The 288,358-nt window shown below is 41.0% G+C and overlaps 5 protein-coding genes across 8 annotated transcripts; 3 read left to right on the plus strand and 2 right to left on the minus strand.

The window, feature by feature from the left end:
- Window positions 1–8,630: 8,630 nt before the first annotated feature.
- Window positions 8,631–61,352, plus strand: dpysl3 (dihydropyrimidinase like 3). 3 transcript variants are annotated; one of them, XM_030068099.1, is made up of 14 exons: window positions 8,631–9,005; window positions 29,290–29,378; window positions 31,801–31,985; window positions 34,263–34,427; window positions 34,976–35,037; window positions 35,975–36,055; window positions 37,478–37,546; window positions 38,646–38,766; window positions 41,230–41,386; window positions 43,500–43,641; window positions 46,434–46,604; window positions 52,199–52,378; window positions 57,139–57,313; window positions 61,198–61,352. In XM_030068099.1, exons 1-14 carry the CDS (start codon window positions 8,649–8,651, stop codon window positions 61,290–61,292), a joined length of 2,049 nt encoding a protein of 682 aa, XP_029923959.1. In that variant the 5' UTR covers window positions 8,631–8,648; the 3' UTR covers window positions 61,293–61,352. The 3 variants fall into 3 exon arrangements, with proteins under 3 accessions (XP_029923959.1, XP_029923960.1, XP_029923961.1); XM_030068100.1 differs by having other exon boundaries at window positions 57,139–57,295; XM_030068101.1 differs by lacking the exon at window positions 8,631–9,005 and adding an exon at window positions 17,812–18,007.
- A 5,331-nt stretch (window positions 61,353–66,683) lies between these two features.
- Window positions 66,684–160,535, minus strand: stk32a (serine/threonine kinase 32A). Of its 2 annotated transcripts, XM_030068103.1 has the most exons (14): window positions 160,474–160,535; window positions 160,160–160,301; window positions 158,224–158,753; window positions 150,312–150,367; window positions 146,302–146,453; window positions 128,639–128,812; window positions 105,738–105,775; window positions 98,203–98,292; window positions 94,422–94,525; window positions 90,700–90,816; window positions 88,848–88,973; window positions 86,120–86,248; window positions 70,464–70,528; window positions 66,684–69,331 (listed from the first exon to the last, which is right to left on the minus strand). In XM_030068103.1, exons 3-14 carry the CDS (start codon window positions 158,273–158,275, stop codon window positions 69,214–69,216), a joined length of 1,221 nt encoding a protein of 406 aa, XP_029923963.1. In that variant the 5' UTR covers window positions 158,276–158,753; window positions 160,160–160,301; window positions 160,474–160,535; the 3' UTR covers window positions 66,684–69,213. The 2 variants fall into 2 exon arrangements, with proteins under 2 accessions (XP_029923963.1, XP_029923962.1); XM_030068102.1 differs by having other exon boundaries at window positions 160,160–160,513.
- A 4,451-nt stretch (window positions 160,536–164,986) lies between these two features.
- Window positions 164,987–168,412, plus strand: cytl1 (cytokine like 1). Its single transcript, XM_030068342.1, has 4 exons — window positions 164,987–165,150; window positions 165,535–165,579; window positions 166,017–166,163; window positions 168,083–168,412. The coding sequence occupies exons 1-4, from the start codon at window positions 164,998–165,000 to the stop codon at window positions 168,125–168,127; spliced, it is 390 nt and encodes a 129-aa protein (XP_029924202.1). The 5' UTR covers window positions 164,987–164,997; the 3' UTR covers window positions 168,128–168,412.
- A 5,046-nt stretch (window positions 168,413–173,458) lies between these two features.
- Window positions 173,459–226,977, plus strand: stk10 (serine/threonine kinase 10). The gene is made up of 20 exons (XM_030068340.1): window positions 173,459–173,965; window positions 189,467–189,631; window positions 198,565–198,613; window positions 199,813–199,962; window positions 204,720–204,792; window positions 206,567–206,761; window positions 207,440–207,521; window positions 212,477–212,611; window positions 215,472–215,792; window positions 216,091–216,516; window positions 219,738–219,868; window positions 220,726–220,849; window positions 221,892–222,071; window positions 222,350–222,442; window positions 222,881–223,010; window positions 223,651–223,775; window positions 224,204–224,392; window positions 224,788–224,913; window positions 225,089–225,202; window positions 225,674–226,977. Exons 1-20 carry the CDS (start codon window positions 173,807–173,809, stop codon window positions 225,812–225,814), a joined length of 3,108 nt encoding a protein of 1,035 aa, XP_029924200.1. The 5' UTR covers window positions 173,459–173,806; the 3' UTR covers window positions 225,815–226,977.
- Window positions 226,978–231,976: 4,999 nt separating this feature from the next.
- On the minus strand, window positions 231,977–279,347 carry sh3pxd2b (SH3 and PX domains 2B). Its single transcript, XM_030068341.1, is given in 15 exon segments — window positions 231,977–232,229; window positions 232,231–233,583; window positions 233,708–233,833; window positions 234,158–234,204; window positions 234,711–234,925; window positions 235,246–235,363; window positions 237,839–237,940; window positions 238,875–239,006; window positions 241,350–241,385; window positions 242,270–242,295; window positions 247,642–247,733; window positions 253,638–253,714; window positions 261,948–262,023; window positions 275,515–275,595; window positions 279,227–279,347. Coding segments are annotated over 15 exon segments (2,739 nt in total). The 5' UTR covers window positions 279,299–279,347; the 3' UTR covers window positions 231,977–232,043.
- Window positions 279,348–288,358: the final 9,011 nt, after the last annotated feature.

Raw genomic sequence — 288,358 nt, forward strand, 5'->3', positions numbered from 1 at the left:
AAGAGTAGAAACAATATTAAAAGTTTACATTACGGCTAACTTCATTCACTGTTGCTTTTCTGTCAGGAGTATAATGGCTCATTCAACATCCATATATGTTTGTCTATATGAAGTGAAGTGAGAAATTATGTTTTCAAATCTCTATCTTATCATTACACTGAGTATTCTGTCCATTTATAGTAAAAGACAGGAAAGCATGTTTATTGTCAGGTGATGTAAGTAAGGCTAAGTCAGGTTAAGGTTAAGTGAAGTAACATTTTAGTGGATCATAATGCCTAATGTTTTATTTTTAGCTGTTAGTTTGCAAATTTGCAACATTTCTTTTCAGTGGGTGCCTCATTTTCAAACAAAACTCCAAAACTTTAGTCAACTGTTCTCAAACAGCTGTCCTAACATGGCTCAGCTGTATACTATCTATGATTTGTTTGTATTGTACTTTTTTTTTTTTTTTTTTTTTACCCTTTTGATGGTCATGTCAGTGTCTGTTAGCAGTATCCATCAGTTGTGCTGGCTAATGGAGGTCTGCTTCGTCGGGTCAGGAAAAGGGAAATAGGTTTTGAGCCATGTCTGGTATTGGCTGTTATGCAGCTGATGTGCTTTGCACATGTTTGACTTCATAATCAATGGACAGAAATATCCAGAGTAGCTGCACCCTTTGGAATTGGTCAATAGTATTTTCAAACTACACGTAATTTTTGAATGAATATTGTTTATTACATGATATTTTGAAAATTTTCAGGATTTTGCATGTCAAAGATGTAAGATTTGGATGTGATATCCCAGAATGAATTGCTGCATTAAGAGAATCAAAACATTCCTGTCTTCTCACCCAGCCTGTGGTAAACATTTCCGTTTTCTTGTTAACTGAATGAAACAAGGAGGTTTTCCAGGTTTCTGGCAGTGTTGCTTGTGTTCAGTTTTTCAGCCTGCGGGGATAAAGACCACAGTCAATCCAGGATAACAGCCTGTCTTTTCACTTTAACCGTGACTGTCCTTGCCAAGCGAGGGGCCAAGGACATTTTGTGCTGTGGACGATCTCTGCCAAGGGATGTCTTTCATAAAAGCCCTTCTATCTGTCCTCCCTAATTTCAGCACCTTGTGTCATCACCACAGAGGTCATTTTCACAAGTTAATTGAATTTGTACTGAATTTGCCTGGCTGTGCACATTTGGTTTTACCTTTTAGACAAAAAAAAAAAAAAAAAAATGTTTGGTGAGTTGTTTCAAAATGTCATATTAAAGCTCTAAATTGTTTAAAACCAGAATACTTTGTCAGTTTAGAAACTATGTTAGACAAGGCTTAATGTAATATTTTATGACTGTTCAAAGATAAAATTAATTCTGACATTCATTACAAAATTAGCCTTAAATTCTGCATATTTCTGGCTCTGGTGAAGCATAATCCTTGGTGACATATTTGTTGTGCACAAATGGAAAGCGCTTTCTTGGCAGAAAATATACTGCAGATGCTTTCCCAACGCAGACCCTCTGTCGTTACCTATGTGACAGACCTCAGTCAAACATCAGACAGTAATTTGGGTTGCTAAATTGTCATGGTGAGTAATTTTGGATTATATGAAACCCCTTTGTTGACTGTGTTTTAGTGGGTCAGCAGCACTGCCATACTGCAGGGAATACAAGATTCAAGATTCAAAAAATTCTCACAGTACATCATTAGAGGCTCTATAACCTTATTTCAGCACCAGCTGGTCAGCAGGCTAACCATCATATGCGGATGCAGCTGCCCAGTCTGCTCTGCTCAGCAACAATTACCACATGGTTGATTTTCTCTATTAAATATGTGGCAGCTGACACAACTGAACAGCCTCTTCAGAGAGGCCAGAGTACTGATTCCCTTTAAAACTTGTTAAAAACTGATTCATCAAATGGGATATGGACGATGTGAGGTACACTATATTACCAAAAGTATTCGCTCACCTGCCTTTACTCATACTATGAACTGAAGTGCCATCCCATTCCTAACCCATAGAGTTCAATATGATGTCGGTCCACCTTTTGCAGCTATTACAGCTTCAACTCTTCTGGGAAGACTGTCCACAAGGTTGAGGAGAGTGTTTATAGGAATTTTTGACCATTCTTCCAAAAGCGCATTGGTGAGGTCACACACTGATGTTGGTCGAGAAGGCCTGGCTCTATCTAAGGTGTTCTATCGGGTTCAGGTCAGGACTCTGTGCAGGCCAGTCAAGTTCATCCACACCAGACTCTGTCATCCATGTCTTTATGGACCTTGCTTTGTGCACTGGTGCACAGTCATGTTGGAAGAGGAAGGGGCCCGCTCCAAACTGTTCCCACAAGGTTGGGAGCATGGAATTGTCCAAAATGTTTTGGTATCCTGAAGCATTCAAAGTTCCTTTCACTGGAACTAAGGGGCCAAGCCCAGCTCCTGAAAAACAACCCCACACCATAATTCCTCCTCCACCAAATTTCACAGTCGGCACAATGCAGTCTGAAATGTACCGTTCTCCTGGCAACCTCCAAACCCAGACTCGTCCATCAGATTGCCAGATGGAAAAGCGTGATTCATCACTCCAGAGAACGCGTCTCCACTGCTCTAGAGGCCAGTGGCGGCGTGCTTTACACCATTGCATCCGACGCTTTGCATTGCACTTGGTGATGTGTGGCTTGGCTGCAGCTGCTCGGCCATGGAAACCCATTCCATGAAGCTCTCTGCGTACTGTACTTGGGCTAATCTGAAGGTCACATGAAGTTTGTAGCTCTGTAGCAATTGACTGTGCAGAAAGTCGGCGACCTCTTTGCACTATGCGCTTCAGCATCCGCTGACCCCTCTCCGTCACTTTACGTGGCCTACCACTTCGTGGCTGAGTTGCTGTTGTTCCCAAACGCTTCTATTTTGTTATAATAGAGCTGACAGTTGACTGTGGAATATTTAGGAGCGAGGAAATTTCACAACTGGATTTGTTGCACAGGTGGCATCCTATGACAGTTCCACGCTGGAATTCACTGAGCTCCTGAGAGCGGCCCATTCTTTCACAAATGTCTTGTTTCACAGTCTGCATGCCTGAGTGCTTGATTTTATACACCTGTGGCCAGGCCAAGTGATTAGGACACCTGATTCTGATCATTTGAATGGGTGAGCGAATACTTTTGGTAATATAGTGTATCATTAGAGTGTGGTTTCTCAACCGATGTGCTGAGCGCCCTCTAGTGGGCTGTGGAATGCCATGGGACATGGATAGAAGTTCGAGGTCTGAGATGGGGCTGCTGACGAATGCTCAACTTAGTTTCAAAAACAATAAAATATGAATTTAATTAACCCTTTATGCATTGAGGTCTCATGGGCCCATCAGCTCAGCACCTTAAAATATTGCCAAATATATGAACTATGCAGTGTTGTTTGCAGTGTTGTTTGAAGTGTTTTTTTTTGTTTTTTTTTTTACAGGCATTGCTTACAGTTGTCACTTCCATACAGAATCAGTACAGAACTGAATTCTTAAAGGAGCATTAAGTAATCTACTAGCCAACCCATTTTACTGTATAATTACCTCAAATTGTGAATAGGGTTAACTAGATTTTCAGTACCAGATTATAAATCCTGCAGTAGTCCCAGGTAATTCCCAGCTTTAGCTCCAATCAGCAGAGGTGTAAACAGGTGACCCTCTAATTTGCAGCTCATGTTCTGTCAGCTCCAAAGATACAGGACGTGCTCTACATTTTAGGGATAAGCAATTCTAACTTCAGTGTAACGTTAACCTATGTAATATGATAAATAACCAGGAAGTCATCATTTTTTCACTGGACTCAGACTGACGTTTATAGTGTAGTTGTAATGAGAGCACACACCATGGCAGAGTGTCGTAGAAAATGCTGCATATCCAATGATTTGGAAGATTATGACGCTGGTTAACCTGAAAGTGAAATATGTGTACTGGGATGCTACTGTAAACTGTATCACAGGCTTTTTTTAGTGGCTAGTGCTGGATAAAAAACCTGTCTAAAATCTGCTCAATGGTGTAACAATGGCATATGACTTCAGCTGACCTCAAATCCTCAACTAGTAGGAATATGCAGTTGCAACAAAACCTGTCACACAACACTGAAACATGCCTACAGCCTCCATCTTGCTCCTGCCCCCTTGAATAATGGTAGTGTGTCATTTATACAAACGATAATGCCACATTTTTAACAATCAACACAAGTACGTCTGCTCATCTCAGATCTGCTCAGATCCAAACGAAATATCTAGTGTAGAAGTAATATATCTCAATATACATTACTATAATAATACTGCTTTGTCATTTGGCTTTTTGAAGAACAAGCCTTTGTAGATGAAATGTCCAACAGACTGAGTGTCGTTAAATTGCAGTGGGTGGGAAATTCTTGTTCCAAGACAGAGTACATGCCAGAGAGGAGTTTTGAAAGCCAGATAACTCTGCACCTGGCAAAGTAATTGTTGAGTCATTGCACTGATCAGTGTATATTATCTTAATTTTGTCTTATGGGAGTATGACAGTCTTGTTTTCCCCTTTAACTCTTTGTCATACTCACTAATGTGATCTGATTTCCCTTCCCACACGGAAACAGAATAAGTTCATTAAATTAAATAGTTACTTTGTTCTTTCGTTTGTTCCTTTGTTTGTTTGTTCTTTTGTTCGTTTGTTCATTCATTCATTCATTCATTCATTTTTTGTTTGTATGTTTGTTGGTTTTGTTTTTTGATCATCAATTATCCTCCCATCGATCATTTACAGTCGGTGAGCAGCTGGGTAAGACCACAAGGATGATCCTTGCGGTATGATGTGTTTGTTTGTTAATACCAACACTTGTTATTTTTGCACAGAAAATAATGCAGATAGCAATGCAGAGGTCATGGTTCAAGATGTCATTATGAGGAATCATTTAGTTTTCTTTTTTATACCATCTGATGCATCACACATTTTTCGAATAAAGTTGAGCCAACACAAAACCCACTTAGCAGTGTTAGGACCTTATGGAGTTCTCATGTGCCATGTGAGTTAACTCTTAGTGACTTGGCTGCAGAACAGTGGCCCACTTACCCAGTTGTTTAAAGGTCTTACTAGCCTCAAGGCCTTATGTGCCAAATCCATCAGGACTACTCTGTATGAATTTGACAAACTCATCATTCCATCATGCCTGAATGGACGTGCACTTAAGCCAGTGGCAACGTGAGACCTACTGTATTGTCCTATAGGGGGGGACTTCCATTTCTTACATCCATTTTTAATAGTAAGATGGCTGAGAGTCTCTGTCTATGCTCCAGCATGATTGTTGATGTTGTTATAAAAGCCTCATTAAGTAAAAGTGATATCCTGTAAGCTTGTGGCATGTTCTTGACCAAGTGCCAAGCAGAGTGTAACACTTCCATCAGGGTTGTGCGTGAAGTTCAAGTAGTGAAATCTCATATTTTTGGTTTCTATGTCTAGGGTATAATCTTGTAAGATGCCACGTGACCTGTCATCTTTACTGAACAAGGTTACATCTTTATTACCAGACCGATCTGACTTTGCCAGCGTAGCCTCCAAAAGTTCTTTTTTTACCCTAATGGAATAAACAAATAGGAGAATATTTTGTTATTTTGGTTTGCAGCTACTATTACATCACACAGAGACACTGTGTGATCTGACGTCTCTGCTGCCTTCCAGTCTGCCCTGTCGTGTCCACAGTAGAAAAACAGGGTATAGTTTTGGACAGGCACGCTCTGCAATGTCCTACTTTCCTCACATACTTGAATCTTTTCAAGTCATCTGAACTGGTTGGTGTGAGTGAGGAAATGCCTGGCCAGCCAAAACACAAATCCATCACATCGCTTTAACATCCCAAGAATGCTATCACTTTTTTTTCCTCTTGTCCTCCCCCATCATTATTTTCTCTCCGAAAAATCTACTAGGCCTAATATTCTGGAAGGATAGGAGAGACAGAAAATATCACAGACGGCCCCTAAACAGAGTGACTTAGAGTGAAGAAGTAAAGAGGCAGGACATTTTCGTGGGCTAGTGGCATCTCCTGAAACCTTGATGCTTTAATCACATTCATGTGAGGGGAAATTTCTGCTGGCCCGACAAGTTGGTGCACTAAATGCCAGTACAGCCACAGGAGCTGCGACAGTGGTATTCACTGGGGAGTGTCTGGAAACACGCATACTTATCATATTATCGTCAGTCGCCTGCAAAAGCATTTTCCAGTAAGCCAGCTTTGAAGAATATGCTTGGAGCAACTGTCAATTCAACTATCATCCGTGCATTTCAAGTTATGGCTTTTTCCAAATGCCTTTACATTTATATTTATTTACTTATTTATTTATTTTGCAAATGGGAGCCAAAGTCAGCAGTTATACAGAAAAGTAACAGGAAAAATGTATGTCATGCACAGTTACACAGGTTTGCAGGATGCTGAGAAAATCTGCTTTTGATAAACTATGAACTGAAGAGGAAGAAAGTAACCTGACTTTGTGGTATTTTTACTGCATGTGATCCTTGGCTGCCTTTTAGGTCCAGGAGTTGGCCTGAAAACTTTCAAATACAATTTTTAGTTTAAACTTTGCTTATCAGACGCAGTCAGTGCAAATACATTTGGACATTTGTTGTCTGACCTGAGCTGGTTTCCCCTCCACAGCATGGTCTACACAGGAAAACACTGGGTGCTGACTGGAGCACAGGGCCACGTGAGATAGCCCTGCCCCTGAAAAGCAGCCAGGGCTTGTTTCTGTGATGACAACTTGTTAGATGAGACCTGAGCTTGTGAACCAAAGTCTGTTTGAACTCACTGTGTGGCTGACCTTGGGACTCTTTCTCAAGCGCACAGACCCACATGCACACCCAGGACTTGGATGCGATCTGCCAGGCCGCTGGATGTTATTTCTAATCCGGCTGATGAAAATTTCCACCAAGTATTTTACCTCACAGTGAGATCAAAACAGATTTTTTTTTTTATAGCTTTTTTCTGTATACTTTGGTTTTGTTTTATACTCAGATTTGCTTTAGCCTATTTTATACTAACTTCTTTGTTTTGTATATAACTTTTTTTTTTTATTATTATTTTGTCAGTTTCTATAATATTTTTCTATCACATTTGTGAGCCAGATGCAACATAATTTCATTCTGCTGTGCACTTGTCCTGTGTGTAAGCTGAATGACAATAAAGTTAATAATGAATCTTGATCTTGAATTTTGTTTGTCAGTGTCAGCCTACTTTGGTTTTATTTCAAGTTGCTTTCCAATGTTTGAGCATCTGCTTTGTGGAAATATGCTGAAATGGGATTATTGAATATGTCCCCTGAAGGCTAATTGATATAGTATATATAGGCCTATAGTTTAACACAGACAGCATACTGTGAGAGTTGGAGTACTGTCAGTCCTCTGATCGAACATGTGTCATCTTTACCTGTCACTGTCACTAAACGCTTGTCATTGCCAAACACAGAGAAACAGTACAGGAAAATCCTGGGAATGCTGTTCCACTTTCTCTCATCTTACCCCTGTCCTACATCCTCATTTAGACTGACTGAAAATCAAGGAGGGATTTGGAAGGCAATCCCAAACAGAAAGACCAAAACAGAACAAGGCTACAATATGGCCCGTTTTTTTCTTTAAAAGCAACAAAGAAACATGCCAGTATGAGTATACTACATATTCTGCCACAGGAGTACGACATGTTTTGTTTCTGTCATGTTAAGTGAACGAGGCTGTGACTCTTGTTTCCGTTGGTGCCTGCTGGCCCCCCAACTCAGCAGTCTATCACTTTGAGACCTGCCGAAAGCTGTCTCACCCCTGCTGCTGACACAACCCTGTCTCATTTGAGCTAAGTAATCACCCGGGGTGTCACCGCTGCTTACAGGCCCAGACACGCTGTCAACTTAAAGAAACACCAGCTTTAGCCTAGTTTGAGAGTTGTGCTGTCCGCCCACCCCTGCGCTGCTGGAGGGAAAGCGCAGATGTTGATATTGACCGTGAGAAGTGGTGCTGAAAGAACAGCTCCGTCCCCTGCGCTCTGATTGGCTAATTCACCTCAGAACAACCGCGCCAGTTTAGCAGAATACTGAACAGCTTTGGACCAAAAATTATCAGCTATGTGCCACCACATTGCAGCTACACTGCTTGGCAGAAGAGTTGTAATCTGATGCAAAATAAATAAATAAATAAATACATAAAAAATAAAAGTTATGTGTTATAAAAGAGTGTCATAAAATGTAAAATATATCTTATAGCTTATTGTTGTAGCCAACCTGCATGACTTATGACTGTGTATGTGACTTTAACTTAATTTAATGACTTGACATCCATGCTCTGCCTGCATGCGTGTGTGTGTGTGTGTGTGTGTGAGAGAGAGAGAGAGAGAGAGAGAGAGAGGCTAATCCATAATTCGCAAGTTCGTAAACAGCCCCAATCCATACGAAGTGGATGCGAAGTAAATTAAAAAAAAAAAAAAAAAAAAGTGAGAGGAAAGCATATGGTGCTGAAACGCTAGCCTACCTCTGTTGTCAGTCGACCTGCATGGGCTGTAGCAACACTAGTGCCACCTCTGGTTTTAACTCAACTCCTGCCTGTCTGCTGCTGGCTGCCTCACAGCACGGCACACACACTCATACACACACACACACCACTTGGGCACCACTTTCGGCGTCTTTCTTGGCCACTCTAGCGGGGCTCCACCATGGCAGAGCGCAGGGGAAACTGGGACAAGGCAGAGGATGACTTGCCGGTTTATCTTGCTCGACCCGGCACGGCCGACCAGGTGCCCCGGCAGAAACACGGCGGCTTGTTCTGTAGCGTCGAGGGCGCATACGAGAGTAAAACCATAGACTTTGATGCCCTGAGCGTCGGGCAGAGGGGCTCCCGCACCCCGAGGACCACCAAGCGGGACACCGGCCTAGAGGCGAGGAGCCCCGCAAGTGACTGCAAGAGCTCATCCCCGCGTCTGGAACGTCCTGCAGCGAGCAGGGACTCAGCCCGCGTTGAGATCCGAGCTGCCGCTGGTAAGGAAGTCCTGCAGAACCTGCCAGATGAAAAGGTAAGGAGACATTAACTTTTGCATGACTGGCAGCAGCAGCAGCAGGAATCTTAAAACTGCTGCACCACATAATGACATAAGTGCTCTCAGCGTTGTGTCTCTCTGCTGTGCCTCTTATTTTCACTGTTGTATTGTTATCTTTTTCATCTTGTGCTGTATCCTCTTCTTTTAGTTTATTCTATGGGTGTTTGGTTTTGTTTGACTCGAATTTTAGTAACATCTGTGCAAATAAAATTTATCAGCCTAATATTATTTTTTGTTGCTGTTTTTCAGTGCAGTGAAATAAGCTTCATGAGTTCATTAAAATGCAGACTGACCCACTCAAGGCTCACAAGTTGTTTCTAATTATATGGGGACAAGTGGCTCACAAATACCCACAATAACAGGTGTTGCTGCTGTCAAAATGTGGGTTATGTCTAAATAAATTTCCAAGTCTGTCAATTTATCCTCACATAAAGCTTACATCACCAACTTGTTCACTTAAGAGGGGTTGGCTTTGGGCCAACAGCATCCGGATGCACTGAATTATGGAAGAGACTCTACGTCAGTATGTCACTGCCCATGACCAAACAAAAATGCTCTTCAGGGAATATGGAGGCTATAAATTGATTACTTACTGTTGAATATGAGCCTTTTAAAAGATGCCAGTAATCTAGATCGACAAGCTTGGGAGTTTTACCTTTGCTTGCCCATAATATTCTACTGACATGGCCAGCCACACACACACACAGGGCATGGGGTAAAACTTTTCTTTGGTGTCGTTGTAATTTCACCAGCCAGTTAGATCTCTTCGCAACTAAAGTTAGTTGGTAGTTGGTTAGTTGGTAGAGTAGAAAAATGGTGGAACACAAACAGGCTACCACCCAAAATGGCCAGGAATCAAGACAGGCGTCCCAGCCACAGCCAGCATTCAGAGCCACTGGGGTGGTGGCTGGTGTGAATTTCAACTCCATAAGAGTATCACACAAAGATTCAGCTAATGAAAGAAGACATCAAGTCAGAGGGAGGACTAAAGCACACAAGGCAACTTAGCACGACTAGAGAGTTTATGCAGGCTGGACAAATCAGATTGTCCTTGACCAGCAGCAGGTCTGGGTCAGTGCTGCTTTTTTAATGACATGTTGTGAAATGTTTTACTGAGCAAAACTAATACTGTATTAGATACTGGCTCTCTCATCCTTTTGAAACTTTGACAGCAATATTATCAGTGGCCAGTACGTACTAGTATTTACACAATAGTATTCAATTCAGTGTATGGTTTAGAAAATAAGATAAAGATAAAAGATAAAAATAATAATAAGAAGAAGAAACTAACATGCAAAATGTTGACAAACCACTTTTACATAGTTAGAGAAGATAAAGTGAAACTATAATATTATGCCCTCTACATCCAAGCTTATGTTGTAGTTACCTGGATGCTCAGTTAGACCACACAACCTTGCTTTTTTTCAGTTGATTTAATAATTCATTTGAATACATGATGTTAAACATAAAAAATGTACAGAGGGAAATATAAACCATTTCCATTAAGAAAGTTTGGTTTGTAATTGTTACCATCTCTTTCTGTTTTGATGACTCCCTAACTGAGAGAATTGAAAAGCTAACTATATGAATTTATAACAATAGAAGTACATTTTATGCTTCGTAACGCCACCACAGATATATATTTATTATGTGCGGTAGTGTTATCTTGATTGTATTTCTCCAGGTTTGTCCTGTTGAGATCAAACATTTCTTTTACAGTATTTCCAGCTTCAGGAGAGAGTTGCTGATTATCATTTGATTCAGAGCTTGAAGAAAAACTTGGACCTTTAACTTTGGCGTTCTTATAAAACATTTGCATTGCAGTTCCGTCACAGGTTAAGTCTTCAACTACATAACACACACACTGCCCTGTCAGTGAGGACAGCCCAAGCAGCATCAAAATAGACTTATATAAATCATGCACAATGGCTACAGAAGGAATATTGACTCGGCAAATTGGTGCTGGCACATTATAAGACAGGTTGACACACTAATTGCAAGTAAAACGGTAACGGGACCTCAAATATAGATGTAATACACCGCCTGACTGACGTAAAGACAGTAAACTGAACATCAACACACTCGTAGCAGCGGATGATGAAATGCACTGATAGGTTTATGTTGTGGTTTTGAGCAAGACAGATGTGGTGTTCCTTCACAGTCTGCTGCTTCTTTTACTCTCAGACTTGACAAGGGTTTACTGTACGGGCAACAAAAATGATGATTCATCCCCCTCTCACACAGAGGAACCCTGGCTTGGAGAGGAGAAAAGCCATTAGACAAAGTGAGGATGATTACTAGTTAGTCAAGGCAGAGCTGACCACATACGGGCACACACACACACACACACACACACACACACACACACACACACACACAGAGTACACTGAATTTTATCAAAAGGAGGAAACAGACATCACAGACAGTGGGTCATAACAAACCAGATGTCATTTGAAATTATCTGATGTAATACAATATGCAATAGATTAATATCAAATAGAATCAAATAAACATTGATTGTCTGCCTGGAGGCATAAAAATTTCTTCAGCCTTGCTGGCCTGTAATCATTATTAGCGGCTTTGGTTTATATAGTAATGGAAAATACTTATTATGTTTGCTGTAATCACCTCCGAGTTCCAGAGAGTTACTGGAAAGCAAACTATGTAGTGCCATTATTTAGTGATGACCAGGGCAATCATGTTTTTCTCTTTTCTTTATTTTGGCAACATCTTTGGTGCTAAGCGATCATTGCAGTGGTGTTTTTGCGCTGCGCTTCCCATAGATCATTTGTCAGGAATGTAATGTGGCCACTAGTTTAATTTCACTCTTTAGATTTTCTATTGGAGTTTAACTTTGCTCTAGGTGGCACTCTTGACTTTGTCTGCTCAGCTATGGTGGCTAACTCTGCTCATGGTAACTAACCAGCTCAAATCCTAAACATACAATGCATCACTTCCTGGATATCAGAAACTTTATGTCAGGAAAAAACTCCCCAACACATTTGTTCATGAAAATAAATGTAAAAGCTTTCATGATTAAAGTATTGCTTGAATCCTTATCGTGTAATGTCAATCAGCAATAGAGAGCAACAAAAACATATATTTGCTTGTATAAAAAAAAAAAAAAAGTTGCAGATTGCCTCTTTAGTGTCCTCAACAATTTGCTCTGTGATGTAAATCCCTCCTATCTGGCCTTTAAGTAGGCCAACAACCTCAAAATGACTTTCAAACACAACTGGTTCTAATCACCGGCTCCATCAAACAAAGCAGGAGACTGTTTCTGCTATGGTGGCAGATCTCTCATCTCTCATCTGTTGTCTCACAACAGTAAATCAAATGGGACACAGCAGCTAACAGCAGAGTGATGGAGCTGCTGTGAGGTACCCTCAATGACAGATCCAGGGGGGCTGACGCAGTGAAAGCCAGGGGGAATGCACTGTATGTTCCCAGAGCTCATAATGTACCTACTGTAACTCATCATCTTATACTAACCTGTACTGTTGTTGCTGAGAGACACAGCACAACATCTCAAGAACAATTTTATTTTGGGCAATTTTTTTCCATTTGGGTAAAAGTAATGCCATTATTTACGCCTAGTAATCCTTGCACCCTTATTATTGATTCTCTGCCAGTTCGGTGACAGTTTGAGACTGAGGATGCTGGAGGCAGCCTATGGTAAACTAATTCTCAGCATAGACTGCTCCCTTATCTGTACTTTCACCTTCACATAATCTTACCAGCATTCCTAACTCACCACAGAAAGCCATTATCCTGACCTTAATCCTGAGTGTAACCTGTCTTTTACAACCTTTCCATCTCCATTATGATATGAAAGGATTTCTTCAAGTACCCAGTGTAGACGAGTCCAGTATGGCAGGAAGCCAAGCTCCCCATGTGGCCTGATGTAGAACTGCAATATTGCACCTCCTGAAGGGCCGACTGACTCAGCAGAAACAGGCGTAGTGAGGCTGTGCATGTTTGTTTGCTTCAATCATGAATTGTGTGAGGACATCAGACTGACAACAGAAAGGATCTGCTTACTCCTCGGCTGTTGCCCCGGCTTCCCGTCAGGCTTAACGTGGCCTTTTATGCAAACTAATGACAAGTGGAAACGTTGGTTGAGTATCTGATGTCTGGCAGTTTCTCTTTCACCGGCATGATCACCCCTCCTTTGAATTAATTTAATTAGATGTTTACAATAATGATAAGTCTGTCATTCCTGATCATTTCTCTATAAATTGGGAATCAGACCCTTTTGAAAAGCAAAATCTCAAAAGAGCTTGAAAACTTTCAAGAAAAAAAAACTCCTCCTTAGTTTTCTTGAGTGAATTACCTTCAGTCCTTTACTTAAGGCCATGTTGACACAATTGTAAAATTGCACTTTGGTCTATGTGAAACACTTGATAACAATTCAAAAGGGCTACAAAAGAAAGATGATTAAAAGTGAGGCAAACATGAAGAAAGAAGTCAAGAACGGTCCAAGATAAAACACAAAGTCTGTATTTACATCTGGGATTCTCAGGGCTTTTTCAGTTCTGGACCCAAACTAATTTGGTGTGTCTCTGGCGGCACCGTGGTACAAAACAAACAGGTTTACCAGTCATCTGGAGTCCTGAGCTGTAGCTAAAGAAAGGTCACTGTAAAATGGAATATTGTGTACTAAAAATAATAACTTCAAACAATGAAAGCACGACACATCCAAAATGTTGCCAGAGTCATTCCATTTGTGTTTTTGCTGCTCTGTGCATCTGGGTTGTGGCCCAGTTTAGCTACTTACCACTGCGTTAGAACCTGCAGTGATCTATCTGATAGCCATGGGCCATCTGAGTAGGCTGTGTGTGTGTGTGTGTGTGTGTGTGTGTGTGCTCACATCTGAGAGAAAGAGAGAGAGAGAGAGAGAGAGAGAGAGAGAGAGAGAGGGCCAGTTATCAGTCATCAGTGCACACTTACTTTTACCATTACTGTAATCCAAACCCTCTCCAAACTCTAAATCCTACCTATTTTGACTGGGGCTGTTTGAAAAAAATATCAGTGCATACACATACATAATCCACAAATGATCATTCAAACCCATGTGTAGCCCAAATACAGGCTTTTGTCTTACATTAGCTAATTTTCTATGATCGGTGCACTTGTCCTTCATGTCACACAGACGTATAGGGGAAGATGTTTAGCTTTGTCTCATCCACTTTCTCATGTTATTATGGTTGTCCATGTGATTGTCCACTTTATTGTCACGTCCTGGCACCTATTGCATGCTCAGTTTTCCTGATAGGGGATCACTCTTCGACTTGGCCTGCTCAAGTCTTTTTTTTCCCTTCTTGGGAGTTTTTTTATTGTATGCTCTGAGAGTCTAAGGTTGGTGGTACTTGGTGAGGTGGGCCTGTTATATTATATATACGACATGGTATTTTGTGTCTTTGGCTTTGTTTTCCCTCAATGTGGTCTATTTTGTTGCACAATGTATTATGTTATTATTATTATTATTCTTTTGCTCTCTGACTGATGGTTGACTAGTTTGCTCATTCTCTTTAATGTCCTTTGAGACACAGTGGTGATGAGGAACTATATAAATAAATGAACTTGAACTTAACTGTGAACTTAACTGAATTATTTATGAGTGCTGAATTCAATCCTGCACAGTTTTGGGGCATGCCTTGTGTGTGCCGATGTAGGTCCCGTCTGTACTGCTGATGTAGAGGACAGCGACAGACAATCGCATGCCATGCACGGTCAAGAGTATATAGGTTTCTGTTCCGACCAGACACTCCACTATGTGATTTCACTGATTTGTTCCTCCTCTTCAGCCGAATGTGTGCTAATCAGTGAAATCAGCTGCTGCAGTGTTTGGTTGGTATGACACATGGCTGCCCATCCCTGATGTAGAGGGAAGAATGGGGAGTGGTATTTCAGAAGTCCAGGGGAGCTGGTCTGGGGAACAGCCCCCTCTTTGTTCTCACTCAGAGTGGTGACACCAGGATGAACTCTTCACAGATACATGCGCCCTGACATGCATGCTCATCCACATATGCACACAACTGTAGTACACTCACATGCACATAGGCCTCTGTGTGTGTATAGTACATACATGCACATCTACAAACACATGCATGCCATACTAGAATAAGTAGTAAATTATGGGGGCATGCTAAACTAAGCAAGGAGTATAAATATTGCACTACAGGTAAATGAGTATAATTAGTCAATTATGAGGTCATTTATCTAAGCTTCGAGATTTTTGAATTCTATTCAATCTGTTTGTCCAAATTTAATTCTGTTGTCAAGGATGAGCACCTATAGGAAGTGAAGAATGAAAACTTACAGGCTTACTCCTTACTGGTTTTGAGCAAAATACACTTTTTTCTGACTTACTTAGCCAGAGACAAGATGTTCAATGCCATTTTCACCTCTGTACGTCCAGTGGTTTGGTTCCTATGGGGAGCATTTTGTGTTGGCTTAGCATAAAGAATTTAAGTCAATTGGAGTCATTAGCCTGGCTCCATCAAAGTGAAAAAATAAACTTTACAGCAACTCTGATGCTGTCTTATTTACATAGTGCATCATGTGTATTTGAAATTCATATCTTGGATTTAAAAAAAAGTTATTTAAGAGAAGTTAAATGATGGAAATGCAACTGAGGAACACATTTAAGGTATAGGAAGATCCAGCATGAATTAACTCTTGTCCCTTTGGTGGCGTTTGGTAAAATATGAGGTAGTCATAGACAGGCCTGGTTGGTAACATTCTATGTGCAATTTAAGGAGTTCACATTATATAATCTGTGAATATTTAAGTTCAGACTTTCAACAGATACCTCTCAGTGCCGTTGGGAGCTGCCAATATGATCAGTACTCCAGTGCAGCTTTAATGATCTGACGATGTCTGTCTGCAACCTTGACCTGTCTGCCCCTGTCTGTCACTGTCAGTTGGCTCATTTCATCTGCAGAGGAAACAGGCCTGCCAACTTCAAGTGTGTTGTTGATGCATTCTCCAAGGCCTGGGAATGCTGAGGTAATGCCTCTCCACCTCACTGCCTTGAAAGGACATGTCAGCACATACTGTGCCTGGAGAACAACAACCACTGCCTGGAACATGGCTGTTACTTTGAACAATAAAATATGTAGATATCATTCATTGAAGTATTGATCCTCTATTAATATCCAATAATTCACATTACTAAGCTTACTTACTTTAATGGATGAGAGACTACATCAAGACGTTTGTAAGATGAGATAGTTGAAATAATTTTATCTTGGAAAGTATAAATATATCAAATTTTACAGGATGGGAAACTACTGTAAACTACTGACATAATCTTGATAACATATTTATATAGCCTGATTTATCACTGAACACAAAATCTTCAGAGGGAGCAAACCATCAACACATCAAACCACATGATAAATATTTGTGTGGTTTTATCTTCTGAATTGTTAAACCACATTTGAAAAGTATTTGTTGAAAAGGATTACGATATTCTAGTTCATGCTTGTATATCTTCCACTTGATATACACACACATGCACACAGGCACACCCACAGTCACACGTGCGTGCTCACATGCACTTCAATCTCAGAAGCTCATTATGGGTGCATTAGTGTTGGTAGGAGTGGGAGCGGTGGGAGCGGTGGGGGGAATGAGTGGCTGAGTGGTGGGGGCATCCACTTAGGTCCAAACAATAGAAACACATGGCTGGGTGGGGACATGCAGACAGGGAGAGAGAGAGACTGAGTGTGTGTGTGTGTGTGTGTGTGTGTGTGTGTGTGTCATGGTGAGCAGACAGGCTGCAGGGTGTGTAATGGGTGCACAGGCTCGGTGACAGCTGTTACTCCATCTTGCCCCTCCTCCGCGATCATAAAAACAGCCCACCAACCAGTCGAGGTAATAATTAGCCCAATCACTGACACAAGGATTAACACTTACTGAGTGTAACAAAATATTTCAGTTTCAATTACAGCCTCAATCTCGATATTTCTCCGCCATGCATACGTTTCAGGAATATGAATTTGCTTGTACATAGAAAATCAGCAACTCTCTGAACTCACTGCTACCCTATAAATGTGTACTTTTTCATCAGTTTTTAGGAACAAATGCAGAATTTGCAACTTCAAAATGCATTCAGTAGTAACATACCACCACTCTTTACATCAATAGCCTGGTAAAAAGTTAATTTTATACTTGAGAAAATGTCAGCCAATGTCTACAATGTCTGTTAACATTTGAATGGCTTGAATGGCATGACTTTAAAGCAGAATGTCAAGCCCACATACTTCCAGTAGCTTCTGGAGATTTTTTCAGTTCTCATTTTTCATTGACGATGACAGTGCCAGTGATGAGGGTGGGGATGGTGATCCCGTGCATAAAGGGACTATTGGAATAGTCATGGTTGCCTTCTTATTGGCTACATAGGACTACGCCTTCTCTTGTGATCAATCAATCTCCTCACTCATTTTGGCAGTGACACTCAGGCCTGGAATGGACCAGAGACGTGCTGTTCAGCCACAGGGTTGAGTTTTACACAGAACAGCGTTGTTCCAATGAATTTTATAGCCTATTTACAAGTGCAAGAAAAATATCTGATAGCTCAATAATAAATTCCTAGAGCATCTGATATTTGTTAGTGCAGGAAAAATGTCTGATAGCTCAATCATGCGGGCAACTGGCGATTTGTGTGAGGCTGCAGGCTGTGCACCAGCTGCTGCACTGCGCCCTCCTGTGGAAAAACTGTGATCGCGCAGCTCTCTAATCGAGCCTATTGAGGGAGGGGCCGGGTGACTGGACCATCGACGCTCCTATAGCTCTCTGCGAGGCACTTTACATCTCACCGACAGAGGGGCGACCATTCCCTGAAGCTCCCATCCAGACTCGGGCCGCTGCAGCATCCATCAAGAGGGAATATCTGTTTCAAAGCTTCGCTCAAAGGTGGAACCGTAAACAAAATGTCTTATCAAGGCAAAAAGAATATCCCAAAGATCACAGTAAGTACAAGACTTATCTATGCCTCACTGGCTATGTGAAGTTTCAATTGCCTGGCGTAGCAAATCACTGCATTGGGTTTTGTGTGTTTTGTGCAGCCGTCGCCCAGCGACGTGTCTGTATGAGCACATAGGTGGTCACCATCACGGCTTTCCTCTCTATCAGTCTGTGGCATTTATTTTTCCTTCCATTGTTACACTTGGCTGCAGGAAGCCGCCGGGAAAAAAAATCTGCACAATGAAATGGCATGACTGGCTCCCATAGTGACAGCATGCAGGCAGGGAGACAGAACAAGGCGTTTTCTTAAAGGTGTCCTGCATCCTCTTTGTTGATGGCGATCCATGCGTGTGCCGAGCCGGCTCCACCATAAAAAATGACCAGAATATGTCTGTAGGGACTTGTGCTGTGTCTGTGGTACATGTGGTTGTGAGCTTGTGGTGACCTTGTAATGATATTTTTATGTCACATGGATGCCTATCATTTAAATTCTGCACTGCTGCACCTATAATATTAATTTCCCTCTAAGTTAGTGTGTTAACCGTCCAAATTTAATGTTGGTTACCAAGCGTGTAGACTAATTTCATTTTGTCGCGAAGGGTGTGTGAAGCGATTACAGTGTTGTATAATCTGATTTGCCCCTTTCCTCTTTTTGAAGCTTACCTCAGGTCTAATTTATAGCTCACATAACATGAACGAGTCTGATGACGATTTCACTGTCAATAAGCTGTTTGTATCATGTTGATTCTCGTTGATGTGAGCTATACTTATAGGTGGATATTACAGTAAGGCACTTGCAAATCATCATATATCTACTAGATGCAATTAGTAATGAATTGAGCAAAGGTAAGCTTATTTAAAACACTGTGGTGCTGTTGCACATCAGCTCATAATTTCAGGCCATTTCAGTTTTAGGAAATCAAGTGTGGTCCATGCAGACTGCTGACAAACTGGACATGTTGCAGGCTGGTGCAGAGGAGGAGAAGGAGGGGGGAAAAAGCCCTCCACGCCCATTTGTGATGGGCTGTGATAGGGCTAAGCCAGCTTTACGGACGGGGAATTTGCATTTCTGCATCAGTAGAAGGAGAACGCATTTGGACTCAAATTCATGTCGTTGCATCGAGGGTTGAGGTTAAATTCAGGGCAGCTCAGTGTCAGCCGACTGGATGGTGGTGGTGTGTGTTACTACTGCAGGGCAACCGACAGCCTTGACACCCCTCACCGCCACCACCCTCTCTTCTCTTGCTCACTCTCTCACTCTGTCTCCTTCTCTCTCCTTGTCTGTGTATCTGTGTGTATGTGTGTGTGTGTGTGTGTGTGTGTGTGTGTGAAATGCCTGCCTGCTTGCTTGCCTGCCTGCCAGTTCTCATTGTTGCAGCTCAAGCTGCAGTCAGGGGTGTTGCTCAGCTCTGGGGGAGACAGCCTTTGTCTCGACTCGGCTGATATTATACCAAAGGGGGGATTTGGGCGAGACTGATGCAGCTTTGGCCTGTAGGGGTCTTCTAGCCTGCAGCAAGCAAACCAGCATAGCATCACAACTGCATCACTGAATAACACTGTAGGATCAAACAGGGTTATAGTCTCTTGATAGAATAGTCTTTACTGTCAAAGTAGGGTATGCTTCTATAATAAGCGAAAGTGGGTCAATATTTTCCGTGCATGTTTCACAGTCATAATGAGGGATGGAAATTTTACCAGCCAGCTAGACAGAGCCTGAATTTTTTGTCTTCAGTGAAGATGGAGCTGCACTATGCAAGCTTATTGATGTCAAAATGCACCCATTATAGCAACCTAAAATTTAGGTCGATAAAATCATGAAGGCGGGCTGCAACAGGGAAGAGTGTCCTATCTAACCAAACGGAGACCTCTGTGGATTTGTCCTATTTGCACAAATGTTGTACACTTCTAATGTTGGGTAGTACCCCCTCTGCCAGCAAGAAGTGACAAATCAAAACTGAAAACTGAGTGAGCAAGTGAGTGAGTGAGTGAGGGAAGAGGAGAAACCTCTTATTAATTGCTAGATTTTTGCTCATTCTCTGTCTTTTTGGTAGAAGGTGATCATAGACCAACTGGGCTTGTAAGCATTTGTTCTGCGTGCATGTTACTGAGGCCATGTTGCATGACCTCTGAACTTTTGACATTCAGATTTTTTCAAGCGGTTGCCTCTCTTTGCCTCTGTGCACAGTTTCCATGTACAGCTGCAGTCGCTCGAGATAGATTGTAACCTGTAACTACACTCAGCGATTTAGTTCCCAAACTCCTCAAGTCAATCTTGATGGTAACCGATGTGTACACAAGGCCTGCTTTTCATAACATATGATTGTGCATCTCCAGAGAGTAGATGACAAAATACTTCTTCAAAGCACAGCGGACTAATTAACTGAATTCCACTTGAAATTGTTCAGTTTTCACGCTGCTTCATTACATTACCTCCTAATTAGCCCATCACATTTCACAGTTGTCTAATCTTCCTTTATAAACATAGTTATAAACTTATAAATGTAATAATCCTTTTGGAGAGCAATAAGAATCACTTTAATCACTGAATACAACAAATGTAAAAATGCATGTCTTGGTGGCATTGGTTGTCAGTGTTAATTTAAAAATCAGCACCGTACAAGTGTTTACATAATTCCAAAGCTGTCAGAGTTTATGTAGCTTTGTTGTGAACAGTCACCCAAGAGCCATATCAGCTCTATGACTGGGCAAACAACTCTCCAGTCAACTCTTGACAGCCCTAAATGTTATTGACAGCCCTAAATAATTGTTAACAGTGGAGAATTTACTGTGTCCCTACTGTGTTTCCATGCATTCCCATTCTGTTCCAGCTGTTTCCTCACGTCTGCTCCCTGCCAGAGTGGCTCTGTCAGATTTCTAGGTGTGGTTCCTCCCTTCCTTCAGCCACTCACAGTAGCCTCAGTGTTGTTCCACGTTCATCAATAATCCCCTCCAGCTGGAGCGAGCGTCTGCGGGCAGAGGCAGGGGAGGCAGACGGCAGATCTGCCCAGGAAATGAAACCCTTTCCCCCCATTGACACACCACATAACAGGGCCCTGCCACACCAGCCCATGCCAGTGCCACGCGGGCCTCAGCAAAGTGGGCTTGACTGCAAACAAAACACCCCTCTGACTGTGGCCACCCAGATGTTGCTGTGTGACTCACCATGGCGACCAACACACAGATATGATGTCAGGAAAATACAACCCGTGTTTGGTTGTTCTTGTGGGGATGTGATGTGAGACACATGCACGCTCAGGCTCACACACACACACACACACACGCACACACACACTCCTCCTCCACTCCACTTGACTGAAAGACTTTATAATTCAACTTGTCTGGCCCAATCAGGACCAGATCGGGTATTTTTTTTGCTGCCATGGTTACATAGTTACGCCACCTCAGCCTATCACGGGATCAAGATTCCAGACACCCAGCACCTCTATGTGAATGTGGCTGACGGGAGCCGCGCCAGCGCATGTAGATTGATAAGCCTCATTGTTTTGATTTTTCCAGAGTGAAAAAAAATGCTGTGCACTTTTGGGTGAAGAGTAAATATTTTTGGTCACTAGGCAACAGCGCTGAAGCAGAGACACTGGTGCATATTCAGGATGACTTTCCTCTTCCACTGGTCTCTGCCTGCCTCCCTGCTGTTCCACATGCACGCCCTCTCTCCACCCACACAAGGGACTCTCTCACAGTTAATGGAGGACTCTCAATCCTCTTGGCCCCTCTGTTCTGGTTTTGGCTGTGCTGTTTTCCAGCAGCAACACAGGACAGGAATATTCCTACTTACTGAACACCTGGGAGCGGCTATTAGTAATATGCACCCTAGTTTAGGAGTGTTTTTCCCCTCCGTCGGTTGGAGGTGGAAAAAAAGTTGTATATCAGTGTAGTAATACAAGAACAACATCCTGCCGTCTATTTTTGATCACTGCTTGATTGTGTAACACAGAAAGGGACAGTTTCCTGTGCAGGAGGAGGAGCTTTTTTGGCCCTATTCATTTTAGAGAACACGAAGGAATGCCAATTATCATTATATTTTTCCTATGAACTTCCCCTTACTTTGGCTCTAGAAATTTATGGATGAGTTTGCCACAGCTATAAGGAAGGAGCAGCTTCTCATAAGGTGGCACTGAAACTGGCACTGGCATCAGATGCCATAGTGATACCTAAAGTAACGTATAGGTATCTGAGATTTTGAACTACTAAAACCTGATACCAGAGGTGGTGTCAGTGATAATGTTTCATGAATGAAAGAAGCATTATTTCTAACGTTTCCACATACAAATGAGTGCTAGTTCTCTAACAAAGAGAAATAATGAAAATTACAGTTTCTTAGTCCAATAGGCTGTAAAAGACATGGGTAGAATAATACAGATGGGAGCACTTACTTTCCTGGACAAGAACAACGGAATATATGTAATACATGGTTTCAGTATAGAATTATTTTGGATTCAAAGAATGGAACACTGTCCCTGCAGGTTTTTATATATATATATATATATTTTAAAAACATGTATTCAATGAGTTTAAAAGAAGTACTGTGTCATAAGGTTGACAGTAGCAGGCATTTGTTTGAGATCAGCGTCAGTTTGGTAACTGGTAGCTCTGCGGCTGACCTCAGGAAGCTGTGACACTGAGCGATGTTTTCCTTAAAGCTAATTCTCCAAATGTTCTCATTTGTCACACTCAAAACAGCTGAACTTGTTGATATGTGACTCAGAAACTCCAAATCCGTTATTTACCCAGTGTAAAACCTGAGCGGAGATCACAGTCACACAAACATTTGAGTGCACTTAAGTTAAAGGATGAGTAAGAAACTTTCACAATCCCTGGAGTCATAAAACCCCACGACTCCTAGCAGATTAAATTTAGTAAATTTGTGTCATCCCCCCAAAATAAACACACATTAGTCCTTGTCTAATACCTAGAAGCTCACAGGAATAAAGTCAGAACAATAAAAACTGCATTTTGGATCTGTCAGACTGCCTCAGTGGCACCTTACTTTACCATTTCTCCATCAGTCAAGACTTCTTTGTTATAGCAATCTGAAACACTTTGTGACTGGACTCTTGCTTCACTGAGCCGTTGGTGAAACGTCACTTCTCTTCAACTACTTTCTTATGTTGGTTACATTGAAACGGTGCCTTTAATTGTACTCAATGGATTTCCATGTCAACATTTCTGCTGCCATTTTTGGAAGGTCGCTTATTGGTGAGCCTGCTCATCCTGAAGACCATTACACCTTCCCATGTCGTTATTTTCATCTGGATAGTAGCATATATTGTTCTTTTATTCATAGAAGTCTGCAGCGTGTAAGGTATTTAAGATACAGTTAATTATAACCAATTGCTGCGACTGAATGTGGACAGTACATCCAATAAGATCTTTTTCTTTCATAAAGACCTTGTGTACAAAACAACAGTTAGATGATTGACAGGTGAAGACATGGTCAGTGACCCTGGCGAAGTCAGATTAAATCATGATCAGAACAGAGATGATCAATGATGTCATGACTAAATGCACTTATCCATAACCAAATCATGCACATGAAGAGGGGTAGTGAAAGAAAAACCTAGCTATCATCATCTCACCCACACTTACTTGTGGAGAACTATTTGAGGCCAGAGCAATCTCTGCATCTCGTCAAATTTAAGTTTCAAAGTAGTTTTCCAATGGGCAATGGGTTGCTGTGTAGGGACTGGTTATGATTTATTGATTTGGGGCTGTAAAAGGCAGGGATGTGCTTCAGTGCAGTGACGTATTGACCCATTTTTCAGTTTCAATGAAACTTTTTCACGTAATTATTCATGTAGTCAAAAGAAAAAAACAAGTGCACAGTACATCAAGATAGATTGTGGCACCTGAACTTATTCCTGTGGTGCTTTCTGAGGCACATAATAGCAAGATGCATAAAGAAAATATGTAATACAAGATACAAGCAGTTTAGTAGACTGGTGATTTTATAATGAATGCTAAGGGATGATAAAGTATTCAGGACATTGCCAGGTTCTTTTCCTACACACTGTGGCTGTCCAAGGAAATATCCCCTCAGCACTCTTACCACTTGATCTCAGAAACCACCAGTTTTTCAGACTTGTTTCTGGCTGATGAGGTGTAAGAACTATTGGTAGTTTGACTCATTTTCAGATTTGTCTCTTCCAGTCCCATTTAGCAGAAGGAATGAATGTCTTCATGCATCTCAATCACGTTGTTTAGAGGTCCTACATGTAGTTAGATCAGTCATTCATGAATTGGCCATCTCTAACACTGACACCACAATATAATGATTACCCTGATTCACCATGTTGGAACAGTGGTGTGTGTCCGGTTACATCTCTTGGCTTTGGGACATTATCTTGTAAATTCCATGGCAAACTCATCTGATCGCTCTTGCCGCAGAAAATGAACGGAACGCCAAGCCAGAGCCGCAGCTGAATTCACTGGTCGGCAACAAAAATTCAAATAGCGCTATGACTGCGGCATCTTTTTATTATGTGGGAGCTGCTGTCTTGTTAATGTTGTAACAAAGGGTGTAGAGTTCATACCCTTGACCACATAATAGTATGGACCAAGAGGCAGGAATGTACCAGTTACATCAGTCAGGGACTTTGGCTTTCATGATCATTTAACTCAAGCAAGATCACTGTTTATTTATATACCCATGAAGTCCTTTAAACCAACCTAAAATGATCCATACAGTCTTTGAATGAGGCTATGGATGTATTGACGTAAATGGTTGTAATGTAAAGATGATTTTGTAGAACAGCAGTATGAAGTATTAAACTAATGGAAGGGCTTCTTGGTGGTTCGGTTGGCTAAGGAGGTGCACACCGCCTATCCATGATGTCCTACCTTTAAATCCATCATCGTTGCATTTCATCACCCCTCTCTCTAGTATCACATCACCATAGAAGAGAAATGCCAAAAATAATCTTTACAAAAACTGGAACCTGGAGGGTAAATATTGAAATATTGACACAACATATTCTGTTGACTGAATGTCTTTGGCAGTATTGGTAAAAGGGATGGTATCACTTACTATTTTCTCTATGAATTTTTAAAATATAACGTTGTTTGCGGTAAGGATGAGATGAGTGTTGGTGAATGTGACAGTTTTTTTTGTCATATCTTCCAGGAAAAGCTACAATAAATGTTGTGGCTCCATTTGGATTTATGAAGTGCAATTAAGATGTGAATACGACAGAAATATGTCTGGGACTGTGTGTCTTTGAAATGCTCTGACAGTTTGGACACCCCATTTGCAAGACAGTGATACCACTAATACTTTGCGATAGATTAGGCCCATTTGAGGTATGTGTCCTTGAAATTTGTGGACGGTTTGGACAACATTGTTGCAATTCAAAAAAATCTGCACCACTAAATTTTGGGATAGAGGCAGCTGATTTGAATTATTTTACAATCCACTTTTCCAACGCCTGAGCAAATAATTAAAGCTAACACTGCCAAAGTATGCATATGCATACCATAAGGAGAGGATACATTGAATAAAGAAAATAGAAATGAACTTGGAATTAGGGAGACTAAGAGCTGCTGAGTTGCATGGAAATTGAAAGCTATTGATCCTTGCAATGATTATGCTCTCCTGCATGCTGTTACAGGCCAGTCGGGAAAGTGGAAAGAGGCACTGACAGAGACAAACATGATTGTGTGCATGAGTGTGTGTGCGTGTGTGTGTCTGTGTGTATTAAGGTACTGCAGAAAGGGACCCATGCATTAAAGGCACACCCTGCACTGCAGCACAGTAAATCAGGGTCAAATTCTAATGGAGTTGGTAAGATATGGCCTATAGTGGATACAAATACAGCATTTGAAGTCATATATTCATCGGTTTGCTGGGTATTACTCCCCTATAGCTCCCTGCTGTTCATCTCTTCATCATCTTTATTGTATGCAGTTATTTTCATTAACAAAATGTGAATTTAGCAGCAATGACTCCTTCACGTTAACCTTTCACTGGACAGTCACCGCAAAATGCTTGTTAGGCCTAGTTTGTGAACTAAAATGGGGCTGTTCGTTTAATGTTTATTAATATCATTATTGCAGACATTATTTGAATACGGGTGGTCGGTGAATCTTATTGTGTGTAGTTCAAGGTGTAGCTCCATTATGTTGAATGCATTTTTTTTTCTTTCACGTGTAATTTATATTCCGACTAGGGATTCACCTGGAAGTGATGAAGTGAAGTTGTGTGTTTCTGGACATCCTGTTCAAGTTCAAAATTAGATACTGTGCACTTAGCCGAGGCCAACCAGCAGCTGTAAATTTGTTAAACCAAATCCCAGCAGAAACAAGACTGAGTTTCACAACTCGCTGTTGCAATCCTTCATTCTTTCCTGCTATTGCACACTATAAAAAAAAAAAAGAAAGAACATTTTCTGGATGCTTTTATCCAAAGCACATTGCATTACCACGGCTGAAAATACTGTATTTGAGTAATGGTGGAAATCAAACCCTGGATGTTGGTTGCACTCATTCTTTACTCATTGGGTTATCCAGGTCCATCCACATCTACCTTGTGGTTACCACCGAATTACTACAAAATTAATAGCTCCTGGAGGACTAATAAAGTTGTAATGTATCAGACACCATTTTCTTTCTTTTCCCGGTTTAGAGACTGCTGCATTTCATAACGCAGAAATAGTGCTTTGCTTTGTAAGGCATGGCCTATGAGTTAATGAGCGACAGTTTTAGGACGGCACGCTCTCCAGTGTGATCTATGTAAGTGCTGAGTTCCAATCACTGAGGACTGTTTGCTGCACTGTGTTGTTGCTCCAGGGTGTGGTTGCCTGGGAAGGCTCTGGGCTCTGTTTCACCCTGCTCCATCATCATCACTTTCCCATGCACATGCACACACACACACACACACACACACCAAGACACATCAACACTCTCACACACATATGTGTACGCCCATAATTCAAGCACACAGCGCTCCACTGTTTGTTGTGCGTGTGGTGAGATCAGCAGATATTGGGCTTGAATCATTTGAGCTGCATACAAAACCGTATTATGGCTTATTCCTTTTTTTTTTTTTTTTTTTAAGTGTGAAGGAGGAGCTACAGACCGTCCCACTGATGCAACCTTGGCTCCACAACCAGGACAATAAATCACTGAACACATGTGCTGATGAGAATATGGAAGTTTCTCCTCTCCTAGCAGGGCTGTGAAGTGAATCCTGCCATTTTACTGTCCATGATGTGAAAACAAAACGTGAACCAGACTTGTTCTGAACACAGCATAACAATGCAGCATTGCCAAATGGCACTGTATTTCTCTGTTGAGGGTCCAATCATGCCCTTGGGACTCACTCTAATTTTAGACCATTTTGAACATGTCTGAACGAGGTAACGTTGGACTTGAGTGTTTCTTGCTCTTGGTTGTGGGCACTCTTTCTTTTTTGATTATGTACAGTTATGGTTTAGGTTAGCGATGGTTTTGGTTAGGAAATCCTAATTTCTTGACCATATCAGCCAGCAGCCTAAACCAACAATTTGCCCACAAATCTAGCCACTGACTCAACCAATCATCCAGCCTCCCAACTACCCATCGACTACTCTCCCTAACCAGCCTGCTTTTCCAATATTCATCTTTCCACCCTGTTACACAGCCAGTTGTTCACTCAACCAGCGATCCAACAAGTCAGCAAAGCCAGCTAGGCGCTCAGTCTCCCCTCCTCTCCAGTCTTTCCCTCCCTGCAGCCAACCTGTCACCATAGCAACGGCCTGCTGGAGTCAGTGTGTGGTGCAGTAGCAGCAGAGCTGATGTCTGACTATATGCCGTCATGACAACGCCCTGATCAGACCACATTATCAGATGTAAGGTGGAAGCGCTCCTCAGATGGCACAGTTCTTTGTTGTTTCATTTCAAGGCTGGTTCCAAAGCTGTTTTTGGTCACGTTACAGCGCCTGTGAATGACATTATGCAGCAGAGAAAAACTGTGCTTCATGAAATGGTCGACAATCAGTGTTGCTCATCAAAATCTGGATCAGCGTGGTTAAGTTGATAATCCTTGATCAGTCCTTAAAAGCTGCTTCAGCTTCCCCTCCAAGAGCAAGCTGTCAAGCACCCAAGTGTTATCAGTGTGACTGGTCTGGGTCATGTTGACAGACCATCAGGAATTTGGGTTACTGTCAGAGCTGGTCTGTCTGTTCAAATGACATCTTCTTTTCATCAACTGTTTTTAGTGAATTATTGTTTCTGTTTTTAATCTTTACTTCACTAGAGACGATTTGCTAAGTGTATACAGTCTTAGCCATTTTGCAGCTCCACTGATGGAGTGGAGGGTTAAATACTTCATCCAGGGCCACCTCAGCAATAGTTACTGAGGTGGTGGAGTGTGTGTGTGTGTGTGTCATTTACTCTTCATGCACAGATTTTTTCCCAGTCGTTATTTGAGCCAGCAAACAGCATCCATTTGTAGTCAGTCAGTGTTGCCCCATGATGATGATGATGATGATGATGATGATGATGATGATCACATGGTTCACATATCCGTCATTTTTTGGAACCATTAGTTGCAGACTTAGTCCGACTGTATTATGTATCACATAATTCATAAGACCTATAGGTCAGAACAGGTTCAGTGTTGAATGTGGTATCCCTTGTCCTGATTTCATGTATTGTGTTTGCAATATGCATATCTCATTTTGTGACTTTCCACTTTTGCATTTTATCATTGTTCTCTAACTTTAAGCCCTAGAGTTGCTTGCTCCATAGGGTTTCATGCCTGCACATATTAACATTTAATGAGTACTGTACTGTAAGGAAAGTACTGGTTAATCTAAGGACAATCTAACCCCTAAACCTGACAATGTGAGCACCATACTCTATGGAGCTACACAAGACCACAGTGATGCAGAGGACACAGTGATGCAGAGGACAGGTATTCTGGCAGGTAGACAGACAGTCATTCTGAGCTGTCCAGGACCTACAACAGATTATAGCATGGCAGTGTGGAAATATCGTCTGATTGTGAGTGACAGGAGTGATAAACAGGCCCTGCTTCTCCACGTCCAAAAAAATGAAATACTGTTTAACTCTGTTTGGAAAAAAAGAGGGAAATAATATAACCACAAAGAAACAGAGAGGCCAAAATTAGACTGCCGAGCAGCATACCTGGCACACTGGGTTGCTCTCCTACCAAGCTTTAATTTCTGGCCAAAGTGGGTTTTTGTCAGGCAGCAGATTGCACTGGACCATAACATTTTTCCTCTCTTCTCGTTCCTCCCTCTCTCCCCCCCCCCCTTCCCTTTCTCTACAGAGCGACAGGCTTCTGATCAAAGGCGGGAGGATTGTGAACGATGACCAGTCCTTCTGTGCAGATATCTACATGGAGGATGGCCTCATTAAGTAAGTCTCCACTAGCCTCCTCTTTGCGATGCTCTCACCCATTCCCATTTCTTTTCATCCCTCTGCTCCCTTTCAGGCTCATAATCTATCCATTCAATCTTTCAACCAATCTCATTTTTATCTCATCCATTCTCTCCCCCTCTCTCTTATTTCACAGCAATATTCCCATGACACTGCAGGTCACTATCAAAGAGACTGGATAGAAATGCCATTGTCGATGAAAAGCATTAGGGAGGGCAACCTGCTTTCCATTCAATATGAATGTGAAATCTATGATCTAATATTTAATTTAATGGATTAAATTGCCTTTAATTGTGAATGGGAGATGCAAAAGAAGGGGAGGGGATGGGCCAAAGAGGAATTTCTAAGCCTTGATAAAGGGGAGACACGTGCAAAACAAGGTGGATCATCACAATGTAAGGTACCTTTAAAAAACCTTTTACATCAGCACTATTAGCGCATTCTAAACTAAACCCAGCTTAATGTAATCATCCCATTAAATCTCCAAGAATGTGTACTCTGCAAACCGCCTTTGAATTAAATCCAAATAAATATAATCATCTAATTAAATCTCCCTGTAGAATGTGTTTTCTGCAAACTGCCTTTGAACTTAACAAGAAACACACGACTGCAAACTGCCCGTCCACTGACACAGCGTCCTGCTGGCTGAGTTTGGCCAAAAACAACAACCAAAAAAAAAAACAAAAAAAAAAAAACGGTGGACTTGTTTGTGACGCTCACTGGACAAGTGGCATGGTCGTAGTTTCTGGTGCTCACACCTACTCTTAGTGCCCATTGGATCAAAGGCAGGGCTGGATGCTCACACTCACCCTGGCCCCCATTTTTCTGTGCCAGGGTGAGTATTTCACTGGCTCACCAGACAAGAGGCAGGGTTGGTTTGCGTGAATTCCCCTCTCTGTCTCTCCTCTGACTCGGTCGCTCTCCCTTTTTTTCTCATTCTCTGTGTCCCAAGTCCTGTTCCCACTCCATTTACCAATTAGGCTCTTTGTCCCCTCTGTCTCTCAGTGAGGCAGCTCAGGGAGAGGCAGCCACAGGAAGGTTGGCGTTGCATAATAATTACCCAGAGGCCGGCTGCACCATTGGACTGCTGGCAAACTCCCTCAGACACTGGCCTATGCGTGTCTGTCAGCCCAGTATACTAAATTTGAACGAACCCTCAGGGGTGACAGTTGTTGATGTGCTGTGGTGTCGGCGAGATTGTCACTTCAAGACGGTTTGCCTTTGTTTTGTGGTCAATTTTGAATTCAAGAACTTTTTTCTTTTTTGGATTGATGTGCTTTTTGCATTCAATGTTTGTGTCATTCAAACCAGACTTCTTGCCTTTCTACAAATAAAAGTTCCCAAGAAACACTTGGACATTGAACAGATGTGGATGCAGTGGCTGGCACCAATATTGAAAACTGGTGCAGAAGTAGTGCCAGAGTGTAGGAAGCACAGCTGTAGTCTTTCGTAGCTGCTACCTGCATTGTTTTGTGAAATCAAGTACTATTTTTTTCTATCATCAGTTCCAAAAAGTTCCTAAAGTTGTTTGAAATGATTTTTATCATGGCATTCTTTGCAAAGAATATTTAGAAGTTGTGTAGTTTCAAATTGAGTCTTCAAATTTTGTTTTTCTCAAAACAAGTGAAAACAAAATGCCAGTGGGATGAGATAAACTCACATATTCCCATTGCTAATCAACTTGTTTCCAGAACTTTGAATCAAATATCAGTTCAATACTAGTGGACTGCTCAGCCTCATTCAACATAAACATTCCTGAAACAAATGAAACTGCACTAAAATCAAGTGAGATTATCTCATTTCACTGTCAGATCTTTTCACTTCTAAGAAAAACAAGATGAAGATGGATATTTTTGCAGTGTAAGGTCATATTGTGAAAAGTTTGCACTCGTCAGGTTCATGTTGTACTTGGCTGCCTCTTGTGTGCTGTCCTCCATGAAATGCTTTCAGAGTTCATTTGAGTTTATGTTAAATTAAAAATACCTTAAGGTTGATGACATTGATTGCCTTGCATATTATGTGTAACATGGCCAGAAAGATACTATTTTCTGCCACAGAATCCTATAATGATCACACTCTCTCTTGATAGTCCCCTGTAAATATTCAACAGAATGTCAATTTATATATAAGTTACATGTCAACAAGAGGTCAGGAAAATGTCAGCAGAATAAAAACAGCCATAGATTTTATTTCAACAACATATTGTCATAGCTGTATGTGTTTGTTGAATTTTATGTAGTGTATGGCTTATTGATATGATGCTGGACTCTTGTTGATATTTGACTTATATATCAATTGACACTGTGTTGAACATCTACAGGGGACTATCCAAAGAAAGTGTTACTATATCTGCTGGGTGTGAGAGGTTGCATCATATTCCACCGTCTGTTCCCCCCTATAGGCAGATTGGAGACAACCTGATCGTACCCGGTGGGGTGAAAACCATTGAAGCCAATGGTAAAATGGTGATCCCCGGTGGGATTGACATCCATACCCACTTCCAGATGCCCTACCGTGGAACCACCACCGTGGACGACTTCACCCAGGGCTCAAAGGCTGCTCTCGCTGGGGGGACAACCATGATCGGTATGTGGTGGAGGAAACTGTAATCCACTCTGTAAAGTTGGGTCCAGAGAAAGTATGTTGCAGATGGGGGCTAAAGCTAAAAAAAGATGAAGGGAGGAAGGGTAGAGATAGAGACAGGAAAAGAGGAAGGGATGGGCGGCAGTTCTGGCTTCAGCGGGCCTGTTATGGGCAGCGATCCAAAAGAGGACCATACAAAAGACTGAGTAGAGGGTGGTAGGAAGTGTGTGTGTGTGTGTGTGTGACAGAGAGGAGAGGGGGGGTTGAGGGAAACACTGCTCCCATGGAAATAGAGCTCCAGTGTTTGCGCTTGTGCTTGTCTGTGTACAGTATGTGTGTGTGTTTATGTGCTTCATGTAGCTCAGGGACCGGGCTCGAACACAGCCAACAGCTGGTAGATACCACGGTCTCATTAATACCATCAACTCCTATTGAGCTGGCTGCTACTCTACTGTTTGTCTGCCAGTCTGGCTCTGTGTTGAAACAGACACATTCACTAACAGGCGTGCTACTGTAGTGGAGTCTATTCACAGGCTCCATTCAAAGAGGGATTATATTCCAGTGTGTGTACGTGCATGACAAAGAGAGAGAAAGTGTGTACTATGTGTTTGTATATTTAGTCTGGGTACATATCCATGATCAAATGTGTGCATCTATGTATGTAGATGCATGCATTTGAGTATGTCTGTATGTCTGTGTTTGTACATACATGCGTGTCAACACCACAGTTCATGCCGTGTTAGTGGGTGCAGGTGAACAAAGCATTGGTTCAGACTGTCAGCGTAGTAAACAACAGATCTATTCTGCGACTGTCATTTCCAGCTCTATCCTATTAACATGCAAAGAACAGGCTAAGCAGATTGGGTCGTCTTTAAAAAGATAAAGAAGCCAGTCAGGTGGCAAGCCAGCAGGCAGCCTCATTTTACTACAGCTGAGTGAGACGGGCTGGGATAGTTTGTGCAGGGTGAAAACGTTGGACTCGTTTCAGTGAAAGCAGACATGCAAAAGTCTGTACATCCACACCCATTCATGTTTCAGCAAGAGCTGTTTCTACTCAAATACATAAATTATTTATGCGGACACACACATGCCAGACCCAACCGTGTTTTTATGTGGAATAGCTGTCGCCGCTTCTGCCAACTAATGGTGTTCAGAATAACAAAAATCTTACCACACACATACTTTGCCTCCCGCATCTGAGCTATCTGCATCGAAAGTAGCTCAGATTCTAAATGTAATTGTTGTGGAAAGTAGGATTGTTTTTTAATTTTGGCTAAATTCAATCACCAATGTGATTTAGAGCCTCTGGTTCCATCTTCTTGCCAGAAGAATGGGAAATACATTAGCGTACAAAATGATTCTTTCATACTATGTCCAAAGCTGATGCTGACTGCTTTGCTTAATTGATATCTTTGAATTTAGCCTGAATATCTCTACTTGTTGATGTGGTATGGAACAAGATTTAAGCCACCATGAAAAAAAATCTGAATATGACAAGCATTAGCTGGCTCAGCGTTACAGCAGTTGACATTGATTTTAATATCTTGGGCCATGTTTCCAATTCTAGTGTGATGGCAGATATACATTGAAAAACAGATGAAGTCGATAACACATTGTCAAACCGGAAACTGAATTAATTTTTGCCAAAGGAAAAAATAAATAAATAAAAATTAAGGAACCAAATGTCCCCTGGAAGCCCCAACCACTTTGGTGGTCTATGAAGACGTTGCATAAAGGCAGTTGTCAGATACTTTGATCTAAAACACCACTGAGTTCCAACGTACACATTTTTAGTGTGGGTGGCCCCAGTGCGACTTCCACCGCCTACTTTTTACACAACAGCTCCGTTACATAAGATCTCTGAAGACCTTAGCCTACAACTTCCTTGATTATGGGGGGAAAAAAAAGTGAGAGTTTGAAAATGCGTGCTGTTGACATGGCCTCCAAATCCTTCAATGACACTATCACCCAGACAGAGACCCTGTGAATGCAATGTGACATCTGACATGGTTTGTGCCTGCTGGCTGGGCACTGCAGACAAGCAGACAGACAGCTGATTACATAAGATAAACAACACAGGGGAAAAAGGAGAAGCACCAGCAGACAAATCTTGACATGTCCCTTTTTACCTTCTCTCTGAATGTCACTTCCTCTCACCTCGCTGTCACTCTTCAATCTGTCTGCTCCTTTTATTTCACCTGCTCTCCCTCTCCTTCCTTCCCTCTCTCCCTCTCCTGCCCTCCCCACCCCTCTCCTCTCTCTTGCTTCCCACTCCTCCAGTGGACCATGTGATCCCAGAGCCAGGTAGCAGCCTGATTGAGGCGTACGACCAGTGGAGGCAGTGGGCCGACGAGAAGGCCTGCTGCGACTACTCCCTCCATGTGGACGTCACCCACTGGAACGACAGCGTAAAGCAGGAGGTGAACACCCTCATCAAGGACAAAGGTAGGTAGTGGTAGCATAACATAACACGTACCTGCTGCTAGGAAAGCTACACTGAAAAGAACATTTTCCAAGCCAAACTTGAAGAAGTTGATGCACGGCAAGTCGGTCCCCAAAGAGAAATATGATTTCATGAACTGAGGTTACTAAGAGAAAATAGTTTGCAGGGATTTGAAGGAGGTTGAGTCAAGACATGAGAGGAAGCAATATAAATAAATAAACAAATAAATGCCTATATAAGTGAATGAATGCTGAAAAACTGCTTGTTTTATGGTCAAACTGTTGGTGTTTGCAGTAGTTAACAACTCCTCAAAATGACAAAAAGCAATAAACTCGGTGGTTTTTCAACTAAACTCAATTTAGTTTAACGACCGCCAAGCTTCTGCAGAGTGCAACCGTTTGAATGACCACATCCTAACTTGTTAAAGTTCACTCTCTCAGCCAGCTTCGGGCTCTCTAGGGCTCTTTGCGGTGCGCGGAGTATAAATCGTCTCTGACACAATCTCTAAGTATCTGTTCCTGCAGATGTAACCTGCATTTCTCTTTTACAGGTGTCAACTCGTTCCAGGTCTACATGGCTTACAAGGACTACTACCAGATGAGCAACAGCGAGGTACAGTGTCTGACATGTGCAGTTTGGCGGCGCATTTCGTTTAAACAGCTTTACACACCCATGTGCACGTGGCTCTGAGAATCAAACAGTGAACTGTAGACGTGTTATTACCATGGTTGCAGTCACTGCACATTAAAATTTTATTTAACAATTCTTTGCCGGGACAATCACGGTCAAAATAATAATAATGATGATAATAACAACAACAACAACAACAACAATAATAATGATAATAATAATAATGATAATAATAATGATTGTGGGCTTAATGTGAAACTGGATGACCATAAAGCATTATATTCTCCATAGCTTGGAGTGAGTTAATGATCTTTTTTTTTTTTTTTTTAGAGAGGCTTCAATTAGATGTTTTTCCTCTTGAAATATCATATTTTAATGTAACTTACAATAGCACAATAGAGCATATTATGATGTGTAATGGGAATGTGGGTAAACTTCGAAATTTTTTAAAAGACGACTACATTCTTGAAAACAGCTAAGGCTTGAATGAAAGAGCAGCAGATCCGGGCATTAAAACATAACATACGTCAAAACGCTACATTAACAAAAGGGGAGTTTTGATTCTTCTCTTCCGCCTGTAACCTGTAACTCTGTCACATGAAGGGAGCGCATGATGCAACCGACATGGTGCCGTTTGAAAATCTGATGTCATGCAGCTCCTTCAGGCGCTGCGGTGGAGCGAGAGTATAACAGCAGCTCATCCCACATGAGTTTAACCAGTTCTCGAGACCACACACGCTAATTGCAGAGTATCGTGGCAGACGTTCATGTAAATTGCGGGCTTCTTTTAAATCGTGGCTCGACGGTGACCTCTAGGATGAAAAGGAGCGTTCGTTTCCTGTGTAAACAAGAAGCCTAGAGTGGAAAAATGGCGTCACTGTCATTTCACTGTGTGTGTGTGTGTGTGCGTCTCATTCAGCTCTATGAGATCTTCACCTTCCTGGCGGAGAACGGAGGCATCGCTCAGGTCCATGCTGAGAACGGAGAGATCATTGCTGAGGTAAAAAAAAGACAAATAAACTGACAGATACCCCTTTTCCTCCCTCCATTACTTCTTGTTTACTGCCCTTTCTATAATTATTCATCTCCTATCTCGCTCTCTGACCTGCGTGTTTTAATGTAATTTATTTCACTACACTTCAGCTTTGAAGTCAAGCTTTATTGCAGTCCATCTCCGCCGCCCAGTCATCCATCCTCCTCTTCCCCACAGACTAAACACACTGTCATTGACGAGCAGGAGAACGGGTTTCCAGTAGGACAGTAATGTGTGGGTGTAGTTCATACATAGGTCTGTGCCCAATCTGTGGGCAAATGAAAGTGAATGGACAGTAATAGTTGGTGGATGGAGAGGGTTAGTATTAGTCAGAGGTCCAGACCATGACTGGATTCTGCGTGTGTGTGTGTGTGTGTGTGTGTATGTGTGTGTGTGTGTGTGTGTGTGTGTCTGCGTGTGTGTTGGGCCTTATTCCTCAGAAATCCCAGCTGTTCTGCGGTATCTAATCTCAAATTAGGATTCTGAGGCTGCCTGATTCTCATCATCTTTTAAAGCTAAATTATCTGAACCGCCGGATTTTATCATGACCTGAATTTACGACGAAGTTAGATTGTCTCGTTCAGGTCTTGTTTATACGTTTGCAAGATGAATGTGATGAAGAGTACATGGAACTGACCTGCTTGCATCCATCACCTCTGTTCATTTTCTGCAAGACTAAACCGCAGATAAAATTTGCAGACGGTGCATGTGATCTGTGTGGAGACCCTCAACAGCGCACAAGCCTGTGTGTGTGTGTGTGTGTGTGTGTGTGGCCTGACACAGATGTGCTGCAACCTCTGCTCCCATCCCTACACACTCTTCACACAGACAGAGAAGAGAAACAGAGTATAATTCTGGACTTGGACCAAACCTTTGCATCAGCGCAAGAATATTCAAACCACTGAGCACCAAACTCAACTTTCCACAGTCATTTCGACACACGTTTGCGCTCAATGTCAGCGTGGCTAAATGTCTCTGAGGTGTGTGTGTCTGTCTGTGTCGGTGCATATATACATGTAGCCATGCATCTGTGCGCTAAGTCAGGTGGTTTCAAACTGTTTCCTGTTCTGAACCCGCTAGTGGACTTTCATTACGCTGTGTTTGAAGTGGTTTTGCCCTCAAGAACCTTGATATAAAAACATGGTGTGGTTTGTGTTAAGTCCTGGAATTATTCAGCTGTCATACTCGAACATTATCAAATAGATTCAGAGTGGTGCGATTCAAACATAATGTTGAAATTATCACTCGCACATTTTTTTGTATTGTAAGAATGTCTTTCAAATTAAATTACGTGACATCTAGTCCTCATTTTGATGAAGACCCCCTGGAAGCCCCTCAGGGCCACTCGGAAAACTACCGATCTAAGCAAAGTGTGTGTGTATCCAACAGGAGCAGGCCCGCATGCTGCAGATGGGTATCACTGGACCAGAGGGACATGTACTGAGCCGGCCAGAGGAGGTGAGACACCCACGCACATGTATCTGTATGTATATGTACTGTATATACAAGTCACACACACACACATACAAACACATATCTATGATGAAATTCCTGGACTGATCGTCACACACACATTGTTCTCGTTACACACATCTGGTTTCAGACCCATTAAAGACCCGGGGTGAAAATTCCCTCGTTCCTCCAATTGTTGCTGCTAATTTTAATTCAACAAACAGCGAAATGAAAGCCATACTTCATCTTCAGCCACTGGTCTGCCGTCAGTCTCACAGGCGTTTTCCACTCTTTGGTACAGTGGGCTGAATTAGTTTGCATCCCAGTTTCATGGTGTCATGCAGCTAAGTGGAGTGCTAAGTATCAAGAGTGTGGCAGGATAATTTAATTGAGTGAGGGCCAAGGCGGAGGAGTGTTTTTATCAGTGTCTGGTGTCTAGGTTGGTTTTAATTTATTGGTTATTGGACCCAGGTTGGGTTTGTATACCAGAGCACAATAAGGCCCTAATGTGTGTGCGTCACTTCGCAAAATGCAAACGCATGTTGGAGAGAGTCATCACAGCTGTAGGCACCCTCCACTTTCTATGGACAACTTCATCACAGTTACATTTTTTTTTTTTTTAAATTCAAGTTAATCTGTTTGCTCTCCAGTTCAACAACAAAAGCTGACTTTCACAAACAAGGAAACTTAGAAATTGACATTTTATCCGATTACAATGCCTGGCAGTCTCTAATGGTTATGCATGTTTCCAAAAAAGTGTTTAAAGATGCATCTGCATATTATGGACTGTATTCTGCACATTTTGTACTCTCCTAATTGGGGTAAAAGCGAATGTGTGGCCTCAAATGATTTAGTTTGTTTGCTTATCCCGTTTAATTTGAAGTAACCCACCCCAGTGTAATTCAATAAGTGCCTGACCTAACCAAAGTTTTGTCTGTGATGTGAAAATGGTGCCTCATGTCATTTTGGTTAAAAATGAATTATTCATATCCCAAAGCACGTCACCCACTGTGGGTAAGATATTTTGAAGAAGTTTAAAAAAAAAGAAAAATGGTAACGTAAAAAGCATGTCCAAGTTAACCACCCTGTCCCGTTTCCTCCCTAGCTGGAGGCCGAGGCCGTGTTTCGTGCCATCACCATCGCCAGCCAGACCAACTGTCCGCTCTACGTGACCCGAGTCATGAGCAAGAGCGCTGCCGACATCATCTCACAGGCCAGGAAGAAAGGTAAACAGCAGCATCAAGACCTCGGCAATATAGGGGATTATATTCGCCATGAGAAAAGTTTGTATTGGAAACAAACTCTCCACTGACTCCAACTGAACCATGAGCGTCACCAGCAACAGCAGATATTATAAAGAATCTGGAGAGTGCAAGGAAAGGAGAGCAGTGTAAGCTCTTGGAGCAGTGTGATACTTGAGATGAGAGGATTGCAGTTTCACTTTTGGGAGTGGAGCGTTAGTTTAGTTTTCTGTGATGTAGCTGGTAGTGTAACACAAAGTGTATGGTTGATGGATCTTAACCCTTTATAGGGCAAGTGACTATTTTTGGTAATTTCAAAAATTTTACATATCAGGCCCATCCCCTGTCTCAGTTAGTTCAGTAATCATTTGGTCTTCACCCAGCCAATCAGCAAAGATCGCTCTACATCCCAGGTCACATGATTGTGGCATTTGACCAATCTCATTGGCTTTGATGTTCTATAGGAAAATAAAAATTTAAATTTTTTTTTATAAAAGTAATAACCTCATGTCATGTTCACTAATAACAGTCTAGGGTTGTTTTTTTTTGTTAATTTCAAAGTATTTCAATGAGTGCCCTATAAAGGGTTAAAGCGACATCACATCCACAGTTGTTCTACAGAAATGCCCCCAAACTTACATAATAATAATCACACCTTATCATGGTACCTTATCTATTATATGTGTTTCTTATTTAGGCTCTTATGTGTTACTTATGGTAATAAAGTCAGTAGATGATAAGGAAAACATATTAAAGAGACAAGGCATTTAAAAAATACTAACTCCTAAATCATTTAAAACCCAGCAGCATATGGGCATACAATCTATGACATCCTCAATTTGGCAGCCTTTTATTTTTGTATTTTTAATTTTTATCCTGTTACCTTTTTGCTTTCCTGCAGATTTTTTTAAAAAAACATTTCCCTTCGACTTCAGCTCACTGGTTGCCGTGTCTCTGTCTCATTCCTTTCATGTTAGGAATGCACATACACGCTGAACTTCTGCCCTCATAAGATGATATCACTGTCTGTCCCCACACGGCTGATGTAAACAGACCGTGGCTCTGCTAGATATACTGACAAACGAAGTTATTTTAAGAGCAATCTCTAAGGGTTTCGTGCAGGTCTTTACAGTTATCATATAATCCCTGCTGTTGCTCACTGTCCCAGGAAAGAGCAAAGAGGAAATGAGTGACTCTGTGTTACCCCCCTTTTTCCACCGACAAAGAATCAGTTCCATTCTGGTTTGCGCACCCAATTTTGCACTGTTCCTTGCAAGCAAATATAGATTGGTTCCTGAACAGAAAAGCTGGGTTTCAGCTGGAACCAGAAAATATTAGTTCTCAAGTGGGAACTTAGTGGGCGTGTATTATTCTACAAGGAAAGGTGGAGGCGACTACCAAGAAAATGTTGTGGTCTGGTTAAAAATAACGGTTAAAAATGTTTTGGCCAACACTAAAAAGAGATTCCCCCACGCCTGTGTACACATCTGCAAATAAAACCATATCATAAAACATAAAAAGAGCAAAAAAAAAGAAAAAAAAAAGTAGAGTTTATAACACTCAATCTGAATCCTGTCAGGCTCAGAATATGTGGGCGCAGGCTCTGTGCTGCAGGTGACAGCAGGCAGGCTGGGTCACCATGACATCGTGGTCATGCGCTGCCAGAGTATTTACTTCTGCTGTGCACGCCCACCATCCATGATACACTGGTTCCGCTCCAAAAACCGGTCGAAATGTGGTCCAGTTCCTTAGTTTGTACCTTGACTCCAAGAATCTTGAGCCAAACCAGTTTGAGAACCACAACGTTTTTTGGTGGAAAAAGTGGAAAATGTATGTGTGATAGACAGATATAGTTTTTAAGAATGGCCGGGAAAATGGGAGGAAGGGCAAAAAGAAGTGTGTTTAGATGTTAGATGTCACTCAGGAGCTGTATGATGTTTGACCACGCAGAGAGCTGGTCTCAGCATGCCTTGTTTTTCTGTGTGTGTGTGTGTGTGTGTGTGTGTGTGTGCACGCCCTTAAAGAGCTTATATGGGTACACCAATGCGAGTTTGGCCCGTAGCCTGTTGCCTCTGCTTAAATTACTGCTTTGCTCTACTCCTGAGCTCCGATATCCAGGAAAGATATGATACTGAGATGTGATAGCAGCACAGACTAAGTGTACAGTAACTGATAGGAATCAGACTGGTCTGTCCCACATTGAGACACAATGGGTGACAAAGTGAAATTCCTCCTGGAAAAGGGTTTTGTTTGGCTTTTCAGACATTACCCATGGCCACTGCCCTGCAGACACTGTGTCAGATAAATGCCTGACCCTTCAAGGGAAATTAACCTCTTTGCATGTATGATTTGATGTATGTTGATGATTTTGATTTTTCTGAAAATGATTTAAATGAGCATCAATTTAGCAGACAGTTAACCATATATTTACTATTATTTGGTTCCCAGGGAATGTTGTGTTTGGGGAGCCAATCACGGCCAGCCTTGGGACTGACGGGACGCACTATTGGAGCAAGAACTGGGCCAAGGCGGCTTCTTTTGTAACATCACCGCCTCTCAGTCCTGATCCCACCACCCCAGACTATCTGAACACACTGCTGGCCAGGTACTCACCACACTGCCCCCTTCTGGTTAGACTGCTGCTCATGGCGTATTAGAGGCATTTGATATCATGTTCCATATCATTGCAGCATAGCCTAAAGCTTCTATATACACACTTACTCACAAAATACCCATCCACAGCACATATGGACAGTGAACTAAATCTAAATATCCATCAGGTAGTTTTCTTTGTCTATCATCCTATTAGGCAGTATACGCTGTATAGAGAGAAACTGGCAGCAAGTGATAGCACTAATGCTTCCACTCATTTCAAATCTGTGACACTCAATGAAAAATCAGTTTAAATATACTTCTATCTGTGTGGCTCCAAAATCAGTATAGGATCATGGTATATATTATTTGAACTCCTGTTGTTAAATCACATCACATACACCACATTGCATTCTTTTTGAATTGCATGTTTCCAGTGTTCTGCTTGGTCATGTTCTCTTGTCCGTGTTCAGTGACACAGCAACAATACTGTCCATGAGATGGCATTATTCTTTGCAGTGTCGTTTTGGATATGAGTAGGACAGTGTCTGCTGTGCGGCAATGCATCCGTGTGACACCCATAATTACAATAAATAAATTAATCAAGAGTATTACCTTTTTTATGCAGTAGTTACTAGTGTATGTATACATACTCAAGAGCTTTTCTGCAAATATTATGTACACAGAAACAAGAGAGATTGATAACCAGCTCCATGGTGGCCACAAGAGCCGATGAAACCGAAGCTCTGTGTGATCCAGCACTACTGAAGATATATGCAGTACCGTTCAAATGCCAGTTTTGGCTCTCCATCCTTACAATAAATCTGCAGTTGTTGCACAAGTGGCTGACTTAGTCCGCTGAGTTAGAGCAGTCGATGAAAACAGCAAACATCGATACCAGTTTGTGCAGCAAGAGGAGATCCTGGCGCAAGGCACAGACATAATTCACCTACTGTTGTCCCAGTTCTGTCAGTTGTGTTTCTCCTGCCACGGTGAAATAGCATTTTCTTCCAGGTTTGACTCCAGGGGAGCAAAGATTAAAGCTTTGATATAGACATTCTTTCTCGTTTCAAAGGAGCACTATGAATAACTTCTTGGATTGCCTTGAATTGTGTGTGACAATTGTTTTATGGCAACAGAATTGTTTATCACTACATTAGACATATGCTATAGTGGGTCTCAGTATAGCTCTGCATGGACTCGCACACTGCAAAAACGCAAAATCTTACCAAGATTATTTGTCTTATTTCAAGTCAAAATGTCTTATTTCTAGTCAAAATATCTCATTACACTTAAAATAAGACATGATCACCTCAGAAGTAAATTGTTTTTAGACAATTGTCTCTTGTTTCAAGTGAAAATTCACTTGAAACAAGTGAAAATTTGCTTGCTTCATTGGCAAAATTTGCCAGTGGAAAAAGTGAAAATTCACTCATAAGTGAAATTTAGCTAGAAACAAGAAACAAATTTTGCCAATGAAACAAGCAAATTTTCACTTGTTTCAAGCAAATTTTCACTTGAAACAAGAAACAAATTTTGCCAATGAAACAAGCAAATTTTCACTTGTTTCAAGCAAATTTTCACTTGAAACAAGAGACAACTGTCTAAAAACAAGTTACTTCTGAGGTGATCATGTCTTATTTTAAGTGTAATGACATATTTTGACTAGTAATAAGACATTTTTGACTTGAGATAAGACAAATAATCTTGGTAAGATTTTGAGTTTTTGAAGTGCAACATGTCATGGAAGGGCCTCGTGACATGCACTGTGCATGGGAAGCAAGAGAAATGCATTTGCCCACCACAGAGATTACCCAAAGACTCAAAGGACAAGCAGTAGTTGATAATTTAGATAGCCTGGTAGAAAGTGAGGATGTAGAGAAGTTGTGCAGAACTAAGCCTAACCGTAACTTTAGTCTAAACAAAAATGAGCTGTTAGCTAATTCTTTTCAAACATGAGAAAATAGCACGTCTGGTTCATGCTGTTGTCACATAATCCTGGAAGAAATTAATCTTCACACAATTCCTGTCCAGACCATGTAATCTGTGTTTCAGAGCTCATTTCACAGTTAATGGGAATGTTCTCCCTCTCTCTCTCTCTCTCTCTCTCTCTCTCTCTCTCTCAGTGGAGACCTGAATGTGACTGGCAGCGCTCACTGTACCTTCAGCGTGGCCCAGAAGGCCATAGGCAAGGATGATTTCACCCAGATTCCTGAGGGTGTTAATGGGGTGGAGGAGCGGATGGCCCTAATCTGGGATAAGGCTGTGGTGAGGACTGGCTACATTTTTTTCCCCTTTTTCTTTCGCCAAAAAGAAGAATTATTGCTGATGGAAAATCCATACATGTATGAGGCATTGCATTCCAGTTCAGTGTCCCAATAAAATACTTCTGACATGACATGAAAATAATCATTATTGGATATCACTGAGATAACTAGCTATTTTTAGACTTTACCCTACATAGCACTGATGTTTTTAATTCTCTATTTTTGAAACGTGATGTCAGAAATGATTGTTAACAGGCCACACCTGAAGTATGCCACAACAACCATGTCTTCTACCTGCCTAGACCTCCAGTAACCCGTTTGTCTTAGCTAATACGTGAACTTTTACTGTAGTCGATGCTATTTTCAGACTTTTACCGTCATCTTGATTGACAGCGCTTGCTTCTCCCCAAAAGGAAATCAAACTTTATAAGCCTTCTCCTTGTTTAGTTTTGTTACATCTGAAGTCTCTGTCTGTCTGAATTTTCTTCTCAAAGTCTGGTTTCACTCTTCAGCAGCCAAATCTAAATCTGTATCATCTCTGCGGTTTCTGTTTCTTTAAGGAGGCTCTTGTTCTCTGTCTCTATCCTTTTATCTTTCCTTCTTTCCTCTCTCCCCTATGCCGATCTTTCCCAGCCTTCTCTCTCTCTCTCTCTCTCTCTCCCTCCCTCACATTCTGCCTCTCCTACTCTGTTCCTGCCTGTCTCCATCTTTCTTTCACTCTGTCTCCCTCTTAGTCTCGCTCTATTCCTTCCTGTCTATCTCCACATCTAACCTTCGTTTCACCCTCAGATACAGCACATTTCTATCCTTTTTTCCCTTCTTTCTTTTCATTTTTTTTTACTATCACTGTGTAACAGCAAGGGGTTTGTAGCTTTAGACAGCTGTACAGTTGTCAGCAACCTGACAATGCGGCAGTGCTACGCTGCCTCTGAAATGTAAATGTTCTGGAAAAAGCAGAACTGAATAATTTTCCTTTGGGGAGTAAGGCAAAATCATAGCTCACACCAAAATTCAACTGAATATGTCCGTGCATATCTGTGCATTCTGCAGTAAAGTTCGCTGCAACTCCTATTTAAATGTCATTACTAGATACCACACTTTCTGGATAGAGAAAAAAGGCATGAAATCCATGTTAATGTGCTCAAAATGCCTTGAAGATCTGCTCTAACCACCACTGGAGGTGGTCTGGAGATGCATTCGCCCACAACTATGAAAGTGATGAGTCTCCGGTTCAAACACAGCAAACGAGTGAATGGAAATAAACTTGAGTGCACGGATCCAGCGAGACACCACGCTTAAACTGAGCAACTGGCAGGCAGCTTGGATATTAACATTCATTCATTCATTTTCCAAGCTGGTTATCTGTAAGGGGCGCGGGGATGACTGGAGCCTATCCCGGTGGAAACACCCTGGACAGATCGCCGGCAGACAGACAAGCAAGCATATTCACACCTAGGGGCAATTTAGCATCTCCAGTTCACTTATTTTGCTTGATCTGTGGGAGGAAACCAGAGCTCCCGGCAGAAAGCCAAGCAGGCACGGGGAGAAGATGCAAACTCCACACAGAAAGGACCACAGCTGGCCAGGAATCAAACCCAGGTCCTTCTTGTTATGAGGCAACAGTGCTAACCACTGCACCACCTGGCTATTGTCGCACAGGTTACTCATGGATGGAATACAAACAAGATGGATTGTTCCCTGTTTGTTTAAAACATGTAAATGTTACAAGTGGAAGTGATGAATGCAGCAATCTGTGTTTTGGGGAGAGAAATCCAGGTTGGGCATATGGCCATGTAAATATAACTACTTTGTGAACATTAGGGTGTATTTATGATTGCAGCTCTGTCCCTTACTCAGAACTGCAAAGTCAACACAGGAAAAATGACATAATAATACAGATTTCCAGATGAATTTTCAAGCTTCAGCTTATCAAAATGTGGGACATCTCCATCTTGTGTGGGTGATGTCTGGACTCCTGTACAAATCAGGATGCTCCGTCCCCATATCTGTGATGGAATTCTTGTGTAGTACCGTTGAAAGCTGAGAGCCCTTGCTCTTTGATTCTGAGACGCTTTTTACACCTGGTTTTGTGCATTTCAGGTGATCGGATCATGCTTGGACAGGGCTAAATACAAGTGGAAGTGACCACAAAAACACATTGTGATCACTCAAACCACTTGCCGAGCTCTGGGACGCATTTGGCCACATCTCATTTGTAGTGTAAACGCTAATGCATCCTGACACGTCCCCAACAAGGACGTAGTGAACAAAGTGATGTAGGCACTAACAGAATGCCAACACAAGCAGCCAGGTAAGACACTTTGGAGATGCATGACAAAGGCAGGTGTGAATGCCAATGTGTCTTGGCCGTCCACTTGAGGTCAGATCACCCGAAATGCATGTTAAAACAAAAGTGAAAACAGGGTCTGGGAGACACCACAGCCTGTTGACTTTCATAGGTCAGATGAAACATTTTCTGCCACTAAACTCCATTGGAGCTGCTTTTTACGTATGTTTGGTAATTATCTGCTGGCATAAGAAAAATATACCACCAGAAAAATGAACCCGGGAATGCAAGGATGGTGCAACACCAGTAGCTGTTTGTTTAAATGCTCTAGGGTGAATGTTTTCTTCAATGTGCACACAATGTGTATTTTTTTTCAGCTGAATTGGATGTAATGAATGTTCAAGATGTGCGTTTAAGCCAGGTGTAATGTGACATTTTTAGAAATCTCCCAAAACTTAGCTTTTCCCATATGTTTGCTGATCTTTCTTGCTTGTTTCCCTGCCCAGACTTCAGGGAAGATGGATGAGAACATGTTTGTGGCCGTCACCAGCACCAACGCAGCTAAGATCCTGAACCTGTACCCACGTAAGGGTCGGATCGCTGTGGGCTCTGATGCCGACTTGGTCATCTGGGACTCTGACTCTGTTCACACCATCACTGCCAAGACACACAACTCGGTAAGTTTACATGCGTCAAACTTCAGGATCTAAAGCTGTTGGCTCATACTGACATGCCAGCTATATAACGGTGACATTATGGCTTTGAATCCAGCTCATGTGTTTTGACATGTTGTGTCTTTTCCTCACACGCTACTCTGCAAGCAGAAAATAGATGGTATCGCTTTTAATCCCTCTCTTCCTCACAAGAAATCAATTGATAGGCCTCTCGCTGCATAGAGACGACCTCAGATTCTCTCAGGGTCATGAGGTTTTTTTACTCTCATTTATGACAATAAGAATAACTTTAATCAGAAATTACATATTTTAGTTTCGTATCCCTTTAATAAAAGGTTCCACATTTAAAGCAGTGAGAAGTCAAGACTGGTATGGGTGACTGAATGTGGGGCCATACATGGATGATGAGGAGACTTCCTCTTGACTGGTGGTGGGGTGTTAAGTCTCAGGATGTTAACATTTAGATCCAGATTCCACCATGGTATGCCAAGTGGAATTATCACCCCATACATTTATTTGTGCAGATGAGATATGATTTGCTAAATAGGTTTTAAGCCTGAGCGGAAAAAAAAATAAAAAATAAAAAAAATAAAGAGAGGCAGAGAGAAAAAGAGAATGACATATAGAAAAAGAGAGAATGGTAGAAAAGCCATAATATGTTATAAGTGGTCTCATCATAAATGTAAGATCAGTGTAAGTTGTCATTGTGTGGTTTGTGTATGTGTGTGTCTCTGTGTCTGTATCTCTTTGTGTGGACATGTGTGTGTGTGCATATGTGAGTGAGAGGGAGAGAGAGAGAGAGAGAGAGAGAGAGAGAGAGAGAGAGAGCACATTGTTGAGCAGCTTCCAGCGAGCTCTCAGTTCCTCTGAACGGAAATGAAGTCCCAGTGGATGTTCACTGGTAATATGACCGCACTCACCCTGTACTTGCCCAACAAATCAGCTCTTAATGTAAAGTTGAGCCTCACTAAATCCAAAACCCTCAGAAATGGCAGAAGTATGGATTTGTCATAAATATGGATTATTAAAATATGTGGGATTATCCATCCAAAACCTATTCAATAAATGTCAGTGATGCATACATTTTCCAACAGGGCCTTTTACAGTCCACCAGCAGTTCATCAGCAGGGAGGCCATTATTTATAATTAATGTATCATGCATTTCATACAAAACATTACAAATCCTACTCACAGATCGGCCACCATGTTCTTGTAATTGTAACCAGGGTTTATGTCAATCAATGCATGGGATTATATTTGTTGTGGTAGCTGTATTGCACACTTGACTAGATATATGAATCCCCAAATGTGCAATGCACAGCTTTACAGAGCCTACTGCATACTAAGTTGCTGCCAAATTTGAACATGTTGTGCTGTTTGGCAGTCTTCCTACATAGGCCTGACAAATGTAGGCCTCTTATTACAGCTAATGCCAGACAGTAATTTTCACCACTGGTTGTCTGATTCATGCAAAGCAAAAAAAAAAAAAAAAAAAAAAAAAAAAAGTGATTAAATCAGTTTCTAAAAGAAGGATTTCACATGTTCCAGTGTGATTTGACATGCTTCAAGCTTCAAATGACAAGTGAAACTGCTTTAGAAACAAGTGAAATTGTGTTATGCGATTGCATAAGTTTTTTCCCTTTCGTTGAGGATCACAAGACTCAATGTAAAATTAGATTATTTGATTAGCTGGACTTTCTGTCTTTTATTTGCACTGGATGGCCAAGACTCCATTTGATGAAAACAGAAAGCTGGCACCCACAGCTGACTTTGTGAATGCTGGCATGCCCAGATAATCTTTCAGCAGTAAGGTTGTGACGGCTTCTTCAAAGTCGTAATCAGAAGTCCACTCCAGCTGACCTAAACATGAACATTTTAAGCTCCGTTTGTCACCAGCTGCTGCAGTGAAAGTGTTAGTACAGTAGCAATATTGGGAAACATGTCAGTCTGGCTATGGCATGGTTTTACACATTCAGAATGTGATGTTGTTGCAGAGGATTGGAGAGGAAATGCAACAAGTGCTCTCCTTTCTACTCCTCCTGCCTATACACTCATAATCCCCCGGCAAATGAGGAGAAAGCCTTCAAGACACAGACAGCAGAGGAGACCAAACAGGCCTCTCCAGCAGCAGGGGAAGTGTCAGCACAGGAAATTAAGGCTTTACCAGTCTAGTGTACTTCCTGTTTAGACCGAAATACATCAGTGAGGCGACGAAATTAAACCGCTGACGGAGGAGTATGGAAAGACTGACGGCAACTGAAAAGGAAAGAGTAAAACTGGGATGGCAGACAGAGAAGCCGGGGTAATAAGGGAATATAATAATCTACAACACAACATATGGCATATCATATCGTATGCCATTTTAAAGGAATACACCAATATTTTGGGAAGAATACTATTTTTCTGACTTCCCCAGACTGAGACAAGATGTTTGATACCATTTACACCTCAGTACATCCAGCAGTTCGGTTCATGTGGGTAGCATTTCATGTTAGTTTAGAATAAAGACTTAGTCTAAATCCATGGGATTAAGTGAAAGTGAAAAATGAAGTGAAAGTGAAAAATTAAACCTATCTCAAATACAAATGGTACATTGTGTAAATAATACAGCTTTTGAACTGCTGTAAGATTCATTTTTTTCACTTTGACAAAGCTAGGCTAATGACTCCCATAGACTTCAAGTCTTTATGCTAAGCTAACACAAAGTGCTAACCATTTGAACTAAACTACTGGGCATACAGAGATGAAAATAGTATTGAACATCTTTTCTCAGTCTGGGTAAGTTGGAAAAAGGATATTTTGCCCAAAATGTTGGAGTATTCCTTTAAACATGTTCATTATTTGTCAATTCAACCAACTTGCAACCGTATCTCGGACTTCAATTCATATATTTTACCGAGACATGTTAGAGGCACATGTTAGAGGCACTGCTCTGTCTCAAGAGGGAGGAAAGGAAAGAGAGGAAGAATTGCACTAATAATATGCCTTCTCCAAATGTGGAGTGGATCCACTGAGATCCTTACGTAATGATGTCACCCTCTCATTTCCTGCTGGTAGTCCGTCCAGATAAAACAACAGCAGAGCAGAGCAGAGGAGCAGAACATGGCGGCCCCCAGCCATAAATCTACCTTAATGGATACTGGGATGCCTGGCCAAACAGGAGCGGTCGGGCGTGTTTACCAACCCACTGCGCCGGGAGATGCCTTCCCATCTATAGCAAATATGACTGCAATATCACACTTTCACATAATGTTATCAGCGAGCCCACATCTGGTGCCGACAGCGTGTTGTAGCACATAAATACGTTGACACACACACATAATGTGCACATGAGGACAACATTCTCATGCATAGACACAAACAGGCATGCACACACACGCGCGCACACACATACTCATACACGCAGGGCTCGGTCATGACATCATGTTTGGCAGACAGTAAGCCCTTAGTTATGTCCTGTTCTGGCCTGGATTTGGACGGCAGCAGAAAACAGGGCCGTGTGCAGAGGAAAAGAGCAACAATGGAATGAGGGGAGGGGACCATCGCAGATCACGAACATGTCCAGAAAAGAAAGTTGGCAAAGGGGAAATTGGAAGGGGATGAATAGTGGATAAGGGTGAATAAACAAGAGAGAGAGAGAGAGAGAGATGGGAGGGATTACATAAATCAAGCAAGAATGGTAAAAGGGCATGGGGGGGTGTAGAGAGAGAAAGAAAGAGACACTATGGAGTCATCAGGGCCCAGCTGGATGATGGCAGCTGTTTGTCTTTGCTGGGCTGTACATGCCAAACGGACGAGCATAAGAGACAAGCTGATGAATGAGGAACAATGGGAGAAGGAGGGATTACGAGAAAAAGAGGAGGAAAAAAAAAGAGTTTGTTGTTCTTCTTCTTTCCCGCCACATGTTGCCAATTAACACCGAGCCATTGAGTCATCTCTGCAGAGAGGGCCCTCCATCTAACTCCCTCTGCCCCTTTCACTCCTTTCCCCCTCCTTTCCTCCATATTTCCCTCTGTCATCCACTTCTTCCCTCCTTCTAGGGCTCTTTCTGGCTCATTCCCTCCCGTTGCCTCCCTCTACCTCTCCATCTCCCCTGGTCTCGGCCATTATTCTTCCCTCCATCTGTGCATTCATTCACCCTTCATTTCATCCCTCTCACGTCCCAGCCTACTAACCCTCTCTCCTCCCCTCCACATCCGTGCACTCCCTCATGCACCTTCTGCTTTCCCACTTTCCCTGACTCCGCCCACACCTGTCCTTTCCCTCTAACCTCGCTCCTTCCCACCACTCTGTCCTGCCGTCTCTTCATCCATTCTCCATCCCTCTATCTCTCATTCTGTCTCTATATCGCTTCTCTACCTCTCTGTCACCCTTGTCCCTCCCTCCTTCCTTCCATCTCTTTCTCTGTCATTGTTCTCTTCACTTCCATCCCATTTTTTCAAAAGAAATGGTACGGCACACTATGTGGTTTTGAGTCTATACTCTGTAGTAATGCTGAGAATAAGCTTGACAATACAATTTAGAGGCGATATTGAGAGAGAGTATTCATTTTAACCGCCTGAACGTGGAAATTTTCATCATAAGACATCCGGACATTTCCTATTAAATGTAATATTTCACTCAGTGTAATGATGCAACCAGTACATAACAGAATATATATGTGCTATTAAAACGATATGGAAAAAAGTTGTTTTTTAAACTTTGCAGCTACCTATAGATTACAGTAACATTTGGTTGCTGTCTGTTGGCTATGAATGAATAGACTTGGCCGTTGTCAAGGTTAAACCGGTAAGCTTTCCCTTCAGTGTAGCCTCAACAAACTCTCTGTATCTTTCTTTACTGTGTGAGCAAATTGATCAGCTCTGCTTCACAGCCATCTAAAAGCAATTCATCCCCATTAAATTTACTGTAGTGGAATTTACAGGCGCTTTATGTGAAGTTAAGGAGTCACTTCAGTGTCGGCCCAGTTACGTTACCACACTCGACCGTGTGAAATGTAACGACGTCTGCTCCGCAATCCTGGTGAAGTATGCACACTGCAAAACAAAGACAGCAGTGTAGACACAATAAAAGGCCATTAGAGACAGATGGACAGAGAGGGAGTAGGAAGGAGTAGAAAGAGATGGAGAGGTAAAAAGAACAGGAAGAATGAGAGCTGTGTATATTAAGGAGAGGCTAAACACCTAATTTCGAGAAAGAAAAAGTGGAGGGGGGGAAGAAATAATAACCATGAGGGAGAGAGAAAGTAGTCCTGCAGCTGCTCATCATTTGTAATGTGAATTTCATTGTTCCCTGTCTTGTGAATTTCAAGCACTGCCTCAGCCAGCGGAACTACAATATAAGTCATGTCACACATTTGGCTGCAAAAGTCAGGCTTGTTTGACATTACATGGTTGAGTTAAATTAGTGTGTAATATCATTTTCTTCAGAACTCCTGTGTGCGCGCGTGTGTGTATGTGTGTGTGGGCATGTGGGTTTGTGTATATGTGGGCATTTTGCTTCTAACTTGAATACAATATAATCACTTTGGCTGCTGCAACAACTTATTTTCCCTTATGATGATCAATAGTGTTTATCTTACTATATTTGTGTTTTAGGCTGCTGAGTACAACGTGTTTGAGGGCATGGAGCTTCGCGGCGCCCCTCTTGTGGTGATCTGCCAGGGGAAGATTGTTCTGGAAGACGGGACCATGCACGCCACATCTGGCGTGGGTCGCTTCATCCCCTGTTCCCCCTTCCCTGACTTTGCCTACAAGCGTGTTAAGGCCAGGAAGCAGGTAAGACTTGCCACAGGTTCTTTTTACGTGCTTGTGTTACCCTCTACTTCATATGAAAGGTTAATACTGCATGTTATTTTTGGGAAACAAAATCAATACAAATTTTTGTACAAATTTAAAAACAAGGATGAATATGTCACTGGTTTTAGGAAATCTCACTGGTTTTGTATGTGAGTGACTCCTGATGGATAATAATCTCAGTATTAGCCATCATGTTGTTGAAGCAGGCATCACATCTTTCAAATAGTGGATGTCTTAGTGGATATCTTTATCTCTTCCTGTTTTGACTGAATGAAGCAACTTTTTAAATCAAACATCCATTGAAAACTTTGAAACATGAGGCTCTTTTTCAAAACCGAAGACATTTTCGGTCAGTGCAGATGTCCCTTCTTCTTGGATCGGTGCTGCACCGTTCCGGGAAAATTCTTCCTGGTGGTGGAGCACCAGTCCGAAAGCAGGCCAGCATGCATTAAAAGCTGGGACTGCCTCTATGGCTACATCTGTAGATTGTGTTGAAAAGTAAGAAAATATGCAGAGCTAATGTCTTCCAGGAAAGCTCTTTCAAGTACGTGTGCTCTCATTTTTTCCCACTTTTGTTCAGTTTGATCTTTTAAAATTTATGGCAGTGTGCCTCCCTCTTGTATCCCAAAACCAACTACCCTATTTTTTTTTTCTTTTGTTTTAAATTGCGTATATTCTGATTCATGGAGCCACATGCTAAGCCCCTTGGAGTTTTTTGGTCTTACTTGCACAATTTCTTTTCTTTTTAAATTTCCCATTGCTTGTTACATCCAATTATATTGCATTATATCATATGTATGCATGCATACATACATATTTTCTTAATTATTATTTTTTAAGAGACTTTTTGAGATTGAGTATTGAGTTTTTGAGTTTTTTGACTAATTTGTTCACCTAAATGACCTCTTTCACCCCTGGGCTGTGGTTAAACACTATTTTGATGTTTGCTTCAGCGGAAGCAAAAACTTTGCTGGCTGTAATGTCAAATCACATTGAACTGTGAGGGCAGAAGGAGGCCAGCTTGTTTCTCTGAATGCCTGGTTGTTTTCCCATCTGTCTGTCTGCCTGCCTGTTGGGTTGTCTGTGCTCAGGAGGCACAACAGTAATGTTGTCCTCTGATTTGGAACAGTCGTGGTAAAAATAGCCCAAGGAAATAGACAGATAAGAATAATCAGAAACTGCAAGTATGTCCTTTTAACTGGCGCTGTGGGTGAGCTAATTTATCCTTTAGACGAAAGGATGGAGGGAGAGAGAGAGAGAGAGAGAGAGAGAGAGAGAGAGAGAGAGAGGAATTAGATGAGGAGGATTTTTGGGAAGAGAACAGAGGGATGATGAAGTATAAGGAGGGTGAAGCAGCAGGAGGCTGGAGGGGAGGCTCTAGATGAAAGATAAGAGGCAGAGATAGACTGATTATTCTATTTAAATTTTGTATCATTAGTCTCTCAAGCCAAATGAGTCTTGCAAGTTGAAGCTCAGGCTATTGTACCATGTTTTCAGACACTCAAAGTTTAACCAACAACCAATCCAAGGAAAAAGTAGTGCAAATTGATCTCAGGAAACTGAACCAGCACCATCAACACACAGAGATTGTATGTGCTCAAATTACTGTTGTTCCCCATGATCAAAGATTGAGGAAGGGACCATGGATTGGGGTCTCTCCGTCCAACAGTCCATCTGTCACATGCAATTTCTGAGGCTCTGCTGGCCTGTTTTGAATGAATTTTGTGGGAATGATGGAGTTTGATACTGGGGTCTGGAAATTCTGAATATAAACTTGATTGGCCCACCACAACACCACCACCACCACCAGGCCAGCAGGGAAGCTTCATGCTCAGTATCTCCAATAAGGACTGGTGGCAGACACAAAGACCCCAACACATCACAAAATGCCAATCTTGCAAAACAACCACTTGGTTGGGCATGCTCTTAAAAATGGTTGAATTGAGGTGTAGATTAGAGATGGTTTAGTGCGGTTGACGTTAGGGTCAGAATGAGGGGGGCATTTCATGAAGCGCACATTCCTCTGAGGTTTTTTCGGTCTGCTGCTGGGCCCTTTCCAACGTCTTGGACAGTTCTCGGTTGAAGTTGATGAACCTTTGAAGAACGATCCAGCTCCGCCAACCGGCCAATGTCTCAGACCCCAAGCATCACATATAGAAAAAAGAAAAAACACATTGCACCCCAAGTGACTTGCACCATACTGTTGATTTATTTTAAAGTGCTTCAGATAGCAGTGCTCACCAAATAGCATATGCCATGCAAAGATGGCAAAGATAGAAGAGAAGCGATACATGGGGGTAGTTTTGATGATGGCAGGGAAAGAATGAAAACACAAGTGGACTGTAGAAAGTGTAAAGTGAAAGTGTAAAGGGAGAAATTGTGTAATTAATGGAGGGGAGGGAAAGGATGGAGCTGGTAAAGTTGGATATGGGTAAGAGACCAGTCTGACATCAGTCTCCAAGGTTCAGCCACAGGGCTTTTGGCTGCAGTGTACATTGTGGTGTTAAAACGTCCATGCTGTGAGGGTGGCCATGGCCTCACTGTCATGGTTTTAGAGGGTATACAATGAGTCTGTGATTTTGCATGACTCACGTGTATCCAGCGAGACCTACCACAGTCATGGAAAGGGCTGTCATAAGATTTAACTTGGTGTGGGAAGAGTTAACATTTAAATGGCTCCCAAATGCAATTTACTGGAGTCTCGCAAGACTAATCTGATTCTGAACGCTATTGGGGAATGTTACTTTTAAAACAGAGTGGAGCACAGCAGCAGGGTGGCCGAGAAGTTCAAGAGACTTGACACAAATGTCACAGGCTAAGCCTCTCCAACAGCCAATGGGTCAATCTAAAGCCAGCCAGTAAATATTTTAAAGGTAGGCTATGCAAAATTGCCAAGGGTTGACGAAACAGACTCAACTGACAAACAAACTGCAATAAGCATGTAATTTATCAGTAAGCAGTCTGGTGATGAGAACCATGTAGACTCAGCTATCATGTTACATGCCTATTCCTGCTTCATGAGAGCGAGCTCAAAGTTCAGTTCACACCGATTAAAATGAACTAGTTGACATACGTAGTTCACAATTTTTGAAGTTCACAGTTTGAAAAATCAACTTTGTTATTTTATTTTATTTTTTTATGAACTAACCTAGGCTGGTCTTTATCTATTTTCTATTTTCCTACCATCCATTCCAATCATTGCCACTGCTGACTTCCCACACTACAGTGAATGAAACGCTGTATGTTACTATAGAATCCAAGACAGAGTTCATAATTAAAAGCAAAGGAAAACCAATGTGATTAACTCTGTAACTCTGGATCATTAACTCTTGCAAGAGCGTCGTTAATGCTTGCAAGATTTAACACGCTTGCGTTCACAGTCATTAGCTGCAAAAATAGCCGTTCACTTCAGCAGTCATCAGATGAGCACGTTTCTTTTAATGTGTTTGTGCACATCACTGCCTATACCATGTTTCTTGTCAGTTGAGTCTAAACAGTCCTCATTTAAATCGCCCTTCATAGTGCTCCTTTAAATGTAATGGAAGGAATGCACAAGATCTAAGTTTGTCACTTAAAGAAATGTCTTCACACTTCAAATTTGCATCAGAAGACACACAGGGAAAGCAATGCCTGACTGCATGAATCGCAAAAAACAATTATTAAAATGCACTTGAAATCTCTGTACTCCATTACCAAAAAAAAAAGTATTTTTTCCCCTAGCAGTTTGACCTTTTCAACTAGGAATGGGATCAGTTAACTTTGAAGTCAATCAATTCCAGAGGTGTTTTTTTTTTTTTTAGATTTATACAATGCAAATTTTTACAGGAAAAGTCCCTTCCAAATTATTAAGAGGTATTTGACAGTTACTGCACCATCATTAGCTAATTAAGTGCAATTTCTGTTAACATATTGTAGTGCAAATGAATTGACCTCATTTTGCCATTTGACTCATAACAGCCTGAATTGAAAGCAGGTCCTGCTCTCTTTTTTCTGATAGTCTTCTTTCATACAGGCCCAGAAATCTAATTGTACAACAGCTCCCTAGTGCACAGCTGGCTGAACAATGAGAAAAGGGAGTTGTTTGTCAGAACAGGCCATAGTAACAGTGTGCTGTTTATCTTGGGAGCAGACACTGTTATGCTTTCTTCATTCACAGATGTCTCTTTTAACTCTTAGCTTAGCTTCCAAGATTCCACTGAGTCACACCACTAAACAGATAGAGGATGGCCCATGGACAAGGAACATAAAGTTTTCAACCCGCAGTGTGTGTCAGTATGTGTGTTTATGGATGCACACAAATGTGCCAGTTCTTCTCTAGTCTGCAGTGCAAAGTCTGCAAAGTGTGCGTTTGTGTGTGGTTGTGTGTGGTTGTGTGTGTGTGTGTGTGTGTGTGTGTGTGCCTGCGTGAATAAATCTGGAACTAGTTCTCTACAGGAAAAGGCTGTCTAAAATATGCATATTTCATTCAGACACAAACAGTTACACAAACAACCATATGAAAGTAATGCTAAACAGGTGTGGACTTGGAAGAAGCTTGGTTACATTAAAAACAATTTATCTTTTGTGATACTAAACACTATAATGTGTTTTTTTCTCTCTTTGTTCTCACCCCGCTGGCTTTCTACTTCTTTTTCTTCTCTGTCTCTTTATTCTTCTTCTTATTATGCACCCCTTTCCTCTTGTTTTACCTCTTTCTATGCTTTTATACTTCTCTCTTTCTGCCTCTGTGCCCCCTGCAGCTGGCGGTTCTGAGGGCAGTACCCAGGGGCATGTATGACGGCCCGGTGTCTGAATTCTCCCCCATGTCCCGCGGTGGCACGCCCTCAGCCTCGGCACGCACCTCTCCAACCAAACAGCCCGTCAGAAACCTGCACCAGTCTGGATTTAGTCTAGCAGGTAACCCTGCACCACGCGGTGAGCTGAGCTGCTTTAATACCCCACCCTTACTTCCTTATATCATCCTGTCTTTTTTGAAATGGTCCAACCATGCATGTGCATCAGTCCATCCAACCATCCCACCCCTACGCTACCTTAAAAAAGCACTATTATATGGCACATACTTGGGACTCAGCAACTATTTCAAACTGCACTAGGCAAACATTTTTATGGGAAACACTGTTTGTTTTTTCAGTGTGACCAAGAAGTAGGGCTGCATTGGAAGAAAGCATCGTAATCTGTCCCTAATGAGACGCCGTAGTCCATATTTGGCTAAATTAGATTCTTTGGTCAGATATGGACACTTGTATAAATTTATATCTACAGGAATTGATGAATCAAAATTTAAGCACAAAATACAAAACTGTCTCCTGAACAGCAGTGAAAGGCTGTTTCAGGCCACTAACATATGGTCTGTAGTACACTTAATTAACGAGGTGTAATATGAGAGGTATGTGAGTTTAGTATGTCACTGCGCTTCACGCATGATGCACTAACAATGTTTAATTCGGCATTAAGCCTCTGTTTAAACAGCTTAAGCCTTTGTAGAAATCTGATATTCCCTGATTATCCTATTTTATGCTCTGCCTTCTTTATGTGAACACATTTGGCAGATGGTTTCCTGCAGTATGTGCAATATTACAGTGGTACTTTCTAAGAGTTTTGCCTTAATATGTTTTTTTTCCTAACAATCTGATTGCTTATGTATTTCATAAATTTGGTCTATTTGGATCCATTTAGCTTTAATGAGCCGTCAACAACATGAAGTTAAACATGTGCACACAGTGAGCTAAACTTGGCCCGTTTCCTGTCCGTGTCTTGACATGGTTTCATGTGAAGCCAAAGAAACATCTAAAATTGAAAGCGTACAGCCTGCACTTCTGACCCAAACTCATCTATGATGTGAACTCTAGATGAATCAGCGTTATTATACACCAACTTCAAGTTACAAGCCTAGCACTTATGCTTTTAGACTGGTTTGTATTATGTAAGCCTACTTGGGGGGGCAGTGTTATGAGGATAAACCTTTGCAGTCCTAGCTGTGGGTTGCCTATAATGTGCCTATAATCTGCAGTAGGAACTAAAGTTCACTATACTGTTGCATTCAGTGTAAGCCACGCTAGATAAGAATATTGGCTAAATGCCTAAAATGTACATTGTAAAAGATTTCCTTCCAGACATCTGGTACATTTAGTCATGGTTTATTTAACAGCCTATCTAATGTGAGAGATCATAACAGTGTGTATTCACATTAGACATCTGTTCCATTACACAGAACTGCTGAGTGACAGTCTGATTGTGCCCATGTGTAAGGTCAACACTGGATTAGATTAGATTTATAAAATTAGTGTGACTTTTTTTCCTCAGGCTACCAAACAGTGAAACTCTCACAGCACAATAAACACAAATAACTAGCCTAAAAGAGTCATTGTTACCATTGTTTTATAATAGTTCTATCAATCATCCTGTCTCCTCTAATTGTCTAATTGTGCCCATGTGTAACCTCTTATCAATTACAACAACCACTTTCATCTAAACAGACCGTAGCTGTATTTTCTCCAGCAGTATGTCAATCTTTGCAAGTGAATGCATCCTTTAAAATGTTTGTTACACTATAAGGGTCAAGATGGTGAACAACTTCGGTGATATTTACAGTTGAGTTTAACTTTATGTAAGCAATGTCTGTGTAAAGCAGGTACCATCTTTCAAATGGTAGATGTCTCATTTTGGAACAAAAGTCTTCAAAATGTGCGTGCCTGGGGTCATGTTCAGCAACCTGCCTTTACAAGCATAGTAGATGTGTGATACATCATTGATGAAAAAAAAAAGGATGATGACCTCCACTGGAAAGAATTTCCACATTAGAGCGCATGAATTTAGAAGGGGGTTTGGCTGCTCACGGATTCCCAGGCTTTGCGATGGTGATGTGTTTATGTGTGTGTCTTCACGCATGTGTGCACTTGTACATACACATAGGCATGTGTGTTTATGTCTGCATGTGTGTGTGTACCTTGTCAGAGCGAGTTAGGCTCCTCTCCGTTGAAGGTTTCCCAGAGATATCACCTGCAGATTCAATTTACTTGTCTGGAGGTACATGTGAAGCATCCTTGGCTTCGATGTGGTGCATCCTAGTATTACTTCATCACACTTTCCATCTATTTATGCTCACTGATTACATGTGCTAGTGGATTCCCTGAGTCATCCTTTGGAAACCTCATCCTCATGTCCAACAATAGTTTCTTTTGTCAGACAGATGGTACCAGTGTTAATACAGCACATGGCCAGTGGAAATTTGTTCTCCAACCTTCTCGCATTTTGCACCATATTTAGACACACATGCCATTTGTGAGAGACCATAATTATAGGCTTGTGAAAGTTTTGCAAGAAGTCTAGTTCTTAGAAAGTAAAAAAAAAGAAAAAATATATAGAAAAAAAAAATAGGTGTATCACCATAATTAGTATATATATATATATAAATAATACCATTACTAGTTCCCTGAGTCAAAACATTCAGAAGACAAGAGGAAGAGGGGAGGCAAATCTCTTCATTTATGTCTGCTTAATCCATGGGATAATCCCACGGGTCTCTTATAGGATTTATTCCATAAATCACTCACGTGGGTCAAGACCTAATTTTTCCTTAGCAAATCACTATCCATTGTCACGTGAAGCTACAGGATAAGGACTAAATCTTGTTTGTGTCTTTGCTTACGGAGGTGCTTTCCGAAACTGCAGACCTACACTAATGCCCTGTTTCTATGCTGGCTTGAGTTTCTGCATCATGCTGGATGTTTGCACCAACAACACTTTAACAGTGTAAATACTTACAGAGATGGAATATTTGATACACTGCTCTGATGGAAAATGTATCTCTTTCAAAGTCTGTTTAATAGACAAATATCAGCCTGTTTAAACCCTGGGAGGTTAGTGTATGTGCTGTAGCTTGTAGTCTTTCACACTCAGCTCACTTCATTTGCAATGAAGATTTCCTGCTACTACTAAACGTGCCCACACTTGATGAGCATTGAGTGCTCATGGCTAATTAGGGTATAGGTGTTTGCCTCATGACATCATCTCAAAAGTGCAGATCATTGCGGGAAGGGCGGATGGGTATAAAAACATTCCCCTACATGAGAAATTAGAAATCAAACAAAGTAACCATTTGAACTACTGAATTGAACCACTTGAACCATTATTTTCCCTTATGGTACTACAAAGTCTCTCATATTTGGTATCTTTGGCAGACTCAGGATCTCCACTAGAATTTAAAATAAATTGATTTGGCTTTCAACAGAGCGGAATGCATTGGTAATGACAACCCCCGGTAGCGGGACAGTAGTTGAAAAGGTTAATGGAAATGTGCTGTTTGCAGCTAAATCAATGCTGGAAACTACTCACCTAACCTGCAAACCTGGTCTGACCCTGTGTGACTGCTGACACGCTGCCATGCAGTTCTTGTTTTAGCAAGACTGTGGCAGCTTTAAAATGTCGTGTCACACTGTTTCTTAGACACTAATGGCAGCAGTGCCTCTGAAGTGAGCACACCAGTTCTCTCCACAGGAAAACTATGGCTCAGTCAGCACAAAGTGATACGGACCTTAACAGTTTGTCAGGCTGCATGTAATCAGCACGACTCTGCTCTGCCTAGCCTACTACAGCCCAGTGCAGTTTATTGACTCATGATTTAAAGTGCTTCCTGTGTTTGTTTCTCCTCAGGCCAGCGTAAACATTTGGTGTGATGCATTAATATAAAAAGTGTCTTTTTTCCTCACTCTCTCCCCTTCTTGTCCTTTTTCTCCCCCTTATTCTCTCGTCCCTCTTGCCCTCTATCCTCTTTACCATCTCTCCCTCTCTCTCTCTAGGTCCCCCCACCCCAGATGACATCCCCATCAGGCCTGCTGGCCGGCGCATCGTAGTGCCCCCTGGTGGCCGCTCCAACATCACATCCCTCAGTTAAAGAGCAGCACGAGGAGGGGATGCACACAGAACACGGCAGCAGCCAGTGTGGGAGGAGGGAAGGAGGGAGGGAGGGGGGGAGGGGTGGGGTGGGATAGAGGGTGGGAGGGAGGGAGGGAAGAGATGCAGAGGAACATGATTAGTTAAAAGTCAAAAAGAGCAAAACACTGAATCCTCATGCCTTACCTGTCACAATGCTACCTTGCTCAGATGAGAACAGTATTCCTTTTCCTGGGGAATTCACGACCACGTCTTGGACCAGAGCACCGAGTATTGCCATGGTTTGGAATTGCTTAGAAGGGTTAAGTCACACCAAAACACGACACACATGATCAGTCTTTACCTCAGTTCTTCTTCACTAGAAATACATTAGCCACATGTTCACCATATTAGCCAGATCAAGCTATAACACTGTGCTTTGGTGCTGGGTAAATAAAATAAATTTATAAAACTGCATACTCTGACATTCATCCAACAGAGAGGAAGAAAAAAAATTATCTGAAGGAAAATGGATACTGCTTTTCTCAGAACGACGCTGTGGTTCCTTTATCCTGTTTGGCTTTCAATGTCACCCCCCTTTTGAGTAGCCCGCTCTCTCCATAGTCAGCAAAACATAATACTAGTTCCCTCATTAGCAATTGTAATATCATGCAGTACCATTGATTAGCTCTAGGTGGCATTGTGTATACGGTAGATGTTAACGTAGCTTTGTGAAAGATGTTGTTGCAGCCTGTTTGGGTTTATTGGACCAAGGACGAGATATTTATCAGATCTCAGAGTGGGAACGATGATTTGCAGTGGGACATGGACCTGCATGGGCCACATGAACATGGGTGACGTGATCCATGATCCTTTTGCCCCCTCCCTACTCTGAGATACTTGATGAATACCATCCCCAGGACTTACTGACAATGTAATTACTTGTGCTTTTTTTTTTTTTTTTTTTTTTTTGTAAAAAAAAAAAAGGGAAATGAAGATTCACATCTGCTTAAATGATTTTGTTGACCCAGGAGAACAGAAACAGAAATGGCATGGTTTTCCTGTTCTTTTTTCTCCAAAATTATTATTTCAGTTTTTGTTTCCTGCACTCAACATAGCTGTATAAAACAAACACACACACAAAAAAACATTGTAAGAAACCGTCCCTTGCATTTGCTTCCAGCTTGTTGCTTGTTCCTGTCATACATTTTAGCAAATCATCCTGAGAGGGAGAAAGGAGGAAAAAAACAAAAAAGATTAACCCTTTCACAAGAAGTACAACCAAGCTCAGCTGTCACAAACTTGTAACAGTGAGCTTTGCAAATGAAGATAATGACAAAAATGAGAAATGCAATGAAACGATGATGTAACAAAACCTGCTTCGAGATAACAGTACATCAACTCTGGCTTTAGTTTTTAGTTCCTGACAATATGGGCTTTCATTTGAGGACAAGAGAACGACCATCATTGCCTCGCCACCCCGACATGCCACTCAAACACAATCGTGAGCAGCGCTGATTCAGCATCAGCCCTCAAAAAGTATGAGTCCAATGCAGTATGTTGCCGTACAAGTTACCAGAAGTCCTCCATATTTGAGCACTACGCAACATAGTGTGGAGGGGGGATCTTTGACTCTTTCTTATGTCTCCGGCCTGCAAGCTATTTCCAGACAAGGCAGAGGATTGTGGTGCATTTTAGACTGAGGACGAAGGGGGAGCTTTTATTTTTCGTTTCTGTCCCAGCTGACGGGTGTGAGGGAGGGAGGGAAGATTTGAGGTATAAGGAGATGGCATTTTTACTGGGCAGAGGTGTGGTGGAATCTGAGGCAGTCACAAAAGTGGTGGTTTATTGTATTTATGTTGGTTTTGACGATCTTTGTTACTGTTTTTATGTTGTTTTTTTTACTGTTGTATCAAAACCCAGAGAAGGCAGGTCAAAACTACAGAGTGTTGTGGAGGTATGATTTGTTTCCTGAATAAACATGAGTTGCAACTGATGGTCTGAGATCATTTTTTTCAGCTATACTAAACTAAAGAAAGAAAGAAAGATAAAAACAAAACAAATAATAATAATAAAAAACAGTTTGTATCACTGAAGTGGAATTGTTATTTTAAGAAATCTAGCTTCATTTTTTCAATGGCCAGAGGAATATGCTTAATGAATATTCTTCTATAATAGCCAAACTCACAGTACTTAAAGAGGTTTAATCACATAAGCCTGTAAAAGTAAGAGGAAGTTATTCTGATGTTAGGTCTCATTCTCAAAGATTAAATCAGTATCAGAAAATGTAGGCTACTTCATTTTTTCACATTCCACTTGTTAATTTACATGAAGTTTAAAAAAACGTCAGACTTCACTTAGGTGAACTGATTGTAGTCATTTTGTTATAATTTTAGGATGTGAGAGTTCATGCATGACATATATCCTTAATCCCATTCATTTGAATGTAGCACATAAATTTGCATGTCATCCTATTTATACTTTCTTTCAATTCTCTATCAAACTTACCAGAAATATCCGAAATAAATCCAAAACGTCATTAGATGTTCGGTATCAAATTGATTAGGCCGGCTACAATTCCATGTTTACAGAAACTACTCATTCTTCTGGACTATGAGTTATGGGTCTGTGACTTAATATAAAAAACATACAGACAAGGTTGAGAGCTTCAGTTACTGTTTGACTAAATATCAGAATGGACAAGATGCACGATCTAAGAGACTGCATGATTGCTGGTACCAGAGGCGCTCCGAAATACCTGACCTTGGATATTCATGCACTTCCAGAGGTTCAGTGGTGCTATAAAAAGACAATATACACCCTATTGACAGGAGAGGTCAGAGGACAATGATAATACAAATGTAACAGCTCACATAAGACAGCAGTTTTCTGAAGGGCATCGCAGAACGCACAACTCTACAAACCTCGAAGCCAACTGCCTAAAACAGCTGACGACAACAGAACAGACAACTGAGGACAAAATGCAGTCCAGTCTGATACTAGCTCCTGGCACCGAATAAAGTGACCACTCAGTGTTGCCCTGTTGTGTGTGCAGGGGGGATTTTTACATTCTCTCCCACATTGTGAGGTCCAGTGTTAAAAATGGAGTAACGTCCCCACTGCATTGTTTAACAGTCAGTAAATGTCTCATGACATCACTCTCTGAATACTGTAATCATGACAAGCTGCCAAGATTACCATCATAAAACTGAGACTCATTCCAGATTGGGAGATGAGTCAGCAACCTCAAATTAAAACTCAGTGATGTGTGTATGAGTGAGTGAGCTGGTTAGAGAATGTGAAAGGAAAACTGTTACAGTCCTATGAGCATAAAACTGCAGAGGATGCAGTAGTTCAGTCTTTTTATATCCCCATTAATGGAGATCTAAGGCCTTCTCTCTGTATGAGTACATGTGTGTATACGAGTTTTGGGTGTGTGTGTGTGTGTGTGTGTCGCACGCAGAAACTTATCTGTAGTGAGTCTCCATGCACATTCTGACTGGGCTGAGTGGAGAAGCATTCATCATGTGTAAATCCTCCTCACATCTGTGGTTAATGTGGGAAGATGCTGCCTCAGCCCACTGTGGGTGAGAGATGGGACTGTGTTTCAATAGATGACATGGGAAAACGGTGGGTTATACTGCTGTGGTGTGCGTGTGTGTATGTGTGTGTGTGTGTGTGTGTGTGTGTGTGTGTGTGTGTGGGTATGTCTGTGCATGTGTGTGAATGGGAGAGAGAGAGAGAGAGAGAGAGAGAGAGAGAGAGAGAGAGAGAGAGAGAGAGAGAGAGTAAACCTGCTGGGGCAGTAATGCATGGAAGACACTTTCTTTTGATTCTGACTGCTCTATTAAAAGGTTATAAAGCACTTTGTTTCTAGTATTATTATTATTATTATTATTATTATTGTTATTATTATTATTATTATTATTATTATTATAAGTCTGTATTTGGTGAGAGACTATGTGGGTTGTTCTATCCTATTGGAAACATTGAATATTAACTTTACTTTCCCTGTTATTTGTGTTATAATTATAATTGTTAGAGCGGTTTCACTCAAAACTTGATTTATTATTTTGTGCATCTTGTGCATCTGGTTGATTTTTTCTTCTTTTTTAATCTTAGCCCTAAAGCTTTAGAAGATTGTGTAAGTGTGTAGGCCTACTGGAGAGGCCTATTGGAGTGTCCAGCTGTGTGAGTGGAACACGCTTGTCATTTAGTTATGAGTTATTGCAGTACCTCACATTGTTCACCTAAAATGGATAGCTTAGGTACTTCTTGTTATATTATATGACCCATTTCATTGTAATTCTCATAAACTATGAAACACCAAACGCTTTATGAGATGTAATATTTCTGACACGCTAACTGGGTACAATTGATGACAAAAGCCTGAAATATTTTGATTGGTTGACTCCTTAAACTCGATTATCCCTTAAATCATTTCCCCAAAGGAAGCTTCAAAGCAACAAAAGATTTTTTTTTTTTTTCCCTAATTGCACAACAATGACTCATGATTACAACATTACATAAAATAGAGAATATCTGGAGATCTTGTGCATCATGATATACATATTTTCCTGTACTTCAGCAGGACATATTTGCTATTTTTAGAAGTCTTAGGCTCTCCACTGGAGGGCAGCATCTATCTGAGGTTGGTGGGAACAATCAGCGAGCTACAGGACATCCAGCTGCAAGCATGGACATGGACTAACACCACAGATTTAGACCAGCAGTTGTAAATGGCCCAGATCTTTAACCATTAACCTGAACAAACCCTCATCTGAACTTAACCTTCTCTGACTACTTGAGAAGCACTGGTCTATGGTCCAAAACATAGTGTGAATCCATAACACAGGGCTACCTGCAAGGAATAAGTGAATAAAAAATAAGTGTTAATTGAGGCTAACTTATTAAGCACCACGAGCACCTCAGGCTCTATGTAATCTCATATGTGAGTCAAAAAAAAAAAAAAAAAAAAAAAAAAAAAAAAAAAAGCCATGTCTGTAAATGAAGTTAAATAAACATATTGCTTAAATACCTGGCATGAAAGCACCAGATTTTGTTCTGACAAGCTACAACTCTCACTTGAGACTTTTGCAAACAGAGAAACAGAGGCTAGTTTTTTCAGTACCAGTACCATTTTTTTTTTTTTTGGTTGTTTGTTTGTTTGTTTTAATTCTTAATTTGTCAACATTTTCATTGGGTATTGTGTACTATGTTTCTAGATTTTACACACTGTCTTATTTACCTCACTATTCTTGCTTTCAAGCTGTACAAAAAGTTTATTATTGGTGTAATTGCGTTTTTTATTACGAGCTTCTTTTTGGCCCTCTCTGCTGCTGGTCCTTGGTTACTGAAATATGTTAACTGAAATAACATGGACGACAACAGTGAAATAAAGCACAAGGCGTGGTCATGATCAGAAAAAGAAAATCATTATTTAAGGCACACCTTTATAGTCTGCAACTCCATCACATTTGAATACAAGTAAACACACACAGTGACAACTGGGGGACAACAGAAGCTTACAGCGATGAGGTTCACAGGGATGGAACATGTCTATTCCTAGACCAAATTCTCTTTCAAATGGAGAAATCCATTGAAAATTATATTAGCATCAGACCTGCGCCCAATACTATTTGCAAACAAAATTTGTTTTTTCCCACCAGAAGTTTCTAGAAAGATGGGATTTGCCATATAAGATGACACAATTAGTACCCAGATGCAAGAACCCACCACCCAATTTTATATGAAAAAATGAGAAGAATTATTTGCAAACAGTATTTGTCACAGGTCTGATTAGCACATACTTTGACCAGGAATAATCCATCGGTTTCACTTCCCTACAATATCAAACAACTTACAAACAACCTTTGGATCCGTGAAATTACATCAACACCAACACAAAGGTAAGTCAAAACAGTTGTACCAATTTTCAACAAAAAAGTGCCAACGCTCATTAATTTGATAGTGACTCAAGTTTAAATATCGTTACAGGTATCATAGACTGGATAGGATTGAGTTGTATTGCAGATAGAGTAAGGTCAACAGAATGACTAGGCATTAGTAGAAATCACATTTGACTTAATGAAAGTGGAAAAAGCTCAGGTTTGTCATTACCGTACCATTTGTGTTTATGGGAACCAGGTGTGTGCCATATCTAAAGTACAAGGCACCCCTCTACAAACTTCAGGGGCTGCTTTCTGAGACGCAGATTCAGCAGAGCTTAAATTTTATAAATGTGATGTTCGAGCTTAAAATTTACAACCAAATATGATTTCCTCCTCCTCTACAATTTTCTTGCTAACGTGTTTGGCCAGATTAGGAGTAAGGGAAAAAAGGAATGTGTTATCTACTGTGTCGTTTATTGTAGCTGGTGCAGCATTTCATGTTATTGTTTGAATGCCATCTGCACAAGTCCATTGTAGCAGAAGCAGTATGCAATCTAATCTTCCTTCTGTGGGAGCAATTTGCTGCAAATGCAAATGCACAGACTTCTCCGCCAGTGCAAATCGTGTGCAACTGGTTGTATTCAACACACTAGAGAAAGGGAGCTGGCAAACTATTGGACAAAACAAGTTTGGATGCAAATTTTAATTGAAAGAACGAATCTCGTCTCGTCTAGGACTCGGCTCAGTCCACGTCTGTGAAACCAGCCCTAAGGGTATTCACTCATGTTTTTTTTTTTTTTTTTTTTTTTTTGTCTCTCTGTGCTTAAATGCTACAATTAATGAAGAAGCATGTGCAAAGCAAGGTTCAGTGCATAACATTTAACATCTACCATCTATCTACCTTTCCTACAATTTCATAGCCATAAACCTTTATTTGAACCCACAGCCAGTCATTTGCAGATTGAGGCAAAAAGCACTGAGGTTGTCCCACAAATGATACAGCTTTCGAGGAAGTTTAAACTGTTCATCTTTAACTACAACTCGATTTGAGACTTTGAGACTGTAAAAAGTGACACCGGGCTCCAAACAAACCTCAACCTGTATTTACTGTAAACTCCAACGTAAGGCATGTACATTTGAAGAAAACCTGCAGCATGCTTCGCCTGGGTCTGCAAATGATAGAGCTGGGACAGAGTACAAAATGCTGCAATCCTATCATCTTTGTTAGCTTGCCTAGCAAAGCTTTGCATTATGATCGCTACAATCATGTTTCTGCTGCTATGACAAAGTGAGCCATTCATGCTCAAGCCTACAGTTAAGCTCTTTATCTTCTGTGTTAGGAGAGGAATCTGTGGTTGCTGTCTTAAAAACAAAGGCCTCGTTTTTTTTTTTTTCTCATTTTATATCCAACCTCTTACTGTTGTCTACTCTTGGTGTCATGCTCTAATCTCAAGTAACCTATGCATCACTTGGGACACAAGTATCCACTCAAGTGCTTGTTTTCCAGTGAGTTAAAGATATCCCAACTCCCTCATCCAGTCCCATCCAGTCAGCTTCCATGCTCATATTTTGCAAGTGTAAGCCATATTTGTCCACATCAAGCTTCATTTCTTGTCAGAGCTGAGCAGGTATGCCATTGTCTTCCATTTGGTGGGACAGTCACTTCCTATTTGCTTCATTGCCCAGGGAGAGAGGAGGTTCAGCGGACTTTGGAGCACCAGAGCAATGCAGGGGAGCATGATCTGACTCATGCCCCACGAAGAGTCACTCTTCTGGGTGAGAGAAATGGGTGGAAGCCTGGATGTGGAATGGCTGCTGCAGGAGACCATCACAGTCCTGCAGCTCTGGATAAGGTGGTTAGTGTGGGTTGCGGTGGTACATGGGTGTACACAGTTGTGTGATTGTGTGTGCATGTGCATGTGTGTAATGCTGATGCAGAGATGTTTAAGATCGGTGTCTGAAGGATGGGTGACTTGGTGTAAAGTGCTGATCTACAAGCTGTGGGCAGGCGTGGGTGACTTTGGAGTAGCTAGGGATCTACAGTCATTGGGACTATCCTGATATGTAGGCGGCTGGCTCCACGTTGTTGTTCTGTCCATCTTCTATAGCCTTGTTCTTCTCCGTCATGGACAGCTCAGAGGACTCTGAGTCTGCTGCTGCTTTCCTTGACCTGTTGGGTGAAGAAAAAGATGTGATACCCTACGAAAACATAATAAAACCATAACAACTCCATCATAAACCATGCAAGATATCAAAATTTTGTTCAAGGAGTATTTTCCCAGACAGTGACATACTTTATTTTCATTATACTCAGTTGATTCTCAATAAACCTGTGTACTGTCTATTATTACTATTGCCATGATGCACTTTGACGGGATACGGGGCCACATCAGCTGTGTGAAAAATCTAACTTCTCTAACGACTGGGCCACACTGCTGCTCGAAAATCGCCAATTTACTTGCTGAAAAGACTGCGATTCTAATTTCGTACAGTATTTACCTTACCAAAGATTAAAGATCCAGAGCAATTATTTTAATTTAGTCAAGAAACATTTGCAACGAGTGCCTATTTTTCCAGTTTTGGATGGCTAATCTAATTTGTTATAACTGCTTTAGTGCCCCCTTTTTCTATGATTCTGCCAATTCTCAGTGGGTTGAGGAGGCATCACCGTGTGAACATGCTGAGCACCACCAGTTTTTTGGTAAGCATGTGCAAAGTGGAAGCATCTACTACTCACAGCACACTAAGCGCAAAGTAAATTATTAAAGACACTACTGTGTGAATCACAAAATAGTTTAAATGCCACATGTCAGACAGGTATAAGCCAAGGATTATCAACAAGGAGGTCTCTCTATCCCTTCCTTTGACTCAGTTTCTGCGGAAATTGCACACCCACACACAGAGAGACCAGGTTTTCACCACTTAAGCAGTCTAATGAGAAATAATATGCATGTGCAAGATAGCGAAAAACTTCAAATAGCACATTCTTATCATTTCACACCAGACTTTGTTGCTCTCAGCCACTGTGGCAATCTCTCAGGTCCTGTCGACTATATAATAGAATACAGGTTAGCTAATTAAGCATGCATATAGAGCTGATCAAGCACAGTGTTTGATAAAATCTGAGTATCATCTGGCATTAGTTTCACTGGGGAGCACACTAGATTTTTAAAACAGCTTGCTTTAAACAGTTTTTTTTTTTTTCTCAAAGGGCATCCATTCCATAACACTGACAGTTATGATATAATATTACCATGTTTTTTGTTAAACAATACCATATAACATGCAATGGAGGTTCTCACTTTTCTCTGTTGAAGACGATGAAGTCTCTCTGAACGTTGTCCAGACGCTGCTGCAGCTGGCCATTCTGAGGGAAACACAGACAGAATGACATCAGAAACCCAACCACCATGACTGGCAATTTTCAAAAAGCAGCAGCAAGGTCTGAGATGTTGATCATTATTCATTACTTGAGGTGTAACAGCTCAACAAACCCATGGTTCAGTTGCTCCTGCAGTTTTTGGATGACTGTTTTGGTTTTGGTTCTGTTTGTGTTGTACATTAAGGACAAAATAAATTGCCATTTCCAGCATTCTCTGTATTTTCTTTTATTTGCAAAAACAACATTTTTTTTTATTGAGAGATTTGATAACAATATATGAAACAACAACAAATATTCTTTAAAAAGTAAAAGTGCTGCTTATGCTATTTAAGACAGACATAAAAATACATTCAGCATATTCACTGATTCATCAGCTAAGTGTTTGGTTATATGGCTCTCATCCAGTCAGTGTGTCTGTAACGCTGATCTGGTAAGTCTCAGTGGCCCTGAAGGTCCCACCATCACTGGCAAGAACTTTGTTGGCCGTATTATGTATAATTATTATTTTTTTTTAATGCTTCGGTTTTGTGCCATATCTAACCATATTTTATACCCCTTACCTCTTATACTCCTTCCAGAAACAGAATCGCCTCATTTGTTGAATGCAATATTTACACAGGAAGTTGTTTTGGTTACATTGGTCCAGATCAACAACTCATAGAGTTTTGACGTACATAGTGGCATACATTTCATGCAGCCAGGAAGACCTCACATATAGTGCAAAGGAAAAGTGTAAGATGTACAGACAATAGAAAATATATACACTACACCCCATATATCAGTCCTTAACTTCTGGGAAGAAGCTGATGGATGACAGAGAAGATATTCTGCACAGTATTTATCCTGGCTGTTCTCCCATGTGGACTGCTGGAAACACATTGCAGTGCATCACTCACATTGTAGTTACATCAGAAAGAGCATAGCAGGCCTGCAAACTTTTGAAAACTTCTGAAAGGTTCCTTGAAAACACAGTCTTGAAGGGAGGCAGTTTGACAGCACCTAGTAGCATCTCTGGATTTAGTACTTTTAAATCAGAGACAAGACTGAAAAAAACGATAGCTTTTTTGGTGGCTTTACGAGCCAGCTGGTACAGAGGTAGATTGCGCTGCAACAGCAAAATGAAAAATATTTGCATTGGTTTTGGGAATGATTTTGATAACTTTACGCACTAAATGCTGTTGTGTACGCAGATGCACCTAAAAGTTAAATAGAGAGTAGAGAATCATGTTGGCATGTTGGGTATCATGAAATTTCCCATTTGAATGTCCCATTTTCAAATGCACTCTGCAACAACAGCATTTGAAGGCACCATCATCATGCTCTTGCTGTGACGGATTATGCAGCACAGAACAACATCTTCAACAACAACAAAAATCTAGATGGTAAATATTGGACTTTTGGACCCACGGTGCAAACATTACACTAAAGAAAACTTGGATTGCACCGTTTAGAGTAATTTTCTGGCCATTTTTGCCTTTTTTGAAACTCGAAGAACCAATCTTCAGCCAGTTATGTTCACATGTTATGTGAACATACACACTTAACTCATGTTTTGACAGATGTGAAGGTGAGAGGAGACAGATTTTTCCTTTTATTCCTTTCAAGATGCCGCTCGGCTTCACACTCCAACAGGCCAATATGCCAATATGTCAGTAAAGATTTTTTTTTTTTTTTTTGACAGAAAGACTCCAGCCCCTTTTTCACAGTAGGCCTAATCAGGATCATGGCCAAATAAACCTATCACCCAGGCTTGATGATGCTGTTTTTCAATACAGGAAAGTCAAAGGAATTATTTGCACATTTAATTGTTTTAAAGCTGTTTTAAAACAATTCAGTGTGCATATATATATATATATATATATATATATATATATATATATCACCTTTTGCACTTTTCAATCCAGCACCTGACCCATTGTGTTTAGTATGCATGTGTGCACATTCTTCTGTGTTTGGGCATTTTTTGATATGACACCATAACCCCTTGCTTAACAATAATCTATTGTGGCAAAAACATAAGAGAAGACTAAAATGTGTTTTGTTTTGTCTTGATGTTGAAGATGAAAATGAAGAAAAATGAAGATGTATGCATTATGAGTAAGCCCTGACTAGCCCAGCTGTGGTAAAACAATCACTTACACAAAGATCATGTAACATGACACTGATAAACTGCGTACTCCTCAAGCCCAAATCTGTTCTTCTTAATGGTTGATTGGAGTCGGAGATGGTGAGAGAAATATGTTGGCAGCAGGTTCCACCACAACTGGATGGTGCAGTTGGCAATTTATGAATGGACATTTACAGCAGGGGCGTTTCCACCTGTGTTGACCTAAGACATTTTTGGTGGCAATTTTGGTCCTTAAATACCTTTTTTCTGTGCAGTGGCGCTGTAGCTATTGCCTTACTTGGTGCTATTTTTACTATCTCTGCACAGTTTCTTTGAACATTTTGAAAAGCAGATTTGTAGTAGCGGTGCTTCAAGCAGCACTCCAAATTCTACTCCATGAACCCGATTTTTTATTTCTGGCCTTGTCCTTAATGTCGTGCCAGATAAATGGAGGAAATTGACCTAACTTTAGAGGACACTTGTTCGCTGACGTCGCCACCTGTTCCATGCACTCATACATATTTCACCCACTTAATCATAGAAGAGAACATCCGACTCCGTCATGCCAGGCTGTCCTCGCAGTCTTGTAGTGCCAAAATAAGTAGGACAGGTGTTTTCTCACTCTCCCAAGGAGGTAGTGATGAGAGAGATCACAGAGATACATCACGATTATGACACTGGATGATCTCTGTGGGAGGGGTCTGTGTGTTTTTGAGTGAGTGTGTGTCTGTGAGGAAGACAAACTAGGAGGGACACAAATGCACAAAAGAGGATACGAAAGAATAGAAGGATCTTACAAGCAGGCACACATCTGCAACCCTGCCAGTCCCATTGTAGGGTTCGTCAATACAAATGCATGCTGTGTGGCCAAGCTTTGCTCAATCCTACCAAACTTTATTTGAGGTTCTAGTAGAGACCCCAAGGTTTCCAAAGATACCAAATTAGTCCTGCTGCATTACTGCAAAATGTGTACTAAATGGTGCGCAAGATGTTTTCTGCTTGATAGTGCAGTTATAAAGCAACTTTCAAGCTCCTCAAGGGGAAATCAGAGATCAGGAGGTTAATTCCTTAACCATCATTATGACATGGCTTAAGACTAACCCTGATTTAAATTGAATCCCAATTCTAATATTGCTGGTTTAGCCTTAAGCCATCATAAATACAACAGTCGGGCTTAACGATAACGCTAATGCTAAACCAAGCACTTCAGAGAAAATAAACAGGAAAATGCTCTAACTTGGGAATATTTTCCTCTACTTTATACCTTCATGAAGGCATGTGGTCCTCACAAGGACAGAAATACAAGAACACACACATGCACACACACATACACATACACACACACATACACATACACATACACACATGCTGCCTCTCCACACAGCCATCCAGTCAGATGGGCTCTCTGAGCTCCAGGCTGTAGGAAACCTCTTAAGGAGTGAATTGGCCGACCCCCCGCCTGGAGCTGTCAGTCAAACAGCCCAGCAGAGAGGGCCTGTACAGGTGCTGCCACAGTAGGGGGGGGGGCAGCCACTGGCAGACCACCAGCCAGAAAATAAAATGGGGCAGAGAGAGGCAGAAAGAGAGGGCAGAGGAAAGGAAGGTGTATATGCATTTATAGTATGTGTACACATCTGAGAGCCAAACAAAAGAGAGTGAGCGCGGAACAGAACGTGTGTGTGTTTGTGTATTCATTTTGAGTGTGTGTGTGTGTGTGAGAGAGACAGAGAGAGAGATAGCACAAGTGGAATAACAAGAGGAAGCTTTGTGTTTAACATTTGTGTTTGGGTGCCTCTGAAAAAGGAAGCGAGACATTCATTTTCTCTACCCGCATAGTCCTTTACAGGGTCATGGGAAACTGGAGCCTATCCCAGCATGCATTAGGAGAAGGCAAGGCGGCACCCAGGACAGAGTGCCAGGCCATTGCAAGGCTAACACAGATAAACACTCTCTCATGACTGTGGGGAATTAAGGTGCACATTAGAGCTAAATATGGATGTTACTACTTATTTTAGCACTCGGCGCGGACTCAATGCGGTCAAGTTCATAATTCTTACAGAGAGTGACAAATAGCACCACTGAGTCCTGCTCTGAACAGGCAGCGACAACCAAGGTTCACTCTGGTTGCTAAGGAAACGAGTCCGGCTTGTGCGTATGGATGGGAATGGGAATTGACAACTGATGGACAGTGATGTAACTGAAAATACAGGGATGAGTCCTGTTACTTCATCATTCTTGCTGGCACTCCCAGTCTTCAAAATATGTGTGTGTGTGTACAGACAGACAACTTAAGCAACTTCAGTAACCCCATTAATGACTGACTTATAAGTTTAGTATGTTAAGGACATGCTCCACAGTTGTTGTTTTTTTCTGTTAGACGGAGAAACACATTTTTTTTTTTATGAGAAATCATGTGGCTATGCAGGTCAAAATATTTGATTTCATATTTTTCATTTAATTAAAAAAATAAATAAATAAAGCAAACCAGAGAACCCCTGTAACTGGCTACAAAAAATACTAAAAAAAAAAAAAAAAAAAAGGTGCTGTGACCTCATACTTTTATACTTTGATTTCAAAAATTTCACTGGATTTCTGCTCATCTCAGCTAGTATGTAAAGTGTTCTGAAGGAAAGTCAAATTTTCATGGTGGACATTAATGGATTCATAATATTAGTGGACTTGCCCAAAGATGCTAATGTGAATGGGACATACTTCAGTTCACCTGATCTGCCTGTCCTTGCACTGTGGGAGGAAACCGAAACAAAGCCACATGAACACGAAAAACTACATGCAAAGTCCACACAGAAAAGGTCAAGGACAAGAATCAAACCGAGCTACTTCTGGCTGTGAGTCCGACCACTGAACTGCCACGCTGACTGACAAAGAGACAGACTGGGCCTGAAGGGGGAAACAGCGGGAGAGGAGCATGTGCTCGTGTGTGGGCGGCATACAGGAAGGGCAAAGAAAGGAGCCGACACGCAGGCAGGCAGAGACAGGAGAGGTATACATAAGTTGTGGGACGTCAGCGTTTGGCAGATGAAGGATATGACAGATAAGACATGAGGCAGCGTCTCCCTGATGCTGTCACGCTGACATATCGCCCGCCTCACTTCTTACATCTAGAAGGCATGACAGAGCCAGATAACAAGAACAACATCTTCATATTACACTGTCTGTCCTCTCTACAACTGTCACTCTGTTTACAAAGCACAGATCTTGTCAATGTTTTTCAACCCAGGTTGACTCCAGGTTGACTATAATGAATGACACTGGCCAGTAGTTGAAAGGGAACACACACAGCGAGTTGAACTGCTGGTAAGAAAGTATTTGGAAGTTCAGGGTCTTCCGAGCACATCAATGGTACTTAATTGGAGAGGAAAATGTTGCTTGTCCCACTCACATTTTACTCGAAATTTGGAATGGAGCTGTTATTTTGTCTTCATTTCAACTTGGATCTTGGAATTTCCGACCTGGGGCAACATGGTGCTCATGGCATGGCGTGTCAACTTCAAATTTAATTTCTGAGTGAACAGCAAAAAGTGTTTAACTTTATGTTTGTGTGATCTGATGTCACTTTAAATGAAATTTAAAGAGCTCTGGAATGATGCCTGAATTTTGAGGTCGTAATTCCAAAATGGTTGACAAGTTTGTGAAATGAATGCTGCATTAGGGTGAACGTTTCTAAACTTTTGGGCTGCTGATGTCACCATTTCTAGAGGGGTATTTGTAATGGGCCCACCTCAGCTCATGACCATTATCATATGTTATCTCCTTTCCCCAATTTTATGCTCTTCTCCACCCAAGAATTAAATGCAAAACACATCAATAAACAAACAAACAAACAAACAAACAAAAAACAATATGAGATTAGTTTTCTTTTAGCATTACTGCAGTATTCTTTAAAAGCTATGGCTCAACTGCCTGTTAAGCAGCTTCTGATAATGATAAGCATGAATCATCAATCTGTGTCCCAGTGAAAAACTGACCACTGCTTGTTTTCAGCGGTGGCTGATGAAGTTTAAGTGCCTCTGATCTACTTTGATTACAAAGCCTGTCTTAATATTCTGTTAGACTCCTTGCTTTACAGAGCATCTGCTTAAAAACCCATCAGCACACTTCTCTCTATTACTCTGCTGTCTTTGCAAACCCTGTACAGTTAAATGGCTCTGATCTGTCTGCAAAGTTGTTGCGTCTTCCCAAACACATTCTGGATTGGGTAAATTGAACTAGAAGTCTCCGGCCCTATCGCATGCTCTTGTCACTTTATTTTGTTAAGGTTTTGGCTAAGCTCCCATGTTGTCTTCTTGTCCCAAAACAAACTGGAATGGGTGTAATAAGATCTCATAAACTTTGCTTGAGTTGACCTCTTCACATTAGCCAGTAGTTGGCAGATAACGCTCTCTTATCTGGCTGTACAGAAGGGCATCGCTTATATGTACACTGAAAAGTTTTCGGAGGGCATTGGCAAACGCATCACAGTTAATTACGTCCAATGCCAGAAATGTTTCAAAGTCAATTTTGATCTTTGTGCCACCAAACTTTGGCTCTGGCCCCAGGCTTTGCAAAGTTCAAATCTGTGCTGAACCTCTCGCTCAGACCCTCTTTCTCCTTCGCCTCTGTTTTCCCTGCCTCCCTACAGTGTGAGGAAGGCGTTCTCCAGGGCTTACTGGATCTCTGACTCTGCGCATCGTATCGCTTTGCTGCTTACTCTCTTGATCAGATGACATGAAAATAATAGGACTGGCTGCTAAGGACAAAATCAAATACAGTATCACAATAACTCTGATACTTATATTGTAGGGACAGCTACTGGTGCTTTCATAAGATATTTACATACAAGAGATTGTTGTTAATAATTTGTATGTGATGAAATAACCTTCACAAGAAGGATTGCTTTTTCTCTATTCCTGAAAACAACACTCTTCCTAACCTCCCAGTATCCAGTATGAATCAAGTTTTTAACACAGCCAATGCAGCAACACATAATTGAAATCTGCACTCATCCTGCCCTCAGGTTGTTGTATCTGTTATAAATTGTGTCGATGATGCATGGTTTGGTATTTCACCAGGCTGCAATGATATTTTTGGTGAATTTATTTTGGCATCAGTTTGTTCTTACTGTAATACTAGGGGGTTATCCACAGATCCCGCTCACTCTGCCAAACATAAACACACACACACACACACACACACACACAGACACACACAAACATCAACTCGTTATTATCAAAACCACACACACGCCTGGTGAAGTTCCTCAGTGTTTTTGGTCTATGCTTCTCTTATCTTCTCTACACACACACACACACACACACTCACCAACCTTCCACCAGACACATCCTATCCCTCAAGGGACAATTCCAGATGGAAAGTGATGATTCCCTCAAGGGCTTGCAGCCTGAGGTTTTCAGGCATTGATGGATCGATGAATGTAGGGATGCTGGGTGGATGCATGGGTTTTGCAATTTTCCATTGATCCCAGGGGGTGAAATGCATTCAATTTGTTTTGCAGGTCCCTCAGCCACAGCACAATGCCACTAAAGCTGGTAAGGATTTGGTCAAGGACACTTCCACGAGGTGGATTCACATGGCTCAAGGCTGGGACTTTTTGGCTCCAGGATGCTTTCTCTAATCGCTAGACACTCCCTGCTGGTTGTTGGATGGATGGAACAACAATTAGATGGATGGACGGACGGATGGATGGATGAAGTAGGGAAAGACAGTGGGAACAGCTCCAGAGGGCTTGCTGGAATCGGAGTCCACGCACTCTGCCAAAAGAAGCTTCCAACCTTGCCAAGGACACACTGTGAATAATAACAATGCGTTAACCTGTAGCCATTTCTCCACTTCTCTCTCTCTCTCTCTCTCTCTCTCTCTCTCTCCCTCCCCTCTCTCACTCTCTCCTTATTCGATGTCTTTAAAAGGAGGGTTCAGAAGTTAATTGCTCCAACTTCTAGATTAAACTTTCCATTTAATGACACAAACCAAGAGGGAGTGCTCTGCTGGACATGAGCCCAAGAGAGACATTTGGCAACATCCTTGTCTGTGCTTACTTTTTTCTGTCTTGCAGCGGTGGCTGACTTTTGTTTGTGATGTGATTAATATGTGCTTATATAGCACGTATACTGATTGAAATAGCTCAGTTGGGAACCTTGATTGTGATATAATCCCTTATTAAAACATTCAGGGCACTTGGGCACAAAGCAGTTGGCACTATTTATGGACTGCAATAGTGCAGATAACATGGCTGCCTATTAAAATGCCTTACATGTCGTGTTTAAATCGATTTTGGATAATTTTCACCATCTGTTCATCATGTGAAGACAGTTACCTTTGTTGATGTCTTGCCAAAGCCAAGTTGCAAAGGCAAGGAAAATAAGGTAAAATTCATGAATGGGATTAACAGTTGATTCAGTTTTATTTTCTAGTGTTATATTACTTTATTTACACAGTCCCAGCTGCATGTCCTCTCTAACATTAATAATGGGCAAGCTAAGTACAATAAGGTAAATCTGTTTTGTTGTCATAAAATCTGCTTTAATTAACACATTTGAATATTATGTCCCCAAACATTTCATTGGCTGCTTTAACAGACATTTTTCCTTTATTTTGGTAGTTAAAGTGGTTTTCTGTTAACTATTATGCAGCATTTTAAAAGTTAAAAAACAAAAATGATTAGGGCTTTTTGTGACCGACAGATACATGAGGTGCTCCAAACAAAAGCAGACAAAAAGTTGGCACGAATCTGCTCTGGCTTAAATAAATAAGCTCTATTTGTTCATGAAACATTATAAATTATGAATAAACAGAGCTACATTTCTTTTTATACAAAGTACAAGTGATGTTTTTTTTCTACTTAAATCTACAGATACCCTCATTATTTGTACATAAAAAGGCACAAACACTGTACTAGAAAAGCAAAAGTTTCTACTGGGTCTAGCCAGACCTATACACACCCACACACCCACACACTAACCCTTCTGTACTTTGTCATGCTATACTGCTGAAAGTACACTAATGATATGTATGCAACATGCGACTGCTTGAGATTATGGTACAACTTTGTATTGCATTTTATACATACGACAGTTAAGTCAGCTTGAACTTGAATGACATTTAAGGGTTGGAGAGAGATGCGCGTGCATGCCTGTGCACGCACGTGTGTGTGTGTGTGTGTGTGCCTATTTATTTTGTTCTCACACCACGAGTCCAATTTTCTGCTGCATTATCAATGATTTAATTGAGCTAATTCTATGCTACATTATGAGCATAGCAGCTACAGGGAGCCAGAATGACAGAGATAAAAGAGAGAGCGAGGCAAATGAGGGAAAAATGGATGAGGAGAAGGATGGGGTGAATAGGGAGAGAGAGTGTGGTGTAGACAGTGTGGTAGATGGAGACAGTGAAGAAAGAGGGGAAGAGAGGAGAGGAGAGGAGAGGAGAGGAGAATATGTTATGAGTATGTAGCAGGCTGGACATGCATTAAGGCAGCCAGCTTTCTTCATTCAATATTGATCCACTCTGCATTAGACATGCTGCATGTACTTTATTTCACTCCTCTTTCTTCCTTTCTTAGCGTCTCTTGCAGCTTCCACAAGTGGCCCCACAGGTACTTTGTAAATAGACCCAACTAGAGCACCGCACCCTTCACTGGTGCTCTGCTTTTCACCCCAGGCCTGCCCCTGATTATTCTTGCTGGCACCCCTGCCCATCTCCTTAAAAGTAGGCTCATTTAAGTTGCACATGCGGAAAGGATGAGACACAAATTCATTGAACTTTTTTGTGTGTGTGTGTTTAGGGTTAGATGAGCTTTAGAAAATTTGAATCAGTTGATCTAATGCTTCAGAAAAGACCTTGGCACCAATACAGTAATATTCTGCAGGGACAAAAGATCAGAAATATACCCAGCACTAACACCATGTAAATGATTTTGAAATTGATTCTGTAGTGGACAAGAAAGCGATATGATGTCAGAATGTCAGATGCCAAGATGTCAGAACAGGGGAGATGTGGTCCCTTTTTGAATTTATACTGTACAAGAACCTAGTTTTGACATACAGACAACCTACAGACAATAGGAAATGCTGGCCTCATAGATTACTGAAAACAGAGCACAGTGAATTGAAATAATGCAGACAGGCAGATGGGAAGGTCTGAAAGACTCTCTCCAGGTTGCAAAAGGACAGAAGTTTTTTTTTTTTTATGGTTAAATAAAAGGAAGAAGGAATGAAAGAGAGAAAGAAATGCCCCAGGCTCTGTTTGATGATCAGTCTAATTTATACAACTTCTAGCAATTTCTAATCACTACTCATTAATTCACTGGTCATCATGAATACTTTCTCATTGAGAGGATGACTGCAACTCCTGCAGTCTTTTGCAAGTTGAGGGTTTTGCCGCAACACCCCTGTCCATAAAAAGCCACTGACATTACACACACACATGCTATCACATGTACCCTGATATGCTTAATAGCAGGGTAAATATCTCCGGCACCATCAGAGATTTACTCATACTCTTTAAATAATTAAATGGGATGCTGTCTGGTCATTAAGATGACTTTGGCACATGGCCAGCATTGTTTTCATTTCCTTGAAACCACTGAAGGACAATTTGTGCTTTAACAGCAACACTGGGAAGACACATGTCTTCCTGAGGTCCCATTAAGTGAAATGCATCATGGGGCAATGGGGCAGGACAGACACTTGGAGGTGGAGGCAACAGTAAAATTGGAGCCCTAACATGGATACTTACACCCTTTCATTTGTCACTTTAAAGAGGGGAGACTAGGAAGCATGATGCTGCCACACTGAAGCACAACAAGCCAATCATGTTAACTTTGCTTTGTAAGAGTGGTGGTGTTCCATGACAGTGCAAATTAAACTAAGTTAAAAGAGTGCTACTCTGTCATCCTCATTCCCTGTATCCAAATGCACTGTGTAGCGCCCCCTAGAAATGGACTCTAGTTGAATCAGCATACGCCATCGCTTCATGGCAAGTCAAGTGTATCTCCTGGTGGTGCACCTTGACAAATTCAGTGATATCACTGTGTCAGCAGACAAGTTCGTTCATGCTGGTGAAACTCAGCAAAGATCCAGATTAGCAGAAAATAAATTCTGTTGTCTGTGTAATCTAAGAAATTGATTAAAATACATCAGAAAATAACCTTGTGCCTCTTGTATTTTTTATTCAAATTAGAAACATTGCTTCTGGGAGTTGTTGAGCCTTATCTAGTGAGTTAGGTTGGTGGCTTTGCCTTGATTTAACAAATTTGTTAACAATAACACAGCAGTTTAGTATTATCTGACATCATAAGTATAGTTAAAGTTGCTGGTTAACATTATCTGATGGAGCTAGTTGTCCAGATTGATGTCTTCCTGCTGCATTTGGAATATTATGTTACAAATGCCCAAAAGCTTGTTTTGTCACATGGAAGTGCCAGTAAAATTATTCACTTGGTTTCCCAAAAAAGGGTGCAACTGCAGCCATGAGCAACTGTGGAGTCCATTAATACAGCTCATTTACATTTCTGTGGTAGTGCTATGCTCAGAATCACAAGATAATCATGTAGATCTTGAATTCGCATCTCATGTCTTGGTCTTGCCTTGTGCATATTTTGACTTGGACTTGCTTTCACTATTGGATTTGACTAGATTATTCCAACCTTCCAAAACATTGTCAAACAATGTTTTCTCCACTTGGTCAAAATTTGTCTATTTTCTCACCAGCACTACAAACAATTTAGCTAATTAGTCCTAAACGTTGTCTGCCGTTATTAGTCTGCGTGTAACTACATGAAATGAAATGATCTACATCTCTGTTTATCCACAGGAAACATTCCTTAAGCATTTTCTTTTCATTTGGAAAGATGTGTACACTGTGTAATGAAATCTGTCTCAACTTTTGACTTTGGACTTGATCTTGACTTGACCTCAGCTAAATCTGCTCTAAGGGACCAATGTGGATTTGACTATGGTGGTGTTGATTACAGACCCTGGCGAATTTGGAATTTAGGTAAATTTCATGGGGATGAATGAAGTGTTTCAGTTTAGGAAATGCAGGCCACACTAGTTCAAAACCATCTCACTGATCGTTTGTTCCCCTTATTGTGACTGTTCCCCTTAAGTTCATCTGTCTCTGTAATTGGACAAAATGTTTCCCTGGGAGTCAGCCATCATTAGTTCATTAGAACAGGAGACATTCTCTTTGTCTGAATGGGACAGTGGATGACAGATGTTGTCTGGCCATACAGTGAGATATCACTGATACACACACACACACACACACACACACACACACACACACACACACACACCTGCCTGTGTGTATGAGTGATACACACACGGGCAGGTCTCCACAAGCAGCTGTCAGCTCCCATAAAACATGGTGCACTTTGGGTGAGCTCCGACTTATTATTGCAAGCCGGCGAGGTCTGTTCTCCAGACCACAAAAATTGCTTCACTTCTATTAGAAAAGAATCCCATAAACTGTTTTAATGTACCTAAGTTTTGGAGAAGGTCCAAACTTGAAAACAACAGCTTATTTACTTTATATTACCACAAGTCAGAGAGGGTATGTGTGTGTGTTTGTGTGATTGAATTTAAGCTTCAGTGGTGCAGGGCAATGTTGCAGAGTAGTGGCAAGGACCCAACATGCATTAATGCAATGCAGTTAAACACACAAATTAGGGAATTAATGACCTTGGTGTGATCCTAGGTGGGGCTTTAGTCTTCATTATCTCAGTGAAGTAAATACTCTTGGACCAATCCGGTTGACTCCTTTGTTAAATGTATTGGTTTTGAGAGGCAGAGCTGATTACATGACTTACACTTGCACACCAAACACAGAGGTAGTGATGAAAATTAGCCCTAGGCTGCTTAAATATGTAGGAACACAGGAGCTACAGCTATTTCTTATGCAGGTCTGTGGAGAAGAAAAATCAATTTAGGATAGATGGTAACACCCATCACTATACTGGCACTTTGACTTATAGTCAACAATACGACAGGGAAAATAGAGTTCGTTTTTAAATACGGCCTGGAAAATTACGGCATTGTTCAAATAGCAGCATACTACAAATCCCATCAGACTGTCTTCAGCTCCTTGGGATGAAGAGTAGGGAGAGAGGAAAGGTGAATGATGGAACAGCACATTTTCTAGCACTGTGTTGTGAAAATGAGGGGGGTTTTCCTTGTGGACGAGTTCATCCAATAATTAAACTGCAGATGAACAAAGATGAAGGAATGGAGACAAGGGGAAAGAATGAGGAAAGTATTGAACTGAAGTGGAATGAGAGAAAATGGATGGACGAGGATGAATGGAGGGAGATTATAGAAGGGAAAAGACAGAATGGTATGAAGAGCAATGCAGGGCCATCGTGATGGACAAATGTTTATTCCTTTTTTAGCTCAATGGACAGATCATGACACTAGGTTGGTTTCCATCCAAATATATCGAAATTTTTGAGCGAATTTTGTCAAAATGCGCAAAAGAAAATGCAAATTTATGCCTGTTTCCATTAGTTTTGTTATTGAGAGAAGATATAAGGAATGAGGAAAAAATAAGGAATAAGAGACTAATAATAATAATAATAATAACTAATAATAAGACTGTAGTGTAGAAGTGTGATGTGGTATCCGGTCCAGTCATCGTTTATTCGCAAAACCTGTTTCCACAGCAAAAAGTCGCATTTTCTTTTATCGATACGCTGAGAAATCCACCCCCTCCAAGCGTAAAAACTTTTTTGCAAATTTTCGGCCGTTTTTCGAATTCCTGGCGTTTCCATCCAAGTTTTTTTTGTTTTTTTTCCCGCAATTTCTGAAAATGCGAATAGAAATAGGTGGATGGAAACCTGGCTACTGATAATGCTCTCTTAGTAGATTGGCTCCTACTGGTGTACACAGTTCTGTAAGGCCACCAATGGCGTTATGTTGGAGGTTGAAGTCCCCTTTCTATAACTGTGACTAGTAGATGAGTCATTACCATTTTGGAAAGGAATTTTTCAAGCACCCTGCGATGGACTGGCGACCTGTCCAGGGTGTTTCCTTGCCTTCGCCCTGTGAGCGCTGGAATAGGCTCCAGCACCCCCCCGCGACCCTTGTGAGGATAAGCGGTTTAGAAGATGAATGAATGAATGAATGAATGAATTTTTCAAGCAGATAACGTCAAGATGAACTTTCATCTAGAGCTCAAACAGGTGCAGTTCAAAACATTGGAAGAAATGTTTACCACATTCTATAAAAAAGGAGCTATTAAAGACAAGCCTTGATTTGATAGTTTCCTCTGTGAGCATACACAAACCAGAGAGCCATAAAAGATAACCCATAAGTTAGATTCCGTTGTTAAAATACACATCTATAATGCAAAAATGGTTTGTGTGAGCTAGAAGAAGCCTTAGGACACAGACACAGAGAACAGTGCTTGTGCTGCAGGGCAAATGGTGAAGTCGGACATGGGGTTTTCCATTTCGGAAACATCCAAGGTGGATTTTAATGACAACATCTATCTTTTAAAGTGTTGGTTTTTCTCATCAGTTTGTTTTGTACCCTTGGGGAAACCATTGTTTAAGAACTCATCTTCGACAACACACGTTTTGCCAGACAGTGTGTTATCAAGGTTAATAAATTCTTGTTTGGACTCAAGATGCACATAAATGCAAATGATTGACAGTGACATTTTGCAGCCACTCAGTCTACAGTTAGCCTTGATACAAAGAAGGACAGCACTGATTAATACCCACTGCTTCACTATAAGACCTTTAATGAAATCGCCACTGATGTTGTCCTGTCTAACTGCTTTCATTACCCCAGTGTGTTTATGTGTGTGTCATTCCCCTTTTTTACTTAACCGTGGGATCAAATTAACCTTTTCGTGTTTTCCTCACTGTTGCATGTAAACACCCAGAGGACAACGTCTGATTTATGTGGACTGAGTGAAAGACTGAAACACTGAGAGAACAGGCCAGATGATTACATTCTTCACCGTCTTTCCCCTGATGCAGCGGGGACAATGGCCATTTGTCCTGATAATAGCGAGGATGGACAGAGCTCTAAAATGTGTCCCCGACATTCTTAATAGCACTCCAGATACATTTAAGAGACAAACTAAAGAGCAACTTATCACCTGTAACTCAGCCAAATGGAACCACTGGCCAACTCTCTTTAATGAATAATGATGAGCAGCGAGAGGGAGAGCAAGAAGGGTATATGTGATCCACTGAGAGCAAGAAATATCTAACTAAAATGAAATATTATATTATATTTAAACTTGCATTTGTCTTTTTAACAATGTGTAAAGAGTTCCTTTACAAAAATGAAAAAAAAGTCAGATTCATCAGTAGGTACCCTGAAAGTTTAGATGATTAAGTTTGTAAAATATTATCATTTTGACAAACAAGATGACTATCATTTGAAAATTACTCATGTCCCACTGTTTTCAAGTGGTAGATGTCTCATTCTAGGTGTAAAACTTGCCTGTGGGGATCCATCGGATCCCTGGTCTCTGGTCTTCCTAGCCAGCCTCTTCTTCTTCTTGTGTAGCGGTTTGGACTCCAGGATCATCTCCTCCAGTTCAAATGTAGGGTCACAGTTTAGCCTCCGCCTCTGTAGACCCACACACACAAAAACACACACAGGTATGCACAAATACACACACACACACACACACACACACAGAAACAGGGTCAAAGATGGCATCTACTGTAAAAGTTCATGTGCAAAAACTTAAAGTGTCAGTTTCACTTATTAGCTACATGTGGTGGTCATATGGGCTCAAACAGTGGCATTTTGGAAACCAGCTGGCTGAAAAGAGCACTCAAACAAATGTGCTGTTGTGCATCCTTCAAAATACTTTTTTCATCTTTGTGACACTGCTCAAAATCTTGTTGTTTTGCGGTCTGTATCTACTTCATTCATTTTGAATCAGTATACACCCGGTAAAGCTTTTGCTCTCATGACAGGGAATAATATAATGGACCAAACTTGGTGGATCTATTACACTTGCATGGAAGGCAAACACCACTGTTATGGGTATGTACAAATCTGAACTCTACCAGAGTTTGCTTACCTTTGCCTCTGCAAAGGTAAGGAAATTCTGAAACCCATAAAGTGTTATACAGTGATCCATTGTAATATATGACATAATAAGATTTGATACATCACATTTTGATACAATATGTGATGCAATGCGATGTGACACGATATGATATGATAAAATACAATGCAGTACAATGTGATCTCATACAATACAGTGCAATGTAATACAATGTTACATACACTTTAATGGAAAGATCAAACATCAGTGCAACCACTAAAGACATGGCAGAATGAGTACTGTAACGTTAAGAAGCCAAACGTGAGGGCTGGCTTCTCCCTTCATCTCCTAACATTAAATAGTGTCTGTGTCTGGCTAAAAGACCAGAGGAGGAAGATAAGCGTATAATTAGATAGAGAGAGACTGTCAATTCCCCATCGATCCACTGTGTTTTTCCTCTGCCATGCCAGCCTAGCCACTGGGAATACCCGCTACTCTGCAGTCGCTGCAGAGACTCGTGCAGGAATTGCATAAAATCATTTTCAGCCATCTCTTCACGTACATGGAGGTATACAGTATTAACCTGCAACAGGCATTACCCTCTGTATCTTTGCTTGCATCCCTGAATAATGACAGCTATCATTGTCTCGGCTGCTTGACAAAAACAATTCAGGACATTTTATTGTACCTCTTGCTATATTACAGAAACATAGTTTGGCCGATTGATTTACTGTGAACCTTTGGAAGCAAATCAATCATCACTGTACATGTGCCAGTACTATTATTGCTATTATTTTACACATCAGTCAGATAATAGCCATTATGACGATATTAGTCATTATTGTGCCTGAATTGTACACAAAAGCTTTCTAGTGACATCAGCGATCACATGTTTTATTTTTCTCCCTGCAGTCAAACAAATGGACCTAGCGACAGCACCAGTAATTACGGTAAATTGAAATGAGCTGCAGATCCAGCTTGATTGAACTGTTCCAATAGTAGCTATTGTAATTATGTATGATAACTGCACATGTGATTGGGTGATTAAAGTGGACCAGTGTCATCTGTTCTAATGCCATCTACCAACTCCAACTCTAATGACATCTGTCAGCTCCAATGACCATGTAACCAGTTTAGTTTGAAAGGAGTCACATTAACTTTGAGGTAGGATAGACAACTAATCCCCTGTCTGTTCTCCCCTCCTGTGCTGCTTCCAGCTGATCTTGGAAATTAGGGATTGCACACCAGAGCCAAGCACACTGACTTGCCAAGCAACCAGTTTGACTTCCTGCCTTGTGAATGACATTGTTATTTGCAAATATAATCTCTACCCAACTGTTTGTTGTAATGATCAGATGCAGGTAGAAATACCATGATGTGCTCTGGGGCTGCCTGCATGAGTGTGCGCATGTCTGTGTGTGACAGGCGTGACACACACACACACACACACACACACACACACACACACACACACATGCACTGCTGTGTCTCTGTCTGCACTTGTCTGTTTGTGTGTGTGTCTACACAAGCAGTGGGAAACCCAGCTCAGCCCAGCAGGGGGCAGTCTCTACAGGCTGACAGGGAGCGATAATAAGATGAGGAGTGAGTAGTTCTGAGAGCATCTATTCCCTGTATCCTGCTCAATTGAACAAGGGAACAGGATACAGAGAAGGGAGGAGGTGACTGGGGGATTAAAGAGTAGATGGCATCCTTAAGTTCAATTGTTTAAAAACAGATGTATAAAAAATACGATATTATACACTCACAATATTGATACACTTTGGATTACAGTCAAGTCTGAACACTGATAAAACACATTTATATTGAATTTTCATTCTCTATGGCCTTTATTTCTATCATTTTATATTTGTCCTTTTATGAACTTGCCATCTAACAAAGGCTTTTTTTATGAATGGTTGCCTTGATTGATGTCTGTTGGATTACTAAAAAATGCATAGTGCTTTATTGGCTGGCTTCCAGAGAAATTGTAATCGCTCTGATAAGCACAATTAAGCACAAATAAGCAAGACTAATCCTATGAAAAAAAAAAAAAAGAATCATATCTGGTGACGTGTGTGAAAGTTCTATTCTATTCTATAGTAAATGTTCGAGTTTCTTTAGGGAGAATGCCGAGGCAATGCTGAGTTTAACTTCATTTCTGATACTCACGTTGGGGATAAAGCCTGGAGGAAGCTGTTTGCTGAGCACAGCGTCCCAGTTGACGTCTGACATGTAGTCCAGATCCTGTAGCTCTGCTAGACAGGAAATGCGCTTCTGGACATCTATACACAGCAGCTGAAATGAACAAAAGAATTTGACTTAAGAACGACTTATCCATGGGGAGGGACCGCTGAGAAGTTATCTTATGGCAAAAAACCCCACTGGGACACGAGTGCATATTTGCCCAGGGCAGAAGAATGAGAGGGAGGTGTTTGAGGATGAGGAGAGGAAAGACGACAAGGAGAAGGAGGAAGATAAGGAGGTGGAGGACAGGCAACAGCAGGAGAGGATGGAAAAAGTAGAGGATAAAGAGGGGAAGGACAGAGGGGAAAGAGGAAGGAACATAAGGAGGATGAGGAGAAAAGAACAGAGGCTAAATGCTGATGAGGAGAAATGAAGGAGTTAAGGGGTGTAAAAGATCACAAGAGATGTATTGAGCAAGAATTTTACTCTCCCTTCTCTCTCTCTCTCTCTCACACACACACACACACAGACACACGCACATACACACACAAGCACACACACACACGCGACTGGAATGCCAATGAGGTAAGAGGAGTCTGTGAGCACGAAGCAATGCAACAGTTTGACTGCAGTGGATCACTGCCAAGACAAAACCCAAATGCTACACTTAGTGTATCGGTTAGCTTTACAAATGGCTTGCATTTGCAATAAGAAACATAGATTTTTGACAGTGATTCTTTCCATTCATTCACAAACAATTAAGAAGCGGCTGTTACATTACATGCAAACAAAGTGTGCATTTATTTTTACATCTAACTAGAGAGTGATATGAATCATCCACTTCTCAAACACCGCATACTATTTTTTCATGTGCGATGCCCTATGCTGTCACTGTGCACTGTTGTCTTAGCAACAGAACTGGCAAATTTCTGGCAAATTCTTGAAATTTTATTGTACTTGATGATTAACATGGTTCTGATTCTAATTAAAGCTGCACTGCCAAGATTTTATATAATAAAAAAATAAGCCTTCTTATCAGTCTAAAACACAAATTGGGGCTAAAATAGAGAATAACGCCTTATCCCCACTAATTGAGACCCTGTGGATTCACCTTATTTGCCCAAATGAAGCTCTGGTGCTAGTTATTACTCTCCTCCAACTACATGATTGAAACTAATGACTCTAGAGCAAAATATAAGCTTTCCCCTGAACACTGCTGGGTAGTGAAAGCTGGACTTATAGTTAGATCTGTTGCATTTCTTATTCCTTTAACCAGCCAGGTTGGTGCATGATTTTTGGCAACTGAAGCTCAAAGAGGCAGTCATCCCTAAGGCAGCGACCCATAAAAAATCTTGACCCTAAGAATGAAGGTCATGCAGATATTTTTTAACCACCAAAGTCCATGTTAAAAGGATATATAAGAGAATATATAAGAGAATGAGGTGTTTTGCACAGGGTATTATGGCTACTCTGCAACCCTAAAACCCAGAGGTACCACAAAAATCTTACAAACTAATAAAGTAAGATTTGTTTTTCCGACTTTTTTTTTTTTTTAAGACTATTACAAAATCAAGAAAATTAAATGTGTTGTGAGATTACAAAGCCATAGGGATACCATGCACATTGACATTTTTTTCAAACTGTTATCTCTCACAGCCTTTTGGAGCCTCCAGTGTATAAGGTTATCTACAGTGTTGTGGACCTAATTCTATACCAGTGCTCACCCAAAATATCAAAAGGGATGCTTATATCATATCCTATGGTAAAAGCCACTAGACGCCTGCTCTGTTCATCCACTGCACCAGCACTGTGCGCTATGCGTGTGCCATTCCCTTACCTTTCTGAGAAGTGACTTGATTTCCAAAGACCAGGCTGCAGGGTAACTGGGATGGACCTTGTGGAACGTCTGAAGGATCTCATTAGCTGGGGTACTGGATCTCATCACATATGGCCTCTGGAAGGGGTGAAAGGGCAGGGAATAAGAGGAGAGGAGAGGAGAGGAGGGGAGAACATGAAGAAAACTTAGATTCATAATAATGCACCAGCACAAAAGATTGTTTGCCTTGGACCCTTCTCAACTTTCTCTCCCTGTACGTCTGAGCCAGCTCTGAAACAGCGAGGGATTTTTTTTCAACAAACATCTTCAACTGTTTGACTTTCAGGGTGAGAAGGGTTTCTACAGGCCAGAAAACCACTGAAAGTCTGTGTCAAGAGCTTTTCACACCACTTCTTGGCCTGCTGGTCATTGTCCTTGGAGTGAGACACTCCTCTCCTTTGCCATGCAGAATATGGCAAAGAGACAAGAGAGAAAATGGGCCAGATTTTTTTTTTTTTTTTTTGGATGTCTGTAGTTCTTCAGAGGTCCCCTTTACATTTATATAAAAGCCAACCTTTCTGAGTTTCTCCCTCTGAGTAACAATCTGTGTGACATTTCTTGCTTTAATTAAACAGTTCACAGTGACGGAATGCTAGAAAGATGGGAGAGAGAAGTTGTGATGTCATGAGACAAAAGCCCCTTCGCAGTTCACAGGACTTCACAGTTGCATGGTATGTACCTTGGCCAAACTGTCTCATTTTGTTACATGTTGGAAGCAATAGTCCACAATTCAGCAGACTGATGGTCCTCAGGTCCTCAGAGTGCACTTGGGGTGCCAGATAGCCAGTGATACACTCTTTTGGAAGTAAATGCCTAAAATGCAGGCACTGGATAGGGTTCAAATTAAATCAAGTATTAAAATATGTTTACATTCTTTTGGAAACCTGCCAGTAAGTCTCTGGCAATGGAGAGTTTTCCTCCATTTACTGAACAGTAGAGGGGAGAAGGAGAAACTAAATGATAGTGATTGATGTGCGTCTCTGGAGAGATGCTGCACTGCCCAGACCCTTATCTGCCACCAGCAGTCAGGCCAAGCAAGGCATCATGGGTGGTCTGGGAGCTAGAGGCCAAAGAGGTGGCTGGGACAGAAGTAAGAACGAGCTCCTGGGCTTTAAGGAGAGATACGATAAAGGCTGAGAGAGAAATGAAAGGTACCTAGAGCAGGACAATACCAAGGTAAGGAGTTTAAGCGTGTACATCAGGGATGTTATCAGTAACACAAAGAAGTAGGCCAAACACTAATCTCCTTTTGAACATGAATGGGAGTTGTCTCCTGCAAAGATCAGAGAAAGAAAAATCACATCCCTGGTACATGTATTGTGGGGTAATGCTGACATTTTATTTATTCTGAGATTTTGGCCATGTACCTCTGATATGAGGTACATGATGATATGATATGAGGTCCCTCTGACGAAAGTTACATTAAAAATGTTGATAAAATGTGCAATGAGGTTTCATTTTCTTGTCATGTTTTTTTTTTTTTTTTTTTTGATTCAGTTAAACAAATATTAAGGGCAAATGTATATCAGAGTTTCCCTTATGACTAAAAAGAGCCAGGCAAGGAACAAGAAGGAAAGGACATTACATTATAGCAAGACCTCCAAATTGGCATTGGTGACAAACTTTGGTATAACAAATCTTATACTGAGCCACTAATTCTAAAGTCAATATATGAACAGTGGCAAACCTATCCACCACTTTGTCAGCCATGCAAGTTTTCACACTTGGCACCAATTTGAGCTCACAGGTTGTGCAGTGATGTATAAGCTGAATTAGCTATATTACTGGCAGGCTAAATAAAAAAATAGTGCCCCTTTTCCACTAGTACCACCCTCGCCTCGACATGGTTTAGGTGGTTTTCCATTACAATTGAGTACCAGCTCACCGTGGGTGGAGTCATCATAGCAACGCGGCGCACCGTCCAGCTCCCTCTGGATTCTTTGGGCCGCCCCCAAGCACAGAAAAGTCTCCACCTCTTCATTTGACCGCGGTACCGGTTTGCTTGCCATTTTCCAACTTTGCCAACTTCAGCGATGATCAATGCGCACGGTCGCTGTTGCCGTTTTTTTTTTTTTTTTTTTTTTTTTTTTAAATACGGGTTTAGTTTTCGTGCAGGAGTCGCTCTCATGTATCATCGCTCCCCGTCCAATCAGTGGCCTGCACAGTGCTTACGTCACATTTCGGCTCGACTCGGCTCGACTCAGCTCGCTTGGAACCCCGGCCGAGTAGGTCCTAAAATAGTATCTGCTACCAAGTACTACCACGTAATGGAAAAGCTCTCAAACCGAGTAGAGTCGAGCTGAGTCGAGCCGAGTAGGTACTAGTGGAAAAGGGCCATAGCACTATTGTTATTGGTCTTCAAAGATCAAACCCCAATAGCCATCCTTGCCCTCTAACTCTCCTCTGCAGTACTTTCCAACAGCCGAATAATTCTGCACATCCAACTGGCCAATTTTGAATGCCTCCATGATGCCCTGAGACTGAGCTACGCTTTAGAGGCAGTGCTGAAATGTGGCTGTCTGAGAAAAGTCTATGAGAAAGTCACAAGGTGACAGAGGGATGAAGTGGAAATGAATTGTCTGGGAGAAGGTGAGAGTGGAGTGCAGCATGGCAGAGAGAGGGGATAAAATAGGTCTGGGAGACGGCTTACGTGGATGACATGGAATTACAGGGGGCCGTCTAAAAAGTGGCTATCCAAAAGACTTGTTACAGAAAGCCAGGAGGGAAGAGAGAGAGCCGACGTGGGGTAATGTCTGTGTCACTCTAATTGTAGTGGGTAATTGCTGGGTGTGATGTGAGTAACTGTATGCTGAGCAATCCTTTCCAGGATAAGGTAAAAAAGGTACTTTAAAGGGCTTAAGGGACACATGTTTGAGGTGGGAGGAGGGACAGAAGATACTCTGGAGGGGGTAAGACTCAGCTCTGGGGTCAGCCAGAGGACTAAATGAATTTTAGAAGGCATAAAAGAAAGTTTGAGGTAAAATGATGATCTTATGGTATTTAGAGAGGGGAAAGAGAGTGCTTTGAGGTGTCTAAGAAGAGGAAAGGATTGAGGGAGACTTCACATCACTTTTAGGTGTTCCACGTCCTTGTCAGTGTAGATAAAGAGTATCGCAGTTCCTGAAATCTGACAAGAAATTGTGCAGCCAGAGGCTAAGTGCGGTCCAGATGGAGCGGATCTCTTGACAGCGAAGACACGGTCTGATATGGTAAAGTGATGGAGTGAAAACATTATGTCCTATGACCAATTTACCTTAGGGTGTTTATATCCATGACATTAGAATTAAACTCCTCCAGAAGGGACCGGGCAAGAAGAAATTCAATTCCAATTACATGGCTCTGAAAATAGCTCTAATTCTATTTCTATTTCTCCTGCAGCGATTTCTCCCACCAGAACTAAACATTTAAACATTTTCTGCAATAAGGTCAGCAGCTTAAATATAAAATTGAAATATAGTGGGTTTTTTTTTTTACCCCCTCCCCTGTTGTTTTGAGAAAGCTGGAGGCTGAGGACTTGTCTCCTTTCCTACTGACAGGGCTATTCTAGGACAGTGTTGTAGGTGTCACATGTATTATTCACAGCAATGAAGTGTGCCAGGCCATGCTGAAGTGAGGTGAGATGTGGTCACGGTGATGGAGGTGGTGGTGGTGGTGGTTGTGTGTGTGTGTGTGTGTGTGTGTACCTGTCCTCTGAGCAGCTCATAGGCTGTGATGCCCAGAGACCACCAGTCCACAGAGAAGGAGTAGCCAGGATGGGACCCCTCACAGGGCTGGAAAAGCTCTGGAGCTGAAAGAAAACATAAAAACTTAAACAACACAAGAAATCGGCCATTTGGGAAAAAGGAGCAGCTACTCTCAAAATCTTTGCCCAAATTAAAATGAATTATAACGCTTGATTCTAAGGACACACTTATCTTTCCAGGGTTTGAATTTCAGTTGTTGTTTTTTTGTTTTTTACTCCCTTGATCTGATTTTTAAGGAAATCTTAGAAATATTGCATTGTACATTAGCAAGTAAACACTCAGTTTGCACCACTATGATTTGTTTTAACTCGCTTTCTGCAGGAAACTGGCAGCAGAGAGAGGATTATGGTGCTGTTTTCCCTTTCCTCTGCCCTAGACCATTCCATCATTTTCTTCTCCATTGTTGAATTGTTTTTTTAGAGATTGGTGGTTTTATTTCTTTATTTCTGTCTTTATTATTTTTTTTTTTTTTTGTCACTGATGCAGTGGTGCGTGTTAGATTAGAATTGTCTTCTGCTGCTGTCTGCATGGTACCAGTGTTTTCTCCTGCTTCAGACTGGATGCTCAGTTGTTTTCTGATCAGAAACTGCTCTTCCATTTCTCTCGCCACACTGGTCTCACTGGGCAGAATCCCCCTGCAGTCAAAGGCTTTGACCAATCACCAAAGGTAGCCCAAGGAGAACAGTCCTCTCATTCACAGACAATTATCTGACAACTCAGTGGTGACTCAAAAATGTGAATCATTTAATTACTCTGGCATTTCAAAAACTTTAAAGGGCATTTTTGCCATGATTCTCTAGTATTTTTTCCCCCTCTATCAAGGTGCAGACACACTTAGGTGTAAGAGTGTAACAATTTATAGCGTCATCAATTTTGCATTCTGCCAACTATGACCCCCTGGTGGTCTTTGAAGATACTGCAGGTGGTCCCTGACCATATTTTCAATAATAGAGTTTTAATGGAGTTTTTTAATGACATATACACATTTCTAGTTATTACTGCTTGGTTGTGAATAATCAAATTCATTCAAATAATAGCAGCATCAAGCAGACTTCTCTGGGTGATGATTACAAACTGCGTCCATCCGGTCCTGTGCTAATGTTCTAACAGAATACTAAAAATTTAATAAACTTTTTAAAAGAATAAATAATGATAGAGTAATTATACTGTTTTTTTTTTTTTTTTCCAAATTTCAGAAGAAAAGGGTAGTTTACATTATTGCAAGCTTATAATGCATTTAAATTTTTGACTAAAAGTCGCTGTTTCTAAAACACGACTCGAATTACTGATATGGATCATGGTTTACAAAGTCAAATTATTATTGCACAGCTCCAAAAACGAAAAAAGAAAAAAAAAAAAAAAGAATTGTGAATTGAACTGAATCTGTGTTACGCCAAAGATTTAAATTGCGACTTAGAAGCACAAGTATCATTCATGTGTTTGTACATACTTATAAATTCTTGCAAAGAGAAAAATATCTAAGTGGCATTAAGAGCCCACTTTTTACAAGTAGCAGTGAGTTGCATATCACAGTGAAAGTTGCAGTCAAGTAAAAACATGTAATATGGCAGAGAATGATGTGCTCATTATAGCAATGGGTTTTATGGAGGTTCGACCCCCATTTATCCTGCTTTATAAAACTCAGAATGGCTCTTTTAACACAGGCAATCCAGGTTTTATTACGCTAAGTATAAATAATTTGTCTGTGTAGACTCTGAATGCTTTTGTAATAAATAATTGACCACAGGCTTTTTCTGGGAGAGATGAGCCACGAAAAACTTTGAATTAGAAAGAGCTTTTTTTTTTCTCCTGTGGAAATGAATAATCATGAATAATCTAGGGAAAGGGCTATTCGGCTGTAACCTTGTTTCAAATGGTCAAGATGAATTTCCATCACTCATCACTTGCCCTTCTCTCTCTCTGACTCTTTGTATTACACTCTCAAAGGCAGCCTTGTGCAGCAACACACACACACACACACACACACACCACGCCCTCTTCTGCTACTCAATGGCTCGTTTACTCTGCTCGCTTGCTGAGGAGGAAAAGTATCCATAAACTAACAAGATTGCGAGATTACAAGATTCCTCTCCATCATGGACACATCTTCCTTCTTTATTATGAACAAAGTCACTCAAACACAGCGCACAAGATACACACACACACACACACACACATGGATGCGCAAATGCACACAAACACAATAATGGAGACACACATGGCCCTGTCATTCATATACTCCTGAAATCCTGTTAGCTCCTATCTGATCTCTCGGGGACTGAATCCACATCAATCTGATACTAGTGTATTTATGAGAGAGAGCCAAGTGGAAGATAACAGCAGCTGTGCAGAAAAGGACAACATTGTTATTCAAAGGGAGTATCATCTCCTTCCCTGACAAGCTAACACCACCATCAACTTTGAGACGGACATACCAACATCAAACAGTCTGACACATAAATAATACACACCCAAATACGCTATTTTTCTTTGTGTGCTTGTTCGAAAAAGAATTTGAGACATTTCTCTATTGCATTGTTTATTCCCTCACAATGATTTCAAAGTTTAAAGAAGGTTAAAAAGTTTGATATCATATCATGCTGAAAAATAAATACGAGATGAACATAGTGTTATTGAGCAATATTCAAACTTAAAAGCCCATCCAAACTGCAACTGTAACAATGTGCTACCGTCTTTTGGCACATAAAGGCTCACTTATTAAAGGGACAATTCACCCAAACTATAAAATAGATATTTTCCCCCTTACACCTTGTGCAATTTTTTCTGTGTGATTTGGCAAAGTTTCCAGTCTGCCGTGGTCTTTGTTGACTCCTGGTGCCCCAATACAATGAGGATGGATGGATATCGGTATGGGCATGGATTTATATCTATCAGCCCCGAGACTGTACTCCTTAGGGACATATAGATACAGCTTGCCAGGGTACACTGGAAGGAAATAGTTCCCAGCAAAACTCTGCAAGACATTTCATACTAGAAGACTGCATAGTGTAGACAATATAGGAACAATTACTGGCATGGGGGTGTATATTTTTTTGTCACATCTGTTTTGCTTTCCATATCAAAACAACATTTACAATCTATTATCCATTATCCATTCATATACAAATTTTTGAATTTCACAAATTGGAGCAGCAATAGAGAAGAGCACCCCACCCCTAGTAATTGAGACTCTGTGGATTCCCATTTGCCCAAATTAAATTCTGTGCTGGTATGGAAACTTAACCGCCCACTGGCAGAGATAAATTAAAACTGAAAAAATAAAAAAATAAATAAAAAATACAACCAAGTGAGCAGATCAATCCACAGAAAGCTGGACTCACCCATGTTAGATCTCATCATTTTGGTATCCTTTGGCATAAAGCGTCACAGACCAGCCAACTTGGTCAATATGAGTGCACAAAGTGCCACTTATAGATGTCATATTACAATTTCTGTGTGTTTCAGGGAAATTTTCAGTTTCCCTCTCTCTTCCCAAGATTTCCTCCATTTCCCCATTTGTTTGTCTTTTGTTTGGGGTTCTTTTTTTTTTTTTTTTCAGGGGTATGATTGTTGTCCTCTATGAGGGTCCAGATCAGACAGTGTAATTTTGTTTTCTACTAGTGGGACTGCTCTTTGAAACAGTAACAGTGATTAAACTTGAACTTGAACCAACATTGTGAATCAACATACTATAGCATTAATCAAACATTCAGCTATTTACCCATGTATGGCTTGGTCCCAGCAATAGAAGTGGCTTTCAGGTCATCTTTCACGATGGCAGCAATGTTGAAGTCTGTCAGATGGACGTGCCCTGCAGAACAGAGAGATTATATTACTTCAGCGTGACACAGAGCATTTTTATGGGGTGTTTACATCAGTTGTCTGAGCTCTATTATTTCTGAGCTGCCATGGAGCTGTTCAGCCACCATCAGTCCTAACAGAGCCCAGGCTGTTCTCCTAAATGGTCGCCACAGCAGACAACAGCTGAGTTATAGAATTACAGTTTGCCATGTGATTTTTTTTTCTTTTTTTCTTTTCAAATTAAGCTTGAGCCATGGCTAATTTCAAACGCATAACAACAAGTTTCCCACTTCGCACACTACTGTGTTGAAAAAGCGCCAGATACAGTATGCAAATGTGAGGTCCAATAGAATACATTGCTATGCCTTTTTCTTTATGCATTCATATGATTGTAATAGGCCTCAAATTAAATTATAAAGTGTAATATTTACAACATGATTCATGTATTAAAGGCACATTATGTAAAACTGCACTGACCTTTTAGACTCAACTGGCGACAATGTGGCATGTGCGCTGAATTTGAAGGTTGAGTACACATGATTTTCGCTGTCAACCTGGCTCACTGACAAAATACATCCTTATTCCACGATTAGTCAGTTGAGTCACCCTAAATCTCAATCCTCAATTATGCATAGGGCATATTTAAAACAGAAAGCAAACCTAAATTAAAATAAAAGTTGTGTCTGATGTAGATGTTGTGACAGTGTTTCAGTGTGGCTGGCTCTCTCAGTGCTTTCTAAAGTCAAGCTGGTGATCTGTGTCTCACCTTGCTGCAAGATGGCCTACAGTCTTTGCCATGCACACTGAGCACACACTAATGAGCTGAATGTGTGTACGTGTGTGTGTGTGTGTGTGTGTGTGTGTGTGTGTGTGTGTACATGCGTGCATGTGTGTGAGATTGAGAGAGTGAGAAAGAGAGAGTTTTTGCCGCAGAGCAATTGCTCGGTTGAGTGGATGTCCCCAGTACCCCTACACACACATAAAACCGCGCATACACACACACACATCTCCAGTAATGCATGTGTGTATATCTGCACTCACATACTGTACATACTGTATACACTCGCAGAGAACGGCGTGTGAATGCAGAGCAGGCAGGAGCTGGCTGGTCGAAGAGTGTTTGTTTATACAAAGACGCTGGGCTTTAAAGATAAGAGACCTGCCAGAACAAATTTGCCCATGTAAAAATATTCAACCATCTCTCTCTCTCTTCCTCTTTTTATCCCTCTCTCATCTCTCAGCAGTTTGTTTCTCCCTCAGTTTTTCTCTCTTTACCTTATCTCTCCCTTTTCTTTCTGCCTCCCCCTCCCCTCCCCTCTCTTTAACTCTCTTTATCGCTCTTCCTTTAGCCTCCCATCTATTCATTTATCCTACCCTCATTATTCAGGTTTTAGCTTACGTTTTATTGCCTTTTCTCCCACACTCCTATCTCTTTTCCTCTGTTTTAGACTTTCACTTGTTTACTCTCTCTGCATCTTTAAAATTTCACTTAGGTGTTGTTTCCGAAGCTGTGCAGTGTGTGCGGAAGTGCAACCGTGCAGTGTTGCATGAACTACCATTTTTAATACATTTTTTTCTTTCTTTCATATTTTCATATTCAGTGATATGCTTCCTTCCACCGCCCTCCATTCTCTTTCCTGTCTTCATGTCTCTGTGGTTATGACAGCCATCTTTAGGGCAGTGACAGCAGCAGGCGGCAAACATTTTGAAGTTGCATAGATATGAACTTCATATAACGCCTGGCACCAGTGCAGTGCAGTGAAAATCCAAGTAATTACGGCATCAAAACTAGAATTTGAACTGAAAGGCTGTTTGTTCATACACAGAGTCAAAGATTTGGTTGGTCAAAATTATTTAAAGGTTTTAAATGAACTTGTATTCATAGGAACTCTGTTGGTTTTACACTCCTACAATTAAATAAACACTGACATGTTTGCTATGTTTTTAATCCTGTTTTTAAATTAATTTGACACTGTTATGATATAATACTGTGAAAACATTGTGCTCATTTGGGTTGGTGTTACATTTGGCTGCGTCCTGCATATCGCCCTCCTTGAAATGTTTGCTGAATACTCTGATTGAGCCATAATCACTATCCCATTAGAAGCACAGCATAACACAAACAGTTTTGGGTGAAAAAGATTAGAATATGCCATTTTGGTGTTCCTTCCACACTACAACACACAAGCATTTTCAGAGTTTTCCAAAAACCTGTCCAAAATGTCCCCTACCAGGCATGCACAGGCCTGGTTGTGCACCGGCCAGGCTCACTGTGGATGTGGCCTTAAAGCTACACTAAGAAATTTCTGACCACTAGAGGGTGTTGAGACCTCAAACACCCTCTCAGTCCTGCGTCCAAATTCACGGTAGATTGTTTGTACAAAATTTACACTTAAGGTGGAAAAACACATTTTTGGGATTGAAATGAGGGATGGATTTCACTCTCACAACACTCTTGTTGGATTACTTGGATTATTTTGTCTCGGACCTCCAGTTTTGAAAAGGCGGTGAAGCTGCAGACTTTCAGCTGCAAGGTAAACTGCTTTGAAAGGACTTTCTCTGTTGCTTTGTTGCTGATTTCAGCGATAGAGGATCTCTGATCTGCAATTTTGATATGTTTATCTGTAGAATGTTCAATTTTGGAGAAGCTTTGAATGAAGCTGAAGCGGTGAGGGGGTGAAGAGGATGGCAGAGCAGGAGCTAATTCTCTGGCCGATACAGAAATTTTGGTCTAAAACCAGGAAGTAACAACACAGGCTGTAAACTGTAAGGTGGAAAGAGATGCGCATCTCAAGCAGTCATTTTACTGTAAAAAAAAAAAAAAAACAAACAAAAAAAAACATGTTAAATTGTTTGACTTAGCTTTAGACATGTAGACATGGCCTAAAAAAGACACAAAGTTGCCAACCCAGACTTTTGCAATGAGCTCTGCCAATGGGCGTAGCCAAATTGCAATCCTGTCCACAAAGAGCCAGTGTCAAAACGAATAAAGCCAAAAATTTCCTGATAAATGTGCAACATAAACAAATGCACTGCATGATTCTGCCAGCAAACCGGATGGCATGTCCATCTGGCAAGTTATCACCAGCAGAACTGGAGGTTTTAGTTGAGGGGGAAAAAAACACAAAAAATAACAGAATGTGTGTCCATCATGTAAAAATTCTTTATGAATGACCATTAACGAAGTTGGGAGAACGAAACCTTCCATCACTGACATACGGGAGAGAGGGCATGGTGTGTCTCCGTCTTGTCGCCTCTGAGCAATAACAATCAGACATGTTGACGCTAAGATAAGACGAGCAGGTGTTAAATAGTCTAATACATGCAATCACTGAGTTGGTAATTACTATCGGTCTTGATAAATCGGAATAAGGGTTCATTACCATAATCGCCTCCCAGCATTTTGAGGCAATGAGGCAATAATGCAAAAAAGGAGTGATTGCCGCTGTGGCCTATGTATAGACCTGATTATTGCAGTGGTATAGTAAATTATGAGAGACTTCAATGCCAAAGTAAGTTTTGTGATGGCACAAAATCCTACAGTGCATAAGAACATGTCACTGAGAGTATGAACACAACTACCTTTGCTGTGTGTCATCTCAGTTTTTCTCGTCTTTCTTCCCTGTCACTCTCCACTGTGCATGAGGCAGAAATGATTGATTCATTAAAAATAAATGGATGTTTTGGCAATTTCTGGAGAAAAAGCATCCAAAGGTCAAGATGTTCCTATTTCAGATGCTTCCAAAAGCCTCTAAGATTATACTATCTGCATTTCCTGACAGGAAAAAAAAAAAAAAAAAAAAAAAAAAAAAAAATAGTGAGAAGCGGCAACACATGATAAAGATCATGAGTCAGACTCTAATCTACAGCATCAGCCGCAAATTGCAACAACCGAAACACCAAGCCAGCAGACACCACCCGTTCTGCTAATTTGTAAAATAAAGACCAGGCTTTTCACCATGAGCAGCATGTTCCACTTTCACAGGTCATTTGCCTCTCTTTCTGCTCTGCTCTCTCCTGTGCAAACCCTCTGCAGCTACAGCAAGGGAGGCTTTTATATATTTAATGTCCCTGCCAACTCCTTAACTTCACTGGAGCATTTGACGTGATGAAATAGGCCCCTTGTCGATGAGTAGAACAGGCCTGCACAGGACATACTCTACGTACACAGCAAATGCATGGATGCCAGACTGGGGTGATTTGTTCAGTTTTAACAAGGTGGAAGAAGGCCAGGTAGCAGTTCCTCAACTTGTGAGACGGCTGCTTCACTCGGTCTGATCAGTATGTTGTTTGTTGCGCTCACTAAAGAAAATAGATTTCGAACTTTGAATTTATTTTGATAAATGAGAAAAGTGTGAATTATTTAAAAATATTCTCTTTGTTGAGGGTGATGTCATTCCCTTAAATTCATGCTGGATTTCTCCACTCTTCCCCTTAAAACTGTCAGCATGCAGGAGGAATGCATTTGATAATTTGCACAAACATGAAGATTTACATTCTCTGAGCATGGAAATAAATTCCTTGGGTCAACAATGGTTCAGCAAGTGCTGTATACCTTATATCTCATCCTGTTCTATACTGTGTCTCATATACTTTTAGGCTCTCTTCACTGTCCACTACCCGCTTTAAAAACATTCAAATAAACCTTGTAATGTCTCCAATGTGAAGACATTACAAGGTATATTTACTGCTCAAGATATAATTACTGCAAAGCAACAGTCAGTCCCTCTATAAAAAAAATTATTTTGAATCTTGTGAAAACAACATACATACAAAGACAGCCAGTAATGGGGACAGAGTTTCAAGAGTCATGTACAAATTGACAAAAACATGTACAAAAAGTGAAATTGCCATTTTTAAGCGAACTGACTCGTCTTTTCCAAATCAGCTTTGTTTTGTAGCAACTTATTGAACACCATGCCAGAACACAAAGGTGACATTTGACAAAGACACTCTAATAAATAAATGAATACAACAGTAAAAAAAAAAAAAAATCATTAGTGGATCACCCAAGTGTGAATTGCCCGTATGGGTTTCTAAATATGTACTTGAGGTGTTCACCGGTCTGAGAGCTCACGTGAGCTTCATGATACTCGAGGGCACTCACGTGAATGCCAAGACACTCACGGGAGCCTTATCGATTCTCTCACGAGACTCAGGAAACCACCTTCGGATTCTCTCATGATAACCCGAGCACCTAAGAACTTGTGTGTGTGTGTTTACTTTTATATACTGTGTGTGTGTGTGTGTGTGTGTGTGTGTGTGTGTGTGTGCAGAGAGGGTAACCCAGACAGCAGCCCTCCTGGAGCAGGTCTCAGCAGCCTGGGGCTCTGCCGTTTAACAAGACTACATCACACAAGCATGAGTAAATTGTTTTCCTCTGTATAAAGCTGCTCCCAGTGGAACACAGCAGAAAAGGGGTGAATTCCATCTTGCAAATTGGTTTGTTGAAACAGAAAACAACCCACTGCCCCTTCTGATCCCTGATGTTGTTTTAGTAGAGAGGTAAACCACAGGTCTGCGCAGAGAAACGCAGAGACGGGGAAGAACGTGTGTTTGCGTGGTTGTGTCTGTGTCAGTGTGTGTGTGTATGGGTGTACATATGTAATGCATGAGAGAAAGAGCGGTTTTTATTGAGTTTGAAAGGTCATGGCTAAGGGCCGGGAAACACTAAGCTGACTGCCGACCGAGACAGACAGATCGCTTTGTATCGCTCCAGCTCTCCTGCTGACGGCTCACATGCATCACTTTCTGCAGCTGCATGGAAGGAAATAACTCTCCATACCAGGAGGGGGCACTAGTCTCAAAAAAGCAACTGGAAAACACGGGATTGTAAGGCAACTTAAGAAACAATCATGCGTTATCAAGCCACTAAATCAGTTTGAGCAGTTTTGTTTATGAATCAGGAATATGTCTGATGAGAAGCTGCAGCTGCTCTGGTATAATCAGCCTGATCGTTTTTCGTTTTTTTTTTCTCTCTCTCTCTGATTAGCTAGCTCACCAGCTAGTTAGTGCAATAACAGCACAAACCCATCTATCTACACACACATAAACACCACCATCATCGCCACACGCAAAATCATGTACAAAAATGGTCAAAATGAGTGAGAGTGGCCTGTCAGTGTGCATTAGGGACTTATTTTTCCATCCTCTGCAATTCTGTTATTCTTGTTGTTGATTATGGTGGTGATGTTTTTCCCTGTTTCTCGTGATGAAACTGATTTAAATGCATGTACCCATGGCAGAGTGGTAGTGCAGCCGCTTTTGGAAATACTGTGAGAGGAGGATGGCGGGGAGAGAGAAAGAGGCAAAAAAGCATGTGCAGGTGAATGCCTGCTGTCCTGGAATGAGTCTCTCTCTCTCTCTCTCTCTCTCTCTCTCTCTCTCTTTTGCTCTCTCTCCTTCTTTGCTTCCAGTTGTTTGCACCAGAGTGGCTGCCATCCCTTAAAACCCTCAGCTCCCCTGACCAGCTGTCTAGTGCCCTCTGAGGCCTGGGGAACTGTGTATGTGCATGTGTGTGCGTGTGTGTGTGAGTGTGGTTGTGAATGTCGCAGGATGAGAGAGGAAGGTGGAAAGACAGTGTGTACGTGCAGGCAGGGGTATGTGTTTGTATAGGATGAATCATAACATCAAGTGCTTTAATATTCCCCTTGATTAGCATACTGATGAAGCATTATACAGTCTCTTTCTATGTCTGCTTGTTTTGTCTTTGTTTCGCTCTCTGTTGCTCACTGTGACACATACACACACACACACACATACACACACTCTGTCTCTGTGTGTATGTGTGACAGACACTGACACTGCACTTTATGGTGAAACTTAATCAATCATTCAGAGCAGGCTTTTCCTTGATGTGTATCATGTAAAACTCCACACAAAATATGAGTACAACCAAAGAGGTTTGTTTGAGTTGCACTTGTTGAAATAAGTCAAGGTATTTATCCTGTTAATGCTGCAAGGCCTATCAAAGCAATAAGCATGAGATCCGCTTTGTGGCTTTACAACTGTTTTGATCTGTGCCAAAACAAGCCCAGAGGTGGGATCATGTCGGCCTTAGTTAAATCCCAAGTCTTCGGTTTGGCAGACTGAGTCAAGTCGGTTTACCAGATGAGTCACTCAGTCCACATAATGGTAATAAAGAGCTTTCATCCTTGATTTATGCACTGGATAAAATAGCCTTGAAGGATCTCAACGGTTGCACTCGGTTGCTGAGTTGAGTGAAGTGAACGTGGACCGAGCTGAACCTGGAATAGCGACACTGCACCACACTGTTTGATCTAGACTAGTTCTCATTTTTTACCACTTCCAAGCCACTCGGTCAACATGCTAATAACTGATTCCACACTCATTTCTTTACGGACTCAGTTTGAGCGACTTCCACAGGGAAAGCTTTCCAGTTTGTGGAGGAAAACCAAAACCAGAAAGTATATAAAATAATAGATGTGATCTTACCGTGTTCGTCAAGCAGTATGTTGTCAGGTTTGATGTCTCTGGAAAAGGGAAACAAAACATACAATGGTGTTACTTCAACTGGCCACCGTTCAGTATTTAAATGTGTGACCAATTGTGCAATACCCAGATCAAGAAGTATTTGCATATATAAAATTCATGTTTGTGGCTTTTGTTTGGTGAACCAGGATTTGTGCTGTTTGCTCTTTAGGACAACACAACCAGTGCCAAAGTTTAGACAAGGGCAGTCAAATATTTACATGGCAGTTTGGAACACTTTATTTTTACCGCTTTGCTTTTTTGTGATATGATTAGATCGAACCATTTGTTGCCCATTTCTGGACTAAGTTTGGTGAGATTGTGTTTATGCAACCATAAAAAAAAAAAAAACATCATTACAATAACAGTCAGGCAGCCATTCTTCACAGACAGGAGGAAATGAAAAAGATAATTATGAAAGACAAGATAAAATAACAGTAATGTCACTTCTTTCTATCAAAACGACAACTTCAAATAGATTGGAAAAGACATAGATTGAAATGTAAATGTCAGCCCGAGGGTAACTTAAATGGTCATCATGAGAAACAGGGAAAATATCACTGCGATCATCAAAAACAACAACAACAGCAATAACAGCCTTGCAGTGCATGAAAATTGCAGAATCACAAGTTCCTATTGGACACTAAAGGGCCACATTTACACTCACTTTGATTAGTTTTGTATGTATATCTGTGTGTGTGTGTGTGTGTGTGTGTGTGTGTGTGGTTTGCATATACAGTACAGGCCAAAAGTTTGGACACACCTTCTCATTCAATGCGTTTTCTTTATTTTCATGACTATTTACATTGTAGATTCTCACTGAAGGAATCAAAACTATGAATGAACACATGTGGAGTTATGTACTTAACAAAAAAAGGTGAAATAACTGCAAACATGTTTTATATTCTAGTTTCTTCAAAATAGCCACCCTTTGCTTTGATTATTGCTTTGCACACTCTTGGCATTCTCTCGATGAGCTTCAAGAGGTAGTCACCTGAAATGGTTTTCCAACAGTCTTGAAGGAGTTCCCAGAGGTGTTTAGCACTTGTTGGCCCCTTTGCCTTCACTCTGCGGTCCAGCTCACCCCAAACCATCTCGACTGGGTTCAGGTCCGGTGACTGTGGAGGCCAGGTCATCTGCCGCAGCACTCCATCACTCTCCTTCTTGGTCAAATAGCCCTTACACAGCCTGGAGGTGTGTTTGGGGTCATTGTCCTGTTGAAAAATAAATGATCGTCCAACTAAATGCAAACCGGATGGGATGGCATGTCGCTGCAGGATGCTGTGGTAGCCATGCTGGTTCAGTGTGCCTTCAATTTTGAATAAATCCCCAAAAGTGTCACCAGCAAAACACCCCCACACCATCACACCTCCTCCTCCATGCTTCACAGTGGGAACCAGGCATGTGGAATCCATCCGTTCACCTTTTCTGCGTCTCACAAAGACATGGCGGTTGGAACCAAAGATCTCAAATTTGGACTCATCAGACCAAAGCACAGATTTCCACTGGTCTAATGTCCATTCCTTGTGTTTCTTGGCCCAAACAAATCTCTTCTGCTTGTTGGCTCTCCTTAGCAGTGGTTTCCTAGCAGCTATTTGACCATGAAGGCCTGATTCGCACAGTCTCCTCTTAACAGTTGTTCTAGAGATGGGTCTGCTGCTAGAACTCTGTGTGGCATTTATCTGGTCTCTGATCTGAGCTGCTGTTAACTTGCGATTTCTGAGGTTGGTGACTCGGACGAACTTGTCCTCAGAAGCAGAGGTGACTCTTGGTCTTCCTTTTCTGGGTCGGTCCTCATGTGTGCCAGTTTCGTTGTAGCGCTTGATGGTTTTTGCGACTCCACTTGGGGACACATTTAAAGTTTTTGCAATTTTCCGGACTGACTGACCTTCATTTCTTAAAGTAATGATGGCCACTCGTTTTTCTTTAGTTAGCTGATTGGTTCTTGCCATAATATGAATTTTAACAGTTGTCCAATAGGGCTGTCGGCTGTGTAGTAACCTGACTTCTGCACAACACAACTGATGGTCCCAACCCCATTGATAAAGCAAGAAATTCCACTAATTAACCCTGATAAGGCACACCTGTGAAGTGAAAACCATTTCAGGTGACTACCTCTTGAAGCTCATCGAGAGAATGCCAAGAGTGTGCAAAGCAGTAATCAGAGCAAAGGGTGGCTATTTTGAAGAAACTAGAATATGAAACATGTTTTCAGTTACTTCACCTTTTTTTGTTAAGTACATAACTCCACATGTGTTCATTCATAGTTTTGATGCCTTCAGTGAGAATCTACAATGTAAATAGTCATGAAAATAAAGAAAACGCATTGAATGAGAAGGTGTGTCCAAACTTTTGGCCTGTACTGTACATGCTACATTATGCGCATGTTACTTGATGATGCTGTGTGTGTGTGTGTGTGTGTGTGTGTGTGTGTGTGTGTGTGTGTCTGTGTGTGTGTGTGTGTGTGTGTGTGTGTGAGTATGTGCAGGTGCATATAACTGTGTTAAACTTGTATACAATCTGCATATGCATTTGTACGGGTGTGTGTGCATGTGTATGAGCCTTGTGTGTGTGTGTCTGTGTAGACATGTGAGTAGGAGAATGATGACGGACAGCCGAACAAAACCGAACAGACAGCAGGGAAAAACAGAGTCTTGGCTGACAGTCGGGCCTTCCCTCTGCTCTTCACTTCTCTTTCACTTCACATCACTCCTTTTCACATTTGCGCCCCAGGGACCCACAGATCCAAAAACACATGACCCGAAACCGATTTTACAAACGATTATGCGGAACATGGTCTCCGATGCCTGACTTATTTTCGATGAATGAGTTTCTGTAGGTGGCGCTCTTTTCTTGATCTGTTCAGGCATAATGGCTATCAATGCACGGTCTAAACAAACTGCTAAAAGGTAAAGTGGCCCGAGGATTTTTCTTGGGAACGATCTAGCTGACACAATGTGTTTACAACAGCAAATGTAAAGGGATATTGGTTGAATCACCACTGTGCTACTTTGGCTGGCCACAGCAAATAGGAAACATAGGCATTTGTTTAGATGGAAATGCTGTGGATTAGCATTTTAAAAGTGGAAAATAGAACTGTGCTGTAGTGCTGCAGCACCAGGTGTGTGAATATCAAATGCATTTGAGTGGGAAGAAGAGACAGCAGGCTGAGCTGTGGGAGCAGCTGAGATACCCGAGAAGAGGAACAGGTGTAGACTAGGCCTGATCTTCCCGAAGCTGGTAGTTTTCCTTGTCTTTTGTTTTCATTCGTGGTCACGTTTTGTGAGGTGAATTCAAATGGCGTCACGAAGCAAGACTATCACTGTGTCTTAATTGTGCTCCAGCAACAACACACACTAAAATAAGATGCATCTGTCTCTGTATAGGACTGCAAACAAGTTAAAATCAGTGAAATTTTGTAAAGAAAATATATATAAAATATTTCACTATAAGCTTAAGATCAAGACTGAATGCTATGAGGTGTTCAGTTTAGTCCAAGTCAGTAAAAGGACTGAATACAAAACACTACCAGACAGTGGGCAGATTTTTCTGTTATTTGTATTTTATACTGCCCTCTTAAATTTTCTGAATTTCCACTCCACTGTTGAAAACCGGGTGATGGTGGTGGATTGAGGGGAGTTTTTGCAGAAACAGTATTTCTAAAATTATGTCTACACTTTTTACAGTTACAATTACAACATTTAGGACATGCTCTCATCCAAAGCAGTGTGGAATGATTAAACAAACAAACAAACAAACAAAAAAAAAATATGGTCAATGAATCCTGAAGCACTTATCTTTTAATTTTCACTCATATCCAGTGGATCAGTTAGACAGAATACACCTGTGGCAAAATGGATATGTACTGATATTACTTTAATAAAAATCATGAAATGCTTTGATGGCCAAAAGCCTAATAATAATGGCTACAGTTGCATGATATTTTTGACATGCTGTATTTTAAAAAATTAAATTCTACAGTTCCACATACTTTGGTGGTAAATACATTGCTTATCAGATCACTTTTTTGTCATTTGGAGGGAATGTATTAGCACTGATAAAATATTCTTCAGCCTAACAGTAGCACATGAGAATTATGGAGAGCTGGGAAATTAAATCTTCTTTAACCATGGAGGGTTTTTTTTTGGGGGGTGGGGGCCAGACTCTCTTTGATTTCCTTATCATTGCAGTCACAATGACGGATTATAAAAGGCACCAGTAATAGCACCAAGGTCACTGGTGAGAGACAATCAACCACTTCAAAGAACAGTTCACTGGCGAGCGACTTGCCTCTTGGCCAGTCGTCTGAATTCAAACAACTTTATAGCGCTCCCTCCTGTCTCTCACAGTGTTGTGCTTGATCTTTATCTGTCCTTGACACTCACTGGCAACCCCTTTTTTTTTTCTTAGCATAAAATACCCTATGCTACTGAGTGAAAACAACAGCATATGCACCATATACCACACCATGCCACAAACAAACACACACAAACACACAAATGCAGGGAGGCACGGGCACGTACACTTTCTTGGGAGTGTATTCCTTGATAATAACCATCCTCTGCTATAATCTGTCATTATTATTTTGGCAGCTGAACGGTCCGATTCCTGATGCTTATAAGAGCGGGGATGGTGGAAGGGTACTGCGTGTTCTTGCTATCTCTCCTTCCTCTTGTCTCTGGGACATACAGCACAGTATCCCCCAGCTCTGACAATACTTTGAATTGCAGAGACGATATTCAATATTCAGCACCCTTCTCAAATGTTCCGTTCGTGCTCGATGATCAAATGCACCACTTTATTTTCAGTACCTCCTCTTTTAAATAACAGCAATGGACATCAACCTTACAGAGTGAACAACCCTGTCCCCTAAAAATTAAGTTCCCATACTTAAGTGCATTCTTAATTATGTGTGGGTGTAGACACGGATTACATTTGTTTCTGATGGATCACAAATGCCTTTCTAATCAGCATATCTTGTATAGCATGTTGGCTGGCATTTTAGCCGGCTTTGTTACTTTAGCCACCAAAGGTGCTTGGTTATGGTTAGGGAAAGGTTAGGTTTAGGCATAAAAACCACTTGGTTATGTTAACATAATCTAATGTGTTTGCAAAAAATGAACATCACTGTTGCTTCCTTTTGGACATGAGCTCAGGCCACCTGAGTGAAAGTCAGTTGTTTGACTTTCACTCAAACAACTGAAACAAGGCACTTAAGACTGAGGGAACACAAATGTTCATGTGATATGTTACAAGCAAACATAATCCACAACAAAAATACTGTCTATTCCCCTCAAAACATAAATGAGATTGCAGTTTAGTTGTATGAGAATGCATTTTTTAGGAGACAGGGCTTGAAAGAAAACTCTTGGGAGAGATAATGTGCTGTATGTCACAGAGTTGGAAAATATATTATTAACCCAATAGTATTTTTGGCTACTTTTGGCATCCATAATACCTAAAGCATCTGACAAGCTTGAGGGGAAGGGGTTCATTGCATTTCAGATGACCTTATGTTGCTGGAAACTGGATTTGGAACAGTGCAACACTGTGATACACAATCTTGCAAACAATACACCAGGCAGCTTCTCAGGAAATGAAATGAGAAAGACTACCAGAAAAAGGAAACTCATACCCCTCTTCCTTTGCAAGACCTGTCCTCAAAACACAGGAACGGCTTGAGTTTCCTTGGACTGTTGTGGTGGTGTTTCATCACTAAAAGCATTTAAACATCCCGGATTGGTTAAATAATTGAGGCAATAAAATATCACCCCACCATTTTTAAAAACAGGAGCGCGCTATCACAAACCCTTTAATAAGAGATCGTGAAAACGATAGAAAAATCAGACTGGATCACAAACTGCAGCTCCAATGCAATGTCAAATATTTGTTAATACAATGCGAACGTTTAGAGTATGATCATGAGGGCATTTTGCTTGCACAACATTTCTGCACCTCACTAATCTCGATGGGTGCTCCTGCCCTACACTTGAGAAAAAGCAGCGTGAACGAGGTGCAGGTTCTCCTTGGCATCCATGAAGATGAAAGCATTCAAACAAATTAATGGTGCTGAACTGTCCCTGGAACACAGAAACCCTTTGATGAACCAGAAACCCTTATTCATGTGTCCACATGAGGAACCCCTCCAAGTTATTGCCCTGTATGTTGAATAAATAACCTCCAAAACAGCCCCTGTAAGCAAGGCAGTGCTCTCTGAGTTCCCTGGGACTGTCGGGGTGGAGTTTTAACACCAAACATCCCCGAGTGGTTAAACATAAGATGCACAGAACGCAACAAATTATCCCAAACACAATTTATCTGATCATTCTATCAAGAGGTTGTGAAGATGATGGAAAAAGCAACATGGATCAATGACAAGATGCAAGTTGCATAGAGAAGCAAAAATACAAAAGGAAAAAAAAATGATAAGATTTATCAAAAAAAAAAAAAAAAAAAAAATGCTTTGCTGTTCTAGTGTGACCTCCATATGGCTCATCTCTCAAACCAAATGCAGCATCACAGCAGCACAGTGGTAAATGATCATGAGCATAATGAAAGCTTTGAAGTTTTTCTTTTTTACTGCTTTGCTGCTACCAGTTGCACACAGAATGGTATCAGGATTTCTTCTTCCCATAGTGCAATAGAGCAGACACTGCCTCCTTAGTTGCATCACTGAGTTTGTCACTCTAAGGGTGCCAGGAATTTTGGTGGAAAGGGTCAAAAGTGAGCAACTGGGTGAGAAAAAAAAAAAAAAATCAAAATGTTCCTTGGCAGCAGCACATTCCCATGTGTTATCCACTGATGACACTGAGCGGATAGTAGCTCAGTGACAGTTTCAGTCACACAGACCTACACACACAAACACAGTGGCCATGTCTCCATGGTAGTCCCAGCTGACAGTCATCTCTTTTATGTGTCCTTAGCTTTAGACAGTGAGTATTGGATCACCCACCTCTAATTAAATCTAATGCCCCACAGGAAGCCAGCAGTATTTAGCATATCAAAGGCCAGCCTGACCTGTGTTTTGTGAAAGTGTGTGTGAGTGTGTGTGTCCCCGTGTGTTTCCTTGGTGTTCTCTGGCAGACAGGGACAACCTGTGGCGGGGTGCTCTGCTCTTGGGTGCATCAGTGGATCAAGTGGCGCTCGCCCAGGTGGGGGGGAGAAAGGTCGACCATGTAACCCTTAATTAGCTGACATTTGCCTCAAAGGTTGGCGCTGGGGGAGAGAGGAGGGCGATGTGTCACAGCTAAAGGCAGGCTGTAAGTGAGAGCAAGGAAGACTCTTTTGTAGCTAAAGGCCACCCTGCCATTGTGAGGCCGGAGAACAAAGAAGAGCTGAGACAACTGGCCCCAGAGATAAACCAACAAGGCCGTTAGGGGGTGGTAGGCGGTAAAAGCCAAGCCATCGTGGTGGAGGTGATGATGGCGATGATGGCCAAGGCTGACCTGTTCTTCCGATGAACAATGAACGGTAGATGAAATACAGGCGGAGTGACATTCTAAAAGCGAGTCCTTTGTAGCTACTGGTCTTCACCATAAGCTTTAAAGCAAATTAACTACATTATTCAAATGTGTTGTTCAAGATAAGTAATGTTTCCCCATTCTTGATAATTACAAACAGGCATACTACTCCGTCAAAAAGTGGATATGATAGCCATACAAGAGATTTGTTCACCAAAGTGAGATATTGCTCTAAATTCCTTAAAACATTTGTATTAATCATTCAGGTTATATAACTAAACAAACTGACCATGGCAACTTTTATTAATTTAAAAAGCAAATTATTTGAGTAAGTTGAGTTTTTTTTTTTGCTTTTTTTTTTTTTTTTTTTTTTTTAGAACCAGTCTAAGCCTAGTCTCAGATACTCTCCATGGGCTCAGCTTTTTAAAAATAAATATTTGCACTGAAATGAAGTAAATAACGTTTGCAAACCCCAACGACTTAAAATCTAACAGCCATGATTAGTGCACTCACTTCCTCCGTTGTATTCAGTTTTAATTATCTGCGAATTAAATGTTCCTGTGTTAGAGGCTGCAAGATAAGAATTACCAAGCAATTACCAAGCAGATTTCTCATCAAAGAACAGTATTGTCATAGAAAAATAGAAAAGTAGAATAGGTGGCTCTACTTTTATATAATGTCTGGGCATGGAACAATGTGATTTTCCCCTTGTTTTCTTCTTCTTTTTTTTCTTGGCATTAATACAGACTTCATTGTTTCCTATGGTGTTGTCTCTGTTGCTTGCATTTACATACTCCTGCTACTAAAGACACGCTCTGATTGTGTTCATCCTCATTTTTGAACTTCAATTGAAAGTTAGCATAGCCCTTAAAGGTAAAGGTGCAGCAAGCTCCATGAAACCCATCAAAAACCCATGGTAACGTTTGAATGCATGTAGTCAATTTAAGTCAGTTTTGCAATTTAAGGTGTTTTGCTATGCCTGCAAGAACCTGTCTTGAAAGATATGATGTCATTTAGCAGCGCCAGCGTATTTTACTCTCTCAGACAACATCAGTAGTGCTCCTTGATTTTGTCTTTGTTGTGGGATTTGTTGTGTTTTTACCTACACAGTAATGCTTTTTCGGATTTATTGCTTTTATTTAGTTGTTCTTATTTTGCGATTTTATTATAAACCCTGTCTAAAAATTGTAGTTTAACAGGACAAAAAGTGAAATGAAATAAATGTACCTATATGGCAAAGAAAGCATATACTGTTGACTGTAAACGTATATACATTCAAAATGTATGAAACACAAGCATTTCCACTCTAAAAGGAGTAAAATAAAAGTGAATTGAGGAGAAGGAGACTAAAAGTTAGTCTGACTAGAGGGAATAATAAAGCTGATGCTTTGCTTTCCCTGAACTAGAACTGCTCATCTAACTCTCAGCACCCTATCTTTCTCTCTCTGTAACCACTGTATTTTGAAAAATGGAGCAAGAGAAGAGAAACAACTTTGAATTGTCACCTGCTCATTGCAACTGGCAGTTTGTTGGCAGGAAGCTGCCTGATGCTCCATGTTCATTAGCCCGGCTAACTGTTGTGCAGCATCTATTAGTGCTGAGAAACAGATGGGGCTGTCGCAGCCTCAGTCACACCAGCGCTGTGTGGAGAAGGCACTGCTTTGCTGGGTGACACCTCAACCATCTGCAAGCATTTACCACTTTGAACGGGACACTTTCAGAGGCGACGCCACAAACAGTCGTATGAGACAAAACACTTCTGGACTTTCTCACTCCAACATGCTTTAATGGCACGAAAGCAGAAAACAATGCTGGCAAAGCGTTTTCATCAGTAAATCTGCAATAAAAACAATGTGTGTGTGTATGTGTGTGTGTGTGTGCGTGTATTTGGAGGAACTGGGTTACTGTCCATGCAGCTCCCATAAACCAGACTGCACTATCGCTATGTTAGGTGAGCATAATTAGTGCTTGAATATAGACAACATAGTTCATCCTCATTCTCCGCTGCTGCTGTGCTATTAGCTTTCTCTGATGTGCATTTTTCAGGATGAATCGGATTTTTTGAACATTTTTGCAGTGAGACTAATATATCTGACAACCAAAAGTTAAGGAACCACTGAGATAATTCAATATTATTTACATCTGAAACGACAGCTGTATTTGAATCGCTTGGCATATACAAATTCAAGCGATAAAGAAATCAGAGAGAACTGAGTGAGGGAGCGACAGGAAGGTGCTACAGGGATGACTTGAGGAGGTAAAGAAGTAAAGGGATGAACTGAATGAGAAAGAGAGAGAGAGAGAGAGAGAGAGAGAGAGAGAGAGAGAGAGAGAGAGAGAGAGAGTAAAGTAGAAGAAGTTTAGGAGCCACAGGGAAAAAGTGATTTTTAAGAAAAATTTTGGAGAGGTGAAGAGCGTCAGAGATTGAGTGAGAAAAGAAGATAGTGTGGCACTGGGATAAACTGAGCCAGGGAGAGAGGGAGTGAAGAAGGGAGTTAGGGATGAATTGAGAAAACCGGGTAGAGAGCTATAGGGATGAGTTGAGGGACAGAGAGACAGGCAGGAGGAGGTAGAGAGTTATAGAGATGAACTGAGTAAGGGAGAGAGAGAAGAAAATTGGAGCAACAGAGAGGACAGAAGAATTACAGGAATAGCCAAAGAGAAAGAAAAGAAAGAAAGACAGAAAGAAACAGCAGGTTTTGAAAAAAAAATCTCAAACATTTGATGAAAACATTTGGCTATATGCTTGTTTGATCTGGATAAATGTTTTATTCAGTAAAAAAGGAACGCAATAAATTGTGATGGAAACACGATAATAAGCAGTTTGACCAAAGCTGAAACTGCAATGCCCAATATTAAGCACCTCAAGATAGATTCTGTCCATCTTCCCTTTGTACGCCAAATGATGAATGCTGAACGGTGAAGGGCTACAACAGAAGGCAACAGTTTTTCCCTTAAACAGATGACATGCAAATGAACCTTAATTTGCTCGATTGGGGAACTGAATTATTCATCTGGCGTTGATGGGAATGTTGGACGGAACGGGAGCCTATATGAATGAACTGAGCGATGGAAACCTGGAGAATAATGTGGTGGAGCACTATAGGGATTAACTGAGAGAGGGAAGTAAAGAGACGCAAGGATGAAGTGGGCCTGGTTTAGAGGGAGGGATGAGCTGAGCGAGGTGGAGAGAGTTATACGGGCAATTTGAGAGAGGGCGGAAAGTAAAGAGCCATAGGGATGAATTGAGAAACAGAGGTAAAGAGCTATAGAGATGGATTGGGCCAGAGAGAGCGGGAAGAAGGTGGAGAGAGCAGTGGACAAATCGAGAGAGGGACGCAGAGAGCTGGAGGGACAAATTGAGAAAGGCAGGCAGGAGCTATAGGGATGAATTGAGCAAGTGAGGCAGTCAGGATTGAGGCGAGGGGGCAGGAGCGCTCGGTGCAAGCTGATCCCCTCAGCTTTTCTCTCGGTTGAGTGACCCTACAAGCTATTAGCAGGATCTAATGGCCTCATTACAGCCTGCTATCAGAGGCAGTGGAGTAACTGAATCCTGAACCTGGTTACCTGACACTGCACTGATACTGGATAGTGGGCCAACACCTGAGCATGGAGACTGACACACACACACACACACACACACACACACACAGGTTATGAAAGCATACACACATTCGCACGCATACAGTAAAAGCAAAATACACTCCCATGAAGCAGGCAGTGAAAAAAAAAAAAAAAAAAAAAAAAAAAAACCTCAAACACTTTATGCAAGTATAAGCATTATTACCATAATGGAAAATCACTTTATTAGAAGTATTAAGTTAAATAAGTCCTGCATTCTCAGTGTTTCTTAGGGAAAAGTATGTAAGTTGTAGCAGGTAGAATGTAGCTAAAAAGGTAAGAAAAAAAAACAGTTTTTTTTTTTTTTCAACACACTAAGAAGTATTTTGAAGTTGTAGCTGTAGGTGCTCCATATACTGCTGGCTATTTTCAACTGTGACACTGCATCAGACTTTATGTTTTGCATATAAAAGCCTGTTACTTCCGCCTAGGAGGTGAAATCTCTGGCTGGGGGGGTTGTTTATCGCGCTTGTCCATCTGTCCTGGACAGTTTTGCACATAACATGGTGAGAAGATTGGCCATGGACGAGCCACTAAGAAACTTTTTCGGCCAATCCGCCTCAAGAGAGGGTGGCACTGCGCAGGGATTTGCCCAAACAAGGCTTTATTTTCCAGACGCAAATAGCTGCTATCATCTGTCCCGTTCCAGTCTCCTTCTTTTGTTAGCAAATGCAGCAATCCAACACCCACTTGCTAGAGGAAAACGTGTTTGTCAAAATGTATACTTTGGGCTGGTTTGGCTTATTCAAACTTTTTGAAAACACTACAATTCTTAATTTCTTATTTTATACACTAATAAAAAGCATGTTTATGAATATTATATCCCATTTCTGATGCAATTTAAATCCTACACACTGTACCTTTAACTTTTCACCTCTGAAAGAAAGACAATACCCACTTGATTGCGAGCATCAATTTTCAGAAATTCAAGCACCCAAGGGGGGTTTCTTGAGATACAAGTTCCTTTTTTTATTAGCTAGAAACTGCTTAAACTATCAAAGACATTTGGTTACAAAGACCTTTGGTTGGTCAGTGGAGATTCAGATTATTTTTCACTTTTTGGCATCATAGTTTCAAGAGAGTGTAATTTATTCCTGAGAAATAAATTGTAATCAACCATAAGACATCTTAAACTCAGTGGTTTGCCACTTTAGTTCTGATTTTTCCCCCCAGAACTGCTACAGTGGTGTTTGTGTATACAGTTTTTTTCTGGGTGTAGATTCCAGAGAGTTTAATCAGAGGGTCTTTGATGGCTCTGCTGCTTTACTGGCTCCCCTCTCCACTCCAGATTAGAAGCTGGGAGCTGTTTGAGAATGCACCGCTCCCTCTCTGTCACACAGGAGACTGGAGAAGCACTGGAAGCCCCCGAAAGCCCACTGCTAGCTACACACAAACACACACACACACACACACACACACCCCTCACACACATACAGACACACGTTCATATTCACATATACACCCATGTGTATAAACACAGCTGTATGCATTTCTCTGGGTGTGCATACACACATTTGCCCATGCACATACGCGCACACACACACACACACACACACTCACAGCCAGAATCCCATGGTTCTAAGTACCCACGCCCACCAGCCATCTAAGAGAGAGTCAGACAGCCACTGCCTTTGAACGTGAACTGAAAGCCAAAGCAGACGCACAGCAGCGAACAGCACCAACCCAGCAAACTATCTCTCCCTCACTACTTCTTCATCAATCTCTCTCTCGCGCTCTCTCTCTCTTCTCTTTCTCCCTCTCTCTGTGCAGTTTGATCCACTCTGACAAGGGTGACAACAACAAGTAAGTGTGTGTGTGTGTGTGTGTGTGTGTGTGTGGCTGTTGTTTACACACGTGCATCAACACTACGGGCATGTGACAGCAGCAACTAGCAACTCTTGTGCCGCGGGATATTCATTCCTTATTCATTGACACATACTGTAAGTGCTGAGCGGGGCTGCTTGACAGAGTCGGGCTCGAAAAGTCCCCGGTCTAATTTGGACCTGTTTTTAGGGGACGAAGTGTACAGAGGAGAGACCGAACGCAGTCGGGCGACACTAAAAAGCTTGGGCCAAAACTCACATCACAATTACCAGCGATGAATAATTCACAAAGTCAGAAACATTGGTGGGGGGAGAATTGTGAAACACAATGTCAGCACTCCCACTGTCGCCGCCTCACTCCTTCTCTCTATCTCCCTCTTTATCTCCCTTTGTCTGTCTCTCGCAGTCCGCCTGAACATCCCCTTTTTGCCAAAATGCCTCTCTCCCTGTCCCTCCTTCTCTCTGTTTCTCTCCTCTACAGGCAGGCACATGAGTTAGATACACAGCCAGTCAATTAGTGATCTTTTCGGAGCAGACTAGCTAGTAAACATTCTGTCATGTTCGGAGCAGAGAACCCCCCTCCCATCAGCCGGTCTGCTGTTGTGAGCCGGGACGAGGAGAGAGACATTCTTCACCGATATAAGGCTCGGTTCACCATTTTGAAAGAGCTGGCACCAACTGGCACCTTAATCTACATTTCTGAAATATGGATATATAATCTCTCCTCTCTCTCCTGCTTACTTTTTCTACTTCTTCTTCCTGTTCTTCTGCTGGGGTATAAAACATTTACACACCATATGAATAAAGAAAACATCACTTGGGGAGATGACAAAAGCTTCACCCTTTTAAAGCGACTGATGTAGATTAAGGGCACTGACTTTATGAATTATTCTGCCTCCGTACATGCGGTCTATATTCTTACTTTATTTTAAGAATATCACGTGGGCTGTCGGTAAGCCTCACCGACAATGTCCCTGTGTTAAATTTCACTGTGCTTGGGACTGTTTTGTGATTATGATTATGATGTTTATTGTCTTAGAGTAATATGTTCTGTCGTGCCATCAAGGTTAAGGTATCTGTAAAATACACTGCTGCAATACACAGAAAGGTAGGGCTGCGTGGTAAAGGACATAATTGAAGGATGCACACTCATCCTGTTCAAAGATGAGTTGAAAAAGATGTGCTTTGGGTGTTGGCGTTTGGAGGGTCCAAGATGTAAAGTGTTGAAATCAAGAAACTGACAGGATTTTGGTAGTTTAGTAAAAATGGAAAATGATGGGGAAATGTGGTCCAATTCATGCATGATCAACGTTTTGCTTTGGTTTCTATTTCACATTCTTGTTAGCCGGTGATGGCACATACATTTTAAGCACGTTTTCAAAAATGTAGCAAAAGAAAATGCAAATGAATGTACATTTTCATCAACTGCATAAAACAAATGATTCTGCTTAGTGCATGACTGCAGGCTATAATCGAACTCTGGCGACAAAACAGTCCAGAAGATGAACTCGTTGCTCTCAGTAGTGCATGGCTTTATTACAAGTCCACACTCATACATTCACACTCACACATACAATGAAGTGGAATCTAGCAAAGGTCCCTGCGATGTCCTTGTGTCTTTGAATGAAGTGTTTCAGCGTTTATTACATTTTCTTTTTGTCAACATGCCAACATCCTCACCTTGGCTGAGTGTAAAAATGTCATTTTTATGAAAATCCCGCGTTTACATTCGTCCAAATTAGCATAAAAATATGCAGATAGAAACCCCACTAATGAGAAGATAAGGCCACTCACTCACTTTTAATTTGTGAAAATCTTTGCTTTTTGGTTCAGCGGCAGCAGAGCTCAGATCTGCGTCCCTGCAGTCGTGATGTTGTGATTACAAAGCGGTCATGATATCACCTCGTCTAAAACCTGTACTGTAAGTCATGATGTGTGGGCTGATGCAGCCATGTGTGGTTTCTGTGCAGAGGCCTGGAGTGGAATGTGTGTGGGAGGTGTGTGTGTGTGTGTGTGTGTGTGTGTGTGTGTGTGTGTGTGTGTGTGTGTGTACTGAATGTGTAAGTAAGCACTATGTGTGTAGCATATGTGCATGCAAACTTGTATGTTTGTGTGTATGTGCATGCATGTGAAACATACATTTATGGAGGTAAGAGCAGGCATGTAAGAGAGAGTGAGTGTGTGTGTGTGTGTGTGTGTGTGTGTGTGTGTCTAAGCGTGTGTCTAAGTATGTGTATGTGTATTAAAAAGAATTAGTAGAAGGTGATAGATGGAATACAGAATGAGCAGCATGTTTGTAAATCAATACAAACCCATGAGAAGCACCACTGAGGCTAAGATTTTTTTTTTTTTTCCTCAGTCACCTTCATTTAACCCAGCAGGTGAATTAAGACCATACTCCCATTTGCAATGACAGCCTGGCAAAAGGCAAAAGCTCTCTGGAGGAGGAGGGGAGTGCGGGAAAATAAATTATTTGAAGCTGAGCTATGCTTTGTGCAGAGTGCTACACCCTCGGAGACAAAGACCCCTGCAGTGTACGGATAATACTAAGATTAGCAAACAAAGATTGAGGAAGGCGAAGTATGAAAAAAAAAAAAAAAAAACAAACAAACAAAGTAAGGGGAGAAAATAGCCAAATAGAAAGAAAGGGAGTGATAATGAGAGAGGTAATAAGGGAAAGTTATGCTGTGTGTGTCAGAGAGAGAGAGAGAGAGAGAGAGAGAGAGAGAGAGAGAGAGGAAAAGCAAGAGATAAGAAAGGAGACCTCCAAGAACAACATGGAGCATGGAGAACATCCCCCACAATGCAACATTAACTTTATTATTGTGTGTGAAAAAGAATAATCCCCATCAGAGAAAGGGGGAGGGAGAGAGATGGGGGGAAGAGATCAGAGCTCCCAGGAGTTAGCCCGCTGCAGCTGCTGGGTCTTGACATACTTCAGTTCATTTGATAACAAATAGGAATCTGAATATAGACACACACTCACACACAGACTCCTCTTTTTTAAGAACCACTTTGAAAGTCGTTCCTTCTTGTTCTTTGTGTCGCGCTCAAAGTGTGTTTTGCATTCTGCGCGGCTGCTTTTGCAGGAGCCCTCGCTTTCTGTCTCCTACAATCACAGCGGCATTGTGCAGACAAGCCCCGTCCCTCTGGATCTGCAGTGACAGCAAACTGGAGCCGCACGGCAGCTAATCTTAAACCTAACGCGTGTGCATTTGTGTGTGTGTGTGTGTGTGTCCATATTTCATGTCTGTCTGTATCTGTGTCTGCATGCTGCATGTTGGCTCGCTTGCTGTTCTATCTTTGTGTCTGTGAGTATTTTTTTTTTCTGTTTGTGTTTGCCCACCAGGGCCACAAAAAGCATAAACACAATGACCATCAGATGTCTGTGTCTGTGCCCCTTCAGTGTACTTTTTATGGAAACTGTACAACTTTTATTTTGAGTGAACGCTGATATGTTTACACTGGCGAAAGAAATTACTTTATAGACAGATTGCAAAAAAAAAAAAAAAAAAAATGCTCTAAATTGTCTACCACCTCGCTTTCGTTAGGAGGCAATTTTTATTCTTAGCCTTCATGTCAGACCACTTCGGAGGTGTGATGTGAGCTTGCGTAGCATTCTATGGATCTGATTCAGGCTAGACAGAGCAATGAAGATCGAAAAATAGCCGGTTTACTAAAAGTGGTGCAAGCGCTGTCTTCACTGATGTTAGCTAGATTGCTAAAAACAGAGACAGTCACCAGCACCCAGTCATTTCAGCTTGTTGGAAGTTTGTGTAGAGCATGACTGTGCACCTCAATAAATGATTGTTGTGGTCATACAAAGATATCAAAAGTTGGGACCATTTGCCTCAACATGGTTCTGTGCTTGGTAGTACTGACCCCATTGAATACTGCAGTACCACGGTGGCACTGACCTCAGTACCCAGCACTGGTAGCCATCCTGAAAGGCTTTTGCTGCAGATAATAAACAGATGCACTTGTTTGTCACTGAAAAAACCTACACTGTAAATTTGCTGTATTCAGAGTTTGCAGTGGTGGATAACCGTCTAAATACCACAGACACTAACACTAACTTTGAGAGGTTACTATTTTCATACGGTGTTTAATTAGAAATGAACTTTGCTGCGCCTTGCAGCTACAAAGCAGAGCAACCTCACAAAGTCACGACTGCCTATGAACATATCATGTCATAAAATATTTTGAAAATTATTGGTCTTATCTTTTAAACAGGTCGAGATGCAATGCAGATACAAATATATGAACGTGGAACCCAAACCTAAAACCAGTGTACCGACGAAAACAACAGACAAAAACAGTACACATCACGGCAGCAACCAAGTGTAATTCCATCTCGTTTCAGGTACATTGTGTTAAAGCTTGACGTTATTCAGTTACAGTATCCTGTATCCTATTTCAACAGATTCCTACAATACTCAGATTCTGTTTTAAAACACTGTCTGCATTTCGGCAAACACACGACACATGCTTGGAAGTAATGAGATTTACAGCAGCAGTTTACAATGCTGGGGGGAGAAGTGGGTGGAAAATTAGTATACTTTAATATTATTATTATTGCCCTCACTAGAGATTACTCACTCATCATGGCTGAGTGCACAAGCTCTAGTGGAGCTGTTCAGTGGCCCACAGTGGATAACTGGTTGCCGTGGGCAGCTGCCACACGTGGATGTGTGTTAGTGTATGTACGTGAAACAGGGGAGCAATGAAAAAGAGCAGGCACACACAGTTAATTCCATTCTCTGGGTCAGAATGCAGTAAAATGATGTCTGTAAGATAAGTTTTGATCAGTTTTAACAAATCATACTGAGAAATCTTCTCAAGTGGGGGACCAACTCTTCGCGAATAGGGATCTGTGGCCAACCGTGAATCCATTTGGACCCGACTGATGCAGTGTGGAGCCTGCTCTTCTAGTAAATGTGCTGACGTGTTTCAGAGTGAGAATTATATCCTAAACCACAATTACCATCCACAAACTCAACTTGCACATTAGCAGGAAACCGAAGTCTGTCTGCAGCAATGCCATCTGTCTCTATCTGCTCCTCAATGGCCTGACAGTTTGTCTCTTAACCACTTTAATGGGCAGTTGCTTTCCTAAATGAAATAGTGAGACGTATTGACTTTTTAAGAACATCTGGAGACTGACAACGGAGTGTTCCAAAATGGTCCCGAGGATTCACCTAGACAGAAGTGGCTCTGTTGGGGAGGTAATGGCGCGGTCTGGTAGCTAAATAACGGCATGCAATCCCCGCAGTCCAAGTAGACACACACGCGCAGTCACAACAACACATATGCACACACACACATACAGTACACTGCTTGTTTGGAGAGGCCTGCCAGGTCTCTGAAGATGGTCCCTAATTGAGACTCAGCCTAGTGTTAATAATTGAAACTCCCTAGAGGCATGGCTGGCGATAAAAACACTCAGACTAAAATGAACCCTGAACTGGGTTGCACCAGCAACATGTAACCCCTTTTCTAAGTTAGTGCATAAAGTGCTTATTACAGACTAAGTTTCTAACTAAATTTGGGCACTTCAGCAATTTTTAGCAGTTCAGCACCACTAAAAGTTAGGGTACATTAACTAGTCTGGGAACCTCTTCTCTCCCAAAACTTTCTGAGACGTGGTGTGTGATGTCTCAATGAATAAAATGAATAGTGAAAGAAATGCCTTTTCCCACTACAAAAGGATAATGTGGAAGAGACAAGACAAGGAACGCAGTATTCTGACACTGAAATAGTGCAGTGGAAAGTAAGAACATTGTGAAAAATATAGTGCAGGTGACTTAAAGCACTTAAAGCAGATTACTTGTTTTTTCCCCTGCACCCCACGGGGCTCGGAAGGGTGTCTAGGGCTTCCCCAGAAAAAAGGGGACTATTTTAATTTTACTATTATTTCACTGACTTGAAGTTATGAGAGAGTATATACGAATGACAATTCGGCTAATAGGTTTCCCACTCTTCACTGATAATCTACCAATCTACACTATTGATGGTAAAGGGATAACTAAATCTTATCAGATGGGGATCCCTGAGACTGAGGCTACAGGCAAATACAGACTTCTGAACGCATGCCAACTGGTAGTGAAGAATCTAAGCTGTTTCATTTGTCTAAACCTAACCCTAACAATAAGCTGAGAACTTGCTTTACTTTCTTAAACTGAGCTGTTAACAGTTAGCTTACTGATTCATGCAATTTCAACATTATCCAATTTTTGGTAGTTTAATTAAATAACCGCTGAAGCAATCTTATTTTTCAATGATAAAGTTTGAAAAACATACCATTTTATACACATGCTACCAGGGTTGACATTAAATTAACTAATTAAATAATGTATTAAATGAAAACTGATTACGTATTTGGCAGTGAGCTTTATAGATCACTTCCTTTTTAAATTAATTAATTACTTTATTTATTTTGTTTAGCCTACACCTTGCATCATACTGAAGGCTCTGTAATGTCCCATAATGACGTTGTCTTCTCTTTGATATTGCACACAGATGCTGTTGAGATGAATTGAACCGCTGTTGCTAACTTCATTGCTGCCCCGTCCCCGCTCCCTTGAGCTTGTTCATATTTACGGTGGAAAAACCTGGTGAGCTGACAGGGACTTGCAGCTCAGCAGTGTGGGAGCTTATTAATGGAAAACAATTAGCAATATCAAATTCAGACGTGTCTGCTGTCGTAATGTGGTTGTCATGTCACCGTGATGCAAACTGCCGGCAAGCGTACACAGTCAAGCAGTCCTAATCATAGCTCTAAATATCATTATCATTATGTTTTGTACCATTAATGTGATTATCACCATCATTATTGTCCTCATTATCATCAAAAGCATCAAGGTAAATGTGAGGAAGCTGTGTGCATCCTGCCTATACACACACAGACACATGTACACACCCACATGCTCTCTCTCTCTCTCTCTCTCTCTCTCTCTCTCTCTCTCTCACTCACACACACACATGCACTGAAGGCTACAAGTGCACTCAGTACCAGAGTGAGCATGGCCACATCTGAGGGAGGAAATTATATATTCAATTTCCATAGAGATGAGATGAGAGTCAGACTGAGCTGCTCTTCCTGTCTGAAGCTAATGAATGCAGATTGCAAAGATGTTGATTCCATCTAAACAAACATCTCCAACACCTGCACATCTACTGGCACGTCTGCCCTCTCGAGGACTAAAATAGAAAACATAATTTAAATATTCATATTCCTCAATAGAGTGCATGAATAGGCAAACTGATAATCCCTCCCATCTATATCACCCTCTTTCTCTCTTTGGTTCCCGTGGGGATTTTGAGAGCATGGACAGATAGGAAAAAGCAAGTAATCTGCTTTAAGTCACCCTCTTAAATGATGCAATTTGTTATCTGCGGGGTTTGATAAATTAGCGTTCTCTATTGCAGTGAAGTTTGCCATTAGTTGTGGACTGGGAAGCCCTCTCTCCATGCTCGGAGACGATAGAGTGGAGGAGTGAGTCCAACCAGTGGAGGGACTAAGTGTTGCTGTAGCATATAGCTTGGGGCCATCTATGCACTACCTGTGTTCTTATTCCCTGTTATATATGGTGTTTGTGTGGGCGGCTGTCAAGTGGCCTATGTGTTTATCTGTATCGTGCTGGGAGCATAAATATGTGGATGAATCTATAGATGTTGTGCCCATTTAAACAGCTCAAAGTACTGTTCATGTTTCATTTTACCTTCAGAGACCAGTCTGACCAGAATAGCATCAACACCAACCATATCAAGTTGCTCCAGTTTCAAGGCTTAAATATTCACTCTTTAATGCATCTGCTCCCTTTATTCATCTCCTTTACAAGAATGAAGTGGCATTATTACTTATTATGCAATCAGTGTGGTATTTTAGCTGCCACTCTATCAGATTTCACCTTGTTAGTATATTTCAAGGAAATAGCAACTGCTTCTAAATTTTTGCTCACTCAGTGTGTACCAGTCCACTGTACAAAGTATTTTGGCAACATCAATGGCTGAAACAGAATAGCCCCAGCTCTGTCAGTTATTTTAACAACTAAAATTAATAACATTGGGCTGTAGCCATGTCCATGTTGACGGTATGTATCTGCAGCTCTGCCATAGCAGCACAAAATTCTGCCTAAAAAGCACTTAACGTGCAATTTGCAGATTGAGTTAGGCATCCACACAGCAGCATAGACATAACTGGCGCGTTTCATACTAAGTGGCTCAGGGTAAACTGTTGTGTCAGGTTTGACCTTTGTGTCAAGTCAGCTTGACCTTGCAGCACAGTGGTGGACCACTCATACTGGAAAATAAAATGGAAGTGGACAGCAAAGGAGAAGAGAACACAGGAGGTTTACGGCTCAAACAAAAGGCACTTTTCAGTCTAAATCTAGAACTGTGGTGGCAGAAGAGGAAACAGGGAACAGTGGGAAGACAAAGAGTGACACATAGGAAGACAGGGCCCATATTAAAGGCCCTGTGTCAGCAAGCATCTGCCCTGATGAAGTACCCTTGAGTGAGACACTGAAGCCCTATCAGCTACAAGGCTCTGTAAATGATACTGTTTGCTCTTCCGATGAAAAGGGGCAAAGAAAAAGAAAATTTCTCTGAAAGTATCACACTGGCCTCAATTCATAAACCTCAGCATTAAAGACATTGCATCACACAAAATCTCTGGCTCTGGTAATGGTAATCTAAGACCATTCATAAAGTTAACATGTCAGTAATTATCACACGGATACTGCATTATCACAGTGGAAAGTAATGGTGTTGAACAATTAAAAAAAAAAAAAAAGAAAAAAAAAAAAGAAAAAGGATTAGTGAACAAGTGCATTTTAAGAAATAAAGACACACCTAACCTACCTAATTGTGCGTTTCTCACAAGAAAATTGTGTGGGAATCTATAGTTGTCAGTAGTCATAATAGTCATTTATAGTCATCAATCAAGTCACCTACCTCCTCATCTGTTTGCCTTGATGTTCCATTGAAGCAGATCAAAGTGTGCTCTTTATATCAGTTGAGTCATTAAATGAGTGGGCAGTTATTATTGATTACTGAGTTGCATGTGGGACCAAAATTATTTGCAGATATTATAGAAAAAAACAATCCATTTTGTGGAGAGAAATTTAGGGGGAAGTGCACGGGTGGTGTTTTTGGCGCAGCGGTGTGGTTTTATGAATCACTTACTAGCACTTCCAAATGAGCAATGTGGGTGGTAGCACTGAATTATGCACAAATGGTAAAAGAGGCCAGTAGCCCACTTTGATGAATGAGGACAGGTGTTACCACACCACTATGTGCCCTTACTGCCACAGTAAGTCTGGCGGTGTGTTTCTAGAATCAAGTACATTATTTTTAAGAGGAAGAGTGGGCACTGGGAGTCTGACAGTTAGAGAAACAGGCTTATGACTTGAAGGTTGTCACTTCAAATCTCCCCGCTTGCTGGGAAAATGAATAGGTGGATGGGAAAGTGCCTTTATAAATGGCAAGAGTGCCCTTATAAATGGCAATTAAATGTGTATTACTGTGTGCAAATCGCTGGGTTTAGATTGAAGTGAGGACCCTTTAGACTCAGCTGTCAGAATGCATGGAATATTCATTTAATGATTGAGTCTATGTGGTTCTGTCGGAAACACTCACTAAGAAATTACATGCTCAGTCCAAGTTTTTGTCCTCATTTCAACCCTCAGCTATTTTGCTGCTCTTGCTGCTCTTGCTGTGGTTGGTCACTGTGGCTCAGTGACCAAACGCAGGACACATTGTGATTATGTTCAGATCTTGGGTGTCTGCATGAATGTAAAGCAGAATCCTACAAAATGAAATTATGCATGCTTAGCAAACACCTCTCTGGATTAATAAAGGACACATAAAAGAAAATGAAATAACGGCGGCACATTATGCAGTAATGAAAAGGAGATGCAGTGGGAGGGAGCTCTGAGACAGTATCTCATCCTTATCTCACCTGTGTATAATGCGTTTGGTGCGGAGGTAGCCCAGAGCCAGGGCCAGTTCACAGACGTACAGCTTGACGGTGCTCTCTGAGAAGTGGACGTTCTGCTGCAGGTGGTAGCGCAGGTCTCCGCCCAGGAGCAAGTCCACCACCATGAACATGTCCTCCTCATCCTGGAAGGAATACCTGCAGGGGAAGGTGGAGGTGGAGGAGAGGAGGGTAGGGGCGTAGAAGTGGGAGGTCAAATATCAATAAGGAGGACAGGGAGGAGCAGAGGATGGATAGAATAAGTGAAAGAGAAAAAGTGATGGAATGAGAATGGAGGTGAAAGGGATTAAAATTGGAGAAACAATATTGGATTGAGAGAAGAAAGGAAAGAGGTTAAGTCAAGATGGAAAGGGAAGAGGAGTGAGTAGATGTGAGGGTTCAGGAGCAATAATAAAAAAAAGGGAATAAGGAAAAGGAGAAAGGGAGGAAATGGAAAGTGGAGGAGTAAGAAAAAGAAGAGGGAGATGGAGGGGCAGGAAGAAAGGAGAGTTGAAAAAGTTATTTTCTGTAGATGCCACGAAGAACTACAAATGAGCTTGGATCTATACAATGTGCAGGTCACATACAGGGTTATGTGATGAAAGAGGTTTCTAAGGTTTAACCTGACGGATGTAGAGCACTGCCACTGCAGATTAAATACAAAGCCTCAAACCCATGCTGGACCCATGCAGTGTGACCTAAAAGAGAACGGCTCAAATTTGTGGCATATTTGAAGATATGCCTTATGAGATATATAAAAACTAATTACCCTTCCTTTGTAAATTAACATTATGAGTCATCAGAGATATTGTAAGGCTATAAGAAACAAAAGACTTAACAAGTACAAATACCCATCTGTATTTTCACCCCATAATGACAGCTGACACACGATTAGACAAAATGCAATTACAAATCCTGCCAAGGTCTCTGAGAGTGGAGGCTCCTCTGTGTGGCTCACACCTAACATGAGAAAAACCCTCTTCAAATTGTCTAATGATGCCAGATACAACTGCATATTGGTTAAGTCATGCCTGAGGCAACACTGAAAACAAGCCAAAAACAAGCTGGGAAAATCCTCAGTTATCTTGTACACAAGTGGTTGCGATAGTTAGTGGGTGCATGAGACAGGAAACAGGTGTAACATGGTGTCCCTATCTGAATCCTTACCTGACACCTCGACAAGACATCTGTGCTTGTGTCTGGATTTGGAAACAAACGGTAATTGGACATGGTCTGTACCAAAGATGCCAAAAATTAGAAAATCACAACTCTACAAAATATTACCGTATAATTGATTTCGTTTGGATTTGCACCATCGCCATTTTAACTCTGATCTTGAGGCTCCCTTTCCACACTGTAATAAGCATGAGATTTGCTACTATGTAAAAAATGACTTTACAAAACTTGTTTTCTTCTCCTGCTCACAAACTGTCTTTTTTCCTGCCTCTTCTCAGTCATTTTTATTGTTTTTATTATATATGAGTTGTAGTCCTACACAGCCTCCTGCTTTTTAGGCCTTTTTAGGTTTAGAAACAGAATCATGCTGCTTAGATTATGAAGCAGCAAATAGATGCAACAGTGCAGGTTCTGTGTACATTTCAGAATGCGCTGCATGAAGTTCCAAGGGCTGTAATGGCAGTTGTACAATGCCCCATGCCCCATCAGTTTTGTTGAGTCAAAAAATCTTGCTCAGCATAGCTTAATAAACGAGCTAGGTCTGGCATCTACACAAGCATCTTCACATCCCTGTATGGTCTCTTCAAATCGATTCCTGCCTCCATCTCTCTTCAGAACAAAAAATGGGGGTAAGCAAATGGTCCATCATTCTGGAGAGTGTCTTGTCATCTCAGGCCATAACATCTATTTAAATATGCTTTATGTCATTGTGTGGTCCAAACATTTGGCTGAGAAAACTGGGCTGTCTGTCTGGCTCGCTTCCACACCTTCTCTCTGCAAGTCTGGCAGACCAGGGGTACAATTTTTCTATTTTTATACCCAACAGGACAAGGTGTTACTGCTTTTTGTTGTAACACACTAATTAACTCTTTCCCCTGTCATTTTTTCCCCAGTCTGCGTACTGTATAGGCTACCATAGCAACTAAGAAATATGAATAAAGAGAATGAAACAACAGCCACCTACTGTGGTGGCAATTTAGATAGAATAACATGGCATGAAAAAAATCTGTTCTTATTATTTTTTTTCACTGCTTAATATTGTATTCTGTTTCAAGTTTGTATTTTGTGCATGTGTGCCTGCATGTTTATAAAAGCAGTGGAATGAAAATGACTCCAACCTCCGTGTCAGTTTTGTCTTTGTGGATGTGTGTGTGTGCATGGGTGTATGCCTCCGTGTTTATGTGTGCATTTGTGTGTGTGTGTGTGTGGCAGGTTCTGGGTGAATCTGTGTGGCCATCCATCAGTTCATCCATCAATCTAGCTCTGGCATGCACAGCAAGCCTGCATCAGCACGCAGCCCATTGCCCTGCCATTTGAGAAGCGACTGCACAAATCACCATTGATTTGACATGCTGAGCTTCCCACTGGGGCCATACGTTTTTTCCTCAATGTTGAGCTAATTAGTTTCTCTCCTACAGGAAATTCATTCGTGGAAAAAACGAACCCCAAAAAAACTGAATAAGTAAATAGATAATTAAATCATTTTTATATACACCAGCCAGCGTTACCCTGTATAAAGTACAGAAAAACAACCTCATACCTTTCCGTTCACCTCACTGCCCCCCTCTGAAGTTTGCAACTAAGATCCAAACCTGAGATTCGGGACATTATTCAACTTGAAACTTAAGACTAAGTTTTCCAAGAAGGTTCACTTTTTCTTTGTGTTTTTTTCTTTGCTAGTTTGTACTGTCAAACATTTCTCTGTGAATAAGGGCCATCTCCTTGGCACACTCTTTGCTCAATGACCACATTTCTGCTTGCTTTGTGCCAACATTTGTCCTCTCTTCCTGGGGCCCCCGCTCTGATAAGCTGAAGTTGGGTGTTTCCGTGCTAGATGAGTGGGGATTGATTGAACTGACTCCAAAGTGTCTGCCGAGGCTCAGATGATGCTGAGGCCACTTGACGTCTCACTCACGTCAATGACTTCAGGGCCTGGGAAGAGTATCATTCAAATGCTCTCTTCTGCATACACGTACACACATGCACACACACATGCCCACACCCCGCTTGAAATTTAATTGTTGTTAATTCAGAGTCCACAAACTAAATCTCCAAGCTGTATCCGAGATGTGTACATGCATGCCAATATGCAAGAGCCATACACACACACGCACACACACAGCCCCCAGTAAAAACGGGACCCTCCCTTCTCCCTTCTCTGTGCCGGCCTTGACACTGACTCTCAGCTCCCTGAGCTGTAAATCTGCATGGTGATAGGAAGCATCAGAGGCAATCCATCTCACACACATAAACACAGATGCACACTCAAGGACACACACGCACACGTGCACACACAGCAGATCAACAAGCAGCCCTCTCCAAATTATTTTTTAAAGAAAAACAGGGGAGAAAATGCCTGCACTGCCCACTTAAGAGCACATGATGTGGCTGAATAGATGAGACCAGCTGCTGTGCAATCAATCACTCCGACATGCAGCAATAACTTGTGCACATGGCCAAGTTTCAGCAAAATAAGTGTGTGTTGGGTGGGTGGCTGTGGGGGGGGGTGAAACGACATGACGCGGATAGGAGAATGTGTGCATGAATATGTGGAGGACTGAAAAGACTTCATATTTTGAGAAGAAAGGACTTGGGGAGTCTACAAGGCTTGATGGCGACAGCAGCTGCCATTACATGTAAGAGAGCGATAACTGAGACAACAGAACGGGCAGCAGTGTGTGTGCATGTGTGCAAACTTAACTCATGTGTGAATAAAGAGAGCGGGAAAGAGATTGGGTTGGATGAAGATGATGAGACACTTGGAGTCTGGCAGTGAGAGAGGAAGCAGAGATCAGACGGCAGCGGCCACCACATTTGCATCGCGTTTTTTTTTAAAATATCAAAGCTATGTTTTTCTTTGATATAACATTTGTAGATTTTGGCGCACATATTTGCGACTCAGTTCATGTACAGTCTAAAACTTGCTGCCCTAATTATCCAGCGCTGCTACTTTGGCGCTGTATGTGAGTGAAAATGTGAAAGACATTGAGGAGAACTGATAGCTATAAAACTAAAAAAAAAAAAAAAAAAAGTAATAAATAAAGCAGAAGGTATTCAGTTGAGCGCATACCTCCGCCAACATAATGCAAATGTAAATATTTCCCATTCTGACGAATTGGATATTAACCAAAAGTTATTTGTGCTCACCGCCACACCCCGCTTAGGCCAACTGGTGTGAAAAATGAACGAGTTCTTCCTTGCTCCATTACCTTACCATTACCTTTAAACTTTCGAGAAATTCTGTGCATAACTTTTAGAGATATGGTGCAGGAAATAAAAGAAAGTCCCGGCATGTTCTTGCCCCATTCCGTTAAATAAAAAGCTCAGACAGTTACAGAAGCTGCATCACGTGTGAGTTATCATTTGTATGACTGAAAAAAGGAAATTGCAATAGATGTGTCAAATATTTATAAGCTAAAATGTGATAACCCCATCAAAAAAACAAGACTTGTTGAAAACGTACAGTTTTTACAACTAGAGAGGGATATAAGCTTTCCCATGGTTGAACAGGGCAGGAGAAGACAGCTGCGTCTGCTCGATGGAGTCCACTTGACTTCCTCAATCACCAATCATCTCATTACCACCCCCACCTCTCTCTACTGGTTTTCTCTCTCTTGCAATCTCTCTCCGTGTCTATCCCTTTCTCCCTTCCTCTCAAACACTCACACGCACACACACACACTTACCCACACGCACACAGTGTAAATACCTCTAACTCAGCGGACTTGGTTGAGGTCGTTAAGAATCCAAGAGGCTGCTGTCACAAGCATTTACGAAACACACCCCAGATTCTAATTGCTGTTTTCTCGGCCGGAGAAAGAGTGGTTTCTTCCACCACGAAATTCTTGAGAGGGAAACTACTGTTTATTTATTTAGCTGTTAAAGCATGTATACAGTGACACTGTTTCTCCTATTGGGTATTTCACCTAAATATCTATATCCATATCTATCTATAAACAGACAAACAGACAGCTGTTTTGGCAACAGCTTAGAGATGAGCAGCCACTGGTGTGGTGTTTCTGCACTGTGCTTTTTATATTTTCATTTCATAAAGTTTGGTGGGTCTCTTTTCTCTGTCTGTTGGGCCAGGCTGTCTATCATTGCTCATGCTAACCAGTATCCCAATTTGACATAAAATATGAATTCTGAAATTATGTTAGTAGCCTATAGGTTCTATTTGTGTCTATAAAAGACCTGGATGCATGCCACAACACACACAACCCATCTCATACAGTTTACATTTCACTGCTCATATTTGTTTACATTATGACTTATATAACCTGATATTTGGGCTTGTGCAAGGCCACAGTAATAATAATGCAGCCTAACTTTAGAACTTTTATTAGCCTTTATTACTCTTTTTCTATTTTTTTTTTTTTAAATACCTTTCCTAAATTGTTATTACCCGGATAAGTTTCTCCTTTGGTTGATCTTAGCATTTCTATTATGTGTTTTTTTGGCACCAACCCACCACAGTAATGTGTGAACATGCCTGGTGACCAATAAACAATTCTGATTCTGATGTGTAGGAGCATTTAGTTAGCCTACAGCATGTTGTCGTTTTCCTTGTTGTCCTTGTTTTCTTCTGTTTTTCTTTTCCTCTCTGGTGATAATTCAGCCACCATGAGTCAAACACTTTCCCAAATAAAGTAAAAGTTAAATCCAGGCTATAATGTCTTTGTGGCTGCAGCAGATGTCGTTGCGAGCTATTGCTTGATTAATGGTAGTAAATAGAGAAGACTTTTGTGTGTTGAGATGTATCACATCGTCTTGAAGTGCCCGCTCATAGCAACGGTCAGATATTCATAATGATGGCCATTATTCAGAAACATCAGACCACAGAATGCTGCAAATGACCAATATTTCACCAAGCCATGTAATAAAGGTTAAACATAGGTTGTATCACCATTATGTTATAACTCTGAGTTACAGACTGGGCATGTGTGAACAGTGTAGGGAAAAAAAAACAGCTTTAGGAAAATACATGTGCATGAAGAAGAGAAGGGACAAGGCCAGTTCCATTAGAGAGGGCCAGCAGTTCCACCAAGGGAATCAATAGTGAACGCCGAGTCCTCTGTGAGACCAGATTAATCTGGTAGAAAACCTGCTCTCATGCCTGGCTGAAGTTGTCTTGTTCTCTCTCCCACAGGCCTTTCTATCAAAATGTGAAGTTGGTAAAAACTGAGAGCACTTACACTTGATGTCGGGGGAACTTATTCTGTCTTCTAAGCAAACAAGACAGACTGGAGAGTTGATGATTACTCACCGGATTCTCCCACGCACTTGCCCATGAACAAAGGTGCCATAAAGAGGCACACAACCTGGCACACTTACACATGCACACTTTGAGATACAGGCGCATACACACACACAAACACATGTCTACATAAACCCACCGCTAACCATTACACTGCCACGTGAGTCAGTTATCTTTCTCCTATGATCTAAAATTAGGCTGCTGAAACTTTTTAAGTTTTTCTGGTTTTCCCAAGTCTTTCAGATTCCCAGAGAAAATACACATAATAAAAAAATGTGCACACACATATAAATACACCCACACATGCATGCACACATAGCCCTGTAGGTTTCCAAAGCATCAGAACTTCAAAGATAAGTCAACATCTCTAAAATCTAGCTTTTGGCACTTGGATGTCTAAACTGTACCAAAATCACTCAGTGGTCTTATTGTATATGACTGTCTCCTGCAATACACACATTAACCATTAGCAGAGTTGCAAGTCAACAGCAACCCTTTGGGATTGACTGAACTGGCCTTAATTGAGCATTGTTTGTGCAGAATCTATTTGTTATCTCAGCAGTATCTCTGCTCCAATTAGGGTGAGAATAGGCCTTAGTCTCCTATTATGATTCGCTCCAGGATGATTTGCTAACGAAGGGCAAGGTCTGAGAAAAACAAACCTGCTTCCTCGCCACCCAATTCTGTCTATTCTCTCTCTCTCTCTCTCTCTCTCTCTCTCTCTCTCTCTCTCTCTCTCTCTCTCTCTCTCTCTCTCACTCTCTCTCTCTGACACAGTGACATAGAATTTGGAAGCTGCTTGAATATGTATGAAGTCTCCATTGGCCTCCTGCCACCGCTGTCAAAATGAATTAGACATGATACTCATTATGTTTTTCATCACAGGTAGGCTCTTGGCAACAATGGGCAACCAGTAGCTTGACGGTGAGCCAGTTTCAGGTTGAAGCTGTAAGTGAATGTGATATTTAGTTTTAAGGAGAAAAATCCTGAGTAATCGCAACGGACCTCTAAGCTAACACTGACAGTCTTACTCCTGCAACTACTGATTATTATCGGTCTGATATAACTGAGGTGGGGCAATTGTGCTGCCATAGCTAAAGCTGATGTAGTTGTTTCAAGAGGTGACCAAGGGATCCTACACTTTTATGCTCAGGCACTCTTCCTAATTTATTTCAAAAACATATGTAGTACTTAATATTAATTATACAGAGCCTTGCAGAAAAGTATACTCAGACCCCTTTGGTTCTGGTGCATTTTGCTGTGATGTTATTTCAAAATGCATTTATTCAGGATTTACAGTCTGAGTTCTGTGCACACAATCTGTTCTTTCAAAGAGACAACAAAACTGGTAAAGTTTATGTGAATGTGTGAGATGAAAATAACACAAAGTGAGTTTGTGTACTAAATGTCCAGTCCTGTTGATTTGTTTGGCCTGAACTGCCACATGAGCATACATTTGGTCATTATTTTTTCACTGCTGGCAGGCAGGGCCTCAGGATGACCTTTCAGAGAGGGACACCCTAGGCCAAAATGTCAACTTTGCAAACAAGATGTCACAAAAGGTAGTGGATTAGCGGGTTGGCATGATATTTAGTAAATGCATTCATGCATTTACTAATGCCAAAAGCTTGATTGCAGAGATCCTGCAACATTTTCTCTCACAACATCCTTAAGCTGAACATTTGACATGTACACAACATCTGACAACATCCGAATGTACTGGGCAGACTGCCATGTAACTTGCTGAGCATACTTTCCAAAGAATAAACCTTTTCAATTTTGATGTCACCTGTTGGTGTCACCCTGTAGTGCCACGCTTAGGCCAAAATATCAAGTTTTCTATCTCTCAATTTATTGGGCAGGTTGCCATGACATATAGTAAGCAAATTCATTCTCCCCAGAGGATGGACCCTAATGATTTTGGTGACCTAATGACCTTTCCTGTAGCTCTACCCTCAGGCCAAAATGTCATATTTCCACTCATGATGTCATTAAATCTAACTGTCAGATTGCCATGATATTTGGTGAATGCATTCATACTCCCCAAGGGAAAATTTCTCTTGATTTTTAATGAGCCCATTACCTCTCCTTTAGTGCCATTCTTGGACCAACATGTCAAATCAGCAGATTTGGTGAGGTCATGACCTTTCCTGTAGCCAAAATATCATGCCCGCACTACTAGCATTCCCCTGACATGCACCAAGCGAGTGGGGCACCAGAGGGCCCATGCTTGTTTAGTATGTGCTACTCATGTTTCATATTTAAATTATATTTCGATTAAAATGTTTTCTTCAAGTCTTTATCTCAAATTTGCCTGTCTTGTGAACAAACCAGAGTGCTGGTCCTTTACCTAGATTTTAGTGGGATTTACTTGTTGAAAGAAAATATAAATCATCTGCCTCTGATCGCAGTTTGTTTAAACATTCAAAGTAAAAGTACACTAGAAAAAAAAAAAAATCTGCCCCTTCTGGATTTTCAGTTGTAGTGATCATGCCGATATGGTAAAATCCTGGTGAATGCTGTGCAAAGGAACCTGACCACAGCGTTGTTAGCAAGACTGAGAAAAAAAAGTAACTAAATAAAAATAACTAAATACAATATGACACCTAAGTAACAGATAATACAATAAAATGTTATTGTGATTCACTTAATCAACCCCTGGCAAATTTGCATAATGCACCTGTACTATCTGAATGTATTAAACAGGATTTCACGATGCTGTGATTTTTTTTTTTTTTTTTTTTTCGGTATCTTTCATGAATATTTTGTAGGCCATTTTTACATTGATATTAGTTGTAATTACATTTTGACATGACAGGGAAAATATGTGACAACAGGCATAGGCAAAAGGAGGAAAAGAAATAGATCAACCAGCTGATTAGCAAATTACCACTTTCTCATTTAGTGAGCAATAACACCTTGTCAATCTTTATTTCATTACACAGCTGCAGTGGCCTGATAACAGCCAGACAGCAACAACAAGGACAGATGAACACGTTGTCTTGCACCCATTAGCAGCAGCAGCAGCAGCAGCAGCAGCAGCAGCAGCAGCAGCAGCAGCAGCAGCGCAGTAGCTGGATGCATTGACCAGCATGTTGGGTACAGAACAGCAGTCAGACTGCAGAGTACATTATGTTGAAATGGTGCACAGTTTTCATTAGCTTTCCTGGCAACTAGCCTGTTTTCCCAATCACAGTCTGTTCTTTATCTCCCTCTCTCTCGCTTGTTCTCTTTTGTCCTTTCTCGTGCAGTTTCTCTTGTCCCTTCTTTACCCTTTGGTTCCCTCTGTCTCCCTCATTCTTCTGTGTCTTTCTCTGCTCCGCTACACATGCATTTCAATGTGACCTCTGAATGGCCTACAGGCAGTCACTCTGATGGAAGAGCATCTTGCATGGAGCTTTTAGTGGGAGAGCCACCCCAGGCCATCAGTAATGGAAATCTCTAGAAACCACAAGGACTCAGAGACTAATGTTAACTGTGTGTCCTTACACAAAGACTGGCTTCCCCACATTAAAAGTAACACGGAGGACAACTGCAGTATTGACTTGCCACAAATTGTGTGAAATTTCAGTTTCCTAGACAGGAAAATGAGTCAGACAATTACTCCTCTGCCGAGCAGAAGCCATGCTCATCAACTCAAACTGAAAATATTACATTTTAATCAAACTGAGCAAATCTTAAGCAATAGTGGGTTATTTTCTCATTTTCTGTCCCTACGCACTTTTGAATAAGAGAGGACTAAATTTGGGCAGATAAATTGTCCTCACATAACTTACACTTTGTATCACAGTATAATCACTGTTTGTCATTATTGTGCAGCCCTGTGATACATCCTTAAACACAGACTTGTCTACTCTCCTGAAAGCAAATGGTAGTGATGTAATAAGAAAGACTTGTCTCTCCCTGCCGTACTCCATCTTAATAATATGAAACCCTTTTGTAAACTAAATTAACTACACTACACCAGCAGTCTAAATGCTATAATCAATGTTGTTAATTAACATTCATTCTTTTTGATTAATGAACAATTTAAATCAGAAAGTTTCATGTCAAGTTGACATTCAAATCAGTAAAACTGAATAACCGAATGGCCAATCAAGACTCAGTTGCTCAGCGCAAATTATTGCAATTAGGGTGATTAGACATTTGCGTATCCACTGATGCACGTGCACAAAACTGCCAAACATGCACACACATGCACACACTCATACACACACCAACTGACCACAGCTTGGCTCCTACAGAAACGGACACAGGTGGTCACCTGCCAGCTCTCTGATGTGTTGGATCGATGCCAACAGCCCCCCTCGACCTTCCTCAAACCCAATCTCCAAACACCTTGCTTTGACTGACAGCCCATCAGGCTGTAGCTAATGCAGCTCAAATAAACACACACACACACACACACACACACACACACACACACAGGCAAAAACAAATACACACATGCACACTCACAAGCACATACACAAGAAGATGCAAGAGGCAAGGGAAGAAACATGCACACTCACTCATGGACATACACATGCTTGCACAGATCACTTACCATCGTGCACACACACACCTGTGGCCTACAGGTCTCGGTGTAAAGTGTGATGAACCACAGCCCGTTTATTTCTGCCTTCACACCCTTCTATCTCCAACCCAGTGAACCGTGATTTACCTGTCTATTTCTCTATCACTTTTTTCTCTTTTTATCTCTCACAGGCCTCAGAAGTCATGTGGCCATTTGTCTTTGATTTGCTGGCATTTTTGAGAAATAAAATTTTGATTGTACATAAGGAGAAATGAATGGGGATTTCCTCATTTTTTCAAAGTAATTCAAGAGCATTTGATTATATATGAATAAACTACAAAACTGGGATCCTTAAGTGTCCCGCATCTTTAGCACGTGCATATGTATCACTCATGCATGGATCTATATACTTGCATGCAATTATGCAATATGCAATTATTGCAGCATTTATGCAATTATTTCAGCATTTGGCACACATTCTGAATGCACTTCAACACCATAAACAGTGTTTAGGCTGGCAAAAGGTTGTTTGTCTCCCAAAATCCACCAAAACATAGGTCAAAATTGTATAATAATACTGGTAAACACAAATACGTCATTGGTGTAATATATGTATTGATAGTCAGATACCTTTCAAAATAAAAGGTATTTGTCAGTGTGCACAAGTGCAGGCTGCCAGCTGAATGGCTGACTGTGACACATTCTCTGCCAGCTATTTCTCATCTGCTTTGACCGTGGCATCATTAGATTCAGCAGAAAACGCTCAACATTTTTGATGTATAAAATGTCTATGTTTGTTTAAAAATGAGGCAACGAAGTCACCCATAAAGTGCTGGTAGAGCGAGACATTTCCGTGGGGATCTGCTAATAAAATCTGCGTTGAACCTGACGTCGCCGGAGCCTGAGGGTCGTAACATCAAAGGCAGAGGTCAGATTGCTGCGACTCTGGCTCCATTAAATTAAGAAGAAAACACTGAACATTTTTCATATATTATATATGTACGTATGTTTGTTTCGAATTGTGGGCGTAATAGTGAGAAACTGGGACAATTTGGGAGTAAATGTTGAAAACCGGGACATTTTAGTGTTTAACAGATATTTGTCTGGACTTGGGAAACCAAGCTTCAAATTGGGACAGTCCTGGAGAAATCAGGATGTCTGAACACGGTATTATAACCTGAACATGATCAGAGTGATTTAAAAAAAAAAAACAAAAAAAACATGTTGCTAATGGCTAAGTGGTTAACCACCCAAGATGAGCCATGGCACACAACTATAGAGTTTTAGTGATTCTCCTCAATTAAACAGTTTTGTCTTCTTTGAACAAACATAACAGATTGGACAAAGACTTGGACATGGAAGCTACAAGTAGCTAACCGGGTGTTTTTTTTTTTGTTTTTTTTTCATGGCCACAGCACACACAAAGACTTCATTTGACCAGTATGCTTTAAATCAGTTTCATTTCTACCGACTTGATATTTCAGCTAAGAACCTGTATTTGACTTGACGTTCTCTTATTCTTTCCACATCTGACTACATGATCTTCCATTTCATCATCTCTTTGACAGCTGGACAAATGTGGCAATACCTGATGTGTGCATGTAATTAACATGTGATGTCTGCAGATTTGCACTGTCATATGCTGCAGTGACAGGCTACACTACATCAGATATCTGTGCATCTAAGCTCCAGGCAAACCTGTGCTCCTCACCATTGCTTACTTGTGATGCTGAAGGAGTAGGAGTTTCTGCTCATTCTACTGTTGTCCTCACTTCAAGTAACTCTAAGTAAGAGCAACAACCAACTGTATAAAATCTGAAATGCAAATGTAACTCATATCTGAGCAGTCTCTGCACCATATATCCCTGCCTGTATCATACAATATATCTGATATAATCCAGTATACCCTTTAAAGCAGGATGCTTGGAGGGGCACTTTGCTCAGCCTTGCAGTGTGTGGCTGGGGCTCTTTTTATTACATTTTGCTTTTAACGGACATAATGTCATTTCTGTTTGGCCTGCTGAGAAAAAAAAAAGACACACGAATGGAGACTAGCACTGCATCATGTCTTGCTCTCCATAGAAAAGAAACACATTAGTAAGATTGCATAATAACTGAGCAAAAGAGGGACTCCCTAAAGCAAGCAAAGCTTTTGATTCACAATATTTCAGACTCTTATTAATACTCTTCTTTCCTTTGTCAGTTACGCATTACATTTTAGCATGGCAAGTTACATCACAGGGGTTTTTGTGAGTGGGGATAGCCTCTTCAGAAACCCTTTGACTGGAAGACATCGTGTACATGCTTTCTATTTTATCCTCCGCTCTCTCATTCTTAAACATACACAGAATTGTGAGTATGCTTTCTATAGAGGTAAAAGGTACACATAGTTGCTAACACTGCATGACAACACAGATACTCTGTTCACATGAAAAAATGCCCTGGGCTCCTTTTCCAGCCTGGACCCTGTGCCTACCATATCTGCTCCATGAAACTGGAATGCTAGTGCAAGAAAGCATAGTGTAAGTCTTTGGTGATGTAATAAACTGAGTGCCTGCCAACAGCCTAAAGATGCTATGTGTAAAATATTTTTGTCAGCACTACTACAGAATTACTTGTACTGTAATGACACATTATGTTGCTGGTCTTAGTGTTACAGGCAGCAGCCCAAATGACCCGATTTGTACTCTCACTTTGTGTAGCTTGAGAGCCTTCCAGCATGATTCTCTTCAAGCTAAAACCTTTCTGCTTAACTGTTACAGGTAGATCTTTCCTGGTAAAAGCCATTCATCCTGCCTGGTCATTTTATTTTATTTTATTTTATTTTATTTTATTTTATTTTATTTTATTTTATTCATTTCATTTGTGAAGCACTTTGTAACACTGTTTTTGATAGATAACTGTAGATATGCTGGATAAATATACTCATCTCAACAGAAAAAAAAAAATCTATTATAATTAAAGACACATCCTTGCTATGCCAACACAGTAGGCACACAGTAGGAAAAATATTAAGAAACTTAAGATTGACGCAATGAGAGTCAGTATCACTACTGTTTGACATGATTTGCCTTGTGCTTTCGGCCCTAATGACTCAAACAAATGTATGTTCTTCTTCCCAGTGAACAAATTACAGAGCCTAAGCTCAGCACATCTTTCAAATCGACCGGCAAACAGATAGACAGTTTCAAGAAAGCCTTCTTCAATAGCATTTTCTTCAAACAGCAAACACATTAACAGCAAAATGCGGAGATAAAACGGCAGGAAGAGGGATAGATGAAAACTGAACTAAACTTAATCTTCCTCCCTTTCATCTTTCTGTCTTGAACTTTGCAGGAATTCACTGAAAGCGGAAGAATAATGGGCTGGAAGTGAGAAACTCCTTCTATGGAATACAGCTCGAGCTGATCTTGGCAGAAAGGGTGGGATGAGCTGCTGACTCTCTCTCCCTCTCTCTCCCCCTCTCTTTCTCTCCCTGACACACTGTGTGTATACACTATAACCCTGGCCTTTGTGTCAAAGCAGCCCAGTGCCAGTGAGGTCTCCCCTTACAGATTACGCAGGCACAACAAGCTTTCCTAGTAGTGCTGGCACATCAATAAACAGACAGTATCACAGATTTATTTCAGCCTAACTTTATGCCTTTTAGATCGGCTGTTCTTCATTTTAGAGTTCAAGGTAACTTGCATTTCCATATTTAACATACCTACATCATGGCGCAAATGAAAGAAAGAAAATCACTTGTTTGGCATATGATAAAATACCCAAACAACAATATATACTGTGCATCACATCATATCCATACTACTGGAAAATGAAAGCTGTATCATTAAAAAATCAATTACAGTTTATATTTTATGCTTAAATTTACTATATGTACTATACTGTTATAGACTATTATATCAGTTCTCAGTTAATGCAGGTAGAGCACAAAAGGTTGCAGATGATGAACAGATACATATCTAATTGCCCCTGTCCTTCAAGTATATTGTTGCTTGGCTGCATGCAGCGTACAGGCGGACAGCTGAGGTCAGACCAAGTGGCTACTGCACCAAAAACAGAGGGGGGAGTGAAGAAAAATGGGCTAAGGGGGTAGCAGAGGATGGAAAGAGGAAAGGAGTAAGAACAAAAGGAAAGAAACAGCCGAGGTGGAGGAAGAAAGAGGGGAAGAGGAAAAGGAGAACACCGGCGGGCATAGCAGAAAGGGAAAGTTTGGTTTCTGCTTGTCGCTGGCTTAGTGCAGTTCATGCCTGCAGGTAATCTCTCTCCATCTCTGACCTTGAGCACTTACCTCAGGATAATCATAACAATGCAACCCAGCAAGAGAGAGAGAGAGAGAGAGAGAGAGAGAGAGAGAGAGAGAGAGAGAGAGAGAGAGAGAGAGAGAGATTGAATGGGCACAGAGCTGACCCAAGCACATCTCTAGGGAAAATCTCCCCCACCTCAGGGTGTTTAAAATGCTGCCAAAAGCATTAACTTCCAGCCTGACTTTTTTTTTTTTAATGAATTTATTGTCCAACACAGCATGCAATCAAGCGAGCCAGCACCAGCCTTGTTGGTCAGATGAGTCTGTACTGCACTTTATTCCTGTATTCACCTAGTCTGCCGTCCTTCTCCTCGACTTCATCCACACTACACTCCTTTGCAATCTTCTCTTTCACTTACCGCTCCTGTTCTTTCCTCTCTTCTCATCCACACTCACTCTAGGAGGTCTTTGCTTTATTATGCTCAAATTAGTAATTAAAAGACCACTATTGATTCACTCATACAGTACGGTGCATTCTCTGCCAATATCTGTCTGGGATAATGAAGTGTTTTCAAAAGCAGAAGAGACGGGATTGAAAAGAGAGAGGAAGAGAAGGGAGGTGAGGAGAGGATGAAGGTAGAGTGAGAGAGCGAGAAAAAAAATCAACCTCAAGAGCATCAGTGTCACTTCAGGCAAATGACCTCACTTAATGTTGAAGATCTCATTGCAATCCCAAATTTAAAACAAGTCAACAGGGACCATGCCATCCCCTTCAACTGCTGCAAGCCATCATAGGTGTGACTGTGTGATGTGCGGTGTCTGAGACATTGCTGTTTGAAGTTGAATGATTTTTTGACCTGTTGGTGGCGCTGTGGTGGGCCAATCCCTTTCATGTTGTGGATACTGGATATCAAAGGAAAAACTTGCAATCTGTCACGGGTTCATTAAATTTGACTTAACTGTGTCAAAGATACTGAACCTTAGGACTATATTGGCCTGGTGATGCTACAGTAGATCAATTAGATTTATATTCACAATGTCAACCCAAGTGTCAAAACCCATCAGCCCCCCCATCCAAATTTCATCCAAAACAGATGAGCAGAGACTGAGAAATCACACATAACATCGGACAGATGGACAGACAAATGGACGAAGCCCAATCCATAGTCCTTTCACCAGCTTTCAATGATGGGGGATTCCTTGCGCAGTCAAAGCAAGGGAAATAAGGAGGAAAACAACTTGAGAATATGTGGACAAAATCTGATTATGAGGCAACAGGATCCGTAAAAGCTGCCACATTCCACACACTGGACTGCAACACTTGTGGAGGTTATTCATCTTTCAAGTTATTCATCCATCTGCCAGTCCTCGCCTCCTCTCTGCCTTTATAATGCTCAGAAACCAGAAACTGGGCTACTATAAACAGCCACAGAGTAAGACTGGTAATCAAGAACTGGTAATGCCTTTCAAATGAAGACTTAACAAGACTGGCACTTATCAAGAATCTCCAAGTATGATTCCTGGAGCTCGGAAAGCTGAGTCTTTCAGGCTCTGATGAATGAGTTGCTTGAAGGGACCTGATGAGTCATCGTAGATTAGCACTCGCAGTTTGAATGCGCTTTGTCAAGTGTACACTGTCAAGAGTGAGGGTTGTCCAAACCCCAAATGTGGTGAGGCAAAGGAGATGCTGGCAAGAGAAGAAAGTCATGCCAATAAAATCAGAGCTCGGATCAGTGAGCAAACCACGTTTTCCTTTTAGCTGGTTTCAGGGTGAGAAGAGTTGAGGTAGGCACTGAATATCTGTGTGAATATTCTTCAGTGGTCAACACTTTTCTGCGGAGGTCTGTAGACTGAATCTGAAATAGTGTGGAGTTTTTTTTTCCTTTTTTCTTTTTTTCATGTGCTTTCTGCATGTGTTTGTGCCCTCACTGGTTTGACTGACAGAATACAATCATAAAAGACTAAAAGACAAATATGAAGCACAGACTGCACTGGAAAAACAATTCACAATAGAATGCAACTATGATAATCAACTGTGGGAAACATATGCTCTAATGGGAAAAACAGGCAGAAATGACTATACTGTAACCTTTAACATCTTGAGCATTGGACACATGTACTTCAACTTTTCATGTCACTTATTTCACTTTCTTGAACTGTCTAAAAACACAACATATCTCAGATACAAATGTTAAACCTAAGATTTGTCTTCCCTGTTTGCTTTTGTCACCTGCTTCAACATGCAAAGCTGAACAAAATTGTCAGTGTGATATTTGAGGAGAACATCAAATCAAAGCCACTATACTGAGGTAAAGGCATTCTTTTCCTAAACCTTATCCTAAACCCTTAAGTTGTCCAGAGTCATTTGTTCATTCACGGGGAAGCGCACAGGCTCAGTTGATTCAAACATGGCATACAATTTTATGTCACATTCACACAGGACAGCGGCTCACCAGAAGTTGACGAGGAACGGATGCTCAAGGTTCTGCATGATCTGCAGCTCTTTGAAGACGTTCCTCACTTCGTTCCGTTCCACACACTTCAGCTTGTTCATGTACTTCATGGCATACATCTTCTTGGTGTCCTTCTTCTGCACAATGCATACCTGGTCAGAGGCACATGAAGTTAAATTAGTCCATCACCCGTGTGATCAAAACTATTTAGATACTTTGGCATTCTTTTGTCTGCCTATATTCGCTGTTGCTGTTGTGTTCTTTGTGTCAGTCAGTTAATCCAATATGTGATGACTCATCTGTTCTCTTCAGGTTCTGTTCGGCCTTTGTACTTTCAAGGCTGTCAAAATTGACATATAAATTGCTTTCAACACACTCATTATTCTGCAAGCTCTAATAAAATACAAATTTTAAACAACTTAGCTTAATATAGTGTTAATGTGTCATGTCATTTTGAAAATTCACAATGCAATGACGAGATGTGTCATTCATCCAGGTCATTCAACCAGCACAATTAGCAAATTAGAAACAAGAAATCAAGCTTGTAAAAGGTTATAAAACAACTGATTAACCCTCCTGCTACCTTCAAATTTACTGACATTTTTAATCAGTTGTAATAATTACTTTCACAAAAGAAATTTAAACCCCTTGTAGCCCTTTAAATAAACTACACCCCTCCCCCTACACACCAAACACACACACACACACACACACACACACACACACACACCTTCTTATGCATCAAACTTCTTTTGGAAATCATGTTTTCCCTCCAAAATGTCATATGAACTATCAGTGGTTCTCACGCTACTACATGTCTAGTTATATTAGGTGAGGGTCCTAAAGCAGCAGGAAGTTTTTTGAAGATTATAAATGGCATGTTAAGGTTCCTCAGCATCATCCAAAACAACTAAAACACATTTGTGCAAAATGCTGATATTCTTATATTTCGTATATTTTATACAGCTAAAACAGTCTGTATACAATGTATACAGAACATTGAAAATGTATCATCATGTTAATTCCATGTTTTCCCAATTGTCCCCATTAAATTAGGAGAAATCGTTAAATATGAAGCAAAAAAAAAAAAAAAAAAAAAAAAAAAAATCCTCAATTAATCATGTATTTAGAGACACTAAACACTGAGTGGGGTCAAAGTGACACAAAAGATAGTAGGAGGGTTAGAAATGAATTGTTACCTATAAATCTAATATTAAATACGACTAGTTTGAGATTTGTTGGAGCAGGGCCTGAGATACTAGGCTCAAAGGAAATGTGAATCAAATTTGTGTGGTTTGCCGACTTCACAGAAAACAGCTTATGTAATCTATGTCTTGACATTGTGGTTACTGTTGTGGAGACACTGTTCAGTCCCAGCACCTCAGCCTGGGATAGGATAATTTGTTAATAACAGTTCTGGAGCAGCGAAGTCCCAGAGTGTCCTAGATACCCCTGATGCTGATAGCAGCTGCTCTCGTGTTGCTCAAGGCCTTAGATGAAAGGTGGGGGGTTATCTAGGGAGTTGAGGAGGAGGTTGTTGGATGGTGTGCCAGGGTGATGTTGGTGGGTGGATGTGTGATAGTAACACCCATATACCCATACATACATGATATTCAAATTTATTTACAGGTACAAATCACTATCACTAGGGTGCAGTTTAATCATTTCACAGTTATGTGGCTTGTTAATTCTTCTAGAGTACCCCCCTGTAAGTGTCTGAGCTTTCTTAGAAGAACAAACAGCGTGTGTAGTGTCACCTGGGGCCAGTTGGTGTAATTTCGAATATATCACAGTAGACAGTTGAGATAGTTTCCTCACAAGCTTTGTCAAGAGGAATCAGAACACAGGTGTCTGAGATATTGCACTGAACAAATCAAAAAACAAATAAATGACAATGAAAACTCACAGTTGTCGGCAAAAACTAGAAATATATGAAAGCGAAGGGGCCACAATTGTACCATTAAAGGTTCACTGGAAACATCACTGCAATAACCAGAAAATTTTACAGGGTTAAAAGGAATGATCAGGATTTTTAAAAGCCTATTCCTTTAATCTCCGTGATCATTAACCAAGGCCTCTCTGGAAACATTAATGGAAACAGTTTTTCCCACCACTGGATTCTACTCCTGAGAAACTGGCAGCAGCCTCCTGTTCTGTTAGCATTTTAGAGGGGAATGTAACCAGCTCTCTCAAAAATGCAGAGGATTCCTGTCACTCATTCTTACTGTTAATACACCATTATTACAACAGTGGAAATAAAAATAATGACTTTCATTTGATGCAGCAAAATATGGTACCTGGAGCAATCTGGGTGCTGTCACTGCGTGTTTTTATCAAATTGCGTGTGATACAACAGTTTGATTGCTTGTTCCCATTTGAGAAAGGTGTCTGAGAGCTGACAGCATTCCCAATTCTCAATATGCAGCAGAGCAATACCCTATGTTTGTTTGTAGTTATGCTTGTCTGTGCTTTAACCGTCAATACGCCAGTGATTACTGCTATCTAAGAGAGTGATCTGTGGACCAGCTGGCACAGTTAATCAGCCGAACGCTGATCACATCTTTCCTCCTATTGAACAGCTTGCCATCCACTGCGATTAGACAGCTTATCTTCTGTCGGTGAGCAAGACGATAGGCTAGAACGGTGACGCTGTGTGTGTATGTGTGTGAGTATGTGCATGCCTGTTTGCCTGTGTACAGGGAAGTGCAGATGCGGCCTTGCAGTTGCGCTGTGCACTACGTGGCTGGAAAAACAATATGACTGGCCCTGGACTGGTGACTATTAAATGCCACATTATTTTGAATCCTTCCACAGAGAAAAAATAAAAAAATGTAAAAAGGGCTGTTATGGAGCCACCATTTGACCGATTAGTGCAATTTTCTTGTAAATGTTGTTGATCACTTAAGTTTCAAGTTTGGTGAAGACTGGACACATAACCAATGAGCAATGGCCATTTTTCTGCTTAATCATGTTTTCAGGATCATCTAACTGTTTGGTCTGATAATGCCAAATTTAGCCAATGCTAAATGGTGAAACACTTTGCCAGTTGAAATGGGTGTGGTTTATATATGGATAGACCCAGAGAATCCACAGAGTAATTCTGTGCTTAAGGATTACAGTTTAAAAGTTATAGAGCAAAATGTAAAGGGGGCTATTGTAGCGCCACCATCTGGATGATGAGTGAAATTTTTGTTTCTTAAGTCCCGTACAAGCATTCAAACCTATTTGCCAAGTTTGCTATGTGTGGGTCTCACAGTTTGAGTCCAAGGCCCTTAGTGGAGGAAAAAAAGAATAATAATAATCCTGCCAAATACAACACTAACAAGGTCAAAACAAATTCAACATTTTAATATCTCTCTCTCCAGAAATCAGACCCACCTTGATAGATGCACACCATCAGCCAGACTCCTGGTGTGATTTCTTAATGTGATTTTACAAAGGAAAGGTAATCAAAAAAAATTTTTTTATGTCACAACAAATCTGAGGCAAAGCCAGTTAATTTACATCTTAAGTGGCACATAAGTGTCTTTGCCCTGAACAAGACCGCACGGCTCCAGCACATTGTTCACTGGCTTTATTTTTACTTTCCCTGGCTGAGAGCTGCCGGCTGCAGCAACGAGCAAATTGAACTGGGCCGTTTTATTAAACTGTATGTGTATTAAACTGTGTTGCCGTGCTGCGGGAGAGGGGGAAATCTTATCATTCTATTTGTGACAACATGTTTTGCCTATGTTAATGGATGTCTTCATGGCAGTCTAGGCTGATCATTGTTCAGCAAAAATGAATTCAAAACCCTTATCTTCCGGCACTTTCTCACCCTGATTAGACCATTAAGCTGAGACGCAGTGGGGCATTGTACTCAACTTTCTTCTTGAAGCCACAGCAACAAATGCTTTATGCATATCAACAAATTTGTGACTGACTTGGATTCATCTTTTATTTATTTATTTATTTATTTATTTTCTGGCTAAATAAACAGAAAAGATGCACTTCCCTAAAAATGCACTTACTTTTCCGAAGCTCCCTTTTCCGATAGCCCTCAGGATCTGGAAGTGGTCGAAATTGACTGCGGGAAAGAAGAGGAGAGAATACCTTTAACTGTCATGCAATACAAAGCAGAAAAAGAAACTCATCTCTAGTGTGTGATTGCTCCTGAACAGGGAATATGTATGAGAATGTGTCATTGGCAAATACAATATAAACTGCCATGGAAACCAAATGATAGTTCAAATGAAAAGCAGGGCATGTTACAACTTGCAAAGGGAAAGAGACCTGAATGTTAAGTGTCAATTCGGTTAGGTTCACAGTAAGTTCGTGTTCAGCTCATTTCAATAATGTTACAATCAAGCTGACACAGGCCTCTGTGGGAGAAAAAAAAATCTCACAGAGCACCTAGAGGTCACTTACATTATATGCCAGAAGATGGGAATAGGGTTTCGTACAAAGACATCTTTTAAGGACATTGCATGTTTTTCCTATTGAACAAAAGACTTCTTTTTAGCTGATTTTTGCAGTTCAGTTTGCTCTCAGCCTTTTTATTCTCACTCTTTAATACACTGCTTGGTGAACATGTACTCAGATGTACGGTGTCTCTCACTCTCGCTCTCTCTCTCACTCTCTCTCACTCTCTCACTCACACACACACACACACACACACACACACACACACGTCACTGTGAAAGAGCTTAACTCCCTATCTCTCTGTCCTGTATCTGACGGCACATTTATGTGCAATTAGAACCGGATGGGGCTGTTTGTTTTTTGCTACCATGGCAACCAGGACAGAAGGTTTTCCCTTTTTGCCGTTTCCCCAAGGATGGAGCAGCTGCCCACTCTCTGCACGCATCTGACCATGACACACACACCCACACACACACACGTACAAGCATATATACATACAGTACATATACACACATGCACATCTACCCATACACACACACTGCGCTCGCAATCTAACTTTCTTGAACAAACATACCCACAATGCTGACTTCACACATTACCTGCCTCCCCTGCAACACTAATACATAAACACACACACACACACACACACACACACACACACACACACACACACACACAGATATTGTCAGTAGTCAGAGGATCTATTGGACGTGACAGTTAATGTTATGCTCTGTTAGTCACGTATCATAGACACTCTCTCCTCTCTCACTATCTGTGTTGGAGTGTTTACATGTCCTCCTCTGATAGGGACCATATGAGGCCCACATGTGCGCACACACACACACACACACACACACAGACTCATATACAGGCCCACTGTGCACACTCACACGGCAGATAAATATGGTTATTTTCCTGCTGAGCTACTTGGAGATTCTACGGTGATGGGTTTTTGGAGGCAGCTGTGGTCATGGATGAGAGGGCAGAGCTGTGTGATCAGAAAAATACAGAGAGGGAGAGAGAGGCATGTACAAAGAAAGAGGGAGAGACAAAGATAGAGATATAGAAAGAACAAGACAGACAGAGGGATCGAGCAAATATTGACTGAGGATAGAGATTGTCATACTTTACTGGCAGAACTTTGAATGGTTTAATGTGCATTACATGACTGACACACGGGTGACAAACCATGAAATGACTGAAATCCCCATATCAATCAAACTGACACACTGACAGCCTTTCATCGGCTAAATTGACTGAGGCAATAAACTGACGGAGGAACTCATCTGCTAGTCAATTTGAATTTGATTGGCATCTGCTAATCAATTTGGATTGAAGTAATCATACCTTTCTGCTCTAGCCTCCTTCTCACTTGGTCTCAGTCTCTCCTCCTCCCTGTCCTCACTCTCACATGGAAACCTGTAAATCACTTAAGGACCCATCAACACGAGCACGTCAGCGCTCATGCTGTTGCTCTGACAACTGAAACACAGCCCCTGGGTCCATGTGCTGCTGCGATGTGAATAAAGCATGATCAACAGCAAAGAGGGCCTGCCCATTACCCACAGCCTCTTGGATACAGGAAGTGGAAAATGTATATGCGGCACATGAGGGACACAATTGGCACACAAATCATTCTCTAAGGAGATAAACATGTCCAGACAAAGCACACCTTCATGCAGACACCCTAGTGTAAATTAGCAAACATGCTTTCAGTATGAAGAGCAAAACCTATTGTTGTCTCTGCACCAATGACACTAAGAAAAAAAAAAATCTCTAGAGAAAAGCCTCTCTGAATCATAACACCGATGGAATAAAACCATAAAAACAGAATAAGATTCAACTCTGTCCAGTGATTCTAAAGCATTTCATACCAGAACTCGCTGTCAGCAACAGGTTAAAGTGTACATGTGACAGGGATATGGTTAGGGTTTTTTGGCTGGTAGAATTTTTGTCATAAAAATTTTTCTTACAAAAGAAAAGTCTAAAATGAACCCATTAACTCCCAATGTACCATTTTTGGTACATTAATTTCCCTGGTGAACAGCCTGTAGGCTATATCATGAGTAATGTTAAAAACAATTTTGACTATCACCGTTGACCAAGGCCGTTACGCCCATATACATTGAGAGATGCAAATCCCCCCCAATGTTCAGGTACTCCAAAAATCTCCCCCCCCAAAAATACTGCTGGAATATATTAGCAATTCAATGTTCAGGCATATCTGTCCCCCCCAATGCTGAAATGGTGGTTTCGGCCATGCCGTTGACCCTTCTCAAACACCTTTTATTGTGGTGTCAAATTAAAGCAATCTTGATTTGTTACAACCCCTAGAAAAGCCACACCATTCAACTTGCGAGAAACACATTGCACACCCTTTGATAACAGATATCAGTTTCAAATTTCGAGTAAAATGTTTTTTTTTTCTTTTTTTTTAAATTACTTCATTTCATTCACAATGTTAAGGAGAAGGAGGAGAGAGACTGCTTTAGAAAATAACATCTCAGTCAAAGGTTTAGAGAAACCAGTACACTGTAGATTCACAAATGAATCAATTAGAACAATGGCAATGCCCCATACCACGGCAAGTGCTGCCAGCGGGAATGTGGGTCAGCATCATGTGTCTGTGGGAGCCCAAACAATTCAAATCACATGATTTTTTAACATGTAAACAACATGTAAACAATGTCGATGTTAATGACTTTGCATAGACAACATGTTGTTTGTACGTTGCTAAGGGGAACAGTTATTAGCTAACGACCCACTGCATTTCTGTTCCGAGTGTCCAGGCTGCTCTCACTCTGCCTGGAGCCGCACATCGAGTGTCGTTTCCGACTGCGCTCCTCAACTGCATATCTGTCGGAGCCTTCCTGGTTCTTGCCCACGTTTCTGTTTGTGTGCATCCTGGATGAAGGTGTGTGTGTGTGTGTCTCTGTGTGCATGTACTTGTGCAGGATCGCAACACGATCGCTAGCTATTCTCCCTGAAGTCCTCCATTAAAATCAGCGGGAGTGTGCCGATGCTGAAAACAGATTTTTTGTGTTTTTTTTTACCCAGCATCCACTCCAGTGGACACAATAAAACAGGTTTGTATTTCATGCTTCTAAAAGCTGCAATTCTAAAATTTTACTGTAGGCATTCCCCGAGTTCTAACACACAACAAAAACAAAGTTATTTTACTAAAAAAGTTTAATGTTTAATGCCTTTGCGCCACCTCCAAATCCTCACAAACAAGCCTGTGATGGCAGTCTCTCCTCTGAGGTCAGGTTGGACCAAATAGCCGATTGGCTGCTGTAAACTATGCAAAGTGTGATGTTCTTTGCGAGAAACGTAACGTCAGACTGTGTTTCAGTAAGCAAATGAACTGTCTCTAAGAATACCAGACAGCCCAACAAGCTCAGAGCTCATGTTTCTGAAATGGATACAGTATTGTTGTGACACACACATAGACAGATACCATCCAACACATGCAACTGACACATTGTGTATACACTTCTCTCTGAACATTCTATACTTTCAAAACATTTTTTTTTCTTTTTTTGCAAAACTTTGTGACTTTGACCTTTGACTCCAACCAAAAAACCAGGTGTTGTTTCGAAACTCAATGATTTCCAACACTTAAAGCTCAACTGATGCCATTTTGGTACATTTCCCTAACAGTTGATAGGTATGTCTAATTTTCAAATATTTTTTTTCAATTCTTAGAGATCACTTGTTAGACAAACAATGCTTCCAGTTACTGATGTGATGTCATTTTCATTGGATTTTCTGTTAATGAGGTTTGGGTTTCTGTAGGTGGCGCTCTTTTCTTTGCCTGTTCAACCAGGTTGACTATCACTGCTCACGCAAACTACTTAATTTCTTTTCTTTTTATTTCTAACAAGCTGCACTTGGAAAGATAAAATACATCAGTTCCCATGCATCAGAGGATGTTTCCCACCTGCCCTGCACCTGCAAGTGTTTAAAACAGAAAACACTCAAACGTGCTCTGACATAATTTTGAAAGCCCTTACAAGTACAGGTACTGTATTTAAGCTTGATTGTTCTATTAATGTTTGGGTTAGTACATGCTCACTATCAATTTGATGTGTGTATCTGAGCTAAACGGTCAGCAGAATTCTCTGGAATAACCATGATGCACGGCAGGCAGTCCAGATGTGCTGTTTGTAAAATATGGGAGTGAGAATGATACATTATTGCAAGACTGGCCTCATGGTGGTGCATGACATGCATGATGCAGTTGCACGCCAATCTCGAACACATCAAGTTTTGTATCTCTAGTTTCAAATGCGATGTGGGCTAGTAGCCATAATGTTGGAACTAGGATGTCCAATGCTGTGTGGGAAATTTCATGGGGATTTAATCAGCTTTGTGCGAGGAAAAATGGTTTTGCATAAAACTCAACTTTACAGGATGTTTTGCATAAGATTCAAAACGACATAAAAACTGTTACAGGGGATGTAATACCCAGCATGTGTAATGAATTTGTCTTCAGTCATGACAAGATTTTTATTTAATATTATTGTCATTATTATTATTTTACTCTGAACCCTTGTTTAGGAATTATTGACTAAAACGCAAAATTTTTTGTTATAATGCCACCATCTGTCATCCATTGGCTTATCAATGTAATTTTTCTGGTTGAATAGCGGGGGACAATGTTTCGTTGCTGAGCTCTATATCATGTTTAAGCAGAGCAAAAGGGGAGAAAAAAAAAATAAAAACCTAACTAAAACAACAAATTACCAGCAAAAGCAGCACCTGGATCTTTACCAGCTGAAGTCCAGTGCTACCTGGCTACAATGCTCTTGGAGGCTGGCTGACACCTAAGGTGAAGAGTGGATGAGCATCATTTGCATCTTTATTGCTGTAGTCTGCGAGAGAGAGTGAGCGAGTGATGCAACAGTGCACTCAACATGCAATCAGAGTCCTGTACATGCGTCACCTTGTGAAATGATGAAAACTGTAGACACTCAGCACAGCAGGAGACACCACCAGCATTCAGTTACTAAGTATGGCCATGTCAAACAAGCAGCTTGGTTTGCTTTCCAATTTTGTCACAACTCATTTTCCTCTATATGTTGTCTCCATTTTGCAACCATGGAAAAAGTTTGACACAAGACTGTGGTGAGCATAGAGGTTTCTGCAAAGCGATGAACCGACTTGCTTTGCATGTTGTCTGTTTGGTTTTTTAAGGTGCTGATGATCATGTCGTGTTTGCCCATTAGTTCTGTCTAGTGAATCCTCTTTCTCTCTTTCCATCTGTTTGTCCCTCACAACCTCAGTCCTCTCTTTTCACCATGACCCCGCTCTTTCTTTCCTTCTGCTTTTCTCTATTTCCATCTCTCTCTCCTCAATCCCTCTCCTGTTCCCTTCACACCTCCCCTCTGCCTCCCTCTCTAACTCTCTGCCCCTCCTCCTGCACTCTGATTCCTTTGTCTCTTGGGAGTATATTTAGGGCAGCAGGGGAAAATAATAGCCACGCTGCAATGTCAAGCAATAACAACAATGTCAAGGAACACCCATCTGGTTATGCGGATCTCCAAAGGAAAACCCCACTCGTCTCTGACGTGAGTTTCATCAGTGAGGGGATCAATCAGGGATACGTTTTCTATTTCAAAGTTGCATGTCTGATTGATAAGCCACCATAAAAAAGTTATAAAATGCATTCTCACTTAGCAGAATATGTCACTAATTCGGCCAGATTTTGGCATTCTATTCCCACTGGGGCTGTAAATCTATCTTCTATCTATTATTTTTAGCCCTTACAATCCCATTTTTAAGGGTAAAACAGATTAAATGTTTAAAGTGAAATTAGGGCCGATCAGTACGGACAAAATTACCATGATAATCATAACTATTTCTTCAGATTGATAGAGAAAGATATCTGCTAACTCGTGCAAATTAAAATGTTAAACATTTGGTTGGCTGTTGCATTGAACTACGTTGCATGACCATCCTGAAATTTTCAAATAAAATTTTGTTTCAGATATCATCTTATATAAAACTTCAATTACTTGGTTTCTGTCATTAATTTAGACAGCAGGATTGTGTGCCATGATAACCACTGAAAGATGACAAACAGCAGCTATTTCCCAGCCCCTGGCTTGGAAAAACCTCCCTTTCTGTTCCGTGAGATAAGTCTAAGAAGACAAACTGTTGCAGATCTCGGCTTCAGAGATATGCTGTTATGAGTGAGTGACATTTCCAGCCCAGCACGCTATATGACTGAGTGGCAAGGTTAACCAAGAATAATGATTTCTTCTCCAACAGACATTGCTTCCACTGAAAGAGAGTCCGCCTCAGATATAGATTTCATTAGAGTGCATTGGGAAGGTGTGATGAAGTAATTTGACACAGTCGTACAGGACAAGAAATTCTTTCGGCACACACATTAATGAAATCCTTATCTCGGATCACTGGCGAATGATAAGGAGAGAACTTTGATTGATAATGACTGGAATATCATTTCTCACAAAATATTTTCAACAAAAACTTAAATTACAAACTTGAAGTATTCTCTTGAGATTTGCAAATCCTTGATTTTTTGTTCAAGGGGATCCAGCTGGCAAGTTCTGCAGATATGACACCCCTAGTTTGCTAGTTCCTATAAAGGAACAAATGTCTCAGGTGAGACTTCATCCAATATAAAATCTGTCAGAAACATATGCCTTCAGTCAGGAGTTCGATATTCCAAGATAAATAAATCAACAAAATAAAACAAAAAACACTTTGGAAAACCACTTGAATCTCTCACTGATATCACACTGGCTTATTCAAATCTTTGGGGTGCAGCCAAAGTGAATGTATCTCAAAGAGACTGACTCAAGATCAATAAATTCACATTGTATCATCCACTCAAGTCACAAAGAAAAGGAAAATAAATTACAACCAAGCGCTCTGCCAATCAAAATAACAGATCCCTTATTATTGATCTTGAACAATGATGACTCAGAGAGGTTCGTGTAATAGCCTTGCTGGTTTCAAGCAATTCTGAAAAACCATAAATATGAAGACTTCACTACTAAGGCCAATGAGGGAGAAAAGGGTCAATAAGAGTTCAAAGAATTCCATAGAAGGACAACTTAATACCTCAACCATATTACTCAATTCTATTCTATTCTATTCTATTCTATTCTAAAAAGCATGACTTATGTGTGACCATATATTCACAGGTACACTCCAAATGCAGCAGTGGAGAAGAGGTATTCCCCTCCATTTCTGCTGCTGAGGAAGACTTGTCCAAATTGTATTCTGCACAAAGTAGTGCCAAACAAAACTAGCCAAATCACTTAAGTGCAATCAATCAACTTTGTTTGGTAAATTGCATTAGGGAAAAAAAACAAATATGCATGAATAAAGTTTCACAAATGATATCAAATCCTGCCCACAACTTGTTCCATTCCTTTTTATTTCATCTGCCTTGGCTGCCTGTTGTTGCTGGAAATTATTAACTAAAGCAGGAATGATCTTGAGATTATTCTGAGGTTCAGTGAAAGCATCACAGTGACTGGCACTCACCCTCTTCAGTGTCATCGGTGACTGGAGCCTTGCTGGACTGTCCGAGCCCCATCGCTGCTCCTCTGTGAGGTCCCTCTGCTCTGCTCCCTTAGCTCAACTCAGCATCGAACTGCTCTCCCTCTGAGAGGCACTCATAGCCTGGTCAACACTAGCCCCTCACACACACACACACACACACACACACTGGACTGTCCAGCCCTCTCACACACACACCAGGTGGCTAGTTTTTGCTGACCTGAACTTTGTCTGCTCAAGTCTGCACTGTAACACAACCACACATATTTTCACACACACACACACACACACACACACAGTTGTAGGCTTTGGGAACAGTGAAAAACTAGCTGCCACTCACCCACTGATACACACACACACACACACACCACCAAAACCACGAACACCACAGTGTAAGTGTGGCCCCTTGTCTTGACCTCCGTTTAAATTAATGTAGGTAGGCAGACAGCTCTTGGATCCCAGGAGTGTGGATGATGTGTTTCTGGCTCGGACCCTCTGCTCACTGGATGCCTAACCTGTGTGAGGAGAGCAAGGGAAAACATGACACCATGCATCAGAGCAAGGGAGGGGGGAGGGAGGGAGAGAGCGAGAGCAAGAGAGAGAGAGAGAGAGAGAGAGAGAGAGAGAGAGAGAGAGAGAGAGACTGTTTCTTAGACACATGAAAGTACTTTGTTCCACAGCATCAAATCATTAATGAATGGAATATGAAAAGAAAGAAAACTGAAAGAAAGACCTGCATAACTCAACACTTGAAATTACTGAAACTTGCAAAAGTTATAGTAATGCCAGATACTGAGAGTATGGCAGCTTGTAAGTGCCCAAATATCTTTACAATAGGAATATTACAGTGATGTCAAGAGAGATAAAACAAAATATTATGGAGTATAATATCACTACTGAGTACCAGAAACACAATCTTATATGAATGTTGTGGCAACTTTTTATTGTCTTTTATTATGTTTTCCTCATTAAGAATGCTGTCCAACAGGGGGCAACTCTTATTCATTCATTAATTCATTCATTCATTCATTATATACTTTCAAATGTATTTTATATATTTACATATAACGCAGGGGTTTTAAGCAGGGGTCAACTATCCCACAGCAGCTCTCGAGCAGCATTAGTCTGATAATCTATTTCCATATCAGCAGGACAAAACTGCACCCACTCAGTATATTTTTTTGATTTATGGCATGGGGGCGCAAGATAAATGAAATGTCTCACGCTGTCCTCTCTCTCCAGGACGTAAAACTTCTCTGCTTCATTTGCCTCACTAAGAAAGACAGATTTTCACTTGAGTTTAGACATCACTTTGTGCATTCATAATGAGCACCAACAACAGATGCCATTTTAATTCTTTTGCTGACAACCAACTATCATTTTCCAGTATAGTTTATAAGGACTTGTCTCAAAAGTTTACAGTTATCCCAATGTACAGTACAAAATGGCTTATTAATCTCCTCAAGGCTAGTAGCCTACCACCACACCATAGGTTGTTTCTATGGTGAATGCATTTTGGGGTACTGTAATTAAAATGCAAATGTAATATTTTAAAATGTGGCTATTAAGGGATTGCTCTTATCAGGTAGCAGCTTGTTGTCTTGGAATAATATATCAAACAAAAGAGAATAATGACTGAACTGAGTCCTGTCAGATGCGGTTAAATAGGCAAACTTGGAGAGATATTTCGCTGCAGGAAAGCACCTTTATGAATGACATTCCCCGGTTCTTGATAAGGTCAAAGAACCGATCCGAATATCTCTCTGAGGTTAAATGAAATATTCAAAACTAGTGCGGGAAGCCGCAATGCTGAGCTGCCCGTAGAGGACATTCTGCTCTCAACCCATCTAACATAATGGGGAAACACACATTGAATAGAAAGTACCCTCTGCATCCATGCAGGGCAGATGTGGGCACCTACCTTTGAACGCCGCCGGCTTATTGAACACAGAAGCATTTCCAGCCCGGTGTGCTACACAGACGAGGAACAAACAGGGAGCAACAATGCAGCTCAAGGCATCACTTGACTTGTCCGGTCTCAGGACGACGACGCACCGGGACACCTGCCATCCAAAAAAAATAAAAAATAAAACCACCGGGAGAGACGTGGCAGACGGGATGTGCCGACTGAGTGCAATGCGAAATTCCTTGTTTCAGATGGACAGAATCATGAATAAGAAACAAAGAGGTTTGAGGGGGAAACTGAATGCCGCGTTACATTGTTGAGCGACTGACCTCCACAGCGATGCCTGTCAGCGGGCTGCCCACCACCATGCGTCTGGAGACGCACGTTTCAGACTGGGCTCTAGCTGCCAGACTGAGGCTTCCCTACAGTAATATTCCCTAATGTGGAGGGTGGGGGCGGAGGTGCAATCAAAATTAAGAATACCAAACAAATGCCACAGTACAGTAGCCTATATACAGGAGCATTATAACATTGCCACGAATATCATAATGAAACCAGTGGGACATCAAAATACTATAAAGTATAACAAGTTCACTTAAAGCCATCGAGTGCCACAGACACTTGTAGTCCCTAAAGGAATATTACAGGATGTTTTCGTCAGGGTTCTCATCTTTCAGAAGGAATCATCTGACGCGTGTCATCCCATTCAATAGCCCTATACGGTGATATATCACAATCACAGGGTGCTTATAATTTTCTGACAGGGACTTGGAGTGCGTCTCTGGTAATAGTAATAGGCTATGCCGACCCCCTACTGTGGTATCGTCATAAGTTTCCTATAGCCCAATAATGATGTGATACTTTACTGATCTCTGTGGGGAGATTTACTTTACTGCCCCTGCTCCCCTCCACAGGGAAGCGTGAGATGAGGGTCCGCTACAGCGCAGCGCCCCCTGGAGCTGACAGTAATTCACTGCCTTGCTTATGGACGCATCTGGAAGCAGAAAATAAGTTGTTTATTGAACCACACTCACCATTTGGGGGACCCTCTTAAATGTTAGACTAATCTTCACCATACTAGTCCCAATAATAATATGAAACTAATGATTAATAGGGACTAGTTTGTCTGTAGTACTCAATATGAGTTTACACCAGTATAATACTTTATGGTTTCTTTTTCAACTGTATGGATTTACCTCCTGTGGTATCACTTAAATATTGCTATGACGTTTCTGTGAGACTTGTGGCGTTGCTGTGGTATTTGTGTAGTATCCTTAATATAATATTAATACGGACGACCTTAGACGGTATTACCCTGGATGCAAATGATAATGTGGATAGGAGGCAAAGTTTCTGTAATATTATGAAAATAAAATGCTGCAATTGGAATAATTTAGCATCACTAAAACTATATTTACTTCAGTATTTAAATACATGGTGATCAATTGAACACCAAGGAGCTACACCCACTATCTGGGAAAATGTGGGTGTAGGAAATGAATAAGCAACTTATTCTCCCACTTCAACCACAAAGTTAAGATGTCATTTGAGCAAGGCATTGAACCCTATCTGCTCCAGTAAAGCTGCTCAGTGGTAAACAGGGGGGCAGTGGTTGTAATTGTGTGAAATGTGAGGCAACACATAGAGTTTGAGTGCTCAGTCAAGTTTTTTTTTTTTTTTTTTTTTTTTTTTTGATAAATAAAAGGATTAAATAAAATCTTGCAGTGTATCATTATCCATGCCACCTTTACAGCTTGTATGCATTAATATGCAGGGTTATACAACTAGAATATATGCTTGCCACAGAGGAAATTACTAATTTATAGAAAAAGTTCCCATTCCAATCTGCTGTCATGCTTAAAATTCTGCTGGCATTAACTAATAACAATAAAACACACTCATCCATTATAAGGACAGCACAGCCACCTCCACCCCCTCTTAATTGAGCAGGCCAAGGTCAAGAGACTGGCTGTGTGGATGGTGTGCAGAGTGGCTGCTTACGGTGCACACTGGAAATGTTCTATTCCTTCATGCCTTTCCATCATGCCGGAACACGCTCGGTGTGGGCCATCCATCTTCATATGACTGATGGAGGGAGGAGGGGACAGAGATCTAACTCCCAACACAATGCTACAGTGCAAGGGGTGACTGGCATCCCTCAAAACCAGGCCAATCCCCTATTGGGCATTTGGCAGCATCAGGACATACGCTACTCTCTTAGGCGGGGTGAGTGATGACAATGCCATCTCCCACCTAGACAGAGAGTCTGGACCAGTTTCTCTCATCATGTGCCAATGTTGCCCTAGTTTGGTTATATTAAGTTCAGATTTAAAATAAGGAGTTTTTTTTTTTTTTTTCTAAACTCTTTGTGGAACTTTCACATTATGCTGAAGGACATTGGACTTTGGCGATCTTGAGGGAGGTGTGAGGAGTGCAAGCCAGTGCATATGTGTGTGTTTGTGTGTGTGTGTGTGTGTGTGTGTGTGTGTGTGTGTGTGTGTGTGTGTGTGTGTGTGTGTGGGCGTGGGCGAAGGTGGATGTGAAATTAGCCCCACCTTGTGGATGAAATGAGAAACAATATGACATAGCTGCCTTTTACACACTTAAAAGCCTTGTGGGAGTGGAATTTATATCACACTTTTATGGTGGATATACCAGCCTAATTATCAGCAATTAACCATCCTTTTCCTCTCTCATGTGCACACACATTTAGACAAACATAAACACACAGACATATGTGGAAGCATATGCTCAAACCAGCAGTGTGTGGAAGGAGAGAGCTGAGAAATATGTTCATACATCATTATGGTAAACAGTTTTTAGGATACAAACTCATAGAGGTTTCCTTGTCAAAATGCATTCATTTCTGCAGATCTGCTTTATATTTGAGCTTAACTGTCTTTCATTTCTTTTTACTAGAAAGATGAAAATTGTGTATTTTTTAAAAATTGTGGCTTTGGAACATGTAACTTTATTGACCTTATTGTTCTTGGATTCCTTTTTCCATTTGTGTACAGTTGTAGCGGTGCTGAATTATTAGGTGGGCTGTGGCTATGTAGTTTCCAGGTATAAATATTTGAACCATAATACTCTTGGAACCTGAGGATTGTATTTGCACCGACAAATGTGCGTTAACAGTCAGGAATTCACATTCAAATATCTAGCTTGTAATTGCTTGCTTTTCTCCACACTCGCTGGTATTGTTTCTCTTTCTTATCTCTTAGTTGGAATCTTATAAACTGACAATTCATCATCGTCTTTGCACTGTTTGTGAGCGATAGAAGTGATAACAGTGCACAATAGCAGTTGTGTCAGTGCATCATGGCCCCACATCTGTGGCAAATTAAGTTCAAATAATGGAATTATTACAGTCAGGGTTGGAAATAACTTATTAGTGAGTAGCTTTTTGTGCACCTGTATTTCTTTGAGTATTTTTAAAGGCCGTAATCTTTCTTTTACTAAAATACATTTTTTTGCAGAGTGCAGACATTTTCAGCTCTCTGTTAACACTGAAACAGAAGCAGAAATAAGAAGAGTAATTTGCCTTTACTGTGATTATTTTTGTGCTACATTTTCCCCCTTTTTTCTAGATTTCCAGTTAATAGAATCAAATCTAAACTTTGCACTGTTGTCCTTTTTTCATATTTACTTAAGTAGATTCAATAGCACTTTTACTTAAGTAAAATATCAGCAAAGCAAAAATAATGCTGCTTGAGTGGCAATTTCTAGTACACTTTCCACCACCATGTGTGTTCATTTGGGTACACATAAGTAGTAGCATGTAGGTCCTCATTTTACGCAGACCACTGGAGCAAACTAAATTTGCTATCATGCTGCTGGAACCATCTTGGGATGATGGTGCATTGTCTTGCTTGATGCATCCAAGCATAGACTGTGGTGATGAAGGACGCACCCAAGTCAGCAACGAAATCTGGCTCCACTGTGGCATTCAACCTGCTCAACTGGTACTAATGAGTTTAATAAATGCATAGAAAACATTCCCTTTACCATTATGCCAGAACTAGCAGCCTGTATTGTCAACATCAGGTATGATGGATCCAGAGATTCATGCTGTTAGACTGTGTTCTGACTGATGCTAATGATCATATAACGTCACTGAAATTATACATTTGTTCATTTTAACATCTGTGACTGATTTTCTAGGCCTAGTGTGAGCGACTCACAATTCCACTTGAATCTTATATGAATCATATATGTACAGTTGACTTGTCTTCTAATTAGATGGATGCTATTATTATTATTATTGTGGCTCAGCTGTAGATCACATCATTAAAGGCAAATTCCACCCAGTCTATAACTAAGCATGGTTAAGACACAATGAATGTAGGATTGATTCATGCAACCCTTACATTCAAATAAACTGTTTAAGTTTTCTGTGCCAAATTAGAGAATTTACCCCTCCTCTCAGAAATATAATCCTGGCTTCTGTCACATTCATGCCTTTCCTGCTTTTTTCAGCCATTTGTCATCTGAAATCAACAGTACACTTTTTTATTTATTTATTTATTTTTTGGGGCTAAAACAGGCACGCTATTTGGTTGAAACTGCCTGGAGTCTTTCATAAAGCTCACTGGCCCCAAAGAGCCAAAGAAACACACACACACACACACACACACACACACACACACACACTCACAGACAGAGAGAGAGAGAGAGAGATAGAGAGACAAGGAGAAATAGACAGACACATGAAGAAAGCCATTCTTATACTATTGCACAATTATTTGGGGGTAAACAGTGAGCATGTTTCAATCTGTGCCTGTGTGGCATGGTGTCATATAAAACTGTTCTGCCTGTGCTGGTGGCAGTCTGTTGCTCAACGTCAGTCAGTCATGGCTCTCTTTGAACACTCGCTGCTGGTTTTGTCTGTGGTACAGCTGGTGGTGGGCTCACCCTACCACCCACCAACATGCTACACCAAGGTCCTCAACATGGCCAGAGCGCTCACCCAGCAGGCAGCAGAACTAAAGAGGGATCCTGAAACTGTGAGTCACCATGAAACACTGTCACTTATACGGTCCTTAACTGTACCTTTGGCATTAAATTGACAATTTGGTAGCAAGAACAATTCTCAAAAGTTCTTATGTTCCACAATTTTTAGTTTTGCAATGTTTATTTACAATTTTGGATAATTAATTACATGTATCCTTTAGATTACTTTACAACTTCACTTTATATAACAAATGTCTTAATATCTTGTGGATACTAATATTCATGTTTGTTTAATCAAATGAAAGCAAATCGATCTTAATCTGTTAATGTGAAACATCTGTGACAGAAAGGAGGAGTGGTTATGGGGGCAGCAGGAATATCTTGCTAATGTCACATTTTAAAAAATATATATGTTTTACATTTGTCACATAATTCAGGGTCTGTGCATGGCAAACATTCCAGATCTCCACTTAGATGTACATGTAAGTATGACTGACTTGCTTGCAATTTCCCCATAATATGTACAGAATTTTACCAATGAGAATGGCTCTGTATTGAATTGAGTGCTCTGAACAGCATCAAAGAAATTTCACGATGCAACATCTTAAAGATGGCCTTCACAAAGTTTGAACTTTCAAGATAATAATGAAATGTAGATACTTTGGACAAAGAACTTTCCAGCACAAATATGTGCTCTTATGAAATGTATTTTCCCACCTCATTATCTGATGATCGGAGTGCTGTGTACATGTACAGACATTTGTGGTTATTGCTTGGCTGATGTCTAATACTCCAGTGATTTGGAGTCATTGCCAGCTTTGCCAGCTGCAAGAAAAACAAAAACATTTCCGTCTTGGTTGGTATGTTTTTTTTATTATTTACGTATTGTAAGTGTAATAATTGCTGTTGATGTTGGAAGAATGCCTGCGTCATGGACAAGATGAGGACCTACATCTCGCTGGTGGAAGGCCTGCGAGAGCGACGCTGCTCTTATACCAGGGAGGTGAGGAAGCTGGGAGGCAACGTCAGACAGCTCTACCACATCATGTCACAGAGATGCCATGGGGTAAGACAATGGATTTAAATGGCCTAATAGATACAATTAATACAGCATTCCCCAAATCCCAAAACAACAGACTACAACAGAAATGATTATACTAGAACATGCTGGGTAAATCTGGATTACACAAGAAACAGACTACGCCAGACTGGACTAGAATAGGACTGATTGCCTCACTCACTGGCAGATTTTAAGAAAAACAAGAATTTAACACTGAATATGATACTAAATAACTTATCAACATAGAGTGTAGCATGCAGAATGCAGTGCATATCTTTTGTTGCAGAATGACAGTTTTCTCTATGAATGAATACAGTGCCAAACGGCAGTGCATGTTTTTTTTTTTTTTTTTTTTTTATTCATTCACTGTTTTAATCATTTCTTTTTAATAAAAGCCCTTCTCGGGACAGGTGTTGCAAATTAACATCTGCTACAAACACCATGATACTTGTATTGGATAGCTGATTTCAGTTTGTCTGTGTACATCGTATCAGTCTCTATTAGATAAACCACATATAAATAAATAAATAAATAAATAAATGAGATACTACAGTAAATTGCCCCAAGGTGTGAATGTGTACGTGAATGTGTGACTGTCTGTGTGTCTGCCCTGCGGTGGACTAGTGACCTGTCCTGGGTGTTTCCCCTCCTGGGACAGGCTCCAGCATCCCGCGAACCTAATTAGGATAAGCAGCTTGGAAAATGAACGGATGAATGAATAAATGGATATCTATACCAAGCAGACAGACCAGGCAAAAATCCAGTGTCATCACTCCACAATTTCATTGCACTCAGACCAAATGGCATTTTAACCTCTCCATAGTAATTCTGGAAAGGATAAATCTACTCCTCAAACAGCTTCTGTGCTGAATCAGTGCCGTGGAAAGTGGGTGATCTGTGTTGTCCGGGACACTTTGAAATTCAGACTTTGCCCTCCTGTTGTACGGTATGCTTATGATCACAGATTTCATCCAAGTGTTAAAATGGCTTTTGTTTATGGTCTTTCTTTGTCTGTTGTCATCCCTAAAATAGATCAGTAAAAGCTTAAGAATAAGGATTAAGACAGATTAAGAATAAGGCTGATGTACGATTTCTGGAATCTGTAATCAACTGTTCATCATTGCTTCTTGAATTCATTAATTCATCAATCAGTGGTTTATCAGTCGAGTGGGTAAAGTGTCTTTCTTAGTCACCGCATGACAACCCAGTGAAGCAAACTCCGAGTCACTGCAGGCCAACTTTAAACAGAAACAGGGAAAACGGGAGCAGGCAGAGCCACAGCATAGTCAAAACCATAAACAGGCTAATGCTGATGAGATGCAATCAAACAGACTGCCGTTTAATAGGTCAGTCGATGGGTCATTTTATGAGATTAAACGGGGCTTATGATGCAGATTACCAAAAACGCTGAGTGCTTTGTGGACATGTGCTCCTCGTCACCTGATCTGTGAACTCACAGACATCTGGGTCTGTGGCTGTTTTCCCACCACAGACCGCCATGATCTGTCTGAACAGACTATTCCATAATGTCTGGACTGCAGGGTTACACTTAATTCACTTTCACTGCAGTCTACTCAGAAAGCTTCAGTATTTTAAACAGGGTGTACTCTAATGAAGGTCAATGAGAGACTGGCAGAAACTGGAGCCTGAGTACTGTATTGTAAGTGTGCCATGTTCTTTTTTCATGGATGACTGATGAATAATTGTTAAATAAATGACAATAGATGACCTACTGTTGATGGTTTTTAGAGATACGGCAGCTCAGAGATGATAAATGTGCGTAATTTGAAGGTGAGATGAGGCTTTGTTGAAAAGGAGTGTGTAGTCAGTTAACCCACCTGGGATGAATAAGGGTTGAAACACACACACACACACACACACATACACTTGACTCACACACATCTCTCATATCTTCTTGTTTATAGGACCTGGTGTTCACGGTACATGACTGTTCTGCACTGGAACGCTAACATGCTGGATCTTGAAATGAGAAATGAGAGAGAGAGAGAGAGAGAGAGAGAGAGAGAGAGAGAGAGAGAGAGAGATAGATTTGCATGTACATAGCCTACTGCAACCCTTTGAAACAATGATGGTGCACAAAATTAGGGGATAGTTTTGTCTGATGTTATTGGTAAAACTATATGGTTGTGTTACACTAACTTTAATGTTTAAATCTGATTATCCATTATCCATTTTCTGGCTTTCATGCAGCTTATTACCAATTAGTATTGCAACATTCCTTTGAAATATGACACAGAATTTTTGATTTTTGATTTTTTTTTTTTTTAATTAATAAACTTTTTAAACAACTTTTTGTCTGTTTCATTTAACACTGGATTCTGGTAAAGAATATCAGAGCTTCCTGATGGCTCTCTCGGTTGTGACATGCACCATGTAAACAGGACAGCTTCTCTTTTCTGCACTCAGTCCAATAAAGGAGAAATGCCACAAAAATAACAAATAATGTCAAAAGATACATGTATATACACAGTATGTATCCTGTGCACACAGTTCTGGAGATGTTGTATCAGTGCTCATCCCAGAGTGTAGAGTTTCAGACTTCTGGTTGTCACAGGCAGAAAGTGTACTATAAATTGTCATGCAGCTTTGTTGCAATTCTCCTGAACTCTTCTTTATCAGTTTCTATTTATTCAACATTCAATCTTCATTGTCCATTTTTAAAAATACTTTGGACATATAATACAAATAATATATTTATTTCACAAAATAAATTTTCTCCCCCACCCAAATCATGTGATGTCCTTGCATTTGTGAATGTTTTTATAGGAATATAAAGTTATAAAATCAAAACACTAAACGGCCCTTCCATGCCTCCCTGGACAGACTTCAGGTTGTGAACTGGCTCCATGCCTGGCTGGCTGCCGCCAGTTCTCCATGGTGTCCCTGGGGCCCGCCTTGAGCCACCCTTGGGTCCTCTGACTTGCATCCCAGAGAGAGTTTAGACCAGCCATGCATTGAAATGCTGAAAGCTGTCAGATAATAGAGACTGAAGAGAGGAGAAAACAGGCAGTGGCAGTGGTGATATTTTTGCCATCAGATAATGAACAACACAGGTTGACAGGCACTATGCATTAGAGATGAGTGGCAGGATCCACTGGGGAAATGCTTTCAAATACACAAGTATGACAAGAGATGGTAGACTGCACACCAATTATTATATATGCAATTTATGTATGCCTGTTATACATGCCTCAGTGAATCTTAAGGAATGCTCTGTCTAGACTCCGATATCTCTCACAAATGAACTTTACACAAACTCTTGAAAATCCCATCTTGATTATGCTGTCACTCATACAAAAATGCCCACAAATTTAAATCTGTAGGCATATCGTCTTCGGGGCAGAGAGAAGATAATCTGACAATCACATCTTTGAAGGCTTGGATGTTCAGACAACCCTGACTGATTTGCAGGCAAAGCTCATATACAGTACACAGCCTTAAACATAGGAATGCATGCACAGCTGGAGGAACACGGCCCTGTGTGACTCAGTAGGTAGAGCATGGAGTGAAGACTATCAGGCTATCATTCATTAGTGGTCTGTAAAAAGGCAATTTTTTCCTATACATTCTTGAATATATTTAAGAAATGTCTGTTGGAAGTAAAGGAAACTATCTCATTGCATTGTCAGCTATATTCCACCTATTTAAGGTGAAAATAAAAATGAATGTACCAGAATCAATGACTTGTAAAGAGGGACATGTGCATCAGTGCAGCTAGTTAAATTTCATCACAATATTTATGCAGCTGGCAACAGTGACAGTTTGAGAGCCCCGTGCTGGAATAAACTTTGAAGTTTAGCTTTAGTGGCCATCTTGCCCCACCTGGTGGACAACATAGGAATCAAGTGATGCAGATAACAAAAAAAGTGTAAATATGTTACCTGCTACCAGCAAGCTGTCAGCTGGAGAGATGGTGAGACATGACACTTGCCATATTTAAGAGTCCAAATTTTATAATTAAGCTTTCAACATTATAATAAATCAAAAAGTTACAGAAATTCATCTATCCATCTAAATACCTTGTGGTGGCTTGTTGTGTTTCAAATAGTTTATCATATTGGCCAGATAATATCAAGATGGTTTGGTAATTTACCTCTAATAATTAATAACACTGAACACCAGACAAGTTGGAGAAGAATTTTTCATTTTTAAGACAACTGAGATGTGGATTCTGTAAAAGGTGCCTCAGCTCAATATTGCGAAGATGTTCCTGATGTTGTGTACATCCAGAGCATTTACAAACAGGCTCTGACCTCTGCCCAGTATCTGTTCCATATTAATCACAATTTGTGTGTACACTCTCCCATGGGGGCTGGCCAACACTACACTGTCACCCACTTCCCGATGCGGGCTGGTGTCCATTAAAATCTTCTCTCAAGGTGCCTCTTCAGAGGTTCCAGCTCGGCGCTTTTCAGCTGTTCAAAGATCATGCCTGTCTTTCATGTGGGTCACCTTCGTTACCTTGAGGCCTTATCTGCTTTCTGCAGCACAAAGAGAGCTGGAGAGACAGGGAAGGTGGGAACTGCAGAGACATCACCGGTCACCTTAAACCTCCTCTCTGTGAGAGAGAGAAAGTGTGCACAGGTTTCCAAAGCTCAGTCAGCACTAAAGAAAGTTATGGCTGAACTATTCCCATACAATCTCCATCTAAAACACAAGCTTTTCAGAGGTGTAAAGTGAACTGTATGATGAACAAATACTGTCAAGATAAGAAAAAGACATGAATTATTAACCAGTTGGCTATGTCTGGTTCCATTTTTAGCTCAGAACACTGAAAATATGCCCTAAACCCAACAAAAGATTAGGTAAAAGCTTCTCATTAAAGTGAAAAAAAAAAAAAAAAAAAAAATTCAACAAGTAGCACTCCCGCTGAAACAAAAACAAGCATAATGTCGGTTTAAATTATGTTTCTGACCCATCACTCTACTGCCAACATGTCCATAACTGGTAATTTAGCAGTCCTTCAGTTCTGAGATCATCTTTTCATAGCATTCTGGGACAAAACTAGCCAGGAAAATTAACTATTAAATTAAGGCCAATGAGTTTCGAATTGTATGAATGTATCATTCATTTGTGGGTGAATGTTACTTTAGGTTTATTGCCAAATATTTCAAAATTACCAATGATAATATAATATAATAGATCAGCCTTCGCTTCTTATGTAGCCTAAGGCTAGATTTCTGTTGTGTTTTATTTGTTTTTGTTCTAGTTAATGGATTTCTACGTAGTAATATAAATAAATTCCTTCTTGTTATTTATAGATCTGTTTTCATTACTCCTTTTTCCCTGGGTTAATTTCTATCATTACTCCCCCATCCCCTGGCCATTCTTGGGCATGTAACTACAGCAATTTGCCACAGTATGGTGGTTAGATCTCTCATTTGAGAATAGTCCGATATTGGCCTCTCAAGACATTTCTCCTCCTTCCCACTTTCCTCTAGCACATAAGCCAGTGTCCTGTCGAGGCACTCAGTCTAGTTTAAGTGAGACTTAAATTGGATCCTGTGTTTTTATAAAAAGCTTTCCTCACTGTCTATATCTTTTATTCCCTAATCTGCCTCTGGTGTTGGAACCCTGAATCATTTAGGTCCAAACTCAATTGCAAAAGCAAAACCAGACCTTAGCCTTTAAATGAAGTCTGCACTGAAAAAGAACAATCTATTATGAATATATTTTTAATACAATAATACAATAAACTTACAAGATTGTGGGTACACTGAAACAAACTTCTGTCTCACAGAAGGATAGCCCTTCGGAGACCTTGCTGTATCTTCTTAGTCTGGTACCACTAAACAAAAACATTTCCTCACACCTTACTGACTATTGTTCTTTCTCACTGTATTGTCCTGTCTCTTAGGCAGTCAGTTGGCTGCAGGACTTGATATTACACAAGTTAGAGTTGGCACTCTGAAATTTACCTGAGATGGTCAGCATAAGAAGAAAATGTAAGGTCAGAAAAATGTCACAGTTAAAACATAACTAAAAGCATGCCTACAACAAAACAAAAACAAAAATACATCCTTATAGTATTAGATTTTGATGCTTTGTGCACTAAAACAAAAAAGATAAATTGCAATGTTTTGTACAATGTGACTTCAAAAAATAATATTTCCTAGGTTTCTGTTTTCCATTGTCTGGCTGTGGTCGTCTAGCAGGAGACCGGTGGTGCTGTGGAGAGTCTCAATGTCTGTAGGAACTGCACGTTACATGCACATCCACAGGCAGTAATTTTTTTTTAGTATGTCATTTAGTATGCCATATAATTTCACAGCCTCTCAACCTTTAACCCCTAGATAACCCTCTACTTCCTCTGTGAAAACCAAAATGAAGAATACACCTTCAGGCTCCCAGAGAACAGAGTGTTGGAGATGTGTGCTTCATACTTAGATCATCCAGCTGCATGCAACAAAATGAATATGAGCATCAGATTCGTGAATATTTAACCAGACATGACAGTTTTAGGGTTAAATTCGGCACTCTATGGATTTCCTTTCGTATATTAGTCAGTATTTAGAAGAAAAAAGAAAGAAAAAAACACTAAAGCTATTTATTTTTCTGATATTTAAAATCATCTCCAATTATGTTGTTATTTAAATTATAAAGTCTGCCTGTCTGCCTACCCTGTCTGTACTTGTTCCAGGCAGACAGGGAGCAGTTGCCATGACTCCAATGTGCCACCAGGTGGCTCTGTAGCGCTGCCTATATATTATGCACACATGAGCAGGCTGTCAGCTCCTCGTGGATAAACCACATTCATTTGGCCACAGTAACGCCAATTTAACACAGCTGGATTATGTCAGAAATTAGGCATAATAGACAACCATCGCCTAACACCGGCGTTTCACTTAACGTTACGGCTTTGGTCCTCAAAGGCGGAACATGAAGCAATTACAACATCACCCAAGTGCTCACAGAAACTGACTGAACTGGACAGAAAGCCGAACAGGGGGTAAAAGTGCCGTAAAGTCACTATAAACTCACTGCTGAGTAGCTACCGCAGATGCACTACAAGCTCATAAGGTGACACTGTATTAGCGCATGTGGGACTGCATTTCTTTGACTGGCACCACCGGTCAGAGCAGCGGGACTCACCGCCGCTGCCGTCAGCGGACACACCCTGCACCGACCCGGACATGAAGTTCTCTTAACTCCCATCATCGTATGAGAGAGGACGGGTTATTCTCACAAAAGACTACATTTCCATGACGGCAGTGGGAGGGCAGTTGAGTAATAAGGTGGGGCTTCTCGTAGAGGAGCGAAGTGAAGCAACAAGTTGCCCAGGCAGCCACTAATTATCCACCGTGTTCCCAGCGGCAGGTGGTGACCGAGCCTCCAGCAGTAACCAGAGCCTGTGAATGGGAGTATGACGTTTTAACCCGACACAGCACGGAGCGCTTGTGTGAAATGGACGGCGTGGAATAACTTAAAGTCAGTCTTATTTTGGATTTCTTTTAATTTTCTGCTCGAGAACCTGGAGAGTTCAGAGCGCAAATTGTTAGGCAAGTGTTTGTGAGTGAGCGGCTGCGCGTCCGGCGTGCGCTATGCTCCCTGGAGGCGTGTAGACAGCCGAGCCTTTCTCAGTTTTTTATGCTTTAAGTTAAATTGTGTTTTATAATAGGCTATCAGTAATGGCACTCGCAAGATTCAGCAAAATACTTCGCCTGCCCAGTCTTGACATCAAGAAGAGAGTCAAGCAATATGAGCACGTCCACCGGGATATCAACCCTAACGACATATGGGAAATCGTTGGGGAGTTGGGCGACGGCGCATTTGGAAAGGTGTACAAGGTAAGTGTTCTCAAACGCTGATGTTATAATAAACTGTTGGTTGCCTGTACTCACATTACGTTGAAACTTTGGGGTAAGTTGCCTGCAGTTCCCTTGTATTGCCTTTGGCACCTGCTGTCACTGCCTGATGTTGCTGATTTGCCTCTTTAGTTTGTCCTTTCTAACATAAAATAAACAAAAATAAACACGCGTATCATATTAAACTTTAAAATGATGTTCATAGCCATCTCCTAAAAAAAAATCATAAATCATATTTCTGTAAGGACTTTCTGTAGTACTAATTAGTCAAACGTGAACTTATCAAACTCTCTGTAATTATTAGTATTTTCCAACTTCTATCACTTAAGGTTAGGTTATCTGTAGAATGTTAATAATACATTGGCTGCATAGTGTATGTTTGCTTGGCAGAAATGCAGAAATCCTATTATTAATCTCAAAAATCAGTACAGTCTCTTGTTTCATTGAGATAAGAGATGATAAATCTACCTCTTTTGACCACCTGTGGGTGCTTGTTTGAGTTTATGACTAACACCTTGGATATGTCGCCGATCCATAGTCCACTAAAAGAACTTGAAGTCAGTAGTTTAGTGTCATGGAAGATTTCTGCCACACCCAGCCTGCATGGAGAATGAGTGTGCTTGTTTGAGCACAATCGGTTGACACACTCTGTGTTCACTTTCTCATTGGATGACCTCTAAGGTCCGCTTCACTTCCACTTGGATGCACTGAATTCAGAAGTCGGCTGAAGGGATGCTTCCACATAGCACACTAGGGTTCCTTTCTGCATAGAGTATCTACTCATGTGCTTTTCTCAGGGTTTGACCATTTCATAGTTTACTGTGGACCCCAGGAAGACTAGTTGGATACTACGGTACCAGCTAATGGGGATCCTTAATAATAAACAAATAAACTCAATGTATTTTTAAAAGAGGATACAAATGAATTTTCCAGTTCTGAGCTATGCAATTATAGGTGGATTTAGTCAGTGATCACCTATGTTTTTTTTTCTTTTTTTTTTTCCGCCCATACACCCTTTCCCTAAGTTGGCCTCAGGCCAGTCAGCAGGACAGTGAAAGCACAACTCACCAGTTCTGTTTTCTCCTCCCAGCCTCAGTAGCGGCAGCAGTTTTGGCTCAGAGGAACTATTGAATCTGGATGCGTCTGCTTGTTAACCCCCCTGTGCGAGGCATGGCACAGGCCCTCTGTGACTGCTGTGCCCAGTGGAGTACAGTGGATGTCTTTGACACAGGGGCCTCAGTGGAAGAAGTGATGCCTTACTAGAGGTCTGCACTGAACAGAAAAGGCAGTCTTTTTAGAGGAGTCCACCTCGTTTAGGTATTTTATTTTTACTGAATAGTATACATGCAGGGGGAAAATGAACAGGGAACACATGCATCAAGAGAAGCATGTGGCATTTTAGCACAGGTTTGATACCCAACTGTAGCTGGTGGTGTAGGAACTAGGACTGCCAGGACGTGAAGATTCATATGTACATCCCCTTGATGCTTATATAACCACAAGTCACAATTATGGATTGGACAGGCTATCATATACTGTATATCTTATGAGCAGAGCAGGCGAGGAGACAGAAGAGGAGCAGGCTTGCTAATTCACACATGCAGTTGTCAGTGCTGTTGCAGATTGGGTCACAGGGTGGGGGGGGTGCATGAGCAAGAGCGAGAGAGGATGGATGGGTAAGAGAGGAAGTCGTGGGCAGGCGTCAGGGGACAGGGGACTTCCTGTATTGCTCCCAGACCTCAGACTAATCAGCTAATCTGTGGGAGGGGATGGCTCCAAGTGGTGAATCTCAGATGTTTTTCTGCCATAATGGCACACCCCTCCTCCCTTGTAAGTATTTCCACAGTCAACTGAAGGCTGCTCTACTCCAGCCTAATTAATTGGTAGAGCAGGTCTGAAGGGATGAGCTGCAACATCATCTTCACCAATGAGATCAGCTTCTCTCTTTTTCTGCTCTTTTTTTTTTTTTTTTTTTTTACTTTTTTTTTTGCAGCTTTTGAAACCTCACATTCCCACATACCAAAGAGCTCTGCTTAGACGGCTTGTCAGGCCAGAGAAGCTGTCTAAGCAGATGGACTTCTCATACGGTTGATGGCTGACAGGGAGTGCAGAGTGCCGCTATTAAGTTGACACTTTAAACTTACGGTCAGTGACACCACACCAGCACAACACCTCACTCTGCTTGTTCAGGGGAGCATTTAGAACGAGTCAAGCTGTATGTGTGCACGTGCATTGCTGCAACATCACGCTGATCATTACAGTCTGTGGAAAAAAGAAGTTCTTAGGCAGACCATATTATGGCAATACAGTCCCCTAGCTATGAGATGCATACTATTATATAGGAGTCTTACCCTGAAGCTGTGCTGCTGTGCTTTTCTAGCTGATACACTGATACAAAACAGATGGTTCTCTGCCTTTATAATCTTTTTTTTTCCCTCCTCATGGTAATGTTGTGATCTGTTGTGTTAGTTATTTTGAGCCAACGTTCAGAGCACGATCCGACAAAATAAACAAGCTAACCATGCCCAAAGCACTTGCTTTGAATGTGGCTTCAGTGGGGCGTCATGGTGTGTTTAAGATCCATACACACAGGAACACACACGCAGAAACACAAATACACAAGCAAGCTGTTGTTGACATTCTCAAGTTTTCTGTGTCACAAGGCTGCAGTATCATTGTCGCCAGCAGTGTGTCAGTGACGCTTGTCGACAGGAAGACAATGATGAAATGTCACATACAGTGGCTTGTTTGCACTTGCTATCTCATGTGGGCACTCTTAAAGGTCCAGTGCAAAGATTTTTACTTACTCAGGAAAAGTCTGATGTTGTAGGAGAGAGAGCATCTCTTTAATTATCATACTACACTAATTACATCATAAATACTAATTATCCCTCACTATCACATGTTCCCTACCAAGAAGTATATTGGAGGAAGTAAGGAAAGAAAAGAATAAAAGTCAATGAGAGACGGAGGAGAAGGAAATGGCAGTAGGACAGTTGCGCCGTCATCACCATCAAAGTCTGCGCCCATTACAGAGGAAACTTCAGTGCATTAGCCAATTATAAAGCTTCACATTTCCAGAGTGTAATTATGCGATATCACAGGCATTATATTTCACAACATTATCAGTAGAAGCACTCTGAATTTGCATGTCATGGATAGAGGGCTTCCCTTTCACGCAGTCTGGGCATATTTGCATAGTGGAGCTGGCGATGAAAATGGTTCCTGATTAGATATTCTCGTTAGTTCCTCAATCAGAGCTTCCTAGAAGGAGACTTTGAAGCCGCTTAATTTGTTTTCTCCTGTGCTGGGATGGCGAGCAAGATGGAGCAGTCAAAATCAGTTGTGATGGAACTGAAAAGGAGGAGGTGGCATTTTAAGGGTAACAGGATACACCCATAGTCTCACCGTAACCCTAATCCAGTTAAAAGAATGAATAAATTAATTAATTAATTTAAAAAATGGCACTTTTGAGCCCATACAATGTGGGTCAAAAGCTTTACATTTTATTTAAGGTTGCTAATAAATACGTGTTTACAGCACCAGGATGCATGATAACAGGAAATACACGTCTGGCAGTCAGTTATATTTAAAGTTTATCAGGGATTTTTTTTTTTCCAGACAGGTACTAACATACTTCATTCTTCAGTATCCACCCACACACAGAGACCCAGACACACGCACACACATGCACACACACGGAACACAAAGAACACTCCTGTGTTCCTTTTTTAATTCCCATCAGTTCACCTCTGTCTTCCTGTATATGAACCTCATCCTCATCTCATCCATAACTCTCTCCCACACATCCAGCCATGACACAAGAATCTCTCACTTCCTGCCCACCAGCATTTCACAAGATGTTTTTATGCTGTTTTTGGTTGGTATGCATGGCTGCGCTTGTTTTTTGAAGGAGTGTGTGTGCACATGTGCGTGTACAAATGTTTGTGGGTGCAACCCGAGTGTGAAACAGTGTTTGAATGGTTCCCTTGACTAATTAATGGGCCACGTGGCGCAGAGTGCGCTGCCCTGCTGCTGTTGGTGAAACACATCTCCATAGACACACACGCAGGCCGTAGGGTAACGCTCCATCAAGTTTCCATCAGGGGGTTGTGTATCTTATCCCTGTTATCTCTCATGTAAAAGATGGTTGCTTGTGTATAAGATTACACCACATTCAGACTAGCACTTCTTTCCTTTAAATCGGAGAAAAAAAAAGGTTTTTTTGAAGGTGCAACATGTGGCATTTTAACATTAACATATCATAACCACAATAATTTTTAGACCTTAGTAGATTGAGAGATTATTAGAATACTTGCAGCTTCTTTTGCACTACAGTTGACATTTTGTGCCACCAGATTGCTGTTCTTCCAGTGCAAAGGAAGCTAAAAGATTCAGCAGTTCCTCCAGTGGCTGGTAGTGAGAGTGAAAGACTGATGGAAAGTATGTGTATCCTCTTTGTAAAGCAAAAGAGAAATCAAACACATGAAGGGTGTACATTTAAGTGCTCAAATATTATGAAATTTGAATACATTTCTTTAAAAAAAAGTTAAATACCCTTTGCCCTTTAAACAGCCCTTGCACGGGCCATTGTCAGTGTTTGTGGAGCTCCATGTCTCTAATCTCCAGGTCCAGCTGGGCCAGAGGTGCCTGATAAGAGCCCTGTTGGGTGGGTGTGGGCCCAGCAGGCCGGGACTCCCCTTCACGCTCCTTATGATGACGTTGCCACTGACACATACTGTACAAACAGACTCTCCTGCACTGGAGTGTTTCCCCACCCCTTTATTGCAGTGGCGATCTGGTCTGGTGACGCGTCAAAGGCACAGTCGAGGATTTTCACCAGAACATTTTCAGTTTCACGGGGCGAGAATCTGTCTCTTGGGCATCATGAGGGCTATTTCAAGAAATGAAACGATCTCGTCAGCCACATAGCTATGCACAATAATTGCTGTTATGTGAATTGGATTTGTTGCTGGTTTTTCTGAATACATTATATGATTTCTTACTTCTTCAGAGTTGCGTGTATGTTGTGATTTCTTGATTTTCCTTGAACTTTTTGTTTTCCTTGCTGTTTCTTGGCTTTGCTGACATTTAGTTTTGCTTTTCATACCAAAAAGCTTCAATTGTTTTGAAATGTGTTACGCAAGTAAAGGTCATTATCAGGGTATTATCAAAAGTATACAAAAATTATTGTAGGTTTACATGTGTTAGTAGTTAATAAATTGGCCCCTGAAATACCTCCCTAAGTTTGTTTATTTGGTTGGGGTTGCAGCTTTGGTGATATTCAGCTAAAGAAATATGATTGTGCGAATCCTTTTCTTATGACTTGTTTTGTGTAGGCAGGAGTCAGGAAGTTTGTCTCATCAGTTAACCAGTCAACCAGTCATACCTGATTCATGCTTTGGAAGTAGAGCGCAGCCATTGACGCTATTCAAAGGCTGTGCATGAAGTGATCAAAGAAATGTAAGCACAGGTTGTTTTGTTTCGAGACTGTGTTGCATATGGTCATTATTGCCTCACTGAACTGCTGCGCTCGTGTGGGTTGTGCACATTTTGTGGTTTTGAACGAGGGGGGAATTTTGCAACACTGATCGAGAGTTTCACACCCTGAAAAGACAGCGCACATTACTCCAACTTGGGGTCCAAAGTTTGAGCTCCCCACTGTTAATGTGCCTCACACCCAGTTACAGTTGCACTTCATAAAGCATGGTGTGCTTATGTGCAGTCAGCAGGTTATGCAAGACAGAAAGAATGTTGTTGCTGGGCTGATAGAAGGAAATAGACCACATTCTCTCTCTAGCATGTCCAAAATGTTTCTGACAGTTACACCCAGTGATTCTTTTTTTGGTTTCTGGCATTTTTCGGCAGCTTTAATATTTTCTTCCTCTGTGTTTAAGGTTAGGGTTGGGGCATAAGGTCTCCAGTGAGGTTGAATCTTGGGTCATGTTCGCATTTTCAGGTGCAAACTGCTAGGGATGCTAACCGGTGGCCGTTTGACCGGTTGTCGACCGTTTGAACTTTAACCGAATAATCTTGTCGGTTAAAAACCCTTTAAGCCCGAACTAGAGTGCCTGTAAAGAGAGGGTCTCCTTACGCCGCCATTGCTGTGAAAAAACGGAACCGTTGGAGTGAACGGAATTGTCGCCACTCTCTCTCTACAGGCACTCTAGTCTGAACGTGTCGTCGCCGACACAAATGCGCATGTCAGGTTGTAAATACCGTAACTACCATAAGGTTTTATCGATCGAAAAATTCCAACTGTTCCTGAAAGCGGAGAAGTTGCTCTTGCACTTACATACAGTTTAATACGGTAAACATGGCGACGGGACGCTCTGCCGGGTTTCGAGAAACCATAGATATCGATAATAATTATATTATAGTATATTATAATTATATTATAGATATTATAGATATCTACGGGAGAAACGAGCCAAGCGTATGTTTGTCGCGGACTGTGTGAAGCATTCTCAGCCTAACAGTGATGTCTTAGCACTTCCTGTTGGTCTTCATTTGCTTTATACTGCCTTCTGCTATGATGAGGGTTCCTGCCTGTGTTATCTTAAAAGCAGATTAGATAGACAGAGATAGGCAGAGATGGTGAATGACTCTGAGTTCTGCCTTGCTGTGATTAACTTGCCTGATCTGCTGGCTGTAGATGTCTCACAGATTTCCTGTAAAGGTCTGGAAAGTCCCAAAATATATGGAAAATTCATTTAACAGTTTTTTTCTTTCTTTCTTTCTTTCTTTCTTCTTTTTTTTTTTGCAAATAGTGCAAACAGATCTGGAAAACTGAAAAAAAGTGGAATGATATGGCCTAGTTGGTAGTACTATTTCCCTGCTACTATCAGCATATATCATTGAGTACCAAACAGAATCTTCATTCAAGAACATTGACCTCAGTGATTACAATTAGACCTTCAAAAGCTAATATCACAGATGTAGGGGAAAAACTGACACAGCATAATATAATAGTCTAAGGATTTGGAATTAGGATGTATGCTCATGAGTAAATAGTAGCCTACTCTTTATATACAGTCTCCAGAGGTTCACTATACAAATAAACCTATGTTTAAGTATCAGTTGCAGCAAAATGGCATGGGTCATTGTCACTTGCTTTTGCAATATTTGCAACATTGCACACATTGGAATGCAGGACAGAGAAATACATTTTGAAGCTTCTCCAGCAGCCACACTGGTGCTTCAGCTCACCTGGCAGGACAGCCAGACTTTCACGTGGGGTTTCCAGGGTTGACAGATGACTCCCACAACTTGTCTTGAACACGGAAAACAGACTGATAGTACTGGGCTATGCTATGTTGTCATTTTACAGTCTAGATTTTTTTTTTTTTTTTCATAAGGATTCCAATAGAGCCACAAACAATAATCTTGATTGATGTGGCATATCTGTGTCTGCTAGCACTCATCAGGCACCTAAGTGTGTTAAACCATATAACGGTACCTTAAAAGATTTATGTCCCATTTCCTCTGCTAAATAAATCAGATCCTTTTCTTTGCCTGGGCACCATCCTCATCTGAATAAGAGATCAGCACTTCCGCAGACAAATGCTGTCAGAGGTTAGGTTTTACTAGCTGGTGTCATTACGGAGGGCTTGAGAACCACATTCCTGTACAGAGACACATGGAGGGGGTTGTACAGGTTTACAAGGGGGCAAAGGTCTAACACACACACATTCCCCTGAAGGGAGTTGCTGTACAAGGTGTGTGTTTACAGACTATAACGCACTATACAAGCAGAAATACACGTCAGCATACCATGTCACATCGGTGATTCAACCTGGAGGTGAGTGACCCCAGAGGAAGTGCTTATTCGTTTAATATGTGAGGTCATTTGCCTCAGTAACTCAGTCCCATTCAGTCATCAACAAAAGAGAAAGAGCTCACACACCAGGCAGTTATGGCATCAAGTGACAAACAGGGACAATAATAAACCGAGACAATAAAAAATGTTTTAATTGAACTTGCTTTTGCATCATGTCACATTAAAAGCACTTTGTTTGCTCTCAGCTTGTCACCGTCCATTTCTTTTTAGGCTCGATGCCTTTCCTGGCTGCTTCTCCCTTTTGTCGGTGCTTCTCATCTAATGCCTGTGTCAACACAGATGAAACAGTTTTACTTGATTCATTCTGAAAAGGCTGCGTGCTACTGGAAGCTGGCTGGGAGTGTGTGTGCATGTAGTTAGTCTGTTAGTACATACTGTATGTTTGTATGCGTAGGGGTCACTAACTTCTCTCACAGCTGTGGGCTTTCTCTAAAAGCTTTTGTTGAGCAGCAGTGGGTGTGTTTCTCTGCAGGGAGGGTTGCACTCATCAGTTGCAGCCTTTAGATAGACAGCTATGGAAGACAGACACACAAATATGCATGGCAGATGGGGAGAGACAAACAAGCACTTATGACAGACCAATCCGGACAGGGAGATACAGAAACAAAAGGTGTCTGGCAGATGATGAAAGAGCCAGGCAATCAGAGAGGCAGATACTAGTCTGCTGTAGGACAGAGTGACCAAGACACTGATTAAAAAAACAAAAACAAAGGAGAGCATGTTACAAGATAGCATGGATGGAGGATAGCGGCATATATACAGAGAGATGGAAAAAGGGAATGATGGGTGAATGTGAGTAGACAAGCGTGAATACAAGGATTTAAGACAGGGAGTTACATAGGACACATAAGAGTACCCATAAACTTACCACAGTGTTTACATGTGGCCTAATAAAACATCAGGGGGAGTAATTTACTAATCCCAGATTAAAAATGACCTCATAAATATACCTCGAATGGACAACAGCAGCTGTTTCATTACTCAATCTCCCCTCTTCTTTAGAGTGAAGCTTAAAAGTGGTTCAGATTAAATAGTGAATCCAATGAATCCAACAGTCTGTCTGCTTTTCGGTCCAGTTGGCCACAGAAGATAATCCACTTGCCGGCGACACGGAAGCCAAGTTTTGCTAATGAACAGGAAACGAGCCAAGGCAGAGGACTAGTTAGGTGTGCGGCAAGACAGAAACAAGTCAGTGTACTGCATCACTCGGATCTCCATGGAAACCAGAGCCAAACAAAACCGTAGAGGTGGTTGTTCTTCTCTGGTTCTCTGGAGGAGAGTTCAAGAGAGTAAAGCTCTCCGGCCTCTCTCTGAGAAGAGGTAGAGAGTTAGAAATAGTGCAGCGTTGTTTTCTCCCGGGAGCACCAGAGCTGTACAGTCAGTGTTCCTGCGTCACTCCTACAGTCCTGTGGTTATGCACTGTTATTATGTTATTATGATTTACTCTGTTCTCTGTTTGACTTAGTTCAGACGACTGTTTCTTTTGTTTTCTTGTTACTTGACATTTTGTATTTTTATGTGCAAATGATTGCAAACATGTTCTCTTCCATCGATGACGCAGGCAGGCAGTCGGTAAATTGATGCCTCATCTCTCAGTATTAGACTGGTGGCCTAGAGCTTACGGCCTTTAAGAGTTTGAAATTTTATGTTGTTAAACACCAGAACATTGTGCCAAAATGAATCATCCGATTCAGTCTCATCAAAATTGCAACAGTGGTGTCACACATGACGTTTAAGTTGCATTTGTTAACCCTAAATGAACAGTTCCGTCAAAATACAGCCCCAGTGCAATTTAGCCATCCCGCTAATTTCTGTGTGATTTGGTGAGGTTTCCAGCCTGCTGTGCTCTTCCCTGTCTCCCTACACCACACTGCAATAAGGATGGATGTTTTTTTGTGTGAAACTCAAAAACTTCCTTGTTTTAAAAAAAAAAAAAAAAAAAAAAGGCAACAGCAGTTTCCAATAGGCATGACAGAGATAACCACTATAATCCACAGCCCTCAAGGGGAAAGAGCTTTCTTGGGAGTTGTTTCCCTGCTGGAGAACACTGGCAAACTACATCTGTGTGCTCCAGATGAGAATGAGTTTGAGGAGCATGGATACAGTTTGCTGGGGCTCTTCAGTGGGAAATAGTTCCCAAAGAAACTTTTAACCTCAAGGGCTGTGGATCATGCTGGAGTACTCGAGTTCCAGGAGACAGAATCTGGATGGATTTCTTTTTTGGATTGTGGGTGAACAATTCCTTCAAATTACACTGAGCTGAGTTTAAGATTTTGGCCTTTAAATTGGAATACAGTATGAAGGCGCACTGTCATCCAAGTTCCATCAGAAGTGTCACATTTACTTCTGAAAATCAAAGCTTAGCTCAAAGCTTAGTCTTTAAGATAATCAGATGTTTTTTTTTTTTTTTTTTTGTTTTCACTTATTTTAATATAACACATCTAACACACCAGGCTATAAATAAGTGCTTCAGTTGATTAGACTCAGATGTGAGGTTTCAGCTGGGATGGGAGAGGCTCATTTAGTTGGAGGCTGTTTTACGCCTGTTTGGCGGGTGACATGTTTTCCGCCAGTTTAGGTAATTAGGTTAGTAAGATTAGAGAGGGTGATGCCTCCTCCTGCAATTACTTCCTTATTTCTCTCATGTGTACATTCCAAAGTATGCTCACACACACACACACACACACACACACAGATGCACTGATGGTTTGCCAACTTCTACAAACTCTGGGGGTCCCATGTGAGACACAATGATGCGTTTCAGTGTAATTTCCTCTGTGTACAGTAATGCTACAACATGTGGACATGCGTGCGCGCGCGCACACACACACACACACCCAAAGCACATGAAATGAAGATGCTTAATTCTCTGTGTGCCCATTTCCTCCACTCCCTCATTCGGCTGAAGCCCAGAAGCACATTCCTCAGTCTTGTTCCCACTGAGATGTAAAGGTGTGTGTGTGTGTGTGTGTGTGTGTGTGTGTGTGTGTGTGTGTGTGTGTGTGCATGCTTGAATGGTTCTGTGTGAACATTTGCATGCCCTTGTGGATGCAGGGTCAGTGGGTTGGCTGTTAAAAGGCTAGACCCCACCACAGCAGAGAGAAAGTTGACTCTCAGACCTACAATTTGCACCCCGCTGTGTAGAATACAGTTCACAACAAATGAATCCGTTTACTTACTTTTAATGCGAAGCTGTGTTCAGCCACTTGTATCTGTGTTGTCTGCAAAACCAATGTACAGTGGAACATTTAGGGAAGTGATTGTATCCACAAAGAAGCCTCAGTAGCCTGGAGACACCCACAATCCCCACATGGACAGCCTCACACTGACCAGATGAGACTGGATAAGTAAAGAGGAAGGAAATGATTCAGAGAACATTTAATTGGGTAAGAGAGAATATTGTGATGGGAACAATGGACCCCATTCACCAGTATCTTTCTAAGTTTTTTCTTAAATTTGTTCTTGACATTTGCCATATCCTAAGAAAAGTCTGTGTCAAATTGATGTTCTTAATCCGCAGAGCTGGTCACACCTGCACTTATGAAGATGAATCCCATTATCGCGGTAAATTGACAGTGCGTGCCAATTGATCCTGATTAGCATATGTAAACGCTCCGCTAATCCTCAGAAAAGGGCATGAGACTGCAGTGTCTCCATGTGCACACAGAAATTTCATGAAGTTGATTAGAAAAAAAAATCCTTGCTTGACTTTAATTTGACTTTCACAAAGGCAAGAGGTCGTCCTCACGTGCTCGCTCATGTAGTCATGAGTACGAACATAGCAGGACCCCTTCGCACAGACCTTTACCCTGTGACACACTGTGTTACATTGTAGCCTACATTTTTTTTTAAAATCAAAACATGATTTCAGCTTACACTGGAAACATCGGTTACCAACCCAGGCCTAGTTTGATTGTGTCTTCTTTATATGCAAATAGACCGAGGAAGAGTGGGAAACAAACAGCTGCAAACAGGGCGTGAGAGTGTCAAACACAGAAATGTGGAACCATTTTTTCATACAGAGCAAATGAAGATGGACACTTAAAGGACCTCAAACCCCTAGACCTCAAACACATTTTGTTGGATGAAACTGTTCTCTCTGTGGCTACAGTGACATAACTACTCATGACAAGTAGGGCATTATAGAGAAGATGGAGACCATTTGCTATATGTATTATACACGCAATATAAGAGACAGAAACACTAATTTAATTTTCACCATTTGGTTGCCGCTTTGATCAGAAATGCCCTACCATATTGGGAGTGCATACAGTTTGTACTGTGGGTGGTCCCATTGCAGCTCAGAGCCCTAACACAGGATGGATGTGAGTGTGAGGGAACAGTTGAGGTGAATGAAGGAGTGAAAGTGTCAAATGTCTTAGTGTTGACTGTTTTGGCTTGTTCACTCACTGTTTGGTGGCTTGATGGTGGAAGGAAACGTCCTGTTGACTCACACTGCTGGGGGTAGCTCAGCTTCTCAGGAGCTCTGCTTGACACACACACACACATGCACGGTGTACCAAGACAAACGCGAGATAGTGTGTGTGCTGCTCTGTTTGTTCAGATGTTTTCCCATAGCCCCCGTGAGGCATTGAGGCATCAGACCCCGGCGGACTGTTTAGTCTGCCGACAGTCCTCAGGTCACCGGGTGGACACGTGCACGCTCACACGCACGCACACATACACACACACACACACACACACACACAATCTCTCTTTCTGGTCATAATACATCACTGTCACTCATATTGTCAACAGCTCGGGCTCATTTTCTCACACACAAACACCAACTCTCACACTTTTGTTAGCACTCTCACCCTCAAGCAAATGTTTCCCTTGGTCACAGGCATCCTCGTTAGTTGCAGTTTCTTTGCTGTGCCCCAGCAGTGATGATCTCTAAGGACTGGGGGTTGGGGGTTGGGGGGGTTCTTTATTTGAAAATGAACTTATCAGAATTATTGTTAGATGAATGACATGTTAACATGAATGTTCAAATGCAATAACAAATAAAAACACAAGCATGCACACATACAGTGATGTTAAAATTAAAGTTCAAATAAGGAATGATGTAGACTTTGGAAATAGTATTATATGGAAAAGTATATTAAATAAATATTAAAGTTATATAGAAAAATACAGAAACACTAAATGCATATATACATTTCATATGATTAAAACAGAAAGCAAATGTGTATTTTTACACAATTATCAGAAAGATTATTAGTAAGTCGTTTCTATTTAATATTGTAATCAAATCAATGTATATATTTTTTTCATGATATTTTGGTTGCCAAACATTTATTCTGCACTTGATCATTTTGTTATCAGTGTGGTTGCGCTCTGCTGTTTCAGTGCGAACTAGACTGATTTCTTTCTTTTTTTTTTTTTTTTTTTGTTAATGCATTTCTGACAGTGTGCCCTGCTATTTTTCTATTTAGTCCAAATAAATCACTGTTGGTCCTGCCAGGTTTTTTTTTTTTTTTTTTTTTTTTTTTTTTTTTTTTTTGAAGGAATGTTTTAAAGGAACTGGTATGGAAATGTCGCAGATTACTACTTAAAGGCAGAACTTCCTGAGATGTTGCATCATAGACCACCTCTTCCACTCACCACTGTTTTTACCTCGTGTAATTCCTAGGTCTCTTGCGCTGTGAAAGATCATTTGAAGTCTTGCCCTCTCTTTGGTCGTCTCACAATTATGGGGACCAGCCGCATTTTTCTGGCTCGGACTGCGGGCGCACAGTCATGTCATGTTTGCCCGCGAAACCCCTTCAATCAGCATCCACAGCATTCTGACTGTGACACGAGGACGTACGTGCTGTGTTTGTTACCATGGGCTTCACTTTGACTCACTGTACAGTTTGGCTGTTTTGATGCGTGTTTCTCCATCAAAACACAGAGCAATCAGCACTGATGGTTATAGCCACTATACTATGATTACTTTGGAGTGTGTGTGTGTGTGCGTGGTTTAGCTTAGCGTTAGTAACACTTGATGGATTTTGTGGTTCCTCCTTTTTCCCAATTGCTCAGAGAGGGTGTGGAGTTTCCTTTCCTGTTGTGCCTCTAAATGTTGGTTAGTCAACATTGTAATTACAGCCCAGTGTTTCTTCACATTTTTAAGTCTGGCTCAGACTGATAGAAACATGTGCATATAACTCAATAGTTATATTGATCTCTGAGAGAAGCATGGAATTAGCCAGGTTTAGGCTGTGAAGCCTTGCTTTTGTGTTGGTCATGGGTTGACTAAGCTTTGGTTAAGGTGTCTCGACAAGCTTATCTCCAGCTTGAACAGTGACTGAAACCATATTTGTCAAAAAACTTGTGATTATTTTGCTGTTTACAGCATATGGTTAAATGGCATTGCAATTAGAGATAATATAATTTAATGGCTGCAAGGGACTATGAAGCCTATGAATAATTCTAGAAGAGGCATATTCCACACTACATATACATTGTAGAAAAGGTTTATTAACCTGTATATGTTTCTTATTCAATATTTCATAGTCAGGGCATTGTTAGTCAATTACTTAATTTTTTGATTGACAGAAAATGTATGATAATTTTGATAGATCAATTGTTATCAAGTAAAAACCCCAAACATTTGCTGATGCTAGCTTCACTGACATCACTAAGGTACCAAGATTGTCTTACATTTTTTTTTGTTTGTATGATAATATAATGCATGCGTTTGGATTGTCTGGCTGCTGGTCAGACTAAGGCAGTTTGGAGACATCACTTTGACATCTGGTAACTTCCCATAAGCATTTGTATACAAGCTTTGAATTTGTACTCACATTTTCTAGAAGTATGATTGATTGTTAATTATTTGATGGTGGCGTCTTTGGTAATGTTTTTAGTTGAATAGGTGTCACAGTTATCAAATGGTGGGTTTTAGAACAAACTCTTACTTTGTTTCACTTTACCTGCTTTTGCTTGCTGACTGACATTATCAGTTTGATTATAATATCTGTCCCTCACGTCTGCCATGTAACTAAAGTAATGAAATGTTGGAAACAGGGTGATGCATTTTTGTAGTTCGCACACATGCACACACTCACTATATCAACCAGCTATACCCTATGATATCTCTCCCAGTGCAAACCTTAAACTTCACTGTGCAAGTTCAGTTCATAAAAATAGCTGCCTTTTGCAGAAGTGAAACTCCCCCCATTTATAGTAATAGAAAGCTGAACTTTTTTGCCTCTGGCGTTGGGAAATATTTGCGAAAGAGAGATGGATTGTGTGTTGTAGACCTCAACTCTGCACGTAGCAGGTCCAAGCTCTGCTGTACTTTCAAAACCTGGTTTTACCTGATTACGCTGCAGCAGAATATCCAAAAGGCTTAAGTAGTAAATTATGCGTTTGTTTTAATCCGCTGAAAGTTTTATGAGGGCAAAAGTTGTTTATCTCCACTTAATGTAAAAACAATTCAGGCAAGAAACCCCAAGAGAGCCCCAAAGCACTTTTTAACAAAACTTTCTGTAAATGGATGAAAGCAGGATAAGAACAATTGCTTGGGGATACTTATTCACTTGTAGCTTGCGAGGAAATATGCAAGAAACCACAAGAGGGGCCCGCAGGAGAGCAGAGGCTACCATAGTTCACACATGTTGAATTGAATGTGTTTCTGTTCCTCTGTCTTCCAGGCCAGGAACAAGGAGACAGATGCTCTGGCTGCAGCCAAAGTGATAGAGACAAAATGTGAGGAGGAGCTGGAGGACTACATGGTGGAGATCGACATCCTGGCTAAATGTGATCACCGCTACATTGTCAAGCTGCTCGACGCCTTCTACCATGACAACAAACTCTGGGTAAGTAACAGTGAAATCCTGACTCATCGAACAATATACAGACCCCGACGGATCTTGCGATGTTATCAGACCCTCATCATGTTTCTTCATCTCTTCAAGCTCTTTAAAAAATGGGGCATTCAGTATATGGGTCATATCTAGGTGATCTGTTACTGTGTAATGGTAGAATAGCTAGACAGCAGTGGATAAAAAATATTACAAATATTACCAAACTTTATCCAAATTACTTGGATAAAGTTTGGCTAACAACTATTCTGAACTCTTTATAGAAAATACAGTAGCCAACTAGGAAGACTTTTAAGATTTTAGCCAAGATTGAGATGATTTAAATGATGTTTCTGGAGTTGTTATTCCATATATTTCCAGGATTTCATCCAGAATGAGTGAAATCGTATAAGCCTGTATATGCCCAGGGCGCCATGGGTGTATACATGTTGTCCTTTCCAAAATGCATCAGCTTCTTTTTTTTATGTTTCTGAGATTAGTTTGATACTACTTACCATAACATTTACCACAGTTTACCTTGTTTAGCTTGGTTCCTTCACTACTGCATTCCTAGTTACAGCCAGTCAGAATGTTTTTTTGTGTTGTAATAGTTTGGAGTACTTGTCCTACGCTCAGAAATGTATTTAAATGGACATAAACTGAACAAGAACAGTACCGTCTGGGTGGAATTACTGTGTTAGAGTGGTGCAGACAGTACCAAAGAGACCTTATCTGCCGTCTAAATTGCTACTGTGCATCCCGTATGAGATGTATTGTTATCCTGTGTCTGATTGTGGGCTTTTCTCTGTGTTACGTTACCTTTGCCACCATTCAGGATAAAGCCAGGAAACAAAAACAGTACCCGCAGCGGGGAAATGAATCCATGACTTGACTTTGACGTCTAGGTTCAGGCGGATGTATGGGATGTTACATTTTAGTCTGTCTGTGACTACCCAGTTGTTTTATTGCTTCATTTCTTCTCTTCTACATATGATAAATCTGTGTTCAAAACTAAAAATAAGCAATGGTGAATCGCTCTAATGGAATGATGGAGCATCCCGTGTGTGACATAATGAATCAGCGGTGACCTGATGTTCAAACTGAGGTTACTGTGAAATGGACGATCAATTTCAATTCGGTGTTTTCTACGCTACAGTTCGCCTCAAAGTTAATTTACTCTCTCATTAAATCAGCCATAAGCTTTCCAACTCACTCTATAATCTCCCTGTGCCTCTGGCCAAGGCAAATATTAGTGACCTCATGCAGGGCCATGACCCTAAATATCTCAGGAATTACAAGGCTGCTTAAAGACTAAAGATAGTCGTTTTTCCCCATCCCTTGCTCCTTTAGCACCAGCAGTGTTATTATAAACTTTGAAGGAATTTGGATCCATTCACCTTGTGTACATATATTTGAAAATGTGTCGTACTCTATTCCCAGTGAGCTTTGAGTCTGTTGAGGGAGATGGGGAGCAGTTTTAAGGCAGACGACAAGGACAGAAGTGAGAACAAGGTGACGCTGAATGGTCAAAGTAGGCACTGAAAGTCGAGACTCACCAAATTCATTACCTTGGTTATATGGGAACTTTTTGGATGCTCCCACTGTGTTTAAAAATTGAACATTTTCTCACTCCAAGATGCAGAGTGACTGCCTGGTGAAAGCTCTGATCCTTATGCTCTCAATTTTAAGCATAAGCAGTAGACATTTTACAGGCAAGAATTCTATGAAAGTAAGAGCTACTCAATTCCTTTTGAACACTTAAGATTTTTGGATATATGCACACACACACACACACACACACACTAGTCAAGGGTGCTCTGGTCATAGCTGGAATTCCTGAGCATGGAGGGTAAACGTCGCTCCTCATTCAACCCTGGACTTTGTGAGAGTGTGGCAGCTTGTGGTGTTTAGTCAAAGGTACAAACCCTGTGAGTGAGTCTTTAGAGTCTGAGCTTTCACTCAATCATCTCACTTCCAGATCTTTAAATATATCCCTTGTGTTCAGAAGATACTACTGAAGATAATGCTATAGTACAGTCTCACATCCAGAGTCTTACTTCCATCTGGCATTCTGACTATATTTTAAGAACAGCCACACGTACAACCACTCTCTGGGATAGTATAGACATATAACCACAAATGATATTTTTACAACATTTTCTGAAAGTACAGCTGGGTGTAATGGGCATCAGATTCTAAAACCCTCTGTGTAAACACAATATGCCACATGAGAAAGTGTACAAGTATGTACAGTAAGTATAGCACCTCGATGCTGTGTGTGCGCCGGGCTTTAGAATATGGAGAATTAGTCTCTTGGTTAGTGACCAGGCCTCAGTAACTTTGGGTTGGGTGGACCAGGCAGGGGTGGCATGGTGCATTCCAGTGCCCACCCACCCATTATGCTTTCCAGAGAGAGAGAGAGAGCTGTAGAGAAGGAGAGAGTGAGATAGAGAAGGGCTGTTTGTTCCTCTTAAGGGACAATCTGGTCTTGAGGCCAGCGAGGCAGCCAGCCCCACTGCGTGAGAAAAAGGGGGCCTTTAACATAGGGACGACACCGCTGACATTAGCACACTGAGAAGAACGAACAGAGACAGAGAAAATGCTGAAGTCTGCGTGCAGACAGACAGACACATACAAAAAGTAGCCAAAAAAATTCTGAGATTTATAGACAGTTTTGCCTACCGGGTTGTTCAAAAAGAGTAAGATATCATATCATGCGAATTTGCATAATAGCTGCAGCAGCATTAATAGAACTTGAGATATGGTGGGTTGTGTATTGACATATGTAAGTAAGTTACATTTTCAACATAGATACACAAATTATCTGAATGACTCAATAGCTACGTAGCACAAAGACTGATCCAACAGAAAAGAAGTAACCATTAGAGCTGCTAAAAGTGTATAGGGAAGACATGGGAGACAGGAGATTTGAAAGTGTGTTGAAATTCTACAGTGTGGTGAGTTCTTGTTCTGAAACACTGTATGGGCCAGAAAGTCAATTTTGAAAGCCAGAAATCACTGAGTTACTGATATCGATTAACAACCCTGTCCAATTTGCTGGAGATGTTTATTGTAGTCATTCTGTGCGATGGTATAGTAGGGGTTAGTATTGCCTGTGGGTTACTGCAGTGTGACATCAATTCATCTCACAGAATGAGGTGTTAAGATGAGTAAAATTTACTGAAATTAGTCCAGTTTAACATAGTTTACACTGTAGGGAACATCTGCGTGCATGAACGCAGACATGATTTCCTGGTTTGGTTTTTGTCTTGGCTTTTAAATATACATACATATTTTTCATGAAATTATCCATACATTCCATACTGGTGAAGAAAGCTGGCTGCTGCCTTGACACATGTTTTGCTTCTGGCTGTTTCTGCATAAGCAAACGCTGAGTCCTCTTAAAATCTGTTATGATAAAAAGCTCTGCACTGGGTTTCCCCCTCATGATCAACACAAAATTGGGCAAAATATTTGGACCACCACAGTAGACATGTTTCTAGATGAGACCTGAAGTCGTTTGATTTTTACCTGGTAAGTACACTGCAATCATGGGGAGGAAACAGGTTGCATCCTAAGCCCTATAAGTTCAGTAGCAGGAAGGTGCCACTGACATTCAACAGTGTATCATCATGTGAGTGGGTGCTTATGTGTAAGTCTGTGCTTGAGTGTCTTATGTGTAATTATGTGTATAATTTGTACCCTGAGTCTGAGTATAACTCCTCCTGAGAGTTGTTCTTTGACAAGGAAGGAAGTGAGCCTTGAGCTCTCGCTGTAAAGGAGTGTTGCTCGGTGTTGTTAGAGACAAAGAAACAGACAAAGCAACAACACACAGGGATGAAGACAGATTTACAGAGAGAAATGGTGACAGACAGATGCGTGTACCGAGGCCCACAATGCCAGTTCCTGTTTTTCTCAGTCGTGCATCACAGCTTCTTCTTTAGAAGCACTTGTTGTATTTTTACTTTCTGTTTAACTCTCTGTACAGCTGAGTCCCTACAGAGAACTCAGTTGGTAGAGAGAGAGCTTTTTAGTATCATGACACTGGCTGAAACCAGGTTTTTGCAGGTTAATTTGGCAATTGGAACACAACAGTTAACTGATTGACAGCTGACTGATTTTGGACTTAGATAAATGTCAGTTTGTTGGCCAGCAAGTCATAGTATCTAGTCAGCAAACAGATGTTTACAAGAGTGATAATGTAGTGCAAAAGTGTAACTAAGTAAGACAATAGTTAACAAAGTAGTGTGAGTAAGTTATGATTGTATAAAAGTGACACCTCCTCATCATCTGGTTGACATGAGCTCCATTGCTCCATTTAGATTAAGGTGTAAGATGTTTTGACCTGTTACCATGCTTTCTCCAACTATGAGCACACAGTAATCAGTGTGAGCATGGTTTGCATGTAAATGTGGTTATTATCTTGTAAACATCTGGTTTGTATACGAGCTAATGCAAGTAGTGCAAACATGAGACTCTTGTACACTTGTAGTGACATGGAGTCACATCTTAACATGAACACTGGTTGCCTTGCAAATTATCCTCCTGGCTCCTGAGCTACATAGCTGACAAAGCCAACAAACAGATGCTTGGGTTACCTAAGCTGACTCGCCTCCAGTTTTATCATGTACACTTGGGCTAAAAATAAGATTTTACTGTTACTTCAAATTGTGAACCACACCTACTTTATCAGACTGTTAACTTCAATAAAAATAGTGTTACTATTACTCTACACTCAGGCCACATCAGTTAGTTACCTCATGTTGTCATTGTGATATATTTAGCCATTATTTGCATAGAGCCAGTTGTTAAGTGAAGGTGCCAGTCATGGTTGCTAGGACATCCATGTTGTTAGTGCAAGCCTCGGTGTTGTGTCTGTGCAGGTGCTGCTCCTGTACGTTCTCAAAATGACACATGTTCTGTGAGCATTAGTCACAGTTTCAAAGCACCAAAAGCTGTGGATCTTCTTCTGTGCGTCGTTCTCTGGACATCTTTTGGTCTGACTCAGACACATGCCGTGGCATTTCTTTTGTCATTTCAGGACTGCAGTTTTGAAGCAGGTCTTTCTGTTAGAACTGTCAAGCGGTGTTTTACACTCGGTAGACCTCAGAGAAAATGAGGTGGGAAATCACTGTCAGAGCACAGAGCGGTGAACGGGAGTAACACCCCAGTGCCAAATAGGTCTGCCCTGTTTATTTTTAAACTTTTAGCGTTTGTAGGCTGTGCTTTTTTTTCTTCTTCTTTTTTTTTTTTTTTTCTCAGATGTTTCACATAGACTCAGTGCAGCTTGGTGTAGTTTGGGAATGCAGAAAATGAGCTCTGTGAAATGGCATCTCTTAAAAGATTAGATTTGTCCCTTGAGAATGTAAAGAAGAATGGAATTAATGCATGGAACTGCTATGCATAGCTATGCTTGCTCAATTTCTCTTTTTCCATCCCATAAAAATTGCAATGGGGCAACTCCAAATATGTGATGTACTATAGAGTGAGCAAGCAAGCGACCGTGCCTGTGTCTGCGTGTGCTCAGCCCTTAGTGGGTATGCTTTGTATGCAGCCCGACCGGTTGGACCACATCTGTCACTACAGCCCAACAATGACATCATCCAGATTATTCCAAGAATTCCTTCAAGCCGGAAGAAAAAAAAATCTAGCTGGAGAAACTCTGATAAAAACACAAACCTTGTATTGACAAATACATATTAGTAGTTGCTTTTGGGTATGTACTGTAGTGTAAAATAGTTTAGATTTGTCAGTTAGTGCTATATTGAAGTGTTTTGAAAGATGTTTAATGAAACAAGAAGCAGATTTTGATTGGTGTTGAGTGGCATTAGGGAAGTATTTTGCACAGAAAATGATTGCAGCCAGTGATTAAACTTCCTTCTGATAAATGTTTAATGAAATACGTAATATGGGATGTTCGCTCAAAGAGGAATGTTATTTGACTACCATTTGCACGGCACTGCATAGAAAAGTAGTTTGGAAGCGACAATGTCAATATCTGGGACAGTCAACTACTTTATGTATCTCACAGTAGAATAATCAAAAATAGCAAATAAATACTGTATCAGGGTCAGTTTATTTTAATTTAATTTCAAGCATTGTTTTTGTCTTGCAGACGAGATCAGTCAGTAATCAAGCTTCTTTTTTTCCTCATGATCAGATAAGGAGATATACAGTAAGTGAAACATCAAGAGCTGGAATCAGAATAGCGTGCTGCCCATGCACATTTTGTCAGATCTCAGCCATGTTAGCAGAGAGATAAGATGTGAAACTGTCTTCAACACAGTCATGATAGTTAGGAATGCAAGAGGATATGTATCTAACCTCGGGGTTTGTCAGTCTAAGCCTCATAGGCGAGCATTGTTTTACCTGTGGATGATTGCCAAGCCTGACAGTCATCTCTTATCTTTTGGGTTTCCAAAAAAGTGTGTGGCTTCACCTGAGCGTGTGCATGCGTTCAGGTATGCATGCTTTCTTGCATATGTGTATGTGTGTGTGTGTGTGTGTGTTCTCAATGTGTGTACCATTATTCACTTTGTTTCTTGGATACAATTCTTCTGTGCGTCTTTGTGTACACTGAAACTCCGCACCCCACTCAATACCAGGTTGATGCTTTGACAGCGCTGTCACCGCTGCTAGGAGCCAATGGATAGATAGAAGACAGTCTTTTGTTATGGTTCTGTAACACATTAGTGTGTGTGTGTGTGTGTGTTCGTGCATGATTATGTAAGTATGAGCTCACATAGCAGGTATGCTGCGTGTCACTTAAGGTTGATCCCTGGGTGATTTGGCATCAGAGGGCCACTTATTAAACATTGTTATTAAAGAAGTGATTACACAGGCATAGATGTGTCACACACACTGATTCATTTATGCACTGTTTATAAAGTGCATATAAACACACAGACACACACACACACACAATACACACACTTGGAGGTTAATTTACCTCAACTCAAGTCCTACTCTCTACAGGAATATTATGAAATCTGAAGTTCTTCTCTTTATTTTGTTTGATCCCAAATTAGTTGCATGACATATTTAGAAGTTCCCTGACACTAATGTGTTGAAAGCTGTGTGTGTGTGTGTGTGTGTGTGTGTGTGTGTGTGTGTGTGAGAGGGAGAGAGAGAGAGAGAGAGAGAGAGAGAGAGAGAGAGAGAGAGAGAGAGAGAGAGTGACTATGTAAGGAGAGGAAATGAAAGGTGATTGTTGGAAGTTGGTCTTGGCCAACGGGACACCTTTTAGGGAGTGCTTTCTCCAACTTTTTCTGTCCACTCTTTGTCTCTCTCTCTCTCTCTCTCTCTCTCTCTCCCTCTCTTTCTCTCTCCCTCTCTCTCTCTGTCTGTCTGTCTCTGTCTCTCACACACGGCCTCTGTTTTACCTCACCGCTGGACTGGTATTTATTTGGCAGCGGGTCTCAGGAAGAGTGTGGAGTTACAGACTTGACAGTTTATAATCATACACCTCCATCTGAATCCAGCTCTTTGCACAGGATCCTTCTACTTTCGTGTGTGTGTGTGTGTGTGTGTGTGTGTGTGTGTGTGTGTGTGTAGTACTTTTACCACAGATGTTAGAGACATGTTTGACTGACCTGAGTAGGGAGTGCTGTCCAGGTAATGACAGTTAAACATTAGTGGTCTGCAGTCTACTAATAGAGTCAGACTGAGTTACTTAATGACTTTATTTGTCCACATGATGAAGACTAATGGATTTTTTTTTTCTTTTCCTCACAGTCGAGCCAGTATCCCTGTGTCTGTAGTAATAATTATTTTGAGTGGCTAATTTGTTTTGAGCTGTTTGTAGTTTATGTTTAATGCACTTGGCAGAACAGAAGTAGAATTGGCACTTCCAAGGTTTTTGGTGGACTTGTAACCTGTAGGAATAATATTGGTATCTAATCATGATTTGTCACAATCTGCTGTACTGTGTTTATCTGTTGATGTTACTCTATTATTCTGATTCATCTGGATCACATTGAGGGCTCTCTGCAGTTTGTGTCTGTCTGTCACACCTATGGAAAAGAAAAAGCTAAGGAGCTTGCATGCAAAAGTGATGTGAAAGTGTTATGATATTAATAGAAGGAGATGTAGTCACAGTTAAGGCGTAGCTGGGTATGTTTGGGGTTGAGGAAAGGTTCCATTTGTCCAAAACATTCACATGTTGAAATTACTTTATGGCAATGTTAATAGAGGTTATTACACCATAACTTTCTGCTGAGAGGCAATGTTCTCTTTCACACTCGGAAGGGAAGGGTCACTTGTTATCTTTCACTATAGCCTGAAAATCTTCTCATAACAAACCTTGCCTCCCTCTTCTGTACCGTCCTCCCCTGCCTGCACTTGGTTTTAGACCTGCCATGCCAAAAAGAGAGAAGGAAAAAAAAAGTTCTACTTCACATTTCAGTTTTTTTGTTGTTTTTTGATTACAAATGGATTTTCCAGTGACTTCCAGCGCTTTTTACCTGTTCTATTGATTTGCTGCTGTTATTTTATCCCTTTTACCCTCTCGGTGTAATATTTGCGATACATAAATTTAAGCACTTTTTACTGTTACTTGTAATGTGAGTTGTTCCTAAATCAGAGTGCTGATTTCTAAATGGCCAATGTAAACATGGGGATGCTGGGGTGCAGTATCCTGTTCAGATCTGAAACCTGTCTGCAAGTGCTGACTGATGCAAGTTGGAGAATCAAATACACCTTTTATATATCATAGTTCTCTTTGAACACGTTCAAAATATGGGTGTATGTCAGAATTATCAAGGAATGGTAAATGATCTCCACCGTAACTTTATAGATATTAGCTGTGCAAATGCACTGATGATATTTGACTCCTTAGAAGGTGATCTCTCCTGCCTGTTGGGGTTGTCTTGCCAACAGTAAAGCTGTCATATATTCACAGCTCTAGGTGAACCCTAACATCATCTTCTGTTCTTCCTTTCATTCCCCAGATCATGATCGAATTCTGCCCTGGAGGCGCTGTGGATGCCACAATGTTGGGTAGGTCTGCCTCTACTTTACCACTTACCTTTCTCTCTCTCTTTTTTTTTAACTCTATATTTATAGGCACTTCACCTTTCCTCCCATCATGACATGAGTCACCTTCTAGACCTGCAGCAGTGCCATGACTTATGCTAACCCTAATCCTGTCCCTTAAGCGCTGGCTCTGAGGAAATTACTCAGTTACATAACCACAATCACAGCCCCTGGATGTAAGGTGCCAAGCTATGCTGTTGTTTTAAATCCAATCTATATAGCAAAATATGGCAGGATATTTAGTGCATAAATGGGATAACAGCTGATCTTGAAGTTATAAACTGCAATCACTCCCACTGACTAAGAACAGGTGTGTCTTAGTATTTCATTTGTGTCGGGTATTAAAATTTGCAAGTCACCGACCCCATAGCTGTATTTTCATAAGCAGTTCCACCACAGTGGTAGCCCTTGGCCGGATCTGTTTTAAAATTTAGATGCCGATCATGTGTGGCTGTTTTACTAATTTCACATTCTTGGAGCCATTGCATTGCTTGGAAATCTCTACAAAGCAATCCGACACAGTGGAGTCCCCCCCGCCCCCGGTGTGGGAAATCCCCCTGGTCTGTTTTTACTGGGTAATCCACGTCCTCATATAACTGTCTGTACCCCCACTGCAGCTAACTAAACACAGAGGCAGTAGAATAAAGTCTGTAGAGTAGTACTGGCTTGCTTTTGTGAGGCGTTGGCTGATCTAGGATTACCGATCAAGCAACATGATCTCCAACAATATGATCCCAGATAAGCACAATTTGACATAGATTCACTACCTTGAGCTCTGAGAGGCTTGATACATAGCCATCCTAGTTTTACCTTGTAATGTTCTTGTGGAGTTCACACACTGGTTGCTCAGGGGGCTCAGACCTCAGGACTTCTTACAGCTGGGATTGTATGCACAGTAAATTGGGAATGTGCAAGGTGTGCACAGTAATCTAGCCCTGTGAAAACACCATTTTACCATTTTGGGTTTTCAGCTGTGAGTTTATCAGGAACTAAATACTTAATCCTTGTTTCCCTGTCACTATTCACTCTCTGTTCCTGACTCTCCCATTCTCATCTGTTTCTTACCACACCTTTTCTCTGCCTCCTGATCTCTTCCACTCTCCTATCCCCTGTTTCCCCTCTGTGTCTCATGTCCCCCCCTGAACCCCTCTGCCCTCCATTAGAGTTGGATCGTGGGTTGATGGAGCCGCAGATCCAGGTGATCTGTCGCCAGATGCTGGAGGCTCTGGACTACCTCCACGGCATGAAGATCATCCACAGAGACCTCAAGGCTGGCAACGTCCTCCTCATGCTGGATGGGGACATCAAACTGGGTGAGGTTTCAGGAAAAAAAAAAAAAAAAAAAAGAATCAAGTGGTGTCCAGTGCACACAGTCTCCCACATGATATCTTTTATGTCCTCAGGCGGGCTCTGTAGAATACTATTGCTGCAGGAGGGTGTAGTGATTCAAGTGTTATTCACAAGATACAGTGAACTTGTTTCTGACTTTTTCCTTTTTGAAAGTTGTGAGAGCTACCAGCATGCTCCATTTAGATAGCCCAGCCAGATACATTAACAGCCCCAAGTAAATATACAAAGTTGGCTTTGAAAATGATTGTTCATCATTGAGGTGTTCAAGTGATGATCTGTCAGTGATAGCACAAATTGAATCAAGAGGCATAGTAAGAAACATAGCTATACAATATATTTAGAGGATGGTCCCATTTGTCATTGATGATCCGATGGACAATTCGAGATACTCTCAGATAATTTGGTACACACACAGTCTTTAATGCACTTTACAGTCTTTGTGCAAAGTTTTTTGAAATCAGACATGTTCCAGGGAAAAATTACATTTCATAATACAGCAAACACCTTATATTTTGTATTAGGTGTATGTTGTACTTGCTTTACTAAAGTAGCCAAAAAGAAAAAGAAAAAAAGAATAGGTTTTACTTAAGTAAGATACGTTGTTACCTGGATAAAATATGAGATATAGTACTTAAAAACAGGTAGATATAAAGTAGGAGACATAGCTTACACAGCACATTGCAGAGGCAGCTAATTTAAAATTAGCTGCATGTTGTTGCCTTAACTTGATCAGTGATAATCAGATCATAAGATGTAGTTAATATTGCAGTATCAAATTACAAGTTAATGCCAGCTTCATGTGTTTAAGCTCGGGTGACAAACTGTATTGCCTGAGAAAAGTGTCTCTGTGAATGGTCACTAACGCAGCAACCCTCACCGCCTACTGGTCCAAAACGGTTATCTTGAACTTTAAAAGCATCCCTCTCGGGGGTAAAGAGCCTGTCCGAGGAAACATTGTCTTCCGCAGAGTACTAGAACTGGAATTCTCCCCCGTCGATGTTCCAGAACACTGGCCTGATGCCCCGTGTTCCGCTCACATGCCATTCCAGAACGTTGGCTCAGCTGTGAGATGACCTCTGACCCCTCTGTTGTTGGGAAGACAGTGCTGGGCATAAACATTTGGCATTTGATACATTGTCTGCCGGGTTTAAGTGTGGGGTAAACGCACCATTTCGAGCCACAGTAACATAAATCTTACATGATCTAAATGCGTACCATGCTTTTCTAAAAAGTGTGACTGTTGCAGCTTGCATTAGAATGTAGTATTTACAGAAAAAATACCATTGATATCATAAGTGTTTACTCACTCGTTTGTATTTAACCTCATAACTTGTAAAGCAAAGATTATTATTTAGGTCATTGTAGAATTAACAGAATTACCAGACATGAGGGTTATCATTTGGACTAAATTTCTGAGAGGCAAGGTTGTGTACAATGATCTGTTAGAATAAACTCTCCGTATTCTTGTACCCTATTACATTTCACTGAACAAGACAAGTCCATCACCAGAATGGCGCTTGTATTACTAATACTTGGATAAACATCACATTCTCAGTGCACTTTGTAAGTTATCTTTGGAAAGTGGCTCTGTTGTCTCTTTGTCTTGCATGAATGTTGACACACAGACACACACACACACATAAACATACACACACACACACACACACACACACACACACACACACAAACTCATGCACGTACAGGGGTCCTGTGCCCCTCTTGAGGCTCTGCAGGAGGATCATAAGAGAGCATTGTGTGGGAAAGCTGCATTCTGAGAAGTTTTCTCCTTTCATATTCTAATTTATGGACTGTCTGATGATTCTTCAGCATTCCTGACATTGTCGAGCTGTAGGTTTGTACCCAGCCAAATGGTCAGTATGATTCCTGTTAAAGCATAGCTTGCCTGACAAGCCAACACTGTGTCTGATTGTTATAGATGCTTTATCAAACTGTCATAGAGGTAGAGGGGAAAAAGAAGTATCTCACTGCTACGCTGTTTTCTTGGGCCTTCAGGGATGAAGATTAAACTGATTGTGCTGTACAATGAAAACAGTATTCTTTCAAGTCTAAGTCAATTTATTTTAATTGAATTCAACATGTTTATGGCCCCACAAGAGATATTTGGTTTAGCTATGCTTATGTATTTTTATTACATATCTTTATTTTTAACTCTAATTGAATTTTCATTTACGCATTTTCCCAGGCACTCCCTCATTGAATCTGAATGCTCGTTAAAGGCCTTTCCCAATGCCTCCCATACTTCTTTCAAAACACCACAACTAGATATAATCACTGGGAGTTGCCTCTCTTAACTCACTACGTCATGACACTTGCTCGTTTAGAGCCTCCTGAGATGTCAAACTACATATTAATGCAAACAAGGCAGCAATTAACTGAATCTGAACACCCTGTTTTTATATTCACAAAGGATGGGATCAGTTCAGTCTACTCCTATGACCAATTTAAAAAAAAAAAAAAAAAAAAAAAAAAAAAAGCTCTTTCTACCTGTACATCTGTGTGAATTTAGTCAGCGAAAACTGCAACTAAAATATTTGTCAACTGCTGACAGACAGACCTACCATCAGACTGACTGACATATGCCCCAAATTACCAGCAAGGCCAAAAAAATCCAGTCACTGAATCCAGTTTGTTTTCTCTACTATCTCAGTCCAAACATATTCATGCATAATGAATAAAAGTTTAAGTAGCATAAATCGCAACCGTCTGGTTGACCACATTGGCTTTCCCAGTGATTACCTTTTGCACAGAACAGTAGAATAACAGGTCCTCAAATTCGAGCTCATCTCTTCACAAATCTAAGATTGCTCAAGGGTAGAGTTGAGAGTATCATGTGTAATATAAGACAGCAGTACATTGTTATGTTTATAAATACAGGGAATTATGGCTAAATTAAATAATAATAATAAAAAAATAAGTAGACTAATAGAATCATAGATTTAGTTGATCTAACAGTAACTTGACTTAATAAAGATAAAATTACTAAAACATGACTAGAACTGAGACTAGACTAAATCCAATGATGCGTGTCAAAATCAGTGCTGCTGTATATGTGTCTAAAAAACCTCAGACAAGACACCACAATCCTCAGTCTTGGTGTTTCCACTGTGTTCTGAGACAACACTCCTATTCTCAGAAAATTGATGTAATATGTGTCAAAGTCCTCTGTGCTTATGTTCTGAATGCAGTCAGAAACCTGTTAGCTTTTTTTACTCTAGAGGGTCTATTCTTGTCTGCTGATTGTTACGTGATGTTGTGGTGCGTCATAAGAGCCCTCAGGTGTATTTGAAATGTACTGCTTTTGATTATGGCAGTGCCTCTTGAGAAGCATACCCTTGGTGCTTAAACCTGGGATGGAAGCATTGATGTGCAGGACAAATGCTTTAGGTAGTGCTGAGGAACGGCTCGGCCTGAGAAATGCCCTGGTATTGTTTCACTGATTACAATAGGAGCCCCTTTTTGCCAGGAAATACTAAAATATTTGTTTGGCCTTGGAATTCAAAATGATTCACTGTGCTAGGAATGCTGCCTATTAGGGCTTGACAATACGGTTAAAAATGTTTATTGTGATTAATTTTATAGATACTGTGATTACGATATGATTCTCATTTCGGTAGGAATGATCATTTTTGTATTCTATTTGTCTTTATTTTGATTGGAAAAGCTATAAAAATGATGATGGTGTGATCTTTGATGGAGTCTATACCAAACTAACATGTTTTCCTCCATCTGGAAAATACAGTTTGCTGGCCAGGGCGTCTTTGTAGCACTATGATACATTATTTGAAACAAGGTTTTGTAACATATTTTATCAGAACTGCAGCCCCTGTAATTTGGATATTGCACTTGGCCATATTGCAATTCCCATAATATTTTGATTAATTGTTCCGTCTGGCTTCCTATTTGCCATTTTTCCAAAAAGTGCTGTTTGAGCTAAAAGGTTTGCTTTGCATGGAATGATCATGATTCTCTAGAGGATCCTTGAAGTGGCCTTTGTAGAATCACAATCAGTCATTTTATTGTCACATTATACTGTATTAAGAATAAGTCATTACTGTTGCACAAGTGTTTTACTATAGTATGTTCCTTGAGCCTCTGAAACCTCAGCTGAAATACTGAAATACAGTGCGTGCCATAATCCTAGTTTGTGTCTTTAGTTCTGCAAAGACTCGACATGCAGCAGTCCAAATGATATGTTTGACTGGCAATTCAAGGGCATTTGGATTATTGTCAAGTGAAACCAAGACAGTCACTGAAGTCCCTGTAATAGAACATGCCAGTTTGTAATTGAAGCAGTTAGTCTCCTGTCTTATGAGAAAATCCTTGAGCCTCGGCCAAACACTTCTCTAATCTCAACCCAGGGTGTGCCACAAGTCATATTCTGACAGAAACATGTTCAGCCAAAGTCAAAACAACACCCCTGTAAGCTCAGGGTCATGAACAGGGAACGGGGACTGTCTGTTTGGGACACAGGGCTTCGGTTATAAATTCAAGTAGTCAGCTTTGCACCTCTGTCCGCCATGATGTCATGACAGCTTTACTGCTAGAAACATATCTGTTCACCCGCCTGGGGGGGAAAAAAAGAGAGGATAGGAGGTTTAAGCTGGGTTATCAATCATCCTCTCTTGCTAAGAAATACAGCCTCTGAATGTCTTTATGCTTTCTTATCCTGTCTTTTTGTTGTTTCACTTCCTTCCTGTAGCTGATTTCGGGGTGTCGGCGAAAAACACCAAAACCTTACAAAGAAGAGATTCTTTCATTGGAACGCCATATTGGTGAGTCACACATACACTGTGCCTGAGAACACCAAGTTAAAAAAAAAAAAAAAAAAAAAGGATTTCACTAACTGCTTTGTGTGAGCTAAACATGCAGGGCATGATCACTTGGTAAGAGCAGACTTCCTTCTACTCGTGATACCTTGCATAATACTTGAATGTGTTTGTACACACACACACACACACACACACACACACACACACACACACACACATATAGTTGTCTGCTCAGCCCAAAACCTAAATGCTCCATTGTTTTCACAATAGTGCAGCTCTCTTTGCAATGCCTGTGCACAATTTATAAAGTCCCACACTGCACTGATATTACTCCGAACCTTGTTTCATAGTGCTATTCTGTGTGTGAGGTAAGGTTGGCCAGAGTTAACGATTGACTAAAATACCGTTATCAGTCAGGAATACCCTCCCGGCAACAATGACAACTCAATCCTTCCCTTATGCTACACAAGACTGGGTAGAGCTGAATAGAGACTGTCTGGGTGTATACCTTTCACTGCATGTACTGATTACCAAAGTCAATATGGAACAGGGAATAAACACTAGTTTCTTTACATTTCTTAAGTAAATCTTAGAGCTGAGATTGTGGCTCTGTGCTATGAGAGCCATTTTGCAACGTGTGGGCAAACACACTGATTGGAGAAGTGTGCTTGGTGTTGACACATGCAGAAGGTGAGTAATGAGGGTGGGTCGGTGCCTCTCAGTCATCACCAGCTAGTCACTGGCTGCCGTCATTCAGAGGGATGAGGTAGATATGCTTTCAATTACAGTTTAAAGACAACATCACATACTTAAAAACCATATTGGCACTGCTTTCTCTTTATGATATGCTGTGTCAATTTATGGTTGTGTTGCCAAGTTGTTAGATAAACCTTTGAAACAAATCATGTTGTAAAAATGCACATTTACTGCTCCAGTTAGTTATTAGCTCTGTCCCCTTGTTATTTCTAATGCTCAATAACACATATGTTTAGCTGCTTATTATTATGACACATTTCTAGGGTGAAAACTTAAAAAGTTTTTAATTATCTGATATTGGCCTTGAGATGCACATAAAATAAGAATGAAACACATGAGCAGCTTCCAGAATGTGGTAATCCCAGATAGTCAGCTGAGGAGAATGGTGACATCATGAATGCTTCATCAAAGTTCATCCTTTCTTTTCCTTATTATTGTATTTAACTTTTTGGCAGTCTATAATCTTTTGTCTGTGATATACATACATGTGCTGCCTTCACGCTGAAACTGCAATACAAGTATTGCACTTAAAAATCACACTATACCTTTTGAATAAGCATGTGCTCTTCATTTTCTAATATATTCATAGTTTAAACATTACTTGCATCACATGGTCATTTTTATTTTATCCAAAACCATGTCTCAGAAAAATCACATGCTGGACATTCCATACAATTTTATAAATGAGTTCATTGTGTTGATGTACATGAATGGTGTTTGTGCAGAGGGTGACACTGCACAACACCTTGGCTACTGCTTTAAAGGGGCACCATGCAAAGTTGCTGATGGGCAGTTAAAGTGAGGACTAAAGGTTCCTTGTCTCAACTGACCCTCAGCATTTTGACCAAGTGCACGTTTAATCTTGGTCTGAGTATAAACATCATTAATGTGCACTGAAGGTCTCATGGTAATTTTGCTGTCAGAGCTCAGATTGGTTTGTGTGAGGTTTCAATGACCTGCATTTAAGTGCAAACTCCTTAAAAAAAGTTCACTGTTGTGTTATCTTGGTGGTTGTGTCCAGGATGGCTCCGGAGGTGGTGATGTGTGAGACAATGAAGGATGCGCCGTATGACTACAAGGCTGATATCTGGTCTCTGGGAATCACTCTGATCGAGCTCGCCCAGATTGAACCCCCACATCATGAGCTCAACCCGATGAGGGTCCTGCTGAAAATAGCCAAGTCGGAGCCTCCCACCCTGGATCAGCCACATAAATGGTGAGACCTGAGTTTAAAAGCAGTCAGCTGAGTTATACACGTGGGTCATGAGTCATCTCATGTAAAACAAGTCACTAAGAGCAGAAAGCTGGGTTTTATTGCAGAGAAAGTGGGACAATTATCTATAAAAGATAACGGCATATAAACACTGGAACACCTTCAATTTGCAGCCCGGTTTGCACAGTCCAGGTCTCCTTGCTTTCAGCACTGACCGTGAGAGATGAAAGCATTAGCTTTCACCTTGTTCCACCTGTGAAGTCGATTTCATGAAAAGACCAAGGGAGCATTCCGAAATTTTTTTGCAGTCAGTGTGTAGCTTTTTCCAATCAGTTTTATGAGTCTGAGTGTTCCTTTGCAGCAGATATAGCAGTGTAGCTGAAGTTATCATGCATTGAATGTGGAGCTCGGGATGGGTGGCTTATTCATCATCACTGCTGAGAGTTTTGTTTGTATTTTGGAATGTAAGTGTTACAGAACCAGAGTATTAGAGCCTGTTGAGACTTATGCGGCCAACCAATACCAATGTCACATTCCTGGAAATGTTCTGCTCTCTATTTGCTATGTCATGAAGTGATCTAAAGAAAGCGCCCCACCCTGCCCTTCTCCAACCCTCCTTCCCTCCCTCCTCTCTTCATTCCCCATGTTTTGATTAATGCCTTTTCCTTGTGTTTACCCAAGGTCACAGGAGTTTAAAGATTTCCTGAAGAAAGCTTTGGATAAAAACCCAGAGAGCCGGCCGACTGCAGCACAGCTATTAGAGGTACGTCCTGACACAATGGGGAACCATAACTTGGTGAATATTGTGCAGCTTGGCGCTTTGATGTATGATAGGGCATTGCCTTTACTCTGTCCTTATCTTGCACTCACACAAACACACACACACACATGCACAAACATACAAAACCTTATCAGTTAATCTTCTATTTTAAGACATCAATGGAATGATCTGTGCCAAGGAAGTGAGTGGTGCCATGCAGACAGTGCGGACATGGTGGAGGCAGGGAAGAAAAAGAGATATTGGAGTTCGGAAAGGGGCAAGGCCAGACAAAAATCAGACGAGGCACAGGAGAAGAGTGTGTGTGGAACAAGACAAAAAGTGAGATCACAATTGAGAGGGGGTTGCAGAAAAAAATGAAAGAAAAAAGGTGAACAAAGGGGAGGTTCAGGATATACAGAAGATGATTCAGCTGATGGGTAACCAGGCCCTCTCCTTGAACACTCAAAAAAGTTTTTTGTCTGAAAAATAGCACACATGGGACATTGGGGCCTCATGTCAGTCCAAGTGGACTTTGACTTGCAGTAGCTTTGCCAATAAATTTTAGGAAAAGGCAGGCGCCAATTTTCTCCGGCACAAAAGCTCATCTCTGAAAGCTGTTTTGATGTCTGAAGAGGAGCTTTGACAAATGATCCATGGGATCGTCCTCTCAAAATCCATGAATCTGGAGATGAAGAGAGAGGGAGAGGGGGAAAGAATGGAAGAGAAAACAAGGGAGAAGGGAGGGGATGAAAGAGAGAGAGAGAGGGAGAGAAACATGTATTAAAATTCAAGAGCCACAGTTTCCTGTCTGCATCCCACAGCTGAGGGAATGCCAACTATTTACATTCCGGATCCCAGCCAATAGCATGTCTGGATTACTGTGAGCTCGCCACCTCTGGCCAATTACAGAGAGAGGGAGACAAATATCCTAGGCTGAGGCCTTTTGGGAATTCTGCATGTGCACTCCAGCGGGGGAGAGACGGGCGCGGCACAGTTTTGGTGCCGTGCCGGAGGTTTCAGATGGTTATCGTGCCTGCCGCTCCTTACGGCTGTCAGATAGCATTTAGATAGCTTTACAGTGATGGAAATAAGTCCCGCTGAGTAATGGATGTTGACGGATGAGTTTCGGCTGCAAACCACCATCAGTTTATATATCGCCTTTCAGGTCGGCATTATCATACCACTTAATAGCTGGATGGTCTGAATGTGAAAAACAGATGTAGTACAGTAGAAAAATAGGCAAACCATGATGAAACATAGATAGCAGAGTCAGGGGTGTTGGTGGATATACTTTATGTGATGTTTACGAGTGTGTCGGGGAGGAAATGAAGAGAGGAAACTAGATAAAAGCATGGTCATCAGTCCTCTTTACAGAGTGTACATGAAGTCATGGGTATGAACTGAATATTCAGTTTCTTTCTGTCTCTCTCCCTCACTCGCATGGAATGTATACAAAACAATGTGATCCTTAGTCATTGTGGCTGACGGGAGACCATCTGCATGACTAGTACCAATTATATCGTACAAAGCTAGTCCTTTGGGCTTCACATTTCTCTGGGTTTTTTGTTTTTTGCCTGCATAGCACCCCTTTATATTTAATGGACAATCAGTGTGTCCCTGCCTTTTTCCTTTTTTAAATATTTCTTGTCATAGTACACCTGTATGTCAGGTAACTATTGGAATTATTACTCTGCTTGTCTTGTTAGTACTACTTTATCTCTCATACTAGGCTTTGTGGCTGTTTCCCACATTCTTCGGTCATTACGATACACCTAACTCTGCCCTCCCTGCTGTCCCCTCTCCTACTACTTTGGTACCCAGATGGCCCATAAGGTTCACATTTAACCATTTCACGCCCTGTCACCGGGCACCCATGCGTGTAAGACCCAAAATGGCCATACACACTGGGTCTAAACTAATGGAAACATCAAAGGGAGGACGTAAGCCCCACTGATCCACATCTTGACCCAAAATGGCGGTGAAATAACATCACTGGATCCAACAGGGCCGCTTTACCACACCATCAGCCTTTTTGTTCCTTTGATTTGCCCGACCGAAACAGGGTTTTGTTTGAGCAAGGGTGGTCTGGGTTCAGTTATAATAATAATCAGTTGGAAGTTAAAATCTCAGAAGTACGCTACCGCTGGTATTCAGATGACAGTAGTATGGATACATTGGTAACCCTTGTCAAAACATTAATTCTGCTTTACATATCAGCCCATTTTTTCAGTCCAGTTAATGAATTCCACTGAATAATGTAGCGTTGGTTTGGGCCACTGAACAGGAATGTTTTTATAACCCATTTTTGTCCAACAGACACATGGCAGTTTTAGTATTGGATAAATTGTGATACCCTACAGTATTTTGGCTGTTGTACCAATACAATTCAGTGCCAGTGCTGACACTAGTAGCACCCGTATCTGATATTGATTTAACTCAAGAAAGTAGGAATTTCCATTTAAACAAATTAAACAAATAGAGCTAGTGCTTTTTACTCAGTTCAGGATCTCGTTTGAATCCATTTTCCTTGGGCAACTTTTTCCTCATGTCCATGCTTAACATTTAGCTTCGACTGTTACTCTGACCAAGAAATAAGAAAATTCCTCTACAAGAAAGCCCAGCAAGCCGCTTTACTGTTGAGGCAGGAAAGGAGCAGCTGTCATATATACAGAGCAGTGAGGGTGTTTTGTGCGTTTACACTTAAATGCACATGTACACTCCCTGCATCACCACCACTATCACATCCGCTTGTGAGAGGAAGAAATACTTTGCTTTGTGAATAGAATTCCAAGTCATAGGAAATTTGAGGCACTATGGGCACACAAGTGTAAATCTTTTCTAAAAGACTACTTTCATGTTTTTTAAGGATTTGTGTGTTTGGCTTCCTGATCACAGCCCTTTAACTTTTTCAGCTCGCTCGGCAACAACACAGGCCCCTGTGGTTTCAGCAGGCTGATGGTTGATCTCTCTGTGAGAGAATGTTCTCAGGAAGTGGTGGTGCAGCTTTGGTGGAGCCGGAATCGTTTCACTGTGTCTTGAATTACTGGTATGCCCTCTCTGTACCTTAGTAGCTGGGTATCCGCCTAGGTTTATTCATGAAAATTTGTCAATATCGCAAAAAAGTTCATGCTCATGTGGAATCCCATTTCGATGACATTTTTTTTGTGGTTGTGTTTTTTGAGATTGCTAATCTAGCAGTCAGGAAGCCTGATTTTCATGCTGTAATTTTGCAACATTTCAAGAGTATACTTAAGATTCAGTTGACAATGAAATGGAAGCATAGTGTCGCATTATTTGAGCATATGACTATTTGTATCACGAATCCTTGAGTCTGTGATGCACTAAATCATACCACTAAAACAAGATAGATGATGAAAATGATTAAACAATACCTACCAAATAATAGACATTTTATCATAATTTATCATAACAATGCATTAAGTGTTTTCTGTTTTATCCAGAAATTCTCCAAGTTGTGTATGTGTGTATTAGGCCTCTATATTGAAATTTGATGTTCTCATACGATGTTAATGTCTATGATTTGGAAATTGCATAATAGCATATAATACACAGTGCCCTTTGTCCTGGTGATGAGAAGCAGCATCACTTTGCAGTATTGCTTTCCTGTGTTGCGCAGTCATCTAGCCTCTGCAGTGGAATAAACTGCTAGATGGCACTCACCATCTACCTGAGTCATCAGAGAATAGATGACTGTTGTTTGTCATCTGAGAAGTTAAAAGCTGAGGCCTAATGCACTCCTCATGGACAGGACCCAGCGCCTGTGCCCGCACGCACACACACACACACGCTCTCTTCATAATCCTGCTCTTCTTGTAGCCTTATGCTTTGCCAGCTGTACCAATTAAATTACACTATAGTGCATAGCATCTAAATAATAGATGATAGCTCTTTTATCCATGGTACACTCACCTTTTAATTTAGCTTTTATTCTCTCAGTGCTCACCACTTCACTGCCTCATTCTAGTCATGGCAAAACACCTTTGTCTTCTTGGGCATTATAGGATATCTATGTGCTTGTTGTTTTAAGAATGTGATAGGTTTAACATTGTTTCTTCAGCATGTGAGTCATACGGGCAGTTGTATTGCCGAACCACTGTTGCTGGAAGCATTAAGGCAGGGCCTGTCGGGTGGCATATAGGGTTTCTCCAACAGTGAAAGTAACATCGAGCCTCATCCTTGTTGTTTGTTGTGTCTCACTCCTGCTCCTCCAGTAGCTGCTCCATGGTTTCCATCATCCAAATTACATGCTTGTAATGAGTGCAGAAGTTTTTTCCCCCCTTTATTTTATTGGTTAGACTGACTTCCTCTAGCTTTTTTTCTAACCACATGAGTTGCACATTGTCTCCGTTCACTTTGTAGCTTTTGACCCACTTCCTGCAGGCTTTCACTTTTGTTATAACTTCATTGAATGCTAATCCATCTTATATTGTGACACTTTAAATGTTCAGTCATTTAAACCATTACCAGCATATTTTCCAGCACATATCTCATGGCCATCTATTGTTGCTCTTTCCTGTTTTTACTGCTTGCATCATCCCTCAAGCAATTTTCTGATGTTTGTCCTATGGGTGATTCATGGTTGTCTAATGATGTTTGTCCACATGGGAGATGCAACAATCTCTTTGTGCTCTTGGCATCCCGTAATTAAACACTGTTTTATGGTGTTGATTCTGTGGGTTCATCAAGCTTTTCAGTCTCTCTCCCTCCTCGTTCTTGCAACATCCAAATGTTTACCACTGGATATTTGTGACTTAGGTTGAGTATATGGTGCACAGATTAAAATTGGAAAACTGAAAAAATAAATAAATGAAATCATAAGAGTGATGTCTTTTTTCTTTTCCCTTCAGAAAAATATAGTCTGTTGTTAATTGCTGAATAGTCCATGCATTTTGTTTGACTGGTTTTGTTTGAACACCTGTATGTCTCTGTGTCCTCAGCACCCTTTTGTGAGCTCAGTGAAGTCCAACCGGCCGCTGCGGGAGCTGGTGGCGGAGGCCAAGGCTGAAGTCATGGAGGAAATCGAGGACAATAGAGAGGAAGCAGAGGAGGACGACGCCACCGAGCTCACTGTGGTACCAAACCTGGATCCTTTCTCTTTTCAGTCCATTCAGATGCTATTTTTTGTTTCTAAAAGGAGAGCGGGGAGTCCAATGTCCTCCAGTAGTGTTTTCTATGAGGCTCTGCTGCCATTCAGTCCACAGTGCCATCTCTGGGCGCTCTTTCTGCTCTTCTAGTGTACCCCCACCGATGTTCAGCTTTCTCAGTTCGGGTACTAAATAGGTCATTTTTTCTCTCATCTTTAGACAATGGCCAGTGGAGAAAAAAATAGTGCTTTTTTAGTCATGTAAAAAAACACCTAAAACAGGCCCACAACCTATCCCAGGTATCGATCTATACATCACAGAATAGAGTCTAATTTCTAATTTCATCTAACATCCACCTGTCTTTATACCATCCACCTGTCCTTTTCATATATGTGTTTCTATCTGTGGACTGAGAAACACTGCAAAAAGGATCCATCTTAAGATTTTTTTTTTTTTTTTTACATTTTCTTGATACTTAGAAGAGTGATCTGCTGTTTTCTGCCGTTTCAAGGAACTCCTGAACTCCTGAATCACACCTTTGATACAAAAGTGCAGTAAAAGGTTCTTAATATTGAGAGTGGCAGTTAAAAAAAGGCAAATAATAGCAATACAGACATAACACACACAAATAATGTGTCTGCACATAGAAAATCCCTGAAATCTAATTTTAAAAGTGCAAAAACAAAGCAAGTAGTATAAATTAGGTCAAAAAAGTGGGATAAAATAAAACAGAAATAGGAGAATAAACTTGTTGACTGGACAATAAGGAAATCACTCAGTAAAACAGTTTTAAAAAAAACTAGACAGATGATTTGAGCCATTGTTGAACAGTATCTAGCGTTTTAGCTGCCCTCACGTGCCCTTGTCAACATTTCCTGTCTGTGCTCTGCTTGCCAAAAGATTGCAGTAAGCGTTTCTAAATCTATAGAGGGCGTTGGACTAGAAAGCGACGGTGTGCTCTTAACCAGCCTCAGCACAAACACAGGAACAGAAAGCGGAACACTGGCATTCAGCCACACCCACAGAGCGAGGTTAAATATAGGTGCTGCCTTAGACCTTACACGTGTGCTCAATAGAAACGCTATCACCTCACAGCATCTGATGGATTGAATTGTTTAAAATCTGACATTGCTCTGCCAGCGCAGGTTGACCCCTAAAGAAACAGGGGGTCACAGCCAAAAGGGATGTGAAATATTCTTCTACAGAACTACAGAAATGTGTTAAGCATGGAACTGAATTTTCCTCTTCTCAACACAAAACGTATTTATTATGAGTAGATTATTGCACCTTTCTGCCTTTTGTTTCAAATTGATGATAAAACCAGCCATTTTACACAGAGTAATTTAGAAAATGAACAAGACTGATTCAAGTTCTGCTGGTTTGACTCATGCCTGAGCAGTGAGCAGAACTGACTAACAGAATAAATTTACCATCTATAGCCTAAAATGAGGTATTTTAATCTGCAAAGTGCTGTTGTTTTTTGATGTCTTCCAAACATCACTTCACTTCATTGTCTGTTTTTTTTTTTTTTCAACAAACAAACCTGTCTTGCTGCTGCAGGAAATGTGAAAAAGCACCACTTCCTGTGCAATAGTGCATTTTTCCTAGGAAAGCCCTGCTAGACTCTGAGTGTTTAGAAGAGTAAATGTAAAAATTTTCATGAGCTATCTGTAGCATGAATCGCTATTATATGAGATTAATTGGCAATAAGACTTTAGGCTAAGTTATGCCATGTTATGTACAAAAATAAATAGAAATGCCTGTCATTTGTAATATTAGAGAAAGGATCTTTGTGCCTTGCTCAGTCTGGTCTGTTGAAATGTTGGCTACACTGTCCCCGCAATTTCCAGTGGTACTGCTCCATTTCACCTTTCCAAATGACATTTACTTATATGAATATGTTCCAAATTATTACTTAAAAAGTTTCTTCTGTACATTTTAAGTATATGGCCTGGTGATCAAGAAGAGCAGGGCTGCCAACTCTAAACTTCAGGTTTCTTCATCACTTTGCATCACAAATGGTTTGCACTTTACTGCTAGAACTTCATCTATGCTCATGTCTTCTCCAAGATGACACACACACACACACACACACACACACACAGGCGTAGGTACACTGACACATGCAATAAAATAGGAAACTGATTCAGTGTTGTAAACACCCGGCAAGATCTTGGCACCCAGCCAGGCAGTCAGCAGGCCTGCCCAGTCCAGCTGTATATCACACACAGCGAGACGAGATATTTTCCAGGGACCATTAGGAAGGCTTGACCTGATCATAAAGATCTCTGATGGCATTGTTTACCCATGCTGGGCAGACAGCATTATTTCATGTTGCAGAATTGCTCAGTTAGCCAGATAGTTGTACACATAAGAAATAACTGAAATCTTGGCTTCAAGGCAATAGGCCTGTACAAAGCTTTATTTTGAAAAATCCTATAAAATTATTGGCAGTCATGAAATACCCTCAAGGTCCCTCTCTTCCTGCAACTGTAATTTACACAGGTTTTTCATCTCTAATTATTACTGCTACTTATTACTGAACAGATAGCCATCTCAGTCCAGCTTCAGAAGGGAAACAAGCAGCACAGGAGTATAAACAGGAATTACTGCATTCCTACTAAACCAAAGGTCAAGTCTAGTTCACTGTTGGGGGGAGCTTAAAGGACTTCAACCATTAACATTTTGGCTACGACCAAATAACACCAAGGCTAAAACCATTAGCACTTTGGAAAACACCAGTAACAGGGCCGAAAAATGTTAGCGTAAATGTTTTATCACATCTGGGCATGAGAGTATCTACTCTTCTCACTTCCTTGACCTCTGTCCTCCTCTTTTGCCATGCCAGACCAGCCGGACCAGTTCGGAAGGAGACCATTCTTCAGAAACCCCAAGCCCCACCACACCAGTCCCTACGCCCCGGGAGGAGGCCAGGCCGGACTTCCCAGCAGAAAGGGACACAGAGCATCCTGCAGTGATCCCCATTCCCCTACCACGTCAGAAACCCCACAAAGAAGATCACGGGGATCAAGGGGAGTTGGGTGACAAGCTACCTGATGAAGTCATTCTTGAGTCAGAGAAGTCTGAGAGTGAGGCCTCAACCAAGACCTCCAACTCAGACTCAGGCATTGAGGATGGGAAGATCACCCCCACGTCAGTGGAGGAAAAGGTATTCTTTGAATCTGCTGATTCTTTGTCCATTATTGGTGCATTTTAAATCTTTACACACTATGTCCTATATACACTGAAGGTAGGAAGTTAGGAATACTTGCTCTATCCATAATCATTTTCCATAATCACTTCACCCAAACAATGAAGGGGAGAAGCAAATGAAAAGGAGGAGACAGGTCAAAAAAGCTTGTTTAGACCTCGAGAACTTTGAAGGTTTCTCTGATTTCAGGAGTGTATTACGAAAGCTTTGACCAGCTATATAAATATTCTATACATAATTTGATTTGATTCATCAGGTTGTCATGGAGACTCCAGAGACAGAGCAGCCTGTATCACCAGCCCAACCTGATACACCTGAGAAAAAGGCTGACATCACCATGGCCCCAACAGATCCAGAGGTGCCCAAAATCCAGGTGACTGAGGAGGAAAGCAACATCATGGGTAGTGGAGATTTACCAGTTTCAAACCCCAGTCCTCCTGCCAGTTCCACTGCCACCCCCGCTCGTTCTCCTTCTCCCACGTCCTCTCCCACTCCCACCCCGGTACCTGTACCTCGCTCTGGGCTGAACAGCGGCATGATAAAGGGTACACCAGAGAGGACATCGATAGGAGGAAACATGGAGAGCCTCTCACCCCATGCCAATGGAAGCCTCGCCAACAAGCGGTACTCTGATGCGGGCAGCATGGTCTCAGAGAGCATGGACATGTCTGTCTCTATCAGGGTGAGTCAGCATAAAGCAAAAATTATAAACATTATTTACTTTTAGGAATATGCGGTGAAGAGTTTCTCTAAGTATTTAATTACACAAGCAGTACATTTTACCCAGTCAGCACTTGACGTACTTGCCCTGGCTCTTGAACCAACAAGCCTACATAAAATATGTGGATAATTTCCGATTCAGCCAGGTTATTTAAATATTATTCAGAACGGTCAAAATATTTTGTAATGGTTCCATGATGCACACATTTCAAGTGAGTGCATGAGTCTGTAAAGGTGAATGAACTCTAGACCTGTCCTTCCTACAACACAGGCTTGACCTCGACAAATTGTTGAGGCGTAGAAATGGTCCACAGTAGCTCAGCAACTATGTAGCTGGACCCTCCTTGGAAAAACTATTTCTCAGCACCCATGGAGGAACTGAGACTGGATAGTGTTGTTTTTTGGGCTGTGGGTGTGAACGGTCTCAAACAGAGGGCAGCCTGTCTTCCCTTAAGCTTGCCCCTCACGTTACATTCAGGGTGGATACAGTGAATGAAACTAGTTAATGCTTTCCAACTCAAAGCTTTATAAATAAAATGGATAACTTTTTCTCCATTTCACTGGTTATATTTGCAATACTTAATATGCTTTAAAAAGCACCATAATTTGTCTAGTAGAGATGCTCTTATCAAGCAACAGCGTGCTTGTTAAGAGCACGCTGTATGTATTACAAGGCCCTGGGGAGTTCCTGGTGAATTGCTTGTGTCATTGGATTTATTTATGGTGGATCTATTTAGTGAAGATATCTTTGGGGGACATATTGATAAACATAATATTATTGAAAGTATTAAAAAGTCTAGGCAAAGGAAGTTCTATCAATTCAAAACAGCTTCAGAAAATGAGCCAGTGCTCCACCTGAAGGATTTCAGGGAAGGAGGGGGCTGAAGAGAGGCGGAATAAAGAGTTCATTTTATCATCAGACACCAACCCTTTCTGAAGCAAAATATGCAACATTTTCCATTCATTGGAACCAATGGCAGCCTTTGTGTGGGTGCTATTCAGTATTCAGTACTGTGAATGGAAGTTTCTATGCAGCCTATTGTCAGCGAGTCGCTTCTGGTCGCTTATGGACTGGCCATGCTTGGAAGCCTATTGACTGTGAGTGGGGAGTTGTGTCTGTTTGTGATATGTAAGTTTTTCCAGAACAGATTATTCAGCAGGCCTCTCAGCCAGCAGCCCACAGTGGAGGTGAATGGACTATCTTTGTTTTTGGATGGGAGGAAAGGCAGATTCTGTGTGTGTGGGTGTGTGTGTGTGTGCATGAAAATGTGTGCTCGTACTTGAGTGCAAGTGTTTTAGTGTGTGTAGGCTTGTGTGCAAGTTTTTGAGTGTGAGTGACTCGCATGTGCTTGTGAATGTGTACAGTAAAGATGTTTTTTTTGCACACGTGTGCACATATTTGATTTTCTGAATGACGACTGATGGGAACCTCACAGGATCACATAGAGGCTTCAAAGCCAAACAGCAGCTAAGCTACAGAAAGAGCCCCACACACAGCTGCCATCATTATCAGTATGTCAGACTTGCAGAGAAGGTGTCAACACAACTGTACAGTAGTTACCTGCCCTGGGAGCAGTCTCACACAGACTAATATTGAGTGTGTTTACTCAGCTGGTTTCTATCACGTCAACTTCTCATCACCAGCAGAGTGAACGGGCTGTACTGGAATAGTGGCTCCATGATAAATCCTCTTCTGTGTGCATTTGGCTCGAATGATTAGTTCACTCGAGCCAAACAAATTCCTCCTCTAACAAAGAACTGTCCTTCCCTTTCTCCTTTGCCGTCTTGATCATTTACATCAATCAATCAATCATCAATTCCCCCATCAGTGTTTGAGTCTCTCCTTGTTTTCTTACATCCAGCCTCAATTTCTTCCTTCCTCTCTCCCCTCTCCTCTATACAGAAACAGTTGGTTTACATTCAGCCTAGGAAGTGATTAAACCCAGGGCTTGAGCCACTCACTGTTTACTGTGTAAACTCCTCCATATCAGCTTTGTAAATATTGTCAGTGGAAGGTGATTTAGATAGAGGACATTGGAAGTAGAACCATTCAAGAGCATGTGCTTGGTCAGGTAGGGCAGGTTTTGCTCATGAAGCTGCAAAGATGGAGACAAGTGGGTCAGTAACTTCTTTTAAATGTTTGATTTTGAGTTTCAATGCTGTTGAGTGTGGACCCAGCTTTAGATATGGATTTCAAGGCTCATGCTGTAGTTTCTGCTATTGAATTGGTCTTTCTTAGTGCCACCAAAAAAAAAAAAAAAAAAAAAAATCAGAATCCAAATTGATCCATCCAACTTTTGATCTGGAGGCCAACAAAACCCTTTTCCTGGTAGGACCCATTACAAAAATACAATACTATTACAAGTGAAATGCTTGAATCTAAAAAAAAAAAAAAAGCCAGCTTTTTAGGAATTAAGACATGTCTCCTTTTTGTTTTTTTAAAAGGTGTCATAAAACCAAAGGTTACAGGTTTTTCTTAATGAACAGGGGAGAGTGTGTTCCTGCAACTGAAGTTAGAATGTGACAACCACATGTGGAGTAAAAATGTTATTTTTATTAAATCTAAAGAAGCAAAGTCCCTTGTCTTGAGCCTACCTACTTAAATTTGCTGGCTTATGAAAAGGCTTGACCCAGCTGCAGCCGCATAGTGTCACATTTAGTGGATGATGGTATGCTGTTATATCAGACAGAGTTACTTCCTGCTTGGTGCTCCACATTGCATTAGGGAAAGAGCATCTTAGTGCATGTTACAGTAGAACCAGATTGACAGGAACATCTTGGCACACACGTAGATGAGAACAGACCAAAGAGAGACCCCAGAGAGGACATCGCTAGGAATATCAATAAGAAAAAAAAAAAAAAAAAATCATTGTGATTATTTTCGGCAGATATTGTATTGTGACATGACTCATGATAATATTTTCATCATCATTTTCACTGGAACAGCTATTAAACTGATGATTTTTACTGGGGTCTGTACCAAACAAACCTATTTTCTTACATCTGGAGAACACAGTTTGTAGGCCTAGGCATCTCTATAGCACCACAACAATTCATCTATAATGCAATTTGGATACTGTATTTTGCCATATTGTGAATTCAAGAATATTCAGATTAATTGTTCCATCAAGCTTTGTGCCATGTGTTTGAATTCCCTCCCTTCTCGTTGCCACTTCCCCACAGGATTCTCGCTTTTCCAGTAAGACTCTTAAGCGAACCAGAAAGTTTGTTATTGATGGCGTGGAGGTGAGTGTGACCACCTCCAAAATCATCGGCGATGATGAAAAGAAGGACGAGGAGATGAGGTTCCTCAGGTAAGCGAGTGGCTGCATTTGTGTCTGTCCTTCTCTCTACACACACGCGTTGAATACATGTTTTTTCACCCTGCATGTTTGTATTTTCCATCTCTCTCTCTCCCTCCTCATTTTCCTGGAAAAGTCATGCTGTTTTCTTTCTATTTAAACGAGGGGCATGAACTCAGGGGTCCGCTCATTCTTTGGCTCAGATTTAAGTCTGTGCCGTGGCCAGTGGCTGGTCCATGTTGGGATGTCCGTTTACTAAACAGACTATTTCAGGCATCCTGCTCTTTTGGTCTTCAGCCCTTTGAGATTAAGTGTACACAAATATCCGTGCTTTTATGGAAAAAGACTAAGTTGGGATACAGTTGGAAACTGTTGGAAAAAAAAAAATAATATATGAAGTTACTTTAAGATCAGGGTGAAGTTGAGGTCAGCTAGTTTATGTACAAGTGGAACAGAGGGAGTCCAGATATCCTTAGAAAAACAGCAACACTGTTGACATTTTGATGTCAAGTTACTTAAGTTACTTTATATGCTTCCAAAAGCACCATAGTTTGTGCAGTAGAGACACTCCTAACACACACACTGTACACCTTACAGGGGCCTGGGGAGTTCCTAGTGGATTGCTAGTGACATCTAGTGGTACAAATATAAGAATGCACCTGATATGGCTACAGTAATTACAGCAGACCTGAGCCAAATAGTTTTTGTGAAGGATTCCTATGTCATCATTAAAATAATTAAATGGAATCTTTAAGAATGCCAAAAAAGACTGCCTGAGACAAAGGGAGTGAAGTTGTAATTAAATGTGTATTTATTTTACATTAGAAGTTATTGAACTCATAACATGATGTGTGTATGCGTGTTTTCAGGCGGCAGGAGTTGCGTGAGCTACGTCTCCTGCAGAAGGAGGAGCACCGTGCTCAGGCTACTCTGAACGCAAAACTGGAGGTGCAAAGAGAACAAATGCAGAGACGCTTTGACCAGGAGATGAATGTGAGTCACGGATTCACGCACACCAAATGATACTTGTCTTCTTCTTACTTGTCTCTAAAGCTGAATCTGTGCATTGACATTTTGCCAAATAAGTTCCTTGAAAAATCAATATTGACAAGAGAACAAACCAAATCTTAACAAAAATATCAATGTTTTTATTTAAGTTGCCTTTGAAAAAAAAAAAATCATTACAGTATTTCATTTTTTCCTGATAACGGGCAAGTGCCAGACCTCTTAACTCCGGTCATTCCACCTGTTGTATCTCTACCTTCCTGTCTTCATGGAAGCAGAGATTCCCAGTGGGTGCACAAAAATACACCAAGCAGTCTGCTGAGTTTGTTTATGCTGCAGAAGATAAAGCATTCCATTTTCAGCTGTTCACTCTGCGGTATACAAAATTTACGGCAATGCTTGTATGTCATGTTGTGCCTTGATGAACAAAAGAGGGATATCCTCTCCAGTGACTCCTTCCTGTTATTATAAAGCCCCAAATGTTTGACTTTACGGACTGTGTCATGTTGACATTGCACTTTTCTGAACACTTTTGTATTTGGAGGAAGGCATATTGAGGCTGTTGGTTAGCTGTCATGGTTTTGCATTTAAAATAACACCTCAAGACTGATCCCTTGAGCATGCAGGATATGAATTACAGGACCTAAACCCTAACAGTGATGTTACTGTTACCATTTTCCTCTTGAGCTAACATGGAAGTCTTTAAAACTTACAAGTCGAATTTTACATTTTTTTTTTTTTTCTCTTGAAGCACTTAAGTGTTTTCTCTAATGCATATCAATCATGTGTAGCATCATTGTTACATGTTACCAAACAACAACAATAACAAAAACTAGTGTATTTTGTACACTTATATGTACACACTTCTGAAACTTGGTTGTTGCAAAACATCACATGCCTGAAAATTTATAACAGGCATATGGTTCATCATATGAAAGATAGTTCAAAGGAAAAGAGAGGAGAAGGAAAAAGAGGCTGAGAAGAAAACCCACTCTGTGTTTCTCTGAATTCACCCTCTGGTCCCTTTCAGTCCAAGAAGAAGCACTATGACATCGAGCTGGAGAACCTGGAGAAGCACCAGAAGCAGACCATAGAGCGGATGGAGACGGACCATGCCGTCAAACTCAAAGACGAGACCAAACGCATCAGAGCGGAGCAGGAGCGTGACTTGCACAAGTTTCAGGATCAGATGAAACACAAGAAAAAAGAGGTACATGAGAGTCATGTGTGTGTGGTTGTGGTTGATGCAAACACATTATACCTAATATCAGAATAAACTGCTGTAACATCTGAATCTTCTTGGTTTCTTTTGTTAAATGCGTAAGAGGATGTGAATGAAAAGGAGGGTTACACTGAATGAATTTTCAGCCCCTCTTCAAATAGTTAGCTTGTGTACCTGTGTTTTTATTTTATTTTTTAAATTTTCTTATTCAGTGACAAAATTTCCTCAATATCTTCTAATGTGCCCTCTCTCTCCTTTTTCTTTAGGTAAAACAATCTGTTGACAAACTGCCCAGAAGTCAGCGTAAAGACACACTGAAGCAGAGGATGAATTCCTTCCAGCAGACGAAGATAAAAGAGGTAAGGTTTAAAGATACTGAGGCTTCATGTACTGTGACTTAACCCTACCCTATCTAGGAGCCACTCAGGGATAGACTTAATTTTCTGTAAAAAATAAAAATAATGCACTTAAAACTTTATTTAGATACAGCAAAGCATGAGGCTCTCCTTATTTTGTTATTTTTATCCTCTGCAAGGGTTAAGTTATATTAAAGAATATTGGTTTGCAATTAAGTATTGAGGGTTCTATAGTTTAATTTACCACATATTTCTGCAACGTGGACATATCCCATGTAAGATACTGATCAGTCATGCAATCCAAACATTTGTCCTCTTCTTTTGAATATTAAGTTACAGCTCTTCCCAGTTCTGAGTGTTTGTCCAACTGTGTCTTATCCCTCTTTTATTTGTACCTGCCTGCCATCCTCTCATGCCATGTTTTTCCTTTCTGTGGTTCAGGAAGAGAACTTCTTGTCCGACCAGAAGAACTACCTGGACACCACGCTGAAGAGGATCATCTCAGACAACAAGAGGGAGATCTCGGAGACAGAGAGGAATTGCCTTAACAAGAAGCAGCATCTAATCAGAGGTACAGCGTGTTTTTGTTGCTAGTGTGCGGTCTCAAACCCAGCACTCAGTACACGACTCGGCTTTTAGGTTCCAAAGTTGTAGCTGGATGCTGCCTTTGAGTTTCGGGTAGACTGTGCGTTTGAAGTGTTTCCACATGTCATTTGGTAAAATGGCAAACCAAGACTCGTAACTCAGTGTTTCACCATCACTCTAGGTTACAGTACAGAGACTTTGATAATGCAGGTCATTTGTCCAAGACCTGAGAGAATCAGTGCATGAGAAGAGAAATAAGCAAGGCCAGCAAACACGCCTCTGCTTCCTCTTTTCTTCTTCCACAAGTAAAGACCAAAGGCTGACAACACTACAGCCAGTTGCAATTTCTCATCAGACACATTCTTAATTCACATAATGAAAACTCTTTGAACAAATTCAACTGTTTGAAAATGCTAGGCTGGAATTTCAACCACACGGCCTACACTGACATATAACAAGGGGTTTTTATCAGATTTCTCTTCAGTTTTGTTGTTGTTCCTCCATTTTTGTGTCTGTTTTGATACATATATGCTGTAATAACATTCTCTGCCATTAAAGATGAATATCCTTTTAGTTTATCTACTTCACACTCAGTCCTTTACTGTGTCCCTCCCTCTCTCCACCAGAGCGAGAAGCAACGATTTGGGACATGGAGGAGAAGAACCTTCATGAAAGACACCAGTTGATGAAGCAGCAGCTGAAAGACCAGTACTTCCTGCAGAGGCACCAGCTCCTCAAGAAGCATGAGAAGGTAACCTGGTGGATTGACTGTAACTCTAAAGCTTCTTGCCACATTAGGTTTCACTCAGTGTTCCACATATTTTTTTATGTGGATTTGTTAGCATATAAATCATCTCAGCAAATGTCAAAATCAGGTCTTGAATCTAAGGAATTCAGGCTCAAGGAATTTTCCTGGGATACTGCATGCATATTAAGTACACACAGTGTTTCGTACAGGTTCCTGTTGCAATAGCTGTTATTCATGCATCATAGACTTGATACTGGAGCTTTCACTTCAGTACAGTTAAAGCAGTCTGTGTATTTCATATACTGTATTTATGCCCTTATTGGACTGTTCACAAATTAAAGTGCGCAGTAAGTCAGAAATATTTATATACTATATTTTTTTTACAAGAATAAAGATGTTGATGTTGTGTTTGTCTGTTTGTATCACTACAGGAACAGGAACAGATGCAGTGCTACAATCAGCGTATGATTGAGATCCTGAAGGCTCGGCAGCAGCAGGAGAAGGCCCGGCTGCCCAAGATTCAGCGAAGTGAGGCCAAGACCCGCATGGCCATGTTCAAAAAGAGCCTCCGTATCAACTCCACAGGCAGCGCCTCCGAGGACAGAGAGAAGATCAAACAGGTAGAGGCAGGGGAAAGACGGAGCGTTTTCCTAAAATTCTGACATAGATAACATTTTGAAGATAAAAGGTTTTCATCTGATGCAGAGTGGTCACCCTGGATTAAAGTAAAGGCACTCACTGATTTAACGGTCATGAATAAAGCAAACAATAAAAATAATTGGCTGCTGATGATTATTCCCAAGGTCAGCACAAGACACATTGTGTTGCTGGTACCTCTCACACACCGATGACAAACATACATCATCAATATTAAAATCTCTCTTTCTCTCTCTCTCTCTCTCTCTCTCTCTCTCTCTCTCTCTCTCTCTCTCTCTCTCTCTCTCTCTCTCTCTCTCTCTCTCTCTCTCTCTCTCTCTCTCTCTCTCCCCCTCTCCCTCTCCTTCTCTCTCTCCAGTTTTCTCAGCAGGAGGATAAGCGGCAGAAGGCAGAGAGGCTGCATCAGCAGCAGAAACATGAGAACCAGATGAGAGAGATGACTGGCCAGTGTGACAGCAACATCCGGGAGCTGCAGCAGCTACAGGTGATTTAGAGCCACTGCTTCCCCATCCTTGCACACAATCATCATGCACACAACTTCATATTGACTTTCATATAGATTCTCATCATCAAGTGTCAGAGTGACACCGGAGACGGTGCGAAACACAAGCGCAGTGAATGTGTCGGAGTTGCTAACGAGAGCTTGTGGTGTGTTTCAGAATGAGAAATGCCACCTGCTGATTGAGAATGAGACTCAGAGGCTCAAAATGTTGGATGAGCAACACAACCATCAGCTGAGGGACTGGAGGGATCACCTGAAACCCAGAAAGAAGGTACATGTTTCCCACTGGGACATTAGACTGTTACCAGGTTTTAGTTTTGCACCAAAGGTGACTCACTCTGTCAGTGATTCATATGGCTGTAACTGATACATTTATAAATGACCTCATTATTTTTGAATGATATAATAGAAGGTTAAGTAACTCAGCTCGGTTTTCATGCTGTTTGTTCTTGTGTTCTGCTCTGTTGTACTGGAAACAATGGAGTCTGCTCAACAAACTTTTTTTTTTTTTTTTGTATATTGGCTAATATATACTCTTATATTTTGGATGATAATATTGGTGAGCTGACAGATTGGTCAGGTACTACCAAGGTCAAATTGAATATCAGCCCTACATAAGTTGTCACCTCTTACGTGTTCATGCCATGACAAGCCAGTGATGTTTCCATGCCTGTATAAAAGCTCAGTGAGGTAACTGTAAAACTACAACCTTGCCCTCTCTCCCCTTCTCCATCGCTCCCAGGCCCTTGAGGAGGAGTTAAACCAGAAGAAGAGGGAGCAGGAGGTTTTCTTCAAGATGAGTGAAAATTCTGCCTGCCCAAACCCCAGTTCGCCCAACAAACTCTCCAAGTTCTTGCCTTATGCCGATTCTTCCACCACATAAAATAGTCCCTGTGACTTGGCACAATGTCTTCTGGCCACTGTTAGGACCAGTGCGCACACACACACACACACACACACACACACACACACACACACACACACACACACATTTGAAGGCGTGATCGTCTCCTGCCTCCATTTTAATTTGCTTTGCCCGTAATGGTTTATTTTTTAGGAAATATTTATGTTTTAATTCATGTTTTAAGTTTTTTTCCCCTTTGATTAAAAGTGTTATCTTATTTGATGGATTCACAACTCATCAAGCGCTTCAGGTTATTAGCATCTGTTCCCATACAGTGTTTTGATGTCCTCTTTCTGTCATAGTCTGCCTCTTAGCTGCTGACCAGTTAAACATGAGACTAAATTGATGTGATGGTCATTAGGTTGGGTAGAGAAAAAACACTTTTTTTTTCTTTTTTTTTTGGCAAGAAATTACTACCCAGCCAGGGATATTCCTTTCGCATGAAGAGGAAAATTATTCTGTTTCTATATATGCTGTTGAGCCTGTAACTAAGCACTTTTTGTTTAGCTATGAATATTAATGCTGTCTCCCAAAGATCATTGTATCAAAAAAATACCCCCAAATGATCTAATTTACAAATATATTTTGTATCTGCGTGCCTTGGCTCAAACACTGTCTTGTCCAAAATTCAGATCATCCAGTTGCCAAATTCTGCCTTTATTTATTTTTAATGTTAAAGGACAGACTAAAATTCAGTGTCATCACTGTAAATATTTGAAATTTTGCTAATTTTCCATCAACACCCATGGTTTGATCCACATATTACAATTAGATTTTATTTTTTTTTTTTAATCTTTAATTTTTTTTTTTTTTTTTTTAAACAGGGAGGGAAGTTATATCCAAGTTACCAGAATCTTTTCTTCCATTCAAAATTCCTAGTAAGCGTTGATATTTTAACAGCAAAGGGAAGACTAATTGTGTCTAATGTAAAGTGTTTCTGTCATGACCATTGTGTTTCTGTTGTAGTTTTACTGTAAAATTTGATCACACTGGATGAGAACTGACCAAGCCAAAGCAAAATACTGTTGTGTTCTTCGAAGGATGTTAACACAGAGGGGATTACAGTCTGAGTAAAATAAAGTGTATAAATGTAATGTTTCTTTTAAATGCACTGTCTGCTAACCAAAAGTGCAATATTGCAATACTATGTCATTGTTCAGCTTTAAGAGGTTTATTTTTTCATCAACCTTGCCTTGTCTTGCACTGAGAGGCTGAAATAATATGAAGGGTTTCATTCCGAGATGATTATCTGTTTTAGGAAGAAGAAAAAAAAGTTGCTTGATATATAACAAACATTCAAAAATTTATAAGTGATTCCATCTTCTGCAGCATTTGCTAAGCAAGGGAAGTTGTAATGGTCTCTTCTGTAATATCAGCAATAATCTTGTCAGAGGAGGCTTTGCATTTTTATAAAAGATGATCTCACTCTGGTGTATAACTCCTCCTGTGTTGTTTTAGGGAGTGCAACATTTTGGTCTGTAGGCCAGAACATGTAAACTCTGAATCTTGAATTGACCTTGTTGCCTTTGAGTGAGATTGTGATTTCTCGATAAGTTTGGCCTGCAGAATTACAGTGAATCAGGTCAGTAATCAGGTACAACTTAATCTGATCTCTCTCTCGTCTCTCTCTCTCACTCAGACTTATTTAATTTGTTGTAAATGTTATCTTCTTTCTGTTGCCATGTTGGCTACGTTCATGTCTTCCTGTCTGCCTCAGTTTACATAACATTATTTGTATGGAGGGGGTGTGAGTGTGAATGAAACTGTCCATCAGAAGGAACCACTGTTGTAAATAACTCTTAATAAATACAGATTTTCTAATTACTAACATGTATTTGTGTCTGTATCATTTAGGCATTGTTTCACATTTTCCTTTTGAGATTTCACCAGAGAAGCAGATGACAGTGAATGTGCGGGGCTCTGACCGAAGGGTATTAAAAAGAAAAGGGCTGTACACGGCTATAAATGTTGCAGATGCCATGAGAGTGGTCCATGCTAGTGTTGTTAGGGTTTGTCTAATTCAATGCAATAGATGTAGAATAGGACAAACTGACCAACTGACTAGATCTTGAAAGCTCCTCAGCGGTGCCCAGAGTTAATTAATAAGCTCTCAGGTGAAATTTACAATATTGGAGGTCTGGTGTTTACTAAATTCTTTGTCAGGACCACTGGAATTTTATCTTGTCCGGAACAAAATGTTAATAATTTCTCCGGCTGTGAAAACTCAGGCCTACTGTTTAATCTTACTGATCACAGGATGATTTAAGTCCATCTGGATCGACAAGTGGTTATTCCAAACTTTAGCTCTTGAGGAATCATTCTAATAATAAGAAGAAATAATTTTCCTAATCCCAAGATGAGACTTGTCTTGGTAATTTTGAGTCAGTATTTCAAAAAACCTGTGTCACATAGGTGTTTCTGATCCAGATCAAGACTGAGATGAAAATGGAGATCTTGAACAGGGGTTTGGACCTAGCAAAGGAGGCGAAAGAGGCAAAAAGACAAATAAACTTGATGTGAGTACAAATGGAGAGACTGAAGCATTTTGAAGGCAAAATAAGAAAAAAAAAAAAAAAAAAAACTGACAATAAGATTAATTTCTCTGATGGAATAAGGAGAGTGGTACAAATGTATGCAATGACTCGGAGGAGCAAAAGAGATCCAAATGTGCCAAAAACATGGCTGAACAAAAAATAGGTAATTTGGGAAAGATGACAGAGCTGGTGAAGGTAAAAATAAAGAGCTGGATCACATCAAGTCAACTAAGGAAACTATGAACACATCTGACAATGAGAGTGATTCCACAAAGAGGCAGAGGTGGTAGCTGAACGGCCCAAGGACATCACGGTAAAGAAGGTTAAAGACAACAGCAGTTGGCACAAAGTCCTTCAGCTGGCTCAATCAGAGTGAAGGATCACAGTTAGAGGGACATCAAGGGGACGCTTCAGAGGGAGGAAGAGGAGGATGACTTCTATGTAACAATATTATCCAAGTACTTGCACTGATCTTTGATACCGTTATCCAACTTAATGTTGCCAGTCTGATCGTTGTTGTCATTTTTGTTTTAATGTTGGTTTTGGGAGAAATTGAGTCTTACCTGGTGGGTCACTGGTGACTTTGTCAGAAGTGCATTCAATCACTTTGTTTCCAACAATGAGACTAATTTCGATTAACTTAGCTCACAATGAATTAGCTAATATTAACATTAGCCTGAGATAGGCCATGAATTACTTTAATTTTTACATTAACTGTAACTCACCCCTTTGTTTTTACTGGAAGTGGTCCACACCGTAATGCGCCATGTGCTATTTTGTCACCATGGAAGTTTCAATAAAATTATTAAAACATTTCTGCCGATGCGGTGACATCAGTGAATGCTCCAGCTGTTGCCATGGCAAGGTGAGCCACCTAGAAATACTTTAATTTGCCATGAAACAAAGGCCAACTAAGGCCCATGCCTGCTCTACCCTCAGTTTCTATGGTGCAGAAGTACTGGGCTGAGACACACAGGAAGAGGAACATGCTCAGGGAAGAGGAGTACTTTGAAAGGCAAATCACCAAGAAAGAAGCCTAAAATGTCGCTACTGTGCTGCAGCCAGCAGTGGTGACCGAGGTAAAGGACTAACATTTAAGAAAGAACAGTCAAAGCAGTCTTTGCCAATTTATGAACTATCTTTGTGTTGTAGCATCCCCCTGAATTTTGTGCAAAACTGTGTGCAGGCTACCGTTACTTTTTTTTTTGTTATTCCCTCTGGGCTGCGTGCTTTAGAGGACTCAGAATTCCAAACATGTGAAATCCAACTGCATTTCCTCATTTGGGAACGTCTATCCTCCTCAAGAACCTACTACTCTTGTTATTCTGCTGACGATGCCTGGATCCCTGGAACAGACCCCCGCTTTACCTGAATGCTTTCTGTCTCTTCTTTAAAAAACAGAAATGAATAAATAAAAAGGGAAAAACAATACTTTGCAGCAGTAAACACATTTCAAAACTGGATTAAACTTTAACACCAATGCACACGAGGTATGACGGCTGAAAAATTGGCAATGTTTATTGACTTAATATCAAAGCAAAGGACAAGTTAAAGTAATTAGACATACATAAGAAAAAAAAGCTAAGTAAATAGCAAACAGACTTAAGTAATGATACCATCAACCATCCCATACATTTTTCTTGCATTGTAGTGTTCCAATACTCTATTTGCCTGCCTCGCTTGTGCCCAATTAAATATATATGCACTGTACAATTTAATTGAACTGACCCCTCACCCCTCGAGGGTATATTAACACCTACAGAAAACATGTTGTGTTCACAGTGGCTAATATAATAGATGTTTGTAGGGAAATTTGATGGGAAGTGGTGTAACATTATAGCAACTAGGAGCAGAACAGATTGACAGATAAAAATGTGACAAATCAGCAAGTTACCACTCCCAGTCTTGTCAGCGACCCTGTCCAGAACCTTTATTTCTCTTTGTCACTTTCACCCATGATTCCTTTTGTAAACACTTATATTTTTGTAGAAATAAGTGATATTGGCAGCCAATAGTCTCACATACATTTAAATCTGTGCATTTTTTTTTCTGAAGAGTGACACATTGGTCTCGCTCGGCAGACTAAATGCAACACATTCTTTTGTGTTTCCCACAACAGGCAATTTCAATTGCACAATTAAGCAAAATCAGTCTTGTCCCTTCCTTTTCTCTGTACTAATCTTCTCATTACTAAAGAATAAAAGACATAGCAGATGGACCATCAGAGGAAAGTAACAACAGTTATGATATGACACTCACTGCTGTACAATAAAAAATATTTTGCTATGATGACCATGCCTGAGACCAGTCAAGCATTAATGTAAAACATTATTTTTATACAATGGTCACATTTTGCTGTTATCCGAGCACCAAAATTCGGTTTGTAAAGAATAAACTATACACTTACAATACTGTGAATCATTGCACAAATCACTGCAGTTCCCTAACTTCGTTTGTCTTAACAGACGTCTGGTAGACTATGTATGCAAATAGGCTTGGCAAATATGAATGATTCTTTTGGGTGTGTAATAACATTATGATGAAGGTAGACATTATTGACAGTAAAGTCCTCCTTGTGGGTGTTTTTAACTGCAACTTTACATTGGTAGATTTCTGTTGCAATGAGTATACAAAACATGGCGAGACTAATAAGATGCTCCATGGCATTCCTCCTCTTTCCTTCAGCGTGTGCAAACCTTAAACCTACCTCTTCTGAAATTATGGAAAAGTGCACATCTGTTAAAAAACAAACAAAAAAAAACAAAAACAAAAAAAAACAAAAAAAAAATCACTGCAACATTAATTATGCAGTCTTAGAAAATGAAAAAAATCACGATGGCATGAAAACTAGTATGCACTTTTCTAGTATAACATCGCTTAAAAACTTCTCATAGTTTTTCTATTAGCACTTGAAAGCCCAGATGTCCTTATTGAACTCCCCCAGTGAGTTCTGATGCAGTCTTTGTAGAAAGCAAAAGAAAAAAAAAAAAAAAAAAAAAGTTTTGTGTCCACTGCTGGGAAAAGAATTGCTGGATATGAATATTCATCTGGTGTATCATCCTACAACATAGGCTTTTCTTCCAGAAGCAGTACATTGTCAGGAATGAGTCATGTTATTCATTAACACATTTTAAGAATCCAACAGGGAATAAATTTTCTACAATTGCATATTTGTAAGCATTGATGCACTTTTGCATATTATATTTAGGCACCGTATCATAGAAGGCATGGGCGTACATACACATACTGCTGTTCTAGGCTTGAATATGTAATTGTAAAAGTGACACAAGCTTTGATTAAGATATGGCACAAAAAAATTGAACAAAAGCAAAAAAAAAAAAAAAAAAGTTTACCTAAGGTCTGATGAAATATCTGGATATAAACAAAAACAAGTAAACAGAAAACCCAACAAAACAATGTTATTGCTGGTTCAGTTTAGCTAGAATACATATATAAAAATGAAATGTAACAAAAATGTATCAATTAAAAAAGGGTACCTATAAATAAAAAAGGCAAATTAAATACAAAACATTAATCTTTGTTTTTGTTTGTTTGTTTTGTTTTTTGTTTTTTTGTTGTTGTTTTTTTTTTTTTGTTTTGTTTTGTTTTTGTTTTTATTATCCTTATTTTATATATTTCAAAAAGGGCCATAGATTAGAGAAGACATTCAGAACCTAAGGTTTCTTGTTCAGGTAATTCGAAGGGATCCAGCTCTCGATTTCTTCTGCTACATTTTTACAGAACCACCAGCCACTGCTGTTCTTTTCCAGCACCTCGAACACTGTACCCATCTTGAAGCCGGATGTTTGTTCGTCACCTTCAAAGTCCGCCACAGCTAGGTATAACTCATCTTTACTGGGACTCCTTGAGTAAAGGTGGAAGCTTGTCTTTAGGAGGGCCCGGCTTCTCACTCTTCACCTGGGGCTTGGGAGGAACTGGGGCTTTGTTAACCTTGGGCTCCTCTTTATCTTTAGGAGGGGGCTGAGCAAATGCTTTAGGTTTTGGGGGAGGAGGTCTGCTGAGTTGGGGCGGACCAGGCTTGGTGTTGTCCTGGGCTTCTTTTAGAGCAGATGGGGGTTTGGTCTCAGTCGGGCTGGATGGTTCAGTCTTCTTAGGAGGAGGGGGTCTCCTTGGAGCCATGGCAGGTGGTCTCTGGGGAGCCTCTTTGTGTGGAGGCACTGCAGGTTTTGGAGTGGGTGATGAGCTCTCTTGGCTATGACCATTAAGTTGTTTTTGAGGGAACTTCGGCTCATCAGAGGGCTTGCCATTGTTGAGAGGAGGGATACTGATGGGGGGAGAGCTAGGAGGTGAGCTGGTGTGGGGACTGTTCGGTGCTGCTGACGTATCATTCTGATGGTTCACTTCGGCTGACCCAAGATCTGCAGGTTTTGAAGGTCTCAGTTTGCTCCTCAGGTTGGTGATATCCAGCTTGTTCTCTGCTGGCGGATCTGGTTTGGCAGCTGGAACAGGTTTGGGACGGATCACTGGTTTGGGCTTCATAAACATTGCTGGGCCACTTGCCTCTGGTTTCTCCTCTTGTGGGTCAGATTTAGGTTTTGGTGGCTGTTTAGGTACAGGTTTCAGATTAAACTTTTTCACCTCTTTGGCAGAGACCTTGTGGCCACACTCAAGCCCCATCTCATTCCTAAGGTGAAGGGCCTTGCTCTTATCCTCTTTCTTTGGCTCAGGTGGCTTATCTGGTTTGAAGGGAGATGCTTTTGGGGTTACAAGGGGCATAATGACTCCAGGGGCTGGTGGTTTTGGGGGCAAAGGTTTGGAAAGATCAGACTTGGGTTTTTCTGCTGCATCCAATTCAAAGCTCTTATTAATGGACTCCCTACGAGGTGGCAGAGCTGGTTTATCCTCCACTGGAGGGGCAGCTGGAGCTGGAGGTAATGGCCCAGAGAAGGCAGAGGGCACTTTGCCGCCACCAGATTTCCAGTCTCTCAGTTTGGGCCGGGTGCAGGACTCAGAACTTACACCTGGCTCATCTGGTAAAGGCTTAGACCAGCTGTCGTCTGGGCCTGAGACACCTGAAGAACCACTGCCATCTTCCAGCCTAAGCTTCTCCATCTCATTGGGCAGAGGGGCTAGGAAATTAGGCCGTAGGGCATTACTGGTCTTCTTGTACTTGTCGATAAATGTGGCAGGGGCCCAGCCCTCTTTGTCATCTATCTGGATGTACCACCAACCACTTGCATTTTTTTCAATCACCTTGTAGGCAGAAGAAGAGAAGAAGAGAAATGATCACTTAAGATTTTCTTGGAGTATATGTTTCCTCTTGATGTTTTTTGTGTTGCATTCATTTTGATACACTGCTATGACATGCCCATCTCACCTCTACTTTGACTCCAGCCTGGAAGCTAATACCATCAGGGATGGTGGTCTGGAAGTCTGCTATGGTGTAGAACTCTTCCTCAACCTGAGGAGGGATGGGTGGCTTTGGCAGGTGCACACCACGTGGCTATGGGATGTGACAGAGATACAGAGAGGTGAAGTGAACGATGTGAGTGAAATGGAGAGAAAAGGGGGGTGAAGAATACAAAAAAAAGTAACAGAGGGAAGAAACAGAGGGAAGAAAAAGAACAAGGGAAGGTAGCTGTAGAACACAGAGAATGCGCAGCAGAAAAAAGCAAAGGGTATCGCAGTCCAGACAGAGATTAAAACTAAAGTTCATCTAGGACAGGCTTGGCATCAGTGTTATCTTGTGGAGGGTAAACACTATGTGTCAAATCAATGCAAACCCCATTGCGTCAAATGGAGATTCTTTGAAAGTGGGTGCACTTACAATGGTGAGATCCCTGCGTGGAGGAGGTCTTTGTCTTGATCCTACTTCTGTGGAGGGAAAAGACAAAAGTGAATGACATATTTACTCTTCATCATGTTCAATGATTGCAAAGCAGCAGCACCATCTACAAAACTTGCCCTCTGAGGATTACAGGGTTCCTACACATTTTATTTGTAGGGTTTCATATCCACTTAACATGTGGATTTGGTCTTGGATATGGTGTATGCTAACACTGGTTAAGGAATAAATTGAATGGAAGAGGCTGAATTATGGAATTAAGTTGGTTGGCTATAAGAAAATCATTTTATTGCTCTAAATTAGTCTATTATACAATAACAAATACCATAAATAACAGTTGCAACAAATACCATGTGCAGTAAGAGCGGGTCGAGAACAAAAATGTGCCAATATCTATTTCAGACATTTTGTCCAATTTCAAACAAAAATTCCAGCCCCTGACCTGGAGATTACACAAGAAAGAAATAGAAACAGTGAAATACAGATTGATAGATGCCAATCATCACAAGTTGAGACCTTTGTTTAACACACTTACTACGTTTGTTGTTGTCAGAGAAAGGCGAGAGCTTGCTTTCTTTCTGGCTGTTATCTCGGTTCTCTTTAGCTGCATTGTTCTGCTGGTTTTGTTTGGAGAACCCATCTAGGTCGTTTGCACTGGCATGGACAGCAGCGCCCCCTGACTGTTTCTGGGCCTGGATGTCAGTTTTCTTCAGGTAGGAGGCTGGGGCCCAGCCCTCACGGCCCTGGTACCTGAGGAGGAGAAATATAATAATCAGTTAAAAGAAATTCTATACTGACAAAAGGCACTGCCGCATAGTGACTGTATACTGTAAAAATGTTTTGGAAAAATTGCAAAAAAAAAACACTTAGCCTTAAATATGTAGCCTAGTCAGCAAGTTTTGGCACATTATAGTTGCTTCCCTTCCACAAATTTTTATGGTTTACTTTTTGCCTTTACTGTATAGAACTGCTATCGGTCAATTCATAAATACTATATCAATCAAATTTAAGTCAGCTTTCTACATTTTAATGTCAGATGTTTTTTTTTTTTTTTTTTTTTTTTAACTCACCTGATCTTCCACCAGCCCTCCAGGTTCTTCTGGATCACCTCAACAATCATGCCTCTCTCCAGGTCAATCTCATCCTGGTCCCTGGCTGAGTATGGGTAGATCACCGAATACTTCTCCTCTGCAGGAAAACATTATTTAACATAAGGGGATGACATTCATTTTGCAGATGAGTCACAAACAAGGGAACACAAGTAATCCTGGTGTAAGGTGTAGTTTGGGAGGCAAAGCACAGAGTGGTATAGCTCTCTCCAGTTACAGGGTCTTGCAGCTAAGTAATTTCAATTCATTTCAAGCTAAGAACTTCTAACAAAACACATTAAGTACCCCTGTAGTACTGCCTGTCTCTGTGTATGGTCTCGGACAGGAGAGTTGCGCAATGCAAAAGCATATTGCTTTTACATCCAGGAGCTAATTTAAATCAGACACGGTTTGAGCAGCATCTTGTGGAGTGAGAAGATGTGAGATACACACATGTGCAACACACAAAAAAAACCACACATACATCCTCCACAAATATTCACCACAAACACGACAAACTTAGAACTGTGGTAGAAATGCAGCCATAACTATCAAACTACTGGTTGATTATGTATTAAAACTATGTGAGAAAGATTATATGAACTACTGATTCTATGTGATCTACTAGTGGTCTTCAATTATTTTCATGTTTTTGGTTATTGTTATTATTAATATTTTTATTTTCTGGTTCTAAAATCACAAGTACTCAAATGTATATGTGATGCATGCAACAGAGAAACAAAACCCTCTCTGCATGCAAGGGTTTAATTTACATGCTTGGATCTTGCATGCAACATCCATGGACAAAGACACATACCAATGGACAAATATACATGCATGCATACGCATGCCTACACACACACACACACACACACACACACACACACACACACACTCACACAACACACACACGCACAAATTTAGAATAGGGGAGAAGAAAGGCGTGCGCTCCACCTTGCCCAAAGCCTGTGCTGAATAGATCCCCTAATGTTCTGCGGCGACCCACGTGCCTCGGCAGTGACCAGAATCTCCGAGGCACTGATATCACAGCACAGTGGGTGGGGCAGGAAGTCAGCAAACAGGAAGTGAACAGTACATATGCCCATATATTTATTCTAAGTGTGTTCCAGTACCACAACTGCAAACATTTAGTTAGTTAGTTAGTTAGTTAGATACTTTATTCATCCCGAAGGAAATTCACAATTTCACATTTTCAGTATAAGTGGCCCCAATAAAAGTCAGACTTCTACTCCTGGCAGTCTTGGTGCTCTGCTGTACCCTGTCAGTGACATGGAACCCCTTACAGTTTTCATACATCCTCTAGACAGTTGTGTATTCTGTTTTTCCGTCATAGTGTTGCATCTGTCCCCCATGCTAGAAAAGACTATGGCCTCCCACTGAGGTCTCCTTCCTAGTCTAAACCCCTAAGTCCTCTACTTTCCAGCATGGTACTGCTGATTGAAATAAATAAAATGCAGGCTCTTGATTTTGATGAAGCACAGTATTTCTACCACAGCAGTGAGTTTAACAGAGATTATACTTTGTCATATTAAGTCACAGATTATTGTTTATTGGCAGCTCTGCCGTGAAACCTGCACTGTGGACTGTTCAGACCACAGTAACTACCCTCGAAACTGAGCATTCATTACTGGAGGAACTGTAAGACTGACCACAGATTAGCATTTTTCGACAGCTTGACATTGCGCACACTTAACACCTAACACCCTAAGCTTCTGTATAGATGCTCCCATCCTTTGTATTGGTTAATGTTTCTTCCTTTGTTATTGATGATTTGACTTAAGAGACTTAATAGGTCACTTTTAGACTTGTATGAAGAGACTCAATAAAGTTAATTTTCATTGTGGTGTAGAAAACCCAAACTGCAAAGATACAATATTTTGCCACATGCTTCTATAGTTGCTAACACATTTTGAATTAGACCTATATGCCGCTTGGCTGGCACTTTCTTTCTGATAGGTACAATGCAGCCAAAGGAACTATGCCAAAAAAACCCTGCTACAGCTTGTCAGTGCCAGATGGTGGAGAGAACAAGGATGGCTTAACCACTATCTTTAGCGATAAAAAAAAAAAAACCCTAACCCTAAAAAAAACAAACAAACAACAAAAAAAAAAACATTGTTGACAGAGGGGAACCTTATGTTAAAATAGTCTTGTGCGCATGAAAAATAGTTCATTGAAATTCTCCCTGAAATTTATAGCTAATAGCTGAAATATAGAAAATATAGCTACAATTTTATAAGCACACCTTATTAATACTGATTGCACCCGCTTGGAGGACATTCAAAAAAGATTTCAGCCCACAATTTGTGTTTCTGAGAAATAGATATTAGCTTCCTGTTAGCATTTGTCATCAGATTATCATGCCCATTAATGTAGAATGAAACAATTACTCCTAAACATTGCTCCTACGCCATTATTCCAGGGCTAAGGAATGGTTTGCAATGTACGTTTAATTTTAGAGTAAGGGTTCCAAATCAGTCGTCACAATCCTGAACATTTTGTCAAAGAAATCATGGCCCTAAGCAATAACACCCAGATGCAGAGGGTTGCGTACCTTCTTCCCCTGGCAGGGAGAAGTCATCAGGGTCATCCTGTGCCTCAAGGCAGGTGGCAGGGACCCAGCCCTGGGCATCCTCTGAGCTCACAAACCACCAGCCTGAAAGAGCATGATACAAACACACAGCGCCATAACTACTTTTTTCAGGCGAGATCTTCATTTAAAAAGGACAACACCATTTGATTTGACAGTTCATCTTAATTCATCTTGTTGTCTGTTATCTGTGGCCTGTTCATTTCTGTGAACATGAACGATTCCTTCCCAAAGCCTGTAACTTGTGATGAAAAAACATAGTAAGTAAGTAAGCAAGTAGAAATTATTTATATAGCGCTTTTCACAGAGAGAACTCACAAAGTGCTTTCCAAGTTAAAAATACAAATGCTCAAAGCTAATAAAACAATATACAAATGCGATTCAAAGAAATAAAAATACAATAGACGGCAATAAAACAATATATATATATATATATATATATATATATATATATATATAAAATCAGTATAAAAAGGTGGTGCTAAGAAAATAAAAATGCAATAAAAAATGATAGAAACAATGTACAAAGGCGATACAAGGAAATACAAATACAACAGTGGCGTAATCTTATGGGAAAGCCTGTCTAAATAGATGTGTTTTGAGCCGCTTCTTAAAAATGTTGACAGAGGTCACGAACGACAGTGAACGTGAGACTCAATTTGTGAACTGATTTTACCCTTTATTTACCCAGGACACACTTTTCCAGCAATTTTCAACTTCCTCTTATTCAAAAGAATGTACTACGTTTCGTTAGATCTGCCCATCCGTCAATGTACCAATGTACAAAAACTGGTATTCTAGTTTTCCCTTAAGTTACAAAAATACACATCTGTGAGCTTCCTAGCACACCTCTGCTCTACTACTAGGAGGCATCAGCATTTCCACCATCCCAAAGCATCACAAAAGGAATTTGAACCAGTAACCCTTTGGTCTCAAGCCCAGTTCCTTAATCTTTAGGCAACTGTGAGAGCTATAAAACTATCTTCCAGTTCAGACTTACCTGACTCATTCTTTTCAATCACCTCCACAACCTGACCCACGTGAAGGCTGATCTCAGTGCTCTCCTGTTTCTCGTAGTCTGTAACTGCTACATACTGATCGAGGAGGAGAGGGTCTGCCGAGGTGGAGTCTCCTGTTACGAGAGCAGATCAAAGCAAAAGGACATTTAACTCTTCCTCTTTCTGGTCCTTTCTTGGGCAGGCGAGGAATGAAGTCTCATTTATGTTAGAAAGCCTCCTCTTCTTATCTTCTCTCATTCATTGCAAGCCATTGAGAACAGATGTTAATGTGATGGATGGACATTTCCATGAATCTGGAATTATAACGTTCTGTCTGTATTATACAAGGCTGTGACGTATTTTGCTTTTAAGTTGTAGCAATTCATTAAGCACAAGTAATACAGCCTTGGAAAATTTCAGTTTTTATACACAGTTATTAGCTTTTCCAAATATCCAACTTTAGCCACAGGGCTCTACAAATAGCCAAAGATCTATTTGTAGAGGCACATTAAGCGAATAACTCATTTTTGATGAAATGTCAAACTAATTTCCAAACTGTAATTTGCTGAACAGCTACTGTGTAAAAGCAGATAATGAGAGGAGGCTTATCTAAAGTATGGGGATCCACCCAGGCATGAAGCAGAGACAAAGGTAGCAGGTGTGATTCAAGATAAAGTGGAAGAAAAAGTGAGCTAATTTAGAGAAGTGGAGGGAGACATGAGGAGTGGGAGTGAATTGTAGGTGTTAGGATGTTGGATGGATTAAGGAAAGTTAAAACAGGGTTATGCCAATCATCAACATGGCTGTGACTTCAAAACAAGAACAAACCAACACCAGAAAGACCCACCACCAATGTTAACACCAAAACAGCCTGTACAACCTTCAATAAGCTGAGGACTCACAATCCTAATCAGTGCTAATAACTGATAACTAAAGACCACAACTTAGAGATTTCCAAAAATGGTGGTTCTATCTGTATTTATAGTCACTGACAGCTTATCTACAACACTGAAAGACAAAATTTAGATCAGCTTATCAATTAAACTTAACTGAAAATAAAACTACATAGCACCTTGATATTTAAATGACCTTTATGCCTTTGGTAAACAACAAGAACAGCTGGGGTGAAGGTGGGGACATTGTGGTCCAGCACAGCATGCAGATCACTGAAGGTGCTGATGGATGCATGCCCTCTAACAAGTGAATTCAACACAACAGCAGAGCAGGACTGGGCTGGTGTGGGCAGCAACACTGACTAAACTCGTCATTTCTGCAACTTTTATCATCAGCATGAAAAAACTTGAAAATACGTTGGGCGTTTTAACATTTAATCATCTTACTTAGATCCCTGAGGTGTGTAATTTGCTGTATGGGGCACTAAAAGCAGAGCGGAAGAGTTTGGACAAACACTGGAGCATATCTGAAACTAAAAAAAAAAAAAAAACAAAGCAAAAAAACAAATATTCGTGAAGAATGACACCTAGTGGTAAAAAGCTGGGTGGCTCGTCTTTGGTGGCAGGTGATGTCACCATCTGTTGTACTCTATAAGCTCTGTGGACATCACCTGCCACCAAAGCCACCAGCCACCATACTTTTGACCATCAGATCAGATTTGGGTTTGGGCGAACAGCAGGCTAGGCAAAGGAGCTGCCTAAGCAAGGTTGGTTTGATCATACAGGTGCATCCTGTTGCCAAGGAATCTGGAACTGATCTTTGATTCTGTGCCGCGGTGATTGGAATACTAATTAAGCAATCATTTTTCTGAGGCAGGACCTGTATGCCTCTGAAATAATCTCATTGATTTCATTAAACCTCAATGGACAGAACCAAAGAACCAAAGTGGTTCACTTAGGGCTGAAACTTGAAAACTTGACTGACAAGGACAATAACTTAAATGGCAATGGCTTATTTTTTAAATTTACATATGACCATGGTATGTGTCATTTCAGATAGTCTTAGATGGCTAACTTTTACTAGCGGGATTATGCACTAGGCTTATATTAGTAATATTGCCTTCTTTCCCTTGTCCTCACTCTAACATTACTTAACTGGTTCTTTCCTCCTCCCATTGATGTTTAAGTCAACCAATGACATTCATTCTGGACGGAGCGGCGCTGTGTATTGGAGAAATGCTTATGACTAAAACTCCAATCTGCCGATGATCCAAAACACTGCCTAGATATCCATGATGTATATCTTCCTAATTCATAACTGCATGGTAAAATGCTGACATCATCTTCATTCCTCTCTACTCTATCCCAAAAGTCCACACCTGATTGCACCCAGGAAATCACCCATACTGACTCTGAAGCTCACCAGCTACACTCTACCCCTCCCTGTAGAACTAAGGCAGGCCCCAAGCCTTCAACAGAGCCACATCCCACCTGCCCAGGCCAGGGAGGGAGAGGGGGATCAGGCCACTAGCAACCCGCGGGGTCACACACACAGCATGGTCAAGCATGATAGTCTGTTACTACCTCGCTTTAGGAAAGTAGTCGCTCTCTCCACCAACCCTGATGGAAAGGAAAATGAATGGAGAAGAAAACTGAAAAATAATGTCATGGATGCAACTTAAGAATGTTAGATGAATGGAGAAGACAGAAAAGAATACAATTACAGGAAACAGTGAAACAATGGCAAGACTGTTCCTTTGCCGCCAGTACTTGCAATACTCCACACAAAAGCAAGACAAGAAATAGAAAGAAAATGTAAATGCATACATTTCACAGAATAAAAATAAAAAAATAAAAAAAAACACTCACAGACTTATGTATTTCAGGTTCTTAAGAAAGAGTACTTGGCTGTCACAGCCACTTTATATTCAAGAAGAGATCAGGTTTGCTTAGTATTGTACAGAGCTTTTGATGAGTTGGCTAGTATTTAAATGAGCCAAATGTTATTTTGCAGTGGAGTGTCCCTAGTCCACCACTAGATGGGGCTAATGACACGTACTACAAAAAAATAAAAAAAGACACATTGTACGTTGAGGAGGGTTCAAAATGGAAAAAGCCAGACCTCAGACAAAGTATGATTAAATGTTTTTGTTGTTGTTGTTATTGTTGTTGTTTTAATGGTTTGTTGTAGTCTTCTTGGATGAAATAGTATCTAAAATCCAAAAAAGTGATGCTGTAAAGCTCACTCAAAGGGTTGAAATAAGCAAAAATAGTTCACAACTATTATTTGACCCACCCAGGTCATAGTTTAAGTAAGGGGCTGTCTAGTAGCAGTTTCTGAGTCCTAGTAAAACTACAGGTTAACATACCCAAATAACATACCCAAATGCATTTATCTCCTCCATTTACCGTTGCCCTGAGGTAAAACACAAAATAAAATTTCACAGCATGACAAATGAAATCTTACCCCACATTCATTTCAAATACATAAAGCTCTTTCTTACCTGATTTCTTCTTTCCTATGGGTTCCCTGCAAAAGAGGAAATAATCACATTAACAGGAGATGTCAAATAAACCTGTGAGGCGAAAAGAAATAATCCAGGCCGACAAACACAATTATGACATGTTTTGGCTATATATTGAAGGACAATTGTTTTTTTGTTTTTGTTTTTTTAATTTATCAACCCTTTGTCCTTTTCAGTTTTGTACTTTTGTGTTTGAATTTGGCATGGCACAGTGTGTTCTACCTATTAAGAGCAGAACGCCTACACTGATTGTTATTCTAGGCAGGCATTTAAAATGATTACAGCTAACATTTACCTTCCTCTCTAAGATCTATTCTATTAAAAGTCCCTCTCGCTCACAGAGTCTCTGTCTGATGCAGGCCTGTGTGACTAGGGAGATGCTAGATAGCTGGTCTCTGAAATTGAGACTGATGTTAAATTTGATACAGCATCTGCTGTGTCTGGTTTAGAAATTAGCAGGACAAATAGTCCATCACTCCACAGCAGCAGTCAAGAGCTGATTCAGTGTCCAGATGCCCAAAAAATGATGGCCAATGTGAAGCATTTTGCCTCTTCTTTCTCTCACCTCTTTGTAATCTGAATATATTTATAGCCTCTTCTCTCCTTCTTTTTGTGATCTGATGTCATCCAATTCTGCTTAACTCACTCCTGTCTCTCCTGCGCACTTTACTTAGCAACTGTTCATTTAGGTTCCTTGCATCAACTCGCTCTAAATCACATAAAGCATTGTTCGATTGGCAGAACCGTTAACTGCCATGGTCCAAGTCACAATACATCTTTACATAACCATTAATGCACCATACACACACACATACACACGCACAGAGATACAAAAAGAAAAAATAGCCATACAAACCAAAGCAGAACCAATGATCTGGATTATCAGAGGGAAGTGATGTGTGTGTGTGTGTGTGTGTGAGTGTGTGTGTGTTTGTGTGTCTGTCTTTTCTTGGCTGAGGTGAAATCAGGGTCAAGTAATGCAGCAGACCAAGCCAGTAGCCTGCAGATTCGCTCTAACATAATTATTATAACCAGTTTAGAACATCGGATCAAACAAATCCTCCTACTCGTGTCATGTGAGCGCCCATGTTATTGTAGGCCTGATTACAAAAAAACAATCTGTAGGGCCAACTTCAATTTTCAACTTTCATGGGAAGAAAAGACTCAAATAACTCTAGTTGAGTCACAAGGTTGCCTGAGAGATGCTCAACAGGAATACCGGCTTCAGTCTGGACTGTTTAATAAAAGAGGCAAGATGTGGTGACGTCTACCTAAGCTCCCACTGTAGGAGAGGAGCGGGATGGAGCCATTCGGAGCTCCACTTCTCAGGGGCCTATTAAACTAAAAGCCAGCTGGTTTCTAAACTTGGAGCCAGCCAATGCCATAGACAGGTGCCAAACCACAGAGGTCTCACAGAATAATGATTTGAGTGAGTAATCAATCTCTCTTCTCATAATCTTCTCTCTCTGTCTCTCTGTTCCAGTACACTCCTCCCACCGCTCCTCTACCCAGTCCTTCCTCCACTCCTCTCCTCTTTGTAGAAGGGCTCTTTTTTTTCTTTCCACCTTAAAGGCTGTTTTTTTTTTTTTTTTTTTTTTTTTTCAACCCGGGCCAAATGAAACCATTTATGGTTGTAAATAGCACAACCTCGGCACTAGCTTTGGTGACAAGAAACTTACCACTGTGCTGCAGCTTCTTGCTCAGCTTCAACACAGTCCAACAGGAAATCATTTTCAGCCAAAAGAATGTCCTTTTTTGAAAACACAAAACTCGCTGCAAAGTTGATTGTTGTATTTATTTAGAACAAGTTTTGCACAACGGCTGCTCATTACTATGTAGTTATTACTACAAAAACTGTGTTACATTGTAAACTCCTGCTGCACCCCACAGAGAGCAGTTTGCAAAACTGTAGGCAGCATAACTAAGCTGACCGAAATGGTAAATAAACCCTGTTAGAAAACAGTGTGCAGCCATTTTTGGTGGATGGTTTCAAAAACATATTTGTGAGTTTGCTGTTGTTGAGAAAGGTTATGATTTATAATGGTTTTTGAGAGGCAGAAAAGTACTCTATTGGACTGTGTTGAAGGCTGGCAAAAAGCAGGAAAGTGGTAAGTTTCTCTTTGCTGAGTCTTCCAGTGAGGTTGTGCTATTATAAATGATGGGAATCAACACTGTTATACAGCCTGGGTTGAAAAGTACCAAACCCACCCTTTAACGCCTTTCCTCTTCACCCTCTCCTTCTCAGCCTGTTCCTTTATAGTCTCATCTCCTTTCCATCTCTCTCTTTTCCTCTCCCTCTATCATATACTCACCACTTTCTACAAACTCTACTCCCTTTCCTTTCCTCTCTTCACCATTCTTCCCCAGACATCTCTAGCTATCTAACCTTCCCCCCGTCTCCTCTTTTTTTTTCCTCTCCCCCTCCTGCTCAACCCTTTACTTCCTTTTTCCTCTCAGGACTCATTTTCCTTTCCCATCCAGCTTCTCCTCTATCCTCCCCTCTCTACTCCTCTCATCTCCTCTTACCTAGGCAAGGGGGGCAGGCTGAGATGTACCTTTCTGTGCAGCAGATATTTAGAAAAATCCTCCACAGTGGCCAGTGTGTCTGTAGTCCAGCCCTGCTGTCAGTCAGACACCCAACTGGCTGCATTAGCAGAGAACTGTAATCCAATTTCAATAAAGACAAACCAAGGTCTTTTCTATATTCATCTGCCTCCAGTAAATGGTCCCTCTCTTTCCTCCCTCTCCCACCACATGCTTGGGGTTTTGTATGAGGACTACGAAGGTATGTGTCCTTGGCAACCATCTCTGTGGGAGGACAGAAGACTAAGTGTGTCTGTGTGTTTGTGTGTGTGTGTGTCTAAGTGAAAGAGAGGGGAGAGAGAAAGACTTAGCAGTCAGCGACCATTCACAGAGAGCTTCCAGACATACTGTGCATCTGTCATCAGACAATGAGGCACTGGGTGACCATTTTGGAGGTTTGGCCAGCCACTCATGACTGCAATCATAACACTGGCAAACAACCACTGAGGAATGAAAACTATCTCAATATAGCGAGTACACAAGTTCATTGCACATCCACTTAATTTGTGCATACTGAGTGGATGTGCAATCAGCGTTGTGCCAGGAGCACCGTGCATTGTGTTACAATTCAATAACCAACACAACACAGGAAGACGTCCAGAAAGATTTAGTCTGATCTTTCATGGGTGCTCTGACATCAGTCATAGGAACTGTTCAAATAAGAAGCCGCTCCACAAATGCGCCAAACGACGATGGCTATTCAATCCTTTCCCAACACTCAAGTAGAACATGTGTTTTCACGTTCATAAACACACACAAAACGGCAGCAATTTCATTTTCATGAGGACAGGCACAGCTTGTTAGAGCTGTGCCATGTAAACTATCAGGATGAGTGAAGCACCTGCTGCGGGACACATTAACACATTGCTGATTACACTACCACCAGCCCCATCGTAGCCAGTTGTGTAAACTACCTAGCTGCAGGCAACACTGCACTACACTAAAATAAGTGATTTTTAATCCATCCACATTTGTAGTTATAGACAAGGCATATTACGGTGGCCTGTAGTGGGTGCCTGTCACATTTTCAATCCCCGTAAAAGCTATGTGACCTGTTTAAATGTCCTTGAGCAAGACACTGAATCCCTCACTGCTCACTTCTGATAAGAGCTTTAGCTTAATGCCACAGTGACTTTACATTGAGGACTGTGAATTTAATGCTTGTGTTGCTTTCAATAAGATGAGTTAATAGTGGCAAGTATTGTGCTTAATAGTAACACAGTGGGTGCTGTTCTCCAGTAGACATTAAAAAAAAAATAGTATCTTTTTCAAGAGAGGGTGACACATATACACTATATCAGCAAATGGTTCAACGTGAAAAAAAAAAAAAACTGTTTTGGAAATATGAAGCTGTACTCAAATGCACTATGAATTGGAACTGGCTCAGGGGTGTTACTGAGTCAACAAGTTGCGCTGGATGCTGTGATAAGTATAAACCCCTCATTGATCGTGGTTATAAGCTGACTGAGAAAAAAAATGCCATGAATACACAAATTCACACCAGGGAGATGCCCAATAAAACCACAGTCTTGCACTGTTTGCCACTGAAAAGTCTCATAGGAAGTGTTGTGTTCAAAGGCACTAAACCACTAGCAATTAAGAAGGTGGAGGATGTCAGGGCATGTTAACATGGATAAAGATACTTTTCAAAAACACAACTATATTTCTCAGTTTTCTGAAACAGAAAGATAACATTCCACACAGATGTGTTTTTGAAAATGTCTCTCTACACGCAATGCAATAATTACACAAAATAGTTGAGGAGGAGGAGGAGCCCAAAATGGAAAGAAACACCAAAAACACAGTCAACATGTGGAGGTGGCCTTAGTCACTCAGTTCAAACACTCTGATTTTCCCGCCTAACCCAACAACTCCTGCCAAAAAAATTCCCTAGTCACAAGCTCTCTTCCACAGCCACTAAGTTTCTGCTCCCTTCGCATGCTCTCACGGCATATATCACAGGACTTATCAACTCAATTTCCTGTCGAGTGAAGCAATTTCTCAACGCTCTGTGCCACACATTAGTACGTGATGACAGAGAGGTTAAAATCAGTGCCATAGCTGACAGCTGGTGGTGTCAAAAACCTCCCCAGGGTCATGGTCTGAACCCGACGTTATGGTCTCTATGAAACCAGCCACCCGAAACCTCCACCGCCCTAACGGTGCTGGTAACCTTAATAACAACACATTTGTAACCAATGCTTGTGTGAATGTTAGTGCACACCTCTGTGTGTGTTGGGGGGGGGGGGGGGGCGGCGGTCATAGCCCCTTTATGACTTGGTTTTGGCACGTAGTAACTGTCAACACTGGATATGACACTAATGTGTTGAGTGAGATTTACAAGAGACGACCGAGCAGACCTACAATTCTTCAGAGGAAAACGCAGCCTCAGTAGTCTGGAGGCAGGTGACTGAACTGAGCTGCTGCTACACGCTAAAGCGCAAACTCAGGGTTTAAAGGGCTTGTTAAATGTGTTTCTGTAAGTTGGCCCTGGAGGCAGTAGAGCAAGAGTATGACATCATACCCATTAGAGAGTGTGATGTCTGTAACGCTGATTACTGGCAGGCCGGGGTTAAACGCCGCCGGGACATGACGGGACATGACATGACACTGGTCAGGGGAAGAATGACCCTGAGGGTAACGAGTGTGAACCTGGAGAAGATGAGCATGTGCAATGTACATGGAGTGTGGTGGAGGAGTGGCTTAGCAAGAATCCTGTTTATGCACTGATGTCCTGACTCTTCTGTATTCATATAGTGTTTACTTACTCCTTGGGTGGGTTGAGGTCTTCAGGTCTAGTTTCAAAAAACACTCGGACCTCCTCGCACTGGGAGATGTAGACTGGCAGCTGGATGAGGGCCTGCAGGCACAAAAGACAGCAGAGAATTTTGTTTTTTAGACATTAGGAGCACTTTCAGACACAAGGATTTTTAAGACCCCATCCGTCAATCCTCCCACACAGAAATTAATGCTGTTATTGTATATATAAAGGCAAGGAGCAAATGATTATTACAGATTTTTAGACATTAAATGACTTTCAAACAAAATAATCCACCAGTGTCCGCCTACAGTCTTTTTGCACAGGGACAGAAGTTGCTAGTGTTGTTGTTAGTATTGATATATATATTTTTATTATTTAATGGCACAAAACATTCAAATTTTGACTTAAATTCACAGTTGTTATTTCCATACCAATTGCTGTTGTGACTGTTAAAGTTGAATGTCAAATGATTTCAAAAGAAAATGCACATCAACAAGTGAGTCAAAAGTAATAAAGCTGTCTTCCCCTTTTGAAATATTGCTGTTATGCCATCTGGTTCTGTACTCTTTCCTGGCCCTGTGCTGAGTCACGAGCCTCTTGTTTACCTTCCACCCTCATCTCATGCCTCTGCTAAGCACAGGTTGAAAAAGAGAGAGACAAGGTCTGACAGCGTTGCTACAGATGAAAGACAAACAACCAGTCAGTTCTCCCTTTATGGCTCTGATCTCTTTCTCTCATACCTATGATCAGCCATGATATCACATTGTCTCCCTATTTCCCTTTTGTTTCACCACTTGTGTCTTTTTCTCTCCTGAGTCTGTTTTTTCGCTCTTCCTTTTCATCTATCTCTCTTGCTCTCTCTTTCACTCCTCTTTTAACTGGGTCTCCAAAGGGCAGCAGAGAGACAGATAATCACCTCCACAATCTGACGCCCCCAAGCAGACGACAGAATGACTGCCGCCAGCCACTGAGTGTTTGTGAACCACACAGTGATTATCACTCTGTGGAGTGAGGCGACCAGGCCGCTCCCTCCAGCCTGCTGGCAGGCAAACCTCAGTGCTATCCATCACGCTTCTACTGCTGGCCCGAACCTCTGATTTTAATAATCCTAAGTGCTTCAATACTGTCCTTTAAGGGAGGAGAGTCTGCATCTCTCTTTCTCCCTCTGACACACACAGATATAACATCACGGCTGACAGCTACGGAACGGAGGCCAAAGACCAATCAAGGTGACCTTGTCCAGTGTGGCGCACTGCCTTGTCGTAGTTATGACCGTAACAAATCCATGCCAACAGCTCATGCTGAAGGAAAGGAGTGGGCCCACTGCCATGGACAAAGCAGAACCAGTGTTCTCCATTAGACACAAGGACAGAGGAAGCGTGTGCATGTGCCATGTGTGCTAATACTCATGCCATGTGATTTCCAGAGATTAAAATGCTTCTTTATGACTGAAACAGCTCTCTTTTCAGGTAAATTTGTATGAAGAGATGGTAAAGTTCACTATTTCCTAACTGATTTAAATGGGCACTGATGACCTGCATCATGTGGTGCAGCAGCCCTGAACAGCACGGTGTGCCTGGGGTCAGAGTGCATGCCGAATTGGCTGTCCTCTCCTTGGATTTATTCTCCCCACCCTGTCAACCTGTGGTCTGTCCACTCATTACCATTCTCCCCAGAGAGGAGATGCTAAGGCGGCTCAGGCTGCATTATTGCAAATGGACTTTATGGGTGTTCTTTACAGCGGGCAGCATTAAGGTAATTGTGTGTGTGTGTGTGTGTGTGTGTGTGTGTGTGTGTGTTTGCATGTGTGTCTGTATGTGTGACAGAGGAAACATAAGTCACAGAAATAACAGATCTACTTGTGCATTCACATTAGGTTCCATACAATGTGACTGTGCTGGTGCACAATAACAGTGCATACACCACAAAGGACAATGAGGTTTCTGAGGTCTGGCAAACACAAACAAATGAGATGTAAGCTTTCAAGTGATACTGTATATTTCTATCTAGCTTTTCCATAAACAAAAAAGGTTTGCTCTTGTGTGCTTATTTGAATGATCCCACAAAAAGGCATGGCTCCAGCGAGCTTTATCTTTTGATAGATTATCTCAGAAGACAAGTATGTCTCATATTCCAAATGAAGGTATCCACTGTTTGAACCCAATTCTTAAAAAAAACACTGACATGACACTAAAGCACATTACCAAGTATTATTAACCAAGTATTATTAAAGTTAAGACAAACCTTAATGCTTTTGTTTACAAAATGTTGTGCAAAATGATTAGTGACAGGTGAAAATATTTATAATAACAGCATATTTTTTCCAAAACTGATACAAAGCTTTTGAAGTACTAGCCCTCATTAAGTTGTATGACCCAACCAGTCATCCTCAGCAGTCTTACTCTTGGTTTATGCACATGATCCCAGTTTGTTGCCAAATGTCTTTCCTGCCTGGAATAATAACATAAGATTTCACAACCAGGGGAATTCCATATGAGTCAGGGTGAGGCCTAAGCTGCATGACAGAAGGGCTGATGCAGCTTTTTTTCTGAGAAAAACATGAAAATAAGGATAATGGCTCTCCAGTTTCACCTTGTCAACCTTACTACATATGGAGGTGGTTGAAACTCATCACCTAGGCGGGGCTGTGAACCCCACGGTGAGAGGATTTAACAGGATTAGAAAAACTAAAACATCTTTTTAGGGGTGTTAACTAATGTGTGTCTGTCTGAGACAGATAGACGACAACAAGTGTATCCTCCTCATGAGATATGTCAAACTGTGGAGGTTTAGGTGTTAAATCAAATTCTCTTCTTCAAGGGTTAAAACTCAAGAGTGGGTGACGTCATTGGATGCTTTGTAGTGTTGTTCTTCAGTTCATCTCTTTGTAATCAGATTGATTTGATAAGCGCTGCTCCCTCCCACTCCCTCTCCACAGCTGCTCCACACGCCAAACGCATTTCAGTTCTCCAACTAGTGAGGCAGGCGGAGCCAAATTGAATCAAAGATGTACGGTGGGACAGAAAAGTTTGATCTGACCGGCGAGTGGTCAGCTGAGTTGTCAATCAACTGGATGTCCTCCCTGATTGGTCAGAGGTATATTTGCCTGCCAATATTTGTAACATTAACAACATTTTGTCTTAGGTATTGTCACCGGCTCAATTTCACTGAAATGCTGGTTAATGGACCATGTGTACAGTAAAGGGTAAATGGTAAAGTTCAATATTAAACTTGGGTAGGGCGATACAGACAATTTTGTGGCAAATATTGTAGGCATGAGTAGTGGTGCTCTTATTAGATGTTTACACATGATGACCTAGCAAATAGAGGCAAATAATACACCAGCTATAACAGTATAAACGTAAGGTAATACAGCCTTTAAAACCAGGAAACGACAAACCTTATGCAGTACCACGATACCGCAATATACAAAATACAAAAGACATCATATTACTCTCGTACAATGGCAGTGAGAAAGGGTTGCAAGCACTGGAGTTAATAATACCTGAACATGCAAAAATTAAGTCTATTTGGATGCAATGGTGGATTGAAAAAAAGAAAAACCGAAGGCTCAATTAAATGAGATCATAAATGAGAGCAACCTCTCAGACACTTCCACAAGAACAACTTTGACTGAAGCAATCCCACTGACTTGAAAATGTGAAAAGTATTCCCATAAACATCCACACCCAGAGACAAACCAACTACACGCCCCATTCCTCCCCCTAAACCCCTATTTTTTCACATAAGTGGTAAAAGCTGTTGCCTAGAGCAGCTGTACATTCCTCTAACCCCAAACGACCCTCTCAGTGAAGCAGAGCCTTACACTGACCGCCCCTGCCCATCCTCACCACTGTTTATTATAGATAATCAAAATCTCACTAACTGCAACGGGCCTTGGCCTCTGTTGTTTCTATTGAGGAAGGAAGAACTGACGAAGGGCCTGTATCAGCACCACATAAGATGTGTTTTATCAGCAAAGAGAGTAATTTGCACAGAGAATGTTTTGCAAGGCACCATTTTGGATAAGAGCAGCCACTCCGCGATAAAAGCGAGTAGTGTTGAACATGCAAAAAGGGCATGACGAAGGGATAGGTCAGACCTACCTTGCAAAAACATTCTCAAATTTCCCCCCTCAAAAAGACCAAAAAGGTGTGAGTGTGTGTGTGTGTGTGTGTGTGTGGTTTAGAGACTCAAAGGAAAGCTCTTTAAAACTAAACAACGATATGAGCTCTGGGCTGTGGATATGCTGACTGGAGCAAACTCAGCGCCAGCCAGCTCTCTGTCTTTAGCTGGGCTTCCTGACAACCAGATAGTTACCACCACAACACGAGATACCAGCTCCCCACCCCAACAGCACACCGCGGCTTCACATCATCACCTCACTGGCTCGATTTAAAATCAAGTTCACATGGAGCCAAAATATGTAACTCCTTAGTTACTGCATGCAAACCAAAGTTAAAAACATCAAAGATTTTTCTACTATTACCTTTAAATAATTTCGCGAGAGAATTTATTGTTGGCTTATGGATGAGCAGCAATCTTCATGGATTTGTTGACATTGTTACGGCTTCTGTTCTGTTACAGTGTAGCCCGTGGATGCTACAGACTGCAGCTACACACATTTCTCAGCTTGCAGCCCTGTTTCAGCACTTTCTTTGGTGGGAGCTGGTAAATCACTTTAGGGCTGTAATAAAAGCATTTTAAATCAATATCTTGTGTCAAATGATTCATGTCCTTGCTAAGGAACCATGTAATAAGCGGGATAATGCACAGGCTGTACATTATCCATTTATCAGGATATGTACAGGACTGTGGGAATTCCACCAACACGTCACCACACACACTTCACTCCCTTTTAAAGTCGAGTTTTAAAAATTTTAAAGGAGTTTGAATATGAGTGTAAACATTCATAGCATGGTATAGTATGGAAATAAGGAACGTGAGCCTTGCTATATATGTATTGCTTTTATAGTTGGATAAAATTGGGCCTTCTGAAAGATAATATTTATTGTCCCACTGATCACCACATGACAATTACCTTTGGTATGCACCACTTTAAAAATAAACTTTTCATGGCAGTAGGTCTGTCCTCTTATTTAGCTACACAAATACCAAAAAAAAGAAGCAACTGCCCAGAGCCGGCTCAAGTGGAAGCACACGTGTTGCACACCGCTGCAGGGTGGGCAGAGTGCACGGTGAGAAAAGCACCTGTGGAGCTGCTGAGGATTCAACGCTTCACTTCAGGACACATCAGCAGGGTGGGCGGCTGCTGTCACCGAACTTGAGCACTGAGCTCCCAGATGTCAGCCCGCTCATTATGCCACACACCACGCAGCACCAATTTAGGAAGCCGGGGCAATAACATCACTCATTCGGCTACTCTTGGAACACTGCGATCCTAAAAACCTGGAAAGCTTATAATGTGTCTGTGCTTAATTTGTAATGGACATGACCCCATTGTATCCTTGTGTGTGTGGAATTTTAAACCGATAAACTGTCTATCTGTTTGACAGCTGGGATATCAGAGAGGAGAAGATAAAGGTTACTAATTGGGCAAATTTGGAACAAGGGATTCATTGCAAGAGTTATTGAGTTCAGCCACAAACCAGCTGTCTTGCAGCCAGATGGCCTGATCAGCTCTCAATCTAACATAGCATGTGCTCAAAAAATAGTTATGCAAGTTGCTTAAATAAACATCGAGTGCATAAAAAGATTATTTTCCATTTTCCTGTGCTATACTTGAACGGAATATGGGATACTTCTTCTTCTTCTTTTTTTTTTTTTTTTTAATTTTCCGTTGAACACTGCACTTTTCAGTTTGGTATAGTAGTCTGTCTTGAGGATGCAGCAGTTTTATTGCTTGCTGGTCAAAGTGACACACATGAATCATAGGCAAACATGACCAACACATGGCAAATACCCATTTTAACTTTCTTGGATTCTTCTAAATCACAGTTAGTTTTGCAGGCTCAGGCCATGTGCAGGGGTCAAGGTACTCACCCTGCAGTACTCGTTGATGGGCCTCAGGCGTTTCATGGCCACATCTCGGATGTGACTCCTTCTGAACAGGATCTTCCCTGGAACAAATCAAGAACAACAGTGTTAGAGACCGATGGCACAGAGAATTCCAATTTCTAATCAGTTTCAGTTGTCAATACAGATTCTTTTTTCCAGGAAAGTCTTTGGCCAATGTTTTCATCGTGTGCGTGTAACATGTTCATGATGCCTTACATTTCCTGATGAGGAACACTTGAACATGGAGATGCTGAGGCTACAGTACAAATGTGTAGCTTTACTGAAGCTTTATTGACATTTTTTGACAGACATTGTGATTTTAATGGAAATCTAATGATGATATACAAGTTTTAAGTTGATAAAGAGTACTGCCTTTGTTTCCAATGTTCATGATCTTGCTTTTTGTAATTTAACCTTGATTCAAGCTGGTGGACACGCTAACCTACACAAAACAGCTCATGTACAACCCTTGAAACAGTGTAACCCACCTGCTGACAAATGCTTAAAACTTGTGATGTATATTAAAAAAAAAAAAACATTACACTCACACTCATGCAATTATACAGTGTTGTCATTTATGATTTAGTTGTGGTTATGAATAAAAAATTCTTGATACAGCAACACTTCACCTTGAGAACAATTTTACATTTTCATTTTGCTGATGCTCTTAAGTAGAGCATCTTAATAACATTTAATAAAAAAGTTGCATATCCAGTGAAGGGCAATAAGGAGATGCTGGTTTTGGAATGCATGGCTAGTCCATTAGCATGCAAACACAATACAGCAGCTTCATCAATAACTCCCTGACAGCACAATGAGCTGGGTTAAGAGCTAGGTGAATAGCTGGCCTTTCTAACTCATGAATAAATGATTTTGGGAAAGTGAATTACGTTTGTGCGACATGCTACTCCCCAGTTCTTATCTCCAGTTGCAAGTAACCACAGGCATGGAGGAGCTGGGGTCGCTATAACAATAACAAGAAATGGCTACAAATAGGCCTCTTAAAACACTCTTCCAACTTTTATGGTATGCAGGAAATCCGAGAGCCAACATCTATTTTCTCCTCCATTTTAGCTTGGAAGGGTTTTGTAAAAAAAAAAAAAAATTCACCGAGGCAGCTCTTGGGAACTGGGAATTAAGTCAAGACTGTAACAAGATCCTGAGTGCAAAAAGGGACAGTGTTTCAGAAAGTTACTGTATCGCTTCATCAAGGGCTTGTGGTGTTTGTTCGGAAAGCGTTTAAGGCAGACTTGCTGAAACATGAAGCTCTCGCATCGGAGATCGGAGGCAACCCCTTCTTTGTCCGCCTTTTTAAACATGTTGCCTGAAATGGCTTTTCTTCTGTTTCCTTAAACCATAGAGCTCCATACCACAGATGTCTGGTCTGCTGTGTTTGTGTGTGCATGTGTGTGCATGTGTGTGTGAGACAGAGAGAGAGCGAGCGAGGGAGCAAATGAGCGATTAAGTGACAAATCGATAGTGATTGACGACAGACACATACTCATGTTTGTGTTAGGCCTATAATATCAGTCTATGTGAATGCTGTGCATGTTTTACTGTCTGTCTTGTGACGTCAACTTGCTCAATCTGTCAGCTAATGGGTATCCATATCTTGACAGAGTGGGAGAGGGAGAAAAGTGCGAGAGGAGAGGCAAAATGTGTGGAAAGCATATGTTCTTGACTGCGGATCTCAAACACTTAACACAGGAACTGCAACCACCAACACCCGACCTTCAACACCCCCGCCTCCACGCTGCACTGGATATCCAACCATTCCTGCCCTGACTGCGGCCTACGAGCTGACTCAGGTGGGTGGGGAAAAAACAGAGAGAGGCAGTAAGTGGAGAAAAACACACTCATTTACATTTCCTCACTTCAGGCATGCCCTCAACTCTGTTTTTCATATGCGTTTCTAAGGAAAGCAGTGGTAATATTTAACATGTGCCTGCTAAATCATGTTTTTTCCTGTTGGATTCCTCACTAGTCAATTAATATGTTTGTGCATTTCAGTTTTGACAAGCCAAAGTCACCCAGCAATGGCTGCCAGACACATAATACACTAACACACAATCTGACTGATACAGAAGCACCTATAAGGACGTGGTACATGTTTGGATATGGGTTAATGTTGACTATAAACCATGTGGAATTCAGGATCAAACACATTTTCTCTATGGGTAAACACATGGGCTTTTCACACAATGATTTAAGCTGACATTTAAAACTTGAATGTTTTCATCTGCATGTTTCCCCATGAAGCTAAACCTAATGCAGCTGGCAGTGCTGCTACCAGCTTCACCCACGCAATTTACAACTGCAGTCATTCTAGCTTGCTACTGAACCTTAAAAATATCTGGGTAGCTAGCTACCATGTCCATTTCTGAGGCCAATCTGTTATTTATTTATCTTTTTTTCCCCCCAAGAATGGCAAAAAAAAAAAAAAAAAAAAAAACAGGGGTAGGATTGGTCATCATAACCAACTAAGCCATTGGTTGTTGTAAGATTTTGTGTGAAGAAGTGTGAAAATCTTTCTGTTCACAAATGACTTTGAAGTAATCAGGAAAGCCCCAATTTCTCCCAAGATTTTTTTTTTGGAAGTCTCGAAAATGCTAACAAATGGCAACTACTACCACTACTTAAGAACTTAAGTGTCAGTGCTGGAGGATAGTAAAAATTAGGGCTGAACAATTAATCAGAATAGTATCAAAACTTAAATATGGCCAAGTGTAATATCCAAAGGTAAAATGTGCATCAAAATATTGTTTTAAGTGAAGTATTATGATGTAACAGCGACACCCTGGCCTACAAATTGTATTCTCCAAATGTAAGAAAACATGTTTGCTTGGTGCAGACCACAGCAAAAATCACACCACTGTTTTGACAAGTTTTTTTACGGGGGAAATTAAAAATATGATACAAAAATGATCATTCCTACGACAATTGTGAAGCATATCACAACCCTAATATCTCTAAAATTACTTGTGATATGATTTGTCCACTGTATTCTTCAGTCCTAGTAAGAACTGCAGCTGGTTGGCTTGAGAATAAATATGAAAATATGAAGTAGTGGATCAGTATAACCTTAACATTATGGATGAATGACCCATGTGAGCAGCTCGAATCTTCAACATCGGAGGCGCCTAATTTCCTGATCCAGTTGTTGTAGCCTTTGATTTGGACGGCCTTGAATAATTTGCCTGTTTATCTTGAATATTTCATATATGTCATTACCGAGGACAGCGCAGACCAGAGAATGTTTCGGTCAGTCTAATTTCCCACCACATTTATGCAGAGGGTGGGGGCGGGTGGCGGTGGGTACACTGACTGTGTGTGGGAGAAGATTAAAAAGGAGATTAAAGAGATTGAGAATGGACAAGACATTCCAAATCTCATCAAAGGTGTTGTCGACATGTTGCCAAAGTAACCGAAAGCAGACGCTCTGTCTGGGCAGCTTCTAAAACTAAAGAGTTAGATGAAAGTCAAGTCTCCCCCTCCTCCTCTCTCTGTCTTTTTTCTCTCTCTCCTCCCCTCGACAGACCTCAAATAGAAAGCTTTCTTGACAGTTTTCCAAAGCTCTCTGGGGTCAGGAGAAAAAGCGTTGACTCAACACTGCCCACTCTGTATGCACGGCAGCTCATGGGTGCAGCTGATGAAAAGGACTTGTTTGGGGAGCGGAGGGGAAGGAAACCGCTGCCTTGGAGCCGAGGCTTAGGCAGGGCAGACTTTATGGTAAATCTGAGGGCCGGCAGCCACCGGGGGTATCAAACAACTTTTGTTTCCTGGGGAGAGTGAGGGAGGGAGACAGAGAGAGAGATGGGAACACACTGAGGGTCATTCTTACTGACCTCTCAGGGAGAAAGAGGGATTGGTTAAATGGAAAAACAGTCAGACAAACTGGTGTTGCCCTGTGTTCACCTCTTAGTCTGCATCTAAGTGGATGAATCAGATATAAATTCCTCCAGTGTCTGACCCTAATCTTGCTCTTCAGTGGGTTTTGGCTGGCTAAACCTCGAGAAAGGCATGTAAATGGGGCTGCTAAGTCAAAACGTGAAGCAATGAGGTGTGTGCCCGTGTTTGTCGGCTATAATTACTGTGTTCTTGTGTAAGTTGCTGACTAAGGGCAGACACAACTTCATGAGCTGTTGTAAAAGACAGGTATGCTGCCGGTGGGCCGCACTCAAGCAGACAAGAGCAATGATTGCTTTTTTCTCTCCGCAGCCTGAGGGGAATAATACACTGAGACAAAACACGAACGTGACGGGAATGAGGCATGAGCAACAGGGGCCGTTGAAGCTGTTCTGTTATTTTGTTGCTCGCTCTGCCCTTCACGGAGGGCAGTGCCAACATGAGAATGCAAGTTATTCAGCTCCACAATAACACTCTTAAAGCCCTGGTTTGTAAGGTCAAATTTAAAGAACGCTCTGTGCCTCCTCCAGTGGTAGGCAGAGAAATCTCCAGTCAAGCATAGTGGCTGAATGGACATCTATCATTTAGTGGGAAAAATCTTTTTTGTCAGTCCAGGTTACAAATTTATAGTCTCTTTCTGGGACCAAAGCTCATGAAGGCGTATCAGCTCTTTTATCATGTAGGGGCCAAAAAAGAAAAAAAAAAACAAAAAAAAAACACACAGGCACACATTTCAGCTTGGCTTTTAGTTTAACAACCTAGGATTTAGGATGAATGGTCAAGGGCACAGGAACTATATTTCAAAGGGTGACCTTCTGACACTGGGCATTAGAAAGCATCATTCAGGGCTTCGGGGCAAATGTTTCAAATGGATCACTTTTCCCAACTGTCACGTATGCTGTGTGAAAACCATGCATCGTGTGTGAGGGATTCAAGTGAGACACTCCGCACATACGGTGTCATCTTGTGCCTGAAAAACTGTTTGACGGCTGTATAAAAAAAAAATAATAATAATACAACTATTTAGACATAAGTCAAGACTGCATACATTTTGGAACTTGGAAATCTGTTCTTAAAGGTCAAGGATGGACTCGGAACAAATGTGATAGCGAAGCATATGGTGAGTAAATCTGGCACGGACCGCAGTAGACATTCTGCAATGTACACAGGCAGACAGGCCGCTTTGCTGATGTGAGGCTATAGCAGCGGCGTAAAAACAGCTTGGGGCCTTGAACAAACCAAGCCATGAAAGGAAAACCACTTCCGTGCCTTGTTAGTTTGGTCTGAGTCCTCAGACCAGACTTTTGCACCGTCAGTGAAGGATTTTTGCCACCATATGGTCTGGCTTGTCAGGAGCCTTCTTTTACAAATCAGACCCATGTTAATTCTCAGCCTTCAAAGAGAAGTGTCCGATCTGAGCTGGGATAAGTCATGCTTGATCATCTCAATTTTTTTCATAAACCTTTATTTATCCAGGAACAGAGTATACATAATCTTCTGAAAACACACAGCCCGACACAGTTACTCCAGGGAGCTGTATACAACTTGTCTTCCACTTCTGGTCTCGAATATGTTTTTTTAAACAGACCTAAAAGTCAACTAGCATCCAGGACTTGAGCTTGGTGTAAACAAGTTAACTGCTGTTTCAGTCCTGCACTCTGAAACCTGATTAATTAGCCCTAATAAGGTAATTATTGCTTCAGTTATGATCAGAAGTGTAACACACTAATTTGTGGCCCACATAAGGCACGATGATGATAGGACATGCCCGACATTTAGGTAGGCAATCTCAGTGTAACTATAATCTGTAATATATCATAAATTACCAAAAATCACCATATTCTTGAGTACTCTAAATTATGATCACAGTGTATTTGCAGAGGCCTGTGAGAGCCCAGTCAGAAAACTGTGCAAAACTTCACATCAATAGTAGTTAATGGGGGAGTGGAGAATGGATTTGAACCAGCAACCTTCAGGTCACAAACCCACTTCTCCACCACCATCTTGTTTTATTTGAAGAGAGGCACTGAGTGGAAAAAAAATATATATATTTGAAGGAGTAACACTGTTACTCAGTTTGTAGTTTCCTGTTCAAGCCACATAGTTTTTATATGACTGGTCAACCAAATCGCGACAGCTATTTCGTATTATGTTAGTCTGCCATACTGTTGGGCAAGGCAGCTTTTACAGGTTTGGCTGTCAACCAGTTAGAAGTATAGTAAGAATTAATAACTGTATAGCAGAATTAATAGCAGGCATAAAGAGTGACTGGCACCGCTGGTGATTTAGTTGCATCCTGCAAGTCAAACGTGCATTGCCCACAATAGGATATGTTTTTTTTTTTTTTTTAATACCAGCAGCCACAAAAAAAAAAAAAAAAAAAAAAAAACAGGGCGGCATGTCAAACAGCTACAGAATGTGTTTCCTGTCACTTTCTGAAATATAAGTGGGCATAGAAGCGGAGATCTAAGAAGGGAAAGAGAGGTACGAGTTAAATGAAAACCACCTGAACAAATATCAGCTCAGAATCTTTTCATTAAGGGGAAAAAAGAAAGGAAAAATAAAACATTGTGACTGAAAACAGTAGGAGCGAGTGGATCAACCGACCCTCAGGAACACACTGAACTAAATCTATAATTGCCCAACCGAAATAGGGATGAAGCAGACAGCGGTAAATATGAGGATGTGTAGGCTCACACTATCCATGGTCAGCCCCCCACCGAACCAGTCACACACACACACACACACACACACACACACACACCTCCCCTCCAGACAGTGAATAAGAGCAGCATCAAGTGGATTCCTTTTGCTCTCCAGCCTCTCTGTCTGTCTCTCTTTCTTGCTTCCTCCTTCATCAAACAGAGAGTGTGTGTGCATGTGTTTGTGTGTGTGTCTGCTCCCTCAATGAGTTCCAGACCTCTGACCAAAAAAAAAAAAAAAAAAAAAAAAAAGCCTATCCCCCACCCATGCTAAGCCCAGCAGGGAAGAGGTGGGCGGGGCTTCTGGGGTGAGGCTTTCTCCAAGACACTCATAAAGGATTACTTTCACCAGGAACTCAGCTGCTCCGTTTCATAAGTTAAGTCAAGTACACCCAAAGCCCCCCCCCACCCTCCCCCCATTCAAAATAAACATCGCTGCCACTTACGCCTGCAAGAGACGTTTGGCAACTCCTAAAAAGTAACATACTGATCTTAATCTTTTAAGGCTTCGACAAGATGACGGTGCAGCCAAGCCATGACAGAAACCGACTCCCATCAAAAGCTGGCAGATTCAATCCACGCGAGGGTTACATAAGGTTACAGGATAAAGTTGATCAGATTCAGGCCAAAAAAATCACAAGAATTCAGTCAACAGCCTTCTTTGCGACATTTTGAACATGTTACACTAAAACTCTCCATTGAAACCCATACTACAATCCACCATATAACACATAGCGGAACAATAAAACGAATAAATATGGAAACATACAAAGAAAAATAAATTATTGTAGGTTTTACGGATAGTTTTACAATATGCAGCTGTCGTCCGTGAGCAAACTCCAACATACTGGCTGTGGACAGATATTTATGGGTGGTGGATATTTAAATAAAAAGCCGATAGAGGCCCGATGTATTGCCAACCTGATATAAAGAGCAACAACTGTTTCCATCAAGCGCCACATGTGCTGTGAAATTCATGCCAACCTTCTGACTCCGTAAGCGGGTCCGCATGAGAGCGTCAGCTAAATGTTTAAAATGCAGATGGAAAAACAAAATCATGCTTGGTGCACAGAAACAGGGTGGCTGCAGTAAGTTATTCTGGTCAAACTAAGCAGCACATCCTGCTTACCTCGGTGACTCACTGCTGTCTGGGTCTACAGTTTAACCCAGTGTGTGTTTGTGTTTGTGAAAGAAAAAAAAAAAAAAAAATCAAAGGGGGGGGCAGGGGGTGAGACAGACAGACAGGCCAAGAAGGAAAAACAAAGTGATTAAAGTGGTAATCCTTGAGTTTTTTTTTTTTTTTTTTTTTTTTTTCTTCTCCCCAAGTTTGGTTACATCTTTGCCAATATGCACGTCCCAGAGATCAGCGTGCAATCAAGGCATGTCATCTATACTGTGACGTCTTTTTCCTTGGATTTTCTGTTACGTTAAGATGAAGTGTGACTTTCAGTGAGTGGTGGCTATCGATGCTCATTCGACCTACCCAGTTCTTCTTCTGTTTCAACCCAAAACATGTCACTTCCTATTTGTCAGACCCTTTACCGAGAAAGAACGTCTCAACACTGGGTTGAATCACTATTGTTTATATGAAAATGCCGCAGATTATTGTGTTAAGTGTGTAGCTGTGTGTGTGTGTGTGTTTATTTGTGTATAGGTGCATTGGGGGGATGGTGTGTTTAACTCTTACCAGGCAGGAAAGGAATGATCCTGCGCTTGGGGTCTTTCTGGCCTCCTTCCACCGGGAATTTATCCAGCAATTCCATCTGGAAGACAGGGATCAATTAAAACGAACGATTACGCAGAATACAGTGCACACACAAATATATGACCACACACAAAAACATGCACTTCTTATTACACACAACAGGATAGCTGGGGCTGGAGTAGAGGGGTTCACATTTTTACAAATCAGCAGTTCCTACAAGGAATTCAGCCAGTAAAGCGAAGCCTGCCAGTGATTAGGAATGCACTGAGCAGATGGTATGGTTTTTCCTTTCCAGTAGATATGCTGCTGTCTCTGCTGCTGCTATGGGGCTGCTAGCAACAAGGCCCCACTGACATAGTGGAACATTTCTGTTGCTCCAGTTTTAATAGGCCAGAGACTAGTGGTTCCCTACTGTCTCTCTCTCTCTCTTTCTCTTTCTCTTTCTCTTGATCTCCATTTCTCTGGGTCTGAAAAGGTCTCTTTCTGTATCTTTCTCTCTCCCAGAGGAGGCCAATAAAATGACACTGTCTGATTGTCATTCTATAAAATCAATAATGTTGGTCTCTTGGTTGGTCTCTCATACACTTCCTTCTACCTCTCTCTCCACTCTACACAATGCACTGCGGGCGGTGTTCGTGCCGTTTTAGCCATTAAGTCTTCTCTCTTCGGCTCTATATCCATCCATATGCTTTCTTGCATGCACATGGCTGTGTACACATCCATATGTGTGTGTGTGTGTGTGTGTGTGTGTGTGTGTGTGCGTGCGTGTGCGTGTGTTTCATGGCTCCAGCTGCATACGCCAAGCAGCTGGAGGCCAATAAAATGACACCTGGCTGTGTTGACCAATGAACTCTGAGCTCTCTCTTTTCATTCTTCATCTTTCTTTTCAACTCTTTCTCTCTCTGTCTCTCTCTCTCTCTCTCTGTCTCCACATACACACTGCCTTAAAAAGCATTGCATCACTCTTAGTCCAGCTGAGCAGCCCATTACATTCTCAGCACAACAAAACGCAGGCATGATGCTGCCTGCGAGCTCTTTTCCTGACAGCAGATCTGCACTTTGTCATCGCTTATGGATCCCTGTATGGTTCTTGAGAAAAAAAGAAAAGAAAAAAAAAAAGGCACTCAGTCAAATGTTTGAGAATAGAGAGTCTGCATTTTGAATTATATAATTCTACTGAAGAAAAATGTTGTTAAGAGGAGAGAAGGGAAGTATTTGATGAATGTGCTGTCCAGAAACTCCTTTAGTCTTCTCCCCACTAGACATTAATTGACTATGATTATTGAACATGTACAAATAACCATTGTTGCTTTTAATGTATCCTCACCTAACCATACCCTGTACATACTGTGTCATTTATTATCAGACAGTGATAAATAGTGAATGAGCCTATCCAGAATATGCACTTTATGGTTAAGAGTTTCCTGTTTGGATCCCTGCCTTGGATATTTATTGATTTTTAATCTCATGCCTGTTGACTGTTATTTATATTTACAGTTGTTTGTTAAGTGGTTGGTTTAACTTTTTTAGCTGCCTGCAAATCAAATTTCCAAATCAAATAGAAGTATTAAATTGAAAAAAGATGGGAAAAGTTGGCGCAGAGCTAACCGAGTCACTTTTGACTGTGGAGATAGCTCAGGGTTAATGGCATGCATCGAGTTTTTGAGAGACTGCTCTGTTTGTCAGTTGCCCTATTAGGTGTCATCACTGAACACCAAAACCATCCATGTACTCATTTATTGGCCACTGGGTACCACGGCTAGGTTGAAAAAACTCAGACCACCCTGGCTTTGGAGGAATTTGACCCTCTCCCTTCAGACTGAAGCTTCAGACCACAAAGGTCAAAATGCAATACATATATGATTCCATTTTTTTCTATCTGGAGTAACTAATCTTAATTTGCACACAGTACGACTACTGCACTTTCCATTTCTGTGAGATTGCACATTCTAGCACTTTATACATATAAATATATTACATCTTACCATACACTGTTCATCTACTGGATTTATAGGCCCCTTTTGTATTTTTATTGATTTTTATTGTAAGGTTTTATGTGCCATTGTATTTCTTTTACTGTTTTTACTGTCACTGTGTCTTCTGTTATTTTTATTGTACCTTGTTGCAAGCTGAATTTCCCCTTATGGCATGATAAATGACTGAACTGAACTGCACTAAAACTTTAGCATGTACGATTTTGATCCAAAGTTAAAAACTTTGTGTAGTAAGATGCTAGTGATTTATACTATATGGTTTCTAAAGTTAAGCATTTTTTTTTTTTTAAAGAAAATAACATTAACTTGATATAGGCTAGCTGATGTAGTGAGGTTTATTTCTGTAACTCTGAAGGTGAACCGTGTATTCACCCACTGCGTGCTGATCTGTAGCTTTCTCCTGTTTCCAGCCACAGTCATTGTAGTGGAACTGAAACTAAAGTACCCCTGGGCATTAAGATACAATTAGTTGGGGCTAGTTGGAAGTGCTCTATAAAGTGGCTGGTTAGCGTTGAACTCAAATCAGAGTTGGATGATTCTAGAAACTGTCTCACTCAGTTCACAACAAAGAGCCCAGGATTAAGACAGCCCTGAGCTCTATACACTGTGGAAAAAAAGACACTTCTCTGAGTGTGCTCTGCTCAGTGTGAACCTGATAAAGTGGTATCTTTCAAGGCTGTGCTCCATGGAGGCATCTGAAGGTCAGCCAATTTGGTCTGCTGATAAACCGCGGATGTTTTCATTCCCTTCTCCGTTAAAAATCTGTGAACCTGGACCGGTATGTGAGATTCATTCCTACGCCTGAATGTACAACAATAAAGGAACATGAATCACAGGAAAAGGAACAAGAAGGAATACAAAGTCCTAGTTTGTTTTTTCTCTCAGAAATGAGAATGAAAAGCATCCAGCTTGCTGTCCTTAAGACACATTATTGGCAGATTAATTCTAAACATGAAATAGTTTTGGCGGTACACTTATTTCTGAATCCTAACCTGTGAGCCACTTGTACCACTGCATAGAGCACAGAAAGGCTTTAGCATTCCATCTGCTAAGACTTCATTTTCACTGAAATCTTTCAGTAGTTGATATTAAGTCACAGTCCTTATAAATTCATAGAGTGGGTTTTTGCAGGATAGATAGACAGAGAGATAGACAGATTTTTCCATGTCATCATATGCGTTTTCTTTCCTCAGTTAGCAGAATTAAAGCACCACTGTGCACACCCAGCTGTAAAAATGAAGCAGACTTAAGCTGTCCGAAAACGTCCATCGGCAAATCTGAAAGAAACAATAACAGTCAGATCCTGGATTCAGCCAAAACTAGCAGAGAAAGGCGGGAAGAGGTGTGATATGAGGTAAAGTGAGAGAGAGAGGGTATGGGAAAGGCCCTGCGCCAAGTAGCGTTTTCAAATACTATTTTACGGTTTCAGACTACTGAGGTGCCAGATAGGAGGTGTGTGCCACAGGGCAATGAAACTTTAGACGTCCAGAATTCAATTTATTATAGTTCTCTTCCATGATTAACGATTTACCTGCCACTTTCTGAACTGTCCTGACACAGTAAGCCTCATCCATCTGGTGCTCCAATCTGCAAAAACTATCTGACCCTGTTTTGAAAGGACCACATACTCTGTGCTGTGAATAGTTATCATTATCTGGCCTGTAAGAATGCCATCCAAGCCAGGAAGAGCAATGATTCATGTTCAAGGATATACTGTAGGAAAACATATGTTTTACATTACGATGTACAAAGGAATTTTCAGATGTGCACATCCTTTTAGCAGGAAAGTGGGCTTCCAATCTTGGCCATTTGTTGCAGAGTTTTAATGGCACCGTCTTGTGGACGCTGAACCATCCCTGATTCTTCTCTTTTTCCCTCCTCCACTTCTTTTCTCCAATAACTCCTGTTCAAACCTAATGCTTCTAAATCTCCAGTGTCTATTAGATCATTTTTTGTAATTGCATCATTTCATATGCATGGGAGTTCAACGGTCTCTTTTAATCGATAACCTAATCTTCGAAACCTCGGCAGAGCCTCAAAGGCGCTCGCGAGCTCAACAAATCATCGAGCATGATGTGAAAGGTACCTAATGTGAAACTGGTTTTTATCTAAATCCAATTCATCATGAATGTTTGACTGAATAAACTCACGCTCTGATTAATATTCTCCTTCTCTTTAAAAATGGACAAAGCTGGCCAAAAAACATGAACAAGCAGTCCATCATGATAAGGCCACAGTGGAGAGCTGATTGTTACAGAAAAGCTGAGAGAAACAGTGGAGCCTCATGCATGAAAAAAAAATGTCTGACAATATCATGAAACAACAAATCATAATCACAATCATACTTGGATGATGACAGAAATCAGTTTTGGAATTTTTTTTTCTGATTATGGATTATATGAATGAATGAATGAATTATTTTTTTTATTTTGGTGTCATGCTAATAAACATAGCCCAGCCCTCATGGGCTTACAGGACACCATATCTGGTGTTATTCAAATTTCACGGTGAGGTAATGAACACAAAAAAAAGGGAAAGAAAAACTAAAAGGAGGTCAGACAATCAAGACCATCAAGACAATATACTTAGGATAAACAGAAGATTATCGATTAAACAAAGCATCCTGTCTTCTCCTCCAAGCCCTTGACACATAGGTAGCACAGCCAAAAGGGTCATGAGTGAACAGCCACTCTAGTTTAATGTAGTCCGAATACCAGAATACTTCAGGATTTTTTAATAGAATACGATGGAACCATAATGTTCTTAAATCATCATAACAGGAGCAATATAGCAAAAAAATGAGATTTGTTCTCTATCTCAAGTTACTTGCTGATTCAGACAACAAAATAGCCTCCTTTTGATTTTTGAGATCAAAACTTTGGCTTGGATTTGCTGGGAAATACATTTGTAAAGAATAATCTTTTACATATGAGGCCCCAGATCTCCTGTCAAGCATGAGCACCAGTCCAATTATGGTTGAGGGTACATAACTGCTGCCTGGCTCTGACTGTTAAAGCTCAACACACAATTAGACCTACCATCTTCTCTGTCAAACAAAGACACACAGAAAAGATAAAACGAGAGCCCTGAACCCTCTTTCCCAGTGTAGCCAAGGAGAAAAACAAACACAAAGAGTTAAAGTGAAGTCGTCTTTAGTCTCACAGGCATGAAGAGACAATAACAGGGGATTCAGAAAGGAAGAACAAAAGAGCCCTAAACCTATGGCGTCCATCCACCTGGCTGAAGAGTCAGATGCCTCATCACAGAGACACTGATTTTGAGAGACGTGATATGGACAGAGAGAGAGCAAAAGAGAGAGAGAGAGAAGCAGAGAGAAAGAGAGAGACACGAACAGAAAAAAAACGAGCCAGTACCCCACATGCTGTAATTGTTCCCATGCGTCCGACAGTGAGCAAGACACACCCAGTCTTACCATCTCTACTCTAACCCCTGTATCTACTCTGTAATCAGAGACGCTCAAATGAGAAAAGGAATCTGGACGGAGTAAGGATGTCTCTCCAAGCAGCCAGTTACATCATGTACCAAACATCAAATATTCATGCTTTACAGGCAGGGGGATGACAGCAGACCAAGGCGGAGCAGAGCCAAGCTTCGCATGCTTATTGTAAGCTATATTGAAGTATGTTTTTTTTCCCTTAATGATGCCCTGCTGTGTTGATCTCAGTTGGAAGGAAGTGCATGCTGTGTTACAGTATACAGATTAGCATCATAATAAATGCATGACACCATACACCAATCACAGTGCAATACAGCTGCATGAAACCTCTCAGTTCAGTCCACAAGGAGGCCAGGGTGTAGAGTGGGTGTATATTCAGTAAGTTTTTTATTGCACTGTTTGCATATACATATATCTTTTTTCTGCACCTTCATCTAATTATCTATAATGTCTCTATCTGGATCATTAAGTTTCACTTATTTTAGTTAAAAATGTGCTGGAATTGTATTTTCAAATGGGGCTGGTTGACTGAAATTTCATCCACAAACATAGGCCATTGATATATCATCTGCAATAAGGGATGCATGTAAAACTTTCCATAGGAATAGTTCTATATGGTTGGGGTGAGATCACAGGATAGGAAACAGAGCTCCCAATTGTGGCAATGTCACATGACCAGTCTCTTACTACATCCAGCAATATGACAAGTGTTCAAACGCTTCATTTCATTTGACAAATTCTTGCTGGGTCGGAGACTAACGTAATTTTCCAGAGGGCTATCATTTGTCTAGTCCATATCCTCTGTGACCACATCAACCAGTCTGCAAACAAAGACCTCGTAAAGGCGATGTGAGTCGCACCAGACTGTTGTGAATGAGAGTGTGAGAGGCTCCGGGACAATGGCTGCTCTCTGTGCCATTTCTGTCTTGATAATAATCTGATTCTTTGACTCAGTCTACTGTACATTCCGACTGGAGGTAATTTTTCACACAATGTGGGCAACTCATTTCTTAAAGAGATACACCACGTTTGTAATGTGAACATCAGTATCATCCATGTGCCCTTGGTTGACTGTTTACTGAGGTGTTCTATGCAAAGACTTTGGTATAAACTATGTGGCGTGACAATGGGGAAGTCCTATTGTCTCAAAAGTGAGAAAATAAAAACATGTATCAACTCTAAGTTATGTAATCTTAAAAAAGATATATCTGGCAGTTTCATTTAGGACGCAAAAAAGTGTGATACAAAAATAACAGGGACTTTTCTTTTTTTTTTACAGCTTTTTCAGCTTCAATAGGAAGTGAAAGCAGTGAGCAATTGAATTTGTAGAGATAAAAATAACTGCACCAAATAAATAGCAGTAGCTTATGTAAAATAGTTCCAAAATAAACCTGGCTACATTACCCAGGCCATACTGAGTCTTTCTTACTTTATTTGAAGTGGGGAGGGGAAGGGCAGGGAGGGGTGAGGCATGACATTAACCCCTTGGTGCAGAGGGAATTTTTGCCTATTTTCCACCTGTTTTTATTGGATATGTTGGGGCCTTAAAAAAATTGAAATTATGAAAGTCTGAGAACTACTGCTTTAGATCAGTGGTTCTCATACTTTTTTTCTATAATGTACCCCCTTAATAATATTTTTGCAGCCAAGTTCCCCCTGACCGGTGCAAAAAAGTTTCAGTAGGGAAAAAAATAGTGCGTGAAACCACAACCTGATATTGAGGACATTTTATTGTTTCTGTTTTTGCTTCTTTTTCACTTCTTTCTCCTTGTTTTCAGCTGTATTGCTGCTACGTTTCAACCACTAATCCATCTTCTGGATTTTAGTCTCGACAAGCAAGGCAGGACATTTCTACCACAAACCCACACATTTAACACTTTCAGGAAACCTGGAGGGAGAACTGAATGAAATTTATTGAAATTCTTACAATATCAGTTAATTATTTTTAGGAATTATGCATGACTGATATACATATATATATATTTCTAAATTAACATTTTTAAAAAAGATCTCACGTACCCTCTGCAGTACTCCACAGTACCCCTAGGGGTACATGTACCCCATTTGAGAACCACTGGTTTAGATAATGCTCGCAAGTACAGACTCATTCAATGCAGCATATGCTAATGTGTTGGCAGGGGGCACCTTGCTGAGAACCGAAGGATAACTGCGGCCTCTGTTCAACAGTTCTGCTCACTTAATGTGGAAGATGGCAAACACATCACTATCCAAGACAGTTTGTGCACGTCTTTAATTTCAACTTCTATGAGAAATATATATTAGGATGTGGAATAGTTGAGCTGTTCAGCAATTTCATACAATCAGTCATCCACGGTAAAGGCACTGATTGCCAACAATTGTGTGCAGTGGACACCAGGATGTTAAATCTGAGGCTAGACAGGGTCTGGATAATGTTAATGTGGTACATTATTACTCCCTGCAGGGATATTCTCTTTTAGCTTACCCGCCTCCAGCAGGGGTCAGCTACACAGCAGCCCCCGTGGGACTAGTTGGGATTCTCTGTCCTCTCAAGGAAATTTCAGCAGGGGAGGACACTTGCCGATAAAAGGACACGAACCTGGTCCCAGTTAAATGGCTGGTTTCCTTCTCACTACACTACAATATGCTGCTAGGAAGTGCTAAAATGTGCATTTTAACTCAACTTCTATCATTTGCTGGGGGTGCTTTTTGCCAACGGGTACCTCTTCTTGTGCTGTGACCACTGACAACCGCAGGACCACAGCACTGGGTCATAAACAACTGAAAACATGCGGCCGGTTGAGCTGGGTCAACATCCCATGGAGGAGACTTGGTGTAGACATGCATTTCCTGGCTCCCGGTCTACCATCCCAGCCATGTGCTCTCTCAGCACACAAAACTCCAAACTGCTGATTATTCCAACAAGGAGAATTGAAGGGTTTCAAGCCAAAATGCATATAGCAATTTTGGGGGTAAAAAAAGTTACCTGATGTTTGTTGTGTAGTTTGAAAATCAGCTGTTTATAGCCTCCAAATTTTTGTTGCTATTTTTTTTTAAGTAAAAAGGTTCAAAAATACCTTTAAAAACAACAAAAACTTCAATAGGATTTAATGGTGAGGTTTAGTTTGATGCCAGTAATCATTATGTAAGAGCAGGTGTGCTATTTTTCAGAGCCTATCCAAAAGAAAGAAAGGCAGAACGAAACAAAGAAAGAGAGAGAAACAGTGGTCAAGGAACCAGAATGCAAAAAAAAAAACAAAACAAACAAAACAAAACAAAAAAAACATTCTCCCATTACATATTTGGCATGGCGTGAGCCTGGGACATACTGCCTAGAAACCACCTCCATTCCCAACAGTCATAAACAAAAAAAGATTCAAATGGTTAAAGAGTGAAACAGAGTGCTCTGCTGATGTAAAAGTTCACTGAATCATAAAGACAAGAATCTCCGAAGCACAAGTTCACATGCTTGTATGGAAGGAAAGGATTCTCTTTGATTCATACTGTTGGATTTCACAGCCCTGCAGAGGTAAACGCAGCCCTCAACTTCTAAATCCCAGCTAAATCCTACCCCTAACAGCCCATTGTGCTAAAGCAAAGTAAATCCATCTTTCACTCAGCATTTTCTAAGTAACAACACCAGGTTTCCAGAACACAATGAATTACTTAAGGATTTAGATGCATTTTGGTGGAAAAATGCCCAAGTCACTCTGCACTAGTAGGAAATAAGCACTTTTTGCTGTGTTGTGGAGGCCTATTGCTCTCAGCAAACTATTAAATATTTTTAGGCTTTGAGACTTAATTTCTGCGTATGGAAAATATGTGAGAGATGGACTGAACAGACAAGAAGCAACAGATTGGATGTCATTCAACTGTATAGCACAAAGATAAGTTGGATTGTTGGAGTTTTTGCATGTCTAAAAGACTGGGGAAACTGGATCACTGTGCAGACACGTGTACAGCATGGAAACTGTGCTTGGTGGCATGGAAATACAATTACAAAGCCGCTGGGATGACCCCATGGCAACGAAAAAAAAAAAAAACTGCACTTTCCATCTCTCTGAAGCAAGGCATCAGTCAGTTTGTTGTAGGCATTTACTCAGGGGTGGTCATGACGGGACAAAGGGACACACCCCACTGATTTTTATGTGAAGATGAAAACTGGTTCACGTTAAATTTATTTCAAGTTTGCTCAGTACTAAATAGCTTTCTTAATAGACTTGCTATTGCATGCATGCATGCATAAATTCAGTTGATGGGCTGTTACGTCAGCCTCTCCGTTGACAACACAGCCATGTATTACTGTTTTTACTGTGCCCTGCTGCAAAACAGATTTCCCCTTGTGGAACAATAAAGATCTGAGCTGAACTGAGCTGAACTCAGTGAAGAAATGGACATAACTCTCCCTAATGTTACTTAAGGTGAGCAGCAACATAGTAACTATGTTTTTTAGAAGAAAGAGGGGTGGGTGTTTACCATCAGACATATCGCAGGTCAGAAGAACCTCTGGCTCTCTGTCAAGCAGTTTCAGGAGATGTGTACTCTCAGACATGGGGGCTATCACTAATTACAGAGAACACACATTCAGTCATGATGCTGACCTTGTTTTCAAGTCTTTCTTTGATGTGGTGGAAGTAATACTATGCTGTGTTTCATTTATCACCTTCATTAACAGTTTACTTTAATCTAAAAAAGATGAGGACACATTGTTGCACTAGCCAATGTAACACAATCTACCATTTAAAGACAAAGGAATGCGATATTGCAGTGACACTACACCATCTCTATGTGTTGTCCTGTTGTTGTCAGGTTCACTGTCTACAAAGTATCACCTAGTCTGTATTTGGTTGTTAAAAAAAAAATGATAATGCCTCATTCAGTTACAAAAGATCGAGGTAAAACGTCAGCGTACAGACTGATGTCAGAATGTACTTTTCTCTGTGATTCAACTCTATCCTCATCAAACATAAAACCATGTTGCCCAAGTTCAATTTAGGCATCGGCTGCGTGGACAGGCTACCCTGAGAGGATGAGATGAATAAGACTTCCTTTCTGGCTCAGAGGTTTTGCTCTGAGCGGGAACACTATATCTGCCATTTGCTACCAGCCTTTCATTACTCATTTTAACTCCACCTGCAACACTGGGCTGTCACAGGGAAGAGAGCATCAAATCACAGGACAAGAGACCCACGCTAAAGCAAGAAAGGGAGAAAAGGGAAGGACTGCCAGACAAAGGGAAGAGGGGAAAGGAAGTGCAGGCAGAGTGTGAGAGAAGCCGAATGATTCAACATTATGTCACTATGTTCTGGACAAACATCTGACATGACACTTGATGTGAAAGCACCAACATATACCGGTAAATGAAGTCAGGGAAGGGAAAATGTGTACACTCAAAAATCAAGGCAGTTTCTGTATAACATGAACATGTTATTGTATAATATGACAATCAGAGCAACACTGTAGCACTATTGACTTTTTTAAAATGAATTAAAAAAAACATACTGATAGAATACTGAAAACAATGACCACAAAGTATTAATAATCTGTTCAATAGGTCGTTATGATGGCAGATTTAGCCACAAATGCTCGGTCGCTCCACACACCCAAGTCAGTTTTATGCCTTAATGCCAAACCTAACGCGAGATAAGAGAAGGGCCTGTAATCTCTCCAGCTGGGTTTTCTACATCTCCCTCACCACTGACAGCCCACCCACAGGTTATCAACACAGCAGGAAGCAGCTGAATGCCAGGGCAGGGGCAGGCGGGCACCAGCTGGGGCTGACCAACATGTTGCTGAAAATATCAGGTGACTCGGCTGGCAGTATTAATACGAGCTCATCTGTTTCAAAACATCAGTGATATGACGGGTTCGTGGTGATGTCACTTGGTAACATAATGATTTAAGGAAGAAACAAATGCAACTATCAACCATTAATATGAGGTGGACTATTACAAAGCAATGGCTAAAATTTTTAATGCCCCATAGTGTAGAAATGACCATCTGCAGGAGAAGATACAGTTAAATCCAATTGGTAAATACCAATGGTGCAGTGATTGCTTCACCAGGTGCAGAGATTTCTGGCTTTTCTAACTCACTTTCCAGCCCTGTTTTGGAACATAAAACTCCTTACCCACTGGAATGTGAAGACTCCCAATCTCCCGGCATCACAAGACATTTCAGTTGCAAAGGCTAAAAGGACCCGCTCTCAATACAAAACCTAGGCTACCATAATTAAAGTGGACAGAGACTTGTGCAGGAGAGGACGAGGTCTATGGTTGTTACTGCAGTTGATAGTGTTTGCTGATAGAGGTCAGCAAAGGTTACAGATTAATTATTCCCCCTTTGAAGCTATGTTAATATATGTCTAACCACCGGAGAGCAAAGGCAATCTTAACAGAGTTTGCAAATAAACTCACATCTTAAAAGCTACACTACGCAAAACTGTCGAGGGTCGACTGCAGGGAGGACTGCTTAGATTTACTCCTACTTATTCCCACTTTACATGTTCACTTCAATTGACCCTTGGCAATTTTGTGCAGTGCACCTTGAAGCCACTACCGCACGCATACCACTGATGACAAAGTAGAGCAAGCCTTGCAAAACACTGTCATTTAAGCAACTCTGTCCAGACTCATCACGACGACACGTGAAGGCGTCTGCTAAAGTACGCTAAACACGATGGACAGTCATTTTTGGCAGTGTTTACACAGGGTACAAATCATTTAAATACCCTAAATTCAGTTTGAAACAAAAACTAGTAAAAATGTTATTGGATAACCAAAGACTTGTGTGGAATTGGCACTGTTATGAGGACTGCAGCTGAGGGTTTTCCTCCAGAGCTGGTCTTTTAATGTCAACTTGACTCTCTACCTCAGTTATTGTGGCTCTAATAGCTATCGAGTGCCAGTTCGACCAATGAGGAACTGTGTACAGATGCTTTTATAATGTAGGGGTTCGGAGTGGAGACAGTGTGATGTGAGGCTAAGGAGGGACTTATTGTCAGTGTCAGTGTGGTAAAGAAAGTTAAAACCCTGCAATAACAACAAGGTGTCTAGTAGATCCATGGTGGAAAGGGATCTATAAATGACAACTATTATATTGCAAGGTCACTTTGCTACAGTTCAGTTCCTGTAATATCACTTAACACACCTTTAAATATCATGAATAAAGGGCAAACAGGCTGCATCCGGCATCTTTTAGCCTACCTGCGGACTTCAGAAAAAATACGTCGATAGTTATAGATGGAGAAATAGTTTGGCAGAGGCTCAACAACAGAAAAAGGTGCCGTAAATTCAAAGCTGCCGTGAATTAAGACGAGCAAGAGGAGGTGATCTATAATTAGACTCTTGGCAGCTTCGCCGGGGTTTAAATCAACTTAATGAAATTAGTATTGTGACAGTTTGTATCCATGCTGTTAACAATGCATTTGCGGCCTCAGAAAACTCAGATGCATCATCGTAATTGTTTAACTTAAGTTCATGCCATTGCCCATGCCTCGACTATTCAGTTATCCAGATCAATTAAAAGGTATATAATCCGGTTAGGGCTGACAGCTTGCTGCATCTAAATTGAGTATGTGCTCGTTCAAAGAGGTTTCTCTCACGGGTTTCCTGGATCCATGCTTTCTGAGTCCAGACAGGGACAGGACCCTGGATCCATTACATTAGCGAGAGGAAGGGAAACTAGGATACTGATGACATTCCCTCCTTGTGCAACACACACTGCCAGTGTGACGTTCAAGAATGATTCAGACATTTCTGTGGTCATCAGTGCGGTCATCACATTCATTACTGTCCTCTGTTAACTTCAGTGGGGTATTTTCCGACTCGGCCTTGCAGGGTATAATTATCAGTGTCCTATGGGTGGAGCAGGGAGAGCCTGGCCACAGACGCTGAGTCGCCAATAGGACTGTGTTGTACATGTAACTGTCACAGCGCTGCCATTCTCTTCCTGACCTAGGCTCGTCTTTATTGGCTGATAACTCCCTTACCCCTTATCACACACACAACCACACATGCGCACAGACACTGACAGACAAAAAATGTATGCATACACAAATGCATGCCAAGACACACCAACACTCCCTCATTCACAAACTAACACACACACACATACTCACCTGGAGGTCAAAGAACTTGCTGTAGCGTCTGTAAATGATTTCTGTGCTGCCATCGCTCCACAACACTTTGATGATGTAAACCTAGAACACAAAGGCAAAAGTAATTGACATTTTCAACCAGCAAACCACCCTAACAGTCAACAATTGGACAAGAAAAATTCCCAGGGGCATCGGTGCTGACTCATAGTGTCAGTAAATGCCAGTGGTGTGTCAGTAGTGGGGATAGCATGAGAGGTTTTTCAGGCAATATCAGACAGTGATGCTGTCACGCTCTGCACGCAGGGGGACAAGGGCAAAGGGGATATCCTATGATTTCACTTCCCACTCAATATACATCATCACTTCCTGTGAAAGAGGAAGTCATTGTGCCAATGCAGCAGATTTGACCGTGTTGTCTTACTTATGATGTACAACAGATGTTTCAAAAAAACAGACTGTTGTACCAGGGATCACCAAACAGAAAAAGCAGCAAAACAAGCGATATAAACAGTCATACAATATTGCATTGCACCATACTTGAAATGACTTCAAAGCATAACAGGCGCTGCTGCAGTTTTGCATCATGTAGCACTCAGTGAGGTCAATCTCTGATACATTTATTCATGTGAAGACCATCAGCCTCAGATCTCAACAGCTTCAACAGCGAAACAACATCAAGCATCTAACCCACTGTCGTCATCTAGCCTAATCACCACAGTCTGTTGGCTGAGCCTCAATTTGAACAAACACTTTGTCTTTTTTTTCCTCTCTAAAGGAGGGAGAAGAGGAGAGGCAGGGAGGTGATTGGAAACTCCCTGGTGGCTAGCTGTGTCTGGATGAATGCTTCTGTTGGCCCCACTCCCAGACCCTTTCTGGCCTCGCTCTCTCTCAGGGCACTGGAGTCAAATATGGCCAAGGATGGTCCAATTGTGGAAGCTCTATAGGCTAGCTGGAAAGCTGTCTTTATTATGTAAAACAGTAATTTCCAAGCACTATTCTTTGGAAATAATAATAATAATAAAAAAACCCTTATCTAAAGTCAATCACAGTATTTACAAAACAACAGAAGATCATGTATACTATGATGTGTGAACAAAGGTTAAAGTTACCAAGCTACCATTCCTTTAAAAAAAAAAAAAAAAACATAGTTTATGGATAAGTATCATTGTTTACCAATGGTAGCTCCATTGCACTTCAACAATGACCATGACTATATTCAGATTATAGTCTGTAGTTAACTTCTCTACAATTCAGTAAATTTATGCAAACGCCATTCATTTGAAAGAGAAAATGACTGTTATGCATCCTTATTTGCTTTTTGTATTCTTAATCACACCTCAGCTTCCTGGAGGTCGGAGGTCTCAGGCCTGTGTGTGGATAGAGAGGCATAACACAACATGGAGTGAACCAGGCAGAGAGCAGCGGACAGATGGACAAGACACAGGACCTCTAGAACTCCACGTCCTTCACCGAAAACACTCACAGCGATAAGGTCTGTTGGTCCATCAACCTAGTCATCATTTTCACACATGCAACGGTGCACACAGAAACACATGAATGCACACACACATGCACACGCCATGTATGCATATTCACAGATTGCAAAAGCCGACGCTCACACCTGCTATGCCATTGGCAGTGACCCTCACTGTTGGCCCTCAGGATCAAATGATGTCATGTTTGTTCCTTTAAATGTACTGCGAGGAAAAGCAAGTTGTCGGCAGTCAAAGTCACCCACATTTAACTCCCACTTCTTGCTGGTTGCCAAGAATGATAAAGGCTCTATTGTTTCTGAATTACAGAGAAAGTGAGAAATGTGCCTTTTTTTCTGTTTTGACATTCTCATCTCCCACACAGGTCCTGCATAACCAGAGGGAGGTGATTCTCTAAAGTGGAACAACATCGTTCCATCTGCCACATTCTCAATCTAGTTATTTTTTCTTTCTTTCGCTTGTCCCCCCACCCTCTCCACCGCCCAAAACAAACCTCCCAAGAGGCAGAGATGTGTCAGCCAGTGCCAAGTCAGTGTTGTGGTAATGGGCTAATCACAGCATTATCACCCATCATCTCCTATGACCAGCAGGAGTGCATTGGCGTTGATGTCTCTAGGGCTGAGACGATATATCAAAATTCACAACATCGCAATGTAACAATGTCACATTAACTGTGGTGGGGCAGAAAAATGTATTGTGATTTTAGCATCATTTCATTCTGCTGTAATAATCACAAACAAAACGTCTTGCCTATTACAATTTTACAAGCTCTCCATTTATTATATTGTTTGCTCTTTGTAATGACAACATTTTTAAATTGTTTATAGTCTGATGAGCCAATGGCATTGCTAGAGAGATTTGTGGCTCCGAAATACACATAATTCTACACAGGCATACTTTGTCAAACTTTGGTTGTATCAGTTTGTGAACCCCACACTGCATATCGAATCATATTGTGAGACAGGTTATCTCCCCATCCATGCTATCTCCCATGAAGCCACTGTACACTTGTTTGAAGCGGATAGGTTTAGTTAAAATATCGCAAAAGCACTAAAAGTACCAAAAATTACACAAAAAGTGTAGTCACAAAACATGACATGTGGCCTAGCCTCACTACTGTTTGGCCATTCCACTGTTCAAAATATTTCTCCAGTTTTGTGTACACATGCGATAACGGTGACCTTAGGAACTGTGTCAATGTGATACAGTGACAACATGTGTACTGCCTGTCTGCCAAAGCCTGCAGGTATGCGTGAGTCCCGCCAAACTGGAGAGCCCAGAGGCATGATAACAAAACTGGGCTACTAAATCTAAACTCCAACGATGATTAATCCCCCCTCAGGGTATCACTCTGGGTGGCCTGGTATGGAGATTGCCAGTGCAGCTGTTACCTGGACCCTCCCTGGCATGGTACTCACTTGGGTTGACTGTGAGTAGCAAGAAACAAGACGTTTAAAAAGAAAGAGGGCACCTTCAGAGCTGCACCAGCAACCCCCCTTTCATAAATCAGCATGCAACAACCAATTCTCCATTCACCAAACTAGTAAACCACTAACACAGTACCAGTAATCCCATACTTAACATGGAATAGGCTTACTGAACTGCCAGTAGTCATAAACAAGTTACAGCACTTGCACTCTTGATGGTATGCAGACTGAGGGTCAGAGGTCACATGGACCAGACCTATTCCAATGCTTCTTAATAGCACCCAGAACGATACTAACCCCACTCTCTCTAGGGTGGAAGAGATAAAATCCATAAGCCACTGATTTGACCTCAAACCCAAACAAAGTCTGGATAAATGTGATATTTTCCCACCCATTCTGATTCAACATGAAGATAACGGGACTACCACTTTTTAAAATACTGAAAAACTCCTTAAATGTGAAATGAAGTAAACTTTCAGATGTGTCAGTCTTGGGGAAATGTTGAGGTGAAGTCAACGGGCTTTTCTATCTGGTGTCACGCTGAAAAGCCCTAGCAAATAAAATCCTGAAATATAGAGTCTGAGCCCAATAACGAAAATGAATAAATAAGGAAGTCGTGTCAATTATCTTGAGACAAAGCCTGAAATGCGGATGGCTGTCCACTTCAGGCTGCCTTGGCCAGCTGTAATTTGATACTCCTTTTGTTTTTACTTTACCTGAAAGTCAGCCAAGGAAAACGGCGGAAAATAGCCCAGATCTGTTGCGCTTCAACTGCTCAACAATGCGATGTTGTGATAATAAAATCAAGCTTACATAGTGTTTGTTGGGATTCCTCCGCTTCTGGACATCTTGCACTGTTACTTCTTGCACGGTGCGCCGTGGCATGATGTCCTCCTATGTGCGTCTCCGTTCCAAAAAAAAAAAAAAAAAAAAAAAATCCCCAGTCGGGTTTTACGAGCGATCAAACCCGATTGAGAAAGTTTCTCTGCCACGCTTTCCTGTCATCCGCGCAGGTCAAATCCGTGACTTGTGAATGCAACAACTGCGATTTTCCTTAAGCGGTTTACGTCAGATTTCCTTTCCCACATTCAGTCGATCACAGGGAATCAGAAGTTGGTCGGTCGGTCGGTCCCCCCCCGCCCCCCAACCCCCTCTTGTGCCTTGTCCCGTCCCACTGACGGCTCCAACCAAACTCCCAGCCTATCCCAGCTCACCTACTCCCGCTTGAACAACTGGGACGCTCCATTATGCTCTACGGACCAGCCCTCCAACAAGGAACCACAGGCTGCAGGACCTCTCAGCCATGATGGTTCACATCCAGAAATTTAAAGGTGTAGTCAACCTCTGGGTATGAACAGTTTGATGATCATGTTTTATGCATTAGATTTGTCATAATGTGACACTTTATTGATCCACCCAGGATGTGATTTTCAATTCACGTTAACGACCCACATATAGAAACATTGGACCACGGACTCTTAGTTATTTACGTTCCCAGAGACTCTCATATAGGGTTTTTGTTGCTTTTGAAGTTAAGTGAATTGTAGAGCACAGAGTGAAACCTGTTATTTCTATATTCATCCTTTACATTCTTCAATCGTGATCCTTTGTGATGAATTAAATTCTAATAATGCAGGGATTCAGGGCTTAAACTTAAAACTTAAACTTGGCGATTAACTTGTTGAAATGTAGTCTGGTCTAAGTTTTGTGTCTTGAACCCCAGGCCACCCTGATGCCCCAACATTAAGATAGCGGATGCATATGCATGTATTAAAGTATTTTGCAGTTTATTGCGCCCCCTATTGGTCAATTGGAAATTGTTAAGATTAGTAAACTGGTGGGGGCAGTATGGATCCTTGAGAGGCTTGCTGGGGGTCCTATGCAAACTGAGGCATTAAAAAAATGTATGGCTGATCATTTTAACATTAATGTGTTATTCTCAACACTTTTTTGTCAGTGTTTAAATATGACACATGAACAGCATCATACCAGCCACAAATCAAAAGAACTTTCCATATCAGGGCCCCTCCTTCACAGAGGGTCTCTCACTTCTGCGGCTTAATGAAAGTCAACTTAAAAAAGTTTGGAAAGCCCCGGTCTAGAACTCATGGTTAATGGATTCTGTAGATCATGTGTATAAAGTTTTGCGATGACTGGATAAAATGTAATTATGTCTAATTTTGTAAACTGTCACACTCACAAGTTTATTGGTTTATGATCATCGTGTCCAAGACGACTGCAAAATGACCTGATTCTTAATGTGTGTCCACTAATGTCAAACCACAGTTTTGCTATTGACTGGTTGGTTAAGAAATTAATCAAAGTGATATGCCTATTTATGGCTGATGATCTTGAAGAAACTTTGTAGGAAGCTGTGGTGAAGGTGGGGAACATTAAGAGAGCAGAGAGTCGTGTCAGGCCATAAATGACTCAGTGAGGCTGTGTCATGTGATAACCACATGTCACTATTTGGTAGTCGTCATTAGATGGCTTACATGAAACTTTACTGCAGAGGAAATTGGGTAATGTGTTATTTTAAAGCTGAGGATGAACGTTTAGTCGTTTATACAGAGCTGTGGGATCGTGGTTGGAAACAGTGTCTACCACCATATCTCCCTTTTAAGAAACATCTCTTTCTTTCAGAGGAAGTGGGGAAGTTTTTTTTTATCCACTGATTTGTTTTTGCCATTGTCTTCTTGTAACCTTGTTGTTTGCTTGATTTCCTTGGTAAAGTTTGTATCAGAAGGCTGCTATATGCATGTAAAGTTTTGATTTTAGTCCCGTATTATAGGTAGTGTCACACATTGTCATTATCTATTGCTTATGATTTTAGATTTTGTCATATCACTCCAAAAAAAAAAAAAAAAAAAAAAAAAAAAAATGAAATTGGTAATTTATTATCTGCCTCTTTTTTCAACTTTGTGAGAGAGACATTACTACTAACTTGGAGCCTGACTGGCTGACAATTTTATTGAGCAGTTGCTCCATCTGTTGGTGCATTATGTTCATTACATCTATTCAGTGTACATGTGGCACCTCAGTCTACTCTCTTCTAGTAGGTGACCTTATTGAAATAAACATTTCAGTTGGTTTATAATATGGCAGCTTCTAGAGAGAAAAATCACTGGCCAGTTTTGTTAAGGGTAGTCAGAACTGGGCACATAGCACACAATGAGAAGCAATCCGTTACAAGTGCTTAATAAAGTTTGTCATTGTGTTCCTACATCAAATCCTCAATAGTTGTAACAGAATTGTCTCATCTTGCACTTCTCCCGACACGTTGAAAGAAATAAGGATCATTGCAGTGAAAAACAGAAAAAATAAAAATAAAATAAAATAAAATAACATAACATAAAACACTGAGTGAGAATGTATTGCATGAGATCACTCATGCACAAAAAATATGTATAGTCAGTCTTATATGTTATGATAATTGATAAATTATTTTTTTGTTTTGTTTTGTTTTGTTTTGTTTTTAATTCATAAATCACAGGAAAGGTGAAAGGTGTGATGTGACATAAATAATTTATTACAATAAAGAGTGTTTAAAGCCAAACACAAACAGTAGATGAAGGGTCATCAGTCATACAAAATTTATACATCAGCGGCATATTTACTTGAACTTGAAGTTCAAGTAAGTTTATTTAAGGCAAAGTCATAAACTTCTGTTGGGGAAAAAAAATCTAATACAATCCAACTGAAATGTTCTGCCATAAAGTTTCCTTTTTTTTTTTTTACTTGCTTTTTTTAATGCTCAGGTTGTCTTTTTGTCACAGTAATAGAGGTGTTCATTCATGCATTTTTCTGCATTTTATTGAGGCGTTCCTACTATTCTGTCCCTCTCATGTATACAAATAGGGAGGACAAAAAAATAGAAACACAACTCAATATAAGGTAGTCCAGTACAAGACCTCTGCAAACTACAACCTCAATAATAAACATACAGTCAAATTTACACATTCTTCATAATGTCAACACAAACTGAACATGATAAACTTTCTTAAAGGGTAGAATTAATGGCGGAGCTGTTGCACTAAACCGCATTAGACTGTACAGGTACTAGAATGATCAGGTTGAAAGCGATATGGAAGGTGAAGAGACGATGTGTCAGATGAAAGGTCAAGAGTCATTGGTCATATGCTCATTTGAAAGGTGACGTGTCCTAGCTGTTATATGAAAAGTGATAGTTCATAGGTCATGCAAGAGGTAAACAGTTGGAGCTCTCATAATCTATCATGATTATCCTAAAGATGGTGCATGAGAGTTGACGGGACACACGACGGCTCATGGCTTATATAAAACAGATAAAGTGTCATGGATCATATGAAAGGTGAAGGGTCAGTGCCGTCACACATTTGCAGCTCCATGTGTGAGGTGATGCCCGAGAAGCGGTCCTGCAGCGGCAGCAGATAGCCCAAAGCTTCTCCTTGAGACACCGGGCCGATGTAACGGTAAGGACGGATGTTGAAGATCTTCACACAGTGTACTGACAGAAACAGACAGACAGACACAGATAATGCAAAAGAATAGGACTATCGAGATGTGCAGTGAAATGTATAAGAATAAGTATTTGATTGGAAACAGACAATGAGATGGCATCTAATTTTAGTTTTTACCCACGATAAAGAACTCCTTTATGTAACGAAGGCACATTTACACTTGAGTGAAGTCATTTAGTGGAGGAAAAAGAGCACTTTTTCAAGCTTTAGTTGTTCATTGTGCATGTCTTTCATTTGGAAGGCTTAGAATTGTGCAGTCATGTTTGTCCAATCACTTGAGAGAACGAGTGCAGCTGAATAGCAGAACATCTCGACAGAGAGCTTGTGACTGTTCCTCCCTCACAGCTGAATACATGTGAATAAAAGGAGCCAAGTGGCTAATCACTAAAAACAATGGCCATTGTTTTCCTTGGAGGAAGGCAAACAAGTTAGAGAAAATTAGAAGACATTTTCAATTGCCTCGGCAAGTTGTAAATATTTTTTCGGTGCTTAGGTGCCTAACAGTGTCTTTGTGAAGTATGAATCTCACTTCGCTTTGTTCCAGTCCACACAGTGCACCACATGCACTGTGTTTTTATCACAGGCAATCCGGGTTGGCCTTAGGCATAACTTGCACTATAAAAGATAAGTGGCTTGTAATTGCTCAATCATAATGGGTCAACTTAGACTCAAGAGCCTGGATAATAACGTATCTTGTTTGCACATCTCCCCTCACCGTATGTCCGACAACAGCAAGCAAGTTCCCAAGTTAGGAACAAACAACCTAAAAGTAGGCTAGTCTAGAACAAAGTCAACATCATCATCAAGCTCCTAATGAATCAATGTCTCAGCATTAATGTGGGTATCATGGAGAGGTAATGTGTCTCTGTGATGTCTAATCATGTCTAAGCTTCACCCAGAGATGAAAGGAGCTGACAGGACATGTGCTCTTCCCATAATGCAGTTCAATTAGAGGTAGAGGCAGAATGAGAAATAATGATGTTTACTCATCACTCCGCTGCCTTATCAACTCAGGATGCTCTCAGAACACACACGTGGACACACACGTTCATACACACAGGCAGATACGGCGTACTTTGCACACACACGCATGCTCTCGGGCGTTCACATGCACACACACCACCTACACAAGCACACAAATGCTGATGTATGACTTTGTTCTGTCTTCTGATGGCCCTTAATGGGGATCATTACACATGAACAGCCTTTGATGGGGTTTTCCATGGAGCGGGGTTCAGGTGTCAGAGGCAGCCGCGAGTTCACAGGAGTCCCAGCCCCTTCTCTCCAGGACTAATCCATCCAAATCCCTCCTACCAAGCATCCCATCAGAACGCCTCCACCATGAAACCCCAGCCTCACCCTTGGCCTGGTCATGGCCTTACCATACACACACTACAGTCTACCAGAATTACTTGCAGGGATAGTAGTAGGAGGTTACAGTGGTTTAATAAGGTATATTTTAAGGTCTGGCTCTCTGTTTTCCTGTTTTTAGTGCAAATCAGCCTGAGCTCCACATCAGTGAGTTGCCCTTGGGTTTTGAGACGGGATTGTTTCAGAGACAGGGGGCAGATATGTCAGCTGTATAATGAGACTAATGACTTGTAGGAAAATACAATGAAACTGTTCTTAAGCAGCTTTTGCTCTTTTGTAAACCACGTCATACTCACAACCACTTTGATTTGTATTGTATTGTATGTTATTATATTATATGTAAAATGTGGGACAAAATACCACTAAAAATGAGGTATTATGTTGCTGCAGAGATCATAGCATCATCCTTTTTTTTAATCTTTTTGTTTCAGTGAAAATAAAAACACTGCTGCAAAAGTGATCATTTCCACTAAAACCCATGAATCATATCACAGGCAAATTAACTTTTTTAACTATTATCATTCAGCCTTAGATCCACACTGAGATACCTAAGAAAAAAAAGAAGAGGCAAAAAAACAAAACAATAATGCTACTTGTTGAAAAGGCAGGCTGTCACAAAATGTTAGCACTTTGAAAGACTGGGTTGTCTGATTTTAGAAGAATGACAATCTTAAGGATTTTTTTTGTCCAGAAGACAGAAATGTGGGACATGCTGTGCCTACCGTCACTGAGGAGCTTGACTCCATCATACTGGATCCCATCAGGCCCAGTGCGACCCACTGGACCAGCCAGGGAGCCTGAGAACGGAGCGTTGATGACACCGTAGTCGTCACAAACCACATCCACTGCTTTATGGAGGTCATCACCGCTGTCAGAGGAGCCACACAAGTTATAATACCATGTTTGCACAGCACTACTATCTTAAAAAGGTTTATTGGAGAAATTCTGAGCTGTTTGTAGCTGCCTGAACAAGGACGTGATTTATGCAGTTTTAGTAGTTACTGAATATTTACAGCAAAAAACATCAGATCAAACAGTGTAGCTGAAAAAACTAAAAATCTCTAAACTCTTAAAACTCTTCCCAGATTTATGTGAAGATTCACCCTTTTCCCCAAACCCCAAATCTAATTATGACCCTGCCTTATTTACCCACGTGAAATTCTGGTGTCAGACATGTACTCTCATCTGCCCGCAGGAAGTGATAAATGGAAACTCAAGAGCAAAATACAAACAGTCCCCGAAACAGCAGTGAAAGAATGCTCCAGCCCCTGCAGAGAGAGAGCTGGACTCACTGACATTAGATGTTTTCCCTCTGCAGTGCCTTTTCATCCTTTGACATGAGGCGATCGCATAGTTACCTCTCACTGCCACTTCGAGCTGCCACCTTGCATCTCCAAGTGGCAGCTTCAAAAGTGAAACTGCACACATGGTATGATTAGTCCTCTGAAACTTAGGCATGAGGATCAGGTTTGACAGAATCACCTTCTGGAGTTGAAAGCCCCGCAGCCGTACACATCACAAGCCCTCACTCTGTTGTTGTGATGACCAGCACACAGGATGCTCCAGGCCCCGACTACAGAGACAAATGTTGAGACCAAAGATAAAATGAAGTGGAAAAAGTACCTCTCACTTCACTTCACCTCACACAGACATTTGACTTCACCCTACATACACAAACAAACACACACACACAGAGACACGCTGACATGTTATATCCAGTCTCAGGCTTTTTGTCGGTTTGGTTTACGGCAAATATGGAAATATGGCATTACAAAAGCATGACTTTCTCCAAATGTCATTTCATTTTGTCTTCAAAAAAATGTAAAAAACACAATGCATCAGAAAAGCCAGGATAAAGCCAGGATTGTTTTCCATAAAATCCTCAATAACATATTGGAAAAAGCAGAAAATCATATTAATCACTACAGAGCAGCAGCGTGTGTGTGTGTGTGTGTGTGTGTGTGTGTGTGTGTGTGTATGTTTGGCTTGCTAACTTGCGCGCTGGAAATCTTAAATGTCTTTCAGCCACACTTAAAGAAATCCCTTTGTAGTCCTATTTTGACTTCTTGTTAACAGTCATTATCGGATCTGTCCATCACAAATACCAGTTGCATAGGTGTGTAAAGAATATGCTGTGTCTTGGAGGCTAAGAAGTCATGGCTGACCTACCCCAATTCACTCCAATTTAAGTTCAAAAAAAGTGTCAGACTGCTTTGTGAGACTTGAGTTGCACTGAGGTAATTCCATCATATGAATACTTGGACGATGTCACTTAAAATCAGCGCACTGATACCAAATATCCTCGGTGTTCAAAGTGCACAGAGGGTTTTTGATCCAGTTGCTGTTGCCTATGAGAGATGACGCAAGTGGCCTAGCTGGAGAAAGCTGCATAATTTAGGGCACAGGTGTCAAACCATGTGTCATGGAGGGCCAAGAGGCTGCAGGTTTTCATTCATCATTCATCCAACCAAAAACTCCACCACTGATTTCACTGATTAGTCCCTCTCTCTCTGCTGGAAGGTGAGGTAATCTAAGGTAATACCTCTTGGCCCTCCATAGCGCATGGTTCAACACCCCTGATTTAGGAGTATACTGGACCGAATAGCAAGTGCTCCCTCATGTTTAAGGAATATATCTCCTTGCTCCTTGATGCAACTCTCAGCCGCTTGTTGGCCTCTTGAGTTCTGACCTCGAATCTGTCAACACTGCTCACGACAAAACCAGCCAGTGAGCCAGTAAGTAGAATTTACAACACCAGAAAAAAAAAAGTTTTTTTTCATGTAATAATTCACATTAATATTTCTTGACATTTTTTTTAATAGTTCAAGTATTCACAAGATGGAATTGCCTACGAATAGAGGTTTCAAGTTTTTCCACACTTTTTAAAAAAGGAATGGGAGTGAAGTGGGGTAAGTTTGATGTCTAAGCTAAACAAGTATATTGTACACATATGATTGGTATTTGTGACAGACATATCTTGACCAGATGTCTTGGTTTGCCCCAGTTTCAAGCTCGGCGTCCCGAGTTCTGACAAATATCTGTCAAACACTAAAAGGTCCTCGTTTTCAACATTCATTACCAAATTGTGTGCGTTTTTTGCTATTCACGCTCACAATTCAAACCAAATGTACATATATACCAAAAATGTTCTGTGTTTTGATGGTGCCAGGGTTAAAGCAATCTGACCTTTATTTTCAACAGTACTACCCTCCAATCCATCAGTACGTTATATCACACCAATGGAATCCTTATGTTTGATGTCTACCAGTATTATACAGTTTTCAACTATGTTTTGATGGATTTTTGAGGACAAAATGTTTTTTTTTTGTCAGCTGAGACACTGTTCATGGTGTTAAAAGGTGTGCTAAGTGCTGAAATAATTGTCCCCCATCCTGATGAAAATGTCCATGATATGCAGTGTGCATATGTGCATGAGTGTGGGGTGCCCTTAAGAGTCCCAGGGTCCCAGTCTGGAGGTTTGAAAATATGGTCACTCTTGATGGATAGCAGCAGTAGGGCCTTCAATCTGAGTGATAGGTGTGTGTGTGAGTATGTTTTTGTATTTGTGTGTGCCCACATGTCTGTAACTGTGTCACTCTACCTGGCATGCAGCACTGCCTTGTCTTGGGCCCTGAGCACTTGTCTCTCAGGTAGCGGCCTTGGCAGATGAATCGGTTGGGCTGGCAGATGCCTCCCAGTCTGGTGCAGCTGGTGTCGCCGCTCAGCCTTGAGCCAGCTCTCTTACTTCCTGTCTCCTTGACCTTGTTCCTCTGAGTCAAATCCTTAGTTCTCCTGTCATCTGCTGCCGTGTGATTTCTCTTCACCTTGACGGCGCTGTCAGCTTTCTTTCCTCGTCTAGGAAATCCATCACCCCTTTTCTTTTCATTTTCTGAAGCACAACTTAACAGGAGGTCTTAAGGAAAGATGAAAGGCGGCGAGAGAGATCAGGGAGGGGGATTATAAATGAGAATGTGACTTGAAACAACTTCCTTGGCTTTGAGATTGGCATTTAAGACTACGTAACATTTATCTTTTATTGCTTAGCATTGAGATTTCTCTCTTTTTTGAAATAGTG

Source organism: Myripristis murdjan, chromosome 14 (assembly GCF_902150065.1).
Source record: "Myripristis murdjan chromosome 14, fMyrMur1.1, whole genome shotgun sequence".
In the NCBI taxonomy this organism is placed as follows: Eukaryota; Metazoa; Chordata; class Actinopteri; order Holocentriformes; family Holocentridae; genus Myripristis; species Myripristis murdjan.

Bases quoted from the DNA above. Each gene is read 5' to 3' on its own strand.
- stk10 (XM_030068340.1), top strand. From the start codon at position 173,807: ATGGCACTCGCAAGATTCAGCAAAATACTTCGCCTGCCCAGTCTTGAC. The intron at 204,793-206,566 runs GTGAGTCACACA...GGTTGTGTCCAG, and splicing joins TTCATTGGAACGCCATATTG to GATGGCTCCGGAGGTGGTGA. The intron at 224,393-224,787 runs GTAGAGGCAGGG...CTCTCTCTCCAG, and splicing joins ACAGAGAGAAGATCAAACAG to TTTTCTCAGCAGGAGGATAA.
- cytl1 (XM_030068342.1), top strand. From the start codon at position 164,998: ATGGCTCTCTTTGAACACTCGCTGCTGGTTTTGTCTGTGGTACAGCTG. The intron at 165,151-165,534 runs GTGAGTCACCAT...CACATAATTCAG, and splicing joins TAAAGAGGGATCCTGAAACT to GGTCTGTGCATGGCAAACAT. The intron at 166,164-168,082 runs GTAAGACAATGG...TCTTGTTTATAG, and splicing joins TGTCACAGAGATGCCATGGG to GACCTGGTGTTCACGGTACA.
- stk32a (XM_030068103.1), bottom strand. From the start codon at position 158,275: ATGGGGCTCGGACAGTCCAGCAAGGCTCCAGTCACCGATGACACTGAA. The intron at 98,293-105,737 runs GTAAGATCACAT...TCTGTTCTGCAG, and splicing joins CATACTGCTTGACGAACACG to GGCACGTCCATCTGACAGAC. The intron at 90,817-94,421 runs GTACACACACAC...CACCCCTTCCAG, and splicing joins ATGAGCTGCTCAGAGGACAG to AGGCCATATGTGATGAGATC.
- dpysl3 (XM_030068099.1), top strand. From the start codon at position 8,649: ATGGCAGAGCGCAGGGGAAACTGGGACAAGGCAGAGGATGACTTGCCG. The intron at 9,006-29,289 runs GTAAGGAGACAT...CTTTCTCTACAG, and splicing joins AGAACCTGCCAGATGAAAAG to AGCGACAGGCTTCTGATCAA. The intron at 46,605-52,198 runs GTAAGTTTACAT...TTTGTGTTTTAG, and splicing joins CTGCCAAGACACACAACTCG to GCTGCTGAGTACAACGTGTT.